The 239,430-nt window shown below is 43.9% G+C and overlaps 5 protein-coding genes across 6 annotated transcripts; 1 reads left to right on the top strand and 4 right to left on the bottom strand.

The window, feature by feature from the left end:
• Positions 1 to 2,374: 2,374 nt before the first annotated feature.
• LOC120034549 (leucine-rich repeat and transmembrane domain-containing protein 1-like) lies at positions 2,375 to 4,876 on the bottom strand. Its single transcript, XM_038981148.1, has 2 exons — positions 4,015 to 4,876; positions 2,375 to 3,777 (listed from the first exon to the last, which is right to left on the bottom strand). Exons 1-2 carry the CDS (start codon positions 4,102 to 4,104, stop codon positions 3,487 to 3,489), a joined length of 381 nt encoding a protein of 126 aa, XP_038837076.1. The 5' UTR covers positions 4,105 to 4,876; the 3' UTR covers positions 2,375 to 3,486.
• A 2,775-nt stretch (positions 4,877 to 7,651) lies between these two features.
• LOC120034307 (protein LSM12 homolog A) lies at positions 7,652 to 16,334 on the bottom strand. The gene is made up of 5 exons (XM_038980812.1): positions 16,166 to 16,334; positions 10,875 to 11,008; positions 10,097 to 10,206; positions 9,405 to 9,531; positions 7,652 to 9,299 (listed from the first exon to the last, which is right to left on the bottom strand). The coding sequence occupies exons 1-5, from the start codon at positions 16,290 to 16,292 to the stop codon at positions 9,207 to 9,209; spliced, it is 591 nt and encodes a 196-aa protein (XP_038836740.1). The 5' UTR covers positions 16,293 to 16,334; the 3' UTR covers positions 7,652 to 9,206.
• A 4,113-nt stretch (positions 16,335 to 20,447) lies between these two features.
• On the bottom strand, positions 20,448 to 134,657 carry LOC120034085 (histone deacetylase 5-like). Of its 2 annotated transcripts, none has more exons than XM_038980511.1 (25): positions 134,513 to 134,657; positions 119,878 to 120,124; positions 43,849 to 44,135; positions 43,535 to 43,679; positions 43,183 to 43,291; positions 42,716 to 42,849; positions 41,493 to 41,624; positions 40,376 to 40,488; positions 37,527 to 37,646; positions 33,770 to 34,007; positions 33,015 to 33,220; positions 32,551 to 32,853; positions 29,871 to 30,024; positions 28,533 to 28,666; positions 28,175 to 28,295; positions 26,205 to 26,254; positions 25,870 to 25,977; positions 25,578 to 25,633; positions 25,263 to 25,350; positions 24,913 to 25,130; positions 24,625 to 24,743; positions 24,165 to 24,298; positions 23,892 to 23,976; positions 23,604 to 23,769; positions 20,448 to 23,391 (listed from the first exon to the last, which is right to left on the bottom strand). In XM_038980511.1, the coding sequence occupies exons 3-25, from the start codon at positions 44,101 to 44,103 to the stop codon at positions 23,352 to 23,354; spliced, it is 3,228 nt and encodes a 1,075-aa protein (XP_038836439.1). In that variant the 5' UTR covers positions 44,104 to 44,135; positions 119,878 to 120,124; positions 134,513 to 134,657; the 3' UTR covers positions 20,448 to 23,351. The 2 variants fall into 2 exon arrangements, with proteins under 2 accessions (XP_038836439.1, XP_038836440.1); XM_038980512.1 differs by having other exon boundaries at positions 29,871 to 29,994.
• A 34,165-nt stretch (positions 134,658 to 168,822) lies between these two features.
• On the top strand, positions 168,823 to 174,849 carry LOC120033996 (cytochrome b561-like). Its single transcript, XM_038980395.1, has 5 exons — positions 168,823 to 169,033; positions 170,809 to 170,907; positions 172,851 to 172,954; positions 173,157 to 173,314; positions 174,244 to 174,849. Exons 1-5 carry the CDS (start codon positions 168,823 to 168,825, stop codon positions 174,437 to 174,439), a joined length of 768 nt encoding a protein of 255 aa, XP_038836323.1. The 3' UTR covers positions 174,440 to 174,849.
• A 3,688-nt stretch (positions 174,850 to 178,537) lies between these two features.
• On the bottom strand, positions 178,538 to 205,781 carry LOC120033994 (protein TANC2-like). The gene is made up of 22 exons (XM_038980394.1): positions 205,637 to 205,781; positions 203,680 to 203,862; positions 203,071 to 203,310; positions 193,040 to 193,321; positions 192,102 to 192,223; positions 189,914 to 190,145; positions 189,466 to 189,716; positions 189,064 to 189,261; positions 188,568 to 188,899; positions 188,261 to 188,369; positions 188,017 to 188,139; positions 187,684 to 187,920; positions 187,281 to 187,466; positions 187,101 to 187,194; positions 186,871 to 187,004; positions 186,585 to 186,708; positions 186,190 to 186,365; positions 185,834 to 185,966; positions 184,254 to 184,345; positions 183,990 to 184,136; positions 182,921 to 183,021; positions 178,538 to 182,409 (listed from the first exon to the last, which is right to left on the bottom strand). Exons 1-22 carry the CDS (start codon positions 205,728 to 205,730, stop codon positions 180,441 to 180,443), a joined length of 5,559 nt encoding a protein of 1,852 aa, XP_038836322.1. The 5' UTR covers positions 205,731 to 205,781; the 3' UTR covers positions 178,538 to 180,440.
• Positions 205,782 to 239,430: the final 33,649 nt, after the last annotated feature.

Genomic DNA, 239,430 nt, shown 5'->3' with positions numbered 1-239,430 from the left:
GTCACAATTGGAAATGAACCTACAGTGGAAATGGCTATGTCACCCTTAATACACCATTTATAGAGTATGACAGTTATAGATTATTTGTGAAGCATTTATGTAGTCCTTATGAAGCCTTTATGTATGCTCAGTGGTGTAAAGTACTTAAGTAAAAGTACTTTAAAGTACTACTTAAGTATTTTTGGGGGGTATCTGTACTTTACTATTCATATTTTTGACTACTTTTACTTCAATACATTTCTAAATAAGATATTGTACCTTTTACTCCATACATTTTCCCTGACAACCCAAAGTACTCATTACATTTTGAATGCTTAGCAGGACAGGGAAATTATGAAATTATGAAATTGACGCACTTATGAAAAGAACACGTGGTCATCCCTACTGCCTATGGTCTGGCGGACTCACTTGGTGTGCCCCTGGCTATCCATACATTTTTAAAACAAGAAAATGGTGCCGTCTGCTTTGCTTAATATAAGGAATTTGAAATTATATTACTTTTACTTCTGACACTTAAGTATATTTTAGCAAGTACATTTATTTTTGATACTTAGATTTAAAACCAAATACTTCTAGACTTTTACTCAAGTACTATTTTACTGGGTGACTTTCACTTTTACTTGAGTAGCTTTCTATACTTTTACTATGACAATTCGGTACTTTTTCCACCACTGTGTATGCTCTACTTTGTACATTTGGGACCGACAAAATCATCTCAAATGTTGGATTTGGCGCCCCTATCCATCAACAGTTTCCACAAAATGTAATTTAAATAGTTTCATGCAACGTGTGCCAGAATTGGGGAAACCAGAAATGCCCTCCTGGCTAATCTTCAACAGCACATTAGATCCATTACCAAGAATGACAAAGACAACATTACTAATACATTTTTAAAAAAATAGGAAAACGCATTAGAAAGCTTAAAGGAATAGTTCACCAAAATGACATATTGGTTTCCTTACCCTTTAAGCAGTCTATGGACAAGGTACGACAACAGTCCATGCTTTGGTTTAACTGGCCACTGATTCAAATGCTAACTTTTTAGTATTTGTGGCACAAATCCAATGCAAGTCAATGGTTCCTATATTAGCATTTTCACACTTTATGTCCAAATCATCCTATTGTATCTGAAAATGTATTGTGTAAGTCAAGTCACTTACAGATTATTTGGGTTGTGGACATGAAGCTAAGGTTATGATTCGGGTTAGGGTTGAACTGGGATGTGGACACGAATCTAGGGTTAGGGTTGTGGTTGAGGCTAGGTTAAGTTTGAACTGGGGTGTTGAGGGTATGAAGCTAAGGAAATCCTCTAAGTTGATTATGAAGACTTTAATGTCATAAAATCCCATACTATTTTCTCTTGGCTAAATTAGAGGTTTCATCAGAGACAATGGCATCTGGTTTCTGTTGTGCAATATGAGCGAATGGAATTGAATTATGTAACTTATACCTTTGTCTGTCCTATGTTCTTAAATAAAGGATGAGAGCTAGTTTGTATTAAAACGCCATACGTCAATCTCATTGATCTGTCTGCACTGGGTTCTGCCAACAAAAACATTGTGGTAGTAGACGGTTATTATGCCATTGTTGTGTCATATCATTGTTATCTGGTTCATCTGATAATAGCTTTGGTCACATGTCTCCATTGCTGAATCGCTTCTCCTTATCCAGATCCATTTATAAGGCTGCTGAGCAGAAACAGCATCAGTACCGATACAGGTTCAATTTCTGGACATTATCCTCCTCTTAGATAAGGTCTGCCCAGGGGATTTGAGCTAGGTGGCAGTCCGTTTCCTCTGGTTTTTAATCACAGCCGTAATCTGCTGATGTTACTCTGGAGGCCAGGCCCATATGCCACATCATTCTCCCTGTGACCTGGATTCAAGCCTTTTAAACCCTGCAGCAATTTGTTTCTGGCCAAAGACCGGTGTCAGAATATGAAATCCTCTATGTCCTTTATCAGAGTCTAATGCAAAACCGCGCACTTCCTAAAATGAAGTACTTCAAAGTGTTTCAACTGTGCTCTATTTCAATATCACCAAACCCACAGGAATATGATGTGGTTGTGGCCGAGGTCCGGCTTCTCCAGGCTGGCGGCCAAACCCACAAGCAAAACGTATGTTACCAAACGCACATTTTCATCTGAAAGGGGAGAACATTGTCACATCATGGCAGACCAAGATAGATTGAAACTGTCTTTAATCTGCGTGTGAGCTGGAATAGTGGTGATTAATTGGTGAATAATCTGACACTGACTCAAGCAGATGTTGATTATCTAAGGGAGTGTTTAACTCTAGTGCAGTGCATGGAACAGGGAAAGTGGCGACCCCTATACTCAAATCTGGCAAAGATTTAATCCAGGTACATCACAAGGTAGAGTCAAAAAAAGAATCATACTTTATTACCATCTGTATACAATAAATTCCCTATCAAACCTATCCATGTGTTAGAAGATAATCATTCATGAGACAAAAATAACTACTGTATAGGCCTACATTTGAAACATGACACCCATGTTCTCGCAACAGTGTGCAGAAATGGAATAGACATTGAAGAGAAAATGTTGAACAGAAAAGACAAACACTGTACTGGTGTTTTAAGAAAGAAATGAACAGGGTAAATTGTAAGCAGTCAAACACTTCAGGTAGGTCTTAAATGATACACCGAAAAATAATGACATCCAGTCCTCCAGTTCCACAAGTCACAGACTTCTAGATATATCATACAAAACTGCTCATACTCTAAAATATTGTTTCTCAGGCTCTTGGAACCAGACTGGGCCATGCATTATGACCATGATGAAGTAGAAGAGAGAATGAATGCCTCCAACAAGTTCAACTGAATGTTAAGGAGCAGTCTGAGGTGTGTTATGAACCCTCACAGTCAGTTTGCTGCAGATGGGAAATGGCCCCTTTCTTTTTTTTTCTTCAAACATAAAATGACCAGGGAGCATGGTGTAAAATGTGATCCTAGATCGGTGAGGGAAAACGCATCTATCGAACTTATTACACACTCAGTGTCCCTCCCCCATGACAGTCACTCTCCTGGGTCTGCGACTCAGCATCCCAGCTCTTGCCGCCATATTGGTTCTTCTTGCGGGTGTGCTCGGCCATGACCACAGCTGCCAACACAGTCACCAGCACCATTACGGTGATGACCAGCACGGTGGCCGTCTCTGCCATGCACAACTGACTGTCCACCCACGCCAGCGAGGCGCCCGCCAGCTGCAGAGGCTCGCGGCACGTCACGTTGTGGTAGTCGTCAAAGTGGCGCACTCAGCAGCTTGCTGAAGACCCGGTGCAGGTCGCAGTCGCAGTTCCACGGGTTGCCAGCTAGCTGCAGGTGGGTGCCCGGCCGTGTGGAGGCTCAGGAATGTCTTGAACTTAAGGTGCTGCAGCTGGTTTCCCTCCAGACCCAGAAGGGTGAGACTGTGCAGAGGAGCCAGAGCCTCCGTGTCAATGTTGTTCTGGCCTAGCTGCAGGGCCTCTAGGACGGGCAGCATGGACAGGGAACCATGGCGCACAGCTCCCAGCTGGTTGGCATGGAGGTAGAGGTGGCGCAGGCGAGACCGGCCCCGGAAGGCTCCTGGGTGCAGAAGGTGTGGTTGTGGCTGAGGTCCAGCTTCTCCAAGCTGGAGACTTCTAGCCACTCAAGGGTGTTGTGGTCCAGCCGGAGCTCCCGGACCGAGGGCAGACTGTGGGAGAAGTCCAACGGCAGCCGGCACAGCTTTTTACGGCTCATGTCCAGCTTCTCCAGAAAGGAGAGGGAGTAGAAGGCCTGGAAGAGGAGGAGGGTTCAATAAATTATGAACATGAAAAAGTAAATCGGTAATCATCGGCATCAAACCCTCATTTCCACCATCAAATCCTTATGCTAAACTATGCCACTAATGTTATCTAATGCATAGGCTATCGCAGTGTTTCTCGATCCATTACTAGTGCTGGGCTAGACCAAACATATACACAGTAGGTCCCCCATGAGTATATGCCATTATATGGGTTTCGCATGTGTTACCTCGAGCTGCAGCAGCTGGATTCCACTGTCAGACAGCACCAGGACCCGCAGTGACCAAAGTCCGGCAAAGGCACGGCTCCGCACTTCCATCAGCAAGTTGCCACCCAGGTCCAGCAGTCAGGTGCCATGGGAGAGGCCATGGGGCACTTGGAGGAACCCGCGCGCTCGGCAGTCCACCAAATCCGAGTGTTCGTAGCAGAGGCAGTGGTGAGGGCACTCTTTTGAACCTAACACCGAAGACAGCGCCAGCAGCAGCAGAGCAGGAAATAACATATTACTTGCAAAAATGTGCACCTAAAGTGCTTTATCACGACAAGGCTTGAGGACGTTTGGAGTGGAGTATCAGAATCCAGATATCTGAGGAATATCTGCAAAATAAGGCAAACAACCATTAGACTTATGGTTTGGAGATACAGTATCAAACGCTGTCGCTGAGTAGTGAGTATTCGGTACGATAGAGGAACATGTACATTTAATAGCTCTGTAAGCTGTAGGCTTTTAATAGCTTGAACTAGTCGACATCTCTAAAAGACGAGATGGAAAACACTCAGAATCCGTTACTGTACACAATACCAGCAGTGAGACGGTTGCGCGTAATGTTTTACGCATAGCCTACTTTAGCGGTTTTAAATTATACGAGCTGTGGGTATTGTTGGCAAATGCAGAAATACACAATTACGTTTTTAAATACGTTACAAAGTAAATAAAGGTTACTTTTTTAAACCGACAAAACAGCAAGCCTATTCAACGAACGATAACAGCAACGGTAAATAACTCGTAAGTAATTAAATTAAACAATACTTTACCTACAATATTTATAGCCAATCAACAATGAAAAGCGCTGGTGCCGCATCAGTAAACTAACTCCTGCATCCTCATCTCTCTTTATCACGCTCCCTCCCGCAGAGATCTAATCCACAAATCTGCCCTTCAGATGTTCCCATCTAATAATGGAGTTTTTGTTTTAGTACTTTTTGTCCCCCCCCCTCTTATTATTTCACCTCAATTTATCCAGAGTAGAATAAACATCCCAGTTACCAATTGAAGACCCCTCGTTTATCTAATATGAAAAACTGACGATGGAACATCTGCCCTGCAATCCCCCAATTTTAATATTACACAATGTAGTTTTCGTGAATTTCTTCTGAACAAATGTCATTGCTTCGTATTAATCACATTTACGCAGAGGTTACATGGTGCATCCATCAAACTGCGTCCAATAGTTATATACAGTGAATTAAGGAAAGTATTCGGACCACTCCACATGTTACGTTACGTTTGTTATGTCTTATTCTAAAATTTATTAAATAAGTATTCAATCTACACACAATACTCCACAATGACAAAAGAAAATACATTTTTGCAAATGTATTAAAAAAATAAAATAAAAAAAACTTAATTTACATAAGTATTAAGACCCTTTGCTATGAGACTCGAAATTGAACTCCGGTGCGTCCTGTTTCCATTGATCATCCTAGAGATGTTTCTACAACTTGATTGAAATCCACCTGTGGTAAATTCAATTGATTGGACATGATTTGGAAAGGCACACACCTGTCTATATAATGTCCCACAGTTGATAGTGCATGTCAGATCAAAAACCTAGCCATGAGGTCGAAGGAATTGTCCGTAGAGCTCCAAGACAGGATTGTATCGAGGCACAGATCTGGGTAAGTGTACCAGAAAATGTCTGCAGCATTGAAGGTCCAAAAGAACAGTGGCATCCATTCTTAAATGGAAGAAGTTTGGAACCACCAAGACTATTCCTAGAGATGGCCGCCCGGCCAAACTGAGCAATCGGGGGATTAGGGCCTTGGTCAGGGAGGTGACCAAGAACCCGATGGTCACTCTTGACAGAGCTCCAGAGTTCCTCTGTGGAGATGGGAGAAACTTCCAGAAGGACAACAATCTCTGCAACACTCCAACAAATCAGGCCTTTATGGTGGAGCGGCCAGACGGAAGCCTCAGTAAAAGGCACATGACAGCCCGCTTGGAGTTTGCCAAAAGGCACCTAAAGATTCTCTGGTCTGATTTAAACTAAGATTGAACTCTGGCCTGAATGCCAAGCTTCACGCCTGGAGGAATCCTGGCACCATCCCTACGGTGAAGCATGGTGGTGGCAGCATCATGCGGTGGGGATGTTTTTCAGCGGCAGGGACTGGGAGACTTGTCAGGATCAAAGGAAAGATGAACGGAGCAAAGTACAGAGATCCTTGATGAAAACCTGTTCCAGAGCGCTCACGACCTCAGACTGGGGCGAAGGTTCACCAACAGGACAACAACCCTAAGCACACAGCCAAGACAACGCAGCAGTGGCTTCGGAACAAGTCTCTGAATGTCCTTGAGTGGCCCAGCCAGAGCCCGGACTTCAACCCAATCGAACATCTCGAGACCTGAAAGTAGCTGTGCAGCGACACTCCACATCCAACCTGACAGAGTTTTGAGAGGATCTGCAGAGATGGGAGAAACTGGCCAAATACAGGTGTACCAAGCTTGTAGCGCCATACCCAAGAAGACTCGAGGCAGGAATTGCTGCCAAAGGTGCTTCAAAAAAAAGTACTGAGTAAAGGATCTGAATACTTGTGTAAATGTATTTTTTAAATATATATACACATACATACATATACCACAGCATTTTCTTTATCTAAAGGCATCCATTGAAACGATATTCTTCTCAACAAGTTTAACATCATACCACCAGTTGCTACACCATCTGAGCGTTAGACCACAAATGAATAGATGGACAATTATTTGCGCCTGGAGGGGTTCTAGAAGGTGATAAATGGGAAACTTGCTGTGAATAATAGAATCATACACTGTCCTGCTGACCAACGCATGTGTAGGGTACGGTTTCAGATCTGTTTCGCCTCTATACATTGAGTCCTGGAAAATGGAAAACTCTTCTCAGCCTGAATTAATGATTTAATTGAGGTAAAAAAAAGAAGTCAATATGAGTGACTAAGCATGCCATTCTATAGGGAAGAATAGGCTCCTTTAATTGGTTGAGTGAATCGCCCTTGTATTTTTGATTATGTGGAGTAGCCCACAAATGCCCCTAGAAGCCCTCAATTTCTCATGACAGGTAGGCAGGCTTACTCTATTTCATTCATTAAGTGAGTGAATAGGGTACATACAGTATTTCAACACCCTTGGTGGGATTTCACCAAATGGATTTTTAGATGAAATGTCATTATGTACAATTCTAACAATGTGCCATGGTTCTTTGTTATGTGGATACAATGTTTATTGAAGGCAAGACCTCAGAGCTTGGCTATTGTCTGATATGACCTATTGAATGGACATGGTCATTGCTTGTTTACCACATCCATACATCTCATGTCCCACCTTCATTTACATTTCTATGATGCCCTCTGACAATTTGAAGGCATAGCAAAGAACGAAAATGGTTTGGATAACAACTGCAATTCATCCATCCCAGATGATCCAGCTCAATAAAACCTGGCTATAAAATGTTGAAATAATGCATTTAACAAAACAATAAAGAGTTGAAGATTAATTCCTTTTCCCTGAGAAAGGAATGTTTTGATATGTGTGAACGAAAGACTGATTGCTACATCAACTACTAGAAAACCATGAACACCAAAGACCAAAAAAAGAAACGTGACAAACTGCAAACTTCGTTTTTTTTCTCTTTTTTATTTCCATGTTACTAGCTATTTAAAAATAAAAAATAAAATACTGGGAAGGAAACCTTGGCAACGGCAGCCTCGTTGGCACACGGTGGACGGGTAAACAACGCGGATGCCTGTCACAACTTAACCCCACTGGCCGAGCCTCCAATCAGGCTACATTGTTATAAACACGAGGCTGGGATAGGGGCCTTTGGGCCATTTGGGAACCCTGCTCCCCATCCCAGTCTCAAACATGGCAAGATATCTTTAAGTACATTTTTTCCAAAAGTGAATACAAAGCATCCCATACAGAACTGAGATCGATCTCATCGCACACGGTTCAGTGGCACGCCATATGATATTGGCCAACATGGTTACTTAATTTGTTTTTTCTTGTTCGAACATGGGAGGAATGCATTGAGTCGGGCGGAAGAGCAGATTTCACCTGCCAAAGTGTGTCAATGGTCGGTAGACAATAGGAGTGGGAGATGGAGAATGTAAGAAAAGAGCTGGATTTCAATGTGGTCCCATCGTGGAAGAGGTACTATATTGTAGAATCAAAGACCATGAGGGACAAGGATGAAAGGGAAGAGGAAAACAGTCCAGCCTCTACTCTAAAATAACACATGCCCTTCATCTTTAGCTTCCAGACTTAAAACTATACACAGAAAAACAGAACATTTTGTTCAGGTGGGACCAAGCAGCAAGAGCTTATGGGTAAAAGCAGACAGTAACGTCTGTTTGGAAAAAATGAAAGCATTTCATGAAAATATTTCAAGCTACTAGAACCAAATGGGTGTTTACAACTTGTATTTTTTTTATGAAAGGACAATTTGGGGGAGGTATTTCAAGTCTATTTTATGTCAGATTAATAATGTTAACACAATTTGAGTATTTACCCAGTAGAGGGTATTTACCCAGTAGAGGCAATTTCAATAACCTACTGGGTACATGTTTGTAAGATTGTGAGAGTTCCCATTCATCCCATTCACACGGCGTCACTATTGGCATCCTTTCAGTCAGCTATTAAAAAAATAACCATGTGCTTTCAAGAAAGCTATTAAAATTTGTGTTCTTGTCAAAACAGTATTTCAATATTAGAAAAGGTCCATTATCTCTTACCATAAATTTCTACTCTTGAAATGTACGAAAAAGGACTAGAAAATAGATCAACCAATGAACAGAAATCAAGTGACTTTTCTCTGTGAAATGGAAGTGAGGAGCAGGCTTGATGGCAGGAGGAGAGAAGAAACAGAAGGGAAGGTAAGAGGTCAAGAAGAGGAGTGTGGGTGGGGAATGGTGGCAAATTGAGATTACTTTTGTTAGATTATCTTTAAAAATGAACTGGATATTTCCCTCTCGGTTGGGACCCCCTTTTGTTCTGTTCAAAATGTTGGACACCTCTGATGGAGGTGTGTGTGTGTGGGGGGGAAACACTGGCCTTGGTCTGATGTTGAAGAGAGGGGAAGAGAAAAGAACAAACCAAAACTTCCTTTGCCGTTCTGACCTCCCCCAACCAATTGCCCCTCCCACACCCCCTATCCGGACTGAACCTCCGGCTCAAGATGATAAAGTGGAGTCTTTCTGTGTTTGCTGTGCTTGTGGCCGTTGCACCGACTTCTGGCTCTCCACATCTCTAAAATGTTTCTCCACCTGCAGGGGACAAGACCAGTAACATTTTATCCTCAATCAACTTTCTGGTACTGCCATTCCTGTATTCCCTTCAATAGTGAATGAATGGTGGGAAGGCATACTCACTATTTTGCGTACGTGACTTAAAGCACTACCCTCTTTGCCTTTGCAGTTCTCCACCTGGTAAGGTGGGGATATGACCACGTCATCCATCACCATGATGTTCTTCTCCTGCCATTTGCAGTCTTTGATGCTACAGAGAGAAGGAAAATGTTTTAGAAAAAAAACCTTCAGTCAGGGTACTGAGGTTAAAGGTTTCAGGTCACACATTTAGACAGATGACTCCATGCAGCAGGTATCAAATGGTGGACAGGTGCATATCGAACAGCAACAACTGAAGAAAATATACAAACTAATGAAACAAAAGAACATTACAGAATTAACAGCTTACATCAGAAATTGGTCAATCAGTGTTGGTACTGTAAGACTTAAGGTCATAGGTCACTCACTGTAGTCTAGGCCAAATCAGGGATCAACACTACAATCGCATTACAACCAAGAGGTATAATGGAATGCATACTATTTGATAGGTTTTAAAACAAAACATTACTGAATCAAAGACTGGCATTCAAACTGGTCAATTAATCAGTGAAGGCAATTTCAACATCCAACGAGACTATTTAAATGCAATGGGTAGCACATTTTCTTTAAAACAGTCTTTCCTGGCCACTGGGGACCGTCATAGTAAGTAAATAACTGATGTTTCTATAGATGGATGCAGCAGAGCCCCAGTATTAGAAACAAGAGACGATACTCACGTTTTATGTATAGTCTGGAATAGCTGTTGGCCCTCCACAGAGACTCCAGCACTAATTGCATATGCTTGGGATAACTTGTCTTCCTTTTCCGACCGTGCTCTGTTGGCAAGCTGCAGGCGTGTTGGAAAAGGAGAACCAAAACGTTAGAGCTGTTTACAACTGAGAACCCCAAAAGCCCTTGGAAGTTAAAGTATGTAAAAGGAAAAAGTTATATTTGGCATTGAAAGGAACTTTAAGGAATTTCCGCCCGTTAGCAATACAAATAAATATTAGAAACTGCTTACTGATAATTTTAGTCAAATGTGGAACAGGTGGGTTTTGTTTGATGCCGACCAATGTTGAATGATATGGTGATGGAACATTTCAGGATTTTTTGGGGCAAGACAATAGCCATTCATTCTTTAAATACACAAACAATCCATTCAGGTTAAACATATGGTTCCGATCAACATGTTGACGCACCCAAAATTATACAATTCATTGACTCCGTGTTGGGACAGGGATTCCCAATACCAGTCCTGAAAACCAATGGGGTGTGCAGGTTTTTGTTCCAGCCCAGCATAACCACACCTGATTCAACTAGGATAATCAGCTTGCCTAAACAAATTAGTCTTTAGTCTGACTCTGAACCAAAATTAGCTGAATCGAGTGAGTAAGTGCAGGACTTATTGATAAAGCTAATGACAAAATGACCAGATGTCCGATGATTCGTCACTAACTGGTATGAGAAGGAGATGTGTCAAGAAGGGTGTGAGGAGTGGTGATTGGCTGGTCTTACCTTGCTGACATTCAGAGATGCTAGTGGAGGAGGAGTTTCAGTGCGGTCATTGATGATGTCCACCTCAGACACGTAGGCTAAGTTAATCAGAACCACGTCACTGACGTTTGCCTTTCCACTGGAGGGGGCGCATTCTGAAAGGGCAGTGGGTCAAGGCAAATAGGCTGTACTACACATTCAGAATGGAGGTCAAATTAGCAGCAGTTAGCATTAGACTAAATATACATGCAGGACCTGTATGTGAGGGAAACAATGGATCAGCTGGAATCATAATTCTATCACTTCTTCCACAAAACATTAGGCTATGCCAGACCTGAGGTAAATCACCAAAATTGTTAGGTTATTGAGCTTAGGGAGAAGTCAGAACACACATTCTAAATGGCATACTGCAGCTAGTCACAATAGTGCAATTTAGTCGCTCAATAGTGAACCACTGACCAAATAGGCCTAAGTGAGCACAAAATATGCTACTCTAGTAGAACACAAAATCCAAGCACAGCACCAATCCAACTTTGCCAGGTGTTCTGCTTGGATTTTGATGGAACATCCTCTTTTTCACCCCCCCACCCCCTCTATTCTGCCATTCAAGTTCAGCCTCCTCACAACAGAACATCCTGGGATCATGCATCCCCATAACCTAGGAAACAGGTCCAGGGTTCACCACAGCAGTCCAGGAACAGCTTCTTGCCCAAGAAACAATACAGACTGTTACAACCCAGAACAGAAGTTCTAAACATAGGCTAAGCTCAGGACTTAGCAGTCAAACAAACCACCAACAACTAAGCAAAACTAAGCTCACTCAGAACTTCTCAAAGGAGATGTTAAGAAGCAAGCATTTCAGTTAGTCTACACCTGTTTACGAAGCATGTGACAAATACATTTGATTTGAAGACGGCATGAGGTGTATGCACTCCACCAGCAGATCCCCTTTCAACTCCACTAACTTAAGTGAGGGGACAAAGAGTCCAATGCATCGTTTGTAAGGGAGGAGGTTGGGTACGAACGAGCCACAATTCATCATGTGGTTATCAGAAATACTGTGGAGCGAAAGAGGGCAAATAGCCTACTAGACAGATAAATTGGCATACTAAGCACAACTGCCAAGAGTAGCCTTCACGAACACCCAACTGTTTGAAAGCTCAAAGGATACTATCTAGTAGCAGCCTGCTCACTGCCCTTGAGACACGGTTTATAGTCTGGTGACAGACAAAATTCACAGACTGTCTGTGACCTCACACAACAACCGAAGGCAGCACAGAACTTGCCCTTCAACTGATTTCCCGAAAACACCCTCAAACCTGAGCCAAGCTAATTATTTTCCTAATAAAAGCAGGTTGGATATGAGTAAAGGTTTGGGAAGTAGGCCTGTGTCTTTACTATGGTTAGACACGTTTTCCCATTAAAAGGCAGACAGAGGTAAAGTGCTCAGAGCTTAACTCATTCAGGTTTACAATCCTTCATTTTATGGCTGCTGCACTTCCTCCATAACAGTAATAGAGGGCTGTGGATTTCCTGTCTGACATGACCTTTCAGTGACTCACCAGCCTTAAGGGAAACATAACATGCCATGAGGGTATGACTGACTGAATTGAGGGTATGCCATGAGGGTATGACTGACTGAAGCTTTATTTACCCCCTGCACTATACTATGCGATTGTGTCACCCTGAAAACATGTCACACTGAGGGCTTCCATAAGCAAACTATCTCAAGTGAATAGGCCTACATGATACACATCTTGAAGAGTGACTTATCCCCTTTGACCTGGGCCTTAGCATTGGGGAAACACCCTCTATGCATCTCACAACATCCACAAAAAAGTAGACTAGATTTAACAAACTTAACATTGTAGATCTGTACTCCGGGCTATTCATCAACTGACATTGATAAAATGCCTCTAATTTAACAAGATCAACTGAGCCTAGTCTGAGGATTCTGAGGCAGTACTACCTTCCAGCCAGGTAATAGAGACCTGTTTGACATCCACCGGAACATGAAGGTATGGAATGCACACTTGAAATCCACAATGCTGATGCAGTGTGATAACAGCTGACTGACAGACACATACATCACATTCTTTCCCCTGGCTGTGGCTGCAGTTGTTCCACTATCACAGAGTTGTCTGGCTCTGGGCCTTTCTGTCCTATACCAGGAAGAGGTGAAAGATTGGCCCGCACAACCAGGCAAACAGAATTCTTAGTGCTCTGCAATGTATGTCTGTGTGAGCAAATAGTCCAAATCAAATGGCTTACTTAATCTTGCACTTTTCATGACTGTCTATTTCTCTAAGCAGTGCTCTGTGCAGGCCTGAAAAGGAATTTCGCTGGGCTAAAAGCACAAGTTAGTGTGCAAGAGATGTGTATAATACCTCAACTTCACCCAACCTATATTGTATGAGGTCTTCTCCAAATGTTGCCTGTAAAAGAATCCACCTGGCTTTATCCTATCGACATCCCTCATGTCTAAGTTCGTTTTACTCACTGCTTTAGCACACTCCTCCAACCTGATGTCCTTGCTGTGTCTGAATCCTGGCTTAGGAAGGCCACCAACATTTGAGATTTCCATCCCCAACTACAACATTTTCCGTCAAGATAGAACTGCCAAAGGAGGAGTTGCAATCTACTGCCTCATTGCCTGCATCTGCTATGAGTCCGCGGTCAAACGACCACCCCTCATCACTGTCAAATGCTCCCTTAAACACTTCTGTGAACAGGCCTTTCTAATTGACCAGGCCCGGGTATCCTTGAAGGATATTAACCTCATCCCGTCAGTAGAGGATGCCTGGTCGTTCTTTAAAAGTAATTTCCTCACCATCTTAAATAAGCATGCCCCTTTCAAAAAATGTAGAACTAAGAACAGATATAGCCCTTGGTTCACTCCAGACCTGACTGCCCTCGACCAGCACAAAAACATCCTGAGGCGGACTGCACTAGCATCGAATAGTCCCCGCGATATGCAACTTTTCAGGGAAGTCAGGAACCAATACACGCAGTCAGTCAGGAAAGCAAAGGCTAGCTTATTCAAACAGAAATTTGCATCCTGCAGCTCTAACTCCAAAAAGTCTTGGGACACTAAAGTCCATGGAGAATAAGAGCACCTCCTCCCAGCTGCCCACTGCACTGAGGCTAGGAAACACGGTCACCACTGATAAATCCACGATAATCAATCATTTCAATAAGCATCTCTACGGCTACCCCAACCCCGGCCAACAGCTCTGCACCCCCCGCAGCTACATGGCCAAGCCTCTCCAGCTTCTCCTTCACCCAAATCCCGATAGCAGATGTTCTGAAAGAGCTGCAAAACCTGGACCCTTACAAATCAGCTGGGCTAGACAATCTAGACCCTCTCTAAAACTATCCGACGCCATTGTTGCAACCCCTATTACCAGTCTGTTCAACCTCTCGTATCGTCCGAGATCCCTAAAGATTGTAAAGCTGCCGCGGTCATCCACCTCTTCAAAGGGGGTGACACTCTAGACCCAAACTGTTACAGACCTATATCCATCCTGCCCTGCCTTTCTAAAGTCTTTGAAAGCCTAGTTAATAAACAGATCACTGACCATTTCGAATCCCATCGTACCCTCTCCGCTATGCAATCCGGTTTCTGAGCTGGTCACGGGTGCACCTCAGCCACGCTCAAGGTATTAAACGATATACCCGCCATTGATCAAAGACAGTACTGTGCAGCCGTATTCATCGACCTGGCCAAGGCTTTCGACTCTGTCAATCACCACATTCTTAACGGCAGACTCAACAGCCTTGGTTTCTCAAATGACTGCCTCTCCTGGTTCACCAACTACTTCTCTGATAGAGTTCAGTGTGTCAAATCGGAGGGCCTGTTGTCCGGACGTCTGGCAGTCTCTATGGGGCTGCCACAGGGTTCAATTCTTGGGCCGACTCTCTTCTCTGTATACATCAATGATGTCGCTCTTGCTGCTGGTGAGTCTCTGATCCACGTCTACGCAGACGACACCATTCTGTATACTTCTGGCCCTTCTTTGTACACTGTTAAATAACCTCCAGACGAGCTTCAATGCTACACAACTCTCCTTCTGTGGCCTCCAACTGCTCTTAAAATGCAAGTAAAACTAAATGCATGCTCTTCAACCGATCACTGCCTGCCTGTCCAGCATCACTACTCTGTACGGTTCTGACTTGGAATATGTGGACAACTACATATACCTAGGTGTCTGGCTAGACTGTAAACTCTCCTTCCAGACTCACATTTAGCATCTCCAATCCAACATCAGCTAACTTAGCAGCTAACCGATCGCTGCAGCTGTACACAGCCCATCTGTAAATAGCCCATCCAATCTACCTACCTCATCCACATAGTTATTTACTTTTTTACTATTTTCCACACCAGTACTTCTACATCATCTGCACATCTATCACTCCAGTGTTAATTTGCTAAATTGTAATTACTTCGCTACTATACGGCCTATTTATTGCCTTTCCTCCTCACGCCATTTGCACACTGTATATAGACCTTTTTTATAACATATTTCACATCTTCCAATATAGCTACAGCTATGAACATGCATATAGCTAACGTTAATGTATTTCTCAAGCCGCTCCAAAACACTTGACACGGGTCAAAGTACTTGGGTAGGCAGTTACCTCACTACTAGCTAACGTTAGCTTGTGTAGTTAACCCAAGAACTTGACAGTCACTCCTTTCTAAACTGTCACCGATGAATCCTTGCGTGTCAGTTTCGACAACGTAAGCTAACTTGGGGTGGGTAGCTAGCTACATCATTACATGACTAGCCATCAATAATGTTCTTTAAATAACCATTGTTTTAGAGCATAAGACAATTCTAAGCGTGGTTTGCTAGTTAGCATGCAGCTAGAAAGAGCTAACTGTTACTAAGAATTTGCCAGGCATAACGCCCCTTGGAGCTGCCAGATAGTGATCCATACAAGGACTGACTGTGCTAACGCTGACCACAATAGCTTGTGTTAGCAAGTTAGCTAGCATAATGGCACAATACCATGCCAACTTCGATAGCTAGCTGGCTAACAAACATTAACTCAAGATCATACAGATTCTAAACTTACCATACCTGGCATGAAATAGAAAGTAACAAGGTTTGAAGTAACTGAACGGAACAGTATTTAAATCGTGTGGTTAGCTACATTTTGATCAAGAGTAAGCTAGTTAGCTCCCTAGCTAGTCTCTTGACTACGCTTGCGCGGATCTCAATTTGGCAAGAGCGACCAGTTACCCCCAGGCCCCTTGCAGCCTGGAAGACCACCGATTTAGTGACAACGGAAAATTGTAAAAAGGATACTCAAAGTCAACATCTTGGACTGATAGTCAAAGGCAACGACCTCTCCTTGCAATTGCTGCCCCAAGCAGGTGAGGCAGGAGACATGGCTCCCGACACTGAAATACTCCCCCGGTCCAGGAGCCGCCATCTTCTCCGCCAGGAAACGGGAGCGCCAGATTTACGTAAATATACGCCGTGGCGTCACTGACTATCGATAGGGAATGTTGATGGGCGTGTAATAGATTATCAATCAGTCATGAGGTGGAGAATTGGGCCGCACAGGGAAGTGTGATCAGAGTTAAACCGATCTGGACCTTTAATTGTCCTGATCTAGTAATATTATATTAGAAGTCCTTCTCGCCACAATTAAAGTCATACGTTTTTTCCATGGCAAAGAAATGAATGTCCGACTTGCTAACTGGTTGAACCCGGCACGTGTATAACTGCAACCAGTTACCAAGTCCGGCTACTAGGCACACTAGCACATGAACAGCTGCAATAGTACTTCAAGATGTTGCAATATTGTTGAGTGGGCCTATGCATAAAAACATTTCGTTAATTCACTCACACTTTTTGGAGACTGAATTTGAGTGTTGCTTTGACCATACACATCCCTCCATCACTAGCACAATAGTAAAACATCCAAGCAGTTGGCATTTCACATTCATCTTATTTTTCCACCATAAATGTATATGTGGAGTGGACAGTCCTAAAGATATGCTTTTGACTTGCCTGTTACAAGCCCGATTACCGACTGGGCACTTTCCCTTACCGACTGGGCACAGGTCCCCACCATATAGCATATAAAACATGTCATAAGCCATGACAAAATGTGTACAATTGCAGGAAATTCATTTTAAAACTGAAAACTGAGAAGAAATACTTTAAAATAACCACTCATCGACTTTACTATTCAAAGCCATGCATGTTATCCCACAACCAACACTGTAAATGAAATATTTTTACTCCTCTTTGTATTGGAGCAGTGCATCGCTTTATTGAGTTTCAGACAATTAACAGGCCCACTTTTTAAAAAAAAAGATACTCAAATAGGATGTCACAACATTACAATGAGTAATAAAAAAGGGCTTTAAAATGTACACAAAACCTGAAATAAAACAGTAATCAGACTCAACATTCCCTTTAAGATCCTTGCTAACCCACAAGGTGGCGTTGTGCACAATGCAACTCATGAAAAAAAATTCTTAGGGACAGCGATTTTCATCCATAATAGTCACAGTAATAGATTGTTCAAATAGCGTGTATTGCACATGTGTACACATATATGCAGTTATACACGTGAGTAGCAATTAGTATAAACACATTTGTATTGTCGCAACAGGAAAGCATTTGAAAGAACACATGAAATTAAGGAATGTGCTTTGATCAATTCAAAACGTCTGCATTAGTTATGACCAGAAGAGAGAAAGAATATATTTAAAATATAAGGTAAAAGACGGTCACATATTCAAACATCCAACCACAGAAAGTGGAGATTGAAACACCAGCGCAGTGGAAGGACACAATGTAAGAGACACACTTCTCTTTCCAAAGTCAAAAAATATACAATTACTCTTTGAACCTTGATGATCATAGGTCACTACATATACACAACGTATGAAATATCAATAAATATACATTATTTACTGAATAGCAAAATAGTGTGGCAGCAACAATAAAGCTATCTTCAATGGTGGATAAGTCGATATAATTTACACAGACTTGGACGTCTTCCAGTATCTGTTTAGACAGAACATATTTGCATGGTTGCCACTTGTAGTAGTTGTTTTGTCTAAGGCAACACACAAAAACATTCCTCTATTCTGAGTAGACTTTCTTGATTTGAGTGTCGTTTTTTTTTGCTGCCCCTCCAACATACCCACAGGAAAAAAGCTCTGACCTCCAAAACACACATCAGTTCAATTAAAGAAAAAGGGTAATCTGTCATATGCCATCTCACCCACAGGACAGCCCAATAACCCTTATATATGCCATACAAGGTGGAGGTACAAAACTATGCACCAAATCTCAAATGGTCAATGATCTACATCAAAACATTACAAAACAAGGTCACAGTAGTCCCATGTACTGCAAGCACCCCCCCCACATACACCATAGCCACATGTAAAAGGAAGTAGGAACTGCTGTGTATATTACATATGTGAGTACAGTGGCATCCACCAACAACTTTGCAAGTGAAGAGTGTTTCAATTCCTACCCTGGTGACATGATTGTGACAACACTGTGATTAGAGTTCGGTCAAATGGCGAATGCCTGTTTTTTCTGTGACATCAGGTCACATGTGCTCCGCCTGTGAAGTAGTACCACTGGAGAACACAGAAAGAGCAAACCATGGTCGGTATGACAACGGGAGCTATGACGTAAAAGGGGTAGTTCACTCACCATTCAAAGTTTCAGACCTCGAAGGTGCTCTAATGTCAACATGATTCCAAGTCCCACACCATTGGTTAAGTAGATCCAGCTATACCGTGCATTCGGAAAGTATTTAGACACCTTCACTTTTTCCATATTTTGTTACATTACAGCCTTATTATAAAATTGATTAAATAGTTTCCACCCCCCCCCCCCCCCCCCTCAATCTACACACAATACCCCATAATGACAAAGCAAAAACAGGTTCTTAGATTGATTTTTATGTAAAAAAAAAAATAATAATTAAAGTACACATTTACATAAGTATTCAGACCCTTTACTCAGAACTTTATTGAATCAACTTTGGCAGCAATTACAGTCTTGAGTATTATTGGGTATGATGGCACAAGCTTGGCACACGTGTATTTGGGGAGTTTCTCCCATTCTTCTCTGCAGAGCCTCAAGCTCTGCAGAGCCTCAAGCTATTTGCAGGTCTCTCCAGATGTTCGATCGGGTTCAAGTCCAGGCTCTGGCTGGGCCACTCAAGGATATTCAGGGACTTGTCCTGAAGCCACTCCCGCATTGTCTTGGCTGTGTGCTTGGAAGGTGAACCTTCACCCCAGCCTGAGGTCCAACGCACTCTGGAGCAGGTTTTCATCAAGGATCTCTGTACTTTGTTCCGTTCATCTTTCCCTCGATCCTGACTAGTCTCCCAGTCCCTGCCACCAAAAAACATCCCCATAGCATGATGCTGCCACCACCACGCTTCACCGTAGGGATGGTGCCAGGTTTCCTCCAGATGTGACGCTTGGCATTCAAGCCAAAGAGTTCAATCTTGGTTTCATCAGACCAGAGAATCTTGTTTCTCATGGTCTGAGAGTCTTTAGGTGCCTTTTGGCAAACTCCAAGCAGGCTGTCGTGTGCCTTTTACTGAGGAGAAGCTTCCGTCTGGCCACTACCATAAAGGCCTGATTGGTGAAGTGCTGCAGAGATGGTTGTCCTTCTGGAAGGTTCTCCCATCTCCACAGAGGAACCATCGGTTTCTTGGCTCCCTGACCAAGGGAGGTGACCCCAATTGCTCAGTTCTCCCCCAATTGCTCAGTTTGGCCGGGCGGCAAGCTCTAGGAAGAGACTTGGTTGTTCCAAACTTATTCCACTTAAGAATGATGGAGGCCACTGTGTTCTTTGGGGACCTTCAATGCTGCAGACATTTTTTGGTACCCTTCCCCAGATCTGTGCCTCGACACAATCCTGTCTCAGAGCTCTACGGACAATTCCTTTGACCTCATGGCTTGGTTTTTGCTCTGACATACACTGTCAACTGTGGGACCTTATATAGACAAAAGTGTGCCTTTCCAAATCATGTCCAATCAATTGAATTTACCACAGGTGGACTCCAATCAAGTTGTAGAAACATCAAAGATGATCAATGAAAACAGGATTCACCTGAGCTCAATTTCGAGTCTCATAGCAAAAGGTCTGAATACTTATGTAAATAAGGTGTTGCTGTTTTTTATTTTAGATACATTTGCAAAAATTCTAAAAAGACCAGTTTTTGCTTGGTCATTATGTGGTATTGTGTGTAGGTTGGTGGGAATTTGTTTTTTAAATACATTTTTAGAATAAGGCTGTAACGTAACAAAATGTGTGGGGGGGGGAAAAAATCAAGGGGTCTGAATACTTCCCGAATGCACTGTACACTTGAATCCCAAATAAATGGGAAAGATGATCTGATTTCAACATTTTAGACAGTGCCAGTGTCCAACTTTCCCATTCATTTGGGATTGGAGCATAACGCTTGATCTACTTGAGATTACAAAATGGAAAAGTCATAGACAAATGACAGGGCTGAAAACCTCTAATAAAACTTACATTTTGGATTGAACTAGGCTAGCCCTTTATGTTTCATATGAAAAAGGGTAACTAGTGAGGGAGTTAGGTGTTGACACCCATTTAATGTTCATGAAAACATCGTCACTGTATAGTTATTACAGTATGTAGATAAGTTCAATATACAGTTGTATGACAAAGGGACAAAAGTACGTTACGATGATGAGTGGACAGGTAGAGAATTAAATATATGATTACAGGGAAAAACTCTATAGAAATAACCTATTCCTTAATGATAGTTTTTTACCTCAATAAAGAGGACAGATGCAGAAGACTTGGTCAGTGTTTTGTTACATTGCTTGAAATAAAAGAAAATGATCAATGTAGACAAGCTCTGCACCACACATTATCTGAGAGTATGCTGGTTAAAGAGATTCTCCGGTACTTTTGGATACTTTTTAACCGGTAGTTCTGAAAGTTGTGCTAACGAGCAAAAAGTGGCCCCCAACAGTTGTGTATTACGTCACATATGTGCAGATATGTGCACCATGTCATTGATCTCTCTCTGCTGTAGGTGTACCATGTACATTTCGCTAGCTGGCGAGGGGCAGAAGCTCATTGGTTCTACTCAAATTACTAGGGGGCTGGCCCAAGTGGGGGAAAATATAAGGAAAATGCCGCAGCACAGCATCCAAAAACAGTGGCTTTTAAACTAGGGATTGCGTAGCTAATTGAGGTAAAACAGTAATTCTGCTCATAGATTATGCATGTATGAACTACACATTGACACATCCAGCCCAAAGCGGGAGGTTTAAAAAATACTCCGTAGCCGCCAAATTTCCAGAGCATGTCTTTAAGGGAGGTGTCGGTTACCATTCTCTAGTAGATATACTTGATTTGTATGAATTCCTCAAGCATGATAGATTGTGCTAATTCCCACTGAAAAATATATTTTCCAAAGAAATCTTAGTATTTAATTTGTTTGATCATATGTGTCAAGTGCAAACACTTTTCATTGATTGAGAAATATAAATATTGATGACAACAACGGAGACCAGATAAAACAGCACCTGGACACTAAGTCAAACAAAGGGTTTATGACAGCTGACAAGTGGGCATCAGTTTTGAGGGATTGGGGTATTGCAGTGTAAACATCTTAAGTGGTGCTTGCTCATGGTTATTTGCCAAATGAGATCGATCCACATATCACCAAATCACAATTTCTGTTGTCTTTTTTTTTGTGTGGATAAAACAAATGGCACTTAGAAAAAAGGACAAAACATTGATAGCAAAACTAACACGATGTGTGCTTAGAGGTGGCTTTAACATGAAATGTTTTTTGTTTTTTTACTCTTCTCAAATGTAATATTCATATCCAATTTGATTGGATTAACACTTATTGTCATTATTCGTATACATCTTATATTTGACAAATTAAAACGTTTGTTTAAAAAAAAAGTGACCAAGTTCAGTCCTTCCTCTCTAAACGGAAAAACAATGAGTTCGTTATTGAACCGTCTCAGGTTGAGGGGTTTGCCAGAGCAGAACAGGATGCAGTATTTACAAGTGACAGGAAGTGACATAGCAAAAAAAGTTGGTCGTTGTAGCGTTCAAATTTCCTCACAATCATACTGTCAGCCGCATATGTACGGGTCGGGATTGATAAAGGACGCAAAAAAACCTCAGTTGTTAAGGCCACACTGACCTTTGACCTAGAGTATTACACAAACCCAGAAAGAGAGGACATAGGAGAAGAATCCTATCTCTGCTCTCTCTGCAGAGATAGCTAAAATGGTGCATTCTCTGGAGGAAATTAAGGCATTTTGAAAGAAACAAACAAGCAAACAAATATACAAACAAAACAGACATGAGAGTAACAAGTGTGTGGATTTGTCTTTCTGTCCTGTGTTCTGCTAAGTGGTGGTGTAGTTGGTGTTAACAGGGATATTTAATATAAAGGCACCAAGTTCTTCTAAAAACGTCTTTCTCCAGTCTCGTGACCACCACAAGTCTCCCAGTCGCAGCAGCAAGCGTGAGACAAAGTTTATAATCCAAGCATTATTCCACAAAATCCTTCCTCGTCCAATCCATGGGCTTCCATTGCACCAAGCGGTAAATTTGATTGTGGCTATGCATGTCCTTTTTTGATAGTCCAAACAAAGTAGAACGGTAAAACCACCTCAAAATGCATTCTGTCCCATACAAAGTGGAGGGAGCTGAGGCTTCAGGCTGTATTGGAGATATGTTGTCTCCTTCAGCCAGTAAGTTCCCCTTGGCAGGATCCACAGCTCGACCTCCACTCCACAACCACAGCTGATATCGGATACAGTGAAAGGAATATACATATCATATATGTTTGTGTGCTTCTTTGAACAGATTATTGAATAGACGCACGAGAATACCAAACGACAGACAAAATAGGAACAGAGGTACGCATGCTCTGAAAGGAAGAGCATTATTCATTGATACAACCCCATTGTTGTTCCGCTGTTGGGAACTTAGTGTGTATAATATAATGCGGGTGTGTTTGAGTGTATTTGTGGCTGTTGAAATATTTTTGCTGCTTGTTGGCTTTTTCAGTTCTAATGTTCCTGAAAAGTATAAAGTATGACAAAAAATGTACAAAGCTTCTCGGGCCTCATAGCCGAGGTACCCTCCTGGATCCACTGCCTTCTGCTTACAAAAAAAGATTCAAAGAAAAAAGCAAGACACACAGGCTCCTCAAAAGGTCCCGCCTCTTCCTGCTTCTCCACCAATCACGCATATCCGCCGTTGCCCCCTTTAGGTCAGTGTGTGTGTGTTCCCGCCTCTCCTCTCCCACACACACACTTTAACACTCACCTCAGTGAGTTGGAAAGGGAGGCTAGCACAAGTCCATCATTCCTCAGAAAATGGAAAGAGGTGAGGCGAGAGCTGGAAAGAGGAGAGGATGACAGGAGAAGGCTAGTGCCGAAGGACATGGAGATAAAGGTGTTGCGCTGTCGTGACAACTCTCCGTTTCTTCCTACAAGACAGGCTCCTCTTCCATTGGCTCTTCTGTAGACCTGCAGGTACACCAAATAGGAAACGGCATGACATTAGCCACTTAAATCATGCCAAAATAAAAGCCCTTACCAACGAAGGTCGGGCAAAATGTATATGATAAGTCTCAGTGGAACTTCAGGTCCACGGCCTTGTGAATGAATCTGATATCTTAAAAACAGCCATTCCAAAACCACATAAAATCCCCAAAAGAGTGAATGGTGCAGGTGTTTACCTGCTGGTCTCCGTGGAGACGGTGGAAGCGGCGGCCTGCTCAGTATCCACGGTAAGCGATGCCATGGCAGTGACCGTGTCGGCCTCGTCCTTCTCTCTCCGCTGGGCATCCATTAAGGACTGGCCCACCGTGGGAGCCAACCTTTGGAGAGAGCTCCAGTGTTTACCTGCAGGGAGAGAGAGTCGTGTCAGTTTTAAGGGTGACGTGATACACATTGCGCAAACACAACTAAGTGCATATGTGCAGGTAAAACACATTGATCATTTTAATTTTAGCGAACTAACTCACTCTGTATCTCGATGACCCTCTCCAGAGAGGCAGCAGCTTTTGGACAGGGCTTCTGTTGCAGGACAGCCTGTGGCAGGGGGTCCAACTGACAGAGAGGGTGAGACGGAGTGTGCGAGAGAGAGTGTCGAGGGAGGGAGAGAGAGAGAGAGATCGACAGATTGGGATGTAAAAACAAAGAATTTCCTCTGAACAATTACATCCATCTCTACCAAATGGCATGTAGTGTATGTGAAATCACGCCACTCTCCCCTCCTATAGCAGATGATGTCATACCTCATCGCCGAGCAGGGCCGCCACGCAGGACTCGGAGGCGTCACAGATGGCCGTGAGGTCGTGACCTCCTTCCAGCGCCAGGACCACACGTCCCCCCGCCAGCTTCATTAGCTGCTTGGTGAGGTGGCCGAAACCTGAGGATGGTTCAACACTGTACTGATCCTGTACTGAGTATAATCTGAGTAAATCATGAATTGATGTAAATAGGAGAGGTCTGCACGGGAATTTTAGTTTTGTGCAGGTTTATGAAGTAAAGGCCCCATATGATAGGAAATAATTGAGGTACTTCAATATTCCTATGGAGTCTCTGGCTTTTCTTCTAGTGGTTAAGTATTATTCTTCCAGCAGGGGGTAGTAGTGTATATACAATTAGCTGGAGAACCCTCCTATAAAAGCACACACTATGGAAAAGGCTTGGCAGAAAAACTGACACGTAAAGACGGAGTAATGTTCAACTTACATTTAGCAGTGACGTTGTATCCTCCCAGAGGGGACTGGTGGCCCTCCACGGCATCAAACCCAGCGGACACTAGGACCACGTCAGGGGAGAACTCGTTGGCTATGGGCATCACCACCGTCCTGTATAACAGACAAGATGGAGAACGACATTTTAATTTCTTACGTTTCCAAACCATCTGCAAGAACTAAGCAGTGTGCAAATTGCTAAATAAGCAGAGCCTGTTCATATGAATGAAAGATCAGTGCCAATGTTGCTGCTCGTTCAGCTAATGACCAACAGTCTCTTCACCTGAAGGCAGTCAGGTACTCCACGTCCCCCATGGGCGGTTCTACACCCCCTGTCCAAGCGATGTTTGTGTTGAAGCCAACACCAGGTCCAACCCCCACCTCTTCAGGAGCCCCACTGCCGGGGAAGAAGTTTCCATCGTCGTAGCGATGCATGGAAATGTAAAGTACGTTGGGGTCGTTGTAAAAAGCCTGCTGTGTCCCGTTACCATGGTGAATATCCTGGACACAGAGAATGGATATGTGAACAATAATACATGACCAGCATTGATCACATAACGTATGTTATATGTTTTGGTATCATGACAACACTAGCACATAAAGGGCCTCGCTAACAACATACGACCCACTCACCCAGTCCACGATGAGTATCTTGCTCACTCCTAGTTTCTGCTGTAGCAGCTTGGCTGTGATGGCCACTGAGTTGAAGAAGCAGAAGCCCCTGCAGACAAAGACAGACACAAAAGACATCCATTTTTCTTTTATCAGCAGAAACAGGGAGATTGTTTAAGGGCACTGGCCAGTAGCTACTCAAAAGGGACGCTTGTACCAATTATTGTATCAACCATCGCACACGTCATGTCTCTATGGAACTGAAACAAACTCCCTTGAAGCCCCCTAGCCACTCCCCTGCCCCGGCTCTACCCATGATTCCCTGGGTGTACTCACATGGCAGTGGATTCCTCAGCGTGATGGCCTGGTGGACGCACCACGGCAAAGCCGTTCTGAAATGGAGAGGAGTGAAACAGTTTGTGAGAAAATGTTGAGTAGGCCTATCCATCAACAAAATCAAGTGATTAAGTGCTTATTGATCAGGGTACTACTGTGTCCACCCATTAACAAACCCACAGGGTATATTACATGATTATTACATATTGTTCATTTTAAATTAAGGTGTAAGGTTGCCCCTGACAACTTTCAATCAAACAGTAGTGGAACGGAGAGAGGCTGGTAATGTTACCTTCAGTTCCCCGGCGGCCACTTTGAAAGCCAGCTCGATGACGCAGCCAACAGCCATTCTGACAGCGCCCGAGGAGTGCATCTCATTCCACACAGTGTCACTGTCCACCTGCAGAGGGCAATAGAGAACACACTCATCCCCACCCTGCTACAATTATTTTAACACTGATAACACTGCTGTAGGTGATGTAATGCTCAGCTTTGTGCTGCTTATGTTGAACGAATATCCTACAATTAAACTGCATGACATTTTCTGATACTGTATTATTATCGAATCTCTACCTCTAAATAAAATGCAAATGTAACTCGATTATAAATGATGGATGGATGACTCACCCCAATGCCTCCACAGGGCAACACAGCATACATCTTCTGACTGATTGGACCTTAAGGAGCCAATCAGGGAGCAAAGGTTAGGTTGTAGTTTAAACAAGTAAAACACTATTTAGCTATATTTCAACATTTTATCACACACCTTTTAGCAGGGAGTTCTTTTCCCAAGATGCTCGGGATACAGTGCATTCGAAAAGTATTCAGACCCCTCGACTTTTTCAACATTTTGTTAAAGCCTTATTCTAAAATTGATTAAATGTTTTTTGTTTTTTTATTATCAAGCTACACACAATACCCCCTAATGACAAAGCAAAAACCTTTTTTTTGTCTACATAAGTATTCAAACCCTTTACTTAGTACTTAGTTGAAGCACCTTTGTCAACGATTACAGCCTTGAGTATGACGCTACAAGCTTGGCACACCTGTATTTGGGGAGTTTCTCCCATTCTTCTCTGCAGATCCTCACAAGCTCTGTCAGGTTGGATGGGGAGCGTCGCTACACAGCTATTTTCAGGTCTCTCCAGAGATGCTCGATCGGGTTCAAGTCCGGGCTCTGGCTGGGCCACTCAGACTTGTCCCAAAGTCACTGCTGCGTTATCTTGGCGGTGTGCTTAGGGTCGTTGTCCTGTTGGAAGGTGAACCATCACCCCAGTCAGATCCTGAGCAGGTTTTCGTCAAGGATCTCTGTACTTCGCTCCATTCATCCTTCATCATGTGCCTTTTACTGAGGAGTGGCTTCAGTCTGGCCTCTCTACCATAAAGGCCTGATTGGTGGAGTGCTGATTGGACATGTGGAGTGCTGCAGAGATGGTTGTCCTTCTGGAAGTTTCTCCCATCTCCACAGAGGAACTCTGGAGCTCTGTCAGAGTGACCATCGGGTTCTTGGTCACCTCCCTGACCAAGGCCCTTCTCCGCCAATTGCTCAGTTTGGCCGGGTGGCCAGCTCTAGAAAGAGTCTTGGTGGTTCCAAACTTCTTCCATTAAAGAATGATGGAGGCCACTGTGTTCTTGGGAACCTTCAATGCTGCAGACATTTTTTGGTACCCTTCCCCAGATGTGTGCCTCGACACAATCCTCTCTTGGAGCTCCACGGACAACTCCTTCGACCTCATGGCTTGGTTTTTGCTGACATGCACTGTCAAATATGGGACCTTATATAGACAGGTGTGTGCCTTTCCAAATCATGTCCAATCAATTGAATTTACCACAGGTGGACTCCGTCCAAGTTGTAGAAACATCAAGGATGATCAATGGAAACAGGATGCACCTGAGCTCAGTTGAGTCTCATAGCAAAGGCTCTGAATACTTATGTAAACAAGGTATCTTTTTTTTATACATTTGCAAAAGTTTCATTATGGAGTATTGTGTGTAGATTGATGAGGAAAATCTTTTAAAATCCATTTTAGAATACGGCTGTAACATAGCATAATGTGGAATAAGTCAAGGGGTCTGAATACTTTCCGAATGCACTGTATAATTGTTTTGTTTTTTACCATCGATGTCTGCAAGTCCTGTTCTGCTCAGCACCGCACATAGAGTGAACTCACATTGGTGTGTGTGTGTGTGTGTGTGTGTGTATGTAGTCGACGACTCAGTCGCTGCAGTGCTGTTTTGCAGCTGATCTAGTCACCCCCCCCCCCCCCCCTCCTCTTCTATGAGACCCAGCCTAGCTATGAGTCACCCAGACGGGGGTGGACGGGTGTCTGGGCCCTTTCCCCTCGACCAGCAGGGCTAAAAATACCCCCCCTGCGCCTGTCAGGGGAGCTAAGCCTTCAAACAATCCACCTGACTGCGTGTGAGTGTGTGGGTGGATGGAGGGGAGAGGGGCAGTCACTACTTTCAAGGATGCTTGGGGCAAATCTTGTTTCCACCATTCGAGCAAAATGGCTAGGGAAACACACATGCATGCGTTCACACACACACACAAATATATCATCTGAGGAGTAAAGACATGAAGAGATGAGGTTAGGCACCTAAGAGCTTCTTGCTGTCTAGTTTCTGTCTGTTGAGGGGACTGGTGCCGTACAGCAGGGTGTGGTATTCTGAATGCACAGTCTGGATCTCATCCAATGTGGCCTTCCTCCCCCGAATCCGCTGTACACGGTAAAGGAAAACACACGTAGCACACAATACATCAATTTCATTCAGGGTTATGTTGTATTGCTAATTGGGAAGTGATTTTTAAAATGAACTTGAACTAATAATGGATAAAGCTTATTCTCATCTCCACATATAGCTACCACTCGTTTAAGTTACTGAGAAGAAATTATCTTTGGAAATATGGAACGGAGCTGGTCGCCATTCTAGCTGTAGTGTGCAGGGAGCCCTCACCTCACAGCGGCCCAGCAGCCCAGTCTCCTGCAGCCGGGACCACACACTCTGGATGCGGCCGGCGTGCTCTGGGTGGATGTGGGTGTTCCCACACATACACTGGTGCTTCAGCATAAAGGTGTCGTACACCAACCCTGAGATGATAGGAGAGGCAGAGAGAGAGTGGAGGGAGAGAAAGAGAGTCCAAGAGACAGATGGAAAGAAAGCGATGGCGTGAGAGATAGAGAGAGAGAGAGAGAGAGAAAGATACGGGAAAGAGAGAGAAAGATGGAAAGGAGAAAATGTAGCTTTTCAAGGCAGGGTAGGAAGAAGACCAACCACAGGGCAACCGCTCTTCAACCTCTCTCTCTCAGAACAAATGGTGACCACACCGTTCATAACCCAGCAGGTCAGAGCATAATAAGACCATCATCTCTAATGGCTTTTTTCATGTTAGGACTGTTGGAGACGTTAATGATTCCATGGTGGAGGATGGCTCAATGTCATCCTGGTTTCATCAGATCCAACCCTGCAGGCTCTCGCTATTATTATTTTCTCTGCTGAAATAATTACACCCAGGCAGGCTGCTTGCCTCAGCCCTTAGTGGACTCAGTACAGGGGCTTCTAAACTTTTTCACTCAGGGGGGCCCCCTTCCAGCATTGGGGAACATCCCGTGCCCCCCCCCCCCCCCCGGCATGTGTAGGCAACCATGTCTATTTAAAGCTTATTTCCTGCAATTCTACATATTTTGCTATTGGTTGCAAAGACAATTTCAGTTTTAAAGCAATTTTTGGGGCAATTGTATACATTTTGCCATGTCTAATGAGTATTCGTGATATTTGAATGACTAAAAAATTACAATAATATCTATGGCCTAAAAAAAAACGAAATAAAAAAACATTAGCTGACAAGTTATAAATAGCTCTAAGGTATGCAATGACTGACATGACGAGAGGAACTGATGATACACTACCCAATTTCGAAATTGCACCTTGTGCATTGTACTATTACAACTTTCAAGAGTAAGTTGAAAGCCGGACTGAGTACCTGCCGACCCCTCGCCACGCCCCACAGTTTGGGAACCACTGACTTAGTCAACACATCCTATTCTGCAGGGCCATTTGACCATGGACTGGCTAGGGGAGTGTTTGTTTTCTGAAAGTGTCTTTTCTAAGGCCAATGGCTTTCGTTAGAGTTTAATGGGGATTCATTGCTAAAGCTCTACTATCTACCACTATGACAAAAAAAATTGAGATTCGGATAGATAACTAAGTTGAGGCAGTTTCTTTCATATTGTTCAATGGGTCCTGATCGTCTCACTTTGTATGTCATCTGTTCCAAAAACCAAAGAAGCGTACCTGTAGTGAAGAGGTGCTTGATGGGGACCTCACCCATGGGAGCCCCCTTGACGCTGGCAGTGGCAGGGGAGGACTGGGCCCTTCCCAGAGGTCTGTGAGGCATGCCCGAAATGGACAGGGACGCCTGGAACACATTGAGCTGTTGCAGGTGATGCTGGTCGGAAAATTGGGGACAAAATAACAGAGAAAGTTTGAATACCAACTAAAGCTTTGAATAATGTCTTTCATCATGAGACACTGCCTGGACTTCAGTGTGAGGGAATGGACTTAGTAAATAAAATCAGCTCTGTGGCATTCATTGTTTACATCAGATAGAAATACTGCAACCTTGAGAGAGAAGTGACATTTCACAATAGCTGCAAACTGAATCTGCCACCTCAGGCCAATGGAACGAGGGGAAAATGGGAGGGAGGTGGAGCTAAATTAAGCCTGTTGTAGACTAAACATGGGCCCTGGGTAGAAACCCAAAGGCAAACACGTATCCCCATACGAGCCTCAAAAGGCAGGGCAGGACAAGGACCGAGCCTTCCCAACAGCCAAAAGACTACTCTGACAATTCCCCAGCTGTAAACAGTGGCTGAGCTAACGGGGCTCTGCTTTCTGTCAATGGGAGAAGCACCACACATCCAGACAGGAGCTGTGTGAGCTCTAGGAAAAAACTAACGTGACAGATGCTCCTTCTAACAGATCAAATGACAAGGTTCACGTGCATCTTTTTTTAACTGCGGACGGTTTGTTTCAAGACCTTGAGATGGGAGCTGAGTTTACACTTGCGGACGCACACACACAGGTCCGGCAGGCCCACACCTTGCTAACCCCTTTTTAAACGAGAGATCCTAAGGCAATGCGGGCTCTCTTATGCGTCTCTCTCACTGTCTTTTCTCTTTCCATCTCTCTTACCATTGCACAGGGCGGCTCAGATCCATTTGTATTCAAGGCACCACAGCAGACAAGTAGAGCAGAGTCAGAGGGGGAAAAAAAAGTTCAGCGGGGAGGTGGTGTGTGTGTGTGTGCAGGGAGGGGGGGGGCCCTTCCGTGTCACTGACTCGAATGCCAAAATAGGTTTTTGAGGATGTCGTCTCTACAGAATGACTGCATACACCCCTGCTCCCTCCCTCCCTATGCCCCCCCCCCATACCCTAAAAACTCCTCTATCCCCCTAGCCCGTCACAACAGAAATAGTACTGCAGCAGCCTAGCTCCCTGGTGGAAGATGATTTGGTGTAAAGTGCAGGGAGAAAAAGGGGGGAGAAAAGGGCTGGTATGTTGAAGAGAGGGGGGGGGGGGAGAAGGGTGAGGGGAATGATTCACCAAGGAGAGATGAGTCACAGATGAGCCCATTCACTGAAATGAGAAAAAAGCAGCAAGGGCAGGGGAGGGAGTGTGTGAGCGCGCGTTGAGGGGGAGAAGACGCCGCCTGAATTCTGATGCTTTTCTCTCCTCTGATATTTTTTCTCAATGGTGTGTGGGAGTAGGAGAGAGGTTTATTTTATAATCTCCTTCGCTGCATTGGTTCTTCCTCCCTCCCAACGCACAAACAGCATTTCTTAGAGGAACGTGACCACAAAACACGTCCATTCTTTTCACCTCTTTTTAACGTTACGTATTAATTGCTGTCAATGACCATAATTTAGAGCCAAATATGTTAACCAACAGCAACATAGCCAACTGTGGCCATTTACAGTATTATATTATAATGTTTAGGTCCTCAAAAGAGTATGAGGTGCTGATGAGGATGCATGTCATCAACTACTGAGTAGAGTAGCTGTCTCGGCCAATGACAGCTAAACCCAAATTCAATCCATCTTGGTTACCACTGTAGATATATATATATATATATATAAATAAATAAATAAATCGTCCACTTGCCCTTTCGCAACTTTTGTTTAACAACTTTTAACTGGAGCCGCTTATCCTCTTGGTAATTTGTGAAAGAACTGCAGGCGATTCATTCTGGAGAGCTTGTTCCTTTATTTCCTGCTAAGTGCAATGGATGACTCACAGGTGGATGGGAATTAAGGCTCTCGCTCTTCTGTAGGGAGCTATGACGATGATGCCTCGCACAGCGCAGCCACTCTGCCCTCAGAGGGGATACCCTTTTCTAAATCACCAGGCCCCCGCAAAACTTAACCCACCACTCGAACTGGGTGTGAACGACAATCTATGTAGCCACATCGCTAATGATGACGTTCCTACCTTTTCAACTGCATAGCATTTGCTACTGATCTTTTGGTAGGTCATTTCTGCAATCTACACCCCTCCCTGGAGTGATTGTCATGCTAGACAGTTTCAAGTCATAAATGGCCCATTATAAGAGGTACAATGACGAATCAAGTCATTAGGTTAGTAATCACAGACAGACGTCACCGGAACAGATTTGGGAAGTTCAACAACGAATGGGGTCTGAATATTTTTACTGCACTGTTAGGATCAAGTAACAAACATTGTTGCACCCGCTATAACACCAATAAACTTTGATTTGAGCAGAATTAATCATAGTACAGAGAAAGACAATAAAACTTATGGTTTATAAATAAACAATTTGAAGCTCTTATTGGCTCTCTGATATTCTTACAGAAAGTCATCTTAATTAGTGTTAAACCTGCAAGGCAATACATTTTGTTTTTCTCTGTCAAAGTCAAATTAAATGCAAAATGTCTTTAAAAAAATGCAGTATTTACTTGGCCGTAAGGTACGCCCTCCTCATCACACTCCCTCAGCTCGATGGCCTCGTCTTCATCATCCTCTTCCTCCAAATCGCTCTCTGTGCTCTCGCCCTTCAGGGGGGTCAGCAGGCGTTCTGAAGGGGGCGACGTCTCCCCCGACTCTTCCTTCTGGAGCCTCTGCTCCTGAGGACGCCCCTCCCCCAGACGCTCAGACCCCGCCCCCTCCTCCTGCATCTCCTGCGTCTCTGTGAGCTCCTCCTCCGTCTCCTCGGGGTGGGTGGGTGGTTGGCGAGGAAGCTCCACCCCTTTTGACAGAATCTGGTGTGGTTGACAGATAGGGAGAGTTAATCACTGCTGCCACATGTAGAGTATACTACACCGTCCAGTCCAGTCCAGGCAAATGGCATACAATACTTTTTTTTACCTGCAAACACAACCATAACCTCTAATACTGTAGTGTTTCTTGTAGTGCCCCCTACCTTGTTGAGCTGGTACTGCTTCTGCTTCTCCAGGAAGTGCTGGTGCTGCTGCTGCATGACGAGCTGCTGCAGGGCCTGGGGGCTCTGGGGGAGGGGTGCAGACTGTGTGCGACTCAGGGGCCGGTGGCGTGGTAGCTTGTTCACCGTGCGCATACTGTTGGACACCCGCTCCCCTGTCACCAACGGCGACTGACCGTACATGGGGACTGGAGGGAGGAAGAGTCAGAGAGATGTGTTTCAGAAGAGGCAGTACGTATTTATCTATATTTACCTGCAAGTAGGACGCTCTGCTGGCGGGGATAAGAGTATAAATATATGTTGGTAGATGTACCTGAGAGGAGGGCACTCGGCTGGCAGGGATAAGAGTATAAATATATGTTGGTAGATGTACCTGAGAGGAGGGCACTCTGCTGGCAGGGATATAAGAGTATAAATATATGTTGGTAGATGTACCTGAGAGGAGGGCACTCTGCTGGCAGGGATAAGAGTATAAATATATGTTGGTAGATGTACCTGAGAGGAGGGCACTCGGCTGGCAGGGATAAGAGTATAAATATATGTTGGTAGATGTACCTGAGAGGAGGGCACTCGGCTGGCAGGGATAAGAGTATAAATATATGTTGGTAGATGTACCTGAGAGGAGGGCACTCTGCTGGCAGGGATATAAGAGTATAAATATATGTTGGTAGATGTACCTGAGAGGAGGGCACTCTGCTGGCAGGGATAAGAGTATAAATATATGTTGGTAGATGTACCTGAGAGGAGGGCACTCTGCTGGCGGGCCTGCTCCAGCAGGAGGACGTGCTGCAGTAGGGAGGAGTGACTGCTGTGGCTGTTGGGGGCCTGGGTGGAGTCTAAGTCGTGTTGCATCCCAGGTGGCAGGCATGATGCCGGCAGGGACGAGGTGCTGACAAACTTGCCCGTCAGAGCCCCACCCTGACGCATGGTCTGGATGGCCTGCCTCTCCGCCTCCTGCAACAGCTTCTGATTGGCCTGAGGATGGAAGGGGGGTTAACTAAGTCAGAATGTCTACATCAGAGGACAACTCTGGTTCAGGGGAGTGTGTGCTGGTTTCTATTTTACCTCAACTCAGTGGAATGGAGCAGGTTCAGGCAGTTTATTTACGAGTACTTAAAAAAACATTTAAGAAGCTATTTTTAGAACACAAGGTCAGCACTGGAATTTTTTTTTGCACATTTATCTTTATGCCAACAGTGACAGGTTCTGACTTCTAAACTTGAAATATTGTTAATCATCAAGTATCCCATGGAAAGGAGAAGGGCCACAGTCTGGTTGTTACAGCAAAAGTTAATGGTTATCTGTAGGAGGAATGTATATGGTGTAGTCAATTAAGGTTGGATATGAGCTAGGGGCTTGGAATGTACTGAGTTAAGGAAAGGCAATCACGTGGTTGTGGTCACTGGTAAGGGTGGAGAGCTGTAGATTAGTGAGGAATGGGGGTCGAGGTCAGGGAGACAGAACAGTTTATTACCCACATCACTTAACTTCCTGCATAGCAATAAATATGTAATGTTTAGAGGGAAGGAGCAGACTTCACCTAAATTGGGGTGTATGTATGTATGCATGTATATACATATATCTGTTCAGCTGTCTGACTCATTGGGTGGATAAACCTTGTTTGAGCTTATCATAGTTGTCCGTGAGTTTTTTACTGTTTAATTAGAAACTAACAGCAGCTATGGCTAATTTATTATAACCATTACAGATAACAAATCCTAATTGCTAAATTGCCTCACACATACATATAGTTGAAGTTTACAAACACTTAGGTTGGAGTCATTAAAACTTGTTTTTCAACCACGCCACAAATTTCTTGAGAACAAAATATAGTTTTGGCAAGTCGGTTAGGACATCTACTTTGTGCATGACACAAGTAATTTTTCCAACAATTGTTTACAGAGATTATTTCACTGTATCGCAATTCCAGTGGGTCAGAAGTTGACATACACTAAGTTGACTGTGCCTTTAAACAGCTTGGAAAATTCCAGAAAATAATGCCATGGTTTTAGAAGCTTCTGATAGGCTAATTGACATCATTTGAATCAATTGGAGGTGTACCTGTGGATGTATTTCAAGGCCTACCTTCAAACTCAGTGCCTCTTTGCTTGACATCATGGAAAAATCAAAAGAAATAAGCCAAGACCTCAGAAAAAAATTGTAGACCTCCACAAGTCTGGTTCATCCTTGGGAGCAATTTCCAAACGCCTGAAGGTACCACGTTCATCTGTACAAACAATAGTACGCAAGTGTAAACACCGTGGGACCACGCAGCCGTCATACCTCTCAGGAAGGAGACACGTTCTGTCTCCTAGAGATGAACGTACTTTTGTTCAAAAAGTGCAAATCAATCCCAGAACCACAGCAAAGGATCTTGTGAAGATGCTGGAGGAAACCGGAACAAAAGTATCTATATCCACAGTAAAACGAGTCCTATATCAACATAACTTGAACGGCCACTCCGCAAGAAAGAAGCCACTGCTCCAAAACCGCTATAAAAAAGCCAGACTACGGTTTGCAACTGCACATGAGGACAAAGATCGTACTTTTTGGAGAAATGTCCTGTGGTCTGATGAAACAAAAATAGAACTGTTTGGCCATAATGACCATCGTTACGTTTGGAGGAAAAGGGGGGGGGGGGGGGGGGTGCTTGCAAGCCAAAGAACACCATCCCAACCGTGAAGCACGAGGGTGGCAGCATCATGTTGTGGGGGTGCTTTTCTGCAGGAGGGACTGGTGCACTTCAAAAGAGATGGCAACATGAGGGAGGAAAATTATGTAGAAATATTGAAGCAACATCTCAAGACATCAGTCAGGAAGTTAAAGCTTGGTCGCAAATGTGTCTTCCAAATGGACAATGACCCCAAGCATACTTCCAAAGTTGTGGCAAAATGGCTTAAGGACAACAAAGTCAAGGTATTGGAGTGGCCATCACAAAGCCCTGACCTCAATCCTATAGAAAAATTTGTGGGCAGAACTGAAAAAGCGTGTGCGAGCAAGGAGGCCTACAAACCTGACTCCGTTACACCAGCTCTGTCAGGAGGAATGGGGCAAAATTCACCCAACTTATTGTGGGAAGCTTGTGGAAGGCTACCCGAAACATTTGACCCAAGTTAAACAATTTAAAGGCAATGCTACCAAATACTAATTGAGTGTATGTAAACTTCTGACCCACTGGGAATGTGATGAAAGAAATAAAAGCTAAATTAAATAATTCTCAACTATTATTCTGACATTTCACATTCTTACAATAAAGTGGTGATCCTAACTGACCTAAGACAGGGAATTTTTACTAGGATTAAATGTCAGGAATTGTGAAAAACTGAGTTTAAATGTATTTGGCTAAGGTATGTAAACTTCCGACTTCAACTGTGTGTGTGTGTATATTTTTTTCAGACAATAAAAAAAGTGCTATTTAAAGTTAATTTATTGAAACCGTAATATCAACTGGTTATATTATATCGTGGAACACAATCTTCAAAAAGGCAGCAACCTCAGCAGTGGCACTTGCTTGTAGAAGCCTATCTGTGCAATGGCATAGCTTTGTTTTGTTATTTCAGCAGGCAAAATGCTCTTATTTCCCAAACCCTTATCACAAATCAAGAGACCTATTTTATCGTTAAAAAAATACATGTAAAATAACTAAATAATACATAACAGAATATTTTTCCAAATGAAAAAAAAGTGATACGCATCTCACGTCTGGAACAGTTATTCTTAGAGTGATAATTTGAAACGGGGCTCAATTTGGCGAGGTGAAATAATTTTTCAGGGTTGCAAACCAAAATCTGTCTTTTCGATATACAGACATTCAAATTTGTTTATTCAGCCTGTTCTTTGGAATTTTCCAAATGGATTAACAATTCCACATTGAACACTGCATGGGGATGAATTACGGCCATGATATCTGTTTGGTGAGTAGGCCTAGACTTAATGATTCTGATAAAAAGGTTTAGGGGGGCTATAGCCTAGGCTAACCAATTCTAAATGGCACTAGTAGTTCACAAAGTAGCATAAGTGGAAAATAGACAAGACACAATCTTTCCAAAACTGTAATGCTCGTTGTTGGAACATATTTCCCTACTTCAGCCAAGCAGTCCATTAAGAATTTGTGATAAAACTGTCGTCATTTGGCAAGGAATGAAGCTTGTGTATCCCATCAGTTAGATGCATTTGTTTCTGTAGGCCTAACGGGAGCTTGTGTGTGCACTCAGCACATGTGTGTAGCGGGAGCGGTTGAAATGCAATTGAGTGAGTGAGACACGGAGGGGAAAGGGAATTTAGGGAGAAGAACTGTGTGATGCTTGGCTTGGTTTTCTTTTTGTTGCGCCCCGCAAATGCACATGTACAAATGGAACACTAGAGTCAAAGCAAATTAACGTCGTCTTCAAGACAACATTTTGATCTCTGGTTAAAGATGGCGTTTTTACATCCGTTCGAGTACTGATGCCTATCCCTAGTTTGTGGTGTTCAGAATTTCAGTCTAGTACTCACGGTGAGGTGCGAGTTGGCTGGCAGGCCCAGGGAGATGTTGGGCAGCGAGGGGGATGTGTAGAGGCTCAGCGGACTGACTGTCCCATCAGCGTTAAGGGTCTGGTGGAGGGACCGCAGCTGCTGCACAGAAAAGAGTGAGGAAAAAGTGATTGAGTGAGAGAAAGTGTGTGAGGGAAAGGGCGAGAGAGCGAACAGAAGAGGAGCAAGCGAGACAACCAGCAGGGGTTTTCCAGAGAGGGAGAGAGACAGAGTGAAGTCTTCCGGCTCACTAAAACATCCCATCAGTGCATGTATATTTAATCTACCCTAGCAACAACTAGAGAGAGGAAGAAAGAACACAAGATGGATTCCTATCTGACCCTCTGCAGTATAAACAGATAGGACAGGAGCTCTAACCATAGTGTGACTCATTCTTTCAGCTCGCACAACATGTTTCTCTCCAGAGGCCGCCGAGGCTTCCAGTTCCCTTTGAACAAACGGCTGTTATTTGATGTTTGTGCAGGTGTGCTAGCTAGTACCATTTCAGGAGCTTTTGTAACTTGCCATTTAGACTTCACCTGGCTAACACTGTACAGAAACCCCACATACTATAGATTGTGTCCAAAATCTGGCTTGCCTACTACTTACTAAAAATACATACTGTGTACTAATAGTACTACATACAATTTAGAACGTACGCTTTAGTAAAAACGTATGCCATAATCAACAAATATCAACATACTAATCATCCATTATGAGAAGGCATCATCTAATGTGCAATCGCACTTGTTCCCTGCCAGTTGTTCATTTTAGTAGGCCATATTCTGATTATCAGCTGTTGTCAAACACACCTGAACGCAAAAAGACGATACTCTTCCTCAATAGTGTGCAGCGATTTCTATTCGACGAAAAGCCAAAATGAATATTACATCCTAGAATTTAAAGCATAATAAAAAAAATGCACATTTTAATTTATTTTCACATACCCAAAAAGCATTCTATTTAGAACGCAATATGGGTATTTGGACACAGCCATATTTCTCCCTGCCTTTACTTTTTCTCAACAAGGGCCCTTCTCTTTTTAAGCTCCCCCCAGCGAGTGTCAGCCTTCTTCACAGGTTCTCACTGATAATGACGTTATTAGGGGAAGACTGACTCAGCAGAATCCCGATTTGAAACAGGGAAAATAAGGGAAAAAAGTCACCATGCATCACAAACAAGGGGTTGATCCATGGCAAACTGCCCTATTTGTTGTTAAAACAATGTCACGCTCTCCTTTCTGTGTGCGTCTGCCCATTTATCAGCCCGGATCTGCTGGGGCGGCAATGACGCAATAACGTTCTTGATGGGGGTGGCTATTTTGGAAAGTTGCACACAGCAGGCTAACAAGGCACTTATGTCATCAGCGGTCGACTGTTTCTCCGCTTTGAGAGAATGGCAGTAATCAAGTATTTTCAGGGAGGGAGGGTAGGGAAAATAAATGGTCTCGGAGATTGACTAATGCTTTTTATTTTTGTTGCCCTACTTTGAGAGAAGAGGAAGTATTTTTGGGTGTTATAAAATGGCAGGGGGAAGATAGCTGTAAATTGAGTGTTGAGAGAGCTGTCTGAATGAGAGGACAAATGCTCATTTGAATTCAAATCATCAATCCTGTTCTACCAAATAGAAAACACATTTATCGATTAAAACACAGGTCTTCTAAAACAGATATTTGAAGGGGTGGATATGGAGAGTAAGACAGAGTACCTGAGGGCTATAGTGTTCCAGCTACAGCTATTCTGTAAGTAGCATGACTACCAGGAAAAACTCAAGTCACAGGGACAAGAACTGGTAGTTCTGATCAGTGAACTTACAGTATGTTCTGCAATGAAATAGCTAAGGCAGCTAGGCCTATATTTATCTTGTCTTACAAAATGAACAATGGATCAGGTTTTATTATCAAAATGGAGGATAGCAGTCATTCAGAACGCTATGGCTAGCTCTCTCTCCCTCCTACATCCCCTCGTCATTGCTCTCGCTTTCTCTCCCAAGGTTAAGATGTTCCTGGGGCCACTTGCTGCTCAGTGTACATCAGACCAACCTTCCACCCCCCCTAGTCTACCAAAGCTTATTTTCAGGCCTTATTCACTGCAGTCAGCCGCTATCCTCTCGCCCTAGTTTACAATTCATCCAAGCACAATGACCATACAAGCATAAAGAATAAGCTACTATTAGCCCTAAAGAACACAGTCTACCTAGTCATGTAACACTCCTCATAAGTCCCCATTGCATTTGATCTATAACTAACAGCAGTGTTGATAAAAACTAAACCAAGTCACCAGGTAGCCTAGTGGTTAGAGAGTTCAGCCAGTAACCGAAAGGTTGCTGGATTGAATCCCCGAGCTGACAAGGGTTTTAATCTGTCGTAAACCTGTCGTTCTGCGCCTGAGCAAGGCAGTTAACCCACTGTTCCCCTGGCACTGACGACGTGGATGTCGATTATGGCAGCCCCCCGCATCTCTGATTCAGAGGGGTTGGATTAAATGCGGAAGACACATTTCAGTTGAAGGCATTCAGTTGTGCAACTGACTAGGTATCCCCCTTTCCCAATCAGAATGGGTTCCATTTGAGTCTGTCTTTCAACACTTTTATACTAATGCTTCTAATGTGATGAGACATTTTATAAAGCATGCACTCTGTTGGTCCCTGGTACCACAACCCTTTGTCCAAGCTATAGGTCATGGATTTTGCATGGTGTGTTATAAAAATGCATCAAAACAGACAAACAGCAACACACATTTCAGGGGTTATAAAGTTCCATAGAAGGTAGAATTATATTTTGCAGAGGCGAGGCCCTCCTAGCATCCTCCCACAGCCCTCCCCTCTCTTACCTCTGCGTGGATGTTGGGGACAGAGCCGCTGGAGCCGTTCTCTGCGATGGCGCTGTTGGAGCTGTTGGGCGAGCTGGGCCCGGAGCCAGGGGCACTGCTGCACATGGAGGACACTGCAATGACAATGGAACAGGCCACTCAGAGACAGAACCAATGCAGCATCCCAGGCAGACAGACAACACAGCCAAAACCCTTGTGTGGTACGGCCTTTCTCCAGGCTTGCATCAAACTGTACAAATGTGTGAAGAGAAATGTCTAGGTTTTATCAGGCAGTTTTCTATGAGTATACAGAAAGGTAGAAACAGAATAGACCATCATTGGTAACATATACATGGAATCAGAGAACTAGGAAAAAGGACTTCCCGACGTTTCTTTGACTTTCAAGAGGCCAACATTCTAAGTCCCAATCCGAACGTTCCCAAAAACCCTGTTCCCTTTTTCCCTGCCAGCTAACCCCCCAAACCCATCCCCTTTTGTCCTATTCAAGCCTTACGTATTAATCTACATCCTACCCTATAGTCCCTGCTATTTTTGTTTGCCTCCAATAAGTCCCTATATTTAGTCCCAGAAAAGCTTCTGCTTTCATTAGCAGATGAAACGGGCGAGTTAAATCAAAAGCCTCTATAAGCATAGCTTCTGTTGTGGTCTCGAGAACAACCAGCATTTATACTATCTCCTATGTTTACATACTAGTTGCCCGTGACATGGAAACGAGCTAATAGTGCAAACCCTTAAACCTAGCATATGGTAGCTAGCTCCAGTACTAGGTCTGTAAAGGCACTGTGTGGCATGTGTATATAGCCAACCTGGCTAAGTGGGTTATATAACTAGGTCCTTCTGGGAAAAGAGCTAGAGGTGTAGAGTGCCGCGGCCCCTCCGGATGTCTACTTTTACCATCAGGCCAGAGTTGAAATGACTGTTTTATGTTAAGTAGGGTGTGATTTTAGATGGTTTATGGTTCACTCAACCAGATGCTTCTCACTGGGGTTGGTTTACAACTATGAAATGGCACAGGGTGTGGAATTCCAGTTGAAGAGTGTACAATGTATTTGTATGTGAGTATGTAACTGCATAATGGATGAGAGTGTAAATGCATGGTGTGTGTGTGCGCTCTCACCAGAGATCTCGATGGCTCTCTTTTTGAAGGTGCTTATCACTGTCCCGTCCTTCCTCCTCAGCAGAGGACTGCTCCGTCTCTCAGCTACCTTCTGTTTTAACCGCGAACGCACCTTCAGATTGGGCTCGGAGGCTGTCGGAGAGAGCGCGCAAGAGAAAGAGATGTGAGAGAGCGCGAGAGAGAGGTGAGTTTAAATGAAAAAGACATACAACAAAACCATAAACGAGCAACAGCTCATACAGAGTCTATCCAAAAGTACTATGGACGGCTACAAATGGGGCTATTTATACATCTTATTGACTGGGGACACTAAGACTGAAATAAACGTCCATTTGCAACTAACCCCTCCTTCACACAACTGCTTTTTCAGCTCATTGTTGATGCAATGAACGACAGACCAAATTAGACTAATGGAAGTAAATAAAAACAGAGGGATTGGACCCAAGGAAGAATACCTGCTGCTTTGGCAAAAGCTAATGGGGATCCAAATAAACCAATAAGGAGGGATGGGGAAAAAATAGGAATTGGGGCAATTAAGCAAAAGCCCCGGGCTTAATTTAATTAGCCTCCAATAGCGGTGCTTTCCACTGGACGTCACACTCTCCCCACCTACGTAGACCAGCCAAGACCTTCAGCTCTGATAACATCATGGGCTTTAGTATGGCTTTCATTTGATTAGAAATCAAAAAGTTTGGGGTGAGGACGATCAGAGAGACTGAAGGAAGGAGAATGCACACGCACACACTCAACAGAGTTATACCTTTCAGTCATAATTCCCAGTAAGCACAAGCTAACAAGTCTATGGAAACAATACCAAACAACAACACGCAATACAATTACATCTAGATCCATGGGATCCTTCAGGATAGACACACAGCAAGCATATATTTAAGCATGTGTCATGGGTCAGCTTCTCAGACCCAGATTAAGCTTACTGCTGGACTAAAACACATTCATTGGAAAGTCTCCAATCTCCATTTAGTGAACCACCCCACTCCATCGGCTTGTCTGTGGGTGGGCTTAATTATTTACGTGAGTGAGTGTGTATGTGTGTAGCTATTGCCCACCAGTCTTCACCAACACTGCTGCTGTGGTGACTCATTCTGACTCATACCAGCAAAGGAGAAACACTAAAATGTACACACATACCTACTGTCAGACATGGGTAGGTGCCTCAAAGTAATGCAGACCTGCAACCACACACACACAGTGCATCCACTCACCAGTCTTCCGGAGAGGGAAATCGTCCCTGCCCTCGTAGGACCCCAGTAGCGGGGGTAGTTTGTAGGAGGGCGGCGTTCCCGGAGTGTTACTCTGAGGGGGGGAGTTGGGGTCCAGAGAGGTGTGGTGGGCCCCCCTGATGAAGCCATAACAGATAAGACACCAGATTCAGTTGATACTACTTGTGATGTAGACAAGACATTCTCTGACTAGATTAAAACCTCTTTATCCATTTGGCATGACACCCCCTGAGGAAGGCAAACAAGACATACCACTCTCTGGAGTTCCAAGTATTTTTTAACAGTTCACTCTGGGTCAATGCATCAGTGTAGGAGCTCTAAGAGTCCTAGCTAAGGTATAGCCCTTCCTCCATATTCATTAACCATTAACTTCCATGGCTCTTGGCCAGTCTGCCAGCTAACGTTAGCCAGCTTCAGAACTCAAATTAGATGTTGATGGTTAGGCTCACCAGCATTTATGGGTGAAGGAATGGTTTAGTCCGCCAGGTGTGCCAGGCTCTTTTTTGCTCAGGAGGAACTCCTGGAGCTTCAGCTTCACCTCCGTACTGGCAATGGCACCTTCCGGAACAAACCATCAACACAAAGCTATTATAACTCTAACAAAGACCAACAGCTATGGAGTATGAGGATCTAAACTAGAGCAATAACAGCAACACTGTATCACTCTATTAAGTAAAAGTGTCTGATAAGACATAGCTACCGTATATTTCACTGTTTACTTTCTGAAAGCTTCTCTTCATACATACACCAGATATCTACTGCTCAGTGTGTGAGTGTGTGTCCTCTATGTGTACTACTCACTCTCTTTGCCCTTCTCCTTGTTGCGTAGCATGAGGAGCTGCTGCTCCAGCCTCTGTTTCTCCAGCTCCTCATGCCTCTGCTGCTCTAGCTTCCTCTTCTGCTCCAGCTCCTGCTGCCGCTTGGCCGCCAGGATCTCCTGCTGCTGCTGCAGGGACGCCAGGGGGAACGAAAGCCAGAGAGAGGGGATGTCAAATGAAGCTCAAACTGACTGTCAGAAACTAACTGATCGGTCCAGTGGCGTGTGGCTAAAGACGTTTCTAACCCCAACCCTTGCCCCCCCACCCACCAGCCTTCCTAAAGCGTATCCCCATTACCTTCAGGTGCTCCTGCAGCTGAACCTCATGCTGGCGTGTCAGCACCTCATGCTGCTTCTGGAACTCAGCGAAGAGAAGCTGTTTCTGAAGCTCCTGCTGCTGCTTGAGGAGGAGCAGTTCATGCTGCAGTTGCTGCTCCCTCATGGCTGGATCCACCCCTCCACCCAGGGGTCCCAGCCTGGGATCTGTCCTCAGGTCCACGGGACCGCCGCCACCTCCAACACCCTGCTCACTGCCGCCCACAGGGCTCTGCATCCCCGAGGGGAGAGTTGTCTTCACCTCCACAGCTAGATGGAGGAAGGGGTGGAGAGCAGAGAGAGTGGGAAGGAGACAGAAGGAAATGGAGAGAGTAAAGGAGGGCAAGAAGAGGGAGACAGAAGGTAAAGGAGGGGAGCAGACAAAGAGAATAAGAAAACAGTTTGTTAAATGGTGATCAAATAAACCACAAATAAAGACTAAGTACAGCAGTTCAATATAGTTTTTTTCAGAAACAAAACAAAAAAATCTTCTGATACTGCGGAAATGGTGAGGTTAAAGTTCAAGGTCTGAGAAGTAATTCCCTTTGATAGAAATGACATTTAACTTAGTTTGACTAACATAATACATATGTCTTTTAGCCATGAGGCTTGGCACAGATCTACTGTATCTCACTGAGTGAAGTCAACAAGGGCACACCGAGTAAGTTATAGAGACAATCATTGCAGTGACAACCAGTTTCTATAAGGACAAATATGTCCCATCTAATAGAGTGACCCTGGAAACCGACCGGGTCCATCTTTCAGTGTATTACTGCTTTCAGAAATCAGACCAGGAGTTCAATAATGTTTGGCATGCTAGCTCTCTCTGGAGCCATTGCATAACTCCACCATGATGACAGAGTTCAGTGGAGTTGGACACACTACTGTCGTGCAGTACACACATCAGGAGGAATAAAGTTTGGGGCCTGTTCTTCTCTCTGCTGGCAAAAGTGTGAAGGGTGCATGTTGTATTAAGAACACTTAGGAGAGTGTTTAAGTGTACTATTTTAAAAGTATGATTCCACATAAGTGTGTGAGTGCTTATGTGGTTCCTGAATAATTAAATCACAGTATGTACGTTTATACAGTACATACTTCAATGACTGAAGGAGCATCTTGGAGTGTTTCCGTGCGACTGTTAGCGTTACGCACAGAGTCATCACTTCATCAGCTGATGAAGAAGAGTAACAATTCATGGTTTACTAGTTATTCATGTTGTATGGAGCATGTTATCACCATGGATTACAAGGAATCCATCCATCTGTATCACGCTAGGTAACTCTATACTAGTGTGTCGGTGTATGCATTTTGCTCAATAGGAGACAGTATTGAACGGTAGGGATGGGAGCGGACCTTGCTAAAAATAGCCAGGGCAACTATCGATACAAAGAGGGCACACCATTACATAACCTGGGAGGACCACAGTAGGCAGGGCCGGGACGAGGGCAGAAGCCAAGACGAGGGCAGAAGCCAAGACCAGGACGAGGGCAGAGCCAGGGCACTCTACGACACTTCGGGAGCTTTGTCTCTGATACATTAAGCACAGAGCTGGCAACAACGCACAGCATCCCAAAGCCACTGGCAAGTGCTGCTGCCAAACAGACAAGCAAGCACAGCCACCTGGCAAGTGCTGCTGCCAAACAGACAAGCAAGCACAGCCACCTGGCAAGTGCTGCTGCCAAACAGACAAGCAAGCACAGCCACCTGGCAAGTGCTGCTGCCAAACAGACAAGCAAGCACAGCCACCTGGCAAGTGCTGCTGCCAAACAGACAAGCAAGCACAGCCACCTGGCAAGTGCTGCTGCCAAACAGACAAGCAAGCACAGCCACCTGGCAAGTGCTGCTGCCAAACAGACAAGCAAGCACAGCCACCTGGCAAGGGCCACGCTACTGTTTTAGACCTTAAGTCGACAGAGAAATCAGGGATTGGAATGGGCTATTGTGTGCCCCAAGTTGGCTTCCAATGCACCTGACAGTTTCCATTAGTTTCACCTTTCATTAACCCTCATTTCAATGGTCACAAGGCTTGACATTGGTGCAGGGTCAGAACTGAGTAGGACAAGACACTAAGGTTTAACATCTCAAACAAATGCAGAAAAAAACAATGGAAGAGATTAGTGGGCAGGCAGAGAAGCGCTCAGTCTGCAACAATGGTCAAGGGTAAAGAGGTTGACTGCCGCCCGTGCATTGGTGGATGTAGAGTATTGGATCCCAGCTGTAGGCTAGGACCTAATGAGAAGGCACCGATTCCGTGTCACAGATGGTTAAATCACTCAGTGACCAGATGAGAGAGAAGAGATAGGCTAACTCCTGTGGAAAAAATAAATGGGAGACTGAGGGAGCAGCTAGCACTAGCTGAAAAGCACAAGCACTGCTTTGTGAGTTTGATTCTGAATGCAACGGCATCTATGAGTGGACCTCCAAGCCTGGAGAACTAAACCAGTTATTTTTCATCAAAGTTGCATGTCGTTAAAGATTTATTAATTTCTTCTTTTTTTTTATTTTTATCTAGGGTCAGATAAGGCTGGGAATTGCCAGGGACCTTACAATATCACGACACTTAGGTGCCGATATGTATTGTGATTCACACACACAGCATTTCGATACTGTGATTTTATTGTGATTTGATGTTCCAAACATATTGCTCACTCATGGTTGAAATTAATCTTAGATTAGACCTAATCTAGAGTTTTTAACTAGGTTTATATAATTAAGCAGATGTTTTGCACCATTTACTTTTTAAAGACTAGATTAGTAAAACACTAAACTACAGGTGTATTTATAAATTCAAATCTGGAGTGCCAGAGTGTGCTCTGGGCAATCGTAAATTCAGAGTGTTTCGCTCTGGCCGATGAGTAGGGTTGATCCGAGCGTTCTGACCACACAACGGCACTCAAGCACCCAAGCTAACTGGCTAATGTTGGCTAGCTTGCTAGCTACTTCCAGGCACAAATGAGAGAACACCTCACTGACTTTTTTACTCACCCTAGCAGAGCTGGTTAGGCTGTGTTCATGTTATCCAGAGCGTTGGTGACTCTGTGCTGCTGGCAACCATTTAATTATGCTTTTTGCCCATGTTTACTGACACCGGCTACATTCAACGAGTGTTGACTGTCAATTCAGTTATTCTGCGCTCTGGCACACTCAGACGAGTGCTCTGCTACCGCAGGGCAGCTCTCTAAGCCCTCTACTCTTTAATATTTTTACCAATGACCTGCCACTGGCATTAAACAAAGCATGTGTGTCCATGTATACTGATTATGATTCAACCATATACGCATCAGCAACCACAGCTAATGAAGTCACTGAAACCCTTAACAAAGAGTTGCAGTCTGTTTTGGAATGGGTAGCCAGTAATAAACTGGTCCTGAACAGCTCTAAAACTAAGAGCAATGTATTTGGTACAAATCATTCCTTATGTGCTAGACCTCAGCTAATTCTGGTAATGAATGGTGTGGCTGTTGAACAAGTTGAGAATACTAAATTACTTGGCATTACCTTAGATTGTAAACTGTCATGGTCAAAACATATAGATTCCATGGTTGCAAAGATGGGGAGAGGTCTAGCTGTAATAAAGAGATGCTCTGCTTTTTTGACACCACACTCCAAAAAGCAAGTTCTGCAGGGCTCTAGTTTTGTCTAATCTTGATTATTGTCCAGTCGTGTGGTCCAGCGCTGCAAGGAAAGATCTAGTTGCTGCAGCTGGTCCAAAACAGAGCGGCACGTTTTGCTCCTAATTGCAATCAGAGGGCTGATATAAATACACTGCTCAAAAAAATAAAAGGGAACACTTAAACAACACAATGTAACTCCAAGTCAATCACACTTCTGTGAAATCAAACTGTCCACTTAGGAAGCAACACTGATTGACAATAAATTTCACATGCTGTTGTGCAAATGGAATAGACAAAAGGTGGAAATTATAGGCAATTAGCAAGACACCCCCAAAAAAGGAGTGATTCTGCAGGTGGTGACCACAGACCACTTCTCAGTTCCTATACTTCCTGGCTGATGTTTTGGTCACTTTTGAATGCTGGCGGTGCTCTCACTCTAGTGGTAGCATGAGACGGAGTCTACAACCCACACAAGTGGCTCAGGTAGTGCAGCTCATCCAGGATGGCACATCAATGCGAGCTGTGGCAAAAAGGTTTGCTGTGTCTGTCAGCGTAGTGTCCAGAGCATGGAGGCGCTACCAGGAGACAGGCCAGTACATCAGGAGACGTGGAGGAGGCCGTAGGAGGGCAACAACCCAGCAGCAGGACCGCTACCTCCGCCTTTGTGCAAGGAGGTGCACTGCCAGCGCCCTGCAAAATGACCTCCAGCAGGCCACAAATGTGCATGTGTCTGCTCAAACGGTCAGAAACAGACTCCATGAGGGTGGTATGAGGGCCCGACGTCCACAGGTGGGGGTTGTGCTTACAGCCCAACACCGTGCAGGACGTTTGGCATTTGCCAGAGAACACCAATATTGGCAAATTCGCCACTGGCGCCCTGTGCTCTTCACAGATGAAAGCAGGTTCACACTGAGCACATGAGCACATGTGACAGACGTGACAGAGTCTGGAGACGCCGTGGAGAACGTTCTGCTGCCTGCAACATCCTCCAGCATGACCGGTTTGGCGATGGGTCAGTCATGGTGTGGGGTGGCATTTCTTTGTGGGGCCGCACAGCCCTCCATGTGCTCGCCAGAGGTAGCCTGACTGCCATTAGGTACCGAGATGAGATCCTTAGAGCCCTTGTGAGACCATATGCTGACACATGCACATTTGTGGCCTGCTGGAGGTCATTTTGCAGTGCGCTGGCAGTGCACCTCCTTGCACAAAGGCGGAGGTAGCGGTCCTGCTGCTGGGTTGTTGCCCTCCTACGGCCTCCTCCACGTCTCCTGATGTACTGGCCTGTCTCCTGGTAGCGCCTCCATGCTCTGGACACTACGCTGACAGACACAGCAAACCTTTTTGCCACAGCTCGCATTGATGTGCCATCCTGGATGAACTGCACTACCTGAGCCACTTGTGTGGGTTGTAGACTCCGTCTCATGCTACCACTAGAGTGAGAGCACCGCCAGCATTCAAAAGTGACCAAAACATCAGCTAGGAAGCATAGGAACTGAGAAGTGGTCTGTGGTCACCACCTGCAGAATCACTCCTTTTTTGGGGGTGTCTTGCTAATTGCCTATAATTTCCACCTTTTGTCTATTCCATTTGCACAACAGCATGTGAAATTTATTGTCAATCAGTGTTGCTTCCTAAGTGGACAGTTTGATTTCACAGAAGTGTGATTGACTTGGAGTTACATTGTGTTGTTTAAGTGTTCCCTTTATTTTTTTGAGCAATGTACTATGCATGCCAGTCTCTCTTGGCTAAGAGTTGAGAGACTGACTGCATCACTTCTCATAAGAAACATTGTGTTAAAAATCCCAAATTGTTTGCATAGTCAATTTACACACAGCTCTGACACACACACTTATCCCGCCAGACATGCCACTAGGGGTCTTTTCATAGTCCCCAAATCCAGAACAAATTCAAGAAAACGTACTGTATTATATAGAGCCCTTATTGCATGGAACTTCCATCTCATATTGCTAAAATAAACAGCAAACCTGGTTTTAAAAAAATTGATAAAGCAATGCCTCTCCCCTATTTGACCTAGATGGTGTGTGTATGCATTGATATGTAGGCTACGTGTGCCTTTTTAAAAATGTATGTAGTTCTGTCCTTGTCTAATGATGTTCTGTATGATGTCATTCTGTATTATGTTTCATGTTTGTGTGGACCCCAGGAAGAGTAGCTGCTGCTTTTGCAACAGCTAAATGGGGATCCTAATAAAATACCAGACAGTCAGAGTGAATTTACTAACGTACCCTACGACTAGTGAAACGTGTCATAATGGATTTACAATAGAAATATGTTCAAATTCTATTTCTACAGAAACAAACCAGCACTGGTCATTGCTAGTTTGTTAGCTAGCAAGCAAAGTGAGTTTTCACTTCGGGCTAATGATTAAATACATTTTTTACATTTACATTTGACACTTCAGTCATTCAGCTGACGTTCTTATCCAGAGCGACTTAGAAGCAATGTGTGTTAAGTGCCTTGCTCAAGGGCACAGACACATTTTTCATCTAGTCGACTCGGGTTACTGGCCCAATGCTCATAACCGCTAGGCTACCTGCCACAGTCAAAGAGTGAGCCTGCTAGTTGAGTTAAACAAACATGAGAGAAAAAAAATGTATCACACTGAAAATAAAGCACATACAATGACATTTGATTAACTTAAAACCTCCTCCTTTGGTAGTTTTGATTTAATCCCTAAACTAAGTTTAACAGTTATTTTAAAACAATGGCACAACAATATTACATTAGATCTTGTTTTAAAGTCCAAATTAAACTTAGTTTAGAAGAAGGATTAAATGTAACTATGATTATCTTAAAACTAGGTTGAAAAACTTGGTGCAACAAGATTATAAGAGTTAATCCATGTTGGTGCAGCCCACCCTATACATCGGCTGCAGACAGAAGAGAGCACACAAAAAAAATAAATTGATCTGGCAGTGCTGAAAACATGTTAGATCACTATTTTAAAAAGATGGAAAACAAGCTATAGGATGAAAAACACCAAAGTTTTGGCACAGGTACAAATATCGATATATTGTCCAAAAATAATAATTTTGCGATATGTAACACCCCCCCCCCCCAGGTACAACTGTGCTTCAGAGGGAGCCCTTTGTCAAAATGCAAAAACGAATGATTTCGAGTGCGAAACAAATACTTAAATCTGTGTTTTTGTCCTGCAAGCAATTAAGAGTCCTAAATCAGCAGCTACCCATTAAGATTGCAAAAATGCTAATACAGGGAAAATAAAATGGATATCGATAACGGTAAAGTGGAATAACAGTTGTTAATCACAATAGCAGTTTGCCTCTAGTACTTTAGTCCAGAGGCTTAGGGATTAGGCCTCCGAGGTAGACCAGAGAATAGCATACTTGCAACTTAATATTTGGAAGGTGTTCCTAATGTTTGGTATACTCGGTGTACATTCACTTTGTATGTCACAGCATTAGGAAGGACGTTCACCTTAGAGCTTGCTGATTGGAGCGTGCAGAGTTAACCAACAGGGTAATGATCCAATATCTCTGTTGGAGGTCTGGCGGAAGCTTTCGGCTTATTCCAAATAAGATTACTATCCTTTATCAGTCGGCTTCTAAATTTAACCTTCCAGACAATTGTGTGTGTGTGTCAGCCATTTGACATCATTGCGTCCCTTTCTTAAGTCGCCAGGAAAACTTTGGTTGTTGGGTGCCAGCCAACCAAATGAGCTTAACATCGATCACCCAAAACACCTCAGTCAGAGAGAATATAGGGGAGAAGGCACTGAATGAATGAGCCAAAGGGAGAGTGCCTATTGCGATGTACCAGGTATGCCAAATGATAGTCGAGGCCTTGCATTCAAGAAACAATTTACAAATCTGAAATCTGTATGTCAATAATGACTTGTAAAAGCCATCAAAGGTGCTCAATTACACCAACATTGGTGTGACATGATTGGTTGTTGTCAGAGTGGTGCAATGTGCACAGAGGTATTGGGCTCCTTTGCAGTGTTCAAATCCTCAATGAATTTGTAGGCACACAAAATACTTTAATGACACTGACTGGCTGTGCATTCAAAAGGAATAATTTGGTGTTGCCTGCTCCACTCTGTTTCGAGACAGTGAGCAGAGGGAGTCTGAGGAAAGATACTTTTTGATGATCGGCCCAAATTATCAAACGAGGGAACAGCCGCCAGGAGAACTCACAGGGGAGTTGCATCTGAGGAGGAAGGAACTACCATCAGTCCCATAGCAAATCAGCTATGTGCCAAACAGGTGTGGCGTTAACTCTGCAGCAAAAGATACAGCAACACTTTCTATGAGGTGCTGCATGGTTAACTATAGATGAATAATACATTTCTTCCTAGCCCAATTGATTATCGAGGCGATTACATGCTTGAGGCGTTAATTTCTCACCCAAGAACTCCACCACCTTGTCCTAGATAGACAGTTGCTAAACTTCTAGGTTCAACTTTGGTTCAGAAGTCTACTTCAAAAGAAAAAAAAACAGACAAAACAAAAAAAGGGAGGGAAGAAAAAGATAAGAGGAACCAACAGTCTATTTTTGGTCAGAAATGGGACGTTAAGTCACACAGTTTGAACACAGCCAAGAAAAAGAAAAGTAATTTGGATCTTTCTTTTTAAATGAGGCAAAAAGTTGCTTGTAAAATCCTTGGCCTTTATTTAACTAGGCAAATCAGTTAAGAACAAATTCTTATTTTCAATGACGGCCCTTGTTCAGGGGCAGAACAACAGATCTTTACCTTGTCAGCTCGGGGATTTGATCTTGCAACCTTTCGGTTACAAGTCTGACGCTCTAACCACTAGGCTACCCACTATCCCGCAACAGTATCCACCAGGAATGGTTTAAGTATTGCTTGTGCTCACCTTATCCTAAATTAAAAATCACAATTTTCCTCTAAGAATTCTATGATATAACCAGAGATGTATGGTCATTTCTAAGTTTGCTGTAACTAAGCTCTATTCTTTGCCATGCGAGTCCTTAAACAACAATTAAAGAAAGCAAGGAGAATGCTCTTGGAGAAACAGCTACCTCAGAATTTAAAGTGTACAAAAAAAAAACATATTAGTGTGTTCGCAACCTGACAAGGTGAAAATAGAGGCAAGGGGTGGGGTGGTACCTCCTCGTTAAAAATAAACAAAGGTATTGCATTGTGTGGTGTTTCAAGGCAGAAACAGAGGAAGAGGTGGGAGGGAGATTTCTGGATAAGGAAGCCAACTAGGCCTAATCAATGAAAGGGTAGATACCCTGGGGGAGGGCCAGGAAACAGAGCACTCAAATTTACTCATCAGATTATATTGTAATCCATGGATTACTGTAATCGCCTGTAAATCAGTCTAAAAATAGCACTCCCCCTGCCTCTCCCCGCCATGATGATGGCTGTCTGCATAAAGGGTGTGGGTTTGTGTGTGTATGTACACACACACACACGTTAGAGGGAGATGGAGTGTATGCAGGATTTAGGGTTAGCTCAATGTTTTAACTTGGCTACAGCTCTGTATCTAGTCTGTGATAAAATCAAAACATACTGTATTCACTCAGTATGCCTGCCTTTGCCAACAGGCAACACGAGTAGACCTAATATTGAAACTATGCTCAACACTCTTACGACTGATGAGAGGCCTTACAGTGCAGTGCAATTGACTGAATAAAAGGGTCTATTTAAATGCTTTATTTTGTGTGCCATCATTGGGGAGAGGAAGACCAGTAGATGGCTGTACTGGTTTGCCACAGCCTTTATGTACGACAACCAAAGTTTTCCAAATAAGACAAAGATCCATCTCCCAAGGGAGTATTCTAGCTTACACACTTCACTGCGAGCTTTGTGTCACCTAATTATGCCAACCACTCCCGCTCTTACAGAGCTGGGCGTCATTTTAAACCTCCACTCAAAGCCGTTAGTTATACGAAACGCTGTCACACAAAGGCATGGATTACGCCTCCTCTGCCCCTTCTTCCTCCAATAACGTGGAGGATGTGAGTCTTCTGGAGAGAGGGCCAGAGGAAATCTTTCTTCCTAATCAAATTATCACATTAATTAGGCCCTAGCCAGACAAGGACGGAGGAGAGGAGAGCTACAAGCCAGGAGGGCAAAGCAGGAGTACAATAAGGGTGGAACGAGTTTGACATCCAGGGTGCCCCTGTCCCCTGTTCAGATTGTCAGACTGGTCGTTGATTGGATGGATCAAAGAAAAGTATCAATGAGATAATTTTGTTGCCGTCATGAATTATGCAAACCATTAAATTCAGCCAATAGACGAGCACGCTGCTGCTAAGTGGATGCACAAGCATTTTAGACTCCAGGGGTTCAAGTGGGAACCCCTGCTGTGTTTGGCAATTTTATTTTGATTTAACTAGGCAAGTCAGTTAAGACCAAATTCTTATTTACAATGACGACCTACCCCAGCCAAACCCTAACAACGCTGGGCCAATTGTGCACCGCCCAATCATGGCCGATTTGATCCGGCCTGGAATCGAACAAGGGTCTGTAGTGACGCCTCTAGCACTGGGAAGCAGTCACTCGGTAGCCCCAATAAACATGTCAGTAAGTAAGAAGTGTCTTTTGGTCTTCTTGTAAAAGGCTTCAATTAGATTCAAGTTGCGGCTTGTCATGCAATAAGTACGTACATTTTCAATTGATACAGTACATTTACTTGTCCGAGGAACCCCTTTGTTTACTATCAAAATGGCTGCACCATAGTATAGCCCAGATCTGCTTCTATCTATAGCTGGAGCCAACGGCACTCTCCCTACACCTGCAATCCGTTCCTTCTTCTCCTCCATTTTCAGAGCGCCCCCGACCCTCATCTCTCGCTCTTTCCCTTTCTCTCTCACTCCCAGCAGAGATTAGACACAAGCAGCGACTGAACAAAGTCTGCCTGCGAAAAATGTCGGTTATAAATAACCCTGGATTAATAATGCACTGGGGGGGTAGCAACACACTGCGCTTTTAAAAGCGCACGCTTCTATTTTGGGTTTTTCAACATTTTTGATTGCTGCTCGCTCTGTAGCTTCCAGCCCATCCCTGCTATCTCCGTCTTGGATGCGGATGCTGCAGAGGCAGCTACAAAAGGGAATATGGCATTCCCTTGCAGAGTACAGGCTTTGATCTAGCTATATCTGTATATGTGGAAAACACAAAGAGCGACTGCCCCTAAAAATCAACTAATCCCTTTGAAAACAGAGTCAGAAACATTTATTATAGTGTGAAAATTGACTACAAAGTGTAAATAGGACAATTTGTCATAAAAATCAGTCGTCTAAAACGGAGTTTGGAACCTCAGTGCGTCACGAGTAAATTAAGGTTGGGTTTGGATTACAATTGTCAACAGATCATGCCCACTTTTGCCAAGCTTCACGTGCAAAACGCCCGCCGCCCTCTTCCCTTCATTGAATGTGGCTCCAATGTTTCATCACCCCCAACACATTCAAAGGATCACGTGCCCTGTACGATTAGATCATGCCTCCACAGCCAAATATCTATGGTTTGCATGCCCTGCCGAAGGAACCTAGCTAGTATGGGGAATAGACCTAGCTAGTATGTGGAGTAGTCTGCACCAGTAACGCTAGGTTGATGTGCAACGACCGGTGGTCGTGAGTATAACCAGAGATACTGGATACTGCTTTCAGAAAGTATTCATACCCTTTGACATATAAAAAAAAAAAAAGTTACAGCCTGAATTCAAAATGGATGAGAAAAATGTATTCCATCTACACACAATACCCCATAATGACAAAGTGAAAACATGTTTTTAGAAATGTTTGCAAATTTAAATTTACATAACTATTCACACCCCTGAGTCAATTCACGTTAGAATCCCCTTTAGCAGGGATTACAGCTCTGTCAAATTAGTTGTTGATCATTGCAAAACAACCATTTCAAGTCTTGCCATAGATTTTCAAGCAGATTTAATCAGCTATTTGTAACGTTGGAAAACATTCTGACCGACGCATGCTACATTTGGTTTGATTTCGGGTCCGCAAACCGATGCAATCGTATCTTAAAACATTTGAATTGGGACCGATCATTACAACCCTACAGATATTAGAACAGTTTGTTGGTTTCCAAGGTGTGTGTACTGGGGATTTTATGGTGATTAATATAAACATCAGAAACTTAGTCCCCTGTCTAATGACAGAATGGATTTAACAGGCCAGCCAGGACCAGAGTAATAAGCTTGTGGGGGATCTTGCCTTTGTGGTCTCATTAAGCTAGTGCTGCAATGACCAGCTGCCCAAGATACTAAACCTCACCCCTTCAGCTATGATAGAGCGACGGGCTATCTCCCCATGCTTCCAAGGTAAAGGAGGTCCAGATGGTACGACTGGTATGCTACATTGAGAGAGAATCATGGGTGAACGGAGAGCATGTCGGTGAGAGGACTGAGGAACTCTCCTTGGCTGCCCTCATTCTAGTCAGTGGTTGTGTCAAGAGACTCACTCTTTAATCCAGAAACTGAGGTGCAGAACCATCGCCACCAATGTCACCGAACAGAGCTCAGTGCATGCCGGTACACTGGTTTTTATTCTATCAGACAGGACTCAGTGGCCAGCGGAGTGGCACTAGCAAGGTGGGAGGCCCTGGGAGGGACCTGAAAGACAACCATTAATTTTCTTTTAAACAAAAAAATAAAAACATGCTCACCCTGCGGACTGTGCATTCATTAGGCTCTCAGACCGCACTGAAACATGGGCGAAGCTTATCACACCATAAAAACGGGGGTGACAATGGCTAGGCACACAGTGTGCTGGAATAAAAGTACAATCTGCTTGTTTGACAAAATGGTCAACCTCTGCACACACTCCAAAATTCTGCAAAAAGTACAGGTCTTCTTTCTTAAAGAGTTTTATTAGGATTAGTATAGCTAAGCACGATACTTATCACTGTTGTGTCCTCTCTGTCCATGAGTCAAACACATGGCTGTGTCAATAGTCAAGCGTATGTGCCACCTCATGCCGACTGATCGATCATTCCACTCAGCTAGGAACGTACAGTCTGAAGTGCAGCCATTTATTATTCGAGTTGTTACAAGCTTTCTTTCCCTTCTCTTTTTTAAGTCTGTTTTGCAGAGGGTGCAGCTTACGTCATGGTTATTTTCTTTAGCAACGCTACAACCAACTACACTTTGGAAAGACAAGAGAGAGTAAGCAAGACGCAGAGGGAAAAAAAGCATGAGTATTGCTTTCCAGAAATAGCACAAAGCAACATGAGGTAGGCTGCCCTGTCAAATCTGCTCTGCGTCCTCTCCTTGTTAGCCACACACGGCGAAGAGAGAGAGAGGGGAGAAAGAGAAGGAGGCTCGAAACAGAAGCTGGCCTGATCTGTTCAGTTTGGACAAAAAATGGTGCCCAGATTAAAAAGTGGGAAAGACGAGGAGAGAGCGCACAGGCAGGGTGATAGCCTATATTTACGTCCTTTGGAACAGTCTTATAGCGGTCGGAGCCTCATCCTGATGCTAATAGGAGAGGAGGTTGTAAATAGCCTGTGTGATTTATGTGCCTTAGGAACCTCCAAAGCCTTGGCAGGCCTTCTGCAGGGGTAGCTCCTTGCTCTGGGAAAACAAGAAACTAGTAGTTTTTTCTGAGGAAGCCCAAAAAAGACACTTGGGAGGAGAGACAGTCTATAACTTATTGCTATGGTTTGCATGTAAGCTAACATTTACCCAGTAGCTTGACTGTTCCTTTGGTTCTCCCTTTGGTATGCAACTGTTGATCACCATGTAGTAATGCATGGATGTTAGAACATAATGGGCCTGGAGCGGATTACAGAGTGCTTCTGCCTGGATAGTCATGCGATGGGGACATGGCTAGCTGAAATTCAGGCCTTCACCCAGACTAAGGAATTTGAAAGGAAAATTCTGGGAGCATTCTGAGAGTTTTCCTACAGCAAACAGCTCCCTGTTGTTGTCTCTGTTTTACCTGAACCATACAGAATGTTGATCCCTGGACATAAGGCACCCTACTCCAGCACACTCCAAACACTGTCCCATTCAAATGAAGCAGCCTACACAAACACACTCTGGTGCACAAGGTGGTGGATACAATCCTTGAAGGGTTGATTTGTTACTCACATCGGATAGCCTTCCTTTTGAAAAGGGGGGGGGGGGGGGGGGGGGGGGGGGGGGGGGGGGGGGGGGGGGGGGGGGGGGGGGGGGGGGGGGGGGGGGGGGGGGGGGGGATTATGGAAAGAATAAACATCGAGACGATGAAATGTCATCGCTAAGCACTGACCTGAGAGTCCGCCACTGTTTACATGTTCTATAAATGTTCCGGCATTGACGTCAAACGCTTGCATGAGAGGAATGTTGTTTTCTGGGTAAACTTCTATGTGTGGTGCGGAATTCATTTCATACCGCTTTTTAGCGGTAGGGGAGGGTTTGGCTCGGTTTGAATATATCCCAGTTGAAATAGAGCTCCTCATACCCAAATAAAAAAGAAAACAGACCAGCATTTTATAGTGACGCACGTGATTATTTAGAAATAATATGATCCCTCAGAAGCTGCAGCTGCGTATTAGCAGTGGCACATTTTACAAAGAAAATCCCTGAAACATAAGTGAATTTTTTTGTTTTGAAGCGCGTCCTTTTCTTTAAAAATCTCGTGTCACTTAAGGGAGCCTTGGAAGCTTCCAAGGAAAACATTTGTATAGAAACATCCTATTCATAAAGCATAGACCTCAACTTTAAAAACAAATTCTTGGGCATAGCCAAGATAGTCAGTGAAGGCTTCTTGATATTAATGGGTGTGTATTGTGGCCTGATCCAGAGAAAGTCCTTCAGCTGCCCATCGGCTCAAAAGAGGGCACCATCCCCCTCGCAAATCCCCCTGGGCTCAAAGCAGTGATCATAGGCCCCTTCAGGATTCACACAACTTTATTTGTCAGCGATATAAATAGCGCCAGCCTTTAATGAAGTCTGACTTTCTCGGAGCTAAAATAGAACCCCTGTGGCCTCTGCTTCTCAGCCACAACAGTGGAGTCTGCTGCAGGATCAAGTTACATGTTCACACACAGAAACACGTGATACCAGTGTACTGGCGACAAGAACCAAGAGAAGTTGAAGTGTGTGCCACCTCCTGCTGGATTCAAAGCATTCTGCCCTCCTTGGCATCTGGGGTGCCCATGGAACGTACCCATATAAATGCCAAACCATTTGGTTTTGAATAGTCACCACAGTGATTTGTAATGTAGTCAATTGCTGCGAACCACTAACCTCGGACGCCCAAGATAATTTGTCCAACACCACAATAACAGATGCAGACAACACACCCTAACATTCTCGCTCTGTTGGATACACATTTTATAAACACTTGCCCTTCAAACAGATATTAAAAAAGACAGTCCTTGGGATCACATGCAGGAGGCAAAAGGTGCTGAGAGGACCCTGGTCCCTCCCAGTGGGAGCTCCACTCAGCGACAGTTTCAGCACAAATGCATGAATCAATATTTGGAGAGCAGATCGAGTCCCAACTGGAGTTCCCTGGCACCGCGGCGGAGGACTCTGTGTGGGTAACGAGAGTCTGGGGACAGCGGGTCCGCCAGGGTGTCTCACGTGTCAGCCAGGATGAACGCATCAGTGCACCACCCCCCACCCACAACCCCTCCATGCTACCCATGGGACACTTCCTATTGAGGTAGTCCTGCATTCCCGTCCCGGGTATGTCGGGAAAAACTGCACATACTTGTATCCGACCTGTCCAGGGCTTTTGAATGCTATGAGGGGAGCATCAATAGTTGTATCCATGTTTGGTCTGGAAACCAAAATTCATAGGGAAAAATTTATTGGGCTTATACACATGCACACACACACAACTCTGGGGAATCTAGGGCTCCATAGAGGTCTATAGTACAATATCACCTGACCTCTCACGCACTCAAAAACAAGGACCTTTCTAAGTGATCCCAAACTTTTGTAAGAAAAGATCATTTTTTGTCCATTAAAATATCAAATTGATCAGAAACACAGTGCAGACGATGTTGAAAATGACTATTGTAGATGGAAACGGCAGATTTTTTATGGAATATCTACATAGGCGTACAGAGGCCCATTATCAGCAACCATCACGCCAGTGTTCCAATGGCACGTTGTGTTATCCAAGTTTATCATTTTAAAAAGGCTAATTGATCATTAGAAAACCCTTTTGCAATTATGCTAGCAAAGCTAAAAACTGTTGTTCTGATTAAAGAAGCAATAAAACATACCTTAGTTAGATTGAGTATCTGGAGCACCTCCTCCCAGCTGCCCACTGCACTGAGGCTAGGAAACAATGTCACCACCGATAAATCCACTATAATGTAGAATTTCAATAAGCATTTTTCTACAACTGGCCATGCTTCCACCTGAGTACCCCTACCCCGGTCAACAGCCCTGCACCCCCCACAGCAACTCACCCAAGCCTCCCCCATTTTTCCTTCACCTAAATCCAGATAGCTGATGTTCTGAAAGAGCTGCAAAATCTGGACCCCTACAAATTAACCAGGCTAGACAATCTGGACCCTCTTTCTAAAATTATCTGCCGAAATTGTTGCAACCCCTATCACTAGCCTGTTCAACCTCTCTTTTGTATCGTCTGAGATCCCCGAAGATTGGAAAGCTGCCGTGTTCATCCCCCTCTTCAAAGGGGGAGACACTCTAGACCCAAACTGCTACAGACCTACATCTATCCTACCCTGCCGTTCTAAGGTCCTCAGCCACGCTCAAGGTCCTAAACGATATCATAACCGCCATCGATAAGATACAATACTGTGCAGCCGTCTGCATTGACCTGGCCAAGGCTTTCGACTCTGTCAATCACCTCATCGGCAGACTCGATAGCCTTGGTTTCTCAAATGATTGCCTCGCCTGGTTCACCAACTACTTCTCTGATAGAGTTCAGTGTGTCAAATCGGAGGGCCTGTTGTCCGGCCCTATGGCAGTCTCTATGGGGGTGCAATTGTGCAAATGAAATTGTGTCACTTCTCTTGCGTTCGTTGGACGAAGAGTCAGGGTATATGCAACAGTTTGGGCCGCGTGGCTCTTTGCAAACTAATTTTCCAGAATTTTACGTAATTATGACATAACATTGAAGGTTGTGCAATGTAACAGGAATATTTAGACTTATGGATGCCACCCATTAGATAAAATACGGAACGGTTCCGTATTTCACTGAAAGAATAAACGTTTTGTTTTCGAGAAGAGAGTTCCCGGATTTGACCATATTAATGACCTAAGGCTCGTATTTCTGTGTGTTATGTTATAATTAAGTCTATGATTTGATAGAGCAGTCTGACTGAGCAATGGTAGGCACCAGCAGGCTCGTAAACATTCATTCAAACAGCACTTTCGTGCCTTTTGCCAGCAGCTCTTCGCTGTTTATGACTTCAAGCCTATCAACTCCCGAGATTAGGCTGGTGTAACCGATGTGAAATGGCTAGCTAGTTAGCAGGGTGCACGCTAGTAGCGTTTCAAACGTCACTCGCTCTGAGACTTGGAGTTGTTGTTCCCCGTGCTCTACATGGGTAAAGCTGCTTCGAGGGTGGCTGTTGTCGATGTGTTCCTGGTTCGAGCCCAGGTAGGGGCTAGGAGAGGGACGGAAGCTATACTGTTACACTGGCAATACTAAAGTGCCTTTAAGAACATCCAATAGTCAAAGGTATATGAAATACAAATCGTATAGAGAGAAATAGTCCTATAAATCCTATAAGAACTACAACCTAAAACTTCTTACCTGGGAATATTGAAGACTCATGTTAAGGAACCACCAGCTTTCATATGTTCTAAGCAAGGAACTTAAACGTTAGCTTTCTTACATGGCACATATTGCACTTTTACTTTCTTCTCCAACACTTTGTTTTTGCATTATTTAAACCAAATTGAACATGTTTCATTATTTATTTGAGGCTAAATTGATTTTATTGATGTATTAAGTTAAAATAAGTGTTCATTCAGTATTGTTGTAATTGTCATTATTACAAATACATTTTTTAAAAACGGCCGATTAATCGGTATCGGCTTTTTTTGGTCCCCCAATAAATCGCTATCGGTGTTCAAAAATCAGTCGACCTCTATTCTGGACGTTTCTGACTTAGGTATTTGTAGCGGTCCACATATTCTAGGTATCTGGTTAGACTGTGAACTCTCCTTCCAGACTCACATTAAGCATCTCCAATCCAAAATTAAATCTAGAATTGGCTTCCTATTTCGCAACAAAGCATCCTTCACTCATATTGCCAAACATACCCTCGTAAAACTGACCATCCTACCAATCCTCGACTTCAGCGATGTCATTTACAAAATAGCCTCCGACACTCTACTCAACAAATTGGATGCAGTCTATCACAGTGCCATCCGTTTTGTCAAAGCCCCATATACTACCAACCACTGCGACCTGTATGCTCTCGTTGGCTGGCCCCTCGCTTCATACTCATCGCCAAACCCACTGGCTCCAGGTCATCTACAAGTCTCTGCTAGGTAAAGCCCCGCCTCATCTCAGATCACTGGTCACCATAGCAGCACCCTCCGTAGCACGTACTCCAGCAGGTATATTTCACTGTTCACGCCCCAAAGCCAATTCCTCCTTTGGCTGCCTTTCCTTCCAGTTCTCTTCTGCCAATAACTGGAACAAACTGCCAAATAAATAAACAAGTCACTGAAGCTTGAGACATATCTCCCTCACTAACTTTAAGCACCAGCTGTCAGAGCAGCTCACATAACACTGCACCTGTAAATAGCCCATCCAACTACCTCATCCCCATACTGTATTTATTTATTTATCTAGCTCCTTTGCACCCCAGTATCTCTACTTGCACATTCATCTTCTGCACATCTATCACTCCAGTGTTTAATTGCTATATTGTAATTATTTCGCCACTATGGCCTATTTATTGCCTTAACCTCCCTTATCTTACCTCATTTGCACACACTGTATATAGACTTTCTACTGTATGTTTTGTTTATGCCATGTGTAACTGTTGTTGTATGTGTCGAACCGCTTTGCTTTATCTTGACCAGGTCGCAGTTGTAAATGAGAACTTGTTCTCAACTAGCCTACCTGGTTAAATAAAGGTGAAATAAAAAATATAAATACATTTGTGGGTTTGATTACAGGGTCAAAATGGCCAGAAACAAAGAACTTTCTTCTGAAATTCGTCAGTCTATTCTTGTTCTCAGAAATGAGAAATTGCCAAGAAACTGAAGATCTCGTACAACGATGTGTACTACTCCCTTCACAGAACAGCGCAAACTGTCTCTAGAATAGAAAGAGTAGCGGGAGGCCCCGGTGCACAAGGCCCCGGTGAGCAAGAGGACAAGTACATTAGTGTCTAGTTTGAGAAACCGACGCCTCACAAGTCCTCAACTAGCAGCTTCATGAAATAGTACCCGCAAAACACCAGTCTCAACGCCAACAGTGAAGAGGTGACTCCGGGATGCTGGCCTTTCTAGGCAGAGTTGCAAAGAAAAAGCCATATCTCAGACTGGCCAATGAAAAGATTAAGATGGCAAAAGAACACAGACACTGGACAGAGGAAGATTGGAATAAAGTGTTATGGACAGACAAATCTAAGTTTGAGGTGCTCGGATCACAAAGAGGAACATTTGTGAGACGCAGAAAAAATGAAAAGATGCCGAGTACTTGACGCCATCTATCAAGCATGGTGGAGGCAATGTGACGGTCTGGGGGTGGTTTGGTGGTGGTAGTAAAGTGGGAGATTTGTACAGGGTAAAAGGGATCTTGAAGAAGGAAGGCTATCACTCCATTTTGCGACGCCATGCCGTACCCTGTGGACTGCTCTTAATTGGAGCCAATTTCCTCCTACGACAGGACAATGACCCAAAGCACAGCTCCAAACTATGCAATAACTATTTAGGGAAGAAGAAGTCAGCTGGTATTCTATCTGTGCTGGCCACTCCATTATAGTCACCGGATCTCAACCCTATTGAGCTGTTGTGGGAGCAGCTTGACCGTATGGTACATAAGTGCCCATCAAGTCAATCCAACTTCTGGGAGGTGCTTCAGGAAGCATGTGGTGAAATCTCTTCAGATTACCTCAACAAATGGACAACTAGAATGGCAAAGGGCTGTAATTGCTGCAACTGGAGGATTATTTGACGAAAGCAAAGTTTGAACACAATTATTATTAATTGTTATTTCAATTTAAAATCCTTTTTTTTTTTTATAACCCTGTCAACTTCTTGACTATTTCCTATTCATTTTGCAACTAATTTCATGTATGTTTTCATGGAAAACAAGGACATTTCTAAGTGACCCCAAACTTTTGAACTGTTGTGTATGATAATCCAACCTCATATCACTGACTTTAAGGCTATTGGGCTCCATAACTGGTGCTGACCATTCTAATCGGCTAGAAGTGAATCTATGCCTTTGCTCAATCCATATGCCCTGATGTATTGAGACTAATCTGCCATTTACTCCATGATGTGAACTGTGGTTATATAAGTAGCAGACGTACAACTGTCTACCCTATACCTTTTAATGGCTTGCCTTTGTTTCTGTGCCTAGTGTATTTGTTTGCGTGTGTAAGCTGCATGCAGTAAGCTGTTTTGTCACTGGAGAAAGTGTCTCATCAGGTGGTGTGTGTTGGTTTGACTATCACTGTGGACAACAGATGGCTCTGTCTGATTTTAAGCGGGTATTATAGTTTACAGGGAAAGGCTTTGTGTGCGACTGACACACAACCAGTGCAGTAGACTCTTGCTGCATATGGCAATTTATTCGTTTTTTGTGTGTAATTTTTACCCCCTTTTTCTCCCCAATCTCGTGGTCACGATCTTCTCCCTGCAACTCCCCAACGTGCTCGGGAGAGGCGAAGGTCGAGTCATGCGTCCTCCAAAACATGACCCGCCAAGCCGTGCTTCTTAACACCTGCTCGCATAACCCGGAAGCCAGCTTGCAGGCGCCCGGCCCGCTACAAGGAGTCGCTTGAGCGAGAGGAGTCAAGTTAAGCCCCCCCCCCCCCCCCGGCCTAACTGTCCCCTAACCCGGACGATGCTGGCCAATTGTGAGCCGCCCTACGGGACTCCCGGTCACAGCCGGTTGTGGCACAGCCTGGGAACGAACCCCAGGCCTTATTGACGCCGCAACACTGCGATGCAGGGCCTAAGAACCGCTACTCCACTTGAGGCCTGGCAATATTTTGTATTAATCAAACCTTGATTTAGATAATGGAAAAGCAGCACTTACTGCTGCAGATCAGAGGGAATCATTTGGGATTAGATGGATTACAGATTTGCAACTGAATGGGTGACTGAATGAATTTGCAGCAACCAGATACCTGGCCCTGTCAAACCTGCCATTCTGTTTCAGACAAATCACACTGACATTCTTCAAAGAAAAAATCAATGATGAGGGAACTCCTTAGTAGGGTGGCAATTACAGCTAGGTGATAGGTGAGCTAAATAAACTAGATTGATTTGTCACTGGCTTGCTCTCCTGAAAATCCTCCTGTAATTATATTACTTACGGAGTTGTCGACATGTTTATGCACACAAACTAGGCTACATGTCCTGTATTATAAGAATAGGCACCAGAAATTTCATTGTGTGTTAGAAGTAAATTTAAGAGATGGTAAGACTTTTCAATGTTTACTGTATTTCAAGTGATTTAACAGTAAACAGCACATTCTTCAGCACAACAATAACTCTTCAAATGTTTGTCACGTGCCGAATGCAACAGGTGTAGACCTTACCGTGAAATGCTTGCTTACTTACAAGCCCTTAACCAACAATGCCGTTCAAGAAATAGAGTTAAAATATTTACTAAATAAATAAAAAATCTAAAATTAACACAAATTACATAACAATAACGAGGCTATATACAGGGGGTATCGGTACTCAATCAATGTGTGGGGGTACAGGTTAGTCGAGGTAATTTGTACATGTAGATAGGGGTCTAGTGACTATGCATAGTTAATAAGCAGCGAGTAGCAGCAGTGTAATTACAAAGGGTGGTCAATGTAAATAGTCCGGGTGGCCATTCTGATTTAATTGTTCAGCAGTCTTATGGCTTGGGGGTAGAAGCTGTTAAGGAGCCTTTTGGACCTAGACTTGGTGCTCCAGTACTGCTTTCTGTGCGGTAGCAGAGAGAACAGTCTATGACTTGGGTGTCTGGAGTCTTCCTCTGACACCGCCTAGTACAGAGATCCTGGATGACAGGAAGCTTGGCCTCAGTGATGTACTGGGTTGTACGCACTACCCTCTGTAGCACCTTACGGTCAGATGACGAGCAGTTGAGGATCTGGGGAACCATGCCAAATCTTTTCAGTCTCCTGAAGGGGAAAAGGTGTTGTCGTGCCCTCTTCACGAATGTCTTGGTGTGTTTGGACCATGATCGTTCATTGGTGATGTGGACATTAAAGAACTTGAAACTCTCGACCCGCTCTACTACAGCCCTGTTAATGTGGGCCTGTTCAGCCCTCCTTTTCCTATAGTCCACGATCAGCTCCTTCGTCTTGCTAGACTTAGTGGCTAGACTTGGGAGCAGCATACACTTGGAGATCTGACACTTGGAGATCTGATATAGCTGATGTTGGCTTGGAGGTCTAGATCATCATTAGGCTATATCATTGTAACACACCATGTGAAATCACTGGCATGCAAACATGAATCTGTTTCTCCCTCCTGGTCATTTCACGTCAACATGATGACTTTCAGTGATCAGCCTGTGACTTCATTATGTTATCTCCCTCTTCCTGCAGCTGGCTGTCACCACCCTCCACTTTGCCTTGTACATCTGTACAGTGGTCATAGTTCTATTTTCACTGGATGATGTAGAACATTGAATTGTTCCAGTTTCTTTGAATGATGCTGCGGTGATGTCAACAAGGGATTGATGGGGCTTATATGGGGCCAAGAACAAGGTCGCTAGGCCACAAACGCACTTTCAGTCATGCCTTTTAACCAATTGGTTTAGTGGCACAAGGTGCCACAGTTATGCCTCAGTCACTAGTCACTACCTTGTAATTGTTCACTGCCCTGGTCCTCCTTTGGCCCATGTGTCACAAAGTGATCACAGTAATCACAAGATGCAAATTGTACATAGTTGAAAAACATTCTTCTCAAAAAGACTGTCAATTAATCAGGCTGAGAAGGCAATAGGCTGGTATTGAAACTTGAGTTCAGTTATTGCCAACTCTGACTGTTGCAATCCAGCTATACAGATGGAGCCCTTTTTTAAAGCCCTGCATGTTCTGAGGCTCTGGGCCGGTTGCTACGTCAAAACGGTTTTGGAGTTTGCAACCCTCACTGCAACAGGGACCTGTAATTATGAGCAGGCAAGTGCAGACATGCGTCGGTACTGTGATCCAACCAGGAATCACTAGGGCCTTTCATGTGGTCCAGATCCTTATTGAGATGGAATGTTTGATAGTCCCGTTTACACCGACAACCCCTTTCTGAAACAACCCATGATCCCACCATTAGCCCTCATTCTTCCACACTATGCAGGGAAGGTACTAGGCTTGGCTGGTTCCTTGGATATGATGGTTGGTAGTTTGAATTGTAGCTAATTTAGTAGGTCTAATCTTTTTAGAAGTCCTTGATTTAGTTTCAATTTGCCATGCTCAAATTAGATGTGCCTTGTGATAGGCCTAATTAAGGGGTTGTCTTATAAAAAGCCTCTTGTCGTTTAGTCATACTCTGCTTGATTTGTTGTGGTCCTTATTCTGACGGATCCAAAATGGCTTAGTCCATTCAAACCGCATTATGAATCATATGGGGCCTTGGGTAACAGTTTATGAATTTTGAATGTTCTGTGTACGTTTTCAGTTTCAAGATGGATGCAAGAGTTATGTGAGGGGTAAAAATGTATGGAGGGACTGAATGCAGAGCAGGCCTGCTGTGTTCTAGCTGCTATAGTCTCCACAACTAGAGGACCTTTGCTACCCACCAACAGTGATGTGTGGGGGAATATTCACAGTATTATTTGAGTACTAAGTTTGTCTTAATTTAGCAGCCTCTAGGAAGAAAACAAACTTAAATATAGCATTGCCCGTCCCCCGTCACCACCAGGGCTTGTCAACCCGCAGCACTCCCCCCTCTTATGTTCCAGTGCTATAATGAGCGCCCAGGCATGTCACGCCTGTTTACCAGCCCCGTGCTGTGCTCCCACCCATGTCTGGGATGGTGGAGTTGGTGGTGTGTGTCTGTACATGCGTGGTGTGTTCCCAGACGATCATCTCTTACCTTACCTACATTGCTACCTGCCCTGCACTCCACGATCAACGGGACATGTCACAGGCACTGTCTTCACCTCAGCTGGCTGTCATGAAGCATTACCTACTGACCAACAGTCTCTGACAACCTTCGCTCTAGATATGCTATGTTGTTGAGGCTGACTAGATTATAATTAGACATAACGTAATAAAAAAAGGCTTATTGTGTAACTTATTCCATCTGTCTTGGTCAAATAGAGGTCAAATCTGCTGAATCCTTTCTCTTAATCAGCTCATTTCTGATTTTTAGATTGTGATAGGCCCGTAACTGATCAGAAATCCTTAAACATCAATAATAGGAATGTACAAACATTTTATCCCATACTAATGCTAAAAATATCGTAACGCTCGTCGTTGGAATGAGAAGAGGAGGACCAATGCGCAGCGTGGTAAGTATCCATTTTAATAAGAATACTAGAACAATAACCCGACAAACGACCGAAACAGTCCCGTATGGTGATAACACAGACACAGGAAACAACCACCCACAAAACACAAAGAAAAACAGGCTACCTAAATATGGCTCCCAATCATAGACAACGACTGACACCTGCCTCTGATTGGGAACCATACTAGGCCAAACACAGAAACAGACAACCTAGACATACAACATAGAATGCCCACACCCTGACCAAACAAAACATAGAAACATACAAAGCAATCTATGGTCAGGGCGTGACAGTCGACTCTTCTTACCTGATATTATTACTGGTAGTAATTAGAGTATAGTTCTATTATGGCAGGGGGGGTATATTTAGAGGCAGGATATTATTGCAGAAAAGCAGTCGTGTCAGTGCAACCGTTCAAAAGTTTGGGGTCACTTAGATATGTCCTTTGTTTTCCAAGAAAACATACATGAAATTAGTTGCAAAATGAATAGGAAAGACATTGACAAGGTTATAAATAATGATAAAAATAAATAAATAGTGTCCTTCAACCTTTGCTTTTGTCGAATAATCCTCCAGTTGCAGCAATTACAGCTTTGCAGACCTTTGGCATTCTAGTTGTCCATTTGTTGAGGTAATCTGAAGAGATTTCACCACATGCTTCCTGAAGCACCTCCCAGAAGTTGGATTGACTTGATGGGCACTTATGTACCATACGGTCAAGCTGCTCCCACAACAGCTCAATAGGGTTGAGATCCGGTGACTATAATGGAGTGGCCAGCACAGATAGAATACCAGCTGACTTCTTCTTCCCTAAATAGTTATTGCATAGTTTGGAGCTGTGCTTTGGTCATTGTCCTGTCGTAGGAGGAAATTGGCTCCAATTAAGAGCAGTCCACAGGGTACGGCATGGCGTCGCAAAATGGAGTGATAGCCTTCCTTCTTCAAGATCCCTTTTACCCTGTACAAATCTCCCACTTTACTACCACCACCAAACCACCCCCAGACCGTCACATTGCCTCCACCATGCTTGATAGATGGCGTCAAGTACTCGGCATCTTTTCATTTTTTCTGCGTCTCACAAATGTTCCTCTTTGTGATCCGAGCACCTCAAACTTAGATTTGTCTGTCCATAACACTTTATTCCAATCTTCCTCTGTCCAGTGTCTGTGTTCTTTGCCATCTTAATCTTTTCATTGGCCAGTCTGAGATATGGCTTTTTCTTTGCAACTCTGCCTAGAAAGGCCAGCATCCCGGAGTCACCTCTTCACTGTTGGCGTTGAGACTGGTGTTTTGCGGGTACTATTTCATGAAGCTGCTAGTTGAGGACTTGTGAGGCGTCGGTTTCTCAACTAGACACTAATGTACTTGCTTGCTCAATTGTGCACCGGGTTCTCCCGCTACTCTTTCTGTTCTGGTTAGAGCCAGTTTGTGCTGTTCTGTGAAGGGAGTAGTACACAGCGTTGTACGAGATCTTCAGTTTCTTGGCAATTTCTCACATGGAATAGCCTTCATTTCTGAGAACAAGAATAGACTGACGAGTTTCAGAAGAAAGTTATTTGTTTCTGGCCATTTTGACCCTGTAATCAAACCCACATATGCTGATGCTGCCGATACTCAACTAGTCTAAAGAAGGTCTGTTTAATAGCTTCTTTAAATCAGGAAACAATTTTCAGCTGTGCTAACATAATTGCAAAAGGGTATTCTAATGATCAATTAGCCTTTTAAAATGATCAACTTGGATTAGCTAGCACAACGTGCCATTGGAACACAGGAGTGATTGCTGATAATGGGCCTCTGTATGCTATGTAGATATTCCATTAAAAAAAATATATATTCCACCGTTTCCAGCTACAATAGAAATTCACAACATTAACAATGTCTACACTGTATTTCTGATCTATTTCGTGTTATTTTAATGGAGAATTTTCTTTGCTTTTTTTTTTTTTTTAAGGAAATTTCTAAGCGACCCCAAACTTTTGAACGGTAGTGTATGTCTGGAGAAACTAACATTTACAAAGCCCATATTAGGCTATCAGATTTATCATATAAGGAAACCACTGATATCGTGTGAGGTTGGATCATCATAAAACCTATATGTCTGGACAGAGCAATGGTAACATTGCTAAAACAGGTGCAGCCAGGAAGCTTCCGGTGGAGGGTAACCATTGTTGCCGCAGGTCAGGTCCCCGTCACTTTATGATCCTGGTTGAGCCGATCAAAGGACCTGGCATTGCTTCTATTTCCTGTTGTCTTGATGGTGGAGCTTTTTAATAAACATGTTAAGGGCTTGTCTACTGCGTCTCAGTGGGCAACAAAGACCTCCATTCACAGGGTCCAGTTTTTGTAACAGGCTGGCATTTACAAACCTGAGCAAAAACACCATCAGTAGCACCTCACACTTCATCAAGGGAAATTCTCCTAAAGTTACTAAAACTTTTCACAGAATTAAAAGTACAAGGTGTCAAGACAGTCTGGGAGCAGAAAAACCTTGGTGCATTTTGTAAACTAACTCACACTACTTTTTTCCCCCTTACTAGCGCCGACTTTGCTGATAGCTACATTGAGGAAAAATGTACTATATGATATGTGGTTGTCCAACCTAGCCATCTTAAGATGAATACACTAACTGAGCTAAATGACTAAAATGTCAAATGTATCCCACCAAATTGCTGACCCACTAAATGTCAAATCCTGAAATACTTTGCTGCAGTAAAGTGGGGAGAACATCAGGAGGCGTAGTTTATCTTCAGCATAGTCCTTGACATGATAGAACATGTATGCTCATTGTTGTAATAGGAAATACCTTATTTAACTTCTTATGGCTGGGGGCAGTATTGAGTAGCTTGGATGAATAAGGTGCCCAGAGTAAACTGCCTGCTACTCAGGCCCAGTTGCTAATATATGCATAGTATTAGTAGATTTGGATAGAAAACACTGAAATTTCTAAAACTGTTTGAATTATGTCTGTGAGTATAATGGAACTCATATGGCAGGCAAAAACCTGAGAAAAAATCCCACCAGGAAGTGGGAAATCTGAGGTTTGTAGGTTTAAGTCTTTGCCTATCCAATATAGTGTCTATGGGGTCATATTGCACTTCCTAAGGCAACCCCTAGATGTCAACAGTCTTTAGAACCTTGTTTGAGGCTTCTACTGTGAACGGGGAGAGAATGAGAGCTGTTTCAACCAGATGTCTGGCAGAGTGCCATGAGCTCACTCAGGCGTGCGCCCGTGAGAGGTAGCTGCGTTCCTTTTCCTTTCTAAAGACAAAGGAATTCTCCGGTTGAAACATTGAAGATTTATGTTAAAAACATCCTAAAGATGGATTCTATACATCGTTTGACATGTTTCTACGAACTAATGGATTTTTTTTTACTTTGTCTGGCCTGCACATCGTGAATTTGTATACTAAACGCGCAAACAAAAAGGAGGTATTTGGACATAAATGGACTTTATCGAACAACAAACATTTATTGTGGAATTGGGATTCCTGGGAGTGCATTCTGATGAAGATCAAAGTGAATATTTATAATGCTATTTCTGACTTCTGTTGACTCCACAACATGGCGGGTATCTTTATGGCTTGTTTTGGTCTCGGAGTGCTGTACTCAGATTATAGCATGGTGTGCTTTTCGGTAAATATTTTTTTTAAATCTGACACAGCGGTTGCATTAAGGAGAAGTTTATCTAAAGTTCCATGCATAACACTTAAATGTATCAACATTTATAATGAGTATTTCTGTAAATTGATGTGGCTCTCTGCAAAATCACTGGATGTTTTGGAAGCAAAATATTACTGAACATAACGCGCCAATATAAAAACTGAGATTTTTGGATATAAATATTAACTTTATCGAACAAAACATACATGTAGTGTAAAATTAAGTCCTATGAGTGTCATCTGATGAAGATCAAAGGTTAGTGATTAATTTTAATTTTCTGCTTTTTATGACTCCTCTCTTTGGCTGTAAAAATGGCTGTGTTTTTCTGTGACTAGGTACTGACCTAACATAATCAGATGGTATGCTTTCGTCGTAAAGCCTTTTTGAAATCGGACACTGTGGTGGGATTAGATACAAGTGTATCTTTAAAAATGGTGTAAAATACTTGTATGTTCAAGGAATTTTAATTATGAGATTTGTTTGAATTTGGCGCCCTGCACTTTCACTGGCTGTTGTCATATCGATCCCGTTAACGGGATCTCAGCCGTAAGAAGTTAAAGAAACAGCCTTTGCCTAGCCTATTATCTATCCATCCATCTATGACCTATTTTACAGGAAAACACAAACCAGGTAAAGTCCCCAAAAAGGTCCTGTCCCAGATTCTAATAGTTCTTTAAAACATGACTAAAATCACCATTACCAGGTCATGTTTTTCACAAATTAACCGTACCAAGGTCAGTGCCAGCGGGACAATTCATGAAGGTTAGAAAACCAAAGGAAATGCGCACATCCACTTATTTGAACAGGTGTCGGGTAAACAAGGGGAGCATATGCAAGAGAAGGAGAACCACCCACATGCTGCTCTATAGCCGTTCCGCTCTGTTGATTTAAGCACGAGTGAGCAGTAAATCTATCCCCCCCCCCGTCCTCTCAGCGCACACTAGGACGTAGAAGCTGTAAAAGACTGACTCCAAAACTTGAGTGGCCGTAGTCGGTTTCTATGCATTCCTTTTAAAAATTCCTTCCCTCAAAAGCAGCTTCAACAATAACATGGAGTGACAGACAAAAACACTACACCTCTAGTCACAACACCACCACAACAGTCCTACAAAAAAATGACATCCTCTCAGGTGCTCAGACATGCACCCACCCTTCCCCAGCCCTCAACCCCCTGTATGACTCACCAGCACTGGGCATGGCAGACACTTGGGACTGGGGCAGCAGCTCCAGAGGTTGCTCCCTGCTGGACACGGCGTCTGAGGAGAAGCAGGACTCGGTCTCATAGATGGTCTGCAACATTGCGCACAGCCCCGGCACAGTGGGCCTTAAAAGCATGCCAGTGCAAGGGTGTCCTTCCAATACATATGGGAACACAAAAAAAAAAAAACACTATCCAGGCAAGTTTCAGTTGCAGAAAATGAGAAAACCTTTGACTAGATGAGAAGGTGAATACTACGAAATCCCTCTTAGATCTTTAAAGAAAACTCCAGAATTCCTCTTCTAGAGATGAAACTGATGAAGGAGAGAGATCCTTGAAGTTCCATGGCTCAAATAGAACTGTAGTGCCTCCAGGTGAACAGTGAGAGTTGTTCCCAGCACAGGCTACAGAAGAACAAAACAAGTAGTTTGGCCAGTCGAGTAGACCAGCACTGAACCACTCAGAGGAGCAAAGTTAAAATACACACCGCCCTCTTGGAGTTACGTAGCCTTCTCAAAACACCACGCATGAAAAACTGTCAAGCTGGGGAAAATAAATAGCAGGCAACACACAAAAAAAGTCAGTGTGAATCTCATCCAAAAAGCACCAGTCGTCTGTGTCGCAAGCAGAGTAGACGTGGACACAGTCAGCTCAATAGACTGGCTGTCACTGTGTCGGCGAAGATCTGAGAGCGCCACGGGAGAGATCAGCGAATGGCGAGAGGAGAGTGGGAAGGAGGAGCGAGATAGAGAAGAGGGGGAGAGAGTGAGAAGCTGAAAATAGATCACTAGGAGGTTGTGTAGACTGTGCTCGGGAGGTAGACTTTTGTTGACGGCATTGAATGTTAACCTCCTAGACTCTCCTCCTACTGCAGCGTGTCCTCCTCCTCCTTGTTCTCTTCACAAAGGCAGCGCTGCTGCACTCTGCATCTGCCACAGAGGAGAAAGCAGTCAGAACCACCCATCACCTCAACCAGTGGTACACGAATTAAAACCTGCAGCGTCTTTCCAAAAAAGGGGTTGTCCCTTAGCCTAAATCTCTTTTTGTTTTTTTCCCTGTTTGTTCGTTTATTTCTTCGGTAACTTCTACCCCCCCCCCCCCCTGCTGTGTTGCAGATCACAGAGGTAGAAGAGGAGCGGTACTGAGTTTACAGACTGGGCTGCTCAGGGCGGCTGGAAATAGCTGCCGAGTGGCAGGGGAGGGGCGGGGCTAGGGCTATAAATAGAGACGAGAGCTGAGGGTGTTTGAGAAGGCAGGGAGGGAGAGAGAGGAGAGGGAAAGGAGGGGGCCTTGTTCATTCAAATAGCACTGAGCCAATCGAGCGCTGTTCCCAGTGCCGATGGGGGATTGCTGATGGAAAGGGGGGGGGGTGTACAGTGCCATTGGAACCTTGAAGTGCGAGGACAGACAAGCAAAATGGCTAATGCAGGCAGAGACAAAGTCAGTTAAACACTGACATCCTGCAAGTGATCAGAAAAGCTTTGCTAGCACCAAATGCTTCTGCACATTAGGGGTAAATCTAAGTAATTATTATCGAGGCTAACTGCATCAGCAGCTCACTCGGGTCACCATTCCACCAACACAAAGTGGGTTAGACTCTGAAGCAATCTGTCCACAGATGTCAAGTGTAGTACAATTTGTTACACCAGATTATGTTAAAAAGTTATTTCATGAGTTAGCTGCTTCTGGATGAGTAGCCATTAGGCTTACATCTACAGGTGTCATGACGTTGGCAGTGGGGGTAGGTTTATGACAGTCATAAATACCTCTTTCCCCCTTTTTCTCTCTCCCTACTATAACTGATGTGACATAAGAAAACCCCTTGGTTAACATGGAGATTCTGGGGACATCAGAAGGTGGGGGGAAATGAACTATATTCTGGTAATCCGACCAACTGAACATATGCGGTGGTACTTAAGGTATATTATGTCAGTTCGGTTGCCCTCTGACACATTCTCATCAATGATAGAATGACAAACTCTACTGTGGAAAGTCTAAATGTCAGAGGTATCGGATTCACATGGAATTGTTGTTTAATTCAAATGTTTGAATATGAAATTATTTGTGAAGAGATTAAATGTAATTTTAGCTTCCAAATGAGAGATCTGGGCTTTCATAAGTTTTCCTCTGCTCACAGTGGCCCGCCCCTGTGAAGAGGCATGGGTTATAAACTTTTCAGACACACCCCTCTCCCTCCACTATAAAAGCCATTGACAAGAATATAACTTTCTGTTCCGGGTACGCTAGGATGACGATCCGGTGTCAGAATGGTTCAGATAATAACTACAGAACTAAGCCAACAGCAGCATGGACTTTGATTGTGAATGGTATGAACTTTGAACTCGTATTCACTACAGAAGTGATATCTCCTAGCCGTTGAGTTAGCAACAGCTGCTACAAACGCAGGTTAGGAAGGACAGTCCGAGTATCCCGTCTACTACACACAACATTACTCCAACGTATCCAGTAAGGCACCAGAGACATTCTTCAAAGGACAGAGGACTCGGGTTGGCAATACGGTCTTCCATCTACCACCAACCTACTGAAGCGCAGCTCAGAGTAAATATTTATTGCATTTTCCTTTTTCAAATGGGCGGTAATTTAGAATGCATAAGATACTGTATTTACGATAACACAGCTTCGCCTATGTTCCAGTCTCCCGCTCTTTCACTAAAACCCAGCCCCCCCCCCTTTCCTTTGTGTAACAAGCTGTCATATCTATTCCGCCCGCTAGGGACGTTTTTCTGTATGACGTAATTTGTGATCAAGTTGTGATTTAATTGTGTATGTGTGTTTCTGTGTGATTAGTTAGGTATTTAGTAAATAAATAATTAAACCTAATTTTGTATTGCTGATTCAACTTGTTAGCCAGGATTCTTGCAGATAATCAAGGATTTACAACTTTCAGATGAGACTGAATAAACTGACGATTAAGGTGACTGCTATGGATGTAAACTATTACTAAATCTTTAAGAGTTTATTCAAAAGATAACAGCTCTATAAATATTATTTCGTGGTGTCCCTCTCTAGTTAATTAATATTTACATGATTAGTTCAATCAGGTAATATTAATTACGGAGAAATTATTTTATAGAATAGCATGTCATAGCAATTAATCTGGCATAGTCAAAGACACAGGCTAGGCTAAGTACTAACCAGCAGGACAAAATGTGCATGAAAATAAAGTTGCAACTTAACATTTTCAAATCGTACCATCAATGTATAGAATCAAAGCAAACATTGTAACATATATATATATATATACACATACATACACACATACATATATACTGCTCAAAAAAATAAAGGGAACACTTATACAACACAATGTAACTCCAAGTCAATCACACTTCTGTGAAATCAAACTGTCCACTTAGGAAGCAACACTGATTGACAATAAATTTCACATTCTGTTGTGCAAATGGAATAGACAACAGGTGGAAATTATAGGCAATTAACAAGACACCCCCAATAAAGGAGTGGTTCTGCAGGTGGTGACCACAGACCACTTCTCAGTTCCTATGCTTCCTGGCTGATGTTTTGGTCACTTTTGAATGCTGGCGGTGCTTTCACTCTAGTGGTAGCATGAGACGGAGTCTACAACCCACACAAGTGGCTCAGGTAGTGCAGCTCATCCAGGATGGCACATCAATGCGAGCTGTGGCAAGAAGGTTTGCTGTGTCTGTCAGCGTAGTGTCCAGAGCATGGAGGCGCTACCAGGAGACAGGCCAGTACATCAGGAGACGTGGAGGAGGCCGTAGGAGGGCAACAACCCAGCAGCAGGACCGCTACCTCCGCCTTTGTGCAAGGAGGATTAGGAGGAGCACTGCCAGAGCCCTGCAAAATGACCTCCAGCAGGCCACAAATGTGCATGTGTCTGCTCAAACGGTCAGAAACAGACTCCATGAGGGTGGTATGAGGGCCCGACGTCCACAGGTGGGGGTTGTGCTTACAGCCCAACACCGTGCAGGACGTTTGGCATTTGCCAGAGAACACCAAGAGTGGCAAATTCGCCACTGGCGCCCTGTGCTCTTCACAGATGAAAGCAGGTTCACACTGAGCACATGAGCACATGTGACAGACGTGACAGAGTCTGGAGACGCCGTGGAGAACGTTCTGCTGCCTGCAACATCCTCCAGCATGACCGGTTTGGCGATGGGTCAGTCATGGTGTGGGGTGGCATTTCTTTGTGGGGCCGCACAGCCCTCCATGTGCTCGCCAGAGGTAGCCTGACTGCCATTAGGTACCGAGATGAGATCCTTAGAGCCCTTGTGAGACCATATGCTGACACATGCACATTTGTGGCCTGCTGGAGGTCATTTTGCAGTGCGCTGGCAGTGCACCTCCTTGCACAAAGGCGGAGGTAGCGGTCCTGCTGCTGGGTTGTTGCCCTCCTACGGCCTCCTCCACGTCTCCTGATGTACTGGCCTGTCTCCTGGTAGCGCCTCCATGCTCTGGACACTACGCTGACAGACACAGCAAACCTTTTTGCCACAGCTCGCATTGATGTGCCATCCTGGATGAACTGCACTACCTGAGCCACTTGTGTGGGTTGTAGACTCCGTCTCATGCTACCACTAGAGTGAGAGCACCGCCAGCATTCAAAAGTGACCAAAACATCAGCTAGGAAGCATAGGAACTGAGAAGTGGTCTGTGGTCACCACCTGCAGAATCACTCCTTTTTTGGGGGTGTCTTGCTAATTGCCTATAATTTCCACCTTTTGTCTATTCCATTTGCACAACAGCATGTGAAATTTATTGTCAATCAGTGTTGCTTCCTAAGTGGACAGTTTGATTTCACAGAAGTGTGATTGACTTGGAGTTACATTGTGTTGTTTAAGTGTTCCCTTTATTTTTTTGAGCAATGTACTATGCATGCCAGTCTCTCTTGGCTAAGAGTTGAGAGACTGACTGCATCACTTCTCATAAGAAACATTGTGTTAAAAATCCCAAATTGTTTGCATAGTCAATTTACACACAGCTCTGACACACACACTTATCCCGCCAGACATGCCACTAGGGGTCTTTTCATAGTCCCCAAATCCAGAACAAATTCAAGAAAACGTACTGTATTATATAGAGCCCTTATTGCATGGAACTTCCATCTCATATTGCTAAAATAAACAGCAAACCTGGTTTTAAAAAAATTGATAAAGCAATGCCTCTCCCCTATTTGACCTAGATGGTGTGTGTATGCATTGATATGTAGGCTACGTGTGCCTTTTTAAAAATGTATGTAGTTCTGTCCTTGTCTAATGATGTTCTGTATGATGTCATTCTGTATTATGTTTCATGTTTGTGTGGACCCCAGGAAGAGTAGCTGCTGCTTTTGCAACAGCTAAATGGGGATCCTAATAAAATACCAGACAGTCAGAGTGAATTTACTAACGTACCCTACGACTAGTGAAACGTGTCATAATGGATTTACAATAGAAATATGTTCAAATTCTATTTCTACAGAAACAAACCAGCACTGGTCATTGCTAGTTTGTTAGCTAGCAAGCAAAGTGAGTTTTCACTTCGGGCTAATGATTAAATACATTTTTTACATTTACATTTGACACTTCAGTCATTCAGCTGACGTTCTTATCCAGAGCGACTTAGAAGCAATGTGTGTTAAGTGCCTTGCTCAAGGGCACAGACACATTTTTCATCTAGTCGACTCGGGTTACTGGCCCAATGCTCATAACCGCTAGGCTACCTGCCACAGTCAAAGAGTGAGCCTGCTAGTTGAGTTAAACAAACATGAGAGAAAAAAAATGTATCACACTGAAAATAAAGCACATACAATGACATTTGATTAACTTAAAACCTCCTCCTTTGGTAGTTTTGATTTAATCCCTAAACTAAGTTTAACAGTTATTTTAAAACAATGGCACAACAATATTACATTAGATCTTGTTTTAAAGTCCAAATTAAACTTAGTTTAGAAGAAGGATTAAATGTAACTATGATTATCTTAAAACTAGGTTGAAAAACTTGGTGCAACAAGATTATAAGAGTTAATCCATGTTGGTGCAGCCCACCCTATACATCGGCTGCAGACAGAAGAGAGCACACAAAAAAAATAAATTGATCTGGCAGTGCTGAAAACATGTTAGATCACTATTTTAAAAAGATGGAAAACAAGCTATAGGATGAAAAACACCAAAGTTTTGGCACAGGTACAAATATCGATATATTGTCCAAAAATAATAATTTTGCGATATGTAACACCCCCCCCCCCCAGGTACAACTGTGCTTCAGAGGGAGCCCTTTGTCAAAATGCAAAAACGAATGATTTCGAGTGCGAAACAAATACTTAAATCTGTGTTTTTGTCCTGCAAGCAATTAAGAGTCCTAAATCAGCAGCTACCCATTAAGATTGCAAAAATGCTAATACAGGGAAAATAAAATGGATATCGATAACGGTAAAGTGGAATAACAGTTGTTAATCACAATAGCAGTTTGCCTCTAGTACTTTAGTCCAGAGGCTTAGGGATTAGGCCTCCGAGGTAGACCAGAGAATAGCATACTTGCAACTTAATATTTGGAAGGTGTTCCTAATGTTTGGTATACTCGGTGTACATTCACTTTGTATGTCACAGCATTAGGAAGGACGTTCACCTTAGAGCTTGCTGATTGGAGCGTGCAGAGTTAACCAACAGGGTAATGATCCAATATCTCTGTTGGAGGTCTGGCGGAAGCTTTCGGCTTATTCCAAATAAGATTACTATCCTTTATCAGTCGGCTTCTAAATTTAACCTTCCAGACAATTGTGTGTGTGTGTCAGCCATTTGACATCATTGCGTCCCTTTCTTAAGTCGCCAGGAAAACTTTGGTTGTTGGGTGCCAGCCAACCAAATGAGCTTAACATCGATCACCCAAAACACCTCAGTCAGAGAGAATATAGGGGAGAAGGCACTGAATGAATGAGCCAAAGGGAGAGTGCCTATTGCGATGTACCAGGTATGCCAAATGATAGTCGAGGCCTTGCATTCAAGAAACAATTTACAAATCTGAAATCTGTATGTCAATAATGACTTGTAAAAGCCATCAAAGGTGCTCAATTACACCAACATTGGTGTGACATGATTGGTTGTTGTCAGAGTGGTGCAATGTGCACAGAGGTATTGGGCTCCTTTGCAGTGTTCAAATCCTCAATGAATTTGTAGGCACACAAAATACTTTAATGACACTGACTGGCTGTGCATTCAAAAGGAATAATTTGGTGTTGCCTGCTCCACTCTGTTTCGAGACAGTGAGCAGAGGGAGTCTGAGGAAAGATACTTTTTGATGATCGGCCCAAATTATCAAACGAGGGAACAGCCGCCAGGAGAACTCACAGGGGAGTTGCATCTGAGGAGGAAGGAACTACCATCAGTCCCATAGCAAATCAGCTATGTGCCAAACAGGTGTGGCGTTAACTCTGCAGCAAAAGATACAGCAACACTTTCTATGAGGTGCTGCATGGTTAACTATAGATGAATAATACATTTCTTCCTAGCCCAATTGATTATCGAGGCGATTACATGCTTGAGGCGTTAATTTCTCACCCAAGAACTCCACCACCTTGTCCTAGATAGACAGTTGCTAAACTTCTAGGTTCAACTTTGGTTCAGAAGTCTACTTCAAAAGAAAAAAAAAACAGACAAAACAAAAAAAGGGAGGGAAGAAAAAGATAAGAGGAACCAACAGTCTATTTTGGTCAGAAATGGGACGTTAAGTCACACAGTTTGAACACAGCCAAGAAAAAGAAAAGTAATTTGGATCTTTCTTTTAAATGAGGCAAAAAGTTGCTTGTAAAATCCTTGGCCTTTATTTAACTAGGCAAATCAGTTAAGAACAAATTCTTATTTTCAATGACGGCCCTTGTTCAGGGGCAGAACAACAGATCTTTACCTTGTCAGCTCGGGGATTTGATCTTGCAACCTTTCGGTTACAAGTCTGACGCTCTAACCACTAGGCTACCCACTATCCCGCAACAGTATCCACCAGGAATGGTTTAAGTATTGCTTGTGCTCACCTTATCCTAAATTAAAAATCACAATTTTCCTCTAAGAATTCTATGATATAACCAGAGATGTATGGTCATTTCTAAGTTTGCTGTAACTAAGCTCTATTCTTTGCCATGCGAGTCCTTAAACAACAATTAAAGAAAGCAAGGAGAATGCTCTTGGAGAAACAGCTACCTCAGAATTTAAAGTGTACAAAAAAAAACATATTAGTGTGTTCGCAACCTGACAAGGTGAAAATAGAGGCAAGGGGTGGGGTGGTACCTCCTCGTTAAAAATAAACAAAGGTATTGCATTGTGTGGTGTTTCAAGGCAGAAACAGAGGAAGAGGTGGGAGGGAGATTTCTGGATAAGGAAGCCAACTAGGCCTAATCAATGAAAGGGTAGATACCCTGGGGGAGGGCCAGGAAACAGAGCACTCAAATTTACTCATCAGATTATATTGTAATCCATGGATTACTGTAATCGCCTGTAAATCAGTCTAAAAATAGCACTCCCCCTGCCTCTCCCCGCCATGATGATGGCTGTCTGCATAAAGGGTGTGGGTTTGTGTGTGTATGTACACACACACACACGTTAGAGGGAGATGGAGTGTATGCAGGATTTAGGGTTAGCTCAATGTTTTAACTTGGCTACAGCTCTGTATCTAGTCTGTGATAAAATCAAAACATACTGTATTCACTCAGTATGCCTGCCTTTGCCAACAGGCAACACGAGTAGACCTAATATTGAAACTATGCTCAACACTCTTACGACTGATGAGAGGCCTTACAGTGCAGTGCAATTGACTGAATAAAAGGGTCTATTTAAATGCTTTATTTTGTGTGCCATCATTGGGGAGAGGAAGACCAGTAGATGGCTGTACTGGTTTGCCACAGCCTTTATGTACGACAACCAAAGTTTTCCAAATAAGACAAAGATCCATCTCCCAAGGGAGTATTCTAGCTTACACACTTCACTGCGAGCTTTGTGTCACCTAATTATGCCAACCACTCCCGCTCTTACAGAGCTGGGCGTCATTTTAAACCTCCACTCAAAGCCGTTAGTTATACGAAACGCTGTCACACAAAGGCATGGATTACGCCTCCTCTGCCCCTTCTTCCTCCAATAACGTGGAGGATGTGAGTCTTCTGGAGAGAGGGCCAGAGGAAATCTTTCTTCCTAATCAAATTATCACATTAATTAGGCCCTAGCCAGACAAGGACGGAGGAGAGGAGAGCTACAAGCCAGGAGGGCAAAGCAGGAGTACAATAAGGGTGGAACGAGTTTGACATCCAGGGTGCCCCTGTCCCCTGTTCAGATTGTCAGACTGGTCGTTGATTGGATGGATCAAAGAAAAGTATCAATGAGATAATTTTGTTGCCGTCATGAATTATGCAAACCATTAAATTCAGCCAATAGACGAGCACGCTGCTGCTAAGTGGATGCACAAGCATTTTAGACTCCAGGGGTTCAAGTGGGAACCCCTGCTGTGTTTGGCAATTTTATTTTGATTTAACTAGGCAAGTCAGTTAAGACCAAATTCTTATTTACAATGACGACCTACCCCAGCCAAACCCTAACAACGCTGGGCCAATTGTGCACCGCCCAATCATGGCCGATTTTGATCCGGCCTGGAATCGAACAAGGGTCTGTAGTGACGCCTCTAGCACTGGGAAGCAGTCACTCGGTAGCCCCAATAAACATGTCAGTAAGTAAGAAGTGTCTTTTGGTCTTCTTGTAAAAGGCTTCAATTAGATTCAAGTTGCGGCTTGTCATGCAATAAGTACGTACATTTTCAATTGATACAGTACATTTACTTGTCCGAGGAACCCCTTTGTTTACTATCAAAATGGCTGCACCATAGTATAGCCCAGATCTGCTTCTATCTATAGCTGGAGCCAACGGCACTCTCCCTACACCTGCAATCCGTTCCTTCTTCTCCTCCATTTTCAGAGCGCCCCCGACCCTCATCTCTCGCTCTTCCCTTTCTCTCTCACTCCCAGCAGAGATTAGACACAAGCAGCGACTGAACAAAGTCTGCCTGCGAAAAATGTCGGTTATAAATAACCCTGGATTAATAATGCACTGGGGGGGTAGCAACACACTGCGCTTTTAAAAGCGCACGCTTCTATTTTGGGTTTTTCAACATTTTTGATTGCTGCTCGCTCTGTAGCTTCCAGCCCATCCCTGCTATCTCCGTCTTGGATGCGGATGCTGCAGAGGCAGCTACAAAAGGGAATATGGCATTCCCTTGCAGAGTACAGGCTTTGATCTAGCTATATCTGTATATGTGGAAAACACAAAGAGCGACTGCCCCTAAAAATCAACTAATCCCTTTGAAAACAGAGTCAGAAACATTTATTATAGTGTGAAAATTGACTACAAAGTGTAAATAGGACAATTTGTCATAAAAATCAGTCGTCTAAAACGGAGTTTGGAACCTCAGTGCGTCACGAGTAAATTAAGGTTGGGTTTGGATTACAATTGTCAACAGATCATGCCCACTTTTGCCAAGCTTCACGTGCAAAACGCCCGCCGCCCTCTTCCCTTCATTGAATGTGGCTCCAATGTTTCATCACCCCCAACACATTCAAAGGATCACGTGCCCTGTACGATTAGATCATGCCTCCACAGCCAAATATCTATGGTTTGCATGCCCTGCCGAAGGAACCTAGCTAGTATGGGGAATAGACCTAGCTAGTATGTGGAGTAGTCTGCACCAGTAACGCTAGGTTGATGTGCAACGACCGGTGGTCGTGAGTATAACCAGAGATACTGGATACTGCTTTCAGAAAGTATTCATACCCTTTGACATATAAAAAAAAAAAAAGTTACAGCCTGAATTCAAAATGGATGAGAAAAATGTATTCCATCTACACACAATACCCCATAATGACAAAGTGAAAACATGTTTTTAGAAATGTTTGCAAATTTAAATTTACATAACTATTCACACCCCTGAGTCAATTCACGTTAGAATCCCCTTTAGCAGGGATTACAGCTCTGTCAAATTAGTTGTTGATCATTGCAAAACAACCATTTCAAGTCTTGCCATAGATTTTCAAGCAGATTTAATCAGCTATTTGTAACGTTGGAAAACATTCTGACCGACGCATGCTACATTTGGTTTGATTTCGGGTCCGCAAACCGATGCAATCGTATCTTAAAACATTTGAATTGGGACCGATCATTACAACCCTACAGATATTAGAACAGTTTGTTGGTTTCCAAGGTGTGTGTACTGGGGATTTTATGGTGATTAAATATAAACATCAGAAACTTAGTCCCCTGTCTAATGACAGAATGGATTTAACAGGCCAGCCAGGACCAGAGTAATAAGCTTGTGGGGGATCTTGCCTTTGTGGTCTCATTAAGCTAGTGCTGCAATGACCAGCTGCCCAAGATACTAAACCTCACCCCTTCAGCTATGATAGAGCGACGGCTATCTCCCCATGCTTCCAAGGTAAAGGAGGTCCAGATGGTACGACTGGTATGCTACATTGAGAGAGAATCATGGGTGAACGGAGAGCATGTCGGTGAGAGGACTGAGGAACTCTCCTTGGCTGCCCTCATTCTAGTCAGTGGTTGTGTCAAGAGACTCACTCTTTAATCCAGAAACTGAGGTGCAGAACCATCGCCACCAATGTCACCGAACAGAGCTCAGTGCATGCCGGTACACTGGTTTTTATTCTATCAGACAGGACTCAGTGGCCAGCGGAGTGGCACTAGCAAGGTGGGAGGCCCTGGGAGGGACCTGAAAGACAACCATTAATTTTCTTTTAAACAAAAAAAATAAAAACATGCTCACCCTGCGGACTGTGCATTCATTAGGCTCTCAGACCGCACTGAAACATGGGCGAAGCTTATCACACCATAAAAACGGGGGTGGACAATGGCTAGGCACACAGTGTGCTGGAATAAAAGTACAATCTGCTTGTTTGACAAAATGGTCAACCTCTGCACACACTCCAAAATTCTGCAAAAAGTACAGGTCTTCTTTCTTAAAGAGTTTTATTAGGATTAGTATAGCTAAGCACGATACTTATCACTGTTGTGTCCTCTCTGTCCATGAGTCAAACACATGGCTGTGTCAATAGTCAAGCGTATGTGCCACCTCATGCCGACTGATCGATCATTCCACTCAGCTAGGAACGTACAGTCTGAAGTGCAGCCATTTATTATTCGAGTTGTTACAAGCTTTCTTTCCCTTCTCTTTTTTAAGTCTGTTTTGCAGAGGGTGCAGCTTACGTCATGGTTATTTTCTTTAGCAACGCTACACCAACTACACTTTGGAAAGACAAGAGAGAGTAAGCAAGACGCAGAGGGAAAAAAAGCATGAGTATTGCTTTCCAGAAATAGCACAAAGCAACATGAGGTAGGCTGCCCTGTCAAATCTGCTCTGCGTCCTCTCCTTGTTAGCCACACACGGCGAAGAGAGAGAGAGGGGAGAAAGAGAAGGAGGCTCGAAACAGAAGCTGGCCTGATCTGTTCAGTTTGGACAAAAATGGTGCCCAGATTAAAAAGTGGGAAAGACGAGGAGAGAGCGCACAGGCAGGGTGATAGCCTATATTTACGTCCTTTGGAACAGTCTTATAGCGGTCGGAGCCTCATCCTGATGCTAATAGGAGAGGAGGTTGTAAATAGCCTGTGTGATTTATGTGCCTTAGGAACCTCCAAAGCCTTGGCAGGCCTTCTGCAGGGGTAGCTCCTTGCTCTGGGAAAACAAGAAACTAGTAGTTTTTTCTGAGGAAGCCCAAAAAAGACACTTGGGAGGAGAGACAGTCTATAACTTATTGCTATGGTTTGCATGTAAGCTAACATTTACCCAGTAGCTTGACTGTTCCTTTGGTTCTCCCTTTGGTATGCAACTGTTGATCACCATGTAGTAATGCATGGATGTTAGAACATAATGGGCCTGGAGCGGATTACAGAGTGCTTCTGCCTGGATAGTCATGCGATGGGGACATGGCTAGCTGAAATTCAGGCCTTCACCCAGACTAAGGAATTTGAAAGGAAAATTCTGGGAGCATTCTGAGAGTTTTCCTACAGCAAACAGCTCCCTGTTGTTGTCTCTGTTTTACCTGAACCATACAGAATGTTGATCCCTGGACATAAGGCACCCTACTCCAGCACACTCCAAACACTGTCCCATTCAAATGAAGCAGCCTACACAACACACTCTGGTGCACAAGGTGGTGGATACAATCCTTGAAGGGTTGATTTGTTACTCACATCGGATAGCCTTCCTTTTGAAAAGGGGGGGGGGGGGGGGGGGGGGGGGGGGGGGGGGGGGGGGGGGGGGGGGGGGGGGATTATGGAAAGAATAAACATCGAGACGATGAAATGTCATCGCTAAGCACTGACCTGAGAGTCCGCCACTGTTTACATGTTCTATAAATGTTCCGGCATTGACGTCAAACGCTTGCATGAGAGGAATGTTGTTTTCTGGGTAAACTTCTATGTGTGGTGCGGAATTCATTTCATACCGCTTTTTAGCGGTAGGGGAGGGTTTGGCTCGGTTTGAATATATCCCAGTTGAAATAGAGCTCCTCATACCCAAATAAAAAAGAAAACAGACCAGCATTTTATAGTGACGCACGTGATTATTTAGAAATAATATGATCCCTCAGAAGCTGCAGCTGCGTATTAGCAGTGGCACATTTTACAAAGAAAATCCCTGAAACATAAGTGAATTTTTTTTGTTTTGAAGCGCGTCCTTTTCTTTAAAAATCTCGTGTCACTTAAGGGAGCCTTGGAAGCTTCCAAGGAAAACATTTGTATAGAAACATCCTATTCATAAAGCATAGACCTCAACTTTAAAAACAAATTCTTGGGCATAGCCAAGATAGTCAGTGAAGGCTTCTTGATATTAATGGGTGTGTATTGTGGCCTGATCCAGAGAAAGTCCTTCAGCTGCCCATCGGCTCAAAAGAGGGCACCATCCCCCTCGCAAATCCCCCTGGGCTCAAAGCAGTGATCATAGGCCCCTTCAGGATTCACACAACTTTATTTGTCAGCGATATAAATAGCGCCAGCCTTTAATGAAGTCTGACTTTCTCGGAGCTAAAATAGAACCCCTGTGGCCTCTGCTTCTCAGCCACAACAGTGGAGTCTGCTGCAGGATCAAGTTACATGTTCACACACAGAAACACGTGATACCAGTGTACTGGCGACAAGAACCAAGAGAAGTTGAAGTGTGTGCCACCTCCTGCTGGATTCAAAGCATTCTGCCCTCCTTGGCATCTGGGGTGCCCATGGAACGTACCCATATAAATGCCAAACCATTTGGTTTTGAATAGTCACCACAGTGATTTGTAATGTAGTCAATTGCTGCGAACCACTAACCTCGGACGCCCAAGATAATTTGTCCAACACCACAATAACAGATGCAGACAACACACCCTAACATTCTCGCTCTGTTGGATACACATTTTATAAACACTTGCCCTTCAAACAGATATTAAAAAAGACAGTCCTTGGGATCACATGCAGGAGGCAAAAGGTGCTGAGAGGACCCTGGTCCCTCCCAGTGGGAGCTCCACTCAGCGACAGTTTCAGCACAAATGCATGAATCAATATTTGGAGAGCAGATCGAGTCCCAACTGGAGTTCCCTGGCACCGCGGCGGAGGACTCTGTGTGGGTAACGAGAGTCTGGGGACAGCGGGTCCGCCAGGGTGTCTCACGTGTCAGCCAGGATGAACGCATCAGTGCACCACCCCCCACCCACAACCCCTCCATGCTACCCATGGGACACTTCCTATTGAGGTAGTCCTGCATTCCCGTCCCGGGTATGTCGGGAAAAACTGCACATACTTGTATCCGACCTGTCCAGGGCTTTTGAATGCTATGAGGGGAGCATCAATAGTTGTATCCATGTTTGGTCTGGAAACCAAAATTCATAGGGAAAAATTTATTGGGCTTATACACATGCACACACACACAACTCTGGGGAAATCTAGGGCTCCATAGAGGTCTATAGTACAATATCACCTGACCTCTCACGCACTCAAAAACAAGGACCTTTCTAAGTGATCCCAAACTTTTGTAAGAAAAGATCATTTTTTGTCCATTAAAATATCAAATTGATCAGAAACACAGTGCAGACGATGTTGAAAATGACTATTGTAGATGGAAACGGCAGATTTTTTATGGAATATCTACATAGGCGTACAGAGGCCCATTATCAGCAACCATCACGCCAGTGTTCCAATGGCACGTTGTGTTATCCAAGTTTATCATTTTAAAAAGGCTAATTGATCATTAGAAAACCCTTTTGCAATTATGCTAGCAAAGCTAAAAACTGTTGTTCTGATTAAAGAAGCAATAAAACATACCTTAGTTAGATTGAGTATCTGGAGCACCTCCTCCCAGCTGCCCACTGCACTGAGGCTAGGAAACAATGTCACCACCGATAAATCCACTATAATGTAGAATTTCAATAAGCATTTTTCTACAACTGGCCATGCTTCCACCTGAGTACCCCTACCCCGGTCAACAGCCCTGCACCCCCCACAGCAACTCACCCAAGCCTCCCCCATTTTTCCTTCACCTAAATCCAGATAGCTGATGTTCTGAAAGAGCTGCAAAATCTGGACCCCTACAAATTAACCAGGCTAGACAATCTGGACCCTCTTTCTAAAATTATCTGCCGAAATTGTTGCAACCCCTATCACTAGCCTGTTCAACCTCTCTTTTGTATCGTCTGAGATCCCCGAAGATTGGAAAGCTGCCGTGTTCATCCCCCTCTTCAAAGGGGGAGACACTCTAGACCCAAACTGCTACAGACCTACATCTATCCTACCCTGCCGTTCTAAGGTCCTCAGCCACGCTCAAGGTCCTAAACGATATCATAACCGCCATCGATAAGATACAATACTGTGCAGCCGTCTGCATTGACCTGGCCAAGGCTTTCGACTCTGTCAATCACCTCATCGGCAGACTCGATAGCCTTGGTTTCTCAAATGATTGCCTCGCCTGGTTCACCAACTACTTCTCTGATAGAGTTCAGTGTGTCAAATCGGAGGGCCTGTTGTCCGGCCCTATGGCAGTCTCTATGGGGGTGCAATTGTGCAAATGAAATTGTGTCACTTCTCTTGCGTTCGTTGGACGAAGAGTCAGGGTATATGCAACAGTTTGGGCCGCGTGGCTCTTTGCAAACTAATTTTCCAGAATTTTACGTAATTATGACATAACATTGAAGGTTGTGCAATGTAACAGGAATATTTAGACTTATGGATGCCACCCATTAGATAAAATACGGAACGGTTCCGTATTTCACTGAAAGAATAAACGTTTTGTTTTCGAGAAGAGAGTTCCCGGATTTGACCATATTAATGACCTAAGGCTCGTATTTCTGTGTGTTATGTTATAATTAAGTCTATGATTTGATAGAGCAGTCTGACTGAGCAATGGTAGGCACCAGCAGGCTCGTAAACATTCATTCAAACAGCACTTTCGTGCCTTTTGCCAGCAGCTCTTCGCTGTTTATGACTTCAAGCCTATCAACTCCCGAGATTAGGCTGGTGTAACCGATGTGAAATGGCTAGCTAGTTAGCAGGGTGCACGCTAGTAGCGTTTCAAAACGTCACTCGCTCTGAGACTTGGAGTTGTTGTTCCCCGTGCTCTACATGGGTAAAGCTGCTTCGAGGGTGGCTGTTGTCGATGTGTTCCTGGTTCGAGCCCAGGTAGGGGCTAGGAGAGGGACGGAAGCTATACTGTTACACTGGCAATACTAAAGTGCCTTTAAGAACATCCAATAGTCAAAGGTATATGAAATACAAATCGTATAGAGAGAAATAGTCCTATAATCCTATAAGAACTACAACCTAAAACTTCTTACCTGGGAATATTGAAGACTCATGTTAAGGAACCACCAGCTTTCATATGTTCTAAGCAAGGAACTTAAACGTTAGCTTTCTTACATGGCACATATTGCACTTTTACTTTCTTCTCCAACACTTTGTTTTTGCATTATTTAAACCAAATTGAACATGTTTCATTATTTATTTGAGGCTAAATTGATTTTATTGATGTATTAAGTTAAAATAAGTGTTCATTCAGTATTGTTGTAATTGTCATTATTACAAATACATTTTTAAAAACGGCCGATTAATCGGTATCGGCTTTTTTTGGTCCCCCAATAAATCGCTATCGGTGTTCAAAAATCAGTCGACCTCTATTCTGGACGTTTCTGACTTAGGTATTTGTAGCGGTCCACATATTCTAGGTATCTGGTTAGACTGTGAACTCTCCTTCCAGACTCACATTAAGCATCTCCAATCCAAAATTAAATCTAGAATTGGCTTCCTATTTCGCAACAAAGCATCCTTCACTCATATTGCCAAACATACCCTCGTAAAACTGACCATCCTACCAATCCTCGACTTCAGCGATGTCATTTACAAAATAGCCTCCGACACTCTACTCAACAAATTGGATGCAGTCTATCACAGTGCCATCCGTTTTGTCAAAGCCCCATATACTACCAACCACTGCGACCTGTATGCTCTCGTTGGCTGGCCCTCGCTTCATACTCATCGCCAAACCCACTGGCTCCAGGTCATCTACAAGTCTCTGCTAGGTAAAGCCCCGCCTCATCTCAGATCACTGGTCACCATAGCAGCACCCTCCCGTAGCACGTACTCCAGCAGGTATATTTCACTGTTCACCCCCAAAGCCAATTCCTCCTTTGGCTGCCTTTCCTTCCAGTTCTCTTCTGCCAATAACTGGAACAAACTGCCAAATAAATAAACAAGTCACTGAAGCTTGAGACATATCTCCCTCACTAACTTTAAGCACCAGCTGTCAGAGCAGCTCACATAACACTGCACCTGTAAATAGCCCATCCAACTACCTCATCCCCATACTGTATTTATTTATTTATCTAGCTCCTTTGCACCCCAGTATCTCTACTTGCACATTCATCTTCTGCACATCTATCACTCCAGTGTTTAATTGCTATATTGTAATTATTTCGCCACTATGGCCTATTTATTGCCTTAACTCCCTTATCTTACCTCATTTGCACACACTGTATATAGACTTTCTACTGTATGTTTTGTTTATGCCATGTGTAACTGTTGTTGTATGTGTCGAACCGCTTTGCTTTATCTTGACCAGGTCGCAGTTGTAAATGAGAACTTGTTCTCAACTAGCCTACCTGGTTAAATAAAGGTGAAATAAAAAATATAAATACATTTGTGGGTTTGATTACAGGGTCAAAATGGCCAGAAACAAAGAACTTTCTTCTGAAATTCGTCAGTCTATTCTTGTTCTCAGAAATGAGAAATTGCCAAGAAACTGAAGATCTCGTACAACGATGTGTACTACTCCCTTCACAGAACAGCGCAAACTGTCTCTAGAATAGAAAGAGTAGCGGGAGGCCCCGGTGCACAAGGCCCCGGTGAGCAAGAGGACAAGTACATTAGTGTCTAGTTTGAGAAACCGACGCCTCACAAGTCCTCAACTAGCAGCTTCATGAAATAGTACCCGCAAAACACCAGTCTCAACGCCAACAGTGAAGAGGTGACTCCGGGATGCTGGCCTTTCTAGGCAGAGTTGCAAAGAAAAAGCCATATCTCAGACTGGCCAATGAAAAGATTAAGATGGCAAAAGAACACAGACACTGGACAGAGGAAGATTGGAATAAAGTGTTATGGACAGACAAATCTAAGTTTGAGGTGCTCGGATCACAAAGAGGAACATTTGTGAGACGCAGAAAAAATGAAAAGATGCCGAGTACTTGACGCCATCTATCAAGCATGGTGGAGGCAATGTGACGGTCTGGGGGTGGTTTGGTGGTGGTAGTAAAGTGGGAGATTTGTACAGGGTAAAAGGGATCTTGAAGAAGGAAGGCTATCACTCCATTTTGCGACGCCATGCCGTACCCTGTGGACTGCTCTTAATTGGAGCCAATTTCCTCCTACGACAGGACAATGACCCAAAGCACAGCTCCAAACTATGCAATAACTATTTAGGGAAGAAGAAGTCAGCTGGTATTCTATCTGTGCTGGCCACTCCATTATAGTCACCGGATCTCAACCCTATTGAGCTGTTGTGGGAGCAGCTTGACCGTATGGTACATAAGTGCCCATCAAGTCAATCCAACTTCTGGGAGGTGCTTCAGGAAGCATGTGGTGAAATCTCTTCAGATTACCTCAACAAATGGACAACTAGAATGGCAAAGGGCTGTAATTGCTGCAACTGGAGGATTATTTGACGAAAGCAAAGTTTGAACACAATTATTATTAATTGTTATTTCAATTTAAAATCCTTTTTTTTTTTTATAACCCTGTCAACTTCTTGACTATTTCCTATTCATTTTGCAACTAATTTCATGTATGTTTTCATGGAAAACAAGGACATTTCTAAGTGACCCCAAACTTTTGAACTGTTGTGTATGATAATCCAACCTCATATCACTGACTTTAAGGCTATTGGGCTCCATAACTGGTGCTGACCATTCTAATCGGCTAGAAGTGAATCTATGCCTTTGCTCAATCCATATGCCCTGATGTATTGAGACTAATCTGCCATTTACTCCATGATGTGAACTGTGGTTATATAAGTAGCAGACGTACAACTGTCTACCCTATACCTTTTAATGGCTTGCCTTTGTTTCTGTGCCTAGTGTATTTGTTTGCGTGTGTAAGCTGCATGCAGTAAGCTGTTTTGTCACTGGAGAAAGTGTCTCATCAGGTGGTGTGTGTTGGTTTGACTATCACTGTGGACAACAGATGGCTCTGTCTGATTTTAAGCGGGTATTATAGTTTACAGGGAAAGGCTTTGTGTGCGACTGACACACAACCAGTGCAGTAGACTCTTGCTGCATATGGCAATTTATTCGTTTTTTGTGTGTAATTTTTACCCCCTTTTTCTCCCCAATCTCGTGGTCACGATCTTCTCCCTGCAACTCCCCAACGTGCTCGGGAGAGGCGAAGGTCGAGTCATGCGTCCTCCAAAACATGACCCGCCAAGCCGTGCTTCTTAACACCTGCTCGCATAACCCGGAAGCCAGCTTGCAGGCGCCCGGCCCGCTACAAGGAGTCGCTTGAGCGAGAGGAGTCAAGTTAAGCCCCCCCCCCCCCCCCGGCCTAACTGTCCCCTAACCCGGACGATGCTGGGCCAATTGTGAGCCGCCCTACGGGACTCCCGGTCACAGCCGGTTGTGGCACAGCCTGGGAACGAACCCCAGGCCTTATTGACGCCGCAACACTGCGATGCAGGGCCTAAGACCGCTACTCCACTTGAGGCCTGGCAATATTTTGTATTAATCAAACCTTGATTTAGATAATGGAAAAGCAGCACTTACTGCTGCAGATCAGAGGGAATCATTTGGGATTAGATGGATTACAGATTTGCAACTGAATGGGTGACTGAATGAATTTGCAGCAACCAGATACCTGGCCCTGTCAAACCTGCCATTCTGTTTCAGACAAATCACACTGACATTCTTCAAAGAAAAAATCAATGATGAGGGAACTCCTTAGTAGGGTGGCAATTACAGCTAGGTGATAGGTGAGCTAAATAAACTAGATTGATTTGTCACTGGCTTGCTCTCCTGAAAATCCTCCTGTAATTATATTACTTACGGAGTTGTCGACATGTTTATGCACACAAACTAGGCTACATGTCCTGTATTATAAGAATAGGCACCAGAAATTTCATTGTGTGTTAGAAGTAAATTTAAGAGATGGTAAGACTTTTCAATGTTTACTGTATTTCAAGTGATTTAACAGTAAACAGCACATTCTTCAGCACAACAATAACTCTTCAAATGTTTGTCACGTGCCGAATGCAACAGGTGTAGACCTTACCGTGAAATGCTTGCTTACTTACAAGCCCTTAACCAACAATGCCGTTCAAGAAATAGAGTTAAAATATTTACTAAATAAATAAAAAATCTAAAATTAACACAAATTACATAACAATAACGAGGCTATATACAGGGGGTATCGGTACTCAATCAATGTGTGGGGGTACAGGTTAGTCGAGGTAATTTGTACATGTAGATAGGGGTCTAGTGACTATGCATAGTTAATAAGCAGCGAGTAGCAGCAGTGTAATTACAAAGGGTGGTCAATGTAAATAGTCCGGGTGGCCATTCTGATTTAATTGTTCAGCAGTCTTATGGCTTGGGGGTAGAAGCTGTTAAGGAGCCTTTTGGACCTAGACTTGGTGCTCCAGTACTGCTTTCTGTGCGGTAGCAGAGAGAACAGTCTATGACTTGGGTGTCTGGAGTCTTCCTCTGACACCGCCTAGTACAGAGATCCTGGATGACAGGAAGCTTGGCCTCAGTGATGTACTGGGTTGTACGCACTACCCTCTGTAGCACCTTACGGTCAGATGACGAGCAGTTGAGGATCTGGGGAACCATGCCAAATCTTTTCAGTCTCCTGAAGGGGAAAAGGTGTTGTCGTGCCCTCTTCACGAATGTCTTGGTGTGTTTGGACCATGATCGTTCATTGGTGATGTGGACATTAAAGAACTTGAAACTCTCGACCCGCTCTACTACAGCCCTGTTAATGTGGGCCTGTTCAGCCCTCCTTTTCCTATAGTCCACGATCAGCTCCTTCGTCTTGCTAGACTTAGTGGCTAGACTTGGGAGCAGCATACACTTGGAGATCTGACACTTGGAGATCTGATATAGCTGATGTTGGCTTGGAGGTCTAGATCATCATTAGGCTATATCATTGTAACACACCATGTGAAATCACTGGCATGCAAACATGAATCTGTTTCTCCCTCCTGGTCATTTCACGTCAACATGATGACTTTCAGTGATCAGCCTGTGACTTCATTATGTTATCTCCCTCTTCCTGCAGCTGGCTGTCACCACCCTCCACTTTGCCTTGTACATCTGTACAGTGGTCATAGTTCTATTTTCACTGGATGATGTAGAACATTGAATTGTTCCAGTTTCTTTGAATGATGCTGCGGTGATGTCAACAAGGGATTGATGGGGCTTATATGGGGCCAAGAACAAGGTCGCTAGGCCACAACGCACTTTCAGTCATGCCTTTTAACCAATTGGTTTAGTGGCACAAGGTGCCACAGTTATGCCTCAGTCACTAGTCACTACCTTGTAATTGTTCACTGCCCTGGTCCTCCTTTGGCCCATGTGTCACAAAGTGATCACAGTAATCACAAGATGCAAATTGTACATAGTTGAAAAACATTCTTCTCAAAAAGACTGTCAATTAATCAGGCTGAGAAGGCAATAGGCTGGTATTGAAACTTGAGTTCAGTTATTGCCAACTCTGACTGTTGCAATCCAGCTATACAGATGGAGCCCTTTTTTAAAGCCCTGCATGTTCTGAGGCTCTGGGCCGGTTGCTACGTCAAAACGGTTTTGGAGTTTGCAACCCTCACTGCAACAGGGACCTGTAATTATGAGCAGGCAAGTGCAGACATGCGTCGGTACTGTGATCCAACCAGGAATCACTAGGGCCTTTCATGTGGTCCAGATCCTTATTGAGATGGAATGTTTGATAGTCCCGTTTACACCGACAACCCCTTTCTGAAACAACCCATGATCCCACCATTAGCCCTCATTCTTCCACACTATGCAGGGAAGGTACTAGGCTTGGCTGGTTCCTTGGATATGATGGTTGGTAGTTTGAATTGTAGCTAATTTAGTAGGTCTAATCTTTTTAGAAGTCCTTGATTTAGTTTCAATTTGCCATGCTCAAATTAGATGTGCCTTGTGATAGGCCTAATTAAGGGGTTGTCTTATAAAAAGCCTCTTGTCGTTTAGTCATACTCTGCTTGATTTGTTGTGGTCCTTATTCTGACGGATCCAAAATGGCTTAGTCCATTCAAACCGCATTATGAATCATATGGGGCCTTGGGTAACAGTTTATGAATTTTGAATGTTCTGTGTACGTTTTCAGTTTCAAGATGGATGCAAGAGTTATGTGAGGGGTAAAAATGTATGGAGGGACTGAATGCAGAGCAGGCCTGCTGTGTTCTAGCTGCTATAGTCTCCACAACTAGAGGACCTTTGCTACCCACCAACAGTGATGTGTGGGGGAATATTCACAGTATTATTTGAGTACTAAGTTTGTCTTAATTTAGCAGCCTCTAGGAAGAAAACAAACTTAAATATAGCATTGCCCGTCCCCCGTCACCACCAGGGCTTGTCAACCCGCAGCACTCCCCCCTCTTATGTTCCAGTGCTATAATGAGCGCCCAGGCATGTCACGCCTGTTTACCAGCCCCGTGCTGTGCTCCCACCCATGTCTGGGATGGTGGAGTTGGTGGTGTGTGTCTGTACATGCGTGGTGTGTTCCCAGACGATCATCTCTTACCTTACCTACATTGCTACCTGCCCTGCACTCCACGATCAACGGGACATGTCACAGGCACTGTCTTCACCTCAGCTGGCTGTCATGAAGCATTACCTACTGACCAACAGTCTCTGACAACCTTCGCTCTAGATATGCTATGTTGTTGAGCTGACTAGATTATAATTAGACATAACGTAATAAAAAAAGGCTTATTGTGTAACTTATTCCATCTGTCTTGGTCAAATAGAGGTCAAATCTGCTGAATCCTTTCTCTTAATCAGCTCATTTCTGATTTTTAGATTGTGATAGGCCCGTAACTGATCAGAAATCCTTAAACATCAATAATAGGAATGTACAAACATTTTATCCCATACTAATGCTAAAAATATCGTAACGCTCGTCGTTGGAATGAGAAGAGGAGGACCAATGCGCAGCGTGGTAAGTATCCATTTTAATAAGAATACTAGAACAATAACCCGACAAACGACCGAAACAGTCCCGTATGGTGATAACACAGACACAGGAAACAACCACCCACAAAACACAAAGAAAAACAGGCTACCTAAATATGGCTCCCAATCATAGACAACGACTGACACCTGCCTCTGATTGGGAACCATACTAGGCCAAACACAGAAACAGACAACCTAGACATACAACATAGAATGCCCACACCCTGACCAAACAAAACATAGAAACATACAAAGCAATCTATGGTCAGGGCGTGACAGTCGACTCTTCTTACCTGATATTATTACTGGTAGTAATTAGAGTATAGTTCTATTATGGCAGGGGGGGTATATTTAGAGGCAGGATATTATTGCAGAAAAGCAGTCGTGTCAGTGCAACCGTTCAAAAGTTTGGGGTCACTTAGATATGTCCTTTGTTTTCCAAGAAAACATACATGAAATTAGTTGCAAAATGAATAGGAAAGACATTGACAAGGTTATAAATAATGATAAAAATAAATAAATAGTGTCCTTCAACCTTTGCTTTTGTCGAATAATCCTCCAGTTGCAGCAATTACAGCTTTGCAGACCTTTGGCATTCTAGTTGTCCATTTGTTGAGGTAATCTGAAGAGATTTCACCACATGCTTCCTGAAGCACCTCCCAGAAGTTGGATTGACTTGATGGGCACTTATGTACCATACGGTCAAGCTGCTCCCACAACAGCTCAATAGGGTTGAGATCCGGTGACTATAATGGAGTGGCCAGCACAGATAGAATACCAGCTGACTTCTTCTTCCCTAAATAGTTATTGCATAGTTTGGAGCTGTGCTTTGGGTCATTGTCCTGTCGTAGGAGGAAATTGGCTCCAATTAAGAGCAGTCCACAGGGTACGGCATGGCGTCGCAAAATGGAGTGATAGCCTTCCTTCTTCAAGATCCCTTTTACCCTGTACAAATCTCCCACTTTACTACCACCACCAAACCACCCCCAGACCGTCACATTGCCTCCACCATGCTTGATAGATGGCGTCAAGTACTCGGCATCTTTTCATTTTTTCTGCGTCTCACAAATGTTCCTCTTTGTGATCCGAGCACCTCAAACTTAGATTTGTCTGTCCATAACACTTTATTCCAATCTTCCTCTGTCCAGTGTCTGTGTTCTTTTGCCATCTTAATCTTTTCATTGGCCAGTCTGAGATATGGCTTTTTCTTTGCAACTCTGCCTAGAAAGGCCAGCATCCCGGAGTCACCTCTTCACTGTTGGCGTTGAGACTGGTGTTTTGCGGGTACTATTTCATGAAGCTGCTAGTTGAGGACTTGTGAGGCGTCGGTTTCTCAAACTAGACACTAATGTACTTGCTTGCTCAATTGTGCACCGGGTTCTCCCGCTACTCTTTCTGTTCTGGTTAGAGCCAGTTTGTGCTGTTCTGTGAAGGGAGTAGTACACAGCGTTGTACGAGATCTTCAGTTTCTTGGCAATTTCTCACATGGAATAGCCTTCATTTCTGAGAACAAGAATAGACTGACGAGTTTCAGAAGAAAGTTATTTGTTTCTGGCCATTTTGACCCTGTAATCAAACCCACATATGCTGATGCTGCCGATACTCAACTAGTCTAAAGAAGGTCTGTTTAATAGCTTCTTTAAATCAGGAAACAATTTTCAGCTGTGCTAACATAATTGCAAAAGGGTATTCTAATGATCAATTAGCCTTTTAAAATGATCAACTTGGATTAGCTAGCACAACGTGCCATTGGAACACAGGAGTGATTGCTGATAATGGGCCTCTGTATGCCTATGTAGATATTCCATTAAAAAAAATATATATTCCACCGTTTCCAGCTACAATAGAAATTCACAACATTAACAATGTCTACACTGTATTTCTGATCTATTTCGTGTTATTTTAATGGAGAATTTTCTTTGCTTTTTTTTTTTTTTTAAGGAAATTTCTAAGCGACCCCAAACTTTTGAACGGTAGTGTATGTCTGGAGAAACTAACATTTACAAAGCCCATATTAGGCTATCAGATTTATCATATAAGGAAACCACTGATATCGTGTGAGGTTGGATCATCATAAAACCTATATGTCTGGACAGAGCAATGGTAACATTGCTAAAACAGGTGCAGCCAGGAAGCTTCCGGTGGAGGGTAACCATTGTTGCCGCAGGTCAGGTCCCCGTCACTTTATGATCCTGGTTGAGCCGATCAAAGGACCTGGCATTGCTTCTATTTCCTGTTGTCTTGATGGTGGAGCTTTTTAATAAACATGTTAAGGGCTTGTCTACTGCGTCTCAGTGGGCAACAAAGACCTCCATTCACAGGGTCCAGTTTTTGTAACAGGCTGGCATTTACAAACCTGAGCAAAAACACCATCAGTAGCACCTCACACTTCATCAAGGGAAATTCTCCTAAAGTTACTAAAACTTTTCACAGAATTAAAAGTACAAGGTGTCAAGACAGTCTGGGAGCAGAAAAACCTTGGTGCATTTTGTAAACTAACTCACACTACTTTTTTCCCCCCTTACTAGCGCCGACTTTGCTGATAGCTACATTGAGGAAAAATGTACTATATGATATGTGGTTGTCCAACCTAGCCATCTTAAGATGAATACACTAACTGAGCTAAATGACTAAAATGTCAAATGTATCCCACCAAATTGCTGACCCACTAAATGTCAAATCCTGAAATACTTTGCTGCAGTAAAGTGGGGAGAACATCAGGAGGCGTAGTTTATCTTCAGCATAGTCCTTGACATGATAGAACATGTATGCTCATTGTTGTAATAGGAAATACCTTATTTAACTTCTTATGGCTGGGGGCAGTATTGAGTAGCTTGGATGAATAAGGTGCCCAGAGTAAACTGCCTGCTACTCAGGCCCAGTTGCTAATATATGCATAGTATTAGTAGATTTGGATAGAAAACACTGAAATTTCTAAAACTGTTTGAATTATGTCTGTGAGTATAATGGAACTCATATGGCAGGCAAAAACCTGAGAAAAAATCCCACCAGGAAGTGGGAAATCTGAGGTTTGTAGGTTTAAGTCTTTGCCTATCCAATATAGTGTCTATGGGGTCATATTGCACTTCCTAAGGCAACCCCTAGATGTCAACAGTCTTTAGAACCTTGTTTGAGGCTTCTACTGTGAACGGGGAGAGAATGAGAGCTGTTTCAACCAGATGTCTGGCAGAGTGCCATGAGCTCACTCAGGCGTGCGCCCGTGAGAGGTAGCTGCGTTCCTTTTCCTTTCTAAAGACAAAGGAATTCTCCGGTTGAAACATTGAAGATTTATGTTAAAAACATCCTAAAGATGGATTCTATACATCGTTTGACATGTTTCTACGAACTAATGGATTTTTTTTTACTTTGTCTGGCCTGCACATCGTGAATTTGTATACTAAACGCGCAAACAAAAAGGAGGTATTTGGACATAAATGGACTTTATCGAACAACAAACATTTATTGTGGAATTGGGATTCCTGGGAGTGCATTCTGATGAAGATCAAAGTGAATATTTATAATGCTATTTCTGACTTCTGTTGACTCCACAACATGGCGGGTATCTTTATGGCTTGTTTTGGTCTCGGAGTGCTGTACTCAGATTATAGCATGGTGTGCTTTTCGGTAAATATTTTTTTTAAATCTGACACAGCGGTTGCATTAAGGAGAAGTTTATCTAAAGTTCCATGCATAACACTTAAATGTATCAACATTTATAATGAGTATTTCTGTAAATTGATGTGGCTCTCTGCAAAATCACTGGATGTTTTGGAAGCAAAATATTACTGAACATAACGCGCCAATATAAAAACTGAGATTTTTGGATATAAATATTAACTTTATCGAACAAAACATACATGTAGTGTAAAATTAAGTCCTATGAGTGTCATCTGATGAAGATCAAAGGTTAGTGATTAATTTTAATTTTCTGCTTTTTATGACTCCTCTCTTTGGCTGTAAAAATGGCTGTGTTTTTCTGTGACTAGGTACTGACCTAACATAATCAGATGGTATGCTTTCGTCGTAAAGCCTTTTTGAAATCGGACACTGTGGTGGGATTAGATACAAGTGTATCTTTAAAAATGGTGTAAAATACTTGTATGTTCAAGGAATTTTAATTATGAGATTTGTTTGAATTTGGCGCCCTGCACTTTCACTGGCTGTTGTCATATCGATCCCGTTAACGGGATCTCAGCCGTAAGAAGTTAAAGAAACAGCCTTTGCCTAGCCTATTATCTATCCATCCATCTATGACCTATTTTACAGGAAAACACAAACCAGGTAAAGTCCCCAAAAAGGTCCTGTCCCAGATTCTAATAGTTCTTTAAAACATGACTAAAATCACCATTACCAGGTCATGTTTTTCACAAATTAACCGTACCAAGGTCAGTGCCAGCGGGACAATTCATGAAGGTTAGAAAACCAAAGGAAATGCGCACATCCACTTATTTGAACAGGTGTCGGGTAAACAAGGGGAGCATATGCAAGAGAAGGAGAACCACCCACATGCTGCTCTATAGCCGTTCCGCTCTGTTGATTTAAGCACGAGTGAGCAGTAAATCTATCCCCCCCCCCGTCCTCTCAGCGCACACTAGGACGTAGAAGCTGTAAAAGACTGACTCCAAAACTTGAGTGGCCGTAGTCGGTTTCTATGCATTCCTTTTAAAAATTCCTTCCCTCAAAAGCAGCTTCAACAATAACATGGAGTGACAGACAAAAACACTACACCTCTAGTCACAACACCACCACAACAGTCCTACAAAAAAATGACATCCTCTCAGGTGCTCAGACATGCACCCACCCTTCCCCAGCCCTCAACCCCCTGTATGACTCACCAGCACTGGGCATGGCAGACACTTGGGACTGGGGCAGCAGCTCCAGAGGTTGCTCCCTGCTGGACACGGCGTCTGAGGAGAAGCAGGACTCGGTCTCATAGATGGTCTGCAACATTGCGCACAGCCCCGGCACAGTGGGCCTTAAAAGCATGCCAGTGCAAGGGTGTCCTTCCAATACATATGGGAACACAAAAAAAAAAAAAACACTATCCAGGCAAGTTTCAGTTGCAGAAAATGAGAAAACCTTTGACTAGATGAGAAGGTGAATACTACGAAATCCCTCTTAGATCTTTAAAGAAAACTCCAGAATTCCTCTTCTAGAGATGAAACTGATGAAGGAGAGAGATCCTTGAAGTTCCATGGCTCAAATAGAACTGTAGTGCCTCCAGGTGAACAGTGAGAGTTGTTCCCAGCACAGGCTACAGAAGAAACAAAACAAGTAGTTTGGCCAGTCGAGTAGACCAGCACTGAACCACTCAGAGGAGCAAAGTTAAAATACACACCGCCCTCTTGGAGTTACGTAGCCTTCTCAAAACACCACGCATGAAAAACTGTCAAGCTGGGGAAAATAAATAGCAGGCAACACACAAAAAAAGTCAGTGTGAATCTCATCCAAAAAGCACCAGTCGTCTGTGTCGCAAGCAGAGTAGACGTGGACACAGTCAGCTCAATAGACTGGCTGTCACTGTGTCGGCGAAGATCTGAGAGCGCCACGGGAGAGATCAGCGAATGGCGAGAGGAGAGTGGGAAGGAGGAGCGAGATAGAGAAGAGGGGGAGAGAGTGAGAAGCTGAAAATAGATCACTAGGAGGTTGTGTAGACTGTGCTCGGGAGGTAGACTTTTGTTGACGGCATTGAATGTTAACCTCCTAGACTCTCCTCCTACTGCAGCGTGTCCTCCTCCTCCTTGTTCTCTTCACAAAGGCAGCGCTGCTGCACTCTGCATCTGCCACAGAGGAGAAAGCAGTCAGAACCACCCATCACCTCAACCAGTGGTACACGAATTAAAACCTGCAGCGTCTTTCCAAAAAAAGGGGTTGTCCCTTAGCCTAAATCTCTTTTTGTTTTTTTCCCTGTTTGTTCGTTTATTTCTTCGGTAACTTCTACCCCCCCCCCCCCCTGCTGTGTTGCAGATCACAGAGGTAGAAGAGGAGCGGTACTGAGTTTACAGACTGGGCTGCTCAGGGCGGCTGGAAATAGCTGCCGAGTGGCAGGGGAGGGGCGGGGCTAGGGCTATAAATAGAGACGAGAGCTGAGGGTGTTTGAGAAGGCAGGGAGGGAGAGAGAGGAGAGGGAAAGGAGGGGGCCTTGTTCATTCAAATAGCACTGAGCCAATCGAGCGCTGTTCCCAGTGCCGATGGGGGATTGCTGATGGAAAGGGGGGGGGGTGTACAGTGCCATTGGAACCTTGAAGTGCGAGGACAGACAAGCAAAATGGCTAATGCAGGCAGAGACAAAGTCAGTTAAACACTGACATCCTGCAAGTGATCAGAAAAGCTTTGCTAGCACCAAATGCTTCTGCACATTAGGGGTAAATCTAAGTAATTATTATCGAGGCTAACTGCATCAGCAGCTCACTCGGGTCACCATTCCACCAACACAAAGTGGGTTAGACTCTGAAGCAATCTGTCCACAGATGTCAAGTGTAGTACAATTTGTTACACCAGATTATGTTAAAAAGTTATTTCATGAGTTAGCTGCTTCTGGATGAGTAGCCATTAGGCTTACATCTACAGGTGTCATGACGTTGGCAGTGGGGGTAGGTTTATGACAGTCATAAATACCTCTTTCCCCCTTTTTCTCTCTCCCTACTATAACTGATGTGACATAAGAAAACCCCTTGGTTAACATGGAGATTCTGGGGACATCAGAAGGTGGGGGGAAATGAACTATATTCTGGTAATCCGACCAACTGAACATATGCGGTGGTACTTAAGGTATATTATGTCAGTTCGGTTGCCCTCTGACACATTCTCATCAATGATAGAATGACAAACTCTACTGTGGAAAGTCTAAATGTCAGAGGTATCGGATTCACATGGAATTGTTGTTTAATTCAAATGTTTGAATATGAAATTATTTGTGAAGAGATTAAATGTAATTTTAGCTTCCAAATGAGAGATCTGGGCTTTCATAAGTTTTCCTCTGCTCACAGTGGCCCGCCCCTGTGAAGAGGCATGGGTTATAAACTTTTCAGACACACCCCTCTCCCTCCACTATAAAAGCCATTGACAAGAATATAACTTTCTGTTCCGGGTACGCTAGGATGACGATCCGGTGTCAGAATGGTTCAGATAATAACTACAGAACTAAGCCAACAGCAGCATGGACTTTGATTGTGAATGGTATGAACTTTGAACTCGTATTCACTACAGAAGTGATATCTCCTAGCCGTTGAGTTAGCAACAGCTGCTACAAACGCAGGTTAGGAAGGACAGTCCGAGTATCCCGTCTACTACACACAACATTACTCCAACGTATCCAGTAAGGCACCAGAGACATTCTTCAAAGGACAGAGGACTCGGGTTGGCAATACGGTCTTCCATCTACCACCAACCTACTGAAGCGCAGCTCAGAGTAAATATTTATTGCATTTTCCTTTTTCAAATGGGCGGTAATTTAGAATGCATAAGATACTGTATTTACGATAACACAGCTTCGCCTATGTTCCAGTCTCCCGCTCTTTCACTAAAACCCAGCCCCCCCCCCTTTCCTTTGTGTAACAAGCTGTCATATCTATTCCGCCCGCTAGGGACGTTTTTCTGTATGACGTAATTTGTGATCAAGTTGTGATTTAATTGTGTATGTGTGTTTCTGTGTGATTAGTTAGGTATTTAGTAAATAAATAATTAAACCTAATTTTGTATTGCTGATTCAACTTGTTAGCCAGGATTCTTGCAGATAATCAAGGATTTACAACTTTCAGATGAGACTGAATAAACTGACGATTAAGGTGACTGCTATGGATGTAAACTATTACTAAATCTTTAAGAGTTTATTCAAAAGATAACAGCTCTATAAATATTATTTCGTGGTGTCCCTCTCTAGTTAATTAATATTTACATGATTAGTTCAATCAGGTAATATTAATTACGGAGAAATTATTTTATAGAATAGCATGTCATAGCAATTAATCTGGCATAGTCAAAGACACAGGCTAGGCTAAGTACTAACCAGCAGGACAAAATGTGCATGAAAATAAAGTTGCAACTTAACATTTTCAAATCGTACCATCAATGTATAGAATCAAAGCAAACATTGTAACATATATATATATATATACACATACATACACACATACATATATACTGCTCAAAAAAAATAAAGGGAACACTTATACAACACAATGTAACTCCAAGTCAATCACACTTCTGTGAAATCAAACTGTCCACTTAGGAAGCAACACTGATTGACAATAAATTTCACATTCTGTTGTGCAAATGGAATAGACAACAGGTGGAAATTATAGGCAATTAACAAGACACCCCCAATAAAGGAGTGGTTCTGCAGGTGGTGACCACAGACCACTTCTCAGTTCCTATGCTTCCTGGCTGATGTTTTGGTCACTTTTGAATGCTGGCGGTGCTTTCACTCTAGTGGTAGCATGAGACGGAGTCTACAACCCACACAAGTGGCTCAGGTAGTGCAGCTCATCCAGGATGGCACATCAATGCGAGCTGTGGCAAGAAGGTTTGCTGTGTCTGTCAGCGTAGTGTCCAGAGCATGGAGGCGCTACCAGGAGACAGGCCAGTACATCAGGAGACGTGGAGGAGGCCGTAGGAGGGCAACAACCCAGCAGCAGGACCGCTACCTCCGCCTTTGTGCAAGGAGGATTAGGAGGAGCACTGCCAGAGCCCTGCAAAATGACCTCCAGCAGGCCACAAATGTGCATGTGTCTGCTCAAACGGTCAGAAACAGACTCCATGAGGGTGGTATGAGGGCCCGACGTCCACAGGTGGGGGTTGTGCTTACAGCCCAACACCGTGCAGGACGTTTGGCATTTGCCAGAGAACACCAAGAGTGGCAAATTCGCCACTGGCGCCCTGTGCTCTTCACAGATGAAAGCAGGTTCACACTGAGCACATGTGACAGACGTGACAGAGTCTGGAGACGCCGTAGAGAACGTTCTGCTGCCTGCAACATCCTCCAGCATGACCGCTTTGGCGGTGGGTCAGTCATGGTGTGGGGTGGCATTTCTTTGTGGGGCCGCACAGCCCTCCATGTGCTCGCCAGAGGTAGCCTGACTGCCATTAGGTACCGAGATGAGATCCTCAGACCCCTTGTGAGACCATATGCTGGTGCGGTTGGCCCTGGGTTCCTCCTAATGCAAGACAATGCTAGACCTCATGTGGCTGGAGTGTGTCAGCAGTTCCTGCAAGAGGAACGCATTGATGCTATGGACTGGCCCGCCCGTTCCCCAGACCTGAATCCAATTGAGCACATCTGGGACATCATGTCTCGCTCCATCCACCAACACCACGTTGCACCACAGACTGTCCAGGAGTTGGCGGATGCTTTAGTCCAGGTCTGGTAGGAGATCCCTCAGGAGACCATCCGCCACCTCATCAGGAGCATGCCCAGGCGTTGTAGGGAGGTCATACAGGCCACACACACACTACTAAGCCTCATTTTGACTTGTTTTAAGGACATTACATCAAAGTTGGATCAGACTGTAGTGTGGTTTTCCACTTTAATTTTGAGTGTGACTCCAAATCCAGACCTCCATGGGTTGATAAAAATTATCAATGGAAATCAAATTTATGTCAGCACATTCAACTATGTAAAGAAAAAAGTATTTAATAAGAATATTTCATTCATTCAGATCTAGGATGTGTTATTTTAGTGTTCCCTTTATTTTTTTGAGCAGTATATATATATATATATATATATATATATATATATATATATATATATATATATATATATATATATATACACACACAATACTGCCAAATGATTCAGAATAAAATGGCGCAATTGATAACACTTCTATCATAATATTGTCTGTGACTCCACCAAGGGCAGCAGCTAGGCTAATAAACAACTGTTAATGGCCTGCTGTGTTCAGATTGGAGTGAAACAATGGATGACATTGCACCAGGAATCGCAAATAAAAAATAAAATAAAAGAATCTGCCATTCCTGGCTATGTTAGCCACTTTATTCTCAGATGGTCACAGCGCCATTTTAAACTCAAATGGTTATGAGGGACTTGGCCGGGGACCCATCAAAGAGGGTCTTTCTCCAGTCCCCATTGGACCACAGCAGATGTGATAGGACTTTCCATCCGTGCCAACTAAAATGCTCCCTATTAAATGTGTAGCCAAACTGTGTGTGTGGTAAATATCCTTCACTATAGTGATGTATGCAAATTAAGAAGCATCCTCCTTCTCCTTAACCAGTAGCTCCGACCACAAGCCTCGTTGAAATGCATCGCAAACACAGATTCAAAATGAAAAAGTCAGTCTTAATTAGAAGTTAACTTTCTCTTAAAGACAGAGAATCCATGATCCAATTTAAAGACAGTTGCTGCTTGGCATATTGACAAGAGCCAAGTGCTTTTTTGAACTTCTGCCACTGGGCTGCCCCATTGGGCAACCAGCTCGGACCAGCTCCGATCAGCTGTGGCTCTCTAAGCTGTGAATAGACTGGATGCACCACCTGCCACTCCAAACGACCATGACTACAATTGGCTAAAAGGCAGTTTGTGAGTTCTAAGCCCACCTGACAAAAGGAGAGTGGGATCCAGCTCGGTATCTCAGTTTTGGAGAAAAGAGTAGAGAAAAAAATCCAACCCCTTCTCCTACCATTACTCTCCACTCACCCCCATTATTTATAGGTGAATGTATCTTTCTGGCTTCTTGACGTACATTGGGCTTATATTAGCTTGAGGCAAATGGAGGGGTGGGGAGAGGCCGCAACGTTGTTTTTTTTCGGTACCTTTTTTGGGCATAGGATGAACTTGCGTAGTTAATGTCAAGGACTTTGGCGGCTAACTTTGTTTGACAGAGGCCCTCTGTGTTTGGCGTAAGCTGGGCTTGACCCAATTAAGAGCCAACCAATCCAAATAGACAACCCTCACCTGCAAGAAACCTGGAGGGAGGCAAAACACGCTGAACAAACTGAGGTTTTGTAAATCTTGGGCTGTGGATCAAGCTGGGCTCTAACTGAGATTTGTCTCAAGACTGCATTTCTCTGCAGTCTTAAGGCCAGGGCTATTCTACTGGCAGCCCAGATACGGCCCATTTATTAATATAGCCCTGTGATCAATGTTGAACATTAATAAAAAAAGACCTCCAAAATACAGACATTCAGTGCCAAAATGACAAGTACTTTGGTGGTTGTCTATAGTGTAGTTTCTAGTGTCAATTTTTTGTTCATATGAATTTGGTTCTAGCATTTGAACAGTTTAAACTATAAAATATTATGACCCCATTCCTGAACTCTACAACTCAGGAACACATATGTGCCTTCTGTTTCCCTCGGAGACTCACAAGTACTCGTTAGAAGGGGAGAAAAAGAAATATGTAAAACACACCTAATGACTGAGGGAAATTAGTTCAAAGAATACTTCCTTCAGACCGGATTTTGGCATTACCTGATTTGACATATGTTTGTGTTATTTATTGAGATGCTTAGTTTTCAGATTGTTATTTTTAAATAATCACTTAAAATAATATTTTTAAAACTTCTTCGGGATCGGTGTCCCTTCCACGGGACGGTTGAGCTAACATAACATTAGCCTGAGGTTGTAAGTAACAAGAACATTTCCCAGGACATAGACATATCTGATATTGGCAGAAAGATTAACAAGAATTTAAGCTAACTGCACTGTCCAATTTACAGTAGCTATTACAGTGAAAGAATACCATGCTATTGTTTGAGGAGAGTGCACAGTTTTGAACATGAAATGTTATTAATAAACAAATTAGGAATATTTGGGCAGTCTTGATACAACATTTAACAAATGCAATGGTTCATTTGATCAGTCAAACTATGCACATACACTGCTGCCATCTAGTGGACAAAATCTAAATTGCAGCTGGGCTGGAATAATACATTACAGCCTTTCTCTTGCATTTCTAAGATGGTACAAAAAAAATACAAAAATGTTTTTTTTTTTTTTGTGTAAGCTTTTACCAGATCTGTTGTGTTATATTCTACTATATTCCCACAATTTTCAAAGTGTTTCCTTTCAAATGGTACCAAGAAAATGCATATCCTTGCTTCAAGGCCCGAGTTACAGGCAGTTAGAGTTGGGTGTCACTTTAGAGGAAAATTGGAAGTAAAAAAAAAAAAGAAAGAAAAAGGGGGGCGGATCCGTATCTTTTAGTAGCTAAAATAGTAAGCGAGCGCTGCGCCTTGTTCTTTACAATGAGAAAAAATTGTTTTGGTTGCACCTCAACTTACATTGGTTGAGCACCCTCCACTTTCATTTTAAGAAAAGTGCCCTATTGGTGTGTGGGCACGCGCTGCTTTTTAATGCATTTCTTCCGAAGAATAACTGCATGTGGAAAATGTCTGGCCTGCCTGCAATTCACTTTTTTCCCAATTTTTTTTAAACACATCTGGCCCCCGTAAGAATATAGTTGAATAGCCCTGGGCTAGGCTGTATCAACGACTCCTCAACAGTGCGAAAGACAAATGGTCATATTCTGGAGCTTATTCCACCTGAATCTGGGAAAATTCTAGAGAATTCTCAAGACTGAAGGACAACTTCAGTTGACGCTATTTTATTTTTTAAACACCAGAGACTGACTGCAAGCAACTGCAGGAAAGGCCTCCAATGATTCAGCTCCATGGAAATCCTTTACGAGACATTCCCATTCACACTTCCTCAGTGGGTGAGTTTACTGTGAGAGAGGTGCATCATAACTGCCCCGCTGAGGACCGGGCCCTGACGTCAGGGCACGCAAATGTAGAACTGACACCAACAGTGTCCGAGAACTGAGGTTTACGTCAAATGTGATCTATATGAATGAGCGGAACTCCCCTATCAATATAATGGTAATTATGAAACTAACGGTTAGAGATTGTTTTTTGCAATTATCTGTTAGCGAAATACAGAGAGGATGAGTTTGTCATTTCCCAATTTGGTCAAAAATGCTTCTTTGCCCACCTAACCAATAGGGCTGGGAATTGCCAGGGACCTTTCGATAAGATATTATCACAATACTTAGATGCCAATAGCATATGTATTGCAATTCTCATGATTCTATATCAAATCAAATTGTATTTGTCACATACACATGGTTAGCAGATGTTAATGCGAGTGTAGCGAAATGCTTGATTCTATATGTATTACGATTTGATGTTCCAAACATATGGCTCACTATATGTATGCTGCAGAGAGACGAGAGAGAATGAAAACTAGTTTATCAGTCAGGGAAATAAACGTGCTAAAAACATTGGCTCACTATTTAAAAAATAATCTTGAGATCAAGCTATAGGATGAAAATACAGGAGTTTTGGCGCAGGTACAGACGACTAGCGCTAGCTAACTCTGCCTACAGAAGAAAAAAATATATACTTGAGTCAAATATCAATGTCGTCCAAAAATAATATTGTGATTTGTAACGATAGATTTTTCCCCCCCCATTACTAATACTTTATAGACCACATAAGCCGCTGCTAGTCAATTGATCCCTACCTATACATACAGTACATCGCTACCTCAATTACCTCATACCCCTGCATATCAACTCGGTTCTGTTACTCCCTGTATTTAGCCATGTTATTCTATATATAGCCATGTTATTTGTACTTGTTCTTTTTATTCACATCACCATTTCATACACATTCTTCTTTAACTCCGCATTGTTGGAAAAGGACCCGTAAGTAAGCTGTTCACTGTTAATCTACACCCACTGTCTACGAAGCATGTGACCAATTAAATTGTATTTTATAACTACAAACACCCCCCCCCCCCCCCCCAAAAAAAAAAAAAAAAAACATTATTTACATATTGCTATGAGACACCAAATTCAGTTCAGGTGCATCCTGTTTCCATTGTTCATCTTTGAGATGTTTCTACAACTTGGAGTCCACTTGTGGCAAATGAAATTGATTGGACATGATTTGGAAAGGCACACACACACACACTTCTATATAAAAAGGTCCCACATGGCAGAGCAAAAACCAAGCCATGAGGTCAAAGGAATTGTCCGTAGAGCACCGAGACAAGATTGTGTCGATTCAGACCTGGGGAAGGGTACTCAAAATATAGTCAGCATTGAAGATCACCAAGAACATAGTGGCATCCATCATTCTTAAATGTAAGAAGTTTGGAACCACCAAGACTCTTCCTAGAGCTGTCCGCCCAGCCAAACTGAGCAATCGGTGGAGAAGGGCCTTGGTCAGGGAGGTGACCAAGAACCCGATGGTCACTCTTGACAGAGCTCCAGAGTTCGTCTCTGGCGATGGGAGAACCTTCCAGAAGGACAACCATCTCTGCAGCACTCCACCAATCAGGCCTTTATGGTAGAGTGGCCAGACGGAAGCCACTCCTCAGTAAAAGGCACATGACAGCCCAATTGGAGTTTGCCAAAAGGCACCTAAAGACTCTCAGACCATGAAAAACAAGATTCTCTGGTCTGATGAAACCAAGATTGAACTCTTTGGCCTGAATATCAAGCGTCACGTCTGGAGGAAACCTGGCACCATCCCTATGGTGAAGCATGGTGGTCCACCCAGCATCATGCTGTGGGGATGTTTTTCAGCAGCAGGGACTGGAGGAATAGTCAGGATCAAAGGAAAGATGAACGGAGCAAAGTACCTAGAGAGATCCTTGATTAAAACCTGCAGAGAGCTCAGGACCTCAGCCTGGGGCGAAAGATCACCTTCCAAAAGGACAATGACCCTAAACACACAGCCATGACAACGCAGGAGTGGCTTCGGGACAAGTCTCCGAATGTCCTTGAGTAGCCCAGCCAGAGCCCGGACTTGAACATCTCTGGAGAAACCTGAAAATAGCTGTGCAGCGACGCTCCCCATCCAACCTGAAAGCGCTTGAGAGGATCTGCAGAGAAGAATAGGAGAAACTCCCCAAATACAGGTGCCAAGCTAGTAGCGTCATACCCAAGAAGACTCGAGGCTGTAATCGCTGCTAAAGGTGCTTCAACAAAGTACTGAGTAAAGGGTCTGAATACTTATGTAAATGTAATTAATATATATATATATATACACTGCTCAAAAAAATGCACATTTGTGGCCTGCTGGAGGTCATTTTGCAGGGCTCTGGCAGTGCACCTCCTTGCACAAAGGCGGAGGTAGCGGTCCTGCTGCTGGGTTGTTGGCCTCCTCCACGTCTCCTGATGTACTGGCCTGTCTCCTGGTAGCGCCTCCATGCTCTGGACACTACGCTGACAGACACAGCAAACCTTTTTGCCACAGCTCGCATTGATGTGCCATCCTGGATGAACTGCACTACCTGAGCCACTTGTGTGGGTTGTAGACTCCGTCTCATGCTACCACTAGAGTGAGAGCACCGCCAGCATTCAAAAGTGACCAAAACATCAGCCAGGAAGTATAGGAACTGAGAAGTGGTCTGTGGTCACCACCTGCAGAATCACTCCTTTTTTGGGGGTGTCTTGCTAATTGCCTATAATTTCCACCTTTTGTCTATTCCATTTGCACAACAGCATGTGAAATTTATTGTCAATCAGTGTTGCTTCCTAAGTGGACAGTTTGATTTCACAGAAGTGTGATTGACTTGGAGTTACATTGTGTTGTTTAAGTGTTCCTTTTATTTTTTTGAGCAGTGTATATATATATATATAAAAAAATTCTAAACATTTATTTGCTTTCTCATTATGAGGTATTGTGTGTAGATAAGTTTCCCCCCCTCAATCAATTTTAGAATAATGCTGTAACATAAAATGTGGAAAAAGTCAAGGGGTCTGAATAATTTCCAAATGCACTGTAGATAAATTATAGATCTTAACTAATTTTTGACTGACATCAAAGCAGAAAGAGGTTCACTTTTACTACAACTGTGCAAATTCTCACACATAGAAGCTATACACACACACGAGGAGTCAGAGATTCAATTTCCTCAAATAGAACGCAGTGATGACTCATTCTCTGCAATGTTCTGCTGAAGCAGCTAACACCTTTATTTATTAAAATAAATGTTCAGATAATAAATAGCTTTATCCTAAAAACTTTATTTACCGCACTTGGAGTTCTAAGAGGCGGAACTGTCAATATTTCACACTGCATTATTGACATCCCTATTTACTCCCTTGAATGAGATTCCAATTAAGATGTGAGTCATATTGTAAATAGTGTACACTAAATATAGCCATAGAAATGTGGAGGAGTTACAAATAAGTGATGATTTGGAATATTAATTGATACAGAAGTAAATTTAGAAAATCAGGTAATTGAAAAAATAAAAAACATTGTCAAGTTCAATTTATTTTGGGGAATATGCAACTGGTCACCCCTTAAACTTGTGGCAAAAAGCCTATATGGATAGGGACAAATTGACATTATTTGTCCCTATCCATATACAGAACAAATATATAACAGAACAAATGTAAAAAACATATTCATGACCATGGTAGAAAATTGAAATAGAACACTGACAAGGATGGGAAACAGTTCACCAAGTCTGAATCCAAACATTACTGTTGATTTTATGTACATTTACTGTACTTTTCACAGCATTTGTCAATAACGAAATCTGAAAATACTCTGTATACATTCAGTTACATAATAAGAATATTCATTGCAGTAGGTGCAAGAAGGGTTTGAGTGAGGTCTAACTAGTGTCCACACACCTCTCCAAAAATTCACTTTTATGACAAGGAAAGAGCCTTCAACTATAGAGGTGCTTTTTTGAACTTTCCTAGCTTTGCCATTGAGGAACTGAGGCAAGCACACTTGTAGTTTTTTGTTTGGAACACAGACCTGCGTCCCCACCTTCACACAATTACGGTTGTGGTTTACGCAATCCCAAAACTTGTAAATATAAATCCCTATCTGGGTCAGGGGGGCATCATTTGAAAGCTTATTATATTGCCAACATAAAATACAATCTTAGTGTGTTAGGCTTTCAAAAGGCACTTCAGACAAACAGATTGCAATTTTGGTGCACATAGAATGTAATCATGAGCGCATTCAAGTTAGTGTTCCGCGGTAAATTCACAATACGACAAACCTAGGCTCATTCTGTTCAGGTCAACCCAGGGTATTACACCTTGGTCAAACCGGCTCCACGCGTGCGTCTGCATGTTGATTTTGTCTATCACGATCAGACGCGTTCATGACACGCAGGTGAACGAACAATATTAATTTGGGGACCGAGCACAACACACATGAAACATGGGAGATAAACATTGGGTTGTTATTTTACCAGAAATGCATATGGTCATTTTTTTGTTGTTGCTGGATATCTTTGTACAATTTTGACCCATTTTGAACTCATACAAAAATTGCGTGTTCTCTACTCAATTTATTATGCAAAGCTCGCAACACGGCCAGTTCAGTCAGCATGTAACGCATGTCATCCTTTGGATCAAACATAGTGATCATAAACGTTGACACTGTATATGACATGAGTTTTATGATATGGAAATGTGAAGTGCACATTTGGACTCACAGGTGTTTGGTTTGCTTGTATGACATCAAAGCGGCATTATAAAAACACTCAATGTCTCATCTTTCAGAACACATCAACACATCTCGATTTACAGCGTTTCCCCTCACCCAGACAATTTATGTAAATGCAGCCCTTTAGCGTGCGGGATGAGGGAAACTTGTCACGCACTGTGCTCAAGTTTAGAATAGCTGTCAGTCAAACGTCATGTTGACGTCATGTATAGCATGTTACTCTACAACCATTGCGTTCCAATCCGCTTATCAATGACAAACTGCCATTTTCAACCCGTATACAGGATGACAGGAACTGTGCAAGTGGAAAGGTCTACTGATCATAACAAATGGTAATGTAAGAATGCCTTGATAGGCTAGCCTATAAAAATTGGGGGGAAACAATGTGAGAAAGGACAAACAATGAAAGAAAACAGAGAATGTCTGTAAGCGGCTTGTTTAGCTTGTGTTGATTGATGCAAATCAATATGTTCCTGCAGTCAAGATAGGAACTTGCACTCACATTGGAACGGAGTCAAAACCTTTCTGGAAACAAGCATGTTCAAAAGGAACATAAAGAGGCCCTTAGTTTTAACTCATTATACAGAGAAACTGAGATTGTAAATATGGCTGTGATTGTGTCTTTGCCCAGTGACGGAGGGCTCATCTATTGGAGATTGGTTGGTCATATAATACATACAAGGCATTAAAGCTGGGCGATACGGAAAAAAAATCCATATTGCAATAAATTACCCGAATTAATGATAAATAGAATGCTAAGTTTAGCTAATGTGTACCTGTTTTTTTATCCTTTAAAACTACTACTACTTGTTTGATGGTTGTAGCCATCAATTGTTCCATTAACAAATCCCACATACAGTACCTTCAGAGAGTATTGATATTAAACACCCCTTGACTTTCTCCACTTTGTTGTTTTACAGACTCAATTAACTTCTTATGGCTTGGGGGCAGTATTTCGACATCTGGATGAGAAGCGTGCCCAATGTAAACTGCCTGTTACTCAGGCCCAGAAGCTAGGATATGCATATAATTAGTAGATTTGGATAGAAAACACTCCAAAGTTTCCAAAACTGTTAAAATAATGTCTGAGGAAAATCCATCCAGGAAGTGGGATTTTTTTTTATGTGGGTATTTTCAATTGAATGCCTATAGAGTATCTATTGGGTTAGGACCCAGATTGCAGTTCCTATGGCTTCCACTAGATGTCAGTCTTTAGACATTGTGTCAGGCTTGTTTTCTAAAAAATGAAGAAGAATGAGACCTTTCTCTCAGTGGACTGAGGAAGAATGCAGAGCGTTACCGATTGCGCACCCTTCGTTTTTTTCCTTTCTATTGAATACGCTATTGTCCGGTGGAAATATCGATTATTTAGACAATTGACAATCTGAGGATTAATTAAACATCGTTTGGCATGTTTCAACGAACTTTACCGGTACTATTAGGATGTATTCGTCTGCATGTTTTGACCACCTTTGAGCCAGTGGATTACTGAACAAAACGCGCCAACAAAACTGAATTTCTGGGATATAGAGAGGGACTTTATCGAACAAAACAAACATGTATTGTGTAGCTGGGACTCTTGTGACTGCAACCATATGAAGATCTTCAAAGGTAAGTGATGAATTTTAAATCGCTATACCCGACTTTTGTAATTCCTTTACTTGGTTGTAAAATGTTTGTATGCTTTTGTAAGCGGGGCACTATCCTCAGATAACATACCATGCGATTTTTCGCCGTAAAGCCTTTTTGAAATCTGACAAAGCGGCTGGATTAACAAGAAGTTAATCTTTAAGCCGATGTATAACACCTGTATTTTTTATGAATGTTTATTATGACTATTTCTTATTTTGAATTTGGCGATCTGCAATTTTTTGAATTTGGCATTCTGCAATTTCACCGGATGTTGTCGAGGTGGGTCGCTAGCGGAACGCCTGCAACAGAAAGGTTTTAAAAAAATAATATTTGAGATTTTTCACTGGCCTACACACACACACAAAACCCCATAATGTCAAAGTGGAGGTGTTTTTCAATTTTTTTGGAAAAATGTCTTAAATCTAAGTATTTCAACCCCTTTGTTATGGAAAGCCTAAGTTCAGGAGTAAAATTGTGCTTAACAAGTCACATAATAAGTTGCATGGACTCGCTCTGTGTGCAATAAGTGTTTAAAGCTGCAATATGTAACTTTTTGGGAGAAACGAACAAATTCAGGTTATTTCTATGCTTCCTGTTTTTGCACATTATCTTCAAACAGTAGAAAATACAATACTGTTATGGAAAATATATTTGTGATTTAAATAAATAAATAAATAAAATGGTGCAATGATTCTCTACACTAGACTCTGTCACAAACAGAAATTATGCAAACAATTCGAATTTTAACAACCAGGAAAAGGTAGAGCTTTTTCTGCATGGTGCATCTTTAACGTAATTTTTGAATGACTACCTCATCTCTGTATCCCACACACAGATAATTGTAAATGTCCCTCAGTCGAGCAGTGAATTTCAAAACAGATTCAACCAGAGGTTTTCAATGCCTCGCAAAGGGCACATTTTAGTAGATGTGTAAAAAAAAAAAGCAGACAATGAATATCCCTTTGAGCATGGTGAATTATTAATTACACTTCGGATAGTGTGTCAATACAAAGATGCAGGCATCCTTCCTAACTCAGTTGCCGGAGAGGAAGGAAACCACTCAAGGATTTCCACCATTAGGTCAATGGTGACTTTAAAACAGTTAGAGTTTAACGTCTGTAATAGGAGAAAATGGAGAATGGATCAACATTGTAATTACTAACCTAATTGACAGAGTGAAGAGAAGGACAGAGTGAAGAGAAGGCTGTACAGTATTTAAAATCTCATAACATGCATCCTGTTTGCAAAAAGGCACTAAAGCAATACTGCAAAAAATGTGGCAAAACACTGTATTCAGGACAAAACGTTATGTTGTTTGGGGCAAATCCAATCCAATAAATAAAATTTAAAAAGTCACATGCGCCAAATACAACCTTAACGTAAAATGCTTACTTACAAACCTTGAACTGCATTGTTGGTTAAGAAAATATTTACCATATAAACTAAAGAAAAAAAATAAAACACAATAACAAGGCTATATACAGAATACCAGTCTCCATATTTTCAAGCATAGTGGCGGCTGCATCATGTTATGGGTATGCTTGCAATCAAAGGACTGGGGAGTTTCAGGATAAAAAATAAATAAAACGGAATGGAGCCAAGTACAGAGAAAATCCTAGTGGAAAACTTGGTTTAGTCTGCTTTCCACCAGACACTGGGAGATGAATTCACCTTTCAGCAGGACAATAACCTGACACACAAGGCCAAATCTACACTGGTGTTGCTTACCAAGAACACAGTGAATGTTCCAGAGGTGCCGAGTTACAGTTTTGACTTAAATCTACGGGAAGACCTGAAAATGGTTGTCTAGCAATGATCAACAACCAATTTGACAGAGCTTGAAGAATTTTGAAAAGAATGGATGGGCAAATATTGCACAATCCAGGTGTGAAAAGTTCTTAGAGATTTACCCAGAAAGCCACAGCTGTAATCACTGCCAAAAGTGCTTCCACAAAGTATTGACTCAGGGGTGTGAATACGTATGTAAATGTGATATTTCTGTATTTCATTTTCAATAAATGTCTAAAAACACATTCTCATTTTGTCATTGAGGCCATGGTCACCAACCTTCAAGTAAAGATCACTTTTGCATTAAAAAAAGGTATGCTGAGATAAAGTAATGTTTAAAAAAATATATAAGTTGTATATATTTTTTTAACATTAACCTAATAAAAACTGTTCTGTAGGAATCAGGTTTGTCCAGTAGACAGGCCTAATACATTATCACAGCGTATTGGCTACATGCCTGGCCTGCCAATATTGTTCTTCTCAGACCACATTATATTTCAAAACTCGAGCTTTGATAACAAAATAGATCATCATTTGGTGTTGCACTTGCGAGCCACAGCAGAGAACAAATTGAAATAATTAGAATATTTTACTGGACAGATGATAATCACCATCAGATGCAGGTAGCTTAAGACAACTGTGAACGTAAAATCACAACATCAGTGATGTTCAGGTCGGAAAGTCAGGGCTCTAGAAAGACGCCAGAGTTTCTACCTTGGAATTCCAAGTTGGATGCCCGTTTTTTGTTTTTTTTTACACAATATTTTTCCCAGTCAGATCTCGTTTTATTCCGAGTTCCCAGTTGGCTTGAGCGCATTGAAGTTGTAGATGCCCAAGTTCCTAGCTGTTTTGAACACAGCATTAATCTCAGCGGAGGGCCGGCAAAAACAGCAGAGGGTCAGCCTCTCGTGGTCCCTCTCTCCTTCCTTTCTCTGGTCAGTCTCGCCGGAGGAGAGGGGACACAGTCTTCCACCTGATGGTGAAACTCGAGTCGCACCACATCTGCCTCAAGCACAAATGAATGTTGTTCCTATGACCAGAGAAAGTGAAATATTCAAATAGACACGACAAACTGCTAATAATAAAAACCCAAGGCTATCTATACACTCGGCTACTCATTCATTGCAGCGCGAGTAGGAGTTGTATGTTTTGTAATAGTTTTGAATTAAAACATTTTTTAACATGAACTCACTTATAAAAACAGCACCTCTGCTGTATTATTTGACAGTCTCTCTCTGGTCATGTTTAAAAGTCTCACGTAGGCTAGTATCAAACTTGTAGGCACTGATTTGAGCTATCAGATTGGCCAGCGCCGTGGGCGCACTCAATTTAGCAACAGATCTCAAGGTCCGCCGGGTAGACAGACAAATGATATAGTTAAAATGCGAACACTTCTGGGGTATTGTGTGTAGATGGGTGATAATTTTTTTTGTTGATGAAATATATATTTTGAATTCAGTCGAACAACAAAATGTGGAGTAAGTCAAGGGATATGAATACTTTGAAGGCACTGTATTAGAAAAAGGTATTTCATTTCAAACTTCATATTTCTCTACTATAGGCTACATATTGTAATGAACGATAAACAAAATACAGATCGGAAGACTTTCCTGCCCTACTGCTTCAAATGCTATTAAAAAGAAAGACACACAACACGCACACTATATATCTCCGAAGATACTAGCTACACACATAAGCTACTTACACGACTCATTAATTGCAAAAAATAAACAAACATCAGTCATGTTCGCTCTAGTGTACTGTCCAATGAGCAGACAACCCTCCAGGCCTTTCAGAGCAGTCAGGGTTGCCACGGCACCCAGTGACATTCAAAGACGTCATTAGGGGGATGGGAGGTTACTAAAGGTCTGGTCAGTCGTCAGCGGTTCTAAATATAGACAGAAAGAGATTGGAGAAGAGCGCAGCCAGTAAGAGAATCCACAGGTTGTTGTTGTTAGGATTTATTCTGATATAAGATAGCCCATGTGTAGAGGAACTTCAACTGGAATCATGAGAGCAAGCCTAAAAAAAAAATTATATTGTTTAAGAGACCCATAAACACATCCTACTACTGGAGATAATTCTGAATTATCACTCCAGTTTGCCAACTTCTTTAAGATAAAAGTAATCATGTGTGTACAAGTTCAATGGTGAACCATACAGCCACCATAAAGCACCGGACTTTGAGATGCTGGTTTCCTGTCGTCAAACAAACTTGTAAATTACTCAAGGAAATCACAACACACGAGTAATGCCCTGAGGGGAGTTCATGGACAGGATCAGAGGGGTAAGAGGTCACGGGGGGGGTGGGCTTCTTTGGCATTTCATGAAGGGAAAAAAAGCTGGAGGAAAGAAAACCAGACTTACCTGTGGTGTTGGCAGAAATGATGAACGGAGAAGCCAGAGATGATTGTGTTAGTGATCTTTGTTGTTCCAAAACTCAGTCAAGTTGAAGGTAATAAGAATTAGGATGATAAAGCCTTAGGCAAGTGTGTATTTGCTTGTGTTTGGGAAGGGACTGAAGGTTCTAAAGTGGGTCTTCGGAGTCAGCCATGACTTTGGTCCAGAGGTATGGTGGATCAGTAGGCTCCTCCCCTTCTTCGAGTCAATCCCCCTGCAATAGTCACAAATGAACAAGAGTTAGCCAGCTGCAGTTCAAGGATCCCGGTATCCATAACTCCTCACACTCCTGGCCACTGCCGATAGCATAGCCAGCATTCATTCAGTCATAAGTAATTCAGTAATGTTAGTTTGACTCCAATTTTGCTTAGTCAGGCAATGACAGAGTAGGTGATCTGCCAGTCAAGATGAGTTGTTACGCACAGGCCAAAATAAGCAGTTGGGCTACCTCCATTTGCAACTCTCCCTCCCCAACTACCACCATGATAAACAGAGATGACCAATGATTTTACATTATTCCACTCCAGACTACCATTAAAACACTTTCTTTTTAACTCATAAAAAAGTCTAGTTGCTAAAGACAGTCTGAAATGTGGAAAATTGTTTTGCTTTGAGTGGGGAAGGTGAGGGAGTCAGTTTGCCTCCAACAAAAAGCACTCGCAGAGCCGTTAATGGAATGAGTCATGCAGCCTGGGGTCTGCAGAGACGAGAGAGACACTACAATACCCACACTCCCCCTGGGGATGGAGGAGTAGAGGCATAGCGCTGCAATACCCATACTGGCCCCCAATCTCACCTGGGGTCATTGAGCATGGTGAGTGGACAAATGGACAGTGTCAATATGTGCCATCTTTCTAAGCTGGGCCTCTGTTCTAAATCAATAGGCTACTTAGTCATTTCATCACCGTGTGAATGTGAAAACACACATTCTAAATTTCTTGTGTAAATTTCTCCCTGCTTATGTATGATGGTCTATTTCTTAGTTCGCAAAATACATAAAACCTTAGTTGTTGCTTCCTAGATCTCTAGTATAGCTATTATATCCATGTCATACATTTTTACAAGGGGATTTCTGATTTCATCCATCCAGGGTTCTGCCCAAAATAAATATGAAAATCTATATTCTCTTTATTCCAATTAGCCTTTAAAAACGCTGGAATCCGTACTTGGTGAATATGCCACGTCCGTTTGCGATATTAAAACAGAAGTTACTTCAAACAACTGACAGTTCATTTCCCTCAGACATTGCATGCACGATATAAGAGCAGAGGTACTACACATTGTTTTTGTTGCCATGCTAGATGCTCCTCTCCTCAGTTATCAACAAATCAAAAACAATAAATGCGCTGGGGCGAGCAGTGGCGCCGTTTCACCTTAACACAAAGGAGCAAATATTCTAAATAATTTCAATAAACTCCTGTCAAGGTAGCCTAATCACAAGCAATACAATGGGTGCAAATTACTATGTGCATTATGTTAGTTGTTTTTACAAAGAGGATATTCACGCACTTTGCAGACCTTATCCAGAGCAAATTACATCATACAAATGTACATATTTCTGCATTCACACAGCTGGATGAACACTGGCGCAGTGCCAATTATGTCTCTCTCATTAATAGACAGCGATGACTTTTGGGTTTCTGAACATGCAACCTCCTGGTTAAATCCTTAACGTGCAATGTTGGCTCCATTACGCCACACTGTAAAAGGTCTAACAAAGTGCCTGCTTTATGCTTAATCTCCATTCATCTCGGTTTGCTCTGCAGCTGCTGTTGGGTCTGCATCCTACAGGAGTCCTGGCAGTTCCACAGCCCACTTGGGGCACCCTGCATTTTGGACAGTGTCCCTCCCTGGACCTGCGGCCTCACCTACTGGGCAGAGGGAGCAACTGCAGGGGCAGGACGTGGCCAGACAGGGCCCCCCCATGTCTCAACACAAGTCGGAATAGGCATTATCAACCAGATTTAATCACCAGCTTCCTCATTTCAGCAAACACTGGATAGTCTTTGTGCCTAATCTAACCATAGGGCTGCACTCCAGTAAATTATATATTCTACACAGAAACCTCTGACCAAAGTGGTACTGAGGCTCAGAAATGTGGCATTTTACACAAGTAAGGCTTGGGTGACTGATAATGACGTAAAGATTTGGCATTTCTGCAAATATTAGTTTAATGTTGGAAGTCTATATCAGAGCGTGCCTTTAAATGATAATTCCATACTGAAATTGTACATCTGTTTACTGTTTTTTTTAAATGCACACAGATGGCAAACAGTAACCTATACAGGCAAACAAAGGGTGCGCTAGTTGTCTGTGCCAAAACTCCAGTAATTTTCATTCTTAGCTTGTTCTCCATCTTCTTTTTAAATAGGGAGACACTGTTTTCAGCACCAGTCAAAAGTTAACACCTACTCATTCAAGGGTTCCTTTATTTTTACATTGTAGAATAGTAGAAGACATAACTATGAAATAACACATATGGAATCATGTATTAACCAAAGAAAAGTGTGATATATATATATATAATGATAGATATAAGAATCTCATCTAAGTAGCCACCCTTTGCCTTGATGACAGCTTGCACACTCTTGGCATTCTCTCAACCAGCTTCATGAGGTAGCCACCTGGAATGCATTTCAGTCAACAGGTGTGCCTTAAAAAGCTAATTTGTGGAATTTCTTTCCTTCGTAATGCATTTGAGCCAATCAGTTGTGTTGTGACAAGGTAGGGGTGGTATACAGAAGATAGCCCTATTTGGTAAAAGACCAAGTCCATATTATGGCAAGAACAGCTCAAATAAGCATAGAGAAACGACAGTCCATCATTACTTTAAGACATGAAGGTCAGTCAATACGGAAAATGTTAAGAACTTTGATAAGTTTCTTCAAGTGCAGTTGCAAAAACCATCAAGCGCTATGATGAAACTGGCTCTCACGAGGACCACCACAGGAAAGGAAGACTCGGAGTTCAAATCAAACTGTATTTGTCACATGTGCCGAATACAACAGGTGTAGACCTTAGTGAAATGCTTACTTACAAGCCCTTCACCAACAATAAAGTGTTAAGAACTGATTTTCTAAAATAAACTGAAGTTAAATAAAATGTAAAAAGAAACCTAGTTAAAACTTCGTCAATGTGGGGGCGCTGAAAAAATCGTGCCCAAATTAAACTGCCTCGTACTCTATTCTAGATCGTACAATATGCATATTACTTTTACTATTGGATAGAAAACACTCTCAAGTTTCTAAAACTGTTTGAATTATATCTGAGTAAAACAGAACTCATTTGGCAGCAAACTTCCAGACAGGAAGTGAAAAATCTGAAAACGATGCTCTGTTCCAGGGCCTGCCTATTCAATTGCTTAATATTTATGGATTTGCATGCACTGCATACGCCTTCCACTAGATGTCAACAGGCAGTGGAAGGTGGAATGGGGTGTCTAGCTTGATCTGAGGTCGAACAAGAGCTCTTGGAATGACGTGACCACAATTTCCTTTCTCTACCTAGGCGCGGGAAGGACATCAGCATTGGCTTCTGAAAAGCGTTCGGTATAGACGGTGGATGTCTCCGGCTCTGATTTTATTTGATAGATATGATAAAAACATCATAAAGTCGTTTTTTTCAACCGAGTTGTATCAGTTTATTCAACGTTTATTGCGACTTTTGGAATTTTCCTTTCTTTGCGTCAGGAGAGTGATGGGCATGTACGCGCCACATGGCTAGCTAAGGTTGCTAATTCGACAGGGGAGAAGGACATTCTAAAACCAAACAACAATTTATTCTGGACAAAGGACTCCTTGTACAAGATTCTGATGGAAGCCCAGCAAAAGTAGGAACAATTTATGATGTTATTTCGTATTTCTGTGGAAAATGTTGAGTCCTATTTTCCGCCCCTTTTGCGGGCGCTGTCTCGCTATAACGTAAGCTGTTTGTTATGGTAAAGTTCTTTTTAAAAATCTAACACGTCGGTTGCATTAAGAACTAGTGTATCTTTCATTTGCTGTCCAACATGTATTTTTTAGTAAAGTTTATGATGAGTTCTTTGGTCAGATTAGGTGAGTGTCCAAAATATCTCCGGACAATTTGGTGAATCGATGCTACATATTCACAATGTATAACCACGGTTTGCAGCTCAAAATATGCACATTTTCGAACAAAACATAAATGTATTGTATAACCTGATGTTATAGGACTGTCATCTGATGAAGTTGGTCAAGGTTAGTGATTAATTTTATATCTTTTGCTGGTTTTTTGCGATCGCTACCTTTTGCTGCTGATAAATGCATTTGTGTGTGGCTATTGTGGTAAGCTAATATAATACTATATTGTGTTTTCGCTGTAAAACATTTTAAAAATCGGAAATGATGGCTGGATTCACAAGATGTTTATCTTTCATTTGCTGTACACCATGTATTTTTCATAAATGTTTTATGATGAGTATTTAGGTATTTCACATTGCTCTCTGTAATTATTCTGGCTGCTTTGGTGATATTTTTGATGGTAGCTGCAATGTAAAACTATGATTTATACCTCAAATATGCACATTTTCGAACAAAACATAAATGTATTGTATAACATGTTATAAGACTGTCATCTGATAAAGTTGTTTCTTGGTTAGTGACTAATTATATCTCTATTTAGTCGGTTTTGTGATAGCTACCTATGCGGTGGAAAAATGGTGAAAATATGCGGTTGAGTCTTTTGCGATTGTGGTTAGCTAATAGAAATACATATTGTGTTTTCGCTGTAAAACATTTCAAAAATCGGAAATGATGGCTGGATTCACAAGATGTTTATCTTTCATTTGCTGTATTGGACTTGTGATTTCATGAAAATTATATTATATGATATCCCTGTCGCGTTAGGCTAGGCTATGCTAGTCAGCTTTTATGATGAGGATGCTCCCGGATCCGGGATGGGTAGCAATGAAAGGTTAAAGGGCAACAATAAAATAACAGTAGCGAGGCTATATACAGGAGGTACCGTTACAAAGTCAATGTGTGGAGCGCCAGGTTAGTCAAGGTAATGGGGGGGGGGGGGGAACAGTCTATGATTAGGGTGGCTGGATTCTTAGGCAATTTTTAGGGCCTTCCTCTGACACCGCCTTGTATAGAGGTCCCGGATGACAGGAAGCGTGGCCCCAGTGATGTACTGGGCCATACGCACTACCCTCTGTAGTGCCTTGCAGTCTGAGGTCGAGCAGTTGCCATACCAGGCGGTGATGCAACCAGTCAGGATGCTCTCGATGGTGTAGCTGTAGAACTTTGAGGATCTGGGGACCCATGCCAAATCATTTCAGTCAGTTGAGGGGGAATAGGCATTGTCATGCACTCTTAACCACTGTCTTGATGTGTTTGGACCATGATAGTTTGTTGGTGATGGACACCAAGGAAATTGAAGCTCTCAACCTGCTCTCAAGCCCGTAATGGAGCTGTAGTCTACGACCATCTCCTTTGTTTTACATCTGCTGCAGAGGAAAAGTTCATTATGGTTAACTGCACCTCAAATTGCAGCCAAAACAAATGCTTGAGTTGAAGTAACAGACACCTCAACATCAACTGTTCAGAGGAGACTGCGTGAAATCATACCTTCACGGTCAAATTGCTACAAAGGAACCACTACTAAACCACACCAATAAGAAGGAGAGACTTGCCTGGCCCAAGAAACCCAAACTTGTGGAAATCTGTCCTTTGGTCTGATGAGTCCAAATTTGAGATTGTTGGTTCCAACCGCCGTGTCTTTGTGAGACGCAGGGTAGGTGAACGGATGAGCTCCACATGTGTAGTTCCCACCGTGAAGCATGGAGGTGGGATGGTGCTTTGCTGGTGACACAGTCTGTGATTCATTTAGAATTCAAGGCACACTTACCCAGCATGGCTACCACAGAATTTTGCAGCAATACGCCATCCCATCTGGTTTGCGCTTTTTGGGACTATCATTTTTTTTTTTTTTTTCAACAGGGCAATGATCCAACACACCTCCAGGCTGTGTAAGGGCTATTTGACCAAGGAGAGTGATGGAGGGCTGCATCAGATGACCTGGCCTCCACAATCACCCGACCTCAACCAAATTGAGATGGTTTGGGATGAGTTGGACCGCAGAGTAAAAGAAAAAGCAGCCAACAAGTTCTCAGCATGTGTGGGAACTCCTTCAAGGCTGTTGGAAAAGCATTCCAGGTGAAGCTGGTTGAGAAAATGCCAAGTGTGCCAAGCTGTCATCATTGCAAAGGTTGGCTACTTTGAAGAATCTCAAATAAACTATATTTTGATTTGTTTAACACTTTTTTGGTTACTACATGATTCCATGTGTTATTTCATAGTTTGTCTTCACTATTACTCTAATATAGAAAATTGTCAAAATAAAATAAAACTGTTGAATGAGTAGGTGTCCAAACTTTTGACTGGTACACGCACAAATAAAAGTTAAATCGGCCATAAACGTGAACAAATCAAGATGATTTTTAGGCCATATCGCCCAGCCCTAATTACTACTGCAGTGTAATTCCTGGAAAGCGGATCCAAATCCCACTCATCAGTCGCGGAAGTCTCGCCTCTAAGCCGTATGATTTAATGGAGTGGAGTTAGCACTGAAAGCCCATGCAGTACCGCCGTCCCTGTGCCTTCCGCACTGAAGCAAGGCTCTTAGGCGTCGTGCCCAAACACGTCGCTGATCGTTTAATGCTCTTAAAACTACTCTCCTCAGATATCCCCTCCGGTTTAACACTGGCCTCGTCAGCACATCGGCTACATATTCATCTTTCTCTAGGGTTTTGTTTGGTTTTGCAAGGTTATCTGGGAACAGTCATGAGGATTAGACTAACGACAAGAACATGTAAATTTAGTCACTCACACGTTTAGATACCAGAATCACCAAGGCCAATTTGTGACAGGAAGGCATTGTTGCACCAATTGCAAGAAACATCTCAAATTGAAATTATACTTTTTTGAAATTGTTAATTTTATGCAGCCTTTCTAAAGTTAGGGACTAAGTGCCATTAACCTTTCTCCTGTACACCCACAGAGGATGACATTTCCTCTAATTGCATACAATATGTTAGCTAAATCTGAAAACGTGTCTAGAGTGTGGTATGGGGCGAAGCAAATGGCTCTCTGTGTGATATTCCAGAAGTTGGTAAGCAACTCTCCCCCTGCAGGATCCCAAGGCACTCGGTCAGATAACATGCTCCGGCAAGGGCCTGGCTTCATCACGGCATACACAGGAAGCTTGGTTATAGAAACCGTGTCACAGGGATAATGGGATGCCTTGTCGCAGGGTATTTAGTACCTTTAACCACCTCCGACTGCTGGCCTAGCCGCTTTCACTGGCTGCATTATCCTAAGGACGTGTGAATGGGGATAAAAATATCAGCTCATCTTTTTTTTTTTTACCCTTTGCAGTACGACTGCGTGATGGTGCAAGGAAACTCATCTGGAGAATAGCCTAAGTGGGGGTCTCCGCCTCCTCGCATTATCACTGAAAATACCTGTCCCTCCAACAGCCAGGAAGTGCTGCTAAGTGACATGCTGTCCTCAAACCTTGGTATCAGCCTTTGCTTGAAGCCATGACTTAAAATTAGAGGTCGACCGATTAAATCGGGGCCGATTTCAAGTTTTCATAACAATCGGAAATCGGTATTTTTGGGTGCCGATTTGCCGTTTTTTTTTACACCTTTATTTAATCTTTATTTAACTAGGCAAGTCAGTTAAGAACACATTCTTATTTTCAATGACGGCCTAGGAACGAGGCAGAACGACAGATTTTTAACCTTGTCAGCTCGGGGGATCCAATCTTGCAACCTTACAGTTAACTAGTCCAATGCTCTAACACTGATTACATTGCACTCCACGAGGAGCCTGCCTGTGCCGCAAATGCAGTAAGCTAAAGTAAATTGCTAGCTAGCATTAAACTTATCTTATAAAAAACAATCATTGACTGTCATTGCTCCAATATGTACTTAACCATAAACATCAATACACAAGTATATATTTTTAAACATGCATATTTAGCTAAAAGAAATCCAGGTTAGCAGGCAATATTAACCAGGTGAAATTGTGTCATTTCTCTTGCGTTCATTGCACGCAGAGTCAGGGTATATGCAGCAGTTTGGGCCGCCTGGCTCTTTGCGAACTAATTTGCCAGAATTTTACGTAATTATGACAACATTGAAGGTTGTGCAATGTAACAGGAATATTTAGACTCATGTATGCCACTCGTTAGATAAAATACGGAACGGAATAAACGTTTTGTTTTCGAGGTGATAGTTTCCGGATTAGTCAAAGGTATATGGTTTAGAGAGAAATAGTCGACGCGTTATAATTCCTGTAATAACTTGCGGCTGAATTTGAAAGGGGTTCCTTCGTTATTTTACCGTTCATGTCTTCCATAGAGAATGTCTTGATCTACTTCAAATAAGGTCTGTGTTTCGTGCAGGCTTAAACCGCCTCGACGTTTTGATACCCGTGTAAATCTCACTAGGATAAGGTAACGTTTGTCAACATATTTTCATAAATCTACTCTACAAAAAAATTGATCTTCGCTTATATTTAGCCAATATTGATCAGAGTTACCTTGTCCTATGGATATCCACACAGTTATAAAATTGGCACGGTGATGTAAGCCTACACGAAATGCAGACCTTATTTTAAGTGAATCTAAAAAAATATCCTATGGAATAAATGAAGGAACCGCTTTTCAGATTTTGCTAGAAGGTGTCATGGGAATTATGACTCGCACTTTGGTCGTCAATTCTTACCATGCCCATTATTAAAATAGGATTTCCTGCATATAGAAATGACAGTTTTTGTTTTCAACATTCATCACAGGTAACTTAAACTCTATTTTTATTCAAACAGTTGAAAGTATTTGTCTCCTAAGCAGACTCTTCAGTATCATTGTCACTTCAGAGCTGTGTGTGTGTGTGTGTATTATAATAAGTTAAAATAAAAGTGTTCATTCAGTATTGTTGCCGTTATTACAAAAATGTTTGTGTGTGTGTGTGAGTGTATGATATATATATAAAACGTTTTTTTATTTTTTTTTATTATAAAATCGGCATCGGCTTTTTTTGTCCTCCAATAATCGGTGTGGAAAAATCATAATCGGTCGACCTCTACTTAAAATGGTTCAACATATGAAGCACAGAAATTGTACAGCAAGAAATTCTTAGAATTGCAGGGGGAGCTTTAAGCAGGAGCAAATCAATTTGCAACAATCAAATGTGCTTCATGTTTAAATTGGCTGCGGTCAACTTTATTGCATAGCATTTATGAATGCAATGGCCTTCCGGCAATGCAACAGAAAGGCCTGTGGCACTGAGTCAGGTCTGGTCCAAAATCAGAACCACATAAGGAGGATTGTTTGTGCTCTTATAAACAGAACCAAAGATGGCGTCTGACACTCACTAACCCAGCAAAAATATGTGCTGCTGCTGCACATCCCCCTCATCCAGCCCTCAAAGTCAAGGCGAGAGAGCGACCAGCAGATTCTCAAGGAGAAAGGAGGGACACTGCACTCAGCAGCGCCTTTCCCACTAGCAGGGACGAAATGGCCCCATCTCCCCTTGACACCACACCTTACATACAAAACAGAGAACATGCAGGCTCTCAATGGCACCTTTAACTTAACTTGAAGCTAAATTGTTCACTTAAATTGCAGAGAGAGATAGGCCTAGTTAGTTGATTAAAAATGTAGTCCAATGAAGCATATCTAGGCAATGGTCTTATAACTGGTCCAAGGATGTTTCATTAGGTTCCAGACACCAAATGTACTCATTTCAGTCAAATGATTTTTCCCCAACACTGAAGTGCCTCACAGAAATGATACAATCAAAACAATTTTGGGTCAGCACATTGCTCAAGGGTAGGAGGCTGGCACCTATTCCTTCTGGATTTTGAACCAGCAACACTTAGCCTAAGTCACATGCCCATTTCTCCAAGAATAGTATTGTAAACGTGCACGGAATATTGGGATGGAGGCTGTCAACTGTGGGTTTTATCCGATCAACACTGGTAACCAGATTTCCAAGATATAATTTTTTTTATAAAAAAGTATTTCAGCACAGCAGCAAGCATGTTTCAATCATTAACATACAGCTGAGGTTATTTTTGCTTCACACTGATTCATACACTGTAGAAAACAGTCTTTAGGCTACAAAGTGTCCATGCATTTTTGCATTGCAAACAGAATAGGCGAACATCAAGGCCCTGTATCTTCAGGGCAGCGCATGGGCAGGGCTGTTCAATAGCCTTTTCAACACCTTGTGTGATTCATTTGGACAAGTGACTGCTTCACATCATTGATGAACTGTCTCTAAAAAATTTAATAAGAGTTGCAATCTTACAACCTCTATGTGCTGAACCTACTTCGTGAAGGTGTAGGCCTAATCTCTCATGGACAGATGCACGTAACATAAAAATGGTAGTAGCAGCAGCATCTGTCGACAGCCTGTGGGATGGCACAGACTAGCTCAAGGTCCTAAACGATATCATAACCGCCATCGATAAGAGACATTACTGTGCAGCCGTATTCATCGACCTGGCCAAGGCTTTCGACTCTGTCAATCACCACATTCTTATTGGCAGACTCAACAGTCTTGGTTTCTCAAATGATTGCCACGCCTGGTTCACCAACTACTTCTCTGATAGAGTTCAGTGTGTCAAATCGGAGGGCCTGTTGTCCGGACCTCTTGCAGTCTCTATAGGGCTGCCACAGGGTTCAATTCTCGGGCTGACTCTCTTCTCTGTACTGTATACTTCAATGATGTCGCTCTTGCTGCTGGTGATTCTCTGATCCACCTCTATGCAGACGACACCATTCTGTATACTTCTGGCCCTTCTTTGGACACTGTTAACTAACCTCCAGACGCGCTTCAATGCCATACAACTCTCCTTCCGTGGCCACCAACTGCTCTTAAATGCAACTAAAAGCATGCGCTTCAACCGATCACTGCCCGCACGTCCAGCATCACTACTCTGGACGGTTCTGACTTAAAATGTGGACAACTACCTAGGTGTTTGGCTAGACTGTAAACTCTCCTTCCAGACTCATATTAAACCTCTCCAATCCAAAATTAAATCTAGATTCGGCTTCCTATTTCACAATAAAGCCTCCTTCACTCACGCCGTCAAACAAATCCTCATAAAACTGACAATCCTACGGATCCTTGACTTCGGCGATGTCATTTACAAAATAGCCTCCAACACTCTACTCAACAAATTGGATGCAGTCTATCACATTGCCATCCGTTTTGTCACCAAAGCCCCATATACTACCCAACACTGCGACCTGTACGCTCTCGTTGGCTGGCCATCGCTTCATACTCGTCGCCAAACCCACTGGCTCCAGGTCATCTACAAGTCTCTGCTAGGTAAAGCCCCGCCTCATCTCAGCTCACTGGTCACCATAGCAGCACCCACCCGTAGCACCCGCTCCAGCAGGTATATCTCACTGGTCACCCCCAAAGCCAATTCCTCCTTTGGCTGCCTTTCCTTCCAGTTCTCTGCTGCCAATGACTGGAACGAACTGCAAAAATCACTGAAGCTGGAGACCCATATCTCCCTCACTAGCTTTAAACACCAGCTGTCAGAGCGGCTCACAGATCACTGCACCTGTACATAGCCCACCTGTAAACAGCCCATCCAACTACCTCATCCCCATACTGTATTTATTTAGCTCCTTTCCACACCAGTATCTACTTGCACATTCATCTTCTGCATATCTACCATTCCAGTGTCTAATTGCTATATTGTAATTACTTCGCCACCATTGCCTATTTATTGCCTTACCTCCCATGCACTCACTGTATATAGATTTTTCTTTTCTCTACTCTATTATTGACTGTTTGATTATTCCATGTGTAACTGTGTTGTTGTATGTGTTGAACTGCTGTGCTTTATCTTGGCCAGGTCGCAGTTGTAAATGAGAACTTGTTCTCAACTAGCCTACCTGGTTAAATAAAGGTGAAATAAATACATTTGTTTTAATCTGTCACCATGTAATTCAACTGGGCACATGCAGATGTGTTCCAAAAAGTATCCAGATGTTTGCAGAGAAGATCAGGTTAGGGTTATCTGATAGCCAAGAGGGCAGAAATCAGGAGTGTGTGATAAGACAACCCTTGAGCAAAAAAGCTGATGCTAGAGATGGTTTAGCCAGTGGTTCTTCATTTACTTGGAGTGACTGTTAAAGAAGGGCAATTCCACAGCAACAGTGATGCTTAGATTTTTCACAATAAAATGTATGCCAAACAAAATCCAATGATTAAAGTTAAACAAACCGTACAACTCTATGCACAAGGACTTAACAATTTTCAATGAAAAAGGAAACTTGCAAGGCCACTCGAGGACTGTGAGAGACATCCACACACACGTGGGAAGCAGCATTTCTGTCAATCAACTGATCTCTAGCAAATCTTTGACACTTAATCAAAGACAGGCATTTGTCATTCATTTCATTTTTGGAGGAAATCCTTCTCCATGACCTCTGGCTCCATCCAACTTCTGCACAATGGAGCTGTGCAAGACTGCCAAATGACTTGCGAGCCAAAACCACAAGCCACATCTTTTCATAGGGTTTAGGGTGGCCTGCAGGTAAAATGTTAACGTGCACATGCACAGAACAAGCCTCAAATCAAAATCTTACTTTGGAATCCACTGTAGAATATATACTGAGTGTAAAAAACATTAGAAACACCTGCACTTTCCATGACAAACTGACCAGGTGAAAGTTATGATCCATTATTGATGTCACCTGTTAAATCCACTTCAAATCAGTGTAGATGAAGGGGGGGGAGACAGGTTCAAGAAGGATTTTTAAGCCTTGAGACATGGAATGTGCATGTGTCATTCAGAGAGTGGATGGGCAAGATAAAATATTTAAGCGCCTTTGAACGGGGTATGGTAGTAGGTGCGAGGGGGACTGGTTTGAGTGTCAACTGCAACGCTGCTGGGTTTTTCACACTCAACGGTTTCCTGTGTGTATCAAGAATGGTCCACCACCCAAGGGACATGCAGCCAACTTGACAACTGTGGGAAGCATTGGAGTCAACATGGGCCAGCATCCCTGTGGAACACTTGACACCTTGTAGGCCATGCCCCAACAAATTGAGGGCAAAAGGGGTGTGAAACACAATATTAGGGAGGTGTTGTAATGTTTTGTACACTGAGTATCTAAGCCTACCTTTGATAAATGTCATGTTCCTTTCATAACAGTTATGACTATCATGAAAGTAACTGTAAAAACACAACTTTGCCTTCGCTAGCAGACAATCCATTGTGATAACCGACACTGACCATAAATGGAGAAACTATTCAGACATCTCTACATCAGGAGGAAACCTACCGGTCTGTACTTCACTATCTAGGCATAAAAGGTGCTTCCAGTAATGCAAATTAGTATTTTGGGGGGCAAGGAAGGCACTGATATTGCATTAATTGGCCTAAGCCATTATATTTTCCCTTTTCATCCACATTTTTATTTTACGCAGTAAAACTAGTGGCGTCAATGTCATTTAACTAGGCAAGACAGTTAAGAACAAATTCTTATTTACAATGACAGCCTACCAAAAGGCCTCCTGCAGGGACTGGGGATGGAATGAAAAATAAAATATAGGACAAAAAACACACATCACGACATGAAGAGAGACCTAAGACAACACAGCACGGCAGAAACGCATGGTAGCAACAACATGGTAGCAGAAAAAAAACATGGTACAAACATGATTGGGCACAGACAACAGCACAAAGGGCAAGAAAGTAGAGAGAACAATACATCCCGCAAAGCAGCCACAACTGTCAGTAAGAGTTTCCGTGATTGAGTTCTTGAATGAAGAGATTGAGAAAACTGTCCAGTTTCAGTGTTTGTTGCAGCTCATCATTTTAATTAACATATATATTGAATATGCAAAAACACAGGCTACTGACTGTGCGGGATCCTCGCTCTCTCACACACGTTTGGCATATTAACTGTATACACCAATAGAAACAACTAGCAAGGAGTGGGACCCCCAACTCAAGTGGCACCATCACCTTAAAAAAATGCGGCGTCGCAAACTTGCTGACGACTGCAATGGGGGTTACCAGAAGAGGCAAACTAACTAGTCATTTCAACTCGAACAAAATTTGCTAAACATGGAGGACACAAATTGCCATGGAGGGCTCCGACGGCTGCGATACTGCTTTTAGCACCCACCCTAAAACATTTTTCAAATGTGATAGCTAAGTTAGCCTGCGTTAGTTAGTAACGTTAGCTTATCAGCAGCCTACTTCCAGATAGCTAACGTTAGCTAGCACGCTAACTAGACGTCTGGGAACATTACAACCTGGCTAACTGACGCTTTAAATCAGATGCCAATACTATATGTCAGTTTGTTAACTTGACATTTTCCAAATCAGAACAATCCATTCGTGCACATTTACATTAGCTAAAGCAACTTCGCTTGCTAGCTAACGTTAACTAGCTATCAAAACTTCATAGCGTTCTGTCAGCTATCTAGCTTGTTAGCTAGCCAGGAGTAACCAAACGCATCAGATGAAAATATCGCGGTATAAAAACATTTACCAGCAGTAGACGAAAGATACATTATCTCCCCGCAAACATAACGTACCTGATTGTCGTTCTCTTTTTCACTGCTTGGATATTGCCTCTTCGACCGTTACACTTCTTGATCGGTTTAATAATATTTTTTGGGGGGTGAAATGTCTAATTTTCCCTGTTACAACTCTCTTTCCTCCATATTTTCAGCTCCTCCACCAACAACATTAATGACGTTTGTCCCCTGTCACGTGACCCCATCTGTTGGCGCTAAAAATAGATTATACACCCAATGAGTAACTCAGTACAGCAGGACAGATACCCAACACAGTCGCAGTCACTACTACCATGGCCCGAGTAGGAAAGGACTGCAAGTTTCCTACCAAAATCTTGGTTGCGCAGAATGTGCAGCGCATCTTTTTGGGAAGGCTATCAATGTGAATCTTGGGCGCCCCTATTAGATATACAGTAACTCAGAACAGCAAGTAACAGAGTATGCTAGACTAGAGCATGGGAAACATGTTTACATTGCCAAAGCATGTGGAATAGATCATAAACAAAAATGAACAGTAAAAGCTTTAAAAGAATAGAGCCATTTACATTTCTATTACTGGCTATGTATAGTGTTGTAGCAATGTGCAAATAGTTGAAGTAAGAAAGGGAAAATAAATAAATAGTATGTGGATTCTATTGGTACATGTAGGTAGCACACATGAGGATGTTTTTCTTTTTAGAGATCATTTCCCTAATTAGTATTGCTAACCAGATGTAAAATTATGTTTTGATTAATTTAATGGAGTGGGTTAGGTCTGCTCTATACCAAATGAGTCTCTTCCCTGTTTCACACCTGGTAGTTTGGTGGACGTCTGTCTGTCTGTCTGTCTGTCTGTCTGTCTGTCTGTCTGTCTGTCTGTCTGTCTGTCTGTCTGTCTGTCTGTCTGTCTGTCTGTCTGTCTGTCTGTCTGTCTGTCTGTCTGTCTGTCTGTCTGTCTGTCTGTCTGTCTGTCTGTCTGTCTGTCTGTCTGTCTGTCTGTCTGTCTGTCTGTCTGTCTGTCTGTCTGTCTGTCTGTCTGTCTGTCTGTCTGTCTGTCTGTCTGTCTCTCTCTCTCTCTCTCTCTCTCTCTCTCTCTCTCTCTCTCTCTCTCTCTCTCTCTCTCTCTCTCTCTCTCTCTCTCTCTCTCTCTCTCTCTCTCTCTCTCTCTCTCTCTCTCTCTCTCTCTCTCTCTCTCTCTCTCTCTCTCTCTCTCTCTCTCTCTCTCTCTCTCTCTCTCTCTCTCTCTCTCTCTCTCTTCTCTCTCTCTCTCTCTTCTCTCTCTCTCTCTCTCTAGTGTGGTAGACCTTGCATTTGCACGGTGATATCACCTTATACATGCAAACTCTTGTTCTCAAACTCTCTATTCTGGCCACATAGTACACTGTCTTACTGCACAAGGAGAGAGATTGCCCTACACTCTCACTGTGACTGTTTGGTTTCCTGTGTGCTCATAAGTCGGGTCTCGTCAGTCTGTCTGTCACAAACCAATATTTACAGTACTGTGAACCCTCATGCAGAGGTGGGAAAGGACGTCATGCCTCCCAGGGAGCCAGCAATTGCTGCCTCTCTTACGTCAGAAAAGGCCATTTGTGTGAACATGGTGAGGTGGGATCGATAGATTCACGTTGAAAGACAAGATAGCAGCTAAAAATAACGCAGGCAGTGCTGCAAAACAGGCTAAAAGCGATGCATCTACCCATATCTCTCTCTCTGTGCAATCATAATGAGGTAATGATGAGTCATTGCTACTGTGTCTTCATATATCTCTCTATATTTCTCTCTCTCTGTCTCTCTCTTTCCCTCTCGAAGCACATGTCAATCTCATCCTTACAGCAATCCTGTTTGTTCCACTGGTCTGACAGCAAAAGAGAGCGAAGGGAGTGGAGGAGAGAAGAAAGTTGAAAATAGAGGAAATCGGTATATTCTGACAGGGATTTTTACTCATGTTGGCCTGACCCACAGGTGTCTTGGATTTGATGGTGTATTTGCCTGCTTTTGATTTGTCAGGTCACACAAAGTAGTTGGAGAGATTCGAGGCTGCATTTTCAGTGGAAAATAGCCAGCTAATTCTACCTATGAAGGACAATAAGGATGAGATTGACATGTGCTTCGAGAGGGAAAGAGAGAGACAGAGAGAGAGAAATATAGAGAGATATATGAAGACACAGTAGCAATGACTCATCATTACCTCATTATGATTGCACAGAGAGAGAGAGATATGGGTAGATGCATTGTCTTACATCAGATAGCGTGTCGATTCCGTAGGACTCTGGGGTACAATGGGGTACGGATAGGATGACAGTGGTTGTACTCATTATGATATACAGATGATGCCCTATATATCAACATTATAATCAATGAAAATGTCATGGGTTATAAATATAACTTTAGTTATCTTACATTTCCACATTACAAGCATAGAACCTACAGAGATCCCCTACAGTCAAGTTATTGTCCCAATCTACAGCAGGTGACCTTACCAGAAGAAAGGATAAGGGAATCTGGAATCAAAACTCCATGTCATGCAGAACGAGTCATGCACAGTGTGTACTCTGACCGCCTAAAGAATGAAGAGAATGAGACAATGCTAAAGCATAGCAATATATGCCTCAATGTCATTTGCATATCTAAGTACAACAGCTGCAAGGAATGGTTAGATGGATGTTGTGATTGTTTGTACAAGCTTCAGTCAAGATTCAGGCATTCATGACTAGGGTTAAGTGACTCTTGATATGAAAGGTTTATTTCCAAAACGCTATATCCATTTTCAGAAATGTTGGTAAATTAGCTTTTGTTGTTTAAAAAACGTTTTATGTTTTTTCACTATCTAATCATGGCATGGGGTTGTTCAATGACAGACATGTATTTATTTGAAATTTATCACTTGATGGTTTCATTTCAGAGAGAAAAATAATAGTTATTTTTGCAAAACGCTATACATCTTCCTCACTCTAGTAGTACTGCCAGGTTTTACAGAGTCAAATGTAACAAAGAACTACATGTTTCATAAAGAACTTTCTTTACAAATGATACGTTTGTGACATCAATATAATTTTGTTTAAATTAATCAATATAGTAAAATAAGATCTGTATGTAAACATGTACATTTGACATTTTAGTCATTTAGCAGATGTTGCTATCCAAAGTGACTTACAATTTGTGTGGTCATCTTAACCCTAAAACTACTGAGAGGTATATTTTTTATCATAGCTCAAATGTGGTTTATTAGCCTTTACTGCTCAGGCGTTCCGCCAGCGGAACTCCTCCCACATTCCACTGAAAAGGCAGAGCGCGAAATTCAAAATATATTTTTTAGAAATATTTAACTTTCACACATTAACAAGTCCAATACAGCAAATGAAAGGTACACATCTTGTGAATCCAGCCAACATGTCCGATTTTTAAAATGTTTTACAGCGAAAACAGCACGTATATTTATGTTAGCTCACCACCAAATACAAAAAAGGACAGACATTTTTCACAGCACAGGTAGCATGCACAAAGCCAACCTAACTAACCAAGAACCAACCAAACTAACCAACAAACAACTTCATCAGATGACAGTCTTATAACATGTTATTCAATAAATCTATGTTTTGTTCGAAAAATGTGCATATTTCAGGTATAAATCATAGTTTACATTGCAGCTACAATCAGAAATTGCACCGAAAGCAGCCAGAATAATTACAGACACCAACGTCAAATACCTAAATACTCATCATAAAACATTTCTGAAAAATACATAGTGTACAGCAAATGAAAGACAAGCATCTTGTGAATCCAGCAAATATTTCCGATTTCTTAAGTGTTTTACAGCGAAAACACAATATAGCGTTATATTAGCTTACCACAATAGCCAGAAACACAAGCCATTTCCCAGCAGTAAAAGTTAGCGATCGTGACACACCAGCAAAAGATATATATTTTTTGACTAACCTTGATAAGGTTCATCAGATGACAGTCCTATAACATCAGGTTATATATACACTTATGTTTTGTTCGAAAATGTGCATATTTAGAGCTGAAATCAGTGGTTATACATTGTGCTAACGTAGCTACTTTTTCCCACAACGTCCAGATTTTTTTCTGACACTTTTTCTGACACACATATTCTGACCAAATAGCTATTCATAAACATAACTAAAAAATACATGTTGTATAGGAAATGATAGATACACTAGTTCTTAATGCAATCGCCGTATTAGAATTCTAAAAATAACTTCATTACCACATAAGGCTTACGTTACGTCGACCGAGTGCCCAAAACCTGGGCGCAAAACTAATAGTACACAGTTTGACAGATATATGAAATAGCATCATAAAATGGGTCCTACTTTTGCTGATCTTCCATCAGAATGTTGTACAAGGTGTCCTTTGTCAAGAACAATCGTTGTTTGGATTTAGAACGTCCATTTTCCCTCTTGAATTAGCAAGCGCACTAGCCAAGTGGCGCGAAGCTCTCCTTTCTGAACAAAGGCACACAACGCAACACGCCTAACGTCCCGAATAAATTTCAAAAATCTAATAAAACTATATTGAAAAAACATACTTTACGATGATATTGTCACATGTATCAAATAAAATCAAAGCCGGAGATATTAGTCGCCTATAACGAAAGCTATTCAGAAGGCAAATCCAGGTCCAACCTCGCGCCTTCCTGAAAACAGGAAATGGGTGACACGTCATTCCAAGAGGACGTATTCCATCTCAGACCAAGATAAACACTCCATTTCTTCTCTCACTGCATCTTGACATCCAGGGGAAGGTGTATGACGTGCATGTATACTAATAGGTATCATGCCCATTTATAGGCAGGACCCAGAAGAGAGCATCGATTTCAGATTTTCCACTTCCTGGTCAGGAAGTTTGTGCCAAATGAGTTCTGTTTTACTCACAGATATAATTCAAACGGTTTTAGAAACTAGAGAGTGTTTTCTATCCAATAGTAATAATAATATGCATATTGTACGAGCAAGAATTGAGTACGAGGCCGTTTAAATTGGGCACGTTTTTCCCCCAAAGTGAAAACAGCGCCCTCTGTCCTCATCAGGTTAAATTCTTCCACATTTTCAGGACTTTCTCAATCGACTTGTTCTTAATCAATCTAAATCATTGTTTAGTGTTTATGTATGAATATGGACTTTGACAAAGTTCAAGTCCTTTGGGCTCATTTTGACCCCAGCAAAAAACACCCAATTCCGCCTATAGGGATTTGATAGATAGGACATTTATTTAAATCTAGGCTTCTCTGGAGACATAACAACAAGTTATCATACTTGTGGAGGGGGACCTGTATCTGTCACGATCGTCAAAATAAGCGGACCAAGGCGCAGCGGGATATGAGGCCATCTTCTTTTATTAGAGATGACGAAACACGAAACAAACACTTTTACAAAACAAAACAACAAAGAAGCTACAAACGTTAGTGCACACACAAGCTACAAACGTTCAACATAGACAATTACCCACAAACACCTAAAGCCTATGGCTGCCTTAAATATGGCTCCCAATCAGAGACAATAATAAACAGCTGTCTCTGATTGAGAACCAAATCAGGCAACCATAGACTTTCCTAAACACCTACACTGAACACAACCCCATACATACTACAAAACCCCCTAAACAATACACACACCCTAAACTAGACAAAAACACACAAACATCCCATGTCACACCCTGACCTAACTAAACTAATAAAGAAAATCAATATAACAAAGGCCAGAGTGTGACAGTACCCCCCCCCCCCCCCCCCAAAGGTGCGGACTCCGACCGCAAAACCTGACACAGAAGGGGAGGGTCCGGGTGGGCCTTCCTATGGCGGCGGCTCGGGTGCGGGACGTGGACCCCCCTCCACCATAGTCACTACCCGCTTTGGTGGCGCCTCTGGAACGGCGAGTCCCGGACTGAATACCATCCCAGAGGGCGCCACTGGACGGAGGGGCAGCTCCGGACTGAGGGGCAGCTCCGGACTGAGGGGCAGCTCCGGACTGAGGGGCAGCTCCGGACTGAGGGGCAGCTCCGGACTGAGGGGCAGCTCCGGACTGAGGGGCGGATCCTGGCTGGCTGGCTCTGGCGGATCCTGGCTGGCTGGCTCTGGCGGATCCTGGCTGGCTGGCTCTGGCGGATCCTGGCTGGCTGGCTCTGGCGGATCCTGGCTGGCGGGCGGCTCTGGCGGATCCTGGCTGGCGGGCGGCTCTGGCGGATCCTGGCTGGCGGGCGGCTCTGGCGGATCCTGGCTGGCGGGCGGCTCTGGCGGATCCTGGCTGGCGGGCGGCTCTGGCGGATCCTGGCTGGCGGGCGGCTCTGGCGGATCCTGGCTGGCTGACGGCTCTGGCGGATCCTGGCTGGCTGACGGCTCTGGCGGATCCTGGCTGGCTGACGGCTCTGGCGGGTCATGGCTGGCTGACGGCTCTGGCTGGTCATGGCTGGCTGACGGCTCTGGCGGGTCATGGCTGGCTGACGGCTCTGGCGGATCCTGGCTGGCGGGCGGCTCTGGCGGATCCTGGCTGGCGGGCGGCTCTGGCGGATCCTGGCTGGCGGGCGGCTCTGGCGGATCCTGGCTGGCGGGCGGCTCTGGCGGATCCTGGCTGGCGGGCGGCTCTGGCGGATCCTGGCTGGCGGGCGGCTCTGGCGGATCCTGGCTGGCTGACGGCTCTGGCGGATCCTGGCTGGCTGACGGCTCTGGCGGATCCTGGCTGGCTGACGGCTCTGGCGGGTCATGGCTGGCTGACGGCTCTGGCTGGTCATGGCTGGCTGACGGCTCTGGCGGGTCATGGCTGGCTGACGGCTCTGGCGGATCCTGGCTGGCGGGCGGCTCTGGCGGATCCTGGCTGGCGGGCGGCTCTGGCGGATCCTGGCTGGCGGGCGGCTCTGGCGGATCCTGGCTGGCGGGCGGCTCTGGCGGATCCTGGCTGGCGGGCGGCTCTGGCGGATCCTGGCTGGCTGGCTCTGGCGGATCCTGGCTGGCGGGCGGCTTTGGCGGATCCTGGCTGGCGGGCGGCTCTGGCGGATCCTGGCTGGCGGGCGGCTCTGGCGGATCCTGGCTGGCTGACGGCTCTGGCTGGTCATGGCTGGCTGACGGCTCTGGCTGGTCAGGGCTGGCTGACTGCTCTGGCTGGTCAGGGCTGGCTGACTGCTCTGGCTGGTCAGGGCTGGCTGGCGGCTCTGGCAGATCCTGGCTGACTGGCGGCTCTGGCAGATCCTGGCTGACGGGCGGCTCTAATGGCTCGGGACAGACGGATGGCTCAGATGGCGCTGGGCAGACGGATGGCTCAGATGGTGCTGGGCAGACGAGCAGTGCAGGCGGCGTTGGGCAGACGGCCGACTCTGACCTGCTGAGGTGCACAGTAGGCCTGGTGCGTGGTGCCGGAACTGGTGGTGCCGGACTGGAGACACGCACCTCAAGGCTAGTGCGGGGAGCAGGAACAGGGCACACTGGTCTCTCAAAGCGCACTATAGGCCTGGTGCGTGGTGCCGGAACTGGTGGTACCGGACTGAGGGCACGCACCTCAGGGCGAGTGCGGGGAGAAGGAACAGTGCGTACAGGGCTCTGGAGACGCACATTAGGCCTAGTGCGTGGTGCCGGAACTGGTGGTACCGGGCTGGGGACACGCATCTCAGGGCTAGTGCGGGGAGCAGCAACAGGACGCACAGGACTCTGGAGACGCACAGGAGGCTTGGTGCGTGGTGTAGGCACTGGTGGTAATGGGCAGGAGACACGCACCATAGGGCTAGTGCGTGGAGGAGGAACAGGGCTCTGGAGACGCACAGGAGGCTTGGTGTGTGGTGTAGGCACTGTCTTAACCAGACGGCTGGCACGCACCTCAGGACGAGTATGGAGAGCTGTTCCCGGTGACATCAAATCCCGCACACGCTCATTCAAGCGGATGCGGTGCTTTATGCTCCACAACAGCAAATCCCTCTTCTCTCTCTCCTCCAATTTCCCCATTAATTCATCCACAGTCTCAGCTTCATTCCCATTGCTCACCTCCAATATCAGCCCAACTGTCTCTGGTACTATCTTCGGCTCCTCACGAGAAGCACGGGGAGCTGGATCACGTCTCCTACTTGACCCAGCTACACTCCCAGAGAGCCCCCCCCCCCCCCCCAATAAATTTTTGGGGTTGCCAGCCGCTCTGCCGTGCTAGCTCCTCATACCGGCGCCTCTCTGCTTTCGCTGCCTCCAGCTCTGCCTTGGGGCGACGATATTCCCCTGGTTGTGCCCAGGGTCCTCCGCCGTCTAATATTTCCTCCCAATTCCCATAGTCCTGCGATCGCTGCTGCTGCCTTGTATCACGCTGCTTGGTCCTGGTATGGTGGGTAATTCTGTCACGATCGTCAAAATAAGCGGACAAGGCGCAGCGGGATATGAGGCCATCTTCTTTTATTAGAGATGACGAAACACGAAACTAACACTTTTACAAAACAAAACAACAAACGACCGTGAAGCTACAAACGTTAGTGCACACACAAGCTACAAACGTTCAACATAGACAATTACCCACAAACACCTAAAGCCTATGGCTGCCTTAAATATGGCTCCCAATCAGAGACAACAATAAACAGCTGTCTCTGATTGAGAACCAAATCAGGCAACCATAGACTTTCCTAAACACCTACACTGAACACAACCCCATACATACTACAAAACCCCCTAAACAATACACACACCCTAAACTAGACAAAAACACACAAACATCCCATGTCACACCCTGACCTAACTAAACTAATAAAGAAAATCAATATAACAAAGGCCAGAGTGTGACCGTATCAGAGATTTTGACCAGCTAGACAGATCATTTGAAGAGATATAGCTCCCCATGTACTCGCCTAAGATTGTACTTTTTATACCACGTATCATATGACCGTGTACAAAATCAAAAATACCTGATAGAACTGCAGTACAGAACAGAATCTATAAAGACAGCTGTATTGGCAAATCAAAAAAATATATAAAAATCCGGTTTCTCTGGGGACTATCCTGTAAAACTATTAGGTTTTACATATCCTCAGAGGGTGTAGGGGGACCTGTTGGAGTGATCTTGACCTGATAGACAGATCACCTGCAGCGATGGAGCACCATATGCACTCGCCTATGGTTACAACTGGTTATAACTAGGTATGACTATGTACAAAATCAAAATTACCTTAGATATACTCTTAGATGCCATCAAAAAAGACCATAAAAGTCTGTCAGTGGTATGAATAATTGGTAGAACTGTAAAACAGAAAACAGCTACCCTCTGAATGTACACATAGTGCAGTATTGGTGTGTATTCTCCGAAAAATGTAATGTTATATGAATACCAGAATTCCTATAATATCTTTTAATATTCTATATGTGCAACTTTTAATGGTATTTGTGTTCCTATAACACATACCTGGCCATAACATTTGGTTTGAAGTGACTGAGGATTTGGGCATGCTTTCACAAGAAGCAATGCTAATGCTGGCTGCGGGGTAAGTAAATAAAGAAAACTAAGCTATATTTTTGGTCATTATCTCTCAGGATCAATGGATGAAGAAGCCTGAATTCAAAATTGATTAAAAATAAATACATCTTACCCATCTACACACAATACCCCATAATGACAAGTGAAAACATGTTTTTAGAAATTTTAGCAAATGTAGGCGCATCCAATTTCCTTTGGTCATCCTTGAGACGTCACTACAACTTGATTGGAATCCAACTGTGGCCTATTCAAATGATTTAGAAAGAAACACACCTGTCGATATAAGGTCCCACAATTGACAGTACATGTCAGTGCAGAAACTATACCATGAAGTCCAAAGAAATGTCTGTAGATCTCTGAGATAGGATTGTGATTGAGGCATATATCTGGGGAACGATATAAAACAATTTCTAGAGTGTTGAAAGAGCACCGTTGTCTCCATCATTGGGAAATATAGCCGCGGGAAGAAGGAGTGCTGAGCCCTGATGAATTACATTTATTCATATTTATTTGAATATATATATATAGTACCAGTCAAAAGTTGACACATCTACTCATTCAGGGTTTTTTCTTAATTTGTACTATTTTCTACAATGTAGCATAATAGTGAAGACATCAAAACTATTAAATAACACATATGGAATCATGTAGTAACCAAAAAAGTGTTAAACAAATCAAAATATATTTTATATTTGATTCTTCAAAGTAGCCACCTTTTGCCTTGATGACAGCTCTGCTCACTCTTGTCATTCTCTCAACGGGGTGGCAGGTAGCCTAGTGGTTAGAGCGTTGGACTAGTAACCAAAAGGTTGCATGATCAAATCCCTGAGCTGACAAGGTAAAAATCTGTTGTTCTGTCCCCTGTTCCTAGGCTGTCATTGTAAATAAGAATTTGTTCTTGTCAATACGGGGGTGCTGTTTTCACTTTGGAAAAAATCGTGCCCAAATGAAACGGCCTCGTACTCTGTTCTAGATCATACAATATGCATATTATTATTACTATTGGATAGAAAACACTCTATCCACTGAATTCACTGAATTATATCTGTGAGTAAAACAGAACTCATTTTGCAGCAAACTTCCATACAGGAAGTGAAAAATCTGAAAACGAGGCTCTGTTTCAGGGCGTGCCTATTCAACTGGCTTTTATTTATCGATATGCATGCACTTCATACGCCTTCCACTAGATGTCAACAGGCAGTGGAAGGTGGAATGGGGTATCTAGCTTGATCTGAGGCCGAACAAGAGCTTTTGGAGTGACAGGTCCGGTATTTTCTTTGTCTTCGACGGCGTGCGAGGGACCTCGACATTGTCTTCTGAAAAGCGTTCGGTATACACAGCAAATATCTCCGGCTCTGATTTTATTTGATACATATGATAATAACATCATAAAGTAGGTTTTTTCAACCGAGTTTTATCAGTTTATTCAACGTTTATTGGGACTTTTGGAGTTTTCCGTTCTTTGCGCCAAGAGAGGATGGGAATGTTAGCAACCTTGGCTAGCATTGTGGCGCGAATTCGACAGAAGAAATGGACATTCTAAAACCAAACAACGATTTATTCTGGAAATAGGACTCCTTGTACAACATTCTGATGGAAGCTCAGCAAAAGTAAGACAACATTTATGATGTTATTTCGTATTTCTGTGTAATATGTTGATGTCTATTCTCCGCCGTGTTGGTGAGCACTGTCTCACAATAATGTTGTTGTATGTTGTGGTAAAGTTATTTTTAAAAATCTAACACAGCGGTTGCATTAAGAACTAGTGTATCTTTCATTTGCTGTCCAACAAGTATTTTTATGTAAAGTTTATGATGAGTTCTTTGGTCAGATTAGGTGAGTGTCCAAAATATCTCCGGAGATTCTGGTGAATCGTTGCTACGTATTCACAATGTATAACCAGGATTTGTAGCTATAAATATGCACATTTTCGAACAAAACATAAATGTATTGTATAACATGATGTTATAAGACTGTCATCTGATGAAGTTGTCCAAAGGTTAGTGATTAATTTTATATCTTTTGCTGGTTTTTGCGAAAGCTACCTTTGCAGTGAATAAATGCGTTTGTGTGTTTGGCTATTGTGGTAAGCTAATATAATTCTATATTGTGTTTTCGCTGTAAAACACTTAAAAAATGGGAAATATTGGCTGGATTCACAAGATGTTTATCTTTCATTTGCTGTACACCATGTATTTTTCATAAATGTTTTATGATGAGTTGCTCTCTGTAATTATTCTGGCTGCTTTGGTGCTATTTTTGATGGTGGCTGCAATGTAAAACTATGATTTATACCTCAAATATGCACATTTTCGAACAAAACATAAATGTATTGTATAACATGTAATAAGACTGTCATCTGATGAAGTTGTTTCTTGGTTAGTGACTAATTTTATCTCTATTTTGTCAGTTTTGTGAAAGCTACCTATGCGGTGGAAACATGGTGAAAATATGCGGTTGTGTGTTTGGCTATTGTGGTTAGCTAATAGAAATACATATTGTGTTTTCGCTGTAAAACATTTTAAAAATCGGAAATGATGGCTGGATTCACAAGATGTTTATCTTTCATTTGCTGTACACCATGTATTTTTCATAAATGTTTTATGATGAGTATTTATGTATTTTACGTTGCTCTCTGTAATTATTCTGGCTGCTTTGGTGCTATTTTTGATGGTGGCTGCAATGTAAAACTATGATTTATACCTCAAATATGCACATTTTCGAACAAAACATAAATGTATTGTATAACATGTTATAAGACTGTCATCTGATGAAGTTGTTTCTTGGTTAGTGACTAATTTTATCTCTATTTTGTCAAAGCTACCTATGCGGTGGAAACATGGTGAAAATATGCGGTTGTGTGTTTGGCTATTGTGGTTAGCTAATAGAAATACATATTGTGTTTTCGCTGTAAAACATTTAAGAAATCGGAAATGATGGCTGGATTCACAAGATGTTTATCTTTCATTTGCTGTATTGGACTTGTGATTTCATGAAAATTATATTATATGATATCCCTGTCCCGTTAGGCTAGGCTATGCTAGTCAGCTTTTTTGATGAGGAGGATCCTCATAGATTAACTGACTTGCCTTTTTAAATAAAGGTAAAAAATAAAAACAGCTTCATGAGGTAGTCACCTGGAATGCATTTCAATTAAAAGGTGTGCCTTATTAAAAGCTCATTTGTGGAATTTATTTTGTTCTTCATGCATTTGAGCCAATCAGTTGTGTTGTGACAAGGTGGGGGTGGTACACAGAAGATAGCCCTATTTGGTAAAAAACCAAGTCCATATTATGGCAAGAACAGCTCAAATAAGCAAAGAGAAATGACAGTTCATCATTACTTTAAGACATGAAGGTCAATGCAGAACATTTCAAGAACTTTGAAAGTTTCTTCAAGTGCGGTCGCATAAACCATCAAGCGCTATGATGAAACTGGCTCTCATGAGGACTGCCACAGGAAAGAAAGACCCAGAGTTCCCTCTGCTGCAGAGGATCAGTTCATTAGAGTTAACTGCACTTCAAATTGCAGCCCAAATAAATGCTTCACAGAGTTGAAGTAACAGACACACCTCAACATCAACTGTTCAGAGGAGACTGCGTGAATCAGGCTTTCATGGTCGAATTGCTGCAAAGGAACCACTACTAAACCACACCAATAAGAAGAAGAGACTTGCTTGGTCCAAGAAACACGAGAAATGGACATTAGACTGGTGGAAATCTGTCCTTTGGTCTGATGAGTCCAAATTTGAGATTGTTGGTTCCAACCGCCATGTCTTTGTGAGACGCAGTGTAGGTGAACGGACAGCATGTGTGGTTCCCACCGTGAAGCATGGAAGAGGAGGTGTGATGGTGTGGGGGTGCTTTGCTGGAGACACTGTCTGTGATTTGTATTTATTTATTCAAGGCACACTTAACCAGCATAGCTACCACAGCATTCTGCAGCGATACGCATCCCATCTGGTTTGTGCAAAGTGAGACTATCATTTGTTTTTCAACAGAACAATGACCCAAAACACACCTCCACAATCACCCGACCTCAACTCAATTGAGTTGGTTTGGGATGAGTTGGACCGCAGAGTAAAGGAAAAGCAGCCAACAAGTGCTCAGCATATGTGGAAACTCCTTCAAGACTGTTGGTAAAGCACTCCAGGTGAAGCTGGTTGAGAGAATGCCAAGGGTGTGCAAACCTGTCAACAAGGCAAAGGGTGGCTACTTTGAAGAATCTGAAATATAACATATATATTTATTTTATTTTTCACCCCCTTTTCTCCCCAATTTCGTGGTATCCAATTGTTAGTAATTACTATCTTGTCTCATCGCTACAACTCCCGGCTCGGGAAAGACGAAGGTCGAAAGCCATGCGTCCTCCGAAACACAACCCAACCAAGTTGCTTCTTAACACAGCGTGCCTCCAACCCGGAAGCCAGCCGCACCAAGGTGTCGGAGGAAACACTGTGCACCTGGCTACCTTGGTTAGCACGCACTGCGCCCGGCCCGCCACAGGAGTCGCGATGAGACAAGGATATCCCTACCGGCCAAACCCTCCCTAGCTCGGACGACGCTAGGCCAATTGTGCGTCGCCCCACGGACCGCCCGGTCGCGGCCGGCTGCGACAGAGCCTGGGCGCAAACCCATAGTCTCTGGTGGCGCAGCTAGCGCTGCGATGCAGTGCCCTAGACCACTGCGCCACCCTGGAGGCCCATATAACATATATTTTGATTTGTTTAACACTTTTTGGTTACTGCATGACTCCATGTGTGTTATTTCATAGTTTTGAAGTCTTCACTATTATTCTACAATGTAGAAAAAATAAAGAAAAACCCTTGAATGAGTAGGTGTGTCCAAACTTTTGACTGGTACTGTATGAATGAAAATTGTTTTCCCCCAAAGCTGATACAGACCTACCCAGGATGACTCAAAGCTGTAATCGCCTCCAAAGGTGCTTCTACAAAGTATTTGCCCTGACCTTAGAGATCCTTTTTATGTCTCTATTTTGGTTGGTCAGGGCGTGAGTTGGGGTGGGCATTCTATGTTTTGTTCTGTGTGTTGTATTTCTATGTGTTTGGCCTGGTATGGTTTCCAATCAGAGGCAGCTGTCAATCGTTGTCTCTGATTGAGAACCATACTTAGGTAGCCTGTTCCCACTTGTGTTTGTGGGTAGTTGTTTTCTGTTTTGTGTATTGCACCTTGCAGAACTGTTAGTTGGTCGTTTTGTTGTTTTTTTTGTTCAAGTATTCGTATTTATTAAAAGTATTATGAATACTTACCACGCTGCACCTTGGTCTTCTCCTTCTCCCGACAACAGCCGTTACAGTATTGAGTCAGGGGTGTGAATACTTATGAAAATTATAGATTTCTGTATTTAATTTTCAATACATTTGGTGAATATAGCGTTTTGGAAATAAACTCTTCTATATTGAAATATTTTTTAAATTTAGAAATCTAAAGGGGGTTCTGTAATAACTTTTATGCATTGATTATAACTATTTCTATGCTTTGCCAGTCGCAGTCTCTTTAACCCTTGACTTGGTATGTTTATGATATCTTGTCTGTGGTTCCAATCAACACTGTCTCTGGTGATCATTCTCCCCAAGCTCTAGCCAGTCACCACTTACCCCAGCACTTCACAGTGATGAAGAGCCTGTTGCCATGGTGATACTGCACTTGCTATGCCACGGGTTAGAGTCGGCGTGCACTGGAAACAGAGAGCTGTCACGTCATCCGCAAATGCAGAGTAGGCTTACTCATAGGCAGCATTCGCTGCAGACTTTGTGTTTTCATTAACATATTCATAGACATTCCAGGTGAATTTTGATAACCGTGGCAGAATTTTCACCAATGAGAAGGGCTTCTTGCCTTTCTTACCACAAATGTATATTAACCACCAATGTCTTTTTCTTTCTCTCTAACACATACACACACACAATATACTGAGCTTGCAGGGCTCATTCCTAACCTCAGTGACCTTTTTAGTCTAGATGTCATTCAGGGTGTGCGTGCAGGTTTGCTGCATCCCTCTCTGCCCTGCCTTTGGCCTCAGGGTCAGAGGAGCTGTCAGAGGAGCTGATATGAGGAGAGGTTTGGTTTATTTCCTGTGTGTGAAACTGTGAATGGACACTGGACTGCTAAATTTGTAAACAAAGCAACGAGCGGTGAGTCATAAATGAGTCATGCCGTTACCGAGTCATACTCAAATGTCATCTTCCGTTACTCTCATACCCTCCCACCCCCGGTTGTGAGACAGGAAATGAAAAGGAAAACAGAAAGTGTGAGAACGCATATATTACTTTTACTGACATGAATATTCAAGTGTATTAATGGATATTTTAGGGTATGTCACTATAAATAATAAAACAGAGAGATGATCAGTTTGTGAGGTTATTGTCAGTCATTATAGATTAGCTAACATACACATAAGCATGTACACATAAGTTACTGGGGTTGACATTAAAGAATGGCATTTCAAACTCTTTATATTGTTCTTGCATCACTCCACACAATACACTCTTAGAATTGTTGGAATACAATTGTTGTGGCCATACTACACTGAGCGTACAAACATTAGGAACACCTGCTCTTTCCATGACATAGACTGACCAGGTGAATCCAGGTGGAAGCTACGATCCCTTATTGATGTCACTTGTTAAATCCACTTAAATCAGTGAAGATGAAGGGGAGGAGATAGGTTAAAGACATGGATTGTGTATGTGTGCCATTCAGAGGATGAATGGGCAAGACAAAATATTTAAGTGCCTTTGAACGGGGTATGGTAGCATGTGCCAGCAGTTTCCTGTGTGTATCAAGAATGATCCACCACCCAAAGCACATCCAGCCAACTTAACACAACTGTGGGAAGCATTGGAGTCAACGTGGGCCAGCATCCCTGTGGAACACTTTCGACATCTTGTAGAGTCCATGCCTCCAACAAGTTGAGGCTGTTCTGAGGGCGAAAGGGGATGCAACTCAATATTAGGAAGGTGATCCTAATGTTTTGTACACTCAGTGTATATTGGCCATTGAATTATCATATAAACCTACAATTAATCCTATAATAATCCTACAATTTCTTGTTCATTCTATGATCCCTTACATATTCATATCATTCAATCTTAACCTATAAAATATAACATAACTTACCAAATAGCATAAATGATAACTCAAAGACAAACTCTAGAAGGCAACAATTTACTCAAAGAACAAATCTATCCAGAAAAATCTACAGAAAAATAGAATAATTTGCAGAAATACTAAAAGGGCAAATCATTCAAATAAAATCTCTGAGTGGATACATGCATGGGAAGGTACGACTCCCATGCATATATCCACTCGAGGTCAAAAAAATCTTCCTGCCTATCATAAAAATTGGAATGTCAAAAAAGTTGTTGAAATTTAAAAGGGCATGCATCAATAAATTCCACAGGCATGGGGAGAAAGGCATCAACTAACAGCTCACCTAACCATAGGAGTCAAAGTTGTCAATCAATCTTCCTAATGGTAGGGGTTTAGAAGCTGTATATGCCTGAATGAAGTGGTTCACTCAATCATCAAATCAAATCAAATTGTATTAGTCACATGCGCCGAATACAACAGGTGTAGACCTTACAGTGAAATGCTTACTTACGAGCACCTAACCAACAATGTAGTTAAAAAAAATACAAATAAGAATAAGAAATAAAAGTAACAAGTAATTAAAGAGCAGCAGTAAAATAACAATAGCGAGACTATATACAGGGGGATACCGGTACAGAGTCAATGTGCGGGGGCACCGGTTAGTTGAGGTAATATGTACATGTAGGTAGAGTTATTAAAGTGACTATGCAAAGATGATAACAACAGAGAGTAGCAGCGGTATAGAGATTCTGGATGGCAGGAAGCTTGGCCCCAGTGAGGTACTGGGCCGTTCGCACTACCCTCTGGAGGCCGAGCAGTTGCCATAACAGGCAGTGATGCAACCAGTCAGGATGCTCTCGATGGTGCAGCTCTAGAACCTTTTGAGGATCTGAGAACCCATGGCAAATCTTTTCAGTCTCCTGAGGGGGAATAGGTTTTGTCGTGCCCTCTTCACGACTGTCTTGGTGTGCTTGGACCATGTTAGTTTGTTGATGATGTGGACACCAAGGAACTTGAAGCTCTCAACCTGCTCCATTGCAGCCCCGTCGATGAGAATGTGGGTGTGCTCAGTCCTCTTTTTCCTGTAGTCCACAATCATCTCCTTTGTCTTGATCACGTTGAGGGAGAGGTTGTTGTCCTGGCACCACATGGCCAGGTTTCTGACCAACTCCCTATAGGCTGTCTCGTTGTTGTCGGTGATCAGGCCTACCACTGTCGCGTCATCGGCAAATGTAATGATGGTGATGGAGTCGTGCCTGGCCGTGCAGTCATGAGTGAACAGGGAGTACAGGAGGGGACTGAGCATGCACCCCTGAGGGGCCCCTATGTTGAGGATCAGCATGGCGGATGTGTTGTTACCTACCCTTACCACCTGGGGGCGGCCCGTCAGGAAGTCCAGGATCCAGTTGCAGAGCGAGGACCCAGGGTTCTTAGCTTATTGATGAGCTTTGAGGGCACTATGGTGTTGAACGCTGAGCTGTAGTCAGTGAATAGCATTCTCACATAGGTGTTCCTTTTGTCCAGGTGGGACAGAGCAGTGTGGAGTGCAATAGAGATTGCATCATCTGTGGATCTGTTGGTGCGGTATGCAAATTGGAGTGGGTCTAGGGTTTCTGGGATAATGGTGTTGATGTGAGCCATGACCAGCCTTTCGAAGCACTTCATGGCTACAGACGTGAGTGATATGGGTCGGCAGTCGTTTAGGCAGGTTACCTTAGTGTTCTTGGGCACAGGCACTTTGGTGGTCTGCTTAAAACCTTTTGGTATTACAGACTCAGACAGGGAAAGGTTGAAAATGTCAGTGAAGACAGTTGCCAGTTGGTCAGCGCATGCTCGCAGTGCACGTCCTGGTAATCCATCTGGCCCTGTGGCCTTGTGAATGTTGACCTGTTTAAAGGTCTTACTCACATCGACTGCAGAGAGCGTGATCACACAGTCTTCCAGAACAGCTGGTGCTCTCATGCACGTTTCAGTGTTATTTGCATCGAAGTGAGCATAGAAGTAGTTTAGCTCGTCTGGTAGGCTCATGTCACTGTGCAGCTCTTGGCTGTGCTTCCCTTTGTAGTCTGTAATGGTTTGCAAGCCCTGCCACATCTGACAAGCGTCAGAGCCAGTGTAGTACGATTTTATCTTAGTCCTGTATTGATGCTTTGCCTTTTTGATGGTTCGTCGGAGGGCATAGCGGGATTTCTTATAAGCTTCCGGGTTAGAGTCCCGCTCTTTGAAAGCGGCAGATCTAGCCTTTAGCTCAGTGCAAACGTTGCCTGTAATCCATGGCTTCTGGTTGGGGTATGTACATACAGTCACTGTGGGGACGACGTCATCGATGCACTTATTGATGAAGCCAATGACTGATTTGGTGTACTCCTCAATGCCATCGGAGGAAACACAGAACATATTCCAGTCTGTGCTTGCAAAACAGTCCTGTAGCTTAGCATCTGCTTCATCTCACCACTTTTTTATTGATCTAGTCACTGGTGCTTCCTGCTTTCATTTTTGCTTGTAAGCAGGAATCAGGAGGATAGAATTATGGTCAGATTTGCCAAATGGAGGGCGAGGAAGAGCTTTGTATGTGTCTCTGTGTGTGGAGTAAAGGTGGTCCAGAGGTTTTTTTCCTCTGGTTGCACATTTAACATGCTGATAGAAGTCCCTGGCTACCAGGAGCGCCTCTGGGTGAGCGTTTTCTTGTTTGCGGAATACAGCTCATTCAATGCCGTCTTAGTGCCAGCCTCTGACTGTGCTGGTGTGTAAACAGCTATGAAAAATACAGTTGAAAACTCTCTAGGTAGGTAGTGTGATCTACAGTTTATCGTGAGATACTGTACCTCAGGCAAGCAATATGTGAGACTTCCTTAGATATCGTGCACCAGCTGTTATTTACAAAAATACATAGTCCGCCGCCCCTTGTCTTACCAGACGCCGCTGTTCTATCCTGCCGGTGCAGTGTATAACCAGCCAGCTGTATGTTGATAGTGTCGTCGTTCAGCCACGACTCCATGAAGCATAAGATATTGCAGTTTTGAATGTCCCGTTGGTAGTTTAATATTCCGCGTAGGTCATCTATTTTATTGTCCAAAGATTGCACGTTTGCTAGCAGAATGGAAGGAAGTGGGAGTTTAATCAATCGCCTACGAATTCTCAGAAGGCAGCCTGCCCTCCGGCCCCTTTTTCTCCGCCTCCGCCAATCATGGGGAGTGTTGAGTACTCAAAGCCACCTTTCAGATAAGAGCTGGACTTAAATCTTGGGTACATTTTCACTATCAAAGCCTCATTGAAATTTGGTAACACTTGGGGCAATTTATAATGAAATCGTAGAAAATAAATAGTGGAGATGAAGAAAAATGCTGGAGAAAGTAAAATAAAAAGTAAAACAAAAAAGTGGGCCACACAGCCATAGGTGACGCAGCGTCTCAGAGTCTTCAGTGCTTTCCTGAAGAACCCACGGATTTCCCTGTTTTTATGGGACTTATTTTCTTTGCCTGAGAAGAAGTGGAAGAAAGTGTCACAGTTCATACATGTGGAGTGTGAGTACATAGCACCAGTGGCGATCTAGCATGTAAATCTTGGTGGGGTAAACAATTTTTTTTGGCGGGAGTGCATGCCAACAAAGCCACTACACTGCACAACACAATACAAAGCAAAACATTTAATTGAACTATAATGGTAACAAACAGTGCCCACAAACTGTTAGGGCTTCAATAAAGCTCTCCAAACAGCAGTCCCAACACCTTACCACCTGTCACGCCCTGACCATAGATTGCTTTGTATGTTTCTATGTTTTGTTTGGTCAGGGTGTGATGTGGGTAGGCATTCTATGTTGTATGTCTAGGTTGTCTATTTCTGTGTTTGGCCTGGTGTGGTTCCCAATCAGAGGCAGCTGTCTATCGTTGTCTCTGATTGGGAGCTATACTTAGGTAGCCTATTTTCCATTGTGTGTTGTGGGTGGTTGTTTTCTGTTTAGTGTATGTTCACCTGGCAGAACTGTTCGTTTATCGTTTTTGTTGTTTTGTTAGTATTCATTAAAAGTAATTATGAGTACTTACCACGCTGCACCTTGGTCTTCTCCTTCTCCTCGATACGACGATCGTTACACCACCGCTACACCTGGCTATCAGCGGAGCCTTGTCTGGCAGCGAAACAGTTAATTCAGCCTAATTTACTGCCTTTTAAAAAAACATAGCTGATATGGCTGACTTGCTTAAACAAACGTGGTTTCTACTGGAAACTGAGATGTACAAACTATGGAATAAGGGGATTACAAGCGGATAAGAGACAATACGTAATTTTGATTAAGACATTAATGAGCAAGCTAGGATGGGCGTAGTCAATATAACTATTTGTTCAGCACTTTTGAAATGTACAGTGACAGAATTCAGAACATGGGCCGTTCTTACAGTGTTCTCCCTGTACATCAAGTCAGAACCGTAGGATAAATAAAAGGGGCATATAAGCAGACAATGAAAGCTCTTACAATATTCAATGATTACATTTCTCTAAAACAGGTTATACTGTAGGCTACATGTGCACCACCAAGTCAGAACAGTAGGTGAAATTAAGAGGGGACAATAGACCAAATGATTAGGGCTATTAACAGCTTACTACACAACATACACTTAGTATTACTTTCTTAGCTACAGAATACATATCTCCCTGGCATATTACATCATTTATGCAGAAGCATACAAGATATCTTTGGACTCGCCTTGTTGTGCTGTGCTCACTTGAACAGGAAGGTGGCGTGGCGGTCCTTCGTTGGCAGATTTTGTCATCAAACTTTGTCATAAAAGTCTGTCAGTCTTTGGATTTATGGTGCTTTCAAGACAACTGGGAACTCTGAAAAAACAAGGTTGAATCATGATGATGTCAGTGATCTTCAGGTCATAGCTCTAGAAAGAGGCCGAGTTCCCGATTTACAATTTCGAGTTCGATGACCATTCAAAATGTATTTTCCCAGTTTTTCCCCAAGTTCCCTGAACTCACCGATGAGCACCGCTACGTTTTATCTATACTTTCTCTTCATATGACAAGGATTAAAAAGGATTTGCCAGTAGATTGTCGACTTGATTCATGATGATGAATACTAGCTAAGATTTTGAAGGTATGATGTTGACATGATGAGTCCAATCAAATCAACTGTAGATATAACATAATTTTATGTAATTTTATCTGTGGCCAATGACCTTGAGCCTTCTTGGATGGGCACTTCTAATGTAACTCTATGGCAGCGCCCATGGGGCTTTAATTTTCGAACACTGAGCCAAACAAGGCACAACTAGAGAACATTACCAACCCCTACGCTCTGTATTTTCCACTGGCTGCCTCACCAGCACAGAAAGCACTGAGCTAGGCTGAAACAGCTGCATCTTGGAGCTGCCTTACTCAAGAAAGCAAAAGAGAGACCATGTTTGTATGCGGCTTTATTAACACAATGATTTTTTAAAAAGTGTTTACATTGTTTGCAAACTGATACGTGATTAATCAAATGGCCACCGGAATATTTACATTATTTTATTGTGTTACTTTTTTAAATAATTTTTTGAACTGCACTGTTGGTTAAGGACTTATAAGTAAGCATTTCAGAGTAAGGTCTATTCGGCGCATGTGACAAATAAAGTTTTTGACACGTATTAATGCCAAAATAACATGCAAAACTGTCACGCCCTGACCTGAGATATCTCTGTTTTCTTTATATTTTGGTTAGGTCAGGGTGTGACTAGGGTGGATACCCTAGTTTTTGTATTGTCTAGGGGTTTTGTATTGTCTAGGGGTTTTGTATTGTCTAGGAGTTTTGTATGTCTAGAGTTTTGTAGGTCTAGGTATTTGTATGTTTATGCTAGCCTGATATGGTTCCCAATCAGAGGCAGCTGTTTATCGTTGTCTCTGATTGGGGATCATATTTAGGTAGCCATTTCCCTTTGGTGTTTGTGGGTTCTTGTCTATGTGTAGTTGCCTGTCAGCACTCATTTGTATAGCATTTTGTTATTTTGGTTAGTTTGTTCAGTGTTCATTCTTTAATAAATAGAATGTACGCATACAACGCTGCGCCTTGGTCTCCTTCCGACGACGGCCGTGACAAAAACAGGCATCCCCTGCCCAACCTGCCCTGAATGACGGGTCGCCACTACATAGCACTGAGATCCATCTTCACTATACTGTCTAACTGAAACATCTTATTCCCCTGGGCACATATTCCCCCTGGGCACATATTTCTCCTGGTCACATATTTCTCCTGGTCATCATGTCCACCTCTGGTTGGTCAGAAAGGGCTAAACTCACTCTAGACTGTGAGAATATACTGAATATAAAAGTCTGATTGAATTGTAAAAGGAGTTGAATTTTAAATTGTATACTTGTCTTTCCTTCGCACGGAGCAACTCATGTGGTTTTCCCTGCTCCAATTCGTTGATGATCATGGATTCATACATTAACTCAAGTCCTGAGGCCTTCTGAGGGTGCAAGGACAGCTAGCACCTCAGTGTTGTCCATGATGATTGTGGCAACATTATCACGTGGCAGTGTAGTCTGGTACACAGATAAATCATGACTTTGGACTTATTTTATCAACACCTCAGGGATGGCCTCAAACAGCCAGTCTTCTCTCTGCTGGTGCTTGCTGGATAGCCTCCTGAGAACCTGTCCTCTTGAGCAAGGTGCTTTGGATATTGCAGGCCAATTTGTCAAGGAAGGATTCCAGGATAATGTTATCCTTTTCCACAATGACAACATCACGATTTCTGGTGAGCAGGTCATGAGTCTTATCAATCACATCCAGAGTGATGAGATTGAGCTCTGTTCTTTTGAATTTTTTAATGTTTCATTTAACCTTTATTTAACTTGTGGGCAACTTCAGCTCTTTCACATAGGTGTCAGCATTACAATCACCTGGATGGATCTTTTTGAGGAGGATGGGTACAAGTTCATCCAATGGAGCCCTGTGTGACATCATGTCCTTTATACACTGCTCAAAAAAATAAAGGGAACACTTAAACAACACAATGTAACTCCAAGTCAATCACACTTCTGTGAAATCAAACTGTCCACTTAGGAAGCAACACTGATTGACAATAAATTGCACATGCTGTTGTGCAAATGGAATAGACAAAAGGTGGAAATTATAGGCAATTAGCAAGACACCCCCAATAAAGGAGTGATTCTGCAGGTGGTGACCACAGACCACTTCTCAGTTCCTATGCTTCCTGGCTGATGTTTTGGTCACTTTTGAATGCTGGCGGTGCTCTCACTCTAGTGGTAACATGAGACGGAGTCTACAACCCACACAAGTGGCTCAGGTAGTGCAGCTCATCCAGGATGGCACATCAATGCGAGCTGTGGCAAGAAGGTTTGCTGTGTCTGTCAGCGTAGTGTCCAGAGCATGGAGGCGCTACCAGGAGACAGGCCAGTACATCAGGAGACGTGGAGGAGGCCGTAGGAGGGCAACAACCCAGCAGCAGGACCGCTACCTCCGCCTTTGTGCACTGCCAGAGCCCTGCAAAATGACCTCCAGCAGGCCACAAATGTGCATGTGTCTGCTCAAACGGTCAGAAACAGACTCCATGAGGGTGGTATGAGGGCCCGATGTCCACAGGTGGGGGTTGTGCTTACAGCCCAACACCGTGCAGGACGTTTGGCATTTGCCAGAGAACACCAATATTGGCAAATTCGCCACTGGCGCCCTGTGCTCTTCACAGATGAAAGCAGGTTCACACTGAGCACATGAGCACATGTGACAGACCTGACAGAGTCTGGAGACGCCGTGGAAAACGTTCTGCTGCCTGCAACATCCTCCAACATGACCGGTTTGGCGGTGGGTCAGTCATGGTGTGGGGTGGCATTTCTTTGTGGGGCCGCACAGCCCTCCATGTGCTCGCCAGAGGTAGCCTGACTGCCATTAGGTACCGAGATGAGATCCTTAGAGCCCTTGTGAGACCATATGCTGACACATGCACATTTGTGGCCTGCTGGAGGTCATTTTGCAGGGCTCTGGCAGTGCTACTCTTTGCACAAAGGCGGAGGTAGCGGTCCTGCTGCTGGGTTGTTGCCCTCCTACGGCCTCCTCCACGTCTCCTGATGTACTGGCCTATCTCCTGGTAGCACCTCCATGCTCTGGACACTACGCTGACAGACACAGCAAACCTTCTTGCCACAGCTCGCATTGATGTGCCATCCTGGATGAGCTGCACTACCTGAGCCACTTGTGTGGGTTGTAGACTCCGTCTCATGCTACCACTAGAGTGAAAGCACCGCCAGCATTCAAAAGTGACCAAAACATCAGCCAGGAAGCATAGGAACTGAGAAGTGGTCTGTGGTCACCACCTGCAGAATCACTCCTTTATTGGGGGTGTCTTGCTAATTGCCTATAATTTCCACCTTTTGTCTATTCCATTTGGACAACAGCATGTGCAATTTATTGTCAATCAGTGTTGCTTCCTAAGTGGACAGTTTGATTTCACAGAAGTGTGATTGACTTGGAGTTACATTGTGTTGTTTAAGTGTTCCCTTTATTTTTTTGAGCAGTGTATTATCCTCTGTACCATAATGTTTGTGTAAGGGTCGACGCTGGTAGAGACAAGAAGCAGGTACAGGGAGTGAACATTTAATGGCGACGGACATGGAAAAGGACAGGACAGAGTCTGGACGTGAACACATAACAACATTAATGCAGACACAGGGAACAAACGGGGGAGCAGATACTTATAGACGGGGCAATCAACAAAGGGAAGGAGTTCAGGCAAGTCCAATGAGTGCTGCTGCGTGTAATGATGGTGACAGGTGTGCGTAATGAAGGGCAGCCTGGAGCCCTCGAGCACCAGAGAGGGAGAGCGGGAGCAGGCGTGACAGTACCCACCCCCTCTAAGGGCGCCACCCAGCGTCCCACCTGGGCGAGCCTGACGGGCCGGCCTAGGCATGGCCGCTGAACAAGCCGACTGGGGCGTAGAAGCCCGACTACCCGGCAGAGATGTGGGTGCCTGGCGAGCCGGCTCAGTCATGGGAGCCTGACGATCCTGCTGAGGCGTGAAAGCCCGATGATCCCGTTGAGGCGTGGGATTCCGACGAACCGGCTGAGGCATGGGAGCCTGATGGGCTGGCTGAAGCATGATGTGGGGCAAGACAACCTCTCGAGCCAGCTAAGGCGTGGAATCTTGACGAGCTAGCTGAGGCACCCCCGGGTTCCCTCGGTGACGGCACCCGGACCGGACGTCACCATCCAAAACTCCCTGGTGCTTCTTTTAGTGGTGTCTGCATTCTGTAAGGGTCGATGCTGATAGAGACAAGAAGCAGGTACAGTGAGTGAACATTTAATGGCTACCGACATGGAGCAGACAGTTATACGGGGCAATCAACAAAGGGAAGGAGTCCAGGTGAGTTCAATGAGCGCTGCTGCCCGTAATGATGGTGACAGGTGTGCGTAATGAAGGGCAGCCTGGCACCCTCGAGAGCCAGAGAGGGAGGGCGGGAGCAGGCGTGACAGGTTGAGCAGTTTATTTTGCACAAACAACACAAACTCGAATATCTCCATTGCCCTAAGGCAGACATTGGTCTTGCTTTGATTACTCTCACCTACACAAGCTGTATCACAACCGGCAGTGATTGGGAGTCCCATAGGGCGGTGCACAATTGGCCCAGCGTCGTCCGGGTTTGGCCGGTGTAGGCCGTCATTGTAAATAAGAATTTGTTCTTAACTGACTTGCCTATTTAAATAAATAAATAAAGGTTAAATAAACATGTATAAATAAACGCAGCACTTTTTTTTACCACGTCTTCCACCAGGGTCCAGTCTGACAAGTTATCCTTGGACTGGGGCATAAGTTGCGTCAAAAGCCTGCCAATAATATCCTTGTCTCGATATGTACCACTTGGTGCTCCTCCAGCTCTCTGTGGAGCTTGCTTACAATCCTGATGCTGGTTGGGTGACAGAAGAGCAGCTGGAGCTTCTTGGTAACTTCCAATGCAGAGGTTCTCTCTCGATTGCCCAAGAGAACCTGCAGCACACAGATCACCATATCCTTGCCTCATCACTGAGAGGCATGGTCTCTGTGTCCGATTCTATCCTCAGAAGCAGCATTGTGATGATTTTGACTACCACTTAAGGGTCTTCTCTGATTGTTGCAGTCTTGCCAGACTCGATTTTGTTAAGTGACATCTCAACCAGGATATTGGTCTTTGTGGCATCAGATAATTTATCCACTTCGAGGGCTTTGCCGGCCCTCTCAGGCAGCTGGTCTGGGTGAATATAATTGGCCATAACTGAGTTGCTGATCCATTTGGTTTGACTTGGTTCAGGGAAAGGAAATCCCAAATATCTTTCTCCAGAAAAGGATAAACCTTTGAAACTAGTTAATTTAATTTATTCTGTCAGCTTTGTGGTCTTTTGGGTGTGCCACTCAGGAAAGTTGAGGCCCTGTAGGAGCATTTTCCTCATCAGTTTATCCACAACTTTCACAAGAATTTGGTTATAGTGGCCTGTGACCTCACTATCATCACTCTTAGAGCAAACAGACTTGCTCCCGCTGGCAAAGGAAAGTGACTGTTCCAGCTTTCCTGGTTCAGGAGTGGACTTCCTCTGGTTATGTGGCACTTTTTTGGACTCTAGCACACACAATACAGACTTTAAGAGTGGATTTTGGAACTCCTGGAGAACCACATCAAGCTCAACCTCAAATGGGCTGAGGCTGTGGCTGATTTTGTGACACGGCTCAAGATAGATGACACCTACAATAGAGACAATAAGCTGGTCATTGGTGTCATCAGGGAGAACCATATCATGGCCTTTAAGAGCAGAATACTCCTTTGTGTTCTTCAGGATCGCTCTCAAGGCTTGTCTCAGGTCTATCCGGGAAACAGAAATAACTTCCTGACTCAATAAATGTTTTAGTTGACTCACTACAGCTGTAGCCATCTCCTTTTTGACATTCAGCACAAGTGGTGTCAATGCTGTTGCCTCACACGTTGACAGTGTCAGAGCCTTGGCCAATGATAAGCTGCGTCTTAACTGGTTATCCAGTCCTTTTACCCCACCAGTGCAGGATATCAGCGCAAGGTTCAGGTAAACAGAACTGATTATGTTCTGAGCCACAGCAGACAAGTTCACTATTAATTCTTTACTGTCTCTGAATGGGCTGGTCAATTGAGGAGCTCAGGCATTTAGAGGTATGGCACTCCCTTCACTTGCTCTGCCTTCAGGTCCTTCTGACTGACCTCTATACATGACTAGACTGTACAGATGGCAGCTGGTAGACGCGAGTCCTGAGATGATGTCATGTTAATAGTGGGCTCTGATGCAGTGTCCTTAAGCTGCCTCTGCATCTTCTCCACCACCTCCAGGACTCTGGTGTTGTTCTGCTGGGAGACTGCTCTCTCACCTGAGAGGATATCCTCACTGCTGAGCCTAGTTTGGATCCAACTGACACACAGAGTGGTGGGTTCTGACTGAAAGAGGTGGACTAATTAGAAGAATGGTCATCCTGTTCTTCAACCAACAGAGTTGAGGATAAAGTCCCCAGAAATCTTAACACAGAGATGACATTTTCAAATGTTGAATCCACCATACCTTCTCCAAGAGGGATGCTCCTGGAGTGGCTGACATAAAGCTTGGTGGAAGATGAGTCTTTAAAGGGAGTAGGGGAGCCTCAATGCTCTCAATGATCATAGGGGGAGATACAGCCAGTGATTCTGCTTGACTGAAACACAATGACGCCATCTCCACAGCTGTCTGAAGCTCCTGCACAGGGCTGCTATGGTCTGAACAAGCAGCTGCAATGGAGCCACCAATACAGGAACCAGGAATTTTAATCTAATTTCTACTGTCTGAATATTTGCCAGAGACCAGGGAGGTTCTGCTGGTTGAACCATGGCTAAGAGGTATGGCCATTGCTAGATCCTCACTGGAAATCAGGAAGGCTCTGCTGTTTAAGCCCTGGTGGGAGGACTTTTTACAGGAGATGAAAGATGTTTGGCTGTTTGCATGGCTGGAATTCTGTTTAAGGGAGACCAGAGAGGTTCTGCTGGTTGTGCCTTGGCTGGAGGGCTGTTTAACAGACCAGGGAGATTCTGCTGGTTGAACCACGGCTAGAGGGCTCTTTTACAGACCAGGGAAGGTCTGCTGGTTGAACCACAGCTAGAGGGCTCTTTTACAGAGATTAGAGAGGTGTGGCTGTTTGAATGGCTAGAGTTCTGTTTAAGGGAGACCAGAGAGGTTCTGCTGGTAGAGCCATGGCTGGAAGGCAATTTTCCAGAGACCAGGGAGGTTCTGCTGATTGAACCATGGCTGAAGCCTGGGAAAATGTAATATCAATCTCATTCCTGAGTGCAGGGAGATGTGACTAGAGCCCTTACTGAGAGGGAGGGCCACAGCTTGTTCCTCACAAGACACCTTGGAGGTTCTGCTGATTGAGACCTGGTGGGAGGGCTCTTTTACAGATACGGAGGAGTTCTGCTGGTTGAGCCCTGGCTAAGAGGTGTGACCATTGCTAGTTCCTCACTGGAAATCAGGGATGCTTTGCTGTTCGAGCCCTGGAGGGAGGACTTTTTACAGGAAACGAGAGAGGTTCAGCTATTTGAACAGCTTGAGTTCTGTTTAATGGAGACCAGAGAGGTTCTGCTGACAGGGCTCCTGTTAGAGGGGAAGGTGGTGCTCAGTTCAGCAATGGCAGTGACTAGGTCCTTACTCTCCGCTGATGTGTTCTCCTTTAGCTCCTCCGAGTCAGCCATGGGAGGGATGACATTGACACTACCACCAAGTACTTTATGCCTCTCACCATATGCAGCAGATCCCTAACATTTAACTGAATATACAAAAAAGGTTTTAGATTCAAATGAATTTACCCAGAAAGCTTTTTTAATAGAGACAGATAAAGTACCGTAAAAGCTGTCTGACAACATCGTAACACCATACATTTTAAATGCTGACAATACATATTTTGTGACTAGTTTAGTGGATGCGTCTATAAATGCTCCTACTTTTTTCATATGTGTTAAGCCTGACAAACACCGTCTAAACCTTTGGGATCATTCAACAATGTGTTGGTACCTTTCTTTCATAATATATCCGGTAGAATGACGTTGCCGCAGGCTTTTTTGTATGTTTATGGTCATGTGACCGCTACAAAGTCGAGAGAGATTGATAAGGCACGTTGGTCACAGCTTTTTTGGGGGAGTAACCATAGCCTACTCTACCTATAGCCATGTTGATGTATGTCTTACAGTATGCAGTATGTGCATGTTCATTCTACACCTTTCATTTTCATTCCATTACAAGTAAAAAAGTTCAAACAGGAACCAAATGGCTATTAGTTAACTTACTGATGTTTGTCTCTTTATTCGTTTTTTTCGGCATCATGGTGATAGTGCCTTCATCCACACACCTAATAAGAGAGAGAGCCATCTTCAATTGAAATATGAAATGTGCCCCACTTAGAACATAAAGTAAAATTATGTCATAAGTCAAACATTGGCCTAGACACGTCAATTGAGTTTCAGTAAAGCAAAAGTTGGCTATTTTATACCTTCCCATTTATGACTATCTACACTACAGTACATGATACGGTCAGCAAATATAGTTTTTTAGAACAATCAACAGAGTGTGGGAATGATCAGTCTGTCTGTCTGCACACTAGCCTACTAAAGAGGGAGATCAACCATAGAGTGCAACCTTCACATAGGCTACAATGGTTAGTTCCCCGTGACGCAATATCACTTCTCTGATACCTGGCCCAATAGGTCTAATGAACCCAACGTGCTACTCAAATTTTGGGGACTTGAACCGTGGCTCCTGCGGTAGCATACAGAGACAAGTTTCTAACGGACTATGCCAGAATAACCCAGACCTCTGGACAAGAGCAGCAGGGCCGGCTCCAGGAATAAGCGACATAAGCAATTGCTTACCAGAAAATAACTCTTACAAAAAACGTTTTACTACGTAGGGGTTTTAACCTACAGTTACAATAGTAGAATACACAAAGTGAAATTTAGAAATGTGGTTGTGTTCTGTTTAATCGATATATACATGAGTCTAGCCAGCTATCTAAACTTGTAGTAACCATGACTGAATACCGACCGTGCAGGCAGGGCATGTGCCTAGGGGCCCTGACTGATTTTGTTATTCACTCTCCCTCAGATATCATCAACATGGCATACATCTTGGCAAAATGTGTAGAATTGCAGGAATTGGCTTTAAAACTGCAAACATTTATCTCCACCCCATGGCAAAATGTGTTGAATTGCAGGAAATTTGCTGTAAAACTGCAAAACAAATATCTCTGCCCCATGGCAAAATGAGTACACAGCAAATTCCACAGTGTTAAATCAACCCTGAGTGTCTGTATGGGTCCACGTTTTTCAGTGTTAAATTACTTACTTACTTAGTGTAAAGCCTGGGTTCCCAGAGTGCCTTGCCTTTCGAGTAACTTGTAGAGTTACCACCCATGACTGTTTTTGTGACAGAGACATGGATGAATGCAACATGATTGTTGCATTAATCCATTTTCAGTCCTGTGGCCTTCTCCAAGTGAGATTCTAAGTGAATATGTTAACATTAAAATGATTTAATAACACAATAACAAGTATTTAATGAGGCCTTATTTTGAGGGCATAGTTTTGCTTTACTACAAAACTTTGAAAGGGTCTGCTTCTATATTACCCTACTCGGGAAATCACATTAGGTCTACGGCAAATTTCCTTACGTGAACTATCAAGCGTAACGCAGCCTTTGGTCACGAAGTCCTGAAGTCTTTGTCTCCCTCTTATGGATAATTTGGGGAAGTGGTATATTCACAAGCGGAGCGTCCAAGTTCTGCCACCGAGTGTTTTGGTGTGGTGCTTTGCTGAGATGTGTGATTTAAAGGTAGACTCAGCTATATGACGTAGATGTAGAATGTAAACAGCATAGTGGGTCAATTTCAGCAGAATGTAAACAGCATAGTGGGTCAATTTCCACAACAACTAAGAGCGCGAGGCTCAACTTCTCACATGCGCAGATACTGTGTGACTGCGTGAGAGAGAAGTCTGCATCTCGCTCATCTCAATATCGGTTGTGCTCGTGGCAACATCATTGAGTCTACCTTTAATTAACAAAATGTCCTAATTAATATTATGCCACCAGACTAAATATTTTTTACACCGATTTGTGGGGTAAACCTAGATTTTCAACATTAAGCCTAGCAGATTAAGTTGCCAAACTATTCAGATAAAGTCATGTCCATAATTATTGGCACCCTTGATAAAAATGAGCAAAAAATACTGAGCTAGGCTGTATTGTATGCTCAAAACAATTTGGAAATCATATTAATTTATAATAATATAGTTGCTCAGAGAAAAAAAAGTGTTTAACAAGTAGCATAATCTAAAAAAGATTGGAGTCATAATTATTGGCACCCCTGTTTTCAATACTCTAGTACCCTCCCCTCGCTAGGATAATGACACAGCCTTTTTCTAAAATGTTTTATGATATTGGAGAACATGTTGGGAGGGGTCTTAGACTATTTCTCCATACAGAATCTTTCCAGATCCTTGATATCTTTCCTCTGCTCTTATGGACTGCCCTCTTCAAGTCAAACCACAGGTTTCCAATGGGGTTCAAGTCCAGAGACAGAGATGGCCATTGTAAAATGTTGATTTTGTTGTCAATGAACCATTTCTTTGTGGATTTTAATTAGTGCTTGGGGTTATTGTCTTGCTGGATGGTCCACTTGGCCTCTACCTAGCAGAGGCAACCAGGTTTTTGGCTAAAATGTCCTGATACTTGGTAAAGTTCATGATGCCGTTGACCTTAACAAGGGCCCCAGGTCCAGTGGAAGCAAAACGGCCCCATAACATCAAAGATCTACCACCATATTTTACCATAGGTTCATAGCCTCAGGAAGTAGGGATGCTGGGGGTGCTGCAGCACCCCCTTAAAAATCATAATAATAATACAATAAAAAAAATATATATAAAAAAAAAAAATCCTAATAAAAGTAGGCCTTTAATAGTCCTGTATTGGCGGATGGATATAGCCACATGCAGCATGGGCAAAAATGTTAGTAGTTACTTTGAAATGTTAAAAATGCCTACTTGAATTAAATAAACAGTTCTTTCCTGCATCTTTATTGTTCAACATAAACATCTATAGCTGGGCTATTTAGGCTGCGTTTACACAGGCAGACCAATTGTGATAGTTTCTTCCACTAATTGATCTTTTGACCAATCACATCCGATCTTTTCACGTCAACTCTTTATCAAAGCTGATCTGATTGGACAAAAGACCAATTAGTTAAAAAAGTTCAGAATTAGTCTGTCTGTCTAAACGAGCAGACAAGATCGCACAGCCCATCTTTATCCAATATGCATCAGTATCAATTAAAGCAGTCAACTAATTGGTCATTATGCCTTTTTAATGGGTTGTTCTGATTCAATGCCGGGTCTGCATCTGCAAGGACCCTCTGAGTAGCCAAGGTAATAGACCTTTGGACATTTTCGTCAGTGCGGTGCCAGACATCATCCTCTCGGAAGGCTGTTAGTGCTCCTCCCTCCTCTACGTTTGATGCTAATTGAAGGGAGGGGGAGTGTATAACGTATTTCCTTGTCAACTCAACGTTTAGCTGCGCCACTGTTTCTGTCACGACCAGTCGACAGATCCACCCACCCGCGACGTTTTTCTGGAGCGAGTAAGATAAAGCTAAAGCTTATTGTGAAATATTTAGTGGCAGGCCTAGGCTATAGGACTTTATGGTGTTTCTTTAGTAATGAGGTTACTACGAAAATTGTAGGCGTATCTAAGAACCAGTCCAAAACACAAAAGGAACGGAACAAGGATATCCACTCATTCTCAGACTTGCTGTGAAAGCAGGTTATTTGAGGATCAAACGGTAAGTGGAACATGTTCTACCATGAGGATGAGGATAGGATAGAGCTCCTAGACGTGTGGTATCCAAAATTATAGTCGAGGATAGCCTATAAATAGTGTTTTGTTTGTCAATAGTTTGCGTACATTTAATCACATTTCTCACACCATGCGTGAGATTTGGTTCTTGTTTCTGACATGCATCCAGCTCAAATCCAATCAGTAGCCTAAAATAAGGGTTGTGATATTTCGTAGCAGGTTAGGAGAGCATTTTAGTTAACGTTAACTCTTTTCTTAACCTATTTATTCTAACCTACTAGGTTAATTCTCCTAACCTGCTGCATAAGTTCCCCTTACCTATGAGAGTAACTTTCGTCCCTAGTTGTATATCATCTCGTAAAAAACAAGGTGGTGTAAGCTAAGCAACACAATTTTAACTGAATACACACATTTTGAATAAAAACGCTGTCCTACTCCTATAACAAATATTAAACTCTATACACAATCACATTAATAACTTTGTCATACTCATAGCCTTTAACAACTGTTATTCAACTGAAGAGCAAACACCTAGTCATGTAAGTGTTTTTCACATGGATGTGGTAAAGTTTCCCCAGTTTAGAGCTCTGCAGTCTCACATGCACAGTATCACATGAGTCCAGAAGCAGCGCAGGAAAGGACGCTTCTGTTTATCTCAATCCCAGAGACATGACTAGACTGATCGAATATTTGGTTATTTCTCTGACTCTTTTAGGGAGGTGACTGGTAAGAGACTAGGTAAAGATTCAGATCACAGGTTTTGTTCATCCATGAGTCAAAGGTCTTTTCAGAAAGCTATAGGTGGGTCTTAACATGGGCCTGGAGATTTTCCTGGTTGGTTCAGTCAGGAAACTAGTCATCATTATACATTTTTGAGCCACTGGACTAAACTATCATTCTCCCCCTCTTTCTATCCCTTCAAGACAGACCATGGAAGATAGCCCTCAGCGGGCCTTGCAAGGCCTGGGCTCCTTCCCGTGGTATGTGGGGGGGACTCAGGTTCTGGGCCTGGCCTGTGTGGTGATCACGGGCGTGTGGATGGGCAGCTATCACGGAGGCTACGCCTGGGACGGTTCGGGACAGGAGTTTAATGTACATCCCCTCTGCATGGTCCTGGGCCTGGTCTTTCTCTATGGAGATGGTAGGGTAGAATTAAACCAACTAAAATTAGAATGACCCATTCCTCCAGGAATTTAGTTATAACACATTTTTATAAATCACCTCAATTAATGGCTCATTGTCCCAGTGATTGAATTGGTAATGTAGAGTAATAAAGTAGCTCTCATTACTGCTGCCCTATGTACACAGACATGGAACGCTGGTCATTTTAATAATGTTTTCATACAGTTTTACCCACTTCATATGTATATACTGTATTCTAGTCGAGGCGTATCCTATTTAACTATTGCTGTACATATACTATTAATATCAATGTATTCTTCAGATATTCTATCCATATACGGTCTATACATCCATCATACATATATCTATATACAATGTTGAGACCGGTGTATATGTATCTCACACACCGGACTCGACATTGCTAGTCCTAATATTTCTTAATTGCACTGTTGGAGCTAGGAAAACAAGCATTTTGCCACACCCGCAATAACATCTGCTAAATGTGTATGCAACCAAAACAATTTGATTTACTGGTAGCATGGAGAGATGGAGGTAAATGAACAGGGAAGCTGAAGCCACAGTGTGTCTTTGAGCCACAATGGCAGTTGTCTTCTCTGATGTCTGCTCTGTTAGCCTAGGGGTCTTCTGACCTATTGCATTAGTGTGATGCAAAGCTAATGCTACACAGGGCACAGGCCTAAGGGCACACTCTGCAACAGGAATACATCCCTAATGCTATTAGGGTGAGAGGAGCCGAGACTTTATTTTTTGTTTGTTTCTAGGCCGTTGTTTTTCCCCCTCTGTGTGAGAAATGAGTAATGCAGGGATTTGTTCCCATAAATAGTACTATGATAAACACTTACTGGAAAACAGTTGCAATGAAAGCAAAAGTTTTCAGAGTTTTCCATTGGTCCCTGAATCGTGATTGTAATGAGGAAAATAAGTTATTCAGCCACTGACAATAATGTAAATAAAATCTCCTTTGTGGTGTCAAATAAAACAGCTGCTTGTTATTAAGTTAAGTCAGCTGTAGCCTTTCGATTCCTAACCTTGCTACAGCAATTGAATTAGGACATTAAACTAATGTTCTCGTAGCCATTAGTGTGAGCGGTCAGTCCAAATGGAGCTGGGATGAGAACACCCTCCAGGGGAACCAGCTGTCCTTAGTGGGATCGGGAGACACACAGCAAATGCTTTATGCCTGGAACATTGTTTCAGTGTTTCTGCAAGGTTAATGTCTTAATAATTGTAATAATACAAGAACTCAGTTGAACAGTTTGTTGTGTTCTCATAGCATTTCTGTAACATTTTTATGCTAACCAACCCTATCTTGGTGGCAGCTACTTGTCAAGTGTTTGAAAATGCATTATAGTGGTCTTGTTGAATGACTTCTGCGAGACTCAAAGCCTCACCTTAACCTGAAGCTCACTGGGACTAAAACACCCCCATAACTACCTTGATTCACCCTTTCTTTTGTAGCATCATACCTGTTATTGCCCTTGGTGCCATGTTGGGTGTGATTGTGGTACTATGACAAAAGTAATGACTAACCTTTTAAATGGTTACAGCAGATTAAGGTGCCAAAGCAATGTTTGAAGGTTAACTGTTTTATTTCAAATTAGTGTATAATCATGTTATTACAATTTACATTCCATGTACTACGTGTGAACTTTGTCAAGTCTGACCACTGTATATTTAGACAGACTTGACTTTATTATTATTATCATGTTGTGGAAATGATTCTATTTGAATAGTCTTATGTGAATGTTAACCGGCCTTGTTTGTCTCTCACAGCGATCCTGGTGTACAGAGTATTTAGGAATGAAAGCAAACGCAACGTCAAGGTTCTCCATGCTGTGCTCCACCTTCTCGCCCTCATTATCAGCGTAGTGGGTAAGGCCTGTGTGGGTGTCTGTGTTTAAGGGCAAGACTTGTTGTTTTGGCCCTTTCCCCTTGAACCCAAACATTCTAAACTAATTTAAATTCGTAGCTATTGTGTATAAAAGGAAAATGCCTAACCTAGCTAGTTTAATATATTATATATATGAGACATGTCTTACGTGGTGGGGCAAACAAGTGGACTTACCTATCGGAGGGTCATAAATAAGTTATCTAGGGCCAGATCAGTCACAGACTAGAGGTTGGCCGATTAATTAGGGTCGATTTCAAGTTTTCATAACAATCGGTAATCGGCCTTTTGGACGGCGATTACATTGCAATCCACGAGGAGACTGCGTGGCAGGCTAACCACCTGTTACACAAGTGCAGCATCAAAAGGACCTTGTGGCTGCAAGGAGCCAAGGTAAGTTGCTAGCTAGCATTTAAAGTTATCTTGTTTTTTATAATCTTCACAATTACTAGTTAACTACACATGGTTGATATTACTAGGTTAACTAGCATGTCCTGAGTTGCAGTGCCTGTTTATCATCGAATCACAGCCTACTTCAACTGCCAAACAGATGACTTAACAAAAGCGCATTTGTGAAAAAAGCACAATCGTTGCACAAATGTACCTAACCATAAACATCAATGCTTTAAAATCAATACAAGTATATATTTTTAAACCTGCATATTTTGTTAAGAAATTCATGTTAGCAGGCAATATTAACTAGGGAAATTGTCACTTCTCTTGCGTTCAGTGCAAGCAGAGTCAGGGTATATCCAGCAATTTGGGCCGCCTGGCTCATTGCGAACTGTGTGAAGACAATTTCTAACAAAGACCGTAATTAATTTGCCCGAATTTTACATAATTATGACTTAACATTGAAGGTTGTGCAATGTAACAGAAATTATTAAGCATTCATTCACACTTCACTGCGTTTGCCAGCAGCTCTTAGCAATGCTTGAAGCACAGCGCTGTTTATGACTTCAAGCCAATCAACTCCCGAGATTAGGCTGGCAATACTGTAGTGCCTATAAGAACATCCAATAGTCAAAGGTATATGAAATACAAATGGTATAGAGAGCCCTATAATAACTACAACCTAAAACTTCTTACCTGGGAATATTGAAGACTCATGTTAAAAGGAACCACCAGCTTTCATGTTCTGAGCAAGGAACTTAAACGTTAGCTTTTTTACATGGCACATATTGCACATTTACCTTCCAACACTATTTAAACCAAATTGGACATGTTTCATTATGAGACTGAATTGATTTTCTTTGTATTATATTAAGTTAAAATAAGGGTTCGTTGTTCATTCATATTGTTGTAATTGTCATTATTACGAATGTATAAAAATTGGCCGACTAATTGGTATCGGCTTTTTTTGGTGGTCCAATCAGTATCGGCATTGAGAAATCATAATAGGTCGACCTCTAATTCAGACCCACAGCTAGGGTAGACGCACAAATCATCATTATTTTGTGAGTTCAAGTTAGCTAAGAGATGGCGAGGAGAAACTAATGGTGATGGCATGGCTCCTCAAAATATAAGGGTACTGGCAAGGTAAGAAAATGTACGAACGTAGTAGGCTATGAACATAGGTAACATGAGATAAGACTGCGCATGCTAACCACGAATCAGTGGTGCGGCACGGGAGTGTAAAGCTGAATCACAGTAGCCTGCGTCATGTACTGAGGTCTGGCGTAGTCATGGAAACAGGCAGGTGTATCCAAACCGGTCATCAGTTTAAACGCTGCAATCCTTACTGATTCAGAGAAACGCTTGGTTTGCAAGCAGGGTCATGTAAATGCCCTCATCCATACATGGAGGCAGGTAAAAAAACACTAAAGAGTAACATTCATTGATTATGTACTAAGTCATAATTGATCAACATTGTTCTATATAAAATTAATGGGAAATATTGACAGCATGTATCGTTGTATCTCCTCAGGTATCGTGGCTGTGTTTGACTTCCATAATCATAACAAGATCCCCAACATGTACTCCCTCCACAGCTGGTGTGGCATGCTCACCTTTGTTCTCTTCTGTGTACAGGTCAGCCCTCGCTTCTCCTGTGCACACATGCAGTCGCGTGCACACACAAAAACCAAGCTAATAATTTCAACTTTTTCCTTGTATCAGAATTCCAATTAATGTACTGTTTGCACTGAGAACCTAGCTGTATACAGGCAGTAGCTCTCATATTACAATCTAATAGGCATAATTGTTTAATAACATTGGTCCTCTACTCCCTCAGTGGCTGATGGGGCTTGGTTTCTTCCTCTTCCCTGGGACGTTAATGGTGCTGCGGAGCTGGTACCTGCCACTACATGTCTTCTTTGGCCTGGCCATGCTCGCCATGTCCCTAGCCACCTGCCTACTGGGCATTTCAGAGAAATTGTTCTTCAGTATCCAGTGAGTATTACTATGCAGGGGCTGTTCCAATATCCTACCACCATGTACAGTTAAGAAATGTATACAAATGGCAGGGATTTTAAGTGGTATGCTAAAATACAGAAATGCACATAATTATTGGGTGCAGTCATTTGGTGGGCCTCCCGAGTGGTGCAAGGCGGTGCATCAGTGCCACTAGAGATTCTGGGTTCGATTCCAGGCTCTGTCGCAGCCAGCCGTGACTGGGAGACCCATGGGGCGGCGCACAATTGGCAAAGCGTCGTTAGGGGAGGGTTTGGCCGGCAGGGATGTTCCTGTCCCATCGTGCTCTAGCAACTACTGTGGCAGGCTGGGTGCAGTGCACACTGACACTGTCGCCAGGTGTGCGGTGTTTCCTCTGACACATTGGTATGGCTGGCTTCCGAGGGGTAAGTGGCCGTTGTGTCAAGAAGCAGTGCGGCTTGGCTTGTGTTTCGGAGTACGCACGGCTCTTGACCTTCGCCTCTCCCGAGTCCGTAAGGTAGTTGCAGCGATGAGACGACTAACTACCAATTGGATACCATGAAAACGGGGTTAAAAAAAGGCTTTTGTTAAGAGACGTGCCAGATGTTCAAGTCAGTCACTTTGGATGATGTTGAAGTGATACTACTTTGCCCAGCTCTACCCTGCGAAATCATAGGGGAGTTAATTATTGTACAGGGTATGTTTGGTTAAAGCTGGGCTTTTGCTGTCTGGGCTATCTTTATGACAATGTGGTCAGACATGGATTTTAATGGTGTTGAGTCTTTGCACATTATGACTCATTCTCCTGTTTGGTGCCATATGTTATGCTTAAGATCCTCTTGATAAGTCACATGGAAATATTATAACTAATGATTCTTTACAAATGTGTTTTTCACATGATGATGTACTGTATCACGATATAATACAGAAATATTTCTTCTTCCCAGACACACATATTCACAGTTTGTCCCAGAGGGGATCCTTGGTAACATGCTAGGACTGCTGCTAGTAGCATTTGGGATTCTGGTAGGCTACGTGGTGACACGGGAGGACTTCAGGAGACCCCCGCACCCAGAGGAAGAGGCCTTATCTGTGCACTTTAAGACCCTGACTGAGGGGGGAGGGAGCCCCACCTCACCTTAAACCAGGAAACCACTCTGGTCTGAAAAGCTACTGTGTGCTCAGGCTTTTATAAAAAAATAAAAAAAAGTTGGTGTATGAGAGCTGGGCTGGAACAAAAGCCTGCACACCCAGTATCTCTCCAGGACCAGCTGGAGATCTGGCTGATATGCTGTCTTTATTTCATGTCACATCAAGAGCTGTTCTACACCCCCTTGTGGTGAAATGGAGGTATGACAGGACTGATTTGACCAATGTATTTGATTGCTGCCACAGATTAGCCATCACAAAAGTGCCATATTAGGGCTCTATAAACTAAAATAGCCTTTGCTAAATGTTCAGTGAGGACAACGCCATGTGTCATGCCTTCATCTAGGGCAGTAGGGTTATACTTTGTTTAACAAGAAGTAACTTCCAGTATTACAAACTCGACTTCCAAGCTTGTGTAGTTGGAGTTCGTTGTGACAAAATATTGAATTTATCATAAATTCAACACTGCCAACAGATTAAGGACCAAAAGGATGTGCAAAGTTGTGACTGAACGATGCCTGGATTTTTGGGGTTGAGTTACCCTTAGGCACTCTTGAAGCAGTTTCTTCACCATTCCTTATGTTTGGCTGGGTTGAATTTTCACCATTGATTCAGGGTTTCCCCAACAGTCTCCCCGGCCCCACCCCGGAAGTTTCATACTTTAGTTTAACCCTAAAGCACACCTGACTCAATTAGTCAAAGGCTTGATGGCTACTTGAATCAGGTGTGCCAGTTGAAACTTCTGGGGGTCTCTAGGAGAGAGTTGGGAAACCTGCTACCACCTATCCAATAGTTTCAGGGCCCAGTTTTTCGGATCAGATCTTGGCAATTGGATTAAATCTTAGCATTGGGTATTTCAAAACAAAATTACCCAATCAAATTCTCAATCAAGGTTAAATGTTTTTCAAGACTGAAAGTAAGTGATTAGGATACTCTGTAGAGCATTGCGCTTGCAGGATAGTGGGTTCGATTCCCGGGACCACCCATATGTAAAAAATGAAATCAAATGTATGCACGCATAACTAAGTCGCTTTGGATAAAAAGCGTCTGTAAAATGGCAAATTTTGATCACACTTGAAGGATGGAAGACATTTCAAGGTGGGGAGGTTTAAATGTTCTTACATCTTAAAGGTTAATTGTGTTAAATGGACTGCAGTATAGGTATGTGGTCAGTTATATTGAGAAGTGTCAAATAAATGCATGTTCTTTTGTGATATGCAGACATAATTTTTCATCTTAGTTACTTTGTGTTTCACTATGACAGTGTAGAAGTAGTCATGACCTATAGAGGGCAAGGTGTAGGCCTACTCAAAATCCTGTGATCTTACAGTTTTTCCCAATTGCTAAAACACAATTTTGCAAAATACTTAACGAAGCACTGCAACCAAAATCAAACGTTTGCACAAAATGGCACACCATTCATATGACCAGATTTTTGTCTAACCAACTACATACACTGTTGGGCATAATGAAAAGCACTCATCTTTAGTATGCTTTGCCATAATACTAAAATAGTTCAAATTGTAGAAAATTCTTCAGATGCACAGAAATACACAGGCTGTTTTTTTTTTTTTTTTTTCACCAAACAAGTCAGTGCAACATATGCACAGCAGATATATTTACATTGGACTGAACAAAAATATGCTCACAAAACAGTAAACTGAAAAAGGAAAATGCAGACAAAGAGGCAAGAAAAATAATTAGGCAGCATCTTGCCGCACAGCTGGGTCTGGCCACAACTTCTCATCCACATCACAGCTGGGTCTGGCCACAACGCCTCGTCCACATCACAGCTGGGTCTGGCCACAACGCCTCGTCCACATCACAGGCAATATCTTCCCTTGCCAGACATCGAGGGAAGAAGCGCCTTGAGTGCCTTATCCATCCCTGAATCGCACCCACATCAATCTCATCACATGCCTCTTCCATAGCCTGCACAAGAGGCATGCGCCCAAAGGGCTGCCGGTCGTATACCTTCCACCGCCATGCCGAAAATAACTCTTCTATGGGGTTCAGAAATGGTGAGTATAGTGGGAGGTATTGCACGAGAAATGGTGGGTGGTCAGCAAACCAGTTTTGGACTGGGGCTGCACGATGAAAGCTCACGTTGTCCCATACTACAAGGTACCGGGTTCTTTGATGGTCTGCATCATTCATACGCTCTGGTGGTATGAGAACGTTGTGGAGTCTGTCCAGAAATGTGAGAATATGGGCTGTGTTGTATGGTCCAAGGTTGGCATGACGGTGGAGGACACCAAGCATATTGGAGATGGCAGCGCACATTGTGATGTTCCCACCACGTTGGCCAGGAACATCTATAATGGCTCTGTGGCCAATGACGTTTCTCCCCCTTCTTCTGGTCTTTGCTAGGTTGAACCCAGCCTCATCTATAAAGATGAACTCATGTGGGATTGCATGAGCATCCATTTCCAGTACTCCCTGAAAACAAAGAACAAAAGCAGTCAATATGGTGTTATCCAGTACACTGGGAAACAATGTTGTGTGTAGTGTACTGCAGTCAATATTTTACTTACATCCACATATGCTCGTCTGACCTCTGTTTCTTTGAGAGTTTCTCTCAAACGGCACCTTTATAAAGTTGTTTCATTCTGATTTGGTTTCGCTTGAGAATGCGAGCCAATGTGGACAGACTGACTCGTTGAATATGGTGTTGTCTTGGATGATGTGGCTTTGAATTTCTCGTAATCTGATTTCATTATTTTCCAAAACCAAGTTTACAATGGCAGCTTCCTGTACCCTGGTGAATATTTGGCCCCTTCCTCCACCATGGTTGCGTCTCTGTCCTTTTAGAAAAACAAAAATATAGGGCTTGGACAATGCAGCCTAAAGATATTTCCCCCACAGTAGAGTAAATTCTACAGGAAATTTGTGCAGTTAGTGTATGACATCAGCCATTCATGAAGTAAACAGGTGTCACCCAACTGATACACTATGACATGGGGTGTACTATAGTGTGAAATAAATTTTGGTTACATACCTGTACTCCAGTCTAAATGTCCGGATGACACAGACGACAGTAAAACGGCTCAAGTTGGGCTGCACTCTCTGTCCAGCCTCTCCCATTGTCAGCCCATGGTTGATGACATGATCAACTAAGGTTGCTCTGATTTCATTTGAAAGTTGTCTTCTTAGGCCATGAACTCCTCTACCAGCTCTACCCCTACCTCTCACTCATTCTCACCCTCCCTCTTCCTCTCTCTGCAATGGCTTCCATTGTTGTTGTAAAACAAAAGGTGCTCACCTGTGGTCTTTTCATAGTGCTTACTTCCTGATTGAAGTGGTAACAATTAACCATTGAGGTGTTTGGCCAGGTGGCACATGTATTGGCCAATTAGCTCATGTAGTGTCATTTTGAATGGCAGTGTTTTGAAATGGCAAACGTGACTTTGTCAGATTGTGTCTTATGCAGAGAACCGTGTGCAGTGCATTTAAAAAGTGCCATTTTGAATTGCAAAATGTGTGTAAAGCAGAAAATGTGTTTAGACTTGAGGTTTTGCTCTCTGTGTGTCAGTTTAAATAATTGTGCTGTGCATGTCATTTTAGTGTGTTAGCAATTGGAAAAAACTGTAATATTGCAAAAAACAAACAGCTCAATTGATCTCTTGATTTGCAAAATATGGGTTTACAGAATCATTTGTATCTGGGCTAAGGGGTCGATTTGGTATTCAGTAAAGATCTTTATGCTTCTGTGGTGTTAAATGTAAAATGCTCAGAGCTAGTGTAATAGAAGGGAGTTATAGCATTTGTGCCAAACTGGATTTAATTGTATTTAACAGTCAATGGTTTGTGTATGAATGTATTGTAATTTGCTTTGTTCAAAGCATCTACTTGTCCTAATATTTAATCAGTTTGAAGAATAATTTAACTAAGATTACTTGATTCAATATCGCTGCCTCTTTTCACTTGGAAACTTGTTCTATACAATAGGCACTGCTGACTGACAATTATTAAACCTATATTGCCTTCCTATCACTTATTAAAGATGCATGACTCAAGAGGTGTGCTTTGTTTGATAGTCTGTGTCAATGTGTTTAAGAGATGTCGCCACTGATGGTGTGAACAAGCTAAAAGTAAAAGAGCCGACCCACATTTATTTTCTTTGACGTGGTAACCATTTTTAAATAAGTACATTTTACAATCGCTTAACTGGGTTAAAAACGCATGTTTCTTATTACCTTCTCGTTTCAAAACACCACAACTCACATATACAGACAATTTACAGAACTCTGCTCAGCAAGCCCAAAAAAACTAAAAAGGAAAAATGCCTTCTCCTTCCAAGAGAAAAAAAAGATGGCTGTTCCATCAGTTCCTGCACCCTGTACTCTGCCTCCCTCTCCAAATATTACATGTTTATATCAGCATGGGAGTAAGCAGAGAACAAACATGCATTTCTATGCAGCACAGCATGTACAATTATTTACACGAACTATTAAAAATAAATGTTATTTTGGGTGTTAATCCAGACAGGAGAGGGTATTGACTGTAGGGATAAGTCCCTCCTGCAACAGGCTCAGATGTAGGGTTAACTTTTGATATTAACAAGCGGTGCATCCAATCAACTGGCTCATTAATTTCCTTCAAATTCCTGGTTGGAGTGTTTATGAACCAATCCGATCGCAGAGGCTCCACCTATTACCAAGCACACCAATACACAGTAAATAATTATAAATAAATACAAATAAAAATGTTAGCCTAAATGTTTGACATTTTAAAGTAACAAAGACAAGAATGAAGACTACAGTAAATAAAAATGTAAACTTCACAGATAAGGGGTTCATATGTTCTTGTAAGAGAAGTATCTGTTTAACTGATTGTTGTTCATACTAAGTGCCAGTAGGGGATAAAGGGCGTTACCAAACTGGTGGGTAAACTGCACTGTAATTGTGTTGTATGAAATCCATCACAATTGACAACCTTGTATAGATAGATCATAATCTAGTCCAACCATGTAATGTAGCCTAGTCTTGACACGACTTTCTTCAGTGTATTTTTTCAAAACTTATCTAGTTTCATGAAAATGCACTGTAAAAGAAAGTGTAACCATTGTTTTATGGAAAGCATTTTGTGGACGGATGAAAATAGTCCTTCAATGACCACTTCGGTCATTTGAAGTCATGTGTGCATGCTGCCAACATCTTTGACCCTTTAGTGGCCAAAAGTGTATGTAGTACAGTGTTATGTTTGAATAACTGCAGATTTGTCTGGTAGAGATAATTCAACTGTAAAAGGAAATATTCAAGTTATTGGAAATAAAAAAATGCCCGTTTCCCAAAAGCTTCACAAAGCCTGCTGCATGTCACTTCTTGAGCGAAAAAAAAAAAAATACAATCCAATGGAAATAATATATATAATGTATTTACAAACATAACTTAAATGATAAATATTACTTTTCTTTTTTTTGTTGCTTTTCCTATGTACAAGTATGTTGAAGTCTCTTTTCAGTCACATTTACAGCAGAGAACATGGTCATCTTAGTGAAGGGTGGCCTTCTATTGAGTTGTTCTGAAGAAGGCATTGAGAGTTTGGACTTGAGTCTGACCATCCCAGGACAGGCATTCAGGGGCAGGGAGAAAACGGCAGGCAGCAGTCTCCCCTGCTTGAGATCTGGAGGTTTCCAGGTCAGGGTGTGTGGTATTAGTCCTCCTACAGGCTTTAGTTCCTAAAGTTGTGGATCATCCCTGCCCCCTCCACTTTGACTATACAAACTACTCTGCAAACAGAAGGCCAACATATTCTGGAGTACTGGAGGTGTTGGATTCACCTGGCAAACTGCAGTTTTAGGCTTTCTTGTATTCATCCATAGAAAATGGCTGTGAAGGACAGAGGCAAAGAAGATGCATGGGAGGAGAGTTTAAATGTGTTTGTCTGCAGAGGTGTTGCCTTCCCAGTCTCATCACATACCCTTGAGGTTGTCTCTAAGTCATTGCAAATCAAAATATCTGCAGGCTTATCAGTCCTCTCCCTCAGTCCCTCCCTAAACGTTTGACTCCACGAAAGGTCTCTTTGGTTTGATAGGGGACGTGGGGCCCTGCCTGTCCCTGGAGTGCTGCATGTACTCGCTCTCCTGGTAGGCCTGGGCCACAGGCAGCGTCCGGGCCACCTTGACGTCTGGGTAGGATGGCGCCTGGCTCACGCGGCCCATGCCGTCTGCCCTGCCATCCCGTGAGCTGTTAGCTGGCGGCTGGTAGTAGTCTTCGTCCAGGAGGTGTCCGTTGTGGGCGTTGTTGGTGCGGTTGTAGTAGGCGATGTGTCCCAGGCTGGGCTGTTGGCTGTAGCCATGCTGAGGGCCAATGTTCCCTGGAGACGTGGCGGAGCTTGTCACCACCGTGTCCAGGGAAGAGATGGCCCAGGAGCGCCCTATTGTCTGCGGTTGTGGTGGCAGGTACTGGTGAGTCCGCGCCGTCTTGTCGACAACGCCCATGAAAGGTGTGTTTCTGGAGCGGAGTGCCTTGTCTGGGTACGTCCCTCCCACCACCCTTATGTCGCTGCCCTGCGGAGGAGACACAGGCGAGAGGTCGTCGCAGTAGACGCTACCATCCTCGTAGGACAGCTGTAGAGGGATTTCCATCTGCTGGGCCGAGGTGGAGCCCCGGAAGCCTGGGGCTAGATTAGCTGCAGAGACCCCACCCAGGCTTGTGTTGGAGGGGGAGAAGCGGAGGCCTACGCTCTGGGAGTGCATGAGGGGCCGGGGAGTGGGGGCGTGTGGCTTTGGCTCTGCGCTGGTGGCACTGACAGGTCGGCGCAGGCCGTGGGGGTTCTCCGGTGATCCCAGCGCCGCCTGGTGCTCCATCTCTAACTCCATCTCCATCTGAGGTGAGACAGGGTAGTACGCTGCTGACTGGCTGCGGCTGATCTGGGGGGCCTGGCCATAGCGCGGACCTCCAGGCCGGTAAGCTGAGGAGGGCCGCTGGGGGAGCTCATCCTCCATTGGGACCATCTGGATCCCACCATATTGGTACAGTGCTCCTGCACTGAGGCTGGCCTGCACCTGCAGCGTGGGCCTCCCTTCCAGGGCACTGGGGTATATATTCACCCCGTCCCTCAGCTCGGCCAGGTCGGGGGGGAGGCGGGTGCTCATGGAGTGGGCCATCTGGCTGTAGGCACTGGTGCCCAGCACAGCACTGGAGTGCACAGCGGAGCTGGGCTGGTTGGTGCGTACGATCTGGGCCTTGGCAGGCTGCAGCCACTGGCCCTGCTGGGGAGGCTGCTGCTGGGAGGGCAGCTGGAAGGAGCGCTGGCTGCTCATCTTAGACAGCGGAGACTTCGGCCGGCCGGGTATCTGCTCCGACTGGTAGCGGGCTGAGGCCGACTGTGGCCGGTACAGACCTCCTCCGCTCTCTGAGGTGGGGCTGGCGCGGTACTGAGGCCCCCGGCGGAGAGGCGAAGGTGGTGGGCTGAAGTTGTACGGCATAGCGGAAGCCTGGTGGGCTGGGGAGGTGTGCGGAGGGCTGGGCCGGTAGTGGGAGCTCTGGTGCGTCGGGGAAAGTGATGGGGAAGTGGACTGGTAGCCTTGGCGTGTGGGGGAGGACATGGAAGGGGGGCTAGGGGGCAGCTCGAAAGCCTGGACCATGGAGGGGCCTCCGGAGAGGTAGGGCGAGTTGCGGTGGCCCGGGGAGGGGGGCAGGCTCTGGATGAGGGGCAGGCCAGAGGGGCTTGAGCGGGGCTCGGGAGTCATGCCCATGGGGAGGCTCTCCAGGTCCTGCTCCAGGTAGTCCTCGTCCAACAGGTCCTGCACTGGCTGCATGTCCTCCAGGCGGGGCTCCAGGGAATGGGGAGGGGGCGCGGCCTGCTCTCTGGGAGGGGATGGGGGAGGGTCCAGCTCCTGTTGCTCCTCGAACTGAAGACACTCCTCCTCCACCCTCTGCAGCAGGCGCTGGATCTCCCGGTTGTTGGGGCAAAGGAGGGTGGCCTCATTCAGGTCCTCCAGGGCTGCGTGGAACTGCCTGAGGTGGATACACGAGGGGGTGAAGAGGGGAATATCAAGAGAGAAAAGAGGGAGATTGAGAAAGCATTATGAGGGAGGAGCAGGAGAGGTGGTACAGATATGAGCACGACAAAGCACGAAACCAAAGACCGTGAGGGAGTAGCATGTGGTCAAAATGACAACACCACAACTGTTCAAACTACTTGCCCTCACATAGTAGTCAGACAAAGTACACTCTTACACTAAAACATTAAAAAATTAGCCATGACAATGAGCAAGAGAATGAACAAGTCATAGGGCTAAGGGGATACAGGATGTGTAAGCAGACATAAAAACCACTGAACATGACATAGGGTGAAAAACATGGCCAAAATACTCATGAACTCTATTATGTTCCCCTGTAGTCATCTGTCTACAGCGCATTGGAATCCTGGTGATCATGTGACATGAGAGGGCCCAATTGGATCCTAAGGCTGAGCTCACTCTGCGCTAGGCCTCCGCCTCCCTGTTCTCCCCGTCGCTACGGTTACCTGCTGCTGCGCTTGGCGCGGGCTCTGGCGTAAAAGGCCTCGTACGATTTGGATTTCAACTCTAGCGCCTTGGTAGCAAACTCCTCAGCCATCCCAAAGTCCTGCAAGCAACAACAGGGCCGACAGTCATTCACAGAGACACGCGTGGAGCGGTACATGAGTCAGAAATGAGTCAGAGGTGAGTCAAAAATGAGTCAAGAGATTAATGGAAAAAAGGTTATAGATGAGTCGTACATAGAACCATGTACAGAGTCAAACATGAGTCATTCAGGAGTCTTGTATCAGCCATACATATAACCATAAAGAGTAAAACAGATGTGAATAACTGAGTCGATGAGATCGATGGAAACTTGGGTTCAGATAGAAGACACCCAAGAAAAAAAAACTGAAAGACAAATGGACAACACTGACAAATAAAAAATAATACACGAGCCCATGACGAAACCATGTAAATTGAGCAATTAAAAACATTGATATGAACAAACACAGGACACAGACTTTCAGAGACATACAAACACAAAAGACAAACACACATTCACACACACAGAAACCGCTGTTGCACTGCTCTGTCATTAGAACCTCACCTGGCCACTATGGCCCTGACCCAAACCAACCTCCCTTTGCACCTCCTCTAAAGTTACCAGAGCTACAAACACAAACCAAAACCAAGCAAACTATAAGAGGGAATGGAAGATGCAGGGATATGGGCCTAGGTTAGATGAGGCTAGAGTTGAGGGAGATTTACCTTCCGCTATTATGTTGAAGTCTGATCTACTGTACATTTTTGCACAATGATATCGCTGTCATCAACCTTTTGAAACCATATTTTTACACTGCTTAAATCCACGTGCGGTTTTATAATCTATCAGAAGAGCTAAATATCGTTGTATTGTAAGCACAATGAACAAGCATACATCCCAATGAGGGATAATAAAGTTATTTTGTATTGTAATGTCTTGGTAAACCTTGCAGATGGTAATGCTGTTGAGTGTAAGCAAAAAAAAAGCAGCTCCAGTCACAGCCAGGTGGGGTGAGGAGCTATAGGAGGGTGCAGTGGGGTGTCACTCACATTCATTTTCCTCCGGCAGCGGGACAGGTTGAGGAGGAGGGACACCTTGAGCTCTCTGAAGGTCTTGAGGTCCTCGCTGAAGCCCTCGCGGGGGAACTTCTTTAAGGCGTACTGGTACCGCTGGGCCGCCTCCTTCACTTTACCTTTCTACAGGACGGGTAGAAGAAAAAACACTCAGAAAAGCGAGACTAGCATGGTTTGGCACCACAACAGTAACCCTCAATGACCACTGTGCTATATTGCTATATTCTAGGAAGGGCAGACCTTGTAGAAGCCATCTCCTTCCTCTATCAGCTTGCTGAGCAGGACGATCATGATGTCGGGTTTGGAGGTGGCCATGGCCCAGGTGGCCGGACCTGGTGGAAGACAACAGGGGGCATGATGGGTAACGGGAAGTGACCGGAGGAGAGAGGAGGGTGGCAATGACAGGAAGAGGGGGCATAACTCAGATTAAAAGGACCGACAATGAGAAGTACAAGAGAGAAAGGAGTAGGGTGAAGTTGCCCCTAGACGCTGATCTAAGGTCTGTTTTGTTTTTCCCCTCCAGTAATGGTTTACGTTAGCATTTGGAGAGAGCAAACTGATTCTAGAGGTAGGGGCAACTTCACCTCGGAGTGGAGCGAAACCAGTTGACAGGTCGAGATGATGATGAAGCTCTACCCAAGATAAATATGGCGTGACTTACTGAGACAGACAGGTTTGGGGTTTCTTTGCCCCTGCATGTGCCATTTAAGCGCTCAGCTAACAGATGGATACATAGATATTGATGTCATACCTGGTGCAGGAAGGATCTGACTCAAGTACAGAATCAATAACTTAATCTCTAGTAAAGCCACTGGGAAAACGATCAACTTATTTATGCACCAATGCCAATCTCACCCAACATGAATACACAATAATATCTTATTATTAGCCAGAGTTATTCTGTGTTATTCTGCATGCTATGTGTAAGGGGGACAGGCAAGCACAAGCCATGCCAGAGCAGAGGGGGTTCACACATGCATTTATGGCTTCCCACCAGCAGGGGGAATGCATGGACTGTGGGCCTTGTGGTGTTTGTGTCACAATCTCTTATCGGGCAGTGGATGGTTAGCTCACTTCACAAAGCCACATATAAAGAGAAAGGAGGGTAAAAAAAAGAGGACGAGAGAGTGAGAGCAGAGATGTATATAGAGAGAGGGCAAACTGTTTGTTACCTCGGGGTCGACTGGGAAGAGTCTGATATCCTGATTACGGAGAGGGGGCGGAGCCAGGGTTATGAGTGACAGGTTAGAGGAGGGAGTTAGGTGGGTGAAATGAGAGGAAACATAATGGAACCAACCCAATAAGAGGAACCAAGAGAGAGAGTGTGTGCGTATGTGTGTGCGAAAGTGAAAAGTGAGTGAGTAGGGAGGAGGGAGTGAGTGAGATGAAGAAAAGAACAGAAAGAGGCAGAAGTGAGAAGCTGTGGCCAAAAAAGTGTGTCAGCAAAAGAAAAAGGTGCAACAGCAATGCCAGCAGCAGTAGGAGCAGAGGGAAGGGCCTCACATCCACCATTATAAACATGGTGGAAACAGAGGAGGGGGGTTAGTGGTGCCTGGGGAGGAAGGCATGGCGAAGCCTTGGTGGGCACCATACCACATAGGGAAGAGATTCAGGCAGTAGTTGACAACATTCTAGGAGTCAATGGCCACTATAGTCCTACCGAGGGGAAAAACCAGTATATTAAATAGAACTATAACTGACTAAAGTTGTAGCTAAACCACTGAAGTTAATGTAGAACAATATTGCAAAATTAGAAGACAGTCCTATACACCAGTGTTTTTAAATCTGTGTGTGACTAGTGACCTCTAGTCAGTTCGTACCCATCTTGGCTCCCTTCTTGAGCAGAGCCACCACCACAGAGGTGTTCCTGCAGCCCACGGCCCGGTCCAGAGGTCGCATCCCACTGTAGTCCACATGCTCTATCATCGCCCCGTGGTCCACCAGATACTGCACCTGGAGACAGACGGACGGACGGGGGATAAGAGAGGGAATATGGGAGTTTAAAGGATGAAGAAAATTTGAGGGGGAAAATGAAGAGGAGGAGGAGAGAAAGAACAGAAGAGCATTCTACCTTCAGGTACTTATTCCAATCAAACAGTGAATCAAACAGTGAAAACTTTCTCCGTGCTGCTCTGCCATGGGGAGGTCATCAACGTGGCGACCAGCGACCACTTACCACTTCTGAGTCTCCGTAGAAAGAGGCCAGGTCCAGGGGGGTGCGTCCACTCTTATCGGCGTGGGCGGTGGTCGCGCCCCTCTCAACCAGGCAGCGCACCAATGGCATGTGGCCCTTCAGACACGCCCAGCTCAGAGCAGTCAGACCCTCCTTGTCCATCTGGGCCAGAGAGGCACCTGCAAGAGCGGGTTAAAGGTCATGTTTCCATGGCAGCCAGGGTCATAACATGGCCACTTGGCAGCTGTTTTTGTCCATTACTAAATACTACACATACTTTATGTCTGCTACATGTTGCCCATGTGGAAGTCAAACCTACACTTTTACACTAGGTACTCTGAACCAATGAGAGTAGTAGAGTGGGTGGTGGTGATGTTGAGGGTGAACTGAACTCTGACCTTGTGCCAGTAGGAACTCTGCTGTGCCTAGGTGGCCCTCTGAGGAGGCCATCATGAGGGGCGTGCGGCCCTGCTTGTCTGCCATGTTGACGTCAGCTCCGTGGTTCAACAGCAGGTCCACTATCTGAGGAGGAAGAAACCAAATAGTATGTAACTTCGATAGTATTTTTTGTCACCATTGTTCTCTATCATTGCCAGTAGTGTATTTTAATATTTCCAATTCAAGTTGTATGGCTTTGTAACTTGAAATAATAAATGGGTGCGAAATTCAAATGTGCCCACCCACCTGCCAATGTCCTTGGCGCACAGCGCTGAAGAGAGGCACGATGCCCCGGCGGTTAGGCTGTCCAACCGCTGCCCCTTGTTCCAACAGCAGCCTGCACACATCCAGCTTCCCCCTGCCTGCTGCAGCAGTCAGAGCTACAGTGGGAGAGGGGGCAGACAGAGTCAGTGCAGGTAAAAGCATTCGACAGACTTTGATACAGTCATACACAAACAAACCAAAATAACACGTACCAGTCTCTCCCCAGAGTGTGTCAAAGTTGTTGATCTGTGCTCGCTCCTCCTCTTCCTCATCCTTCTCTGGCAGGTCCAATAGGTAAGATGAGATCTGTACAGGAGACAACATTCAGACTTAGTGTGTGTACGGTGTGTGTGTGTTTGTGTGTGTGTGTGTGTGTGCACATGCGTGTGTACCTCTGTGTATCCCATGCTGGCCCCTGCTATAAGGGCCTGCTGGACAGCGTGACTCTTGGTGAAGGCTCCTTGGGGCTGTCCGTCAGGGTTCCAGTCACTCTGCATCAGGAACTTGACCACCTGCAGGTGTCCTCGCAGTGCAGCGTGCACCAGCGCACACTGACCGTTCCTGTCCAGGTGGTCCACCTACACACAGGGAGAGAGTGTCATTATACACATGCATACACACAGACGTCACATGCAGACACTGTTCAAAAAGACCTATTGGTACATTTTGCCCAGTAGGTGCCAACATGGCTGCCAGAGAGTTATATCATGTTGTGTAAATGCATCATAATGCTGTTGTAATAAACCTCAACTGCCAAAGTGACAGTATGCACAGTAGTGGTGGTTGGTCCCTGACCTTGGCCTTGCAGGCGCAGAGCGCAGTGACGATGGACAGGTGACCAGCGGCGGCGGCGTAGCCCAGCGGGGTGAGGCCGCTGTCCGACTCCCCATCTACATGCGCTCCGTTCTCCAGCAGCAGGCCGGCTGTCTCCGCGTAGCCCAGGTGGGCGTGGACACACAGCAATGGGGCGTTGTTCAGAACCTCAGAACGGTAGTTAACGTTGGCGCCGCCTAGGACCAACAAACGGCTCACCTAGAGGGAGGAGTGTCAGACATATAACCAATACCCCAAACATTTAATGCAATAGTGCTTTGGTTAGCCCACTGCTGGTGTGAGTGTGTCCAGTACCTTGATGTTGGGTGTGTAAAGGTTCCTCAGTGAGGCCAGAGCAGTGGAGAGCCCCTCTGTGCTGTAAGAGACCCACAGCCCCTGCAGGACTGACGAGGAGACCCCAACCTTCTTACTCAGGCCCTGTGGAGAAGATAACAGTAATATCAACAACAGTGTTACTGCACAGTGGGTAGAAGCCATTGACCCAGATGTTGGAGGTGTGCTAGCATGCTGTAGTGATGTGGTGGTGGTGTGTCGTTACCTTGAAGATGTGTGCTTTGAGGATGTGGTGGCCCAGCTCTATGGTCTGCTGCCGGTTCAGTTTGCCCTCCTGACGTGAGAACCAGAAGGCCAGGAGTGTGTGGCCACTCCTACAGTGACAGAGAGATGGCGAGGAGGAGAAGGGAGGAAGAAAAGAGGGAAAGTGGAGAAAGATAGATGTAGAGAGAGGGAGAGAAATTAAGAACAGAAAGCTCCACAAATTCAAGCTGTAAACATTAATGTTCCAGGTACACGCTGGCTTTGCAGAGGGTCTGTTTGTTCCTCTCTGTAGACCAGTGCCTCCTTACCTCGGGTCACAGAGGAACTTGGTCTTCTCCCCGTCCTCCCTCCAGATGAGCCACTCCCTGAAGGAGGGGTGTGTGAACATACGTGTTCCGTCCCTCCTCCGCACCAGGAAGGGCGACAGCAGCTCCAGTCTCCCCTGGAAATCTTCCCAGTCCAGGGCGGGGCCTCGCACGGCACCAGCGTTCACTGCCCCATACGCCTGCTCGTCCGTGAGGGGGTGGAGGGAGGCCACGGCCACGTTGAGCAAGGGGAGGGCACGCTCGAAGGACGACTGGGTAGGGAAACGCATGTTGAGCTGCAGGAGGTACACCTCAGCCAGGCTCACCGGCACCACCTGGGGGGGGCATGGAGAAACACCTCGGGTCAGTTTTGTAAGGAAACATCATATGAACTTTCACAGAGAGAGATAAACACACACAAACAGGCAGAGTATGGAACACAAGCAAAAACCTTGAGAGACATACAGTATATAGCTCCAGGACCGAGACACCGACTCACCTTGAAGCTGGAGCTCTTGAGCACCAGATAGCCCTTCTCGATGAGGTCCAGCGTCAGCTTCAGGTAGAGGTAGGAGCCGCGGCTCAGGGCCTTGAGGTGGGTGCTCAGCTTGGCGAAGGCTGCGTTGTCCAGACGCCCGTTGAGAGACACGTTGCTCTGGATCTCAGCACTGCCCTGGATCCTCTGCAGCAGGTAGCCCTGCAGGTCGCGAAGAGAAAGGAGATCAGCATCATGATAACTCGGTAATACTATCACCATGACTGCTTTTATCACAATAGTTGATGATAATCCTTTTAAATCACGGTTGACTACTTTTACTACAATGATTGAGGTTGAAGTGAGAGATGACTATCAGAGAGTAAAGATGTCAGACAGATGGTTTGGTGTAAACCTGAACCCTACCTGCAGGTCCTGGTCTATGGCATCATTCTCCTCCAGGCGGTCAAGAGAGATACGGTGGAACGGGAGGGGATGTGTGATCTCCTGTAGGGAGGTCCTGACGGTGACCACCAGTTTGAGCCAGGGAGGAAAGCGTTCCATGGTCTTACACAGGAAGGAGGTGATGGTGTCGCCGTAGTCCGGCTTGTGGAACTCTGCCTCATTCAGCCCGTCTACCAGAATGATCAGGTCCTCCTCACATGCTATCTTCCTCTCTGATGAACACAAAGACACAAGGTTGTTTATCAGGACAAGGAGTGGAAAGAATTAACTATTAGCTACTGAGATGGGGCATTTTTTTTTTTTTTTTTTGGAAAACATGAATGGACCTGGCCCAAACCCTGAGAGAAAATAACAAGTTATCAAATGCACAGCTCCTATGCAGTTCCATAAAACCTTGAACACCCCTGACCTTTGTGCAGGATGTCGAGGGGCTCCAGCACACCCCTCCTGAAGGCATTGAGGGGGTCCTGGACACAGGAGCGCAGACTGAGGGTGCTCTGCAGGTGGGGCTCCCGTAGGAGCTGCTCCCTGTAGGCCATGAGCTGGGGTGCCCGGCACAGCAGAGCCGCCACGTTGTGGACAAACTCTGGCACCAGGCACGTGTAGGCGTTGTCCGCCTGGCAGTAGTGGTATGCCACCACCTGGGGGCGATAGAGAGTGGAAGTGAGTGGGGTGGCGGAGATTTAAAAAAAAGATTACTTTTATATAGGTGATACCATTGAAATTGAAAAAATATTTAATATTTTATCTAGATATCTCTGATTATCCCACTTTATTTTTTCCAAAGAGAGAGGTACATTTAACTGAATCAACAAGCATTTCGCTACACACGCAATAACATCTGCTAAACACGTGTATGTGACAAAAAAAAATGATTTAAAGAGGGCGCAAATCAACCCACACAAATCTATTCAGTCTTGAATCTTCAGCACGTAACAATCAAATAAAACACGAACCAAACAGGCCTAGGTGACATTCTGTGCCAACTAACCACTATTATCTTTATGACACAAGAGAGTTAAAGCAGACTGAAGCACAGCTATTGATTGAGGCTACATTAAAATATTGTTGAAAAACAATACCATGTTACATTATTCATTGAAGAGTGAGGACTGCTGTGTAGCTTGTTGTGACTGTCAGGTCTTTGTCTCTAGTGTGTCAGAGGAGTTGACTGGCACTAAGACCCTGGGGGTGGTGAAATGGTCCAGGATCAGATTATTTTTAACCCCCTTGTTGGATAAGGTTAGGCAGTCTGATCCTAGATCTGTAGTTGAATGTATAGTATAATACAGCGCCGCCTTGGATAGAGTGGACTTGGAGTGCTGAAGAAAGCCAGCAGGCTTCACAGACTGGCTCCAACGTAAAGCTTCCCTCAGGAACATTTCAGACTAGATTAGAGAGCTTCACTCCGAAGATCATACACAGATTCATAGCCGTATACTTCTGGCCACTGACATCCACAGGGATGTGTGTAGTATTTGTGATGCTTGTGTGTGGTAGAGTTGTGTGTAGTGTGGGTGTGTGTAAAGTGTAAAGTGTGAGTGTAAAGTATGTGTAGAAAGTGTGTGTGTGGGTCAACCACTGGAGCAGGCTATCATTAAGAATGCATGTGGCCGCTAAGGGGATCTAATGGCTCGGCTGGAACAGTGCTCCCTGGGCCTATGCATATTTCATTAGGCCATAGCACAGAGAGACAGAGGAAACAAGAGAGAGACAACAAGAGACAGAGAGGGGGGAGTGAGAGCTTCCTTTGTTTTTCTGCTGTGTCTGCACAACACCACCAGTCATGAAAATGGAATGGAGAGAGAGATAGACAGAGAGAGAAAAAGAGCGATGGCGTGAAGAGCCAGATTGGATGGCAGGAGTTGACAGTGGATGGAGGAAGGAAGAGGGAGAGAGAGAGTGCTAAGTGAATAAAGGAAGACATTAGCATCAGTGTTGCTAGACAGGATGGGTTAAGGACATAGGGAGAGAGAAATTGATGTAGAACGAACGGAATGCAGATAACGGAGAGAATGAGAGAAGAGCGGCAGCGGATTTAGAGAATGAGAGAAGAGCGGCAGCGGATAGAGAGAATGAGAGAAGAGCGGCAGCGGATAGAGAGAATGAGAGAAGAGCGGCAGCGGATAGAGAGAATGAGAGAAGAGCGGCAGCGGATAGAGAGAATGAGAGAAGTGCGGCAGCGGATAGAGAGAATGAGAGAAGAGCGGCAGCGGATAGAGAGAATGAATAATAGAGTGAGAAGGGAGAGGACAAGGCCACAAGGAGGTCAGAGGGCAGAGACAGCTACCAGACCGGACACTGTAGGAAAGAGCTGCTGACACTGAAGAACAAAGGAGCAGATGTGCAGGCTTTGACTTCAGACCAGCATCAACACACCTTCCCCCTTAGCAATGTCTCAATGACCAGTTAATTAGTTGAATCCGGGCCACGTTCAGTAAGGCACACCGTTGTAGAACATTTAAATAAAAATAGAACATGGTGTAAACCAGACATGTACCTCTTAGCAAGGATTCACCCAGCTGGTCAGGGGGTTTTGAATGGTACTTAAGACTGCTGAGATGCAGCCGTGGTGTGGTGGTGTAGTTGTACTGTACCTGTGAGGCGAGCCGCCGTAAAGCCTCCTCCTGGCGTCTCCTCATCTCGGGCGTGCCAGGGCAGCTGCCCCCCAGGGTGCCATGGGAGTGCTGGGGCTGGGTGAGGGGCAGGGTCTCCCCATCTGAGAGAGAGAGAGAGAGAGTGTGAGAGAGAGGGGGGGAGAGAGAGAAAGGAGGGAAGAGAGCAAGTGAGGGGACAGAAAAAGGGAGAAGTACATTTATAGATCAAGTTGAGTGCATCTACTGTGTGCATTATTTACACAGACACAAGGATACTTTTTATACGCATCTTAAGACACATGCCCAGTACCAGTGGTGTAAAATTACTTTAAAATACTACTTAAGTATTTTTTTTAGGTATCTGTACTTTACTATTCATATTTTTGACAACTTTTACTCCACTACATTCCCCCCCCAAAAATAATATACTTTTTACTCCATACATTTTCCCTGACACAAAAGTATTCGTTACATGCTGAATGCTTAGCAGGACAGGAAAATTGTCAAATTCACACGCTTATCAAGAGAACACATGGTCATCCCTACTGCCTCTGATCTGGCAGACTCACTAAACACAAATGCATCGTTTGTAAATTATGTCTGAGTGTACCCCTGGCTATCTACATTTTAAAAACAAGAAAATGGTACCATATGGTTTGCTTAATATAAGGAATTTGAAATTATTTATACTTTTACTTATGTATATTTTACCAATTCCATTTACCTTTGATACTTAAGTATATTTAGAACCAAATACTTTTACTCAAGGAGTATTTTACTGGGTGACTTTCACTTTCTATTAAGGTATCTATACCTTTACTCAAGTATGACAATTGGGTACTTTTTCCACCACTGCCCAGTACAACAGGCTCTTCTAGCAGCAGCCAGCATGGATCATTGTTATACACACACACTCCTGTAGGACGGTATAAGCGTACGTTTGGGCGAGGCGTGGGGGCTGTCCGAGGCGATCTGCCTCATGCGATTGCCGTGGCAGCTGAGTGCCACCAGACGGGAGATGATGGCAGTCTTGCCGAAGCCCACGTTGCCCACGACAACCACACCTCGATTGGCTGCCGAGTCGTCGCTGTGAAGACGGGCGTCCACTTCCTGGAAGACCCACTCCCTCCCGGTGAAGAGCGAATCAGCTGTCAGGCTGGGCACCTCGAACAGAAGGGGCTTGAGGGCGATATCCGGGGGGCGGTAGGGGGCAAAGCGTACTGGAGAGAGAGGGGAAGGGGACAGATTATAGGTGAGGAAAAAGACACAGGACTTGATGTGTAGAGTCCACTGCACTGTCATTGTCATTTCCTCAGTGCAACGTCAGCTTGTCACCCATAGAGGGGGATGTTCATCAAAATAACACACACCATGGGTGAACGCCACCATTGGGCTTCATACTAAGAACAACATAATGAAACAGAATTACTTAGTGTATGGGTAGATACATAATATATACATATATACCAAGTACATATGGTTAGCAGAGCGGGGGACAGGGGATTAGATAACATATTGTAGTAGAGGGATATTGTACTCCTACTAATACAGCACCACTAGTTTAATAAGCACATCATTATAACGTGGCATTAACTGATGTAGAACAGTATAATGCCTTATAATGGGAGAAGAGAAAGAGAGGAGCATCACTTACGTGAGTTAGATTGCCAGGCATGGCTGTAAGCAGAAGCTGAGGCAGAGGACAGAGGAGAGAGACAACGCAAGAGAGGAGAGAGAGACAAAGCATGAGAAAGAGAGAGAGAGAAATGGAAGGGCAGGGGAAGAGGAGGAGAAAGGGGAAGATGGATGGGAGGGTTGGTACAGCTAGCTAGCAGAGGAGAGGGGATGGTGAGAGGGAGGGAGCAGGGTGGTGGGGAGCCACACCCAATGTTTCATCCCTGATCCTAGGATGAAGCCTCAGACACGTACAAATATCGTTTGAGCATATTTCTTGTTCTTGGAGCCCATGTTTTCTGTACATGCCTCAGAGCCGAGGTTGTGAGAATGTGCATGTCCAGTAGTTCTGTACTGAGGAGTAAGAAAGGCAACGGTAACGTGATATCTCTGTATGAGTTTTCATTCCCGGTGTGGTCTGATCTTAGGGAGAAAGTGCTGTGGTAAGCATGATAGTGTGGCAGGCAGGGGGCTAAAAATACAGTCAGAGAGAGCGTAGGGAATAGAGAGGGAGGAATAGAGGGAGAGGTATAGAGAATTGGAGAAAGATAGGGTGTGTGCGTTTGTGTGTGTGTGTGTGTGTGCAAGTCTGTTTGTGCGTGTTCATTGTGTGTTCAGTGTGTGTGTCTTTGCTAGTGTGAGTGTGATTTAAGCCTTATAAAGCCTTGGCCATGAGTGATGGGACCTCAGACAGGACCCCTGCAGTGACAGATGAGCCAGGGAGTGGTGAGGAGCGAAGGTCGATAACATTGATCTGGGAGGGGAGACGGATTAAGGTGTACCAGGGTGTGTGTGCGTGTGTGTGTGTGGTGTACCAGGCCCAAAGGGAGGGTTGCATCACCCAATACCAGGCAGGGATAGGGGTTTAGAGGGACAGAGTGCACCAAGTATGTCTACACAGATATACACTCACTCACAAATCATACTTACTAACACACTGACTTACATGTATACTCCAAGACACACACACTCTCTCTCTCAAACACACACACACCCCATGACAGATTTTGGGCGTGGTCAAGGTAGAGTGGGAGTAAATAGGAAGATGAAGCAGATTTAGCACACACCACAAAATTACCCCTCACAACCCCAGTCCCTAAATCACCTGACCTCCACTCCCTGACCCACACCCCAAAATGCCCCCACCCCCATTTCCTCATCCATCTACACCCCCCCACCCCCCAAGTATCCCACACACTCAGATCCTAAACAAGCCCACTCAGATCCTAAACCAGCCCACTTATCCCCCACACCCCCACCCAAAGTGATATGAGGCCTACCTCTGAGGTCGTGTCCGGAGCGCCCAGCCCCAGAGTTCTGACGGGGCATCCTGAGGGAGGTCCTCAGGGGAGTGTGTCTCTGCTCATCCAGGTAGGCCAGGTCCTCCAGGTGGGCCGAACTCGTGGCTAATGTGTGCGTGTGTGTGTGTGTGTGTGTGGTAAATGGGTGCAACAGATGAGAGAGAAGAAAAACAGAGTTAGTCAAACAAAGCCAGGAATCACTGAACCGCCTAAACCTGAATGCTAAATTGCTAATGCTAACGACAGACACCCTTGGAAATAGACAAACATATCAGTCCCATACCTCACCATTGAGATCCACTACGAACCAGACCCATTTGAGATCCAACCCCAAGCAAACAGAAGTGGTTTAAAACTGTCAGTGTCCCAGACTAATGTGAACTAATGTGTGTAGCTATAGCGTGGTAGAGTGTATGTGTGTGTGAGCCTGTGTGAAAGCGTGTGACCTCATACACACCAAACACACTTCCTTCCTCGGACGACCCCTTTTCCAGATAGTTTGTTTAGTTGTTCCTCTCTGTTAACAATATACCCAAGTCTGGAGCTCTTCCAGTTGTCCCAAAACCCACTGTCTCTCAATAGGGAGAAAAAAAAAGAGTAGGAAGATAAATGCAATAAAGAGTTTTTAGCTTTAGGATAAGAGCTTTATGGAGAATGACAGAGATAACCTTGTGCTACAGGGAGGGACTGACAACGCACCTCCTTCCTTCCTGTCAGGAAAAGAGTGTAATCCTGTTTTTTTAACGGGCTTCAATAAAACCCTGCATACCACAAAGTTGTGAACCACTGCGCTAGCTGATGCTAACAACAATTAAATGGAAGAAAATAAGTTCTACCCACCACTCACCTAAACTGCAACCCGTGATCTGTTTTACCTATGGCAACGATCCCTCCCGGACTACTACCTTTCCACTGCAATACAGCTAAAACTGTAGCAGGCATGTGGCGAGTGGGATCTCATATTTACGGTGGTTTGCAGGGACCTTGGTGTGGGCGAGCAGCTGTATTAGACTTAGATTTTAGATGAGTTTATTAGTCACACGCACAGGGTCGCAGACGTAATTGCAGGGTAAAGTGAGATTCTTAAGCTCAGAGCTCCAACAGTGCAGGTCAAAAAGACAAGTGAAACAATAATACAAATAATAATATATGATCCTCTGCAGCAGAGGAAACTCTGGGTCTTCCTTTCATGTGGTGGTCCTCGTGAGAGCCAGTTTCATCATAGCACTTGATGGTTTTTGCAACTGCACTTGAAGAAACTTATCAAAGTTCTTGACATTTTCCGTATTGACTGACCTTCATGTCTTAAAAGTAATGATGGACTGTCGTTTCGCTTTGCTTATTTGAGCTGTTCTTGACATAATATGGACTTTGTCTTTTACCAAATAGGGCTATCTTCTGTATACCACCCCTACCTTGTCACAACATAACTGATTGGCTCAAATGCATTAAAAAGGAAAGACATTCCACAAATTAACTTAACAAGGCAAACCTGTTAATTGAAATGCATTCCAGGTGACTGCCTCATGAAGCTGGTTGGGAGAATGCCAAGAGTGTGCAAAGCTGTCATCAAGGCAAAGGGTGGCTATTTGAAGAATCTCAAATGTAAAACACTTTTTTGGTTACTACATGATTCCATATGTGTTATGTTATAGTTTTGATGTCTTCACTATTATTCTAAAATGTAGAAAATAGTAAAAAAAATAAAAGAAAAACCCTTGAATGAGTAGGTGTTTCCAAACTTTTGACTGGTACTGTACATATTTAAAACATAATCAATGATAAATGTCCATGGGGGTAGCCATTGCCATAGCTCATAGGGCTTGACGTGGAGCTATGGAGACATTTTCACACTCTAGAGTTGGGTTTGTGTTTTATGTAATTTTAATAGTCATTGCTATGTGAGAGATGTGCTGGGAGAGAGAGAGAGAGAGAAGGAAAGTGGGAGGAAGGCGTGCGTTTCTGCAGAACAGAATGTCAAGGCTCATAAGGTAGTCTCTCTGTCAGTTGGAGTAATCTAGTGCATTTGAACCAGGAGATCAGAGCCATTTTGAAAGTGAGCTTGACTACATAGGATGAAAGAGAGCAGACGGAGACGAAAGAGGCAGGAGGTAGAGATGGAGGAGGAGGTGGTTGGAGGAGGAGGGAAAGAGAGAGGAGAGGTGAGGAGAAAAATAGACAAGCTAGAGGGAAAGGGGAGGGAGCGAGGTAGAGGTAAAGAAAGAGAGGATATATGGAGTGAGAGCAGAGAGCTTCTCGTTCAGAGCCCAGTGTGGGTGGCTGCCCCTGCTCTGCTCCTGAGGCGTGTAGCAGGACAGCAGACCAGAACATCCCTACCTAGTGCTCCCCTGCTCCCGCTGAGCAATGACCCTCACTGAATCACTCCTCTCCTGTCAGTGGCGTGTGTGTGATGATCAAAGCTTTCTATACAGTCATTCAATCCACCATTTCACAATGTCCCCAGTTTACAAGATGCCACAGGCTAGGGCTGTATTTATAAGCTGACATACTGTCATATTTGATATGACAGTTGTCCCATCATCACTTCCAGGCTTGCAACTGGACTGAGTTATGTTGGGCAGAACATAATCACAACAATCATCTATCCCTAGATTAATTTTGGTGACGTCCAACAGAACACGGCCTCCAATTGGATGAGGAACTGTGGCGGCCTATTCCCCAGCTACCACCACAAAGTCCCGAAGGCCAAAGGATTGTAGCTCATATTATTTCCTATACTCCCACAATAAACGCTAAATAAATGCTCTCCCTCGCCCTCCATTTGGCAAATCTGACCATAACTCTATCCTCCTGATTCCACTTACAAGCAAAAATTAAAATAGGAAGCACCAGGGACTAGATCAATAAAAAAGTGGTCAGATGAAGCAGATGCTAAGCTACAGGACTGTTTTGCTAGCACAGACTGGAATATGTTCCAGGATTCCTCCGATGGCATTGAGGAGTACACCATCAGTCATTGGCTTCATCAATAAGTGCATCGATGACGTCGTCCCCACAGTGACCGTACGTACATACCCCAACCAGAAGGCAACATACGCTGAGCTAAAGGCTAGAGCTACCTCTTTCAAGGAGCGGGACTCTAACCCGGAAGCTTGTAATAAATCCCGCTATGCCCTCCGATGAACCATCAAAAAGGCAAAGCATCAATACAGGACTAATATCGAATCAGACTACACCGGCTCTGACGCTCGTTGGATGTGGCAGGGCTTGCAAACCATTACAGACTACAAAGGGAAGCACAGCCGAGAGCTGCTTAGTGACACAAGCCTACCAGACAAGCTAAACTACTTCTATGCTCGCTTCGAGGCAAATAACACTGAAACATGCATGAGAGCACCAGCTGTTCCGGATGATTGTGCGATCACGCTCTCTGCAGCCGATGTGAGTAAGACCTTTAAACATGGCAACATTCATAAGGCCGCAAGACCAGACAGATTAACATGACGTGTACTGCGAGCATGCACTGACCAACTGGCAAGTATCTTCAATGACATTTTCAACCTCTCCCTGTCGGAGTCTGTAATACCAACATCTTAAGCTGACCACCATAGTCCCTGTGCCCAAGAACACTAAGGTAACCTGCCTAAATGACTACCGACCCATAGCACTCACATCTGTAGCCATGAAGTGCTTTGAAAGGCTGGTCATGGCTCACAACACCATTATCCCAGAAACCCTAGACCCACTCCAATTTGCATACCACCCTAACAGATCCACAGATGATGCAAACTATTGCACTCCACACTGCCCTTTCCCACCTGGACAAAAGGAACACCTATGTGAGAATGCTATTCATTGACTACAGCTCAGCGTTCAACACCATAGTGCCCTCAAAGCTCATCAATAAGCTACAGACCCTGGGACTAAACATCTCCCTCTGCAACTGGATCCTAGACATCCTGACGGGCCTCCCCCAGGTGGTAAGGGTAGGTAACAACACATCCGCCATGCTGATCCTCAACACAGGGGCCTCTCAGGGGTGTGTGCTCAGTCCCCTCCTGTACTCCCTGTTCACTCATGACTGCACGGCCAGGCACGACTCCAAAACGATCATTAAGTTTGCAGATGACAACCGTGATCACCGAAAACGACGAGACAGCCTATAGGGAGGAGGTCAGAGACCTGGCCGTGTGGTGCCAGGACAACAACCTCTCTCAATGTGATCAAGACAAAGGAGATGATTGTGGACTACAGGAAAAAGAGGACCGGGCACGCCCCCAGTCTCATCGACGGGGCTGCAGTGGAGCAGGTTGAGAGCTTCAAGTTCCTTGGTGTCCACATCACCAACAAACTAACTTTTAAAAAAAGTATTATTATTTTAGCTAGGCAAGTCAGCTAAGAACAAATGATTATTTACAATGACAGCCTAGGAACAGTGGGTTAACTGCCTTGTTCAGGGGCAGAACGACAGATTTTTTCCTTAGCAACCTTTCGGTTACTGGCCCAATGCTCTAACCACTAGGCTACCTGCCTGGTTCAAGCACACTAAAACAGTCGTGAAGAGGGCACGACCAAACCTATTCCCCCTCAGGAGAATGAAAAGATTTGGCATGGGTCCTCAGATCCTCAAAAGGTTCTACAGCTGCACCATCGAGAGCATCCTGACAGGTTGCATCACTGTCTAGTATGGCAACTGCTCGGCCTCCGACCGCAAGACACTATAGAGGGTAATGCATACGGCCCAGTACATCACTGGGGCCAAGCTTCCTGCCATCCAGGACCTCTATACCAGGCGGTGTCTGAGGAAGACCCTAGAAATTGCCAAAGACTCCAGCCACCCTAGTTACAGATTGTTCTCTCTGCTACCGCAAGGCAAACGGTACCAGAGTGCCAAGTCAAGGTCCAAAAGGTTTTCTAAACAGCTTCTACCCCAAGCCATAAAACTCCTGAACATCTAATCAAATGTCCACCCAGACTATTTGCATTGCTCCCCCCTCTTCTACACAGCTACTACTCTCTGATGTTATCATCTATGCATAGTCACTTTAACTTGTTTGGGATAGGGGGCAGCATTTTCACTTTTGGATGAATAGCGTGCTCAGAGTGAACTGCCTCCTACTCAGTCCCAGATGCTAATATATGCATATTATTAGTATTGTATAGAAAACACTCTGAAGTTTCTAAAACTGTTTGAATGATGTCTGTGAGTATAACAGAACTCATATGGCAGGCAAAAACCTGAGAAAAAATCCAAACAGGAAATGGGAAATCTGAGGTTTGTAGTTTTTGAACTCACCCCTATCGAATACACAGTGGGATATGGGTTATTTTTCACTCCCTAAGGCTTCCACTAGATGTCAACCGTCTTTAGAACGTGGTTTCAGGCTTCTCATGTGAAGGGGGGCCGGATGGGAGCTGTTTTACTAAGGGGTCTGCCTACAGCCTCGTTCTCAGTCACGCGCTTTCACTTGAGAGGTTGCTCTCGTTCCAGTGCATTTCTACAGACAATGGAATTCTCCGGTTGGAACATTATTGAACTTTTATGATATAAACATCCTAAAGATTGATTCTATACTTAGTTTGATAAGTTTCTTCGACCTGTAATATAACTTTTTGAACGTTTCGTCCAAATGGACCAGATCGCGCTTTTGGATTGTTTACCAAACGCCCTAACAAAAGAAGCTATTGGACATAAATGGACATAAATGATGGACATTATCGAACAAAACAAGCATTTATTGTGGAACTGCGATTCCTGGGAGTGCATTCTGATGAAGATCATCAAAGGTAAGTGAATATTTCTAATGCTATTTATGAATAATGTTGACTACCCAACATGGCGGAGATTTCTCTGGCTGGTTTGGGCTCTGAGCGCCGTTCTCAGATTATGCTTTTTCCGTAAAGTTTTTTTGAAATCTGACACAGCGTTTGCATTAAGGAGAAGGGGATCTAAAGTTTCATGTATAATAGCTGTATTTTCATCAACATTTATTATGAGTATTTCTGTGAATTCATGTGGCTCTCTGCAATATCACTGCATGTTTTGGAACTACTGAATCTAACATGCCAATGTAAAATAAGATTTTTGGATATAAATATGAACTTTACCAAACAAAACATACATGTATTGTGTAACATGAAGTCCTATGAGTGTCATCTGATGAAGATCATCAAAGGTTAGTGATTCATTTTATCTCTATTTGTGCTTTTTGTGACTCCTCTCTTTGGCGGGAAAAATGGCTGGGTTTTCTGTGACTTGGTGGTGACCTAACATAATCGTTTGTGGAGCTTTGACTACAGCTCAGCGCTTTGACTAAAGCATTTTTGAAATCAGATACTGTGGCTGGATTAACGAGAATTTTATCTTTAAAATGATGCCTAATACTTTTATGTTTGAGAAATTTGATTTATGAGATTTCTGTTGATTTGTATTTGGCGCCCTGCAATTTTATTGGCTGTTGGCGAGGGGTTCCGCTAGCAGAACGGGGTTCCGGTCCTAGACAGGTTAATAACTCTCCCCACATGTACATATTACCTCAACTAACCGCCCCCGTACATTGACTCTGTACCGGTACCCCCCCTGTATATAGTCTCGCTATTGTTATTTTACTGCTGCTCTTTAATTACTTGTTACTTTTATTTCGTATTCATATTTTCTTTTAAACTGCATTGTTGGTTAGGGGCTCATAAGTAAGCATTTCACTGTAAGATCTACACCTGTTGTATTCGGCGCATGTGACTAATACAATTAGATTTGAATGTTGCAGTGGGGGACTCGTTCTCTCCAACATTCACACTTCTTTATCTCGCTCCGCTCCCTCGTTACCAGGGTGCCTCCCTCCTATCTTTCTTTCTCTGTGTGATTCTCTCTCTCCATCTCCCCCTCCGTCTCTCCCCCCAGTCACCAGAGGGACTATGCCCATGGCTTTGATGTTTCAGTGCTGCCTGGGCCAAGCCTCTCCACGCCCGGTTTATCCTCCCTCCTTTTCCCTATCCATCTTTCTTACGCAGACTCCCCTCTCTCTCCACTAAACTAATGTTGCTCATTCCTTCCATCTTACTGTCCTGATGACTGGAATCTATGCCACACATTCTCCCCTTCTCTCCTATATGCGTTTGTCTTTGTTCCTTTTCCTCTTTCTCCTTTGATCAGTGTCCCCCCTACTGTATATCCGTCTGCTGGTAGCCCTTTCTCTCTTTATTCCTCTATCAGTTTGTCTCCCTCTCTTTACATCTCTATTCCTTTCCCTTTCTCTGTCCTATATCTGTCTCCTCCCCCATTCTCCCACCATACCCAGCTTCCTTCCCTGACTCTTCAATAAGCTTTGTTTGCACTTCACTCCTCTCAGTGGCCTCTTAGAGGGCATGTGTCAGAAGTCAAAAGAAAAAGGCCAAACAACGTAAACCCCTGTATGATCGACCCCTTAAACACTGCTAGCCCAGCTCCATTCATCCCACTGGATAGGCCAAGTCAGATGTGAGGAGCTACAGGCTTTTTTAGAACCAGCTTGCTATGCTGCTTTTATATGCCCTGACATAAAGAGGACATTGAAAACACATGTTTGAACACTTTTAGGGGGATCTGTGGGGCTTTCCTCACCCTGAAGGAATGTTTTATCCTGGCATCCGCGGTATTCACCCCCCACCCCCAGGTACTGTGAGAATATTAACGTTCCCTATTCCCATTAAAGTTAATGTCGGAGGTGCACAGGGGGTTAAATAAGAGCACCTAAATGAGGTGGGAACACTCAGTCAGTCTCAGATGCTGAGAAGGGGGTCAATTCCAACTTGGTAACTAGATATCACACATTTATGAAAGTAATATAGCCAAACCCTATAAGGATTTTCAATTAATTCTGAGTTTCAGGTCAGTGTCTGAATGGAAATTGATATAGAACAGACCCAAACTTTCAAAGGGTAATGAATCTCCTACCTTTAGCGGCACATTCATTTGTATGCCACTTTGGCCTAAAAGTGTGCAATGAAATGTGGTAAACAAATAAACAAGAGGTGTGGCTGGAACAGTGACTCACCTGCCACAGAGTTGGGCCGGGGCATGAGGTAGAAGGGGATGGAGTGGGCCGTCTCCAGGCTCCTCTCTGGGATCTTGTTCAGGCTGTAGGTGGAGGCAGCCATGTTCTCATCCACGCGGTACAGGAACGAGTCTGTGCCCGAACACTTCTGGGTCTGCCACAGCTTCAGGCTACCCCGCGAGCCGTCCCCGTGCTTCCCCCCACCCCGGTCAGCATTCTCAGAGTAGCTGGTCAGCGTGGCTGTCAGATAAAAGGTAGTTTAGACAAATATAAGCCGTGTTACAGTTCTTTAGAGACTCTGCTTAGTTTAAAACTGATTAAGGCCCATGGAGCAAGAAGAGTTTACTCTTCATTCAATAACACACCTCAAAGTAAATGTTATAACAATAAGAAAATCTCCCAACAGTAGAGCCCATAAGGATATAAAGCAAACGTATTTAAATGCAGCTAATCCCATCACCTGGCTTTTCCAAAATGTAAAGAATTAAAACATGAGTATATCAAATTGTTACAGAAAACATGGCTTTCAGTGTAAACGTTTGGCATGCCAGGAAATACATGGGAAACATTACATAACTTCCACAAAATAAGTGAGCGTCTGTCCCTCACCGATGATGCCGCTGTCCCTGCTCTCCAGGGTGGAGGTGGGGCTGGTGATGGAACCATAGGCGCAGTCTCCGGAGGCGTGGTTCCCGGAGGCCCCTCCGGGGGGCAGCGTGGAGCAGGGGCTGCCTGCAGGGGGGGAGGCTGTGCTGCTGGCCAGGCTGGAGCAGGGGCTGATCCGCTGGGTCACTGACATCATGCCCTGGTAGGGAGGGAGGAAGGGTCAGGTCTATACTGAAGTACAGTGATACACCGGACTGCATCAACCCATGAGAAATGATCAGGTAAATTAGCCATGATTAAATGATGATAAGGCACAACCAGTTGACATATCACATGTACAAAGTAGCCTACACACACACGTGCACCCACACGCACGCACACACCATAGACCGACAAGACGAGAAAGAATGCTAGGATCAGCAATCATTGATACAGTCCTTGCCTGCCATATTATTCCAGTGCATGTGTAACCGTAGAGTCATCTCTTTTTAATATCTTTTGATGACTCATGCAATTATTTTCATGAGTGAACCATTTTTTGCAATTAATGAATTCTAATTCAGTAGAATATCAATACGTTTAGTGAGCCACGCAAGTAGAATAGATCCAGTTATACTTTGATCTATTGAGCAGGGGCAGGGAGAGAGAGAGGCAGGCCCACCTCCGGGCATGCTGGATTCTTATTCCAGACAATCTGTTCATCAATTATCCATGGCCCTGGCTCTAAATGAAAAACGAATTGATTTGGACATTGGTCATTTGAAAATAAATCGGGAGATTAGTCAGAATAGCATAGAAATTCACAGGAGACCAGGATGTGAGCAGAGGCGTGAGTGACTTCTTAGGGAAGGTTTGGCGCAAGACAGAGGGCATCCAAGTATGGAATGCTCCTTGGTCATGATAACAACTCTGCTGTGATTCGGATGTGTTTAGGGAGGCTCCGTAGAAATTAATATAGAACGGGAGGTTCCCTCCCACCTAGCCTACCCAGACTGCTTGCGTGGGAGTGGCAGGCCTCTAAACTGGGACTTGAGAAAACCAGGGCTGGGTTTTTGTTACCACTGCAGTTTGGCACGAAGGACCGAACCAAAGGCATACTGCTGAGCTGTGTAGAACAAGGGGTGCATCTCAATAGTCTAAACAAGCTCTCCTCATCTCCTTCCACTCATCTCAACAGATCAGAAAGACCGATAAAGGCAAAATGGGCCAGATCATTGCTGATGAAGGACATCAGAGGTGGAAGGCACTAGTTAAGGTGCACCCAACGTGTGAAGTGTGGAAAGTGGGTCAGGCTTTAAGGCGGAGTCGCTCCAGCACCGTTGGCTCTGCCATTGGATAGGCCTCTGTGGAGGCACACTGCTTAGACAAGAGGATGTGGCATGCGGCGGGCAGTTTTCACGACCGAGGTAGCGGTTTACCATCCCCTGGGCCTCAGCTGCCCTAGGTTACGGTATGTTGGTTCTGCTCTGCAGGAGTGAAGGAGAGCCTAGCGCCCCTCACTCCGAACTAGGTTATCCATAACTCACAGGATTGATCTTCACAAACATCTTCTGAGCCAGCGCATAGTGGTGTCAGGGGCCATTGAGTTTGCAGTAAACAAATGACGTAATCTACAAAATGGTACACTTGCTTCCGACGCTTAAGAGGCCTTGGAAAGTGATCTGCACATCCCACTGATTTGGGGTGTGCTTCTATAGCTGTGAGGTCCTTATAAGCTGGACCACATTGTGTGCTGGCCACCTACAGTAGTGACTATTGGAGTACCACTCATCTAGGGGAAAGCCTGCACTTTGTATCCTGATGCCATGATGGGTCTTTAAAGACTCCAAAGTATTGACAAACTAATAATAATATACTGTAACAGTGCATGACAGAAGGGTGTGTAACCTACCGGTCCGTGGTCGTGTTCGTCTATGCTCTTACTGTACTCTAGTGTGTGTGTAGTGTGCGTGTGTGTAACCTACCTGGCTGTCGTCGTGGTCGTCCATGTCGTACTGTGAGCCCGGCTGTCCCTCGTTCATCTTGTCTCCCAGTAGGAAGCCCAGGCGCGTCATCAGAGTGTTGGCTGCCTCGTCCACAGAGGGAGGGGGGCCCAGCTCCTGGCTCTCCTCACCTGGAGGGATGGAGGGAGAGATGGAGATGGGGAGGGAGAGCGAGAAAGGATTCAGGTCAACACCGCAGTACAGCGATACAGATACCAGGAGAAATATGTATTGATTGTATTGAAATATGCAGATTAAGCCTGAGGGGATCAATTCTCAATCCAGAACCATAATGAGGCAACCCCTTAATCTAGTCAAAGAGCCGTTGGCTTGCTCTCAGTTTAGTTGAATTGAAAGAATCATGTGCACTGCTCAACCACCAAAGACAACCACCAAATCTCTCACCACAAAACACACATAACTTAGAGATTAATGTACAGAGCTCATAACAATTCCCCCAGACACAACACTACAGTTCCTACAACAAATCCCCTTGGAGGAAGTTCCTGTCCCTTACACACCCTGGCGATCAATCTGTCCTTCACAAAAAATGTAAGCTATCCCACAATCCCCTGCGGGAGGACGTCGGGTGGACTGTACATCGATCCTACAGTATGTGAGAAGCAGAGGGATGGAGCGAGGTGAGCACAGAGTTGGGGAGAGCAAACTGGCTCTGGGACACTGAGGGAGACCGGAATAAACAGGGGAGGGCTTGGAAGGATTAAGAACCCATTTCTATTATTCAGACCAGGACCCCTCCACAAAAATAAGTCTGGGAGATGACTTCATTTCGCCTCACTGTTAAGGGGTCGGTCATGAGCATTCCAAGCACAATGTCTGCCACGTATTAGTAGCTTGTGTTCAAGTAGGAGCTGTCCCTGCTTCAATATCCCCCTCTTTCACATCTCTTAATGCTAAGGACAATCTGGCTAATCTTCTTGATTAAACAGCATGTTCATATTACAACAGGCAATCAAGTTAATGTGCTTAATCCTCTGTGATGTTATTTAACTAGCTGACAGGTGTATTAGCATAAACAAGCGTCAGTGTAGTCTGCACTCCGAGCCAATAGAAAACCCTAGAACGGCTCTCATCATCACTACGTGTTTAGCACCCAAATGAGGCAGCAGTCAGTCCAACACAAAGACGGCAGATGGGAGAGGACCAACGCCCCGTCTCATTGAAGGAGTGGAGCGGAGAGAAAGAAGGAAGAGAAAGAGGAGTAGGCTAGGTGACACTTTCTGCTGCTCTGACAGACATGTTGTTGGTCCTATGGGCAGGTCAAAAGGAAGTAGCGGAAACCAATAAAAACAGGAGACGGCCATCTGGACACCTGGTCCGTTTGACCTGTGGCCACCAGCCACCGCCCCTACACCACCACAGACCTTCAATTTGTATCAATGGAGACAACCCTGCGTGTCGACTACTCCGCTGTGTCAAAATAAAACCCCTCAACAATGGGCACACATGGCAACAGACAGACAGGCACTTGTTTATTCTAAAGGCTCAAAGCAAGCAAATCTAAGAAATACACCAGCAGTGGACATTCTAGAGTGGTGGGAGTGTTATTTACTTAACACATCATAGTACTGTCACTGTTGGAACACACACCTACATGCACACACTGGCTATAAAATGGCTGATTAGTCACCTATGCCTAAGAGAGGGATATGGCACCACAGCTGAGAAAAGAGACTGCATAGAATCATTGATCTTCATTTTAATGTATTCTCTCGACCTAAATATGCCAACTACAAGCACATAAAAAATAAAACAGCTCTTTAGAGATGATCTTTTCTTTCAGAACATGTGAGCCTAAAAATGGCACAGAATTGTTATAATAAACATATACAAATCCTGACAATACTGTATGATCACAGCTATCGTTCACCAGGATGAAACATATGGACCTGACAAAGAAGCACGTACATTACAGTGCTCTGGTGGGTCTCCTTTCTCTCCCTCACGCCACAGAATCTCACCCTGCTGAACGAGTACAATAATGCAGATGGTCGTCATGGCAACTATCAGTGCACTACGGAATATGCTCCTGGTTGCGCGAGGGCGTCTCACTCTTTCTTTCCATCTCTCTCCAGCTCTAGCCCTTTCGCACAGCCTCTCAAGACCTCTGTCTTTCTTCCACTGGTGGACTATAATTACTGCTGGATCCCACCACTGACACCATTATGACAGTAAATCTCTACAAGGCACATGGCTGGAAAATGTTGTTCATCAAACATGTCTGTTCAGAGGTTTCTCAAGCAGTACAGCCGCTAACGATGACATTCTTTATAACTGAATAGCGTTGGATCCTTACTAGGACGGACACTTAATGTCCCCCCCTAGAACAGAAGAGACACACACATGAACACACATCTATACTAGAGTGCGCTGTTAACCCCTCCTGGAGAGAGATGTAGACAGTGGCCATTAAATAGGTCAGACTGGCTGCAGGGGGCTGGAGACTGACGGGGGTTAGAGGTGGGGGGTAATTTCAGCAACAGGAATTTTAACAGGAGAGCAGGGGAGGTGGATGGATTTATGACTAACAGGTTATCCCTGTTTGAATGACCCCTGTTGCATTCATCTGCCAAGGAAAACACAGTTACAGTGGTCCCGAGAACACACTGCAGACTGGAACTAGCTTGTTCTGGGAAGTTTAGGCCAAGCTTGGGTCACTGCAAGAAACCTCAGAAATGGCAATATAGTGCATTGACAGAACCCATCCTCATGAGCTGCCCAACATTGTGCTAACTAGTGACTGGCCATGTCTGTAGTAAAGGGAGTTGGACAGCGGAGGGTCACAACAGCTAAATTAACTATGTTCTGTTGGTCTGCCATGACGCCCCCCTTTTCATCACTAGTTAATCCAAACAATAACAGCAGTAGCATCTCCTCAGCTCAGATGTTAAGGTCATTCCACTGTGGGATACAAGACCCATGGGGACCCCTCGTAAACATCCCAAAGTACCTTGGTCCCCGCCTCCTCCATCTCCCAGCAAGCTCTACTCTAACCAAGCATGGTTCCCGTAAGAGACACCGTTAATTATTTGTTTGTGTTTACGGCCAAAAAAAACCATCAGTTAGGTTGAGGAAACCTCATGCCTTCTCTCTCAGCAGCTGTAATGTGCAACGGTCTCAAAACAGGAGAGGCGATAGCAATTGGCTAAGTGGTTTTTGAGTGACGGCATATTAACCAATGACTGATTTGATATCATAGCTGGCAGAGGTGGTCAGGCTTCAACCCCAACATTTGAATGGCAAAGCCCCTGGAAAGTAGACCCCTCCTTCCAAGGCCAGTAGTGACAAAGCCTTTTGAAACAGCATGTGAAAAAAAGCTTACGTTGCACTGAAATAGAACACCCCACCACACAGCAGTGCATTTAATAGCTACAGAACGCTGACTGACGCTACGAACCCTTAATCTAATAATTTTATTATCATTCCTAAGGCACTGACACATTGTTTCCAACTCCTCTGGAGTAGGTTCCCAATGCTTAGCAATCATTACTGTTCTTCTACAAATCACAACTATCTTGTAACGCAACTGAAAAAAAAAGAAGAAGAATTGTATTGAAAATGAAATGCCATCATAGGTAGCAGTTTGAGTGGCGGGTCATCTTAACAACACATACTGAACTTGTTGGCAGGTCACCCATTGTTTGGATTACAATTTTGGTGGAGAGTCGGAGTTGATATTTTATTTTTAAGACAGACAGACGCAGACAGAGAGAGACAGACTTATAGGGGAGGTAAGATCACAATGCCCGTAAGCGCTATGCTCCGAAAGTACATGTCCGAAAATAAGTCAGCAAGCTGGTTTGAGTTAGTGGAGCTGCACAGAGTGGAGTGGCTTCAGAGGTTCTGGGGGAGGGTGGTGGTGGTGGAAGAGAGACAAGGCTGGGAGATGAATGAGATGGGTCTATCTGTATGGAGATCCAGGAATAGATACCCTCAACATATGTTGGAGACAGTATTAAAAGCAATTGTGGCGACAGTAACTTGAGCAATTAAACAATTAAATGCTGCACTTCCTGTGCCAGCAAGAGTTAACAAACCACCTATCATTTGTTTACAGTCATGTGTTACAGTTAAACTGTGTACTCAATATCGCACAAATGAACTGAAATTACATAAAATCTCAGTTCAATACAATATTCTTCCTTCTCTAGAGACACTATCCGAATTTTTTATTTTTTCTCTCTCTCTCTGAACACCATTTATGCTGTGATCTCCCTCCATTTATGTCTCCACATCTCCAACTAAATATCCCTTAATCGAGACGGATGACACCTCAGCCATGCCTCTGATCCATCTCTCATCGTGACACACACTCCACACAGAGGCATTCCAATGGATCAAATGTAATGAGCTGACAGAGGCGATAATGACGGAGGTCAAATATATGTTTATTACAGACAGATGCGATGCCTCCTCATCATCCACACCCTCCTGTCTCTCACTGATACCTTGCTCTGGTGAGGGGAGGAACGAGGCCTACGAACTACAGAACACAGTGAGCGGTTATTAGTCAAACGTGCTGTCAATCATTGAGTATTACTATGGATCGTCTAATGGAGTCAGGTGGGGAGAGAGAGAAAGAAGAGCTTTGAATGAGCTGCGATGGACAATGAGACAGCGATTGTCCTCATTCAATAACTCTCCTCTTCTTCCCTGTATTCTCACCTCCTCCTTCTCTGTCCATTTCTTGTCCATCACTTCCTCCAGTGTGGCCTGTCTCAATGCGAGGCAGCTCTGAGGTGTGCCCATGGGACAAACAGCAGATATCCAACAACAATCTCCGGAGTAACGAGGAGGCATGACCGACTCCTGCTGCCATAGCATCGCCTCCACAACCCTGTTCCCGGTGCCGCCGCAAACACTTTTGTCGCGAACACCTCACCCCTGTGCGGACACACGTCTTCCTCATTGACGCGGTGCAATCCATGATAGGTAAGAGTGTTGTACCCCCACAATGAGCGCAAAAGCAGCCCTTGCTAAAATGGGTCTGTATAGTTCCAGTAGTCTGATGTAAAATGAGCTGGGCTGCTTTGTCCTGGTTCTTTTTTCCTACATTGGAGCTGGGACGGGACGGTGGAGGGGGGAGGCGAGGCCTGCGCTGGCGGTTTGGTTGTTCTGTAAGGCTTCAGAGAATACCACAGGCTGAGACTTCAACAGAAATCATAAGGAGTCTGAAAGGGTTGGAGTCCAAACACCACAGAGCAAGGGAAGAAAGGAGGGAGAGGCCAGCCAGAAACCACCAAACTCATTCAGCGACCTCAGCATTGCTCTCTGCCTTTCTTTATGAAAAGGTGCTGTTAAAGTTGGGAGAAACGTCACACACACACGCGCTCTCTCACTCAGACAGATCAGGTCCTGACAGACCGAAGGGGTCAGGGTTACCAGAACAGTGCATATCCAGGTCAGTATTCTTTGCACAGTGAAAGCTCCAATTCTGGAATGGGAGGACCCCCCCCTCCCTCCCTCCCTCCCTCCCTCCCTCCCCTCCAAAAATGGTCCCACAAGCATACACATACATTCACAGAGAAAGACAGACAGAAAAAGGGCAGGGAGCCACAGATAGGAGAGAGGGAACCACTAACCAGACAGCGAAAGAGAGAGAGGGCTGGCTTGTGAAGAGGAGGACCAGAGCACAGATGGTAATGCTTATGGGAAGTGTCAACCCAGGCTGTGCAGGGGGAGGGTAGTTACTCTGTTGTTGAGTCACGGGGACGGTAAAACGAGGGGCCCAGGGTCATCACCCCTTTGACCTTGCCTCCCCGAGAGCCGTCTGCAGCGGACAAGGGGGTGTCGGAGTCAGGGTGGGTCATGTGTCACTTCTTTTAAGAGATGGTCAATCTGTCATCCCTGCATGTCTGGTAGGGTCAGTGAATGGCCTTGTCATGTTTATGCAACAAGATACCATACCTGCTGTTTGTTAGCTTTACCAAGACATCTATATCCAGCCACAACAGCTGCACTTACAGTAAGCACTGGGTGTCATCTGATGGAGTTTGCGTATGTGTATAAGTTAACACACAACACATAAGTACGGCAACTATAAATGTTGTTGCAACAAGCCTAGAGACAACTCTTGAAAACAAGTATAAAATTAGTAGGAACAGACACAGAATTCAAACAAAAATATGTTGTTTCTCTGCCCCCCATTGTGGGGATAACAAAGGGAGTAATTAGGAAACATGAAACTCAAAGTGAAAAGTTTAAGACATTTTAGTGGCAATTCAAGCATGCATTCCATTAACTGTGGTTTGAAAAACAAAAGCAACCAACTAAAGCATGTCTGTCTCTTTGACATGTGAAAAGAAAGGGGAATGCCCACAAACTATTAAGAATAGATGCTCCCTGAGTTTTAATGTAGCAGTATTCTGACCACAGCAGGTTTTTGTCCGGCTTTCACAATGTGAGAATAGTGGGAATATTTATAGATGGGACAAGTGATTACAAAGTGAGTCCTTCCACGGTTTGTTTCTTGACAAGCAGATGTGAAGACTGAGTTCACCGGGCAGCTTTTGGAGATTCCAGCCAGTACATCAAATCTTGGCCTATTATGTGGAGCTGGAGAGAGTTGAGAGACTTATAAGAGAATCACACTCTGGGCTGTGGGGAAGCTGTTTCAGACGAGAGTGTCATTTGGAGCCTTTATGTCTTTATGACAAACACAGCTTCCTAAGAAAATGTTTAAATGGATGAGGGAATAAAACAGACAGGAATATCAGCTAATGGTCAAAGCCCGTTCTCCTTTAAGCTTCCATTGGGCAACAGTTAGGAGACATCATCCTCTCCAGAATGATACAAGACGGAAGTATTCCAGTTGTGCTACTGCATCCTTTCTTCTCTCTCTTTCTAAAGTAACTGTCCAGCGTTTCCAGATTTCTATGAACTATGACCTATAATAATTCATTACAATGAGTGAAATAGTTTTCCTTCCTAAATGTTTTAACTAAGTTTGTTAAAAAGCAGCTTTCTGTGTTGGAAGGGTGTGGGTGTACCCCAACAACAGAGCGGTGTGGGCGTATACTGGTCATCAAAAATATTAATGCGAGTAGACTGCCGATTGGCCAGCTAATCCTCCTCTATGGAGGAAATAGTGAGCATTTTTGAAACTGTCTGTTTGAGATTTGAGGTGGGGTTTTTCTAATGTTTAGAAATTCAATTGATTGGACATGATTTGGAAAGGCCCTGCCAAGCCGCACTGCTTCTTGACACACTGCTCTCTTAACCTGGAAGCCAGCCGCACCAACGTGCCGGGGGAAACACTACAACTGGCGACCAAAGTCAGCGTGCATGCGCCCGACCCATCACAGGAGTCGCTAGAGCGCGATGGGAGAAGGACATCCTGGCCGGCCAAATCCTCCCCGAACAAGGACGACGCTGAGCCAATTGTGCGCCACCTCATGGGTCTCCCAGTCGCGGCCGGCTGCGACACAGCCCAGGATCGAACCTGCGTCTGTAGTAACTGTGATGCAGTGCCTTAGACCGCAGCGTCACTCGCGAGGCTCCGAATGCACTGTAAGTTAACAGAATATTAACTTTTAAAAGTCCGATTTTCACTGGACAATTACTTTAAGACATGTAGACTGTATGAATCCCTGAAAAATGATAGCGGAGTTGATCAGTGAACTCTGGAGTTTGACTGGAGATCTGCTCTTGGGTATACAACATTTCTCAAACCGTCTGTCTGCTGGGACGAGCTGTCATTCGTTACATGGGAGAACACCGCAATATGGTTTACCCCCGCCCCCCCGGGCAGGACTTCAAAGTGTTCAGAGCTCATATACTTCCATCATCCTTAGGCCAGAAAAAAGACAGTGAAATCTGGCATGAGAGCTACAGTAGTTGTCTGGGCAAGAGGAGCCACGCTCCTCAAAAGCTAACGAAGAACTATGTGCTGTTTCAAGGTCCCTTGCTTGAGTTTAGCTGGAGTTCAACTCCTTCCAGGGGTTTAAGGAGAGGTTCTGTGAGGTAAACGTTGCCAGAAAACTGATTGCAGCTTGAAGACAACATAGTCCTGTCATGTAAAAACACTACTCTTGGAGTGGGTGAGACAATTCTCCTCAGGATCCACTAAAAAGTGATACTTCCCCTAGCTTTTTAACCAACCAATGTGTTTACTGAGAGAGCACCGTGAAAAGGGTTACTTGTTTTCCAAGGAAGTGTCATTCTAGGATTAAAATCGTTCCTCAGGTTAGAACAGCATGGAGACGTCTTCCTGATGGATTGGCACATTCCTCCATGCTCCACTCTAACCAACACATTTCAAGGTGACAAATCCGGTCTGTCATCTTTGCTCTCTCCTAGCTTCAAGGTCTGGCAACGACATGTGAGAAATCTGTTTAATACTCCCAAGATAACATATTTAGTGTATATTCTCTGCAATAGCACTACCTCAATAACCTGCCCAGGGACTGCGGTTGAAAATTAGCCGGCTGGCTAAAACCGGCACTTTTACTGAAACGTTGATTAATGTGCACTGTCCCTGTAAAAAATAAACTCAAACTCATTATGGCTGAAGAGCTGAACAATCACAAAAAAGGAGATCTGAATGTCAGATGTTGCATTTCTATTTACATGGTGAGATATTTAGAGACAGAGAATTGGGTTAAGAACCACTTTCTGGCATGCAACAACAACTTACATAAGCCCACCGAACAGTGAATACACTGGTGCAGAGCACAAAGAGTTGAACCAGTCACATCGCAGGCACGACTACAAAAACCACTGCTAACAATGCTACATCCTTGTTCTCTCCTGGCTATTCCTCATTGGATGGAGATGCTAACTCTGCCCACCAGCTGTCAAGCCCAGAGAGAACCTCCCCATCGCCCCAGAACGCCAAAGGACACACCTTCCATTAAAGCTTATGCTTACAGTTCCCTTTGGTCTCCCCCTGGAGCACTCAAAGGAAGCCAATGAGAGGAAAGGAGGAGTGTGTAGGTTAGCGGATGGGGGCAATACGAGGGGAATTAATAAGATGGTGTAAGTGCATCATGGGCGTAGAAAATCCCTCCAGGGACAGATGTGACATTTCTCTGCGGCAGCACTTTCCAGGAAGAGAAGGGGCTTTACAATACCCTCCTCTACAGGGGGATGGGCTGTCACTATGATGGATTCATAAATCCTGCTAACCAGATTACAGAGTAAGAAAATATGTTTGTGAGCGAGCGGTCTGCACAGCACCCACAGGCCGGCCGAGTAGCGGGTCACGTGTGCAATCGTGCGTGTGTGAGAGTAGGATATTCCTTATTTGTGACTTCTATAGTCAAGACATAGTTGAGAGATGGATTAAAAAGCCAGTGTCTCTGAATAAATATGTCAGCATAGGTACATGTAGCCCAGCACATATTTTATCATATGTCGTGCATCTCTTCAATATAGCTGGAAGAGCGTGGGTTGAATCCATAATACACTCTAGGAGTAAGAGGAGTCTTGTCTTGATCATTCATTAACAGGAACTGGTGGGGTTGAATAGATTTCACAATTAGAACCTGCCATCTGCACTGGGCTACAGGATCAAATTAGCCACGAGACATGCTGAATGCCAAACCCAATGTCTTGAATCCTAAGAAACAACACTATGACAAAAACAAAGCACTTCATAAAAGCAGACGTGATGCTACTGTACCGCAAAAGCAACTCCACTTGTTTGATCTAGCATTGCTCATTCACAACGGCAGATCCCCAAAAAATGGCGGTGGTGGCCAGCAAATCTATCACAATCCCATCTACACACACCTCCGCTGTCACACGCTGACCCTTCATCTCCAAGAGGCCTGGGATGTGAGCCGCGGTAACACACGCCCCACATTCCATTACTGAGCCATTACTCGTGAGGTGGCTACGAGGTGAAGTCTCCCGCATTGGATCATCCATCAGGCTAGTTGACTGTGAGGGTCACCGCCATATTGTGTACTGGACTGTGCAACGCCATAATGGCCTCCGTAAATACAGTAGAAACACGCTCACTAGCATACATGCTACAGTACGAGAGCAGCGCTAACAAGCGAGTAGTCACTAGCGCCTGCTCGGTGATAGATGGCAAGTGCAGACGATTAGTCCAATGCTATTGTTGCGGTTATTATCCAATTAGCTGGCATGCTTAGTTGGGTTAACGTACAAGAGCAACTTTCACCAGCACAAGACATTCAGCGGGAATAGCTCTGGTAGGTCATATTACAAAAACAATAACAGGTCATATTGAACAGCCCTGGCTGGTACAATGAGAGTCATCATTTATGGGGTATTGCAGGGCTATGTAAACCGAACACAACAATAACAATAAGAAATGGATGCTGTGACAATGACATAGACGCTCTCTTAAATAGCAATAATGTTTACAGGAAACAAAGATGAAGAAAAATAATGGAAAACGGGGCAAACCTATTGTCATTTATGATTGGGCATAAATAGCACACTGTATGACTTCAATAGGACTTTAGAGGCCTGTTTCTATGGTTTTCTATCTCCAATAGGGTCCCTGGGAATGCAAGAGTAAAAAGTGTCAAGTTTAAATACCAGAATATCTACTGTGCATTTTGCAGATTTAGTTTCTACAGTGAGAAGACTAATTGAAGACTACGAAACCCTCATCGACCAAAGCAATAAGGTGAAAAATGGAAAACAGGCAATACTCCACAACACTCTGAAATACAGTGTTAGACTGCTGAAAAAGATGACAGATGACATTGTGATAAGACCCCAGTTGGGTATGACATCCACAGTGGCAAAATGACCAACACTAGCTAGGTTTCCATCCAATAGGTGACAGATTTGCATGCAAATATTCTAAACTCTGCATAAAAACAATATGCACATTTTCCCACCAGAGATGTTTCCATCAAATGGACTTGTTGCAGATAAAACGCTGTGCGTGATGACGTAGCGCACAGAAAAATAACTTTTGCAGTTAAATTCCCATGTACCCAATAGAAAATACAAGTTAAATGGGTTTTTATTGCATTTTATACTCTACTGATGTGTTTCCTAAAATGTGTTATATAGCGAATGTTCCCACTCTGGTTTTGGCACGTGTGCTCTAGCCATCAGCTTGCAGATACAGTGCGGGTATAGCCTACAGGATGAGATTATTATGGACCAAAGAGCTTGATTCGTTTTATTTGTCAAACGGCAGCCAATCATCGATGATCATGTCACCAGAATAAGACTCTGGATATTTATTGGAAAGAAGCATCAAGCTCACCACCTTTCACCACCCTGTCAAGTTCATCATAACTTAACTCATCTGTAGCCTAATAAACTGCCGAGTCGTAGTGGGAGGACCACAACATATCATCGTGAGAATCGAAGTTTACTTCGATATGATGGTTATTACATAAAAATATATTTAATCCTCCATTTCTCACATAATTAACTTTACCGACACAAACAGATCCCAGTTTGTCTAGCGTATTTTGTTTTGCCGACATTTGGAAAGTTTACTGACAAATTTATTTTCACGACATGTACTTTACTTGCATAAAAAAGGTTGGACGTAAACCTGCTTACTGTCTGCATTTTGTTCTGTCTGAGCATTAGACTTTAATAAAGAGCCCATTTCTTTCTTATTAAACCTCCTTTGGGACAGTCTTCTTTACATTTGACCGTGGCCATCTGGTCAGTCCATTGCTGCCAGTAGTATGTGTCACTGTTGATACATCTGAGAAAGAGTGACAGCTGCCCATGTCCCTGAGGGTGCCACTGACTTCCTTCCTCCGCGTGGGTTCTTCTTATGTAAGCTGTTTCCTTGACGACCGAAAGGTGCCTCAGAGTGTGTCCCGAGTTGCCATGACCGCCCACACCGGTTCTCATTGGCTTGGCTATAGGATTTCCCAGGGGAATACACCTGTGGGTTGAGGTGGTGGCTTCTCTGAATGTCTATTGACTACAGTATATTATCTTGCAAAGACCCAGACACAAGTATGTTTTCTATAAAACACACACGTACACACAGTCAGAGAAATATACATACATAAGACATGCAACAAACATGCAATTATAACATATTCAAATAAAAATCACAGCATCTCCTCACACACTGCCCTCCAGAGTAAGAGAGAGATAGAACGAGAAGAGAAAAGCAGACTTATTGGAAGGGTTCTCACCATTTAACTAAATCCTTCCCTCAGTAAAGCTTGAGAAAATAAAACCCAAATTTCTTCCGTTCTGCATGAATTGTTGACAAACAACCCTGGGAGAGGAGGATAATCAACTTTCCATTCAAACCAATCCTCAGCTCTGAGCAGCGTCTTTCCTCTGCTCTCAAACTGAAGCCTAATTCTGTGTCCCTTCACAGATGACGTGTGACGTGGACACAGAGGGAGTGAATGAGAGAGAGGGAGAGGAGTAGAGCATGTTTAATGGCAGTCACCTGACAGGGGAGGCGAGTGAGGAAGTGAGGCAGTAGCATCCCTCCAATCACGTCATACCCCCCAGCCGGTGATGGAGGGAAAGGTGGGGGGGTAGAAAGGAACTCGTCCTCTAAACATTCCTTTATTTCCAGAGCCTGCTGTCATTAGTGTGGTGGTTAGTGTGGTGGTGGTAAAAGAGTATGTGTTTGTATAGGGCATGGGTAAATGAGGGAGAGAGAGAATCAACAAGTATACAGAGCCTTCTGAAAGTATTTATTCCACGTTGTGTTACAGCCCGAATTCAAAATGGATTAAATCGTTTCCCCCCCTCACCCATCTACACACAATACCCTATAAGTGAAAACATGTTTAGAAATTTTTGCAAATGTATTGAAAATGAAATACAGAAATCTAATTTACATAAGTATATACACCCAAGTCAAAACACAGAATCACCTTTGCAGCGATTACAGCTAAGTCTCTAAGAGCTTTGCACACTTGGATTGTATAATATTTGCACATTATTCTTTTCAATTCTTCAAGCTCTGTCAAGTTGTTTGTTGATCATTGCTAGACAGCCATTTTCAAGACGATTTCAAGTCAAAACTGTAACTCATGCCACTCAGGAACATTTAATGTCGTCTTGGTAAGCAGCTCCAGTGTATATTTGGCCTTGTGCTTTAGGTTATTGCCCTGCTGAAAAGTGAATGTCTCTGAGTCTGTTGGAAAGCTGACAACCAGATTTTCCTCTAGGATTTTGCCTGGGCTTAGTTCTATTCTGTTTCTTTTTATCATAAAAGAAACTCCCAAGTCCTTGCCGATGACAAGCATGCCCATAACATGATGCAGCCTCCACCATGCTTGAAAATATGAAGAGTGGTACTCAGTGACGTGTTGTGTTTGCACCAAACATAACGTTTAGTATTGAGAACATAAAGTTAATTTATTTTCCAATTTTTTAGCAGTTTTACTTTAGCGCCTTACTTCAAACAGGGCTCCTGAACTTAGAGTTGCCATAACAAATGGGTTGAATACTTAGACTCAAGACATTTCAGTTTTACATGTTTTATTAATTAGTGAACATTTCTAAAAACATAATTCCACTTTGACATTATTGGGTATTGTGTGTAGGCTAGTGACAGTCTCAACGTAATACATGTTTTATTCAGGCTGTAACAACAAAATGTGGAAAAGGGCATATGAATACTTTGAAGGAAGTGGATGTCTAAATCCAGCAAAAGAAGTTTGCGTTGAACTTTGTTGTCACAGTAACAATGTGGAAGGCAGAAGGAAAGGGGGAGGTGTAAAACAGGGGGGGGGGGGGGGGGTGTGTAAAGGACAACAATTAGAGAGTAAACAATGCTGAACGCTATAGCCAAAGGCAGGCACAGGAAGGAAGGTGGGAAGAGAGAGCCGGGCAAAGATAGTTAACTAGAAAGTGTAATGTGGTTATTTAAGGAACATGACGGCCCTCTTAGTCTCTCTCATCATTCACTTTCCTCAAGCACTTAATCAGTCCCATAGCAATAGGTTATCTTTAGGGATTATTCCTAATAGACCACCACTGAGTAGAGAACATTCAAATCAAAATCCCAATACCATTTTTCCTTAGGTGGATGGCAACATGAAAATGGGAACAGCAGCATAGCTACATGGGGAGGCTCGCCCCACCTAAATTAGACTAAGGGGAAACACTGCCACGCTCTGGGCACCCAGGCCTGTGTTGAGTGTGGTCTGGCAGCTCCCAGGGGAGGAGAATGGCTAGGCTACACGGCGACACCATAGTGACCGACTGCCACCAACAGCGGGAGCACTCAAGCGGTCTGCGCCACACGCCTATTGACTGGCTGCCAGGCTCATAATTGAATCTCCAGCCCTGATTCCGCTCAGACACTGTTGGATTAGCGAACCGGCCGCTCCACTAATGGTGTCCGGGTGAGTAGTTCTCCCTGTCTCCTCATCTCTCTCCACCCACTATCTCTGAATCTCACACTCTCTACAGGTCTTTCTTTGTGCTCTCATTTCTCTCTCTTGAGCTCTTTTAGATACATCCTCTGTGCATCCATCCTTCTTCTCTAGCTTGAAGTAATCAAACATTAAGTAAAAAGGAGCTTCAGCTTTGTTTTCACCGATTCCAGTCATGTCAGGTGAGTGGTTATAAGATACCTCATGGAAGGGAGGTAAGAAGAATGATTTTTTTTAAATAGTCAAAACAATGTTGTTCTATCTCGGTTCTTTCTCCTCTATCTGTGTGTGTCTCTGTGTCAAAACAGAACCACAGACAAAGCCTTTAATTCAAGCAATGGGGTCAACTTCAGGGGCTAAGAGGTCAAAAGCCAATATTCAGTCCCTGGCAGGAGGCATCTTTCCCATTGATTGCCATCATTAGCGTGTCTTTGCACGCCATATAGCCAACCCTTTCGTTTCCAGGGTGAAAAATGCAGGAATAATGCCTCGAAAACATTTCAGTGTGAGACGGATAGGAAATCCAATTGGCTATCAGGATCCATCCATCTCAGCTGCCTGCTGGTGTCCAGTGAGAGCTGCTCCACTTAAAACCTCATCAGTAATCACTGTTTAATTCCCTCCCTAACAGGCCTGACCCAGGACAAAGACATTAAGAGATGATATTATCTTAAGTCCACCAGCGCATATTGGACACGCATGAGAGAATAAAGCTAGATTTGATATGGACGCATGGGAGGTAGTTTGAGATAATACGATTTGAGAATATGACTAGGCTATTTTATGTTTGTCAAACACAGATGGATACAGAAAGCCGTAGACAGATAAACAGACCTTGAAAACAAGGCAAAATGAAACTCCTAACAATGGCTACGACACAACTGCTCCATCTACAATGCATCCAATACAAAGTGGTGCTCGGCCCTAATATAGGCTAAACTGAAGACAATGATCCTAACAAGACCATTTCAAAACATTCCAAACGTCAAACAATCCCTATAGATATAGGATAGTATATGTACAACAAAACGACTTGAACAAATAAATACCAGATGAAATGAATGATATCTGTGACTGAGCTCTCAGGTCACATACTGTATGTTTATTAAATAATCAAACATACATTACTCGGCAGAGAAAGCCTTCCATGCCATAACAATCCTTAAACAGTTCATATCAGTTATGTATGACGCAGGCAGCAACCATTTCACGCACACTCCCACGAGTGGGAAAAGGTTACATGCAACACACAATATCACACAATTGTATTTTATTTAATGTTTATTTAAATAGGCAAATCAGTTAAGAACAAATTCTTATTTACAATGACGGCCTACCCCGGCCAAACCCTAACCCGGTCGATGCTGGCCCAATTGGACTCCAAATCACGGCCGGTTGTGATACACCCTGGAATCGAAACCAGGGTCTGTAGTGACGCCTCTAGCACTGAGATGCAGTGCCTTAGACAGCTGCGCCACTCGGGAGCCCCCATGACGTTTACAAAACATCATTGAAAACAAGTCATTGTAAAGAGGGAGAGTGTTTATGGGGGAAAGCCCAACAGAAACAACAGTTTGGAGTGGAACAATGCGTCTTGATAAGGGGTCAGGAAAAAATGTAGATGTTGGGTGCCTGCCAATACCTGGTGGATTCAGAGGAAGTGGAACAGGGGGAGAGAAGAGAGAGCTAGAGAGAGAGAATGTTGAAATTAAAGACATACATACTGTATATTAATATTCAGATCTGTGTCCTGCTCCACTTCCTCCAAATACACGTCACACCCTTCTTTGACATTCTCACACATGTTTGGTGGACAATTAAGAGTGCTTCCCACCACCGCAACATTCCCACCACATAATGATTCACCGGCTGTCTCGCCCTCTCTGAGGATGGATGGAAGAGGCAAAAGGGAGAGTGATAAAGAAAAGGGAAAACCCAGACTAGTACACCCTGGTGGCCTGAACAGAGAACTACACTGTGAGCTCCATCTTATCTTGGTGGAGAAGCTGTATTGAAAATAACTATCCAATTAGAGCCTTTCATCTTCACAAGCCTGTTGTGGTCCTCGCCTGTTTTGATGGCCAGCTTGTGAAATGGTGGACTGTTGCCATCTATGGAGCAGATTTCAGAGAGACGCCTTGTTATGTTATCTGGGCCAGACAGTGTCGAGGAGCGATGTCACAGTCGGCTTACCAGCCTCTTTAACAGCCACAGCTTCCCGCTGAGATGTAACATTATGCATTTCCCACAATGCAACCTGAACTAATCGGGGGTGGGGTAAGTGATGTAGGGTTATGGGGGCTAAAATGGAAGATGGGCCAACTCCACCCTTATTACGTTGAACGCTTATTTGTGAGAAGGATGGAGTATTTGACATGGATAACTTTTGGGCTTCTTGAAAGCCTCTTAACTATGACATTGCAGGGAGATGAGGAAAACAAGTTCAGACAAACAAGAACTAACAAGAGCTTCTCATGGAAATCCCTCACTTGAAATACCTCACATGAAAAACCAACACATTGCTATAATAATAATAATAATAATAATATGTACTTTTATAGTGCTTTTCCAGGACCAAATATGCCAGTCTCTTTGTCACACACTTTCCCACCTTTCAGTCATATTGCGATGCACCCTGCTATCCATAGACAAATACTCCCACGCCACACATTCACATGACATGCCATCAAAACCTCCCTCTCTCTCGCACATACACACTTCATTTTCTCATACACACCATCACTTATCCACTCCTATCCCCATCACACACACCATCTCTCCTCTCCCTCGGAATTACACACAGCCGCTCCCCTGGCATTAACCATCCTGGTGGGGGGGGGGGGGTATGAGTTTACCCCAGTGGAATGGTAAAGAAGAGGGGGGCTCAGCGAGGGGGTGACAGGTCCTCGTTCACCCAGTGGGCCTTATCTCAGTACCATAATGAGGAGTCAGCAGGGGGGCACAACCAGACTTAGGAGGATAGGCATCATACTGTATTGTGGGGACAATTCTCAGATAATATGAAAGTGTTGGTTGTGATATAAGGAGAGCAGCCCTCTGTGAATCTAATTGGTTCATCTTCAAAGGGGCCGGGAGCCACAGTGTGCTACTTGGATAGGATGAACTGGCCAGAAATGTAATTCAGTTCATTGTGACATGTCTGACTCCCGGGACCCTGAATACAGTTCAAATGGAGTTAGAATCAAGTGGGAGATGTCGTCAGCGTTAAGCAACCATCTTTTCACCTTCAATACCAAATTTACATGTAGCAGGCACAAAATAAGGCTCCTTGATACTTCTCGCTTTGTCCACGCAGTAGTACTGAACTAAGGACAGCAGTAAGTTTGTTTATGCCAAACCTCCCCTAGTGAGTCTACAGACCAAAACTGAACTAGGACCAGTGGTTGAGTAACTACCTGGGAGCCTCTTGGTGGGCTGCAGTCTCATGTTGAGGGCCTGGTGGGAGAGTAGGGGGGAGGAGGGCAGCGAGCGTGACACGCCCTCCATGATACGGATGTGCTGCATGCCCTCGGTCACCGGGAGAGGAGGCCCCCCGTAGTCGCCCTCAAACAGCCCGTCACCCTCTGTGGAGCTGCCGCCTAGGAAGGAGAGACAGAGAGGTGTCATATAGTCATGTATACTACATTCACACACAGCGACAGAATTTGTCATTTGACATCAACTACTGTTCACAAGAGACCTAAAACCAACACACTGACATATTACATTATCACCACTCACAATATAGTGCAGACACACACACATCGCTCGCTGACACATTTCATTAACAGCACCCTCAGTATCATCTCCGCCGTGTCAACACCTCCAGTTTTAGACACAGTTCAGGCTGCAGTTTCACCATACACGCTGGCAATCCTCTGCAACTGTCATCCTAGTGTTAACGGATGGGTCCATTTTGTTTCTCTCCCAGACAAGCACCTGCCTGTTGTCTGGTAGTGAAACAGCCAGCTAATTAGGATAGGGTAGGATAGCACAGCCACTAGGGATGCTGGAATGTCATCCTACGACATATTAAAGTGACAGAAAATGTCAGCTGGAACATTCAATAGGTCTGACTGTGTCAGATATCCAAACATAGCAGAAACTGATGATCGGTAAAAATGTATCCAATTGATCACGAATAAAGGCAAAGACTGAATGTGGCATTACTCTATCCTCCCTCTCCTTCTTTCTACAGCACACTAGATGTTTCCCCTGGCAAGAGCAGGTAGCCTAGTGGAAAGGTCGCTGGTTCAAATCCCCGAGCCGGCAAGGTGGAAAAATCTACTGTTCTGCCCTTGAGCAAGGCAGTTAACCCCCCAACAACAAATGCTCCCTGGGCACCGATGACATGGACGTGGATTAAGGCAGCCCACCTGCACCTCTGATTCAGAGGGGTTGGGTTAAATGCGGAAGACACATTTCGGTTGAATGCATTCAGTTGCGCAACTGACTAGGTATCCCCCTTTCCCTCATGTGACTGGACAGAATTAACATGAATAATGTCAGGGATCACAGTACTCTTCAGTCAAGAAGCACCTGATTGCCACCATATCAGGTGACAGGCACCTCAGACGGGGACACTGAAGATGACACCAAGTGACACTGGCTGATGACACCAGCAGCAGTGTGTCACACTGGAAACCCATGTGACACAGCACAAGGCCACACTAATGAACATGTATTAGTAGACAGGGAGAAGGGAAGGTGGGTAGCAAGGTGAAAACAGGCTGTGACAGACAATTCTATACACAGAGGAACAGCAGTTTGATTGGAATACACAGTACAGACGCACACACCACGCTTGGATTATGTTTTAGCAATTTGCGTCTGTTGATGTTTTAATTGTGTGTGATGTGACTAAGTGTGTGTTCAGCCGTGTGTCTGTGCTCGACTGTGCTAGATGTCTTTTCAGACTTTGTATGAGTCATCCTGTGTACAGCATCAACAACCTGCCACTCCCTTCCCAGAAGCCTTAATGCCTTTCACCTTCTCAATCTACGTCTGGATCTGTGCCTATTGGCTAACTCTAATCTAACCGCTTCTACATCACTAGGAGGAGTGGGTATGGTGAGGAGGGCTGAGAGAAAGGGGGTAGGGGTGGTGTTAGGGGGTGAAATGCCATTCTGGGCGTTTCAATTCACAGCCAATTAAACTGGTAATGTTATTACTGTGCTGCTGTAACGAGATATGCCACTAGCAGAGATCTCTATCCCTGATGATCTATAAATGGACACCCTGATATATATATAAAAATAAAATAAAATGAGAGAGCGAGAGAATGTGTGTGCTGGTGTATCTGATACATGTTGATGTGAATAGTTCTAGGTATGTTGGTGTGTGTCTGGATGTGACCTGACTGGTCTACACAGACTAAACAAGGCCATGTGTAGGTAGTCCTGCTGCTTAGTGTTTTCTATGGCTGCAGACAGACATAGTACGGCAGAGTGAGACTGCTGCTCAGTCTGTTCATCAGAGTAGCTCTTGCTGTCTGAGGCGGAAGTGAAGGTCTCCATTTCCAGGTAAAAGTTATTCTCTCTGCTTAATGGCACACTGTAGGCTAACTGAAGGCATGCTAGCAATACTGTATCGTCGTATACACACACACAACAGGCCTCCCGTCATGTGTCCCCTCCTAGCCCTCTGGCCCCTCTGAGACAGTATATCAGTCCCTGTGCCCGAGGCCTGAGGCAGAGGAGGGGGAATAAGATACGGATGATGCCGCTACGCCCTTCAATGTCACGAAAGGTAATCTGCCAGCCAGGGGAATTTGCAGTGCTGCAAAAGTGTAATAAAGAGCATAGCTTTAACCTTATGGGAGCCAAGTGTATCTTACCGGTATGTAACAGCAATGACTGTCTCTCTAGGGTGATGGAGTTAAAGGTATGGAGATATCACACAGATATGGGCGATGACTGTATGTACACTACACCATGCTAAATGTCCATGTTGACAGCACTACATAACCACCAGATGAATTGATACAATAGGCCACACCATCACAGAGATACAACGATGAGTTCCACAAGTTATTTTCTTTGAGATCGTACTGTAGATTATGAGCAAAGTGAGCCATGTGTCTGGAATGCACAGTGAACAGGGGAGGGTTGGTCCAGACACTTAGTATTGTATTTCTAGTGACAGAGATTAGAGTTAATACGACCCTGAGGGAGAGAGGGGGAAAGAAAGAGAAAGAAAGAGAGCAAAAACTGTCTTTAGTGTTTGAGCTCCGGTTGCACTCCTCTGGTTATGAAACAGTAGATGGAAAGGAAGGGAGGATGAGAGGAAGAGTGGAAGAGAGGAGGAGAGGAAGCTGTGCCCATCATGTTCTGTTATTTAAGGCTGCTACTACTGTAGATCTCTTCAGTACATCTGCATGGGAAGGTAAAGTAAAAGGGACCACATGCACACACACACACGTGCATCAGATGGCATCAGACAGGAAGCTGGCCTGTTGTGTTGAGCTCGTCTTCCGAACGGCTCGGCCTCCAAACAACAGATGGACCGAGTGGACGGATGGCCAGTTACACAAGAGGGAGGGAGGGCCATGTGGTGTGTGTGTGTCTCTGTGTGAGTGAGAGAGTGACTGAGTGAATGACGTGAGAGAGCGAGATATTGAAGGAGATGGGTGAGATGGAGACTACAATTTCCACCACATGCCCATGTCCGCAATTAATATAATCACTCTCTAACTTTACTGCGGAGGTAAAATGTCACACCCTTTGCGCCACATGAAAATGCCTTCTGGAGCTTCTCTCACAATGTGTAGGAAGAGCCTTAACCACCCGAATGGATGAATGCAGAGACATGATAGGAAATGCACCCCGTCACTAAATGACTTCAGAGTCCCAGGCAGGCAGCTCTAAGCCTGGGAGAGCAAGGAGGGAGCAAACTAATCACCAGTGAGAAATGCCACGAGGGAAGGAGGTAAAAAGTGGTAAAAAGTGTCACCGGAGCGGAACCGCAACCGACTGTGTGAAGGAATTCATACGCTGCTTTGATCAATAACCCACCACACAAATGGCAAAGGATGTCAGGGAAAATCGGATTTGCGGTATGACAGTGTTAAAACACTAGCTGTGACTGAGGTGTTTTCTGTCCTCTCAGGGAGATCAAAGGGACTCTAGAGTGGTGTGGCAGGAGAGCTTTCCCCCTAACGAATGTTCCAGGATCAGCTATATTATAATGTCCCTAATGGTTAGGGGTAAGATTTGAGGTTGTTTTATCTGATCCTAACTAGATAAGTGATTATGGGGAAATATTTACTTTGAGTGAATTTTAAAAGGGTGACAGTGGAAAGGACGTTCAGTCACCCTGGCAAATGACAGCAAAGAGTGAGCAGTTGAAAGTGGGGGAAAGCAGGCTAGTTTGTGAGTGTTTGTTCATGCATTTGATCATTTGGTTGCCTGTTTGTGTTGTGTAGCCTAAGCATTGTCACACATTTCCTCTTTTAGTATTGGTTTTGTCAGATGAATTTATGTGCATTAGAATTAGGCCTAGCTGACCTCCGTGTAATAGCATGAGGAGGACTACCAAGGCCCATAATGCACTGTGTTCCACACAAACACACTTTTTGTTGAAATGTAAGGACATTTTGGCATAATATCTTTTCACCATTAAACATACTATTTTCCCTAAACTAACCCTAACCTGGTTCCCCAAAACCCTAACCCTTAAGCTTAACATAGCATTTGAACAAATTCAGGACCTGATTTTTCAAAAAAGTTAGGTTTTCTACCTTTTCAGGACATTAAGGTGAAGTGTTAGGACATTGCGGTCCTGACACACACACACACACACACACACACACACACACACACACACACACACACACAATGCCCTGAAAACAATGACTCCACAGGATGGTGGAGTAGTGATAGAGAGCGGCAGAGATCTCAATTTACGAGAGACTGCTCACCTAATGAAAAATCACTGCACTAAAATCTGAGTACCGATCTGCCTAGTGTCCTTGAGTCTGAAATAGAGCGCAGGACAGGGGTTACAGCATCATCCCACATCATTCAACTCTCCCTCTCTGCTCTATTACCATAGCACGGGGAGAGCAGCATTGTGAGGCAGAGGAGGACAGAGAAAGAGAGAACGAGGGAGAAAGTAAAGATGAAGAAAATAAAAGAAACGTTGATCCTATCATTTTTAATTACCTAAACCTCACAGTTTAACAAATATTTCCATGTTGTCTATGGACAAGTTAAATAAATTATCTAGGCTAATTACCTACAATATGGGTTGACTGGAAAAGTTCCATACAAATTTCTCCTGTAGGTTTGATTATATCAGGTCCAGCATGTTGAAAAGCAATTGTTCTAGTACATTACCCCCCCACGCAAAACCCAGCAGCTTGGGTCCTAAGCCCAAAGCATGGCCTAAACTTGCTCTGTGTGGCCCTGCCCAAAGTCCCATTTCATGGGAACAACCACCCCAACACCAGCTGGGGGGGGGGGGGGGGTATCATGCTAACATCATAGTATAACACCATGGCTGCTAATGATAGCATGCTAACACCATAGCCAACAGTAGGACCACAGAGAGCCATTGGCAGAAAGTGGAACGCCATACGGTGCTCTGGCATAAAGCCACGTACATGACGCAACTCTCCCTAGTCACACACACGGCGCAGAGGGGGCGGTTACGACAGCTGCTTGTGTCATGGGAACACATGTTCCATCCTGTGTTGTCATGTAGCCTTCCCTAAAGGCTGTTGCCTATAACCAACCGACGTGCCTGGGAGCACTACCCTATGGCAGCCTTTCCCACATGGTGGATCCCAACCAATTACATTGGGTTGCAGCTTGACACTGGGCTGTGGCAGGAAGAATTGTTTGGTAACACTATTTTTCAGCTGGCACCTAGTAGTTTATTTACACACTTATAGTGGGGTATCAATGGTTACTTTCTGGCACTTCGAATAATTCAACATGCCTGGTGCCTCTTCACATCATTTAGTCTAGCTTAATATTCAGAGACATTCTCTAGTTCTCTCCACTTTGTCTGGTGAGACACACCACATGGATCAATATGAGAGCGGCCCTGACATCCACGAAGCGGACACATTACAGTGACAGGGTGTTCACTCACACTCTTAATTAGGCAATAAAGGGGCTCTGTGGAAGCCTTATGTATGACGTATTTACAAGACAGGTGGGATTCAATAACTGTAAATGTGATACTAGTAAACTGCAGGAAGTCTCTATTTGAAATGGGTGAACCCAACATTTGAATGAATTCCTCTAAGAAATGGCCAATACCGGCAGTAACCATACCCTACGTATGTGTACATCGTGTCTGAAAGTAGTCATTAATCAGACATGTAAAGTTAAAATGATTTAGAACTTAATAATAAATGCATGTACCAGTTATAGCTAGAGTATGCAAGACAATCTATTCTAATTATGTAGACTTATGAATTGTACTCTGAAGTAGGGGTTTACACTTAATGTATCCAATATGCACATTAGGAGTGAACCTATAGCTATTTGAACAGGGCCAGAGACCCCTGATGAAGACAAATGTCTGCTCTGACCTTGGTCTACTCTGAGCTGAAGGTGACCAGCTGTGTTCCTCCAGTTCCAAATCGATCCAATAATTTGTCACATGCTTCGTAAGCAACAGGTGTAGACTAACAGGGAAATGCTTACTTATGGGTCCTTTTCCAGCAATGCAGAGTTAAAGATGAAAAATTATAGGAGAAATAAATACAGTGACTAACGAATAATAATGACGAGTAAAAGTAACATGGCTATATACAGGGAGAACCTGTATCGAGTCGATGTGCAGTGGTACGAGGTAATTGAAGTAGCTATGTACTGTACATATAGGTAGGGGTCAAGTGACTAGGCAACAGGATAGATAAGACAGTAGCAGCAGCGTGTGTGGCGTCAGTATGCAGGTGTGCGGCGTCAGTATGCACGTGCTGCGCATGTTATGTGTGTGTGGGCATACAGTATGTAGTGTGTTGGGGTGTCAGTGTAAGTACTGTAAGTGTGAGTCCATAGAGTCAGTGCAAGAGAGTTTGTGCTAAAAAGAGTCAATGCAGGTAGTCATTTGAATAGCTATTTAGCGGTCTTGATAGTAGTCCCTCTGAGTGGGACACAGAGGCGATAGACCAGACTTATAGGGCCTGGAGTTTTTCCTAGCCGAGGGTTAGCTAGAGGTACCGTACTATAACCTTACTCGCCAGGCTTATTTTGTTACTTCAAATACTCATTATTTTTCTCTCTAAATAGAATTATACATGGGGGAAACAAGACCTGAGATACCATAACTAAACATACAATTCCAATCATCTGTTGTTTTCTCTTTGCTGTGGGGAATATTTGCCTGCTTGTTTGGAGCATGTGAGGAGCTAAGTGTTCCACATGGTTCCAGATGTTAAAGCCTTGTACAGCCTAGCAGGCATTATAAACACGCACTTCCAGTTGTGACTTGCTAAGGGATGCTAGTTAAGGTTTCTGTGTGTGTTTCTGGCCTGGAGAAAGAAGCAATGCTTGGGCGTAGTCTTGCGCTGTTGAATAATTCAGCGTTCTGGCTGGTCAAGGGGAGGGCTGTGTGTGCGTGCGTGTTTCTGGGCTGTGTGTGAACGAGAGCATGAGGGAGTGGGTTAGCCATCGAGAGGAGGAGAAAATAGAGGAGAGGAGACAAGACAAAACCCCGGGCTGTGAGCCACCACTCCTCCACTCCTGTTTTCTATCGTTTCTTTTTTGTTCCTCCTCTCTGTCCCTCTGTCTCTCATCAAGTGCTCCACTGGGCTCTCTCTCGCTCTCCAAACAAAGCATGCTAAAGTTCATCTGGTGGCATCTGCTACAAGCTAGGCTTTGCTAGCAGAGCACTGTTTATCCCACTTCAATGAAAACGACAAGGTTATAATAGGGCCCAGAGGTTTTCCCAACGACCTGACCTGTTCCTAAAAATTCACTGAGATGGAAGTAACCAGACATTCAGTTTAAATCGAAGGCATCTGTTAGCAACAGGCTAAAGCTAATGGCAGAGGTGTAGACAATGGCATCATGCAGTGTCATAAGATGGTTGCCTCAATGGACACTACAACATGTTGCTGGGAGTATCGATGAAACCATGGCTTAATGACAGGGGGAGCAATCCTGTGCTTCAAAAGGATGACATTGGGAGACATTTGAGCTTCATAGAGCTTCATGAGCCTGTATTGCTGTAAACAGGGGTGGTAAGTAGCTGATGAATGTTGTGAGAGGCTGTGTGGATCCACAGTGTGTGCTGCCTGCTGTGCTCAGCGGCAGGCATTGCATGATAAAGCCCATAAATCCAGCAGCGTCGGCATAATTCACTGGAGAAGGAGAAGAGGGGAAAGAAGAGGAGGAGAGGAGAAGCGAGTCACAGTGACCTTGTGTACCATGATGTTACATATATGGAGTTAGCGGGACCCAAGAGATACAATGTGAGAACATTAAAGCAAAGTTGGGACAACATTATTATACAGATGATATGGGACACGGACACAGTATCAGTGTAACAGAAGATAACTCCTCACAAAACCCAGACATAATATACTCTATGGGCATTTCAAAGTTCTAGAGTGGGATCTCTGTTAGTTCCGAAGTATGGCCCATTTAATACAGAGACATTGCCACAGTAGGCAAGGTAACCAATCTAGCCCTCCTCTTACTTGTATCATTGCACAACCAGTAAATCACCAGCAGAATCTAATTTTCATATTCACTCTGTTGTTAATGCTTACATATTGGATCCTAACTCTAAAAGTAGGAGAGATCCTACTCTGGAACTTTGAAATGCCGGTAGAATATATTATGTTCAACAATATATAGCAATCAAATGTTGAAATCAAAATACTACTCATATGACACCAATGTTTGCTTTGTAGCACCTAGAGATGAAACACTATGGAGTCTGGGTAAGGCCTTAATGTCATAAATGTGTCAACTTCGATAAATGTCTCAATTATGTCAAATATATACTACCATTCAAAAGTTTTGGGTCACTTAGAAATGTCCTTGTTTTCCATGAAAACATACATGAAATGAGTTGCAAAATGAATAGGAAATATAGTCAAGACGTTGACAAGGTTATAAATAATGATTTTTAATTTAAATAATAATTGTGTCCGTCAAACTTTGCTTTCGTCAAAGAATCCTCCAGTTGCAGCAATTACAGCCTTGCAGACATTTGGCATTCTAGTTGTCAATTTGTTGAAGTAATCTGAAGAGATTTCACCCCATGCTTCCTGAAGTACCTCCCACAAGTTGGATTGGCTTGATGGGCACTTCTTATGTACCATACGGTCAAGCTGCTCCCACAACAGCTCAATAGGGTTGAGATCCAGTGACTGTGCTGGCCACCCCATTATAAACAGAATACCAGCGGACTGCTTCTCAAATAGTTATTGCATAGTTTGGAGCTGTGCTTTGGGTCATTGTCCTGTCATAGGAGGTAATTGGCTCCAATTAAGAGCAGTCCACAGGGTACGGCATGGGATCGCAAAATGGAGTGATAGCCTTCCTTCTTCAAGATCCCTTTTACCCTGTACAAATCTCCAACTTTACTACCACCACCAAACCACCCCCAGACCATCACATTGCCTCCACCATGCTTGACAGATGGCGTCAAGCACTCCTCCAGCATCTTTTCATTTTTTTCTGCGTCTCACGAATGTTCTTCTTTGTGATCCGAACACCTAAAACTTAGATTTGTCTTTTTTCCAATCTTCCTCTGTCCAGTGTGTCTTCTTTTGCCCATCTTAATCTTTTATTTTTATTGGCCAGTCTGAGATACGGCTTTTTCTTTGCAACTCTGCCTAGAAGGACAGCATTCCGGAATCGCCTCTTCACTGTTGACATTGAGACTGGTGTTTTGCGGGTACTATTTAATGAAGCTGCCAGTTGAGGACTTGTTCGGCGCCTGTTTCTCAAACTAGACACTCTAATGTACTTGTCCTCTTGCTCAGTCTTGCTCAGTCCCACTACTCTTTCTATTCTAGAGACAGTTTGCGCTGTTCTGTGAAGGGAGTAGTACACATCGTTGTACGAGATCTTCAGTTTCTTGGCAATTTCTCACATGGAATAGCCTTCATTTCTCAGAACAAGAATAGACTGACGAGTTTCAGAAGAAAGTTCTATGTTTCTGGCCATTTTGAGCCTATAATGGAACCCACAAATGCTGATGCTCCAGATACTCAACTAGTCTAAAGAAGAACAGCTTTATTGCTTCTTTAATCAGAACAACAGTTTTCAGCTGTGCTATCATAATTGCAAAAGGGTTTTCTAATGATCAATTAGCCTTTTAAAATGATAAACTTGGATTAGCTAACACAACGTGCCATTGGAATACAGGAGTCATGGTTGCTGATAATGGGCCTCTGTACGCCTATGTAGATATTCCATTAAAAATCAGCCGTTTCCAGCTACAATAGTCATTTACAACATTAACAATGTCTACATTGTATTTCTGATCAATTTGATGTTATTTTAAATGGACAAAAAAAAAGAAGATTTACTTTCATTAACAAGGACATTTCTAAGTGTCCCAAAACTTTTGAGTGGTAGTGTATGTCAACAATCTTTTCTCCAAAAGGACTATTCTATGGCTTACATTTTGTGAAAATTCCCCAAATCATGGTCTTTTTTTGTCTGTGTTTCGTGAGGAATCACTCAGAAATGTTGTGGGAGTACAAGCGCAAGAACAGTTTGGGAATGTAATGTTTCTGCTGAGCCACTGTACTGTGTGGTGGACACTTATCTAACCAGCCGCCCCCAGCAAACACTCAACCATGCCCACCTTCACCAGCCACCCACTATACTCATTACCTGCATACTCTACACACTCATACTGGGCTATGGATTGGCCAGAAGAGAACAATACCATTAGCTGTATTTTCTCTCTGGGTGGTTAATGATGTGATGATTTTAAAGCAAGTCATTTCCTCTCTATTCAGAAGCCATCAGTGCTTCCCTGCTGCTAGGCATTAGAGCAGAGTTAAAGCAGAATAAGAAGAGCAGCAGAGAAACTTCACAAGCAGAGCAACCTGATCCCACTGTGCCCTGCCTCTCTCTCTCCCTCCCTCCCGAGAACCCAGAGTGGGCGAGATATACTGACAGTGGAGGGATGTGTGTGTGTGTTGAGGGGAGAGGCAGAAAAGGAGAGGGGGAATATGTGTGAGAATGAGAGTGTGGGACTGTGCATGGGAGGGTGACGGGTGTGTGTGAGTGAAAAATAATGCATGTTGATGGGATGAGTGTGTGTACGTGATTGGATGCGTGTGAGTAAATTGTATACCTTCCTAATATTGAGTTGCACCCTCCCCTCCCCTTTTGCCCTCAGAGTAGCCTCAATTCGTCGGGGCATGGACTCCACAAGGTGTCGAAAGCATTCCACAGGGATGCTGGCCCATGTTGACTCCAATGCTTCCCACAGTTGTGTCAAGTTGGCTGGATGTCCTTTGGGTGAAAGTGAAAAACCCAGCAGTGTTGTAGTTCTTGCCACAAACCAGTGTGCCTGGCACCTACTACCATACCCTGTTCAAAGGCACTTCAATCTTGTGTCTTGCCCATTCACTCTCTGAATGGCACACATACACAATCTATGTCTCAAGGCTTAAAAATCCTTCTTTAACCCGTCTCCTCCAAGTAACATCAATAAGGGATCATAGCTTTCACCTGGTCAGAGTCTATGCCATGGAAAGAGCAGGTGTACTTAATGTTTTGTATACTCAGTATGTGTGTGTGGGAGTGTGTGAGTGTGTAACGCGTCTGTGTGTAACGCGTATGTGTGTAACGCGTATGTGTGTGTGTGCTCTGCCTTTATCTGCAGGAGCCCTGTGCTGCTAGGGAGGGGAGGAAACGGCTACTTCGCATCATTAGGCTGCCCGTGCCTGCGACTCGCCAGAGAGAGAAATCATACATGCAGCTCACACAACTCTGTGTGAGAGACGTTCCATGTTCTACACACCCCAGCCCCTTCCCCGCCTATAACCTGTCACACCAGAGAGAGAGGGGGAGCAGGCGCATAATGGTCTGGAGCGAGAAAACCAGAGCAGTACATGAGGCAGAATCAGAAACCGAGAGAGAAGCATTTCTTAGCATAGAACCACACTGAAAAGATCAGAACTGTCAGTCATCCTGATTGACATCCAGTGGGCAGTGCTAGACTAGCTAGCTAGTACTCAGAGGTGTGTGCATCACAGAGCAGCTAAAGGACAGTCATCCCAGCAGTCTCAGCAGTAAACACGTACTTCTCTGAACCCGACCACAATTACTTGTCCCTTCTCTATGGCCCCTAGAGTCCCCCCACCCCTAGATTCCACCCTCCTATGTAAGTACCCTAGCCAGGTAAAGCTTGAGTCAGTCTCACCTCAGTTAGTAGAAAAAGTCTGCGTCTCCAGCTAGTAAAATCCTGTACCATGGTAAACTACTTGAAGGACGTGGCATAGAGATATGGCAATAGAGGCACACAAATTATGAGGAATAAAAAAGGAGAGGGAAGAGGAGGAGAGGAGTAAGAGAGAGAGAGATGGAGAGCTGTAGACAGAGAGTGAGCTCTGCAGTGTTGAAAGCAAGTGCCAGGTATTGGCCAACGCGTAAGAACACACACAAGGACAGACACACAGGAACAGGCAGGCGGGCAAACTCGCCCTCCCTCCTCTTCCTTCCCTCTCCCACTCGATAGCGGCAAGTTAGCTCGCTCTCCCTCTTCCCTCCCTCACACAGAAAACACTCGGAAGCTCTAAAAGGCGCAATGTCCTCCTTGAACAACCACATAAAAGCATCACACTCACAAAACACAGAAATCCTAATAATTATATAGACAATAGTACAGACACATACTTGATCCATGCATCCTTACGTAAGCCCACTCCGATACATAGATTGACCCACCCACACAGGCATAATCAAGTAAACATGATTATTCACAAAACAACTCGTCACATCAGAGGGAACGGTGTTTGTGAACACAACCTTCAATCCAAGTGAGGGCACATTCAGAAAAGCCGTGAATAGGAATATAGTTCTACTGAACTACAGAGTGGTAGTAGGTTAAAAAAACATATTTCCGGGTATCCAGAGGTGTTGAGATGAAATGCTATTTTAAAATGGGAAGCCTTTCCTTCCTCTCCAGGTCGCTCTTCCTCTGAACTAGAGAGGTTGTTTCTGTACAGGCACAATGGTGATGAACACACACAGAGTATGTCTGCTGTGAACCTTATACATTGAATGTGAGTATAAATGACAGTTCCCTTGCTTACAAAGTTTGCGCATGTGTGCATCTCTTTGATTATGTGTGTGTGTGTGTGTCTGTGCGATAACATGTGTTTTAGCATGTGTAGGTGAACAAAGTGAATATGGATTGCATACGTATCCATCTGTAAACTCCATGAAGAGTTCCATCCGATGATCTGAGGTGACACTTTCCCACGGGGCTGAATTCCAAAGAGGACAGGTTCACACACACAAGCTGATGGTGGAGCTTTATAGTGCTGTAAACAACCCTATAAACCTGTAATGCATCAACACCACACAAAGACGCTATTTGTGGAGTCTGGCCATGCGTAACCTACTGAAAACTATAGGCATCCTACCAGACCACATGATTACAAATGGTAGGTAGTTGGCATCAGAGTCAATAGTACAACAGCAAAGTAAACTGCCTAGCAAAAGGACTTAATCCTCCTAATCAGATCCTAGATCTGTGGTTAAGGGCAACGTCTACCTTTACCAATAGAGAAGGGGAATAACACTTTTACAACAGCAGCTTGTCTGGTCTCCACCTACTGAATCATCTACTATACAAGTTTGAATCACTTACACAACTCATGGAGACAGATCTGAATCATCTACAACACAAGTGTGAATCACCTATACATGAATCATGGAGACAGATCTGAATCATCTACTACACAAGTGTGAATCACCTCTATATGAATCATGGAGACAGATTTGAAACAAATCTACAGGGGTACCATTCGGTCAGTTTTCGCTAGGGCTTTTAAGACCCCTTTGCTACTGGTTGGGTGTGAGGAGGTTAGGGTTGATGACATTGATAAACCAGTGAGCTAAGTGAGACTGGGGCAGATCGTCTGCAGCCTCGGAGCCACGTGACACTGCGTAAAGCCTCGACTGGGGAAAGGAAGGAGAGATTAGGTCTCTAATGACTGTATCAGTCACATGGAGGGCTGGGTGTAACATCAGTCACACACTGGGCCTCCTGGTGCAGAGTTCCATGCCAGAGTCAGTGTCTGTTACTACTGAACTGAGTTTAGACTGGTTTAGAAGGGGAGACTCCTGGTGCAGAGTTCCATGCCAGAGTCAGTGTCCGTTACTACTGAACTGAGTTTAGACTGGTTTAGAAGGGGAGACTCCTGGTGCAGAGTTCCATGCCAGAGACTAGTGGCTGTTACTACTGAACTGAGTTTAGACTGGTTTAGAACGGGAGACTCCTGGTGCAGAGTTCCATGCCAGAGTCAGTGTCCGTTACTACTGAACTGAGATTAGACTGGTTTAGAAGGGGAGACTCCTGGTGCAGAGTTCCATGCCAGAGTATAGTGGCTGTTACTACTGAACTGAGTTTAGACTGGTTTAGAAGGGGAGACTCCTGGTGCAGCCTCTTTGGTGCAAGATTGTACCAGGGTAGAGACTGCCCAGAGAGGGCATTGTTAGCAGGGGAATATGCTGTACTAAGTCCTCCCATTTTATGTAGCTGGCACGGACTTTCATGAAACCCATTCTTTTACAATATAGTTTCTCTCTGTTGTAGACTGACTGCAGTGAGCAGTACACTCCTCTGTCCTTTCCTGTAGCTTGCTCATTTGGGGATTTGAGCGAGCTATGATGACCTGCCAAGTTACATAAGGTGATCCCTGTGTTGAAGCATCACCTGGTGTTTGAGAAGCATTCAGCTCCTATAATCCCCACACCCCTCTACGTTGTCACTCATCATTCCAAGGGATCTAAAGGTTCTACACACAAAGGTGGAAGGAAGGGTACCCCAGAGAGAGACTGATGTGATGTATGGGAGAAGAGGAAGGGTAGTGAGGTTGTCTTACAGCTGAGCCCCTCTGTAGTGTTGCAGGCGAGTAGGGCTGGGGAGGTAGAGACGGCTAGTGGGAGGTAGGAGGGATAGAGGAATGTAGGTGGGGGCCAGCCATTCCGCCAGATGAATGGAACCTGTCTGGATGGGCGTCCACCCAGGATCTGGGCAGTGGGCCAGAGCCTGTCAGCGGGCATGGGCAGGGAGACGGAGAGAGAGAACCATGGAGAGAAGCAGATCAGGGAGTTGGAGAGAAGCAGATCAGGGGAAGTGTGGACTGATAAGAGTGAGGTAGATAAACGCATTAGCGCCTGAGATTTGGTAGAGAAAATAAATAAAATGTGTCCAATAGTCTTACTACAGCCTCTGTTGGGCAAACACGAGGACACTGAATTACAAAAATCAACTCCATTAGCACAATCATTTAGAGGAGGATACGTCTTTGGATAAAATATCATGCGTTTGATTCAGACAATGTTAACATGGTGCACCTCAGAACAGAAACCATTAGTAGAGCTGCATGTCTTGGTTGTAAATCATACCTGCTTCAGCACCATCATTCCCACAAGTGCTATTTAAAGAGGTAAAGTAAATTCTGTGGAAAATAACCTCATCACCAAACGGGAAGTAATGAATGACCATGGTGGGGATGATGGGCGGGGACAGCCTGTCTAGTAACTAAGGTCCACAGCTGCCGTGAAAATCTCTAATTTTGTCGATGTGCACAGCTTCCTTACATAACGTGTGGCTCTGCGCCTGATTGGTCTCGGTTGCATGAGCCTCTAAATTTGATTGGATTTCATTGACGCTGCTGACAAAAAAGCTTGCAATTAGCAGGCGGTGCTGGGACAGGCACAACGGTCTTGGCTGGCAATGACAGTCACCAGAGCCATTGAGCGGCGTTAGCCAGCAAACTCAGATTGCTGCAGCTGACACACACACACATCCCCTGGTCCATCATCCGCATCCATACAAGCTGCTTAGCCATAGCACACCGCGTGTCCCAGTGCTGTAGTCGTATGCTGCATTTTGGAGAGGAATCAGCATCTACCAGAATGTGTATATAGTGGTATATAGTGGGTGACTACCTACCCCTTCTGAAGGGGTAGGTGAGGTGAGGCAGTTACTCTTGGGGAAAAAATTGTCTGACAACTTTAACACTGAGCTCTACAGCAGTGTAGAAATAACCATTGAATACAGAACTGCCTTGGCTTGTTCCAGTCTACACGTGTTATGACATGTCCTAAATGTTTACCGCAGTCTGTGCAGGGTTGGGAGATCACGTTTTTTTCCTCACTCTGCACACGATATTGCACCATGTTGCAGTTGGCTGTCGCTAACGTCAGCTTTGATTCTTATCCAAGAGGTTAAGGAATCTGGAGGCTAGTAACCATCAATCCCAAGGTGACATGTGT

This window comes from Salvelinus namaycush, chromosome 41, assembly GCF_016432855.1.
Source record: "Salvelinus namaycush isolate Seneca chromosome 41, SaNama_1.0, whole genome shotgun sequence".
Classification (NCBI taxonomy): domain Eukaryota; kingdom Metazoa; phylum Chordata; class Actinopteri; order Salmoniformes; family Salmonidae; genus Salvelinus; species Salvelinus namaycush.
This window is presented reverse-complemented; position numbering and strand designations above follow the sequence as displayed.

Bases quoted from the DNA above. Each gene is read 5' to 3' on its own strand.
- LOC120034549 (XM_038981148.1), bottom strand. From the start codon at position 4,104: ATGGAAGTGCGGAGCCGTGCCTTTGCCGGACTTTGGTCACTGCGGGTC. The intron at 3,778-4,014 runs GTAACACATGCG...CTCCTCTTCCAG, and splicing joins TCCAGCTGCTGCAGCTCGAG to GCCTTCTACTCCCTCTCCTT.
- LOC120034307 (XM_038980812.1), bottom strand. From the start codon at position 16,292: ATGGCGGCTCCTGGACCGGGGGAGTATTTCAGTGTCGGGAGCCATGTC. The intron at 11,009-16,165 runs GTATCCTTTTTA...CTGCCCTTTCAG, and splicing joins GTCCAAGATGTTGACTTTGA to AATGCGCCCCCTCCAGTGGA. The intron at 9,532-10,096 runs GTGAGTATCGTC...TTCTCTCTGTAG, and splicing joins TTCCAGACTATACATAAAAC to CATCAAAGACTGCAAATGGC.
- LOC120034085 (XM_038980511.1), bottom strand. From the start codon at position 44,103: ATGCAGAGCCCTGTGGGCGGCAGTGAGCAGGGTGTTGGAGGTGGCGGC. The intron at 40,489-41,492 runs GTGAGAGCGCAC...TTGTCATTGCAG, and splicing joins GAGAGCCATCGAGATCTCTG to TGTCCTCCATGTGCAGCAGT. The intron at 25,351-25,577 runs GTGAGTACACCC...CTTTGTCTGCAG, and splicing joins GCTGAGGAATCCACTGCCAT to GGGCTTCTGCTTCTTCAACT.
- LOC120033996 (XM_038980395.1), top strand. From the start codon at position 168,823: ATGGAAGATAGCCCTCAGCGGGCCTTGCAAGGCCTGGGCTCCTTCCCG. The intron at 169,034-170,808 runs GTAGGGTAGAAT...TGTCTCTCACAG, and splicing joins GGTCTTTCTCTATGGAGATG to CGATCCTGGTGTACAGAGTA. The intron at 173,315-174,243 runs GTGAGTATTACT...TCTTCTTCCCAG, and splicing joins AAATTGTTCTTCAGTATCCA to ACACACATATTCACAGTTTG.
- LOC120033994 (XM_038980394.1), bottom strand. From the start codon at position 205,730: ATGACGCGCCTGGGCTTCCTACTGGGAGACAAGATGAACGAGGGACAG. The intron at 189,717-189,913 runs GTCAGGGGTGTT...TGTGTTCATCAG, and splicing joins CCTCGACATCCTGCACAAAG to AGAGGAAGATAGCATGTGAG. The intron at 187,467-187,683 runs GTCAGGGACCAA...CCCTGTGTGTAG, and splicing joins TCTGCGCCTGCAAGGCCAAG to GTGGACCACCTGGACAGGAA.